This window comes from Ictidomys tridecemlineatus, chromosome 11 (assembly GCF_052094955.1).
Source record: "Ictidomys tridecemlineatus isolate mIctTri1 chromosome 11, mIctTri1.hap1, whole genome shotgun sequence".
In the NCBI taxonomy this organism is placed as follows: domain Eukaryota; kingdom Metazoa; phylum Chordata; class Mammalia; order Rodentia; family Sciuridae; genus Ictidomys; species Ictidomys tridecemlineatus.
Window position 1 is genome coordinate 40,490,361 of NC_135487.1, and position 223,753 is coordinate 40,714,113.

At 40.1% G+C, this 223,753-nt stretch overlaps 6 protein-coding genes and 1 non-coding gene across 29 annotated transcripts; 2 read left to right on the top strand and 5 right to left on the bottom strand.

The window, feature by feature from the left end:
* Nucleotides 1-265: 265 nt before the first annotated feature.
* Ndc1 (NDC1 transmembrane nucleoporin) lies at nucleotides 266-51,141 on the bottom strand. 4 transcript variants are annotated; one of them, XM_078026297.1, is made up of 18 exons: nucleotides 50,592-51,141; nucleotides 49,001-49,121; nucleotides 47,168-47,269; nucleotides 44,306-44,480; nucleotides 42,003-42,141; nucleotides 38,219-38,327; nucleotides 36,037-36,088; nucleotides 32,897-33,032; nucleotides 31,808-31,900; nucleotides 29,763-29,844; nucleotides 27,217-27,372; nucleotides 23,917-24,162; nucleotides 23,697-23,821; nucleotides 21,325-21,375; nucleotides 19,078-19,141; nucleotides 17,524-17,624; nucleotides 6,498-6,658; nucleotides 266-2,534 (listed from the first exon to the last, which is right to left on the bottom strand). In XM_078026297.1, the coding sequence occupies exons 1-18, from the start codon at nucleotides 50,955-50,957 to the stop codon at nucleotides 2,471-2,473; spliced, it is 2,343 nt and encodes a 780-aa protein (XP_077882423.1). In that variant the 5' UTR covers nucleotides 50,958-51,141; the 3' UTR covers nucleotides 266-2,470. The 4 variants fall into 4 exon arrangements, with proteins under 4 accessions (XP_077882423.1, XP_077882425.1, XP_040144635.2 ...); XM_078026299.1 differs by lacking the exon at nucleotides 50,592-51,141 and adding an exon at nucleotides 50,004-50,495; XM_078026298.1 differs by lacking the exon at nucleotides 266-2,534 and adding an exon at nucleotides 3,284-3,737.
* Nucleotides 51,142-51,274: 133 nt separating this feature from the next.
* Yipf1 (Yip1 domain family member 1) lies at nucleotides 51,275-91,616 on the bottom strand. Of its 4 annotated transcripts, XM_013358976.4 has the most exons (11): nucleotides 91,303-91,590; nucleotides 90,993-91,061; nucleotides 90,563-90,642; nucleotides 86,501-86,664; nucleotides 83,401-83,481; nucleotides 83,069-83,156; nucleotides 75,126-75,242; nucleotides 71,442-71,608; nucleotides 70,898-71,080; nucleotides 66,343-66,440; nucleotides 57,572-58,204 (listed from the first exon to the last, which is right to left on the bottom strand). In XM_013358976.4, exons 3-10 carry the CDS (start codon nucleotides 90,591-90,593, stop codon nucleotides 66,351-66,353), a joined length of 921 nt encoding a protein of 306 aa, XP_013214430.1. In that variant the 5' UTR covers nucleotides 90,594-90,642; nucleotides 90,993-91,061; nucleotides 91,303-91,590; the 3' UTR covers nucleotides 57,572-58,204; nucleotides 66,343-66,350. The 4 variants fall into 4 exon arrangements, with proteins under 4 accessions (XP_021582507.1, XP_013214430.1, XP_013214431.1 ...); XM_021726832.3 differs by lacking the exon at nucleotides 57,572-58,204 and adding an exon at nucleotides 51,275-51,396 and having other exon boundaries at nucleotides 90,993-91,603; XM_013358977.4 differs by lacking the exon at nucleotides 90,993-91,061 and having other exon boundaries at nucleotides 91,303-91,588.
* Nucleotides 91,617-103,766: 12,150 nt separating this feature from the next.
* Nucleotides 103,767-120,903, top strand: Dio1 (iodothyronine deiodinase 1). 2 transcript variants are annotated; one of them, XM_013358922.4, is made up of 5 exons: nucleotides 103,768-104,159; nucleotides 111,106-111,249; nucleotides 116,265-116,464; nucleotides 119,254-119,350; nucleotides 119,873-120,903. In XM_013358922.4, exons 1-4 carry the CDS (start codon nucleotides 103,823-103,825, stop codon nucleotides 119,320-119,322), a joined length of 750 nt encoding a protein of 249 aa, XP_013214376.1. In that variant the 5' UTR covers nucleotides 103,768-103,822; the 3' UTR covers nucleotides 119,323-119,350; nucleotides 119,873-120,903. The 2 variants fall into 2 exon arrangements, with proteins under 2 accessions (XP_040144637.2, XP_013214376.1); XM_040288703.2 differs by lacking the exon at nucleotides 119,254-119,350 and having other exon boundaries at nucleotides 103,767-104,159.
* Nucleotides 120,904-136,728: 15,825 nt separating this feature from the next.
* On the bottom strand, nucleotides 136,729-164,920 carry Ift25 (intraflagellar transport 25). 13 transcript variants are annotated; one of them, XM_040288707.2, is made up of 8 exons: nucleotides 164,762-164,920; nucleotides 163,050-163,118; nucleotides 155,160-155,272; nucleotides 145,814-145,920; nucleotides 144,947-145,000; nucleotides 143,993-144,061; nucleotides 140,532-140,575; nucleotides 138,787-138,929 (listed from the first exon to the last, which is right to left on the bottom strand). In XM_040288707.2, exons 3-8 carry the CDS (start codon nucleotides 155,255-155,257, stop codon nucleotides 138,816-138,818), a joined length of 486 nt encoding a protein of 161 aa, XP_040144641.1. In that variant the 5' UTR covers nucleotides 155,258-155,272; nucleotides 163,050-163,118; nucleotides 164,762-164,920; the 3' UTR covers nucleotides 138,787-138,815. The 13 variants fall into 13 exon arrangements, with proteins under 13 accessions (XP_077882427.1, XP_077882428.1, XP_040144641.1 ...); XM_040288704.2 differs by lacking the exon at nucleotides 164,762-164,920 and adding an exon at nucleotides 164,443-164,603; XM_021726830.2 differs by lacking the exon at nucleotides 164,762-164,920 and adding an exon at nucleotides 164,280-164,436.
* Nucleotides 164,661-187,160, top strand: Lrrc42 (leucine rich repeat containing 42). 2 transcript variants are annotated; one of them, XM_013358961.4, is made up of 9 exons: nucleotides 164,734-164,873; nucleotides 166,093-166,125; nucleotides 170,286-170,772; nucleotides 177,021-177,152; nucleotides 179,594-179,712; nucleotides 181,001-181,089; nucleotides 181,416-181,529; nucleotides 185,184-185,268; nucleotides 186,660-187,160. In XM_013358961.4, the coding sequence occupies exons 3-9, from the start codon at nucleotides 170,300-170,302 to the stop codon at nucleotides 186,932-186,934; spliced, it is 1,287 nt and encodes a 428-aa protein (XP_013214415.1). In that variant the 5' UTR covers nucleotides 164,734-164,873; nucleotides 166,093-166,125; nucleotides 170,286-170,299; the 3' UTR covers nucleotides 186,935-187,160. The 2 variants fall into 2 exon arrangements, with proteins under 2 accessions (XP_013214416.2, XP_013214415.1); XM_013358962.4 differs by lacking the exon at nucleotides 166,093-166,125 and having other exon boundaries at nucleotides 164,661-164,873.
* On the bottom strand, nucleotides 180,408-180,483 carry Trnaa-agc (transfer RNA alanine (anticodon AGC)). Its single transcript has one exon. It is a non-coding gene; the product is annotated as a tRNA-Ala (tRNA).
* Nucleotides 187,161-204,657: 17,497 nt separating the features above from the next.
* Ldlrad1 (low density lipoprotein receptor class A domain containing 1) lies at nucleotides 204,658-213,279 on the bottom strand. Of its 3 annotated transcripts, XM_005326037.3 has the most exons (6): nucleotides 213,259-213,279; nucleotides 212,746-212,800; nucleotides 209,722-209,847; nucleotides 207,684-207,821; nucleotides 205,878-206,006; nucleotides 204,658-204,885 (listed from the first exon to the last, which is right to left on the bottom strand). In XM_005326037.3, the coding sequence occupies exons 1-6, from the start codon at nucleotides 213,277-213,279 to the stop codon at nucleotides 204,737-204,739; spliced, it is 618 nt and encodes a 205-aa protein (XP_005326094.2). In that variant the 3' UTR covers nucleotides 204,658-204,736. The 3 variants fall into 3 exon arrangements, with proteins under 3 accessions (XP_005326094.2, XP_077881040.1, XP_077881041.1); XM_078024914.1 differs by lacking the exon at nucleotides 209,722-209,847; XM_078024915.1 differs by lacking the exons at nucleotides 207,684-207,821; nucleotides 209,722-209,847.
* Nucleotides 213,280-223,753: the final 10,474 nt, after the last annotated feature.

Here is a 223,753-nt window from a genome sequence, read left to right on the forward strand (position 1 = left end):
AGAAGAAAGACAGCCAAGACAACAAGGAGAGACTGTTAGAATTTAGGCTCCTATGAGCTATCACTAAACACAGATCATTTTGAGCAATCTGTTTTTGCTCTTAACCAGAATTAGTCTGGTTAAGAGCAAAAACAGATTGCTCAAAAAATCAGGTTTTATAAGCAACAATTCTAAGATTAAATTGCATTGGTTAAGGAAACACACACACTTACAAGAAATTAAATAACTGACCTTGTAGACAAAAATATTTCAATTAATAGTCCCATTTAAAAAAAACGGTCAATTTATTTTTCTATCCAATTCAATATCAATGATATACAAAAGGATACAAACAGATTATCATAAATATTTATAGGAAGATATGCAAAACAATTACCAAGGAAAAAAAACCCCAGCAAAGTAAAAAATTTGTTGCTTATCCATGTCCACTCAACTGTATAAGGTTATTCCAGGACAGTTTCCCAGTTCTCTGGGAAAGAAGTTTTGTGGCTTTACACCTTCCATGAGGGTCAAGACATAAGAGCTGATACAACTGTGTTTTGTACTGACAGCCAGAGGAAGGCTGCCCCCCACCACCCCCTCATACTAGGGATGGAACCCAGGGCTCCGTGCATACTGGACAAGTTCTCTACTACTGAGCTAAATGTACAGCCTTTTTAAAATCTTTAATTTTTGAAACAGGGTCTGGCTAAATTGCCCAAGCTGACCTCAAACTTATATTCCCCCTGCCTCAACCTCCAAAGTAGCTGGATTACAGTCAGGCGCCACAATTCTTCTTCAATGGAAGCAGAAGAGGCTTTGTCGCCCAAAATGCTTCAGTCAGAGGCAGTCAGGGAATATAAAAAGCTTATGGCTTTGATACATGGAAGACAACAGTTCTCAGTTAATCTAGCCACAATTTTCTGGTCATGTATAAGAAACTATCACATTTGAAATTTAACTTTCACATTCAAAAAAAGAGGTCAACTCAACCTCAGACACAAAGAGAGAAAAGAAAAAAAGAAGAACAAAACCTAACATTAGTCTATACCCAAACACTGACAATTGGGGAACTGTCTCATAAAGACACTTTGGAGGCCAGCAGGATTCATTTATAATTTGGCATGTGTTTGTTAAAGGGGGCCATAGGGCCTGGAGCTAAAATAGTCTATTGTAAAGATATAATACATCATTGAAGCAAACAAATGGTAGACATATATACACCACATTAAAGATTCATATACAATTCTGTGCTGACTCTAAAGGAAAAAATTGAGGAGAAATTAGAGGGGAAAAGATAATAGAAAAAGAATCACAAAGGAGCATTTTAGTCCGAAGCTAGTCCAGTGAGTTACTAGGACTTCTAATCTTTCATCTCCAAAGAAGTTGATCTAATAAATTATAAAATTACCTCACTCACACTTGGGACATACTACATATTCCCAAGTACAGTAATCTTGCTCTCATTTTGGTTTCACTTGCTATTTGATGACTAAGTTGTTTCTCACTTTAAAGACTTTCCTATTATATTTTAATTAGCCAATTAACACAGCAGAAGCTACTCCCTCCGTGAGGCCAGACAAGCTTTACAAAATAATTTGATCTAATGAAGATGAATGATGGGGAAGAAAGGGAAAGCTTCTTGGTTTTTCTTGCAAAACCTTTTCTCTCACTTGAAAAACTCTGCAATCACTTAATGTTCTGTTCCAGATAAAGAAAAGCAAAACTAGTTGGGAAAATACCCACACACTTATTGTTTACTAGCATAATACAAAATAAATTCATACATGTTGGTCAATTGTTTTTCAAACTCCAAATGTGAATGTTTAATCTTGTAACTTAAGAACTGAATTTTTCCACATTCTTTTATATAGAGTTAGCATCTGTAAATTGAGACTTTTTTTAGACAATCATGCAAATTTAATTTGTCCCTGGAAACAAAAACACAACCTAACAGATTAACAAAATATGTCCTTTAGACAATATTTTTTTTCTGTGAACTTTTCTCCACTGTTACCATTTTTATCCTTCAGTAAACAGAAACTACACTAAAAAGTTCCTGTATTTTGAATTTACAGAGAGCTAGACTCTTCAGAATAATTACAAAGACTATATCAAGGCAACTTATTTTAATTTCTGGACTGGCTCCATTCTTTTCAAAAGTAAATTCTAAAAAAATTTTTGAGTTATTATTATTAAGTAATATGAGCTAGAGTCATTTCTACTGCCATCGATGCTCCTATAAAATTGAATAAAGATTTTATTATACCACACACACAAAAAGCAATCGGTACAGAAGAGGCAGTTTTCGTTTTTCTGTTGAGAATTTCTTTCCATGATTTCTCCCATTAAAGTATAGTTTTCAAAGCAACCACCACGACAAAGGAAGCATCTAATTAGTCCATTTTCTTCTGATCCAAGAATGCTGAACATTTACTGTCCCATCTGTAGTTGTATCAGCAGTGTAATGAACACAGTTTATATTACTTAACTATTCTTTGAACTCCAAGAACTGTTGAAGTCTTTTCTGATGTTCTGCAGATGCTTGCACAGCACTAAATGAAACATAAATTCAAAGCATAAGCTTTATTTTACATTAAGCATATTAAGTGAACCACAGAGCACAGAGTCAATATTTTTCAAAACAATTAAAAATGAATAGAAATCTTCACTTATTTAGTACTTCTGAAAAAGTTGCATGGAAACCTTTTTTAATCTAATGAAGAAGACTTACATTCAGTAATGGTATGCTTCTACCTTCTAAGAGACCAGAGCAAATCAAAACTGACAAGTGAAGGCATCGATTTGAACCTGCTCTGCTGTGGAACCTGCTGTGCAGAGTTCCAGGCCTTGCAGTAGATTTTCTGGATTTTATTATTTTATTTAAACCAGATTCCAACATTATCTTTGAGTTGTAGAGTATTTGAATTGCCTTTAATATAAAATCCTTTAAACTAAAATGTTTGGTTAAAACACAATAGACTCCATTAATTGCTTTCAAAGGTAATGGCTTGGTGGTTTAGATTTACTTTTCTCTTTGAACATAAGTTATGTTTGGATGGGGACGCTGGGTTCTCGCTGTACCCTCACCACCACAAAAATACATTACCTTGACAAAACTAGGGCAAATACACACTGAAACTCATATAAAACTTCCTTTTAAACTTTTGGAGAAAAACTGAATACAACAGAAAAGATTCTGGTTTTCCAGTTCTTGAATAGTAATATAACATTGCTGAAGATAAAATTTCAGATAACTATAAGGTCACCACTTTTTAAAATACTTAAAGTCTTATTTTAATAATTTTGCTACAAACCATCCTAAAATGCCCTTTTCACATCTGTTTTCTTAAACCAATATATTCACCTCTGATGAAACCATTTCAAGTACCTCACTGTGCAAAGATGCATGCCCTCTAGGTATATGCTAATGAAGCTGTCATCTCTAACTGAATGGCTCTGCAGGCAACACCAAGTCTGTGGCTTTTCCTATCACTCTTCTCTCAGCTAGAAGGTAGTGAACTCTCCTTTATGAACTGTCAGTAGTCTTAACTCCATCAGCAATTCTACCCCTCAAGTAAATTTTGATACATTACAGGCTGGAAGTAAATAAAATTTGCCTAAAGCGAGGGTAAATGGGGCCGGGCGTGGTGTCATCACACACCTGAAATCCCAGGGAGGGTGAAGCAGGAGGATCTTGAATTCAAAGCCAGCCTCAGCAACAGCGAGGCACTAAGCAACTCAGTGACACCTTGTCTCTAAATAAAATACAAAATAGGGCTGGGGGTGTGGCTCAGTGGTTGAGTGCCCCGGGTTCAATCTCCAATACCCACCCCCCCACCCCCGCCAAAAAAAAAAAAAGTAAATGGCGGGTAGGGTAGGTCAAAGGATACAAAGTAATAGATATGTAGAATAAACAAGTCTACTGATGAAATGTACAACATAAGGATTATAGTTAATAAAAAACTATCAGGAATTTTTGTTAAATTAGATTTTAGCTTCTCTCATCAAGCATACAAAAAAAACTATATGAGATAATAACTATATTAATTTGCTTCACTGTAGGAATCATTTTACTCTTTATGCATATCCATAACATCATGTTATAAACCTCAAATATACCCAATAAAATTTAGTGAAAACAAAATAAAAAATGGGCAAACTGGTGCTGAATGAATGGTCTCCAATGAGTAACTGGTCTAGGATAATTCCAGGGCTCAAGAGCTTATTTACACCTGGTTCTCAGAGGGGGAGCTTTAGGTTGTGAATAATTAGCTATTACACTAATAGTTGTTGTCACAATATATAATGTACAGTGGACTTCTGTCTAGCACCTATGATCTTATTTTATCTGTGTCAACACCAATTGAAGTAAAGTGAGAGATTAGGTAGTATAAGAAAGGTTCAGAGCTTAGGAGAGAAAACACAGCCTAGGAGCACAGACACTGTAGACAGAACTCAAGGATTAGCAAGATTATGGTCTAAATTCTGGTTTTGCAACCTACTATCTGTATATCTTGGGCAAATCATTTTACCTCATTAGGTAACCTGCCCACAATCACAGGATAGTCAATGATGCAGCAGATACAAATCTAGATGTTTTAACTCCAGATATAATATTCCTTCCTCCAGACAATTCTGTCCTATATTTGTAAAAACTAAACTCTACTCATCAGTTTTAGTGCATATTTAAAATATGGCTCATTTCTAAGAAACCAAGATAGAATTTCATTCTCATAATTTTTTTTATCAGTTATCTACCCCTCTTTCTTATCTAAGAAATCCCCTTTTCTCCCTGATTTTGCACTATCATTATTATACATCATATCTATTTCCTTCTCTGAATTCAATGTTGAGTAGATTCTGATTGTATACCTATGTGCTAGTTTATACCATGGAGGTAAACCAGTGTTTATAGATAGAGAAAGGCAGATTTTTAAAAGTAAAAGATCTGATTTCAGGGGGCTGGGGTTGTGGCTCAGCGGCAGAGTACTGGCCTAGCACATTCGAGGCCCTGGGTTTGCTCCTCAGCACCACATACAAACAAATAAAATAAAGGTATTGTGTCCAACTACAATTAAAAAATAAATATTAAAAAAAGATCTGATTTCAGATTCATGTTCAAACATGCATAGACTGTGCTATCAGAGAAATTTTAATTTCTCTTTGCCTCAGTTTCCACATCTGTACAACTAGAATAATTTCTGTGCCTCACAACATCTTTAAGAAGATATACATGGCACAGGTGTAGAAGCTGCTCAATAGATTATTGTTTGTTTCTAAATAAGTTAGTAAATGTCTTAATGACAGAGAATGATCCACAGCTCTTTTATATTCCCATTCAGAAGCAAAGTGTCCCATAAATACCTGCCACTACTTCTGCCTAGTATTAAGAAAGTAAAAGGGAATGTACTCCTTGTTTCTAAACACAGGCAGTATGAGGAAGTCCTAAACTTTGTATTGATTGCATACAGAAAAAACAGAGCAATCTCTTATGCCCTCTACAATTTAATCATGATATAGTTGATAAACTATATCATGCCTAGCTAGATTGTTTCATGAGAGCAACACAGTAAACATCAATGAAACTAAATATAAACAGGTCTGACATGCGGTTCTCGTTTCTGAAGGTGTTGTGATCTGTAGGTGTTTTACCAGCGTGACTCACAAAGCACCACAGACACATTTATGGAATATTCTGCTTGGCCCAGGTCTTAACTTCCTGGACAAAATGTAGAATTATTTTTAATATGCTTTTCTGGAAAGGTCCTCAGTTTGTTGTCTTATTTCTCCCTTAAGGATCTTTTGGCAAATATATGTATTTTATATATATTATACACACACACACACACACACACACACAAACACATATATTTTTATATACACATATTTTTGTTTTTAGTTGTTCATGAATCTTTTATTTATATGTGGTGCTGAAGTTTGAACTCAGGGCCTCACATATACCAGGCAAGACTCTACCACTAAGCCACTTCTCCAGCCCTATATATTATAGTTGTTTACATTTATTTATATATAAATATATATATTTACATACAATATATATATACTTAAAGTTACTATTTTTATAACTTTCTGTCTTCTCTTTTGTCATTTGAAAAAAATCCCCAAAGCTATGATAGGCCAAATTCTTTTCTAGGAGGGGACTGAACCTAAGGGTGCTTACCCACTGAACTACATCCCCAACCTTATTTTTTTTTAAGTTTGAAACAGGGTTTTGCTAAGTTGCTTAGGGCCTCACTAAATTGCTGAGGCTGGTTTTGAACTTGCAATCCTCCTGCCTCAGCCTTCCAAACAACTGGAATTACAAGTATGTGCCACCATGCCCAGCAACAGGTCAAATTTTTTAAGTCTAACTCCAAGCTATTAATTCACAGTGAGAACCATTAAGGCACCAAAAGAATACTTCAAATATGTGAGTATTTGTAATTCTCATACCTATTCCTCAGAGGAACTCCTAAAAGCAAACTGTTTCCATGGGTCAAAACAGATAAACTTACTTCAGATGTTCACCAAATGTAGTAGTTATTCGATAGATGGCAGTTTTCAGTGATGCTCTGAATGCAAATCTTAATGTTTTATAAGAAGTGTCCACAAGGCTTCCTGAAATCCGGGGTGGTTTACTGGAAGCATGAGGAAGCTTGAAGTACTTGTCAACTGCCTAGACGAAAAAAGAAAGAAAACACATTAGTTGAGCTTATCTAGAAAGTCAATCTAGCCCAACAAAAATGAGATTTTATTTTAGATATATACTCAGATCCACAGACATGTGTTTTTAGTGTGAAACAGTAACAACAGCTTAAAAAGCAATGCAGTGAAGAGAAGACTCAGCAACTCTAGCAGTTACCAGGCCCAGCAGAAGTCCAGATCTGCCCTATCAAGGGGAGCTGGAATTCAAGAGACTTAAAACTGCGAAGCTGGGAAATGAAAATCTGATATTCTATTCTGTTAATGGTGGATGACAGGCAAGAGTACCTTTACTATGGGTCTTAGGGAAAAATAATTTTAAAAACCCTAAACTTTAAATTTTACATAAAGTTATTTGCTAAACTGCTCTATCTCCATTTTTAATTCTAGATAAGGCATCCATGAGTAAAAACAGATGGGATAAGAGTGACAAGTCATAAGTGAAACTGATTTTACTTACAGTTTTAGAGTAAGAAATAATTAAAAATATCTTTTAAACGCCAAAGGAAAATGATGTAATTTTTTAATGATATAGCTACATTAAGAGAAGGGAAAAGATGAAATATAAATGTGTTAATCTATTATTACAAGATAATGTTTAAAATGACAAGAGGTAACAGTATGAGCATATTATTTACAGTTATAGAGCAACTGCCAAAACAACGGAAAACAAAAATTATTAATATTACTTCTGCCTTAAAGTATCCTGTCTAGAAGGCCTGGCCCACAGTGTTCAGGGAGAATTCAACTCTGTTTCTAAATCCCGAAGCTGTCAGGATTCTCTTAGTCCACAGACCTGGTATTCTGCTCTCTAGAGGATAAACCACAGCCTGGAGAGGAGAAGGAGCAAACAGCAGCAGAGGATGATCTAATGGTTTTCAACCCTTTCACCCAAACTTCCTCATGTTGGTCCTGACCTTCCACCCTTGGTTCCAGAGGCACCCCGAAGTTTTCCCACTGCCAACTTGGGATTTGCCTCTGGAATCTGCTGGTGAGCCTTCTCAGCCACCTGCTTTCCAGCCTCACAGACTGTTGCTTGTTGCTTCCTCTCCTGTTTATGGATTTTTATTTTTTATTTATTTTTTTAGTTATCAGTGGATGTTTATTTTATTTATCTATATGCGGTGCTGAGAATTGAACCCAGTGCCTCACACATGCAAGAGACAAGCACTCAGATGGGCTTGTGTGGTTCAGTGGTAGAACACTAGCCTACCATGTGCAAGGTCCTAGGTTCTATCCTCAGCACCACATAAAAATAAATAAATAAAATAAAGGTATTGTGTCCATCTACAACTATTAAGAAAAAAAAAAAGAGACAAGCACTCTACCACTGAGCCGTAACCCCAGCCCCATGGATTTGTATATTTTAATATCATTTACCATAGTTTGGTAAAATTTTGGGGAAGAAGCAAACTTCTTTCACAATAAGAGCATTTCCAAGATTGGGACATACTTGAGATAATTTTAGGTAGTATAAGAAGTGATATTCAGAGAGATACTTAAGCAGTTTAAATAACACAATAACACTGAATCATAATGGAAAACTTTTCTTTTCAACTTTCTTTTACACATTTTTTTTTTGCAGTGCCAGGGATGGAACCCAGGGCCTCCCACATGCTAGGTAAGAGTTTTACCACCTAGCTATACCAGAGCCTACTATACACCTTTCTCAGCATACCAGGAAAAATAGTGATCATCATTTCCCACCTGGGTCCAATAGACCCTTTTGAATTTTTACAGTCTAAAAAGTTATTTAGTCTTGGGTTTGATTCCTAGCACCACAAGGTTTTGTTTTGTTTTGTTTTTTAATTTTAAAAAGTTTTCAGAAGTAAAAACGACAGGATAATGTAAGATAACTTTATAGAAATACATTTAATAATAATAATATTAATAATAATAATAAGCATAGCAAACACAAATTTTTATTCCATATTTTTCAGGTTTTGAAGATATACACAGCTGAAAAGGCAATGCCCATCAGCTGTCATACATAAGCTCAACCACATCCATTTTATAAATATTGATTTCAAACTGAAGATACATTTCTAACAGGTTTTAGTTCATCAAACTTCTATTTCTTTTTCTTGCATTTGCATCTTCAAAATGCAGTATTTTTTAAAATTTTTGACAGCTCAGAAATTTTTTTAAGAGAGCATAGCCATTTTCTTTGTGCTACAACTGCAAAACATTTTCATTCTTAAGTTTATAAATACAAATTCAAATGATGGCTCCAGTGACTTTTTTTACTTCAACTCTCTTTTCTTCTTATTTTGATATACACATACTTTCCTCCATTTATTCCTCATCAACTGTAAATTTTGGTGCACAAGCATCACAAAAGATGAATACTATCATGTGTCTCAGCAGAATGATTCAAGTTATTATCACAAAATATTGTAGAATAAAATTCTTCCTCTTGAATGACTTAGTACATGAGAATACCACATATATTTCCCCTTTCTCCTTAGAAATATTTCTGCCATCACTTCTTCAGTTTGAAAAAAAAATAAATCTAGAATATCATCATCTGAAGGTCTCATAGAGTGAAAATTTTATATGATCAATTTCTCTACCATCATTAAAGTCTAGAGATGTACTGTCCAATTCAATAACTATTAGCTACTTGTAGCTATTAAGCACTTGAAATAGGAGAGGTCTGAACAGACATGACATAAAGTAAAAAATAAACAACAGATTTCCAAGATTTAGTGTGAAAAAGAATATATAATATCACATTAATTTTATATTGCTTATACGATAAAATTACATTTTAGATCTACTGGGTTAAATAAAATGCTACCAAAATGAATTCCACCTGTACTTTTTAATGTAACTATTAGAAGATATAAATTTATCCAATTGGCTACATTATATTACTTTAGAAGAGAGCTGGTCTACAGTAGTCTCTTTGTACTTGTCTTCTGATTTGTCTAATTATTTTAATGTATTGGCAATTTTCTTTCCTTTACCATTGCAGGCAAAAAATTAAAAAATAAAAATCTGAATTATCAACTATATTCAACAAAAGCTTCAAAAGTGTTGGTTATGGAACCCAGAGCCTTGTGCATTCTAGAGAGAGCTATATTCCCAGGCCCTCAGATTTCTTTCTTTCTTTTTTTTAAATTTATTTTTTACTTATAGGTGGACACAATATCTTTATTTTTATTTTTATGTGGTGCTGAGGATTGAACCCAGTGCCCCACATATGGTAGGCGAGCACTCTACCAGTGAGCCACAACCCCAGCACCCCCTAGATTTCTTATATAGCTTTTCTTTTAAAAACCCATTTGGGGGTTGGGGATTTAGCTCAGTGGCAGGGCACTTGCCTAGCACATGAAAGGCCCTGGGTTCCATCCTCAGCCCTGGGGGAGGGGGGAGCTAAAAACTCATGTAATACTACATGATTTCATCATTTTTGTTTTATTAATCCTTCACCACTATTAAGAATAACTGATAAATAATAATAAAATAATTCCTAGGACAATTAAATAGCAAATTGTTTCAAGATATGAAAAATGTAAAATTACTGATCTCATAATACATCTATCTTAGATTTAATAAGGGCCCAATGGACCTCCCCCTATGAGTAAACGTGAGAGAATTTTTTTTTGGGGGGGGGTACTGGGGATTGAACTCAAGGGCACTTGACCACCGAGCCACATCCCCAACCCTATTTTGTATTTTATTTAGTGCCTCACTTTTGCTGAGGCTTGCTTTGAACTCCCAATCCTCCTGTCTCCGCCTCCCAAGCTGCTGGGATTATAGGCATGAACCACCATGCCCAGTGAGAGAATTCATTTGACTGAAATTTTTATAAGTAATTTTTCTTTTTTGTTTGAAAGACCTTTAGTAAAGAATAAACTCAAAATAAAAATCAATCTTTACAAAACTGCTCAAAACTGCACAAAATAAATTAGGTCCAACAGACTCTAATGGTAGAAAAGTTAAATGGAGGAGGCAAGATAACTATCAGTTTGGTGCTAACTATCCTTAACACTTCTCTGATTCTCACTAATCTCCTTCAGCAAAAAACGTAGACATTTAGAATTTAGAATTATTGACCTTTCTTACTTTAGCTGCTCTACCTTTAATTCTGAAATCCAAAAAGACCTGAAAACAAACAAATGTTTGTTACTCCTTTGGTCATAGAAATTAGCCTGACCTGAACTCATCTGGCAGTAAAACCTGACCTGAGTTGACCCAGACTATTTAGTCTTTATCCCCCTCAATATTTTCAGCTATTCCTATGATTAAGGGAATTTTACCTTAGATTAATATACTATGTTACATTTTCTAAATTAAAAAAAGTCTTAATGTTAAAATATATGATAGGGTTTTTAAAAAAGGGACTTTGGACCTGTGTTCTATCTATAGCAAAGCAAACTGTTTTCCTTTTACAATAGTGATAAGTTAATTTATGTTAAAAATGAATTATTTACTTTAATTTTGGTATTAGGGATTAACCCCAAGAGTGCTTTACCACTGAGCTACATCTCTAATTCATTCTATTTTTTTTTAATTTTGAGAAAGGGTGGCTAAGTTGCTCAGGTTGGCCTTGAACTTACCATCCTCATGTCTCAGCATCCAGAGTCATGGGATTACAGGCATGCAAACCATGCCCAGCAAAAATGAATGATTAAAAACATTAAGTAAACAAAAGGCCAAGAAAATAAAACATGATTAACATTATGACAAGGTATGTGGTAAGAAATAGTTAAGGCCAAATTTATGAAGACAATATATGAATATCTCAAATGTAGGAAGCAATGGCTTATAATATTCAATTTAAAATTCCAAAACCTTATACTTTGGCTCTTCTAAAGCCTAAAGAGGGGCTGCTATTACAAAAACTGGCACGTTTTTGCCCACTTATATCTACATGCAGTAGAACATGAACAAAAGCCAAAATAAAAAGAAAACTCTGCTCTCCTCTGAATATTCATCTATTACTGTCATTAACAAGCTCCCCCTGTGCAAAGCTGTGAGATTCCCTGGTCTCAAAGATCCTATTTATAATGTAGTTAAAATAAAAATAAAGTCTTACCCCCAACAAAAAGAGAAAAATTTAAAATTAAAATAAAAATAAAAAAGGCTTACCTCCAATAAAGCCAGAATCCCAAGGAGAAATATGGATAAGAGCTAGGCTTTGTTACTGAAAATGATGGCTACAGAGAAGTTCCTCACCCTCAGCACTACTGACATCTTGGACTGAGTGACTCTTGTTGTGGGGCTGCCCTATGCACTACAGGGTGTTCAGCAGCATCCCCAGCCTCTACACAGCAGATGGCAGATCTCCTAGCTGTGCAAATCAGAAGTCTTTTCAGACATTGCCAAACATCTCCTGACAAGATAAAATGGCTCCTGGCTGAGAATTAAATTCTTACAGAGAATAATAATAGAAATAGTGATGATGATGATGATGACAGCTAAATTTATTGACTGCAATTATTGTCTATCAGCAACTGAGTTAACTGCTTTATATGCATAGTCTCATTTAAATAATTTGCTATTTTCATTGTATACCTAACATCTGCAAGACAGCATTCTAGACCCTTTATATTATTGCTAATCCTCACAATAACTGCAAGTTACTAAAGGTTGAGTATCCTTAATCCAAAAATCAGAAATCCAAAACATTCTAAAATCTGAAATGTTCCAAAATCCAAATTTTATACTCAAAATCTGAAAAACTCAAAAATATGAAACACTTTTAGTCCTAAGTATTCCAAAAGGGATACTTGACCTGTATTTCCATTTTACAGATGAAGAAACTGATCTCAGAAAGTTAAATAAATCACTCTACTTGGTCATTCAGAAAGTAGTGAAGCTCTCCTGAAGGTGAACTTGGCATCTGTCTATCACTGTCTCTTAGACTGCTTGTTTCCTGTGTTAACAGCAACACTTAAAAACAAAAACAAAAAACACAACAAAACTTTCTTTTAACCTGAGAGCTCTTTTCTTCTATATGAGAATTCTGTCATACAACATACCAATAACAACAAAGTAATAAAAGCTCACATTTACTGAACATTTAGTATGGATCAAGCACCCCATGTGCTTTACAGAGATGATCTCATTCATTATTCACAACCCCATAAATTCCATCAACCCTATTTTCCAGATAGAGAAACTGATGTTATTAATTCAATAATGTACTTCTTTTCTCTTACATTTTATAATTTCTGAAATGGAAGCATATCTTTCAATTAATAGCAACTTATATCCAAACAAATGTGGTAAATTTCTTTTCCAAGACTTCACAAGGAAGTAGTAGGAGTTGGAATTCAGATATGTCTGGCCAGACCTCACACTTTGGCACTTTTGCCACACTGCCATTCCATCTTAAGGAAGGAGGCTAAGGAGCTAAAGATCTAACTCAGTGGTAGAGCCCTTGCCTAGCATACAGAGGGTACTGGGTTCATTTCCCAGCACTACAGAGAGAGAGAGAGAGAGAGAGAGAGAGAGAGAGAGAGAGAGAGAGAGAGAGAGAGAGACAGAGAGAGAGACAGACACAGTGAGAGAGAGAGAGAAGAAAGGAGGTTAAAAAATGCATACCCTGTCAGTCCCTCAAGAGGCAAGCTAATTTGGTAGACTGCTAAGATTTAAGGTTAAAAAAATCTGGTTTCTAATTCTGACTCAATCATTTACTAGATATAATCTTGAATAAATCATACCAATAAGTCTAGTCAGTTTCTGAGACTATATCACACATAATATACCTTGTTATAAACCCATAGGGTTGTTACAAAAATCTTTGTAAAGCATTTCTTTTAAAATACTACACAAATGTAGGCCAAGCAGCATTAAATTCTAGGGGAACAAAGAATAGACTCTGGGGCTGGGGATGTGGCTCAAGAGGTAGCGCGCTCTCCTGGCATGCCTGCAGCCCGGGTTCGATCCTCAGCACCACAAACAAACAAAGATGTTGTGTCCGCCGAAAACTAAAGAATGAATATTAAAAATTCTCTCTCCTTCTGTCTTTCAAAAAAAAAAAAAAAACAGACTCTGATCTGTAGAATATTGGTCAAGAGTCTATGGTCCTTCAAACTTAAAGCTCTGACCCTCAAAAATAACCCCCTCCCTTTCTTCCTTCTAACCCCTACACCCTCAAGAAACCCATTAATGACCTCAAAAGCCTCCTTCTATCCCCTACTTGAAAGACTATCTTAGATTCACCTGTTATGTTCTCTGATCATTCTGCATTTCTATACACTGTGGCCTTATTACAATTGTAGTTGGTTCTTGGTATGACTCTGTTTTACAATCTGCAAGCTCCTAAAGGGCATAAACCAGTTCTTTTTCCGTTCTGTACTTAGCGTATGCTAACAGCTTAATAATTAAATATTTACTGGATGAAAGAATCTGTGAATGGCATACTCCAAGCAGATCAAAATTTGACCTTCAAATGATGAGGCAAAAAATATACATAACAAGGGCCAGGGGCGGTGACGCACCCCTGTAATCCCAGCATCTTGGGAGACTGGGGCAGGAGGATCCTGAGTTCAAAGCCAGTCTGAGTAACTTACCAAGGCCCTAAGCAACTCAGCAAGACCCTGTCTCTAAATAAAATATTTTTTAAAAGCAGGATGGCTGGGAATGTAACTAAGTGGTTAAGCACCCCTGGGTTCAATCCCTAGTACCAAAAAAAAAAAAAAAAAATATATATATATATATATATATATATACACACACATATATAATATAAATAACAGGGCTGATCTACGTCAACATGATACTGACCTTTCAAAGAAAACAAGGCTTTCTAAAATATTTAAACATATTCTGAAAATAAAAAAAGTACTGAAAATAAACAATGGTGAATATACATAATGCCACAGAACTATCCACTGAAAAACTAGAGAAAATGGTATATTTTATGTTAAGGATATTCTATCACAATTTAAAATTTTTAATTAAAAAATATCATTTTGATCCCCTTTTTATTCATAAAGACCCTTTATAAGGATGATAAAAAAAATATTGTGAACTTCCACAGGATATTAGCTGTTCTCTATCACTGTTGGAGGAAATAACAATCATGAATTCAGTAATGCTTTCAAATAAATTTGCATTTTAACTAATCAAAACAGCACATAGAAACCTCTGAAAAATAGGTGCAGATGTGTCAGGACACACATTAATTATTCAGATGACAGTAACCTGTGTGTGGACTCAAGAGCCCCTAATAATAATTGTGATCTCCCAGGTGGCCAGGCCACTGGCAGGAATGAGTGCTTGAGATATCCATCACTTCTTTCCTGGCCCACTGAATAGTTTGAAGAGTGAAAGGCTCCCCTTTCCTTTCACAGTTTGCCTTTGATGATTCACAGTGAAATGGCTGATGTTATTGATACTGAGAAGTAAAACAAAAGAACAGAACAGTCCAATACAATTGTTCGTTCGTAGCACCCAGGAGCTGGTATTGCACAACTTAAATTACAGAGATACTCAGAATTACTTTCTTCACCAAGAGCAAGTATCCCTTTAGATCAAAGAACATAAAACCAAAAACATATAACATCACAACCCTGCCCTCAAATAACAGGGCCATCGGGATCATTATAATCAACACATTACATCAGAATTGACACTCAATTCAGGACCCAGAACAAAGGTTTTTGCTCACTTAACCTGAAATGAAGCAATCCAGCAGTCACCCAACAAGCATTTAATAAGAACCTGTCACCAGGTACCAAATCAGACGCTGGGAATACAGAAATGAGACGAGGTCTCTGCCTCTGCTCCAGTAACACAGGAGACAGCAGAAACAAAGACAATAAAGTACTGAGACAGGAGTTAGAAAGCTAAGTCAAGCTGATGGAGAAAAATATGTTCTCCGGAAAGAAGGAAAGAAAAGGCACTATGCACTGAGTTAAGAGTTAGGCTAAGAAAATACAATATACTTTTGGGGAAACTGAACTGTCCATGGTGTAAGCGCAGGGCTAATGGGAAGAATGGCAGAGTGGCTGGAATCAGAACATGAAGGATATCAGTTAAAGGTTAGTAGAGACAAAAGGCCACAGTAATAACTCAGGACAGAAATGCCAAGAGCCTAAAGTAAAGCTGAGACAGGAGGCAAGGGCAAAACAACAGAGCAGTGATGGGTACAGGTGGAGTTTTACCAGATAGCGAGCTGAAAAACCTGAGGTCAAGGAAGTTGAAGGAATTGACACGGAGACCCAAAAACAGAGGGGTAAAAGTCTGAGAATAAGGGATAAAAGTTACATATTTATCTTTATTAAGCTCTAAATTAAAACGCACCACTTGTCTTAATTACAAATGCAATTAAATTTAATTACTGTACCATTAACATTTCTATGACTTAGACCAATAGAAATCACCATATCTTCCTATTATATTACTATTCTACAATGACCTTGAAATACCATTCATTTTATTACTACTTTTTAGTTTTATTACTACTTCAAAATGGTATTATTAGATCACTGACAGATTTGCTATTTAATGCAATTTACAAGCACATATTACTATATCACAACCTTAAGACCTTGATAATTACATTTCAATACAAATGGATTTCCTTTCTAATCCTAAGTACTTTATGTATAAGAACATTATTCTGAGAGTTCATGGGCTTCACTAGACATCCAAAGACACAAAAATATTTAAAGACTTTGGCTTAGAGGGTAGAATCCTGGAGTCCCAGGCTCTGGAAATGCAACATTCAGGAGATAATGAGGTCATGTGATAGTTGTGGGTTGAGAGAGCATACAAATGATTAGTGAAGAGAAGGAAATCAAAGGCCAGTGCAGCCAAGATACAGATGATTATCCAGCACTGAATTGCTCATTACAATCAATCAGAATGGAGGACAGGTGAGCTAGTGTGCAAAACCTGCTGACTAAAGAGTACGACAAATGTGGTGCAGGAGAAAACAGACTCCAAAAAGTTTCAGGGGTAGAACTGTTCTCTCTCAAGAAAGAATCCTTTGGGGAATAGGAGTCAGGGGTCGGATAATTCAAGATGGTAAGTTCAGGAAGAATAAAGGGATGTGGATCTACAGCTTTTTCCGGCTCTATTACACGGCTAACACCCTGCAATCAGACCAGGTTTGCACCCCAGATCTTTCATCAATGAGACCTGTATGTGAGATAAAGGTAAGTCACTGCACTTCTGAGTCTCCCTCATTTGTAAAAGAGCTCAATTACCTCCATTTTGCTTACTTTGCAAGACATTAATGAGGATGACTCTGAGAACTAACAGACAACATGCTCAAGTCAAGGTTGCCCTACTGTATGGTTAGACAAGCCAAGTATTCGAAGGAAAATTCTGAAAACAACCATGTGGACATACGCATCTCAAATAATATATCTGAGAAAGTGGGTACAAATAATACTTAAAAATAAAATCACTATTTTTGAAGAGTAAGACCTTCTAAGAGGTAAAATAGCTGTTACAATTATACTGATGTGGCTTCGTCATTAAAGTATGCTGATTTTTAGTCCTTAGGGTATAAACTGAAGAGTGGGATAACTGGGTCAAATGGTGGTTCTCTTCCAAATTTCCTGAGGAATCTCTTTACTGCTTTCCAGAGTGGTTGCACCAATTTGCAGTCCCACGAGCAAAGTATGAGTGTACATACATGCTCATCAACACTTACGGTATACTTTTTTTCCTATAAAATTTATACAATTAAAAGTCTTCTCTTCCTGCTGTATTTTAGACTGTAATTTTCTAAGGGTGAAAACAATATCATTATCTTAATTTCCAACATGTTTGGTTACTCAATAAATAAATATGATATATAAGAAATAAATAGAAAAGCTGGGGAGGTGAGCAGAATAACCTCTCCCCACACCCAACATACAGACTGCTTACCTCCTGCAGTGTTAACAAAGTATTAAGGATAGCTGGTAACGTTGTCTGAACAACTCCAAATCTATCTTCTGTAAATGATGCTGCTACCAAGTGTGATAGACCTCAAAGGAAAAAGAGAAAAAGTTAATTGTGCATCAAAATTAGGCCAATCTATCTGCAATACATTTATCTGAAATAAGATTAATATTCTGAATATAAAAAGAACTATAAAGAGGGGGCAATTCAATAACAAATAGGCAAAAGATGGGAATCAACACTAAAAAAAAAAAAGCATTCAACTTCCTTAGTCATGAATAAGTGGTCAAAGTTTCTGATTTAATTCTATCAGGGAATTTTTTTTTTTTTTTAAATAAATGGAGTTATAGCTGGGCTTGGTAGTGCATGCCTATAATCCCAGCTACTTGGGAAATTAAAGGAAGGAGGATCACAACTTCAAGGTCTGCCTGGGAAACAGCAAGACACTATACCAAAATAAAAAATAAAAAGGTCTGGAGATGTAGCTGAGAAATAGAACACTCCTAGCTGGGTGAGGTGCTGTATATCACAGCAGCTCAGGAGGCTGAGGCAGGATGACGACAAGTTCAAAGCCAGTCTCAGTAACTTAGTGAGGCTGAGCAGTTTACCAAGACCTTGTCTCAAAATAAAATATAAAAAGGGCTGGGGATATGAATCAGTGGTTAAGCATCCCTGGGTTTAATCTACAGTATTAAAATTAAAACAAAATATATCGAGATGTGATAAATGCTTGGAAGAACAAAGGATTAGTGACAACTGTTTGAATACTTTTCACAGAATGGTCAGAAAGTCCGCTCTCAGAGTCACTTAAACATTGGGAAGGTAGTAAGGTAGTGTCTACAAGATGAAAAAAAAAAAAAAAGACCTTTAGAGATGTGGGATACTGGGAATTGGTCCAGGGCTTCATGTATGCTAATCAAGCTCTCTACCACTGGGCTACATTCCTACTTGTAATCTTCCTGCCTCAGCATCCCAAATAGCTGGGATCACAGGTGTGCATGCTGGTACTTGACAAGAAACAATTCTTTAACAATTAAGTTTTCGTATTTAACATAAGTTAAAAATAATCTGAGGCTGGGTAGAGCACTTGTCTCGCACATGGGAGACCCTGGGTTCGATCCTCAGCACCACCTAAAAATAAATAAATAAAATAAAGGTATAAAAAAGAATTAAAAAATAGTAATCTGTTGATTGAATATTTTGAGGTACAGAAAGATATGAATGAATCCCAGACTCAATTTCTCTGCTTATTTATGATAAAAAAATTTTTTGTCCAAATCAAAATACACCTAGGACTAGGCTGTATAACTCAGTGGCAGAGCTTGCCCATCATGCGGATGGCCTTGGGTTCAATCCTCACCAGTACAAACAAAACAAAACAACTTAAATATCTAAGAAAAGTGATCTATATAAAACAAAGATATAAAAATGCGCCTGAAAAATATGAAGATTGAGATCAAAGTCCAGAAATGACTTTTCATGGATTATACTTCATTATTTGACAGATAATTAAAATCACAGTTCACAGAGATTGCTTACCTTCTAATGCCCAAATATGCATTTGGGCATCTGAAAACACAGCCTGAATTGAGGCCTCTGGATGCTACCAATAAATAAATAAATAAATAAAATAAGTTCCTATGGGCAAAAACTGTGTATCATTTTACCAACAGTACAAACTATTAAGAATTAAAATCTGAAATAAATTCTTATATAGTATAATTTAACTACCAAAAAAAAAAAGCATCCTACCCCAACTTCTTGTGTGACCCTTCCCAAGTCTCTACATGTCTATGTGCCTCAGTTTCTCATTTAAAATGTCATGTGTGTTGAACCCACCTCAGAGGATAAGGACAGAGATCACTTAAGAGCCAGTTACAAAAGCTCTTTTTAAACCATAAGATTTTTTAAATACATATTATCTCTCTGAAATTGTCTACCTTCAACTCCACTCCAAAGAAAAATCACCCCATCTTCTGTAATGTATCAGGGTAAGATACTGTGGCCCAACAATTGCCTCAAATAAACAAATCCTGGCTTTACTTACTGCCCAATGAAGACTATAAAGTACAACATAACAAACTATTAAGTTACATTTCTCAATATCAAACAACAGTATCTATAACTCTCTACCATATAACAAATCCACTTGCAAAATTAAAATCAAAGCAGGCATTCACTCCCAAGAGAAAAGGACGTTTTGGCTAGGGTCAACACTCACTATGTACCTCAGATTTCCTTGAGGACAGAAAGACCTATCTCACAGAAAAGCTATTATAATTCAAAAGAAGGGATTTAAGTGAAAGAGCACAACATACATGAAAGACATTTAAGGGGAGTTTTCTGACCCTCCTTCTGAAACCAAGCACTGAAGTAAAACATCAGACCCCCCTCATCTTCTTGGTGAAAGATATCTTTTTCTAATGGACAGCCCAAGGAAGATACTGTTTTGGCAGAGGTAATCATTAGTTGAGTGGATCTTCCCTTTCACCAACTGAAAAGGCAGTTTGGGGAACTTGTGCCAGGCACAGTGGCACACACCTATAACCCCAGTGTCTCAGGAGGCTAAGGCAGAAGGATCACAAGTTTGAGGCCAGCCTCAGCAATTTAAGGAGACTGTCTCAAAATTTTAAATTTTAAAAAATAGCTAGAGATATAGCTCAGTTGTAGAATACCCCTGGGTTTAATCTCCAGATACGCAACACAAACATACATACACAAATTGAAATTATTCTTATGTGTGTCTATATTCAATCAAGGTTGTTCTCATCTCTTTCCAAAGAAATCAGAGGTTGACTCCAAAGAATAAAAATAAATAATAGATGCCAAATGCAAACTTTCATTTGAATGTATTAACTGAATGTGCAACATTAGCCCATTTGATAATATAGCAATGTATTTGATAATACAGAAAGTCAAAAGTTAGATTTAAAAAACTAAAACCAAAATTTTTTCTAACATATGGGCAAAGGTTTTGTCATCAAAAGATTGATTAAGGGGCTGGGGATGTGGCTCAAGCGGTAGCACGCTCGTCTGGCATGCGTGCAGCCCGGGTTCGATCCTCAGCACCACATACAAACAAAGATGTTGTGTCCACCGAAAACTAAAAAAAAAAAAAAAAAATATATATATATATATATATATATATATATATATATAAAATTCTTTCTCTCTCTAAAAAAAAAAAAAGGTACTTGTGCTTAAAAAAAAAAAAAAAAAAAAAAGATTAACACTCAACAGCTACAGTCACGCGAACAGAAGTGAGTCTTCAGCTTCTATGACTGAGATTGACTTTCCAGGCAGTTGTGATAGCATGTTGGCAAGTCAGAAAGTCCTTTTGTTTGTAGCCTGAAATACAACTTTTTATCCATCACAGATTTAACATTGGTCATCTAACTCAGTCATCTCTCCTTTAAACACCAAGTTGGTCACAAAGACACTGACAGAAAAATGAAGCCATGAAGCATCAGGAAGCCATGGGTTGCTCACTTTGTGAAGATGCAAATAGCAGGAAGGGGTCGATATTATATACCAGCACAAAGCTGCCCGCAGCCAAGAGTCTCAGGAGGCCAACTATAGTAAGTCCAGCCCCAGGAAGGAACTGAGGTGAGATGTGTATGTAGGGTGACTATTATTCAAATGGAGGCTCAATGAAGTGCTAGGCAAAGCTGCATGGCTTGCCAGAATTAAGTTATAAGATATTTACAGTCAGATCCTATCTGCTACTTCACTTCCTATTTCATTTCCTCTCCCCACATTCTTAAGGCTATAATTTCATATTCTTACCTTACTGAAAAAATACATTATCAACACCCGTCTTGACAAGAAATTCTTAATCTGAGATGGAAAAAAGGAAAAAATAACACATTTACATTTTTAATTCTACTCATATATACTACACATTTCCAAGTTCCTCCTGACATTAACTTAAGTGAAAATATGAAAACATCATCTCACAACTTGCAGAGATAGAATAAGAAAATTTACAATGTAAGTCAATGTACAATTTACAATTAAGTAAATACCTTTGTACCATAAACCGGAGAGCCAAGCTTAGCAACCTAACCTAAATTGCACTGTGTTCCCATATACATACATTTAACACCCAATTACAGCCTGATCATAATAGAATTCTCGATTATTCTAGTGATGTTTTCTAATACTGTATTCTTTCTTAATTCTCTGAAACTGTCCTGCCATTTAACCTCTTATACCATAAAAGAGCATGTGTACCCTACAGAAAAGACACAAAGTAGTTTTCTACTAGGTGACATTTACAGGAAGCAAAATTTTCTTTGTTATCAGGTTAAAAACTAACCTGACTTAAAAATGAGATGGTTAAAAAAAAAAAAATGACATGGTAGTACTTACAGCAGATAGACCCACATGGGATACTGAGGTTTACAAAATGCTTTTAATTACCCTCTACTAGCCAATCATTCCTTTATAAACATGTTATAATTTCTCCTATCTTATAAACAAAAACCTACTATTGCCCCATTTCTCTGCTAAATTTACAGTAAAACACCTTGACAGGTGTGGCTTTTCTGGCAGTCTCCAATTCCTCTCCCAATCCCTCCTGAACCCATGCATCTGATGTTCCCTCCTTCTCAAAACACTCCTTCTCCAGTTCTCTGTTTACCTCAACATCCTCTGCTATTCTCCCTCATCTCTAGAATATCAGTCAGGGGAGGACCCAGCTCTTGGATCTCTTTTCTTCTATATTTATATTTAAGAGTCTGCACTGAGTCTTTTGGCTTTAAATACTGTCTATATTCTGATGACTTCCAAATCTTAATAAATAAATCTTAATTAAGATCTTAATTTTAATATTTTCATTTGGTTGTCAAACAGGTATCTCAAGGTTGTCATGTCCAAAATCAAACTCCTCATTTCCTCTACTCACCTCTATCAAATCTCCTCCTCCAGAATAATCAAATAATTGCCTCAATATATTCCAACTATATTATTTCAGCTCCTCAGGCCAGAAACCTTAGTCAACACTGACTCGTTCTCTTATATTTGCAAATTATAAGCAAATACTTTAACAGCTACCCGAAAATACATACCCAAACCCTGATCACTTCTTACAGTCCCCACCAGAACCTCTCTGGTCACAGACACCACCCATCCCCCACTAAACTATGCAGCAGCTTTAACATGGTCTCTCTGCTTCCACTCCTTTGTAGGTTGGCAAGTCTAGACTCCAGGAGTCTAGTTTCAACCCAACCACTAGAGTAGCACTTTCAACATGTTAAGTTATATCATATAATTCTTGTGGGAGAAAACTATACAATGGCTTTCCATCTCACTTAGAGAAAAGGCCAGTCGTTATAACTGCTAATGGCACAACAAGCTCTGGTACCTACTACCCACCCCTCTGACCTCATCACCCACCTACTCTTTACCTCACTTAGGGTACTTCAGTCACACCCGTGTCCACACTGTTCCTCACACAAGACAAGTACACTTCCCGCTCAGGGTCTTTGCATTTTGTTGTCCCCTGCCCTCCTTCCCTTAAGGCCTCTGATCAAGTGTCACCTTTCCAATGAGACTTCCCTGGTCATTCCACATAAAATGATACTTCCTCTCTTAGGTATTCTATTTCCTTTACCAAGACTTTTTTCTATGTAAGACTTAAGATATATCAAATTTCATTCCCTTTAACTGTATTTTTCATATCCTGAACATGGTATCAGGATACATCTTATGTTAATAGCATGTCACAGTTTAAGGCTACTTTAAAATTTAATAGTAACTAAAGTATGTCTTACATTAATTCAATTAATGGCAAAAAAATATAACACGTGTGCTTGCTCTTCTATTTCCCCTCACTAGGATTAAACAAGAACTCTTTTCCCCAGCGCCTAAGACAGCATCCTACATTTATAAAGAACTCAAATATTTTTTAAGTGAAAGAATTCACACATGAAAGGCATTGTATTAGATCAAGTCTTATGAAATTGCAATTTGTCTAATTCAAACCAGTTAAATACTGGCAATTTCTTATGGGCCAACCTGATACACAAAGCATCAAAAGCAAAACAAAAAAAAAACCACAAAACAAAACATACTTATTCCTGATAGCATGCTATGTGAGATTCTGAATGCTCTCAACGTTATATATAAATATAAATCCTGTACCCATATCATATTACCTGTTCACGTTTATTCTGAATCCATGAATAAATCACATTGGGTTGTCTCACAGTCTTACCCTCAGCACTCATGGAAGTGCCCATGTTCTCCATAGAAGGATTAGAAAATTCTGACATTTGCTGATCTACATTAAAAAAAAAAAAAAATTAGTAAGAACTTAGGCTGTTTGATCCTCTGCAACTATGAGACTTCCAATTTTAGAAAACAAATAGTCCTTACCAGAAGCAGAAGTCCATAATCTTGGCCCCCTTCTTATTAACTGAGTACTTTGCGGTGACCCATAGCAGGTGTTTACATCAAAAATTCCAGCCATTCGATTCATCATACTAGAGCCAAACGGGGACCCAAAAGGACTTGAAACATCAGGTGTAGATAATTTTGAAGAAAACAATGATGTTTTAACTAAGGGTGGCACTGAAGATCGAGGCATCTGACTAGATTTTGGTGTTTGAAAAGTAGTTTCTTCTGTAAAAGAACAGACCCAAAACTCAAGAGTCAACTTGATCCAAATAGGCTACCATGGAGGTCTCCAAATTTTATGCATCTCAATTTTCTGTTTAACACATTTACCCAAGGCTCAGTACATTGTTTCCTTTAAGGTTTATAATCCAAGATTCAGGTTTTACTTCTGCAGTTCAATGACCACTCAATAAGCTGTCTGTATCTTTTTTTCCTGTCAGATTGGTGTAGCTTCTTTTGTTTTATTCACCTCCATAAATGTTTATCTTCAAGGTCAATTTCAATTTCTCTAACTCTAAGCTATTTGGAATGAATTCATCAATTCACTTTTTATTTTTTTATTATTTTTTTTAAATATTTATTTTTTAGGTGTAGATGGACACAACACAATGCCTTTTATTTTTATGTGGTGCTAAGGATCGAACCTGGGCCCCGCCCATGCTAGGCGAGTGCTCTACTGCTGAGCCACAATCCCAGCCCCAACACATTTTATTTTTAAATGACAACTTTAATTACTGCATTAGAAGTTGTCCACTTCTACTGCATGTTCCTACTATTAACTGTTATTTGGCTAAACATACTGAATCTACACTGTGAAAATGTACAGGAAAAAAGAGTTAACTTTTTCCCCAAAGTTCTTTCAAATTAACAAAAGCCATTCCAAAGACTAATTTGCCCAAGATATCTATTAATCTGACCCTATAAATCTCACCTATAAACATCTTCTTTTAAAATCATCTTATAGCTCTACCAATTTATGGTAGTTATGAAGTTATGAATTTTCCTGACACTCTAGCACCAAACACAAAGACAAACTGCACTAGGATTCTATCTTCTTAGTTAAAATTTGTTAATAAGAAATTAAACAAAGTACCAAATTTTCATTACATGACTTTTTAAGGGTTAGTGAAAATTAAAAATCTTTGAATAATCATTCTACATTAAGACTGAGGTTTTTGGGCTGGGGATGTGGCTCAAGCGGTAGCGCGCTCGCCTGGCATGCGTGCGGCCCGGGTTCGATCCTCAGCACCACATACAAAGATGTTGTGTCCGCCAAGAACTAAAAAATAAATATTAAAAAAAAATTCTCTCTCTCTCTCCCCCCCCACTCTCTTTAAAAAAAAATAAGACTGCAATTATTTTAAAAGTCTTGCAATTATTCTTCGAAATTAGAGGCCAATTTTGGCTGAGTAATATAATACAACAATTTAAAATAATGAATGTCCAACTGTTTGGTTAGACCCATGATATACCCAACCCAGGATTTCTAACACACTCATTTGATAGAATATGCCTATTCAAGATTCTCTAGTAGTGCCATATCCCAAAAGAATCAAATCTGAAATCCTTTGTTAAAAAAAAATTTTGGTAGCATAAAAGTCCTCCTTTCATTATCAAATATCATTTTACCCACTCGGACTTTTTTGACACATTTCCTTTTAACAGTTAAACTGTCTTGTCATTGTTTTCATTCTCCCCCCCCCCCCAAAAAAAAACAGTTCCAAGACGATTTTTTCATCTGTAACTCTCTGGCTTCTAAAACAGTTTATTATATAGAAAACATTCAGTGTTAGTTGAATAAATAAAACAAATACATATTTGTTGACTGTGTGAAAGGTGGTAACATCTGAAACACTCTAGAATCTTTTAAAATCTTACATTAATGATCTCATTTAAATTATTTTTCATGTATAATCTATTTGTTTTTAAGCCAGGATCCCTCTAATAACTTCAAAAACAGTTGAGTTTGTTTTGCTTCATACAATGATGTATACATTTATACATATCATAGCTGCCAATGTTTAAAAAGTGAAAATTTTCAATTTTTTTTTTTTTTTTTTATATTTCAGATGTTTCTTTAAAATATCAGACTACAGCACCTCAGGGGACTGAGGCACAAAGATTACCAGTTCAAGGCAAACCTTGGCAACTTGATGAGATTCTATTTCAAAAATAAATAGGGCTGGGGATATAGCTCAGTGGGAGAAAAGACTAAAAAGTTCAGATACTGTATCTAAATCCCAACATGGGAACAAGGCAGTTGACCCCCAGCCTCCCCTTGAGATGAAATGAAGCCTGTGCTATAAAGTTTACTACTATCCTCACCCAGACAGGTTCACCTGCTTTCATTAAGTGCCTAGCTGCAAACATTAATTCCTTTTATCAGTCTTACATTTTTGGTCATTTTCTACTTAAAGTATTTGGTGAAATAGCATAGTTTCCCCCACCTGTATTATTACTTCTCAGTTTTTATCTTTGAAATGGAAGGGTCACTTACATCACATTAAGTCATCTCAAAACAATAAGTGTGGAGCTGGGATGTGGCTCAAGCGGTACTGCACTCGCCTGGCATGCGTGGGGCACTGGGTTTGATCCTCAACACCACATAAAAATAAAATAAAGATATTGTGTCCTTCTAAAACTAAAAAGTAAATATTAAAAAAAAAAAAAAGTGTGATGCTTCTCTCCAAATCAATCATTTCAGTTGCTCTTCTCTAGACCAGCAACTTATTATCTCTGGGACAGTGCAACCAAAACAGCATTCAGTATTATCTATAGATTTGCCTAGCTTTCTACTGAAGTCTTATATTTAATGACCATCATTTCATCAGTCGTTTAAAGATCACTGCCACATTCAATTTAACTTTAAAAATCCTGAGATGGTGTCGTGGTTCAGTGGTAGAGCACTTGCCTAGCACGTGTAAGGCACTGCGTTCGATACTCAGTACCACATATAAATAAATGAATAAAATAAATGTCCATTAGCAACTAATTTAAAAATTAAAAAAAAACTTTTAAAAATTTTATTAATAAGCAAATGAAAAATTTATATATTTTTGGTGTGCAATGACTTGATGTTTTGGACTTAAATGTTTTTCAGTCTACAATGATACTCAAGTCTCTTTCTTGGTTTAATACAATATCCCAAATGTTAGATCAATTTTCCCTAAAAATAAACATCTCACACTCATTTAAGTATCCTCAGACTAACTACTGTTATCTTTCTTAGAAAATAAAATGTAAATGCTTTTCCCCGCTCTTAGGGGTACTCAAAATTACCTGGAGAATTCAATTTCTTAGGTTCCAATGGATATGATGAGGACACTCTCCCATTTGTAGCAGCAGCTTCTTGGTAGAGAACCAATTTCTGAGTCATATCATTTAAAAGATTCAAACACTCTCTTGAAATGGCTGCCCAGTTGTGGGGGTGTCCACCTAGGAGGCCAAACAACAGCTCTTAAGATAAAATCTAATACTTTCCTCTCCAAGTCAGGGGTGGGAGAATCAATAAGAAATATTGTATCAATGTTACACCTTGGCCCACTTTTCTTAGTTAAGCTACTATGTATCTTCAAGCCATTTAATATGTAGCTATTCCACAAGTCTTTGGATGAATCAGTTTTCCCAAAATCTTGCTATTTTACCTTTGAAAAGCTCTCAAACTGGCTGCTAAAATACAGCCAAACTTTAGATCATGGTTTGATTGAGAAAAACCAGGGTTACTTCACTAGCAATATTGAACACACTGCTAAGACTGTGAACAATGAACTAAGACAATAAAGGCCAGTCCAATGAAATAAACCCAGAGACCTGTATATATGGTCCATTTCCTTTTACAGTAGTACCTCCTAACGCTCAGTTTTATTTCCTGTATAGTTTTAGTTACCCATAGTCCAAAAATATCAAGTGGAAATTTCAGAAATAATCCAAAAGTTTTACACTGTGCATAAGAAGCTGTCTCAGTTATCAGATTAACTGACATGATATTAATGTACTAATATCTGACTATCCCTATTTTACATAATAATGGCCACATGGCACAAGGGTAGTGTACTGGTGATTTTGTTACTGTATATTGTTATAACTGTTCTATTTTCCTTCTTCTTAATGTTAATGTTACTGTGCCTAATTTATAAACTCTATCATGGGTATGCATGTATCAGAAAAAACAAAGCACATATAGGGTTTGGTACTATCCAGTTTCTGGAATCCACTGGGGGTCTTGGAACATATGCTACAAACAAGGGGAAGACTTGTGTATAACAGCAATATTAGTTATAACATCCCTAGGAATGACTCATTATTCGATAATGATTAAACTTTAAATGTGAAGAGTTCACATATCTGCTGTCTTATTATTTTACTTAAACCAGTAAACCCCACTCCTTCAAAAATTCCCTTATTCTTCCTTATCTTCATTTTCTAAGACCTTTGTCTCCTAGAGTTATGTAAAAATCAAGTATGTTTTGTTACGTTGAGAACAGGAGAGTCTCTGAATACTGTTTTGCCCATCTTGTGTACCAATCATTCCCTCCTTAAACATCTTCCCCTTTTACACAACTCAAGAGGAATCCCACTTAACCTGCAAATAAATACACAAAAAAGTAGTCCATCAATAGGGCCTTAGGATGCTATGTACTGCTATAACTCAGGATCACTAGGAACTGGGTAATATTCTAGTTAAATTTTAATAATATGCCCTACAGTGCAAGTTCTCTGGCAGAACACATGCTACCCTGTTAGAGTTTACTTGAATCTCTGGAAAATAATATTCAAAGAATTCCTAAACTAACCTAGGTCTGATAGAAAAGTGTTTTTACAGTTAATTTTCCACAGTATAAGCTCTGGATTTCTTACAACTAAAAGAATGGCTCCAGTCAATTAAACTGTTATAGATTTCATTTCTATATCACATTTAACTGTAGTAGGTCTTTTACAATCTGGGAATTGGCTCAGTTTGGCAAAATAACGATGAACTAATTAGAAAGAAGATGAAAAGCTACCCGTCTCTGTTCCCCACTGGAGGCGGGGGCGGGACAGTTTCCTCTAGGAACATGGCAGAGACCTGGCAAAGTTACAGTGTCAAACAGCTTGGCAAGTTCACAGTGGACAAGTACAGCAAGGATGCCAAGAGCATCCTTGGGCCATCAATTCTAGTTCCTCCTACTCCCCCCCCCCCCCCACTCCTGAGGACTGAACCCATGGCCTTGCACTTGATAAATACTGAATTACATCCACACCCTTTTTTAAACTTTCCTTTGAGACAGATCTTGCTACGTTGCTCGAGTTGGCCACAAACTTGGGATCCTCCTGCCTCGGTTTTTAAGTCAGGATGACATATCTATTTCTTGTTTTTGTTTTCTTTTAGAGGGAGGCAGAGGAGCATAGCAGGAGAAAACTATACTTGGAATCAAATAATAGAATTTTTATTCCAATTTAAGCCCCTTACTCTAATTAGATCTCCCACATAGGGATTAGACCACCTGATTTATAAGACTCCTTGCAGCCTAAAAACTTTATTCTTAAGTTGTACTTTTCTGCTCTAAAACTGTCAACTCACTGCATAATTTCTTGTGGAACTAAAATTATGAGTATTAAGGGAGCTGAAGGATTTAAAAGTTTGAAAATAAATACTCTTACAAGTGACATAAATTCTACCCACAGCAATACAAACACTTACGCTGTATAAGATTCAAGTCAACACTTAATTTAAGGGACTCACTGATGTGTGATATTTTATTACATACACCTCTCTCACCCAAAACTTTTAGTAGAGTACTTTCTGCACACACACACCTAATGAGTTCTATTACTTTTAGCAATACCTGGTTGGCTAAGGCTAAAAACTTCTTGTCTTCGAGAAGGAGAATACTGAGAAAGTAACATCAGGTCCTGCAAGGCTAAATACTAAAAGGAAAAAAAATACACATTATTTAATTTCTTAACCTCTACATTAAATCTTATTTATGAAGTGGGCTCTTCATATATCCAAGGGGAAATCAAATGGACATTTTCATGAAAGAAATATTTCAGAACCATAATCTTCCTTTCTAGACTTCCAGAACTTTCCGGCTTCTATCCTCACAACCCACTGTAGGCTCCAAGTATATAAAAGAACTACATGTTGTGTCCATCTACACCTAAAAAAATAAATATTAAAAAAAAAAAGAAAGAAAAAAAAAGAGAACTACAGAACTCAGATCAGTTCTACCTCTGAAGTGGGAAACGTAAACATCATTTCCTTCTGAAACTTTCCCTGGCCTCCTTCACATAAACACATTCATAGAGCTCTTAATTATGGCACTTAACATAATGTATTTTAAATGCCTGTTTACTTCTTCTGCCCACCAAACTCTGAGGCCCATAAGAAGAAGAATGTCTTTAATGCCACCACATCCAAAGGCAGTGCCTAACACACAGTAGACACATATCTGTTACTTTTTTACTGGAATTTTTCATTTATTTTTTCCTCCTCTGGCAGGCTTCTTCATTCATCCTTCAAAATACCACACTTTCTGTGAAGTTTTCTTGCTTGGTTCCAAGCAATGTAAGTGGTCCCACTGCACTTGCCACAGTAGACGTTAATGTGCGTCTGCCTTTTCCACTAAGCTGTGCTATATCTTATTCATCATTCTATCTCTAGCAACTGCAGCGACTATAACACCTGCCCACTAAATGAAGATTAGATAAGCAATCAGATGAATAACTGATGTTTTTAAGTTCATCTAACAAATTAGTCATAATTGATATTTAAAGGCAAGTAGAGTCCCAATAGTTCATTTTCTTTTTGTTTATAACTTCTCTAGAGTGTGATCAAAATTCTGAGTTCTAACTATTTTATATTTTTTTTTGTTTTGTTTTTGCAGTACTAGGGATAGAACCCAGGATCTAGCCCGTGCTAGGGAAGTGTTCTACTACTAAGCTACATCCTCAGCTACATCCTTTGTTTAATTTAGTTATTTTTAAAATACTGTGATCTTTTAAGAGAATAGCACATATTGTAGATCTATTTTAAAATTTCAAATTATAGTTTAAATCAAAACAATTTATGTTTACTTAGGTTTATTTGTAAACTTATTCCAACTTCTTTTAAACTTTTTTGATTATAATTTGTTTTACAAGCTGGGCAAGGTTGCACATGCCTGTCTGTAATCCCAGTGACTCAGGACCCTGAGGCAGGAGGATCAGAAGTTCAAGGCCGGCCTCAGCAATACAGTGAAACCCTTAGCAACTTAGCAAGACCCTATCTCAAAATAAAAATAAAAAAGAACTGGGGATGTAGTTCAGTGGTAAATCATCCCTGGGTTCAATTCCCAGCACCAAAAAAAAATAAAAAATAAAAAAATAAAATTCTTTCTTTTTTTGTTTTTATAATCATTATCAGTAATTCATATTTAAAGAGAGTTCATAAATGTCTATATTCTACCAAACACTATCTTTGATCATAAAAGCCAACAAATACTACATGAGTTAAAAAAAAAAAAAAAAGTCTCGATCTAACAATTTAAAAAACACTTTGCTACCAAAAACAATCTGTGAAAAACTGAGGCATATAGTTGGATACCATTGAATTTTACAGTTGGAAAATCTTTTTATCTTATCTGAATACAGAATTAGTTAGCTTAAATGGCACATGCACCTATAGTCGAAGTTACTTGGGAGGCTGAGGCAGAAGGATCAATTGAACCCAGGAGTTGCCAGCCTAGGCAACACAATGAGACCTTGTCTTAAAAATAAAAGTACTAAAATATTCTAGGCCCTAAAAATACACACACACACACAAATACTTAAATATGCTAAATATTAGTCTGGCTCTACAAGGTAAGTTAGAGATAACTGTGTAAAGATACAAAAAGCATAGTCCAGGTACCTTTATGATGAGTGGGGGATTGCTGTTTAAAACTTTTGGGAGGCATTCATCTGACTCCTCTGCAAATGGTAGCTGAACGGGGAACACATGAGCCTATCAAATACAGTCAAATATAAAGAATACAAAAGTGATTACTTTCATGACCTTGTTACATTCAGTTAGTAAGCAGTAACTGAAATGATAAAAGGAACAATACAACCAAATCAACATCTCTTCACAAAAACAGGTTACATTAAAGTTATATAAACCCTAACACACTATTAGAAAATGTTACTGTCCCAGTGTTATTAGACTCTGACTTCTAATAATTGAAACAAATTTTAGAAACAAAGATTCTCTCAAATGTCATTGAAACCTACAAAGATGGTAAAATGAAATAGAAACATTCATTTTCTAAGACAAAAACTTGGAAGAGTCCATGCAAGGTGTTGTGTGCCTATAATCCCTGTGACTCGGGAAACAGGACGATTCAAAGTCTAAAGCCAGTCTCAGCAACTTAGTGAGACCCTATCTCAAAAAAACAGAAAATGACTGGGGAAGTAGCTCAGAGGTTAAGCTCTGATGGGATCAGTCCCCAGTACCAAAACAAACAAATAAACAAAACCCTTGAATGTTAAAAACAATGTAATTCTCAACCTAAAAAATTTTTTGTGGAAATTATACAGATCACTTCAATTTTCAAAATCATCTCTTAAATGCTTTCTTTCAAGAAAACCAAATATTTTAATAGTACCCACATCAACAATCTATAAAATTAATTTAAAAGTCAGGCCCCTTTAATATGCACTTAATACTAAAATGGAAGCCTGCAGAAGAGAGCAAGACTATAAATAAAGTACACTAAGTACCATTCAGTTTAATTTCTAAAAGTTAAGTGAATATCAATACTAATTCCTCAGGAATAAAAAATTCAAAATAAATGATGGTTATAAACAATTTGCCCCTAATAAAGTTTTAAAACCAAATGAATAAAGTTTCAAAACTGAAATTGCTTTGGGCATACATGCTGATCATTGATCTACTAAAAATCCACTTGCATTTTCAAAATTTTGTTAATACATTAGTATTAACAAAAAACTCAATACTAACCTCTGTAGCATAGATTTTGAATAGTATCCATGAGATGTACCAAGTCGTCAGGAGGAAGACACCGCACAGCCAGATATGATAGAGTAACGGGACGCTCAAGAGGCCACTTATGGTGTCAAGAGGCCTATGAAACTGCCTAGGAAAAGCAAACGTACCATTTAATCTCATGGGAAGATACAATCTAAACATTTAACAGATTTGGGACTCCATAATGAAAAACAAACCTATTTCTAAATAAGAATGCTAAGAGTCCTCTACCCTTTTACCCCTCAAGAGGTCTTTCCCTAATACCTTCTTTAGGACACACATAAGGGAACCTTGGGGGAAGTGTAGGCCTAAACTGGCTCTATGGTTCCTTATGTTCCAAATCTTCACTATCATTTACTGTAGAGGAGAAAACAAGACAAGCCTGTAAGCTTAATTACCCAGTCTGGGTCAAAGTTTGTTATTGTTATTTTGTAGTTTAATATTTAAAAACTATTAAGCATGACTAGGATGTCTCCTCGACTAGATTTCAGCTTGATCTGTATACCCTATAAACAGTTCCTCAGAAGTTAAAACACATGCATGCTCCTGGGAGCTGGGGTTGTGGCTCAGTGGTAGAGCACTTACCTAGCATAAGTAAGGCACTGGGTTTGATCGTCAGCACCACATAAAAATAAAATAAAGGTACTATGTCCACCTACAACTAAAAAAAAATTTAAAAAGAAAAAAAGAAAGAAAAGTACATGCTACTAAAACTTGTTCTTTGTTTTTTAAACAATTTAAGAAAATTTGTTAGAATGTTAAATAGCCAGGTGAAGTGGTGCACAACTGTAATCCCAGTGGCTCCCGAGGCTGAGGCAGGAGGATTGCTAGTTAAGTCAGCCTCAGCAAAAGTGAGGCCCCAGGCAACTCAGTGAGACCCTGTCTCTAAATAAAATACAAAATAGGGCTGGGGATGTGGCTTGGTGAATGAGTGCCCCTTATTTCAATCCCTGGTACCCCAAAACAAACAAACAAACAAACAAACAAAATGCTAAATAAAACTAAAAGTTGACATCTTATCAAAACCTTGAATCAATCAATTAGCAAATCATAATCCTTTAACCACACAAGTGTCAATTATGAAAACCAGGATTTGAATCTCTTTCTGCAATTTATAATGTTGTGACTAGGCAAATCACCCACCTATCATACTCATTTCCCTCGTCCATGTCACAGCATAGCCTCTTCATTTTACCTCCTAGGACTAGTACAAGATTGAAAACAGTTTACATGAGGAGTGCCCAACACAGCACTTGACATGTACTGGGGCCAACAATAAATGATGGAGGTTTAACTTCTAAGTAAGCATTTACCAAGAGTCTGACATACATGAAGGACAGATATAAGGCCAGGCACTAGGCCATACAAATAAAACATTTTTTGAGTGAAAGGACAAAAGGTATTATTATTTATAAATAATAAAATATTATTTTTATCTTTCATTTGACCCAGTTTTAAAATTTAGGTTATTCAGGCATGATGGCACATGTCTGTAACTCTAGCTATTCAAGAGGCTGTGGCAGAAAGATTGCAGGTTCAAGGACAGCCATGACAATTTAGTGAAACCCTGTCTCAAAATAAAAAATAAAAAGGACTAGGGATGGGGCTGGGGTTGTGGCTCAGTGGTAGAGCACTTGTCTAGCACATGCAAGGCACTGGGTTCTATCCTCAGCATGAAAATAAATAAATAAATGTCTAACTATAACTAAGGAAAATATATTTTTAAAAATTTTGTTTAAAAAAAAAAAAGGGCTGGGGATGTATCTCCATGGTAGAGCACCCCTGGGTTCAACCCCAGCACCGGGGGTAGTATGTCAACTAATATTTCTTAAAAATCCATGTCAATATACCCAACTCCCTAAAACTGACATTAGCTTATCCCATATATGACATAAAAAACTCTCCCAGGGAAATAAACAATAACTGAAAGATCAAACTCTTAGGGAAGCACATTTATCAGCAAATATAGTTTAAACCTTTATCTAGATGCAAAACATCTGGGAATAAGTGAAACAATACACCCCAATGCTGCCAGCTGATTATCACCTTGCTCAATTTTGATTGCCTCACAGGTGACATAAGTGTGAGACCACAGCACTGGTATGTACAAAATACCATAGAATAATGACTGTTGAAGAGAAAAATCAGAGAGGGAATGGTCCATGCAACTCAAAAATTTATTTAGTATAAGTTACCTGCCAAAAAAAAGAAAATAGATTCCCACTGCTTGCTTCTGGGAAGAGGAATTGGGTGACTGGAAACAGGAGCAGAAGGAGTCTTTTTCACTGTTAACTCTTTTATAGATCTTCTAGATATTTTTTTTTCCTTTCTTGGTACTCGGGGTTGAACCCAGGGGCACTTTACAACTGAGCTACCTCCCAAGCCCCTTTTTTATTTTGAGACAGGGTTGCTTAGGGCCTCACTTAATTGCTGAGACTGGCTTCAAACTTGTGATCCTCCTGTCTTAGCCTCTCAAGTCTCTGGGATTACAGATGTGCACCACCATGCCTGACTTATTTACCTTCTGAAATTTTAAGCTATGGAAATATTGTGTATTTATATATATACAATGGTTTACATATGGTTTATATATAATATGTATACATATACATATTATATATACATATGTATATGTATACACACACACACACACACACACACACACACACACACAATGGTTTTTCCTCTCAGAAAAACTTTTAATGATTTAAATTTTCAAATAAATTTTGAAAGTACCACCTTCTAGAACTACTAGAAAGACATAGTTAAAGCAGATGAACCCAACTGTATTCAGCATTCAATATTCAGGTGTTAAATATGATAGAGGAAGTACATCACAGAGTGGGTTGAACGATAGTTTAGAATAAGCTCAGCTTCAGCTAGATCCCACAAACAGTTGAGGAGGAGTAGCTACCACACAGGTTTCCCAGTCCACAGACAGGACAGGGGAAGGATAGGCACCCTCTTATAACACTGATTCCCTCCATCTCTAGTTTTGTTTTTTATTTCAATTCTTAAAAAAAAAAAAAAAAAAAAAAAAAGATTTATAGGCTTAATCTAAACAAAGCATCTGGAAAGTAAAGTTAAGATTAGACTTTTTAAGTATCACTTACTCATCTATGAGAAGGTCCATAGCAGTGCTAATCCAAGCTTTGGGAATATGACCTGAGGAGAGAAAATACCAAGCTATGAACATAAAAAGTTAATAAAATAAATCTTAATCATGCTTTAGACTATGAGGTCAAAGACAGCAAGACCTCAATCAAAATGCTAAATTATTTGATTAGGAATGGATAGGAAAACAAAAAAATTTCTAGATACAGACAGTCCTTGCTTTGTATATTCTGACATACATACATATTTTAGTTCCCATGGTTTCACTAAGAAACACCAGGTTTTTTTGTTTTGGGAGGGTTTTGTTTTTTTTGTTTTGTACTAGGGATTAAACCCAGGGGCCCTTAACCACTGAGTCACATCTCAAATCTTATTTATATTTTATTTTTGAGACAGAATCTCACAAAGTTACTTAGGGCCTTGCTGAATTGCTGAAGCTGGCTTTTAACTCACAATCCTCCTGCCTCAGACTCCGGAGCTTCTGGGATTATAGGCGTACACCACTGCACCCAGCAAAAACACCAATTTTTATACTCTTGCTTAACACCAAACAACCATTCAAATTTCAGTTACTGTGGTATATTAATTATGGGTGATTATGTACAGCACTTCTAGCTTTTCAGTATATGAATCAATATGTAGATAACAGATGTACACCATGATCTGTGACCATTCCTGTCACATTTCTCAAAGTCTATTGGTGACTGGCCACTTGCATCTTTTTAGACAAAAACAACAAAGCATGCAGTTGTACTGTCTCCTTGTCTCCTATGACAACATTAAAAAACAAGTAAATGAAGCCTGTAAGGCCAGCAACTCAGGAAGCGAGGCAGAAAAATCATAAGTTGGAGGCCAGAAATCTAGCAAAACCTTATCTCAAAATAAGAACTAAAAAGGACTGGGAATGTAGCTCAGTGGTAGGGTACCCCTGAGTTGAACAACCAGTACCACAAAATAAATAAATAAAATAACAAATGAAAGAGGATGCTGGACAAAAAAGATCAAAGAGCAGCAAAAAGAAGTGACAATGCTAAAATGAAATGTAAAATGAATGCAAAAGAGTTACAGGAGAAAGAGCTGACCATGGGGATACTGATGCAACTGCTGTATCAGCTCAAATGTACGTACAGCTCTCGGGCAAGAGCCAAGCCAATCACAGTAGGTTAAGAAATTTCAATACAGTGTTAACATCAGAATGACAAATTTAAAAGCTACATGGAAAAAGGATTATATAAACTACAAGTGGTGAATAATGAGTGAAAACAATTTTATAAAGTTATATTTACAGAAAAAAATCAGAAAAAGATCTGAAAAGAGTAGATTTGAATACTAGATATTGTTTATATTATTGTGTTACTGATGAGATTAATGTTTTGAACTTGTACTATTCACTATGCTAAATATTGAGTTGTAATTTCTGTACCGAAAATTCATGTTAATAAATTCTACAAGGTTTCCTTACCAACAGAATATTTCTATTATATTATTATCAAGTTACAAACTTATAAAAAGAAGTATGTTACTTCTAGAAAATGACCAAATGACAATGTTCTTTTTAAAAAAAAAAAAAAATTATTTTTCAATTGTAGTTGGACACAATACCTTTGTTTTTATTTATTTATTTTTACATGGTGCTAAGGATCGAACCCAGGACCTCACATGTGCTAGGCAAGCACTCTACCGCTCAGCCACAACCCCAGCCCCCACACAATGTTCTTTTTTGTGCAGCAGACCTCCAGAACTTTCCCACTAAGCATAACTGGGACTCTCTGCACGATGAACAACTCCTCCCCATCTTCCTGCTCTCAGTTCCTGGCATTCTACTCTGGGTTTTTAAAAGCATAACTACTTTAGATACCTCATATAAATAAAATCATGCAATATTTTGTCTTTTTGTAACTGGGTCACTTCGGTTAACATTATGACCTTAAGGTTTATCTACAGGATAAGTTTCTTCTTTAAAGCTGAATAATATTTCATTATATGTATATATCACATTTTCTTTAACAATATTTTCCCTTAACTAAATAAATACTCTAACAATATAAACTACAAATCAGGTGGGGCTAATCACATATCCATAACTAGGAAACATAGAAACACAATAAAGAATGACTTTCTAATTGACATTTTCTGAGCTTTGAGTTAATAATACCCTGCATTAAAAAATAGAATTCTTACCAAGAAAATAATACACAATGCAGAAATTTCTAACCAGGAACAGTGATTCCACACAACTATGCTTAATGAGTAAGAGTAGAGATCTCCTAAACCGCAAGAATTTGTATTGCTGTGGAAAAAAGAAAAGAATCAACAATACATTCCACCTCATTCTACAGCAAGTTCTTAACTATAGCCTCAATACATAAACCATAACCACTGTAAAAAAAAGTCAAAGATTATCCCAGAGGCAAAACTGAATTACTTCTGATGCTAAAATATTTAATATTTTTACATTATACAACCATCTCACTAATAGGGAGATCAGAAATAAGAAAATTAACAATATCAATCCATACTTGTTAGTAAGGCCTATAGAGATGGAGAAAGTATAAAAAAATACAGCTCCACCATAGCTCTGGGGGATACATTTCAAGACCACTAGTGAATGCAAAAAGTACCCTATACATACTGTTTATTTCTATGCATACATACCTAAGATTAGTAATATGATAAATCAGACAAAGCAAGTGATTAAAAATAATAACCAATGACAAATAGAACAATTATAATAATATATTGTAATAATTTAAGTTATAAATTGCTTATTCCTAGAATTTTCCACTTAATATTTTCAGATTGTAGTTGATTGCTAGTAAGCAAACTTGACGAAAACCAAACTGTGGATAAGGGGGCCTATAGTAACAATAGCAACCGGCATTCTTTGCATGTTACCATGTCAGGAACTGGTACAAATTACATGGATTAATCTGTTTAAACTTCCCCACAGCCCAATGAGGCTCTATTATTATTGTCATCTTACAGATAAAGAAACCAAGGCAGAGAGAGGTTAGATGACTTAACCAACATTACCAGTTAGCAAAAGGAAAATCCAAGATATGAATCCGGGCAAGCTGGTTTCAGAGCCCACAATCTTAAAGACAATGCACACTGCCTTTACACTAAGTGGCGGAAAAGTAGAGGCAGCGAAGACAACACCACCTACCTCAGGAGATGAAAGTACTAGAAAAAGAAAACATTTTTTTTCCTGAAATAACAATTCTGAAAATAATGATGTTGACAATGGTTGTTGACAACAATGATTATTATTAATCATAGAAGAAAAAATTCTAAGGGTCAAATGTTTTCTGGTTAGCTTGGCTGTTCAAATAAAAGTACATGGTTTGGGCTAGGGATATGGCTCAAGCGATAGCGCACTTGCCTGGCATGCGCGGGGAACTGGGTTCAATCCTCAGCACCACATAAAAATATAATAAAGATATTGTGTCCACCGAAAACTAAAAAATAAATACTAGGGCTGGGGAATGTGGCTCAAGCGGTAGCGCGCTCGCCTGGCATGCGTGCGGCCTGGGTTTGATCCTCAGCACCACATACAAACAAAGATGTTGTGTCCGCCAAGAAGGAAAAAATAAATAAATAAGTAAATAAATAAATACTATAAAATTCTCTCTTTCTCTTTTAAAGAAAGTACATGGTTACAAACTGATTGGCTAAAAAAAAAAAAAAAAGTACATGGTTATATCACATTGTTCCCTGGAAGCCTCCAAGGGGAATGGGCCTGACTCCTCATATCTAGCTTGGAATTTCCTAACAATCCATCCTGCTTCCCTCAGCAACTTAAATGCACAGGGAAGGTCTCATGCAGGCACAATGTTCCTACAATGAAAGAAAGCTAAGCTATGGTGTCCTCCCTCCCCCTTTCTTTTAGGGAGGCAAACCTTCCCTGCTACGCAAAGACACAAACCTGACTGATGAGAAACAAAGGTCCTGTGCATCCTTTCAACTATCGTCAAACCCTCCTTCCCTTATTCCACATCTTTTCAATGAAGGGCCCTAAAAAACCCCCACTCCAAACATCCTCGGGCTGGAGAATGGCAACCAGCTGGGCAGACCAATACCATTGCACATTCATGTCTCTAAGAGATGCCCCAAATACATATTTGGCCAACTGTTAAAAATCAATTTCTGGCCAAAGCTGAACGTTGCCATCATGGAATAAACTTCTGAGATACAATACAAAATTTTACCCAAACCAATTACCAAAAAAAGTTAAATTTTATGAACTTGACATGGTAGAAACATAATTCAGCAATTTGTAAGCATTATCAACTACTGGACAACTCCTATGTTCACTCTATTGCCCATCTGTGATGTTAAATAGGTGGGCAATTTCAACTGAGGTCCATGGAAATCCAGAAAGGTATTCTGTGGCATCTTATTTTCTCTTAAGACTTTGTTTTCCTTGTTCACTATTCTTTGTTTATTGGTACCTAGGATTGAACCCAGAAGCACTCAACCACTGAGCTACATCCCCAGCCCTTTTTATTTTTTATTCAGAGACAGGGTCTCACTAAATTGCTTAGGGCCTCACTAAGTTGCTGAGGCCAACTTTGAGTTTGTGATCCTCCTGCCTCAGCTTTCTGGCTGCTGGGATTATAAGTGTGTGCTACCAATCCAGCTATTATTATTATTCTTTATTATATTTGGATCTAAGTTGATTTACATGAATATTTCTGCACAGTATTTTGAAAATTTTTTGTTGTGAAATTTTGAGGTAGCAAAGCTTATGTCCTACTTTCAATTCTTCTTCACAAGATGTGAAGAATTTCTAAACAGGAATTATTTTTTCAAACACTCAGACTGCAGCAGGTAAGAGCCAAATTTTTTTTCAGAGAGTACTCTCTCCTTGCAGTATATATTCTCAAAGATGCAACAGGCATGTGACAACTTTAGTTAACCTAGGAGAATCCTAATGCATCATTTTTATAGATCACATTTATTATTATGCATCATTTGTTTACACATCCCTTTATTCCCACCAGATTAGGTTCTAGTGGGAAGGACTTAGGGTTCTAACATTTTTCTTTCAGTGCCCAGGCTTCAGTGTAGAAATGAAATGAACAGCTAATCAGGAATAGCAGAAACAGGACAGGGAGAGACCTGATGTAACAGTGCGACACTTCAACCAATCTTTCTCTCTCCTGCCAGAGGAAGTGGTTCTAAATTCCAGGATGACACCTACCAGATTAGGTTTTTAAAAACCTAACTAAAGCTGGGCACGGTGATGCACACCAGTGATCCCAGGAACTCAAGATGCTGAAGCAGGAGGACTGCAAGTCTTTAAGGCCAGCTTCAGCAACTTAAGACACTCTCAAAAAAAAAAAAAAAAAAAAAGGCAGGGTGTGTGTGCTAGGATATATCTCAGTTGTAGAGCCCCTGGGTTCAATCCCTAGTATTGACACCAAAAATACTATACCACTCAAATCAAACCAGGTCAAACTATTTTATTTATTTGTATATATCTTGCCTTTTTATGAAAAGGACATAAGACAGTAACTGACATATTCTAAAAATTACTTGCACACTCCGACCTTCATAAGATCTTAAGTTCGAAAAGAAGCTGGCAGCTGCACAGAGGTACTTTGCATGAATGTCAACATCATCCTCCCCACCCCCACCCCCAGTCCTGCTAAGGTCACAGCAAGTGTCACTACCAAGCAGGCAGGGAAAGAGAAGAGCAGAGCAGCAGCAGTCTGAGAGTGACAGCAAGGAAGGGTAAAATATAGCTGGATCTACATTCTACACACAATACAGCTCTCAAAAACACACTGAAGTCACTTAAAGACAAAACTCTTCTCTCTAAAAGGCATTTGAGGATTTCAGTTCTCTGTTGCATAGAACAAATCTTGAATTAATCAAATAAGCCCTGTTACATACATATACACCAAAGCAGTTTTAATGCTGCCACATTCTAGCATAAGATAATGCTCAGATGATGTCTTACCTGTATGATGGGAAATGGGAGATAGTTCATGTTGTTAACAAAATACAGAAGGCTATAGCTATAGCCCATGAATGCTCCAGCCAGTAGGAAAAAAAGGTGATATTCATTTAAACAGTTTCGTGCCGCAGAGCTATCTAAACTAGAAGGGAAAAATTAAGTTGTTAATACAATAGTTAGGGATACATTTCACTGTTTTAGTCTTAATACTTACTGAAGGCAAAATTCTGAGTTAATCACTTAAAAAATGTTCCAAATTCTAACAAAATGGTTCATTTTAAATAAGTGTGAGCAAAAGATTAACAAAACCCTTTTCCCTGAAGCCTGAGAACCTGACTCTAGCTCTATTCCCCTAGAAATCTGACACGGGTAAGAACGTCTACATGGGTACTAAGTAACATTGCTTACAAACTGGTAAATTAATCTTCACTAAAAGGAACCAAATCAACTATAAATCAACTGCCTGAAAGAGATGCCAAAACTTTGGTCTTCTGTGTTGTCTCTGAGTAAACATCCACCTCCAGGGATTCTGGATGCTACATCTATAAAATTGCTACAAGAGATACCAGAGCCCATTGGGCACAAGGCTTTTAAAACAGGGAGTCCCCAATACCTGTCTGATATGGTCTCCACTCTCGAGTTGTACCACAGGCAAGGCAACAGCTCCTGAATGGCTGTGGGACCCGTCGCCTGTTTGAAATGCATCCAGTACTCCTGCTAAAGAGGAGGTCCCAATGCTTCCCAGCTAATAACCTAGAGTTGTTAAGTTCTGAAAATTTAGTTAAATTCAAGAGGATTCCCTAGTAAGAACTTCCATTAGCCACACCCTATCAACCTATCATCTTTATCTCATATCTTTTAATTTTAAGGATAAGATCTTATTATTTGGTGAACATTAAGCTCTTAAACTTCTTTGGAAGTTATCTGAGCATCTCTATAATCTGGCAAATATCTGAGGGTGTATAGAGTCAGCAGGAATACCAATTAGGGGCCTGCTCCACCACCTATCTCCATGAGGGTTGAGATTCCAGGCTGATTGTTTTCTGGGTCCTGAATTATAAGATGATAAAAGAGATTCATTTTGCTCAAGACTCTGACTGTGAAATTATCAGTAAATGTATTTATAATGGGCACTAATCTCTCTAACAACTTGTAGCTCATTGTAGCTTTCTGCTCCCTGGAACCTTACTGCCCCCTCCACTAAAAAGAGATGTGCAAAAAAGACTCATTTAAAATGAGCCATGGGGATTTCCTTAGTCACAATAGTACTGTATTCATAGATGTCCTTTATCATTCAATGTTTATCAACAGTATAGCTTTCACTACAGAAAGCCTCATGGAGGGGAAAAAAAGCAACTCTGCCTCATAAGCAGTAGCCGAGGAAATTAAGTATTAGGCAGAACTCATTATTAACATTGTTTTAAAGTCAGTGGAAAATAGGGAACTTAAGATTACTCTAATAATCTTTCTTTATTTATACTTTTTAATGTGTGTGTATGGTGTTGGGGATCGAACTCATGGTCTTGGTCTGCTAAGCATATGCTCTAGAACTGAGCTACACCCACAGACCTTTTTTAATTCTGAAAGTCAGAGCATCAACTTACAATTTCTATGAATCCCATATTTCAAGACTGTGTAAGTTTTAAAATCATAAAAGCACTCTATAGAAGGTAGTTATTATTTTAAAATTCTCTCTTCAAATTCATTCTTTCCAAACTACCCTTCCTTCAAACACCAAACACCTTCTCCAAGAACACATGTAGATCCTACCAGCTTCCTGAACTCTCACAGATTTTATGTGCACAACTTATGTCCTTCTTCCTATTACATTCATGTTTCCATGTCTTCAATTTCCTACTGTTCTCGATCCTCAGGGAGCTTATTGTCTGTTTGAATTATTCTCACAAATCTAATAGCACACAGTATAGCACCTTCTACAACTGTTTTTCAAATTTTGTTGAATTCAAAGTCAAACATCAAAAACAACTGATGTATGTAAATAAGCACTTTCTGTGGGGCTGGGGATGTGGCTCAAGCGGTAGTGCGCTCGCCTGGCATGCGTGTGGCCCAGGTTCGATCCTCAGCACCACATACAAACAAAGATGTTGTGTCCGCCGAAAACTAACTAAGTAACTAAATAAATATTAAAAATCTCTCTCTCTCTCTCTCTCTTTAAAAAAAAAAAAAAGCACTTTCTGTAGAAATTGGGAAAGCAAAGAATGTCCATAAACTATTAACATACCTAGGCCATCTTTGGCTTAGTAACTAAACAAGGATCCCTAGAAAGAAAAAGTATTTAACATTACCTCTCAGTATCAGAGCAGGGAACCACAAGAAAACTGTATCGGCCCTTAGTTATCATTGCTGCACACCAAGCCATCACCATTCCCAAGGCAGCATGAACAAAAGAGTGCATGAGTTGCTGGGGATGAAAGATCTTCCCTATCAGGGCCAGTCTGGAACACGGAATGGAAGGCACAACTGCAAATAAAACATGGATATAGCCTTATAACTACAGCATATGAAGTTAGAGGATCTAAACTATGCCCTCTCATGCTTGCATGAAGATGCCAAAGGGCAGAAAGTAACATACAGACAATAAAATATAGAACAGAAAAACTTGAGTTAAAAAAATTTTTAAGAATGAAAAAGAAGAGATGAACACACAAAAGAGAAAAACATAAGAATTTAGGTTTTTATTACCATGCTATTAGGGTTAGGATAATAATAATTTTCTTTCTTTTAAATTAAAATTTCCTAATAGCTGAAATAACACCAACTCTATAACTCTCCAGGGCCATAAAAGAATGTGTAACGATTTAAAGATAGATCCTGCCCTCTAGCAAAATCTTTATTTCAATATTTGAAACTGTCAGTATATAATCCATCTGAGAAAAATAAAACGTAGTTAGGTAAATATTGACAATACGAAATACTAACATAAAAGTTTATATGGAACTTTCTTTTTTGGGGGTGTTTGGATTGTTATTTGGGGATTGAACCCAGCACTGAGCTTTATTCCCAGCCCCCCCCCCTTTTTAAAGTTTGAAATAAGGTCTCCCTAAGTTGCTTAGGGCTTCTCTAAGTTGCTGAGGCTGGTCTCAAACTTATCATTCCTCATGCCTGCCTCCCAAGTTGCTGGAATTACAGGCATGAACCACACACCCAGTTGTATGAGAATTTTTAATACCTCTCTGACAACCCAATAAAGTTGTCTGGAAGTGACCTAGGGAGGCTACTATGGTTAGTTACTAAGGTATATTTGCCTTTAAAAACAGCTAGCCTAAGATTCCCTGGTCTTTAATATATTTGAAGAGATGGGGGCTGGGGTTTTGGCTCAGTGGTAGAGTGCTTGCCTAGCACTGTCCGAGATAGGTTCGATCCTCAGCACCACATAAAAATAAATGAATAAAATAAAGGTATTGTGTCCAACTACAACTAAAAACATAAATATTTTAAAAAAGAGAGAAGAGATGGATGAGAGGCAGAAAACTATGAAAAGAGTGGGCTTAGGTACTCTGCACTTTTGGGGAAGAGGCTGCCATCACTCCTCCTACCAACATAAACACCCAGAGGGCAACTATGACTAACTTTTTACACTCTAAATGTGCCAAACCCTCTCATGTCACTCAACCCTACTTGCCTTATGTTTTCTCCAGAACATCACTGTCCTCCTTTATCTATTTAATGTAGCTCCTCATCCAAGGCATGGTGTAAATATCATCTTCTTCGGGAAGCTTCCATGCTAAGTAAGTGGTGCTCCTCTGAATTCCCTCACTATCCAATGTATAGTAGGCAAAGACAAGTAATGTTTACTGCTTGTCTGCCTAACTGTGATTTTTTGGAGAAAGCTGGGACCATACAATGCATGGCACATAGTAATGGCATAAGGAGTGCTCATGCAAGGAATGAACCAAAGTGACTAGTCAGGCTTTTAGAATGAGTAGGCTAAAGAGCCCTCATCGGGCACACCTACCTACAGAAGACGGCCCAGGCACAAGGGAGAGTGTGAAAGAACACTGCTATAAGCCGAGGTGTTCTGAATAGGGCCTGAGTGGAGGAGAGACCCACCAGCCAGGAGTGAGGGTTAGAAAAGCAAGGAAAAAGGTATGCATTGCAACATCCAGAGTTAGGATTCAAGCTTTTACAGGATCTCTGGTGTCAGTCCTTCCTGACCCCTCCCACTTTATCTCCAACATGGCAACCACTGTTCTTCATTTCTAAAAGATTTCTATTTCAAAATGCTATATAAGTGACATCATGCAATAAATAGCCTTTTAGGTTTTGCTTTCTTCATTCAGTACAATTCCAATAAAAGTTGTCCAACTTGTTGCACATATTTAAAAAAAAAAATTCAGGCTTTTATACCCTATTTTACAAAGAAGTACTGATGAGCTTTTAAAAAATGGCAGAAAAAGCTTCTAATTGTGACAAACTTAGAAATCCGAACAAGGCAGGAGGAGTAGAAGAGAAACTGAGAAAAATAATAAGCTCTGGAATTTAGCAGGTATCTCCCAAGGCAAAAACCTAATATTTTAAAGGTTTAGGTTTGTATGAAAATATTAGCATTATAGACTTCTATATTTGAAAAAAATTTCACCTGGTCTTGATCTGCTACCCAATAAGGAATTATTTTTACAATATGTTTGCTAAATCACAGCTCTAACACCAGCTGTGAACAAGTAAAAGGTCTAAATTTATTTATTTATTTTACTATGGCAAAATACACATCAATAAAATTTACCATTTGAACCATTTTGAAGCATACAGTTTTGTGGCCTAAATATGTTCACACTGTTGTGCAACCAACTCACCACCTACTTCCCAAACTTTGGCATCTTCCCCAACTCAAACTCTACCCATTCAGTAATCCCCATTCTCTAGAAAACACCACTCTATTTTCTGTCTCTGTAAATTTGACTATTCCTGGTACCTCATATAAGTGGAATCATACAACAATTGTCCTAAAAGGTCTAGGTATATTTTAAAAATAGAAATTAGCACCAACATTAATTGTAATATATATTCAAAGCATATGATTTTGTATATATTCTTAAAAACGTCACACAAAATTCAGCTTGTTATACATATTCACATATAAAATGCACTTAGTCTGCCTTAGTAAAATAAATTCAGACTTTTAAAAACATTAACATTTGAAAACTCACCTGCATAGAACTCCACATTGAAAATACTTATTATTATTATTACCACTGACAGCAGCAGGAGGTAAAAGATTACATAGGAGCTATATAGATCATTGAAAGAATCTAAAACATAAGAGATAAATTGGTTAAGTTTATTCAGTCTTGTAGACATGCTGAGCACATGGCAATATAGCAAAGGTTTGAACCTCAACTGTAATTTTAACTTTAGAAGTTATCTTTCCTTCAAGAATTTAATTGCACACTGCTGACAGGTCCAGTGGGACATCAACTCAAGAACTTCAGTGTGAGTTATTCCAATTTGGCTCTGGGTGCTTTAAAATTACATTTAAATTTCTTTTAAATCGCCCAGATGTTAACATCAGATCAAATACTGCCATATGCAAACATTTCATCATGTGAAAGAGAAGTACCATAGTTAGTAATACACCAACAAAGTTGCTTTTTAAAGTGTAAAAATATTTTTCAGATCTCATCTTAATAAATGCATTTTAACTAAAGTCAAAGTAACATCTTTAGAAATAGCATAACCCATAAATCATCTAAAAGAGCTAAACTAAGAAAAACAATTGTGATGTTCTGTGAAACACTAAGAAGTCACCCTTTCAGGGTAGTGTGACAATTAATATTCCAATTCAAAGTTTAATGAAACCAATTATCTTTAAAAATACAACTCAGTACTCGAAATAATGAAACTACTTACTAAGCCTTCACAATTAAATTCCTGCTATCTCTGCACTGGCATATGGCTTAATTTTATCTGACCTGTGCAACCTGTCCAAGAAATGACTGACACAGATTAACAGAAGACTTACATGATTTTAATTCTTTAGCAGCAATATCTCCAAAGGTCACAAGGTAAAGATTCTAACTCCCTAAAAATTGGCACTTTCTTATGTAACTTAAAATACACAAAAACAAAAATAAATATACCATTGTTGTTATGTTGTTATGACCAGACATTCAGGAGTATTTTTGTTTCTTAGCCTTAGGCAAGACTTTAAAGATTTCAAAACCTATTCTGTCAACATTTATCTAAAAAAAAAGAGATAATTCTAGTGCAGCATCATGGAAAAACATCAACTTTGATGCCACAAACTAATACCCAAATCCTAGATTAGTCACTCACTAGCTGAGTATCTCTGCACAGATTTACTCATTTATAAAGTAGGAATAATACCTCTTTATTAAAAGGGTCATAGGAAAGAGATAATGTATGTAAGGTGCTTAGCATAGTGCCCAGCATGCTAAAAAATGAGAAATAACTGGTAGCCATTATTAATGGACATAAAACAAGTTATATTTTAGTGCACTTAGTAATTTTGTCTCCAAAGATTCAGAGAAACATTTTAGCCTACCTCAATCTTTTCTCCTATCAATTTTTGCATTTAACTGTATCTTCCCTAGCCAAAAGTTCATCCTTTCCTTATCTTTTTTTATTAGCTACAATATAAAAATGAAGGATTATTAATTTAGACATATTTTTAAAAGAATATGTCATATTTTCTACCCACAATTTAAACAGATGATAGTAACAGTTCTTTTTTTAAAAAGACAGACAGGATCAATAAAGGTGTCAAAAAGAAAGACAAGGAAAAATTAAGCTTTTATTTACATGTTCTTCAAAAGATTTCTTTGTTCCTGTCATCATACATAGTTTCTTGGTAAGTTTACTAATCTCATTATATAATAAAAAGGTGTTTTATGTTATACAGGCAATGCCTTAAACTTATTTTAAAGTCAGTGTTTGGTGTGTTAATACAGGCAGTAATCAGAAAAAAATTATTTGAAACATACTGCAATTTTTATGTTTTCTCTAAATTGAATATCACTTACCTGACAGCCACTGTATGGGATGAAATAAATCAATACTGCTGAAGACTATAAATACCGTAGCACAGATGGGTAGAAGCAACACTGACCAAACAACACTTGCAACTATCCTCCAGCCCAAAACCTAAAATTAAATAATCAAAACTCCCTCAATCATGAAGTCAGTTAAATCATTTCAGTTATGCAAATCCTATCTCTTCATACAGGCCATTAGTCACTAATATATATATATTAGTGACTAATGGCCTGTATATAATAATATATACATATATACCCAGATTATAGACCATGCAGTTATATACAAACCCAAATGATTACTATTATAATAATATCACATACCACTAAAGAACTTTGTAAAAATTAGTGAACTGATACTTGCATTAGGTCCAGAGTCAGGTGTTATATTAAATATCACACTTTGGGGTAGAGATTACGACCGTCTTATTTAGTTTTATAATCACATTTACCACTTATCTCTCCAGATTCTAGATAATTATAGGAATATCCAAAGGCTGTATACTTGAGAACCACAAACATGCATTTCTTACCGGGCAACTAACACATTGTAACACTGTACTCTTTTCTAAATCTCAGTGCCTAACATAAGGAAGAACAAGACTTACTGTCAATTAATAGGAGATACTGAGAAGTTTTAAGCATGACAGTGACAACTGGAACTATGTCCTGTAAAGTAAAACATCTTTGTGTTCACCATAAGGTGGCTGAAAAAAAGATATCCTGGAGGAGACCAACCCAGACAGGAGGCACAATGGTTAGGGACAGCCGACCACAACAGACCAAATCAGAGATTACAGTCAATGTCTGCACAAAGGCAATAGCCATGGGAAAGGAAAGAGGAACAAAATGCAGCCACATTTCCAAGGTAAACACTATAGGAATATATAACATAGGTGATAAAGAGTAGAAACACCTGAAAGTGTTTAACTGAGGATAGAGGAGATGACAGTACACGATGGTAGAGGTCCTACCCCAAAAGTAAACTTACTTCCATCTCTCTTTGCTCTCCACAGAAGACATGAAGGAGGAAGCATGTCCTCAGCTCCCACGGTGGATATTTACCTCTACCAAGAATATGTGCCCTGCTTACCTGGTCTCCAACCCCAGGAAGTGCCAAGGCCACACTACATTCTTCCCAATTCTGGACATTCTTCCCAACTTTTCCCCACTTCCGTTCTGGGGATGGAACCCAGGGGCTTATGCATGATAGGCATGCACTCTTCCATTGAGCTATATCCCCAGCTCTTCCTTTCTCACTTCTTATCCCAAGGAATCAAGTTACTTATTTTGCACCTACGGGATACACTTGCATAAAATCCCTCCCCATTCTCTGCCCCAACTTCCAGTCAAATCATCCACGCCAGGCAGGCCAGCTTTCACTTCTGACTCCTCTCCCATCCTGTACCCAGCATCCCCTCAAGGACGTCGCCACAGCCCCCCGTAATCAGTCCCCCGGGCGGTCCCCTCCCCACGCTGCCCTCCGACAGGCACCCTACCCGTCCAGAGCGCACGCGCGGTCGGAGCCCGCCCTCCCAGCCCATGCCCAGCGGCGAGCGCCCCAGTGAGCTGCACTCACGCGCCACAGGATGTCCCGCGACCCGCCGGCGCAGGGTCCACTCGTAGCCGTGGCCATGGAGATGGCGGGCCCGACTCTAAGCAGTGGGGGAGACCGTGTGCCCGCCCGCCACAGCAGTTCAAAGACACCAAGGCCCCGGGAAGACCCCGTTGGGGCTGCCTGAAACACTGCCTGAGTAAAGCCTGAACCAAGCCGCAACCCATTCCTTAGATGCTTGTCCGGGGTAGGCTCCACGGGCCAGAACTGCCCGACATTCGCGTCCCCCAAAGGGGGCTGTGACTCCAGGAACCGTTCTCTGGGATCCAAAAATTCCCTCCGAAGCAGGGGCCAGCGGGGCTTCAGAAACAAGGGGCGGCAGCGCTGCATGCTGGGAACTGTAGTCTCGACGACCTTCTGGGACCGTGGAGGAACGTTGCATTCTGGGACTCGGAGTTCCAAAGTACAGCATGCCGGGAGTCGAAGTCTTCCCGGCGGTGACTTGAAGCATGCTGGGAATCGTAGTCTTTTACAAAGCCTCGGGATTGATTTTTATAATATCCACGGTATTGATGGATTGAATTCTGCAGTTATACGGGTGTAACAAAATTATTTGTCCTCGTTTCTCTCCATTACTTTATCAACCTCCTAAAGTGAAATCAAAGGATGCTGTGGCCCCTCCACAAATAGATACTCAGTGACCTAACTGAAAGCTTTAAAAATTGGGGGACTTATTAAGAGGGATGCATTTGGTTTCATAAAATCTGGTTTCTAATTCCAGTTCTGCACATGCTGATATCTTGGCCATCTCGGAACCTCCATTTCTTATCTGAAAAATAAGGATAAAAATAAAACAAGTATACTGTGATGCTGTGAGGATATAAATAATGTGCTCTACAGATTATCATTGATTTCCTATTAGTAAGGAAGAAAGCTTTTCACCAACTCAAGTTTCCTTAATGAAGTCTTCTCTGATTGCTTGCAGCCTCAGTGAGATCTTTGGGTGAATACTGCCAATACTTCTGTATAGTCGATTACATTTCATAGTCTATTCAATACTCCAGGAAGATAGAGGGATAGACTCAGTCATTTACTGACTCTGAAGAAACTCATAGGCTAGTGAGTGAAATTGAGATCACACATAATTCTCTGTTATGTTTGCTGAGTTGGTTTCTCTGTAATGTTTCCTGAGTTGCTTTAAGATTATATCATATGTACTTCCCATAACCACATAATATGTCATTTCTGAATCATTATGGGACAAACTTGGATTACATTGCTAGATCAAGTCTCTGCCACCAAGAAACCTTCTATCTTGTGGTGGAAAAAATTATAAAGAATCAATCTATATGAATGTCCATAAACACCAGGTTATTTGAAATCACAAGAACTTATTTAGTTTCTATGGTAAAGACTACCAATTCTCTACTTCAGTGTCTATTCTCCCTTATTTTTAATAGTAGAACTCTCAGCTTTTATATAGGCTGATGGATAAACCCTATCCCCTTCCTCTTGTGTAGTGAGGTATGGCCGGTAACTGAGTTCAGGCCAATATCATAAAGTAGTACATGGTAACTTCCTAGATACATCCTTTAAAAAAAGTTAGTGCGTGATCATTACATCTTAATCCCTTTCACCATTCAGGTGCCTGCAATTTGGATGTGCTGGTTTGAGTGCCAGCACCATATGGACCACAGCAAGAGAGCCACACTACAGAAAAATGAAGTACTGCCTTTAAGGGAGACTTGATTATTTGGAGCAACCATACCAGTCCTGGGCTGTCTTTGCCTCCTGATAATATTTACACAAGACAGATGATTATTTTTTATTTAAGCCATCTTTATCTTCATAGCACTTCTTATATTCTTAATCATCTTTTATAATTTTCTGTTTACTTACTGTCTAACTTCTTATTGATAAGCAAGCTTCACAAAGGCAGGAATGTTGTCTTATACTGTTTCCAAAGGAGCTATCACATTAGTAAGTAGTCCATGAATGTTTAAAAAATGAATGGATGGACAAAATTAACTGTATCAGACAATGTCTATTCAGGACAACAATATTTTATTATCCCAATCGAAGAAAGATTTAATGCAATGAACTGATAAAAGTGTTGGAAGGGCTAAGAAAGCACAGGGGAGAAAGAACAGGGCTGTGGTAGCAAATGGGAGAAAGGAGTTATTACCCAAATATCAGGAGGCTACTACTTCCTCTGCACTAAAGCCCATGAGATCATATTCAATGCTGAGCTACTGAGAGAGATGCCCCTACTTGTGTGAGAACTAAACCATTGTTGTCAAGCAGGAACTGAGGAGTCAGTGCCCTGTAAATGTTGTAATGACCACAGGTAGTGCCCGCTACTATCTGCAGTTGCTGTAGCAGTTGCTTTTTTTTTTTCTTTTTTTTTTTTTTTTTAATATACTAAGGGTTGCACTCAGGGATGCTTTACCATTGAGCTACATGCCCAGCCCTTTTTTATATTTTATTTAGAGACAGGGTCTCACTGAGTTGCTTAGCACCTCACCGTTGCTGAGGCTGGCTTTGAATTTGAGATCCTCCTACCTTAGCCTCCCAAGTTGCTGGGACTGCAGGCGTGTGCCACTGTACCTGGCTGCGGTTGCTTTCTGAGCCTTAGTTTCCTCATCAATAATGAAACCATCTTGTAAGATGTTATATTAAATGAGCTTTTGTTTATAAGTTTCCTGGCACACTGTGGAAAGATACAAGCTTTGAGGTCAGATAAACATAGGTATGAACAACTCCTCTGCCACTCTTTAGCTGTAAGGTCTTGGAAAGTCACTTTACACATTTGTAAAAGAAAGGTTTGAAAGCATCCCTATAGACAAGCAGCACTTCAGAAAGACATGCACTAAATGGATGAAAATTGTAACCTAATCCTTCAAATGGAATAAAACAAATTAAATTGACATAAGACATGATAACAATACCAATTGGTATTAGAAAAACTTGGAAATTATGTGTCAGAACTCAGGAAAGAAATAAATATAAAAGAAAAAATCAGCAATAATTCCATAACAAAGGGTGGGCACATTTTAATCAAAAAAGAATAAATAAATAAAAATAATTTTTTAGTTTTTTTTATTTTTTAGTTATAGGTAGACACAATTCTTTATTATTTTTTTTATATGGTGCTAAGGATCAAACCCAGTGCCTCGGGCACAGTAGGCAAGTACTCTACCAATTTTAGGGCTACAACCCAGCCCTAAAAATGATTTTTTTAAAGTGACAAATAGAAAAAATAGGCAAAGAAGATCTAACCTATGAATAATGGGAGTTCCTGGAAAAACCTGGACTCTCGTCTTAAGCCACCACTCTCTTCCCCAACATCATTCAGGGATGCCCATGGGAATTACATTTTGCTTTCAAATTACTCTAATATTTTTAAATAAGCCATAATTCCCCTAAAGTTTTATTTCAATAAGTGTTTATATACTTATTATATAGTCTTATATCTTTTAATATCTTTATTTTTATGTGGTGCTGAGGATCAAACGCAGGGCCTCACATGGGTGAAGCAAGTGCTCTGCCACTGAGCTATAACCCCAGCCCATAGTCTTATATTTTATAGTCTTAAAAAATATAAGGGGTGGTGGTGATAAATAACACTTCTTTCTCCCCATGTGGTAAGTTTCAAATTCAATCCTTCCAAGCAAAAAGGCTGCAAACTCTTGATTTAAATGTGATTAGCTATTACAAAGGCGAAATAAAGAAATTTATTTTGAAAGACAGTTCCTTGGACATCCATTGTCTCCTATGCAACAAGAAAGTAAATTCAAGACCTATGGATGATATTTCCCTGTGGGGCATGGAGGACACAAGAACACGTATATCTGGTACATTGGGTGGTGGTGGGGGGGGGACTCCAAGCCTTAGGGAAGAATTTGAAAGGTTCAGCAAATTGATAGGAAAGCTCAGGCTCCTCCTTTCTGGAGCCAGGTTGTACTTCTTGTTGGCTGCTTGGTGGGTTGGCTGCTGTCTGCTTCATGGGGGTCAGACCTCAGGGAGAAGATCAATGAAGAGAGGGAGATTCATAAGGAAAACCCATATAGTATAAGCAGAGGGTATAAGCCAGGCTTCAATCATACATAGTTTTTCTCCCTTTTAAATCTAGGTTGTTTACAAAGGAGACTGTTACCTACGAACAGACAGTAAAATAAATCTGTGGATGACACAGTATCTTTATTTATTTTTATGTGGTGCTGAGGATTGAACCCAGTGCCTCATACATGCCAGGAAAGCACTCTACTACTGAGCTACAGTCCCTGCTTTACAACTTTGATTTTCTTTCATGTACTATACCATCTTCTATTTTCTCGTAGCTCATTTTGAAACACTAAGTTATAGCTGACCTGGTTTTGTGGGCAAGCCTGTATGGAATGTGTCCATCCCCATCAGGGATGTTATTCTGCTCCTTGTTCTCATTTTTCTTAAAATAACTTCATTATGATGTTGGACTGCAGTCCTTTGTTGCTTTTTTTTTTTTTTTTTTTTTACATGGAACTAATTTTCCTGCACAATTAGGAGGGAGAGGTGAGTCAGAGTAGCTTTTCTAAACTCTAGGCTCTACAGCTTCCTTTTCTATTTTCACAAAGTGCTTCAAGCTCTCAGGGATCCCTTGGCTCTGTTCCCCTCCCCCACAAGTATCTGGACTTCTCTTTCTTCTGTCCCAAATATCCTCCTCCAGCCTATTTGTGTTTTGTTCCCTGCAGTATTTTCTCTGTGTTCTGGGAAGCACCTTTGGTCAGTTTGGAGAGCTCCCAGGACCTGGGCTACAAAATGAGTTATACAAAACCCCAGTTTCTGCATCCCTTCTCCTAGTGCTCCACTGTACTTTCCAGGGGGCACCTGTTGGCTATTTTGGGGTTCCCTTATTCTTAAATTTCTCAGACACCTTGTTGTTTCCATCTGCTTCTTTCCTCAGAATTGCTGATATCACATAAGTCTTAGAGCTGCTAGTCATTCCATCTACTTGAATTTGGGGATTTGTGGGGATATCTTATCACCCATATTTGTTGTAGATTCCACTGCTATCCTGGTTGCTCTGTTTTCATGAGAAAATTCATGGAGTTACAAAAACTACATTTGTGCCATAGATTCTTGTTTTCATAGATTTTTTTTTTCCCTCTCAATTCTCACCCTGCCCTGGCTGCCCCCAGTGATCGGGTCCAAATCCACGGCCTCATGAATGCTAGGCAAGCACTTTACCACTGACATACATCCCCAGCCCTTTTTTAAATTTTAATTTGAAATGGTCTCACCAAGTTGCCCAGGCTGGCCTTGAACTTGTGATCCTCCTGCTTCAGCCTCCCAGTAGCTGGGATTACAGGCATGCTCTCTCAGTTCTTTATACAATGCCAACCAACAATTGCAAACTGACAATGAACAAACCACCATCCATTAGCTTTTCTAAAAGTAGGATATCCAAGCTGACGTCTTTACCTATCTAAAACCCATCTTCTTTCCTTCCTAACACTTCATGCAGGGTGGCAGTGTTCCCAGCCAAAAAGCATTTTGCCAGCCTCCCTCTCAGCTAGGGGAAACCATGTGACACACAGCTACCAATAAGATACAAGCAGAGGACACTGGGTGGGGTTTGGCAGAAGCTCATTAAAAGGCAGGCCAACTCAACTAGCTGGCTCCTTTTGTCGTTTCCCTTCTTGCTGCCTGTCAAGAGCTGAGCTGAGCAGGAGAGAGCTGACCTGTTAGGTGTTATATGAGAACAGTTGATTAAGAACGACAAATGAAAATAACATTTAGGACTCCAACGCTTTACCACAATGGTATAGGCAAGAAACTCAAGTGGAGAAAGCACTAGCCTCCCTAATCATCCACTTTTCCCATGGAACAATGTCAGGCAAGGGTCAAGTGGATTCATGCAGACGTGGGAATTGTCTCACTGCCAAGGGATTCCTAAATAAAAGGCCTCTGCCACTTTATAGACCCAGGAGCCAGAGAGAGGGAAGGGCTAGGGTCAGAAAAGTACTGAATATTGAAAGTGAAGAAAAGTATCTTCAGCTATCTCCCCCACCCACCCTTAATAAGTTAGTCTCAGCAGCGGCACCTGAGAGAGGCCATAGCTAGGGCTCTTCTCCTTCACTGTTTTTTTTGGGGGGAGTGGTGCTGGGATTGAACCCAGGGGTGCTTTACCACTGAGTCATATCCCCAGCCTTTATATATTTTAGTTAGAGGCTGGGTCTTGCAGAGTTGCTTAGGGCATTGCTCATTTGCTGAGGCTGGCTTTGAACTCACGATCCTCCTGCCTCAGCCTCCTGAGCAGCTGAGTTTTCTCCTTTACTTTTATAAAGAGGCCTTCAAATGGAGAAGCCTGAACTAGAAATGCAGATACACATAAGAGCATGAACTAAGTAAAGCACTGGATTTACACCTAATCTGAGAGGACTGCTTTCCCCTCAAGGCCTGTCAGGTAAAGCCTTTGCTGAGCCTGAAAGATCACACACACAATTTCGGCGAGAGCCAGGATATGCACTACCTACACTTGCTGGATTATAGTTATCTTGGGATCAGATGATGACAGTCATGGTCAAGACTGCTGAACACAAGAAAAACAAAAAGTTAGAAGTAACTGGAACATCTGATGACATCATGGAGCAGCCATAGTAACCTCAGACTCTCTCTAAACTTCTATTTATGTGAGGAAAATAAAACTACTAATGAGGTTAAGCCATGGCTTGCTCACTGGTTTCTCCCTTTAATACACTCTAGTCAGGAAGTCTTGCCACCTTGAAGCACTCAAAGAACCCTAAGAAAAATTTCTAAAATTCATATGTCAAAATGGGTTGCAAATAAATATGTTCTTTAGATCTAATGTTATATACTTATAGGAGGAAAAATTCAGCTCTCCATTTTAACCCATACATCATTACAACTAGTACATTAAATCAGATTCCCAGCAGCCTCCAACATGCTAAAGATAAAACCTCAAAGAAAAACTTGAGGTCAAAGCCATGAAATGCAGACACAGACAGTGTGTGAGGTATTTATTTTGCAACCATTAGGTTCAGTTGCCCAATATCAAGTTAACAAGACAATTTTCCAAGTTCCCAATTAATCCCAACCCAAAATCATACTGTCCAGCTAATTAAGCGCAGCAAGCATTTGGAGCAAGTAGGATCACCCAGGTAATTGTACATAACTCAGAGAAAGTACTGTAGAAGTTAGGAAAGATGTATCTCAGGTGTTAGGGGTGGCCTCCAGTGAAGCACATCATCTGACTGGGAGGCGAACAGGAAGGCATCTGAGCATGCCTAACCTATCCCCTCCCATTTCATTGCCAATCAGCACACAGTCACAGCAGTGATTGATGGGTGGAAAAGAAGGGCTTAAAGACACATCTGCTCAACAACATTTAATTTTTGTGGGTTTTTTTTTTTTAACGGTGCTGGAGATCAAACCCAGAGCCTCACACATGCCAGGCAAGCTTTCTGGCACTGAGCTACACCCTCAGAGTAATATTTTAATTTTTGTTTATTAAACAGGTGATGAGGTTTCATCCAGTATGGCACCATCTATCAGTCTCCTGCCAGCCTTGGCCATTCTGCATTCCTGCCACGGAGGCCATGTCCAGAAGAACCATGCTCCCCAAAACATAAAGAGAACTGAAAAACAAAAAAGTGACTTTCAAGATAAAGCTTCTCCCTCACAGACAGGTAAATTTTAGAAAAGGGTTCTTAATGTTTAAAGGTATAACTTCAACACCAGAAACTATCTGCTGTCACCAGCTCTCAAAATCTTGAGCCCTGAGTCCTGATTTTTGTGCTCGAAGTTGAGCTCACATTGGAGAGGAGATCACATTTTTTAAAAAGTTTTCCTGTATTTGGAAATCCAGTGACTGTTTACTACCCAGATCCTCAAACTACCTTCACTTGCCTTCTTTCTCTCCTCTGTGGCAGCACTGTGTTAGGAACTAGAAAAGAGCTGGTAAAATGGGTGTGAAAGGACTTGGGTGGTGGAAAGCTGTTTGTGATAGTTGAAACCCAGGGTTAAATACAAGGGTATGAGGCAGGATATACCTTAAGGGCAGATCATGGCAATTCAAGGAGTTTGGGCTTTCTTATTTAGATAATACAATGCATAAAAGAAGTTTTTAAGTAGGTGAGTGATACAAAGACATGGTCAGGTTTATTGTTATTATTATTTGGTATGAGGGTGTAACGCAGGGGTGCTTAACCACTGAGCAACATTCCTAGTCCTTTTTATATTTTGAGAGAGGGTCTTGCTAAGTTGCTTAGGTCTTTGCCACTATGGCATGAGCATTCTCTGCTCCTTTTCTTGCCCCAGCCCTGTATCCAAACCTGGCCAGTGTCATCACTGCTTGATCTGGGGTATTCCAATCAGAAGTTTCCATAATCATATCTCTTTAATTTAGAGGGGCCTTCTAGTCTGTGCAATGCATGAGATATACAATTGGGATGTAGAGGATCCAACTCTACATCATCCCAGTAGCCTTGGTACCTAGCACAGATCAGACCCAGTGAATAAACAAATAAGAATTTCCCTAGTAACTTGGCCAGGGAAATTTTGGGCCAATTTCACATTATATGCATACTAATTAGCATCTGTTCAAGGTCAAGCTTGCTGTAAGTACTTGCTGGGTGCAGGGCCACATTGGTAAATAAAGCTCTGCCCTCGGGAAGTTACAGTAAATAAGAAAATTACTTATTACAGAAAAATTACAGAAAAACATACTAAGAGCTGAAAAAGACTATCGAGCCAACACAGTTGCACATACCTATATTCCCAGCAACTCAGGAGGCTGAGGCAGGAAGATCAAAGCCAGCCTCAGCAACTTAGCAAAGCCCTAAGCAACTCAACGAGACCCTATCTCTAAAATAAAATGTGAAAAAGGGCTGGGGATGTGACTTAGTGGCTAAGCAGCCCTAGTGGGTTCAATCCCTAGTACCCCCCCCCAAAAAAAAAAAAAAAGCAGGGAAGGAATTAAGTAATATTACCTGGAGAAATAAAATACACAAACACACACATACACACACACACACACACACACACACACACACACACACACACCCTTGAGGAGAGGGTATCTGAAGTGGATCCTTCTGAAATTGACAAGTACATAAGGCAAGGAAGGGCATTCCAGAACTTAAAAAGAAAATTCTTAAAAGATTTTAAAGTAATATTTCCAATAATTAGTGGTAGTGTTTATACTATTATTAGATTGTTGCGAGCATATGGTAGATAAAACAAGTAAATACTCATGTGATATTCCAATTCTATCATTAGTGGCATCATTGAGAAGTGAGATCTTAGGAAGAAAGGAGATAAAAATATAAAAGAATTCGGTAAAAACTTTGTAATATTAAATAGAAATCGGAAGCATCAACATGAACTCACAGCGTATCTGTTTTTAAAGGAAATATCAAACAGGCAGACAAATATTATTTCCTGGTTTTGAACACTAAATAGGCCTGACAACAATGCCAAGCCACTGCAATGAGCACCACAAGCTTCAGACTATGATCCTGAAATATTTATTCCCCACTGAAAGAAAAGGCTTGATCTAGAACAAGCCTTATTCAAAATAAGCCAGGGACATTTGTCATAACTGATAGCAATATAGTTATCAGTGACCCCCAGGCCATGTCAAGACAACCCAGAAGCCAATCTGTAGAGGCTCCCAATAGCCAAAAAGGGAAAATTTTGAGCATCAATAAAGATAACACTTGCAGTAGGCTAGAGCTAATGGGTCACTGCTGAAGAGTACTTGCAAACCAACTATTTTGAAAGGAGGTAAACTAAAAAAGAATAATCATTTATCTTGCCTTTCTTATACAAACTATACTGCTGTATCACCAAACAGTAGATGAAGGGAGACCTTTTTTTTTCCTAATTAATAAAGAAGGAAGCTGGGGTTGTGGCTCAGCAGTACAGTGCGTGGTTAGCATGTGTGAGACCCTGGGTTTGATTCTCAGCACCACATAAAAATAAAGGTACAACAACAACTAATAAAATATTCTTAAAAAATGAAGATAGGAATAATGGAATAACAGATCTAGGCATTGCTTGTTAATGGCCACTAAAATGAAAGAGAGATAATTTGACATTGAGTTTGGGGATTGAAGTATACAGCAGCAAATATCAAGTAGAAAAATCCCCATGAATCTCATCAATCCTTTAGAACCAACTACTAATTCAAAGAACAGAACAACTTCTTAAATGAATCATGGAAATACGATCAGCAAAACCCATACAGAGAGAAACAACAGTATAAACATTCTTCAACAAATAAATGGAAAAAATTAACAGGGAAATGGAGTAGGAATCTGTAATTTAGATACATCAAAAAGTTGCAATGAATGGACCTTATTTGGATCTGAATTAAACAAGCTGAAAAAAAGTTATGGTAGTTATAATTTGAAATTCAAACATTGAAGCATACTTGATATTAAAGTTATTTTTTAGATGTCATTATGTTATTTTGGTTGTTACCTTCCCTTCTCTCCCACTGTACTGACATTGAACCAGTGTGCTCTACCACTGAGCTATGTCCCCAGCACACCCCTCTTTTTTTTTCCCAAACAGTCTCCCTAAGTTGCTGAAGCTTGCGATCCTTCTGTCTCAGCCTCCAAATCTCTAAAGTGGCTGGGATTACAGGTGTGTGCTGTCATCCTGGGTGATTATGTTTTTAAGAGAGTCTCTGTTTTATAGATATTGAATTTAAATATGTATGGATGAAATAATAGGATAACTTAGATTTGCTTCAAAACAAGACAGAAGAAAAAGATGGGGAGTAGGTAAATGGCCATAAATTGGCAATTGTTGAAACAATTAGCACAAAATGAATGGTAAATTTGTATTTACTATTCATTCTACTTTTGCCTATGTTCAAATTTTCTACCAAGTTAAAAAAAGTACAAGGTTATTGTGCTGTATTTGCCACTCCAGGATCCCCCAAAGAGAACTAAGAAGAAAATTAAGAAAGAAATATCCCAGAGACCAAAAACAGATTCTTTGCACAGGGATATTTTAGAACCAGTTGATTTGCAAAGCATAGATAATAGTGTCAGCAATGGTATGAAATCATGCAGTTTGGATATGGGGCTAAAGGGGATTACAACATTGAGTTAAAGCTGATTTCAGAATTTAAAAACTGATATGCATAAACCAATAAGATGGTTTATACCTTATAAAATAAACTCTCAACATGAGTGAGTGAAAGGATAATTGCATACAAATCCTGTGTATCAAATCAGGAGGGTTTTAATTACAAAGAACTCTCCAGAAGCCTTTTGTTCATCTATTATTAAATCCCTTATCACACTGCAGTACAATTATCTGCTGGCTGCTCTCCTCTGGACAGACACACTGGTCACCGCCCATGGGAAGGCAGCCCACTCTGGATGCAGTCCTTCATGAACACTATCCCTCAAGCCAAAGCAGAGCTTCCCAGGTAGTTTCCAGGATTTTTACCTGGGTCTTGGCTCAGAGAAGAAATGGCAGTGGCCCTTGGGTTATAAGTTAATGAAAAAGAAAGGACTGACACCAGACATTCTTTATACTATCTCAGTGATTTATGTAGGGAAGCTTCCCTGCTTACAAGTAATTAGAGGCTCCCCTAGAATCCTCAGGTTACAGGGTGAGGAGGGGTTAATGCTCTCCCAGGAACTCGTTCCAGGCTAAGCCTTCCAGTGCACAGATTTACGTGGGGAAGGTTATCGTTGAGATTAGAAGCCATTCTTTTTCAGTGAAAGCTAGGAGTCCAGAGATTACAGTAGAAGGCACAGCCAGCTCATAAATCTGCAGCGCCCAGGGCTCTGGACAGTTCCTCTTATTGGCAAAGCAATTGATGCTTCTGCCAGGGAGGCTGCAAAGAAGCTGTTCATCACTATCTCATTTGGAGACTTGACACCCAAATGGAGGTGCTGATACCCAAGTTTACAGATCTGAGCAAAGCCCAGAGGTGTCAAATCGGTGTAAACCAGGGTGTGAAATCTCCAAGGGCCCAAAGGCCAGGCTCTTCTCAGACACTGCTCTGACTCTCTGAAGGGTTACAGCACTGAGATTCTTGGTCTGAAGTCTTTACAACAAACTACAAAGAAGGAACTGAAGCCTCAGCTCAGGACCAGGTCAAGAAAGCCATTAATGGGGCTGATGGTGGATATTCTGGGCCAAGGGAAAGGCCCAGGCAAGTGCTGCCACCATGTTCTCATCTCTGTCCCTATCTAGCTGGGCTCAAATTTTCTTATTCTTAGAGATGTGGGCTCTCATGGTGTCATCAGATCTCACTGATCAACCTATATCTTCACCTTCCCAAAAGCCATGGGAAGCTGACTACTATTTTTAGAACAACAGGATACTAATTGCTTCTACCTAATCTTCAGGACCTAGTTCAAATTAGAGCCTCTTGGGAAGCTGTCTGAGTCACTGTGTCTCCCACCATTCTCAGTTGACAACCTGCCTAAGGCACATTCCACACAACATGACATTACCTGTTAGACTATTCTCCCTATCAGACTGAGGCTCCTTGAGGCAGACACTGTTTCTGACTTTCAAAGTCTCCAAGGCATGGCTCACAGGGGCCACTAACTTTGTGAGTGAGGGAGTAAATGGTCCTCAGGTAAAGGACTCAGCCTGACTTGTGTTTTCATCTTACAAAGGCTCATCCACCCTCCCCACAAGAGTCCAGCCCCTGCACCATAAGTGCCAGCTGGGCATGAGTCCAGGCACCACAGAGACCAAGTCAAATACATATGAATCCATTTTTTTCTGCCATGGACTCCAGTCTAAGGAAGGGACCCAGCATGCCCTAGGCCTTCTCTGCCAACAGTCAATGGAGGCCATCTGTAGGATGAGCTAAATTAGTGTATAGACAAGAAACTCTAATGCAAATAAGCTGTCATCTGCTCATCCTAAGGTAGCAGGCTCCACAACCAATCCACTGAGGTAGTGAAAGGAAAATAGAACTTCTACTTACAGTTCATGTATTTTAAATAGGATTAAACTTTAATAGGGGTTGGGGTTGTGGCTCAGTGGTAGAGCACTTGCCTGGCATATGTGAGGCACTGAATTCAATTCTCAGCACCACATATAAATAAATAAAACAAAGGTCCATTGATAACTAAAAAATATATATTTAAAATAGTATATAGACTGGTGAAAGTATGTGCAAATAATTCAAATATACACATATCACTGGTGAGTGCTTGTGGCAGACTAAAAAATGGCCTCAATGATCCCTGTCTCCAAGTATTTGTACCCTTGTGTAACCTCCTCCTCTTGAATGTAGGCAAGACCTGTGATTTGCTTCTAGTCAATAGAATACAACAAAGTGACAACTGTCACTTCCACATTTACATTTTGTAAGACTACTTCTTTCTTGCTTTATGACTTTGATGAAGTAGCCATCAAAGAGAACCACATGGTAAGGAACAAAGGATGGCTTCCAGAAGACTGTCAGTCAGCAAGGTGGCACTCATCCTAACAAGCTACAAGGAAATGAATCCTGACAACATTATGTGAGATGGGAAGATATTTCCCCGGTCTAGCTTTCAGATGAGACCCTAATCCTGGATCATGGTTGACTGCAGCCTTGCAAGAGAACCTGAAGGAGAGAAGCAAGCTAAGCTATGCCCAGATTCTGTGAAAAGGTGAATTTGAGTTGATATTGTTAGTTAGCAACAGATAAGTAGTATAGGACTCAAACTCAGTGAGAGGACATAAAGTCAAAGATATATGGGGACCTCTGAACTATAGCCATCTCTAGATCATCAAAGGAGGGCTCCAAAAAAGGCCAAATGCCAGCAGTGTAGCCTGTGAATTTTGGTGGTAAAAAGAACACCAATCAAAAACAAGAGCAGAACTCAAAATGGGCTTCTAAGACCTAGGTTCAAGTCCTAGTTCTGCCTCTAAGCAGCAGGTGATCTTAGTAATCAAATTCCAGCCCTGCCACTTCATCTATACTATGGGTGAACAGGACTGGTAAGAAAACCACTGAGAAAGTGATCTGGAAATCTTCTATATAATGAAATACAATATATGCATGTTAGCTTGTCACCAAACTCAGTGGTTTGGGGCAAGGTACTGTGCTTTCTTGCCCAAGCCTCCTTATTGTAAAATGATTATGGAAGCCCATATTCTCTCTCAGGGCTCTGACCATTTTTTATTCTAACATTTACCCATGAGAAGATGGGAAGATGATGACCTGTGACATTTTACAATAGTTCCCATATCATTCCATCAGCCATGGAGACTGTCTCAGCAATGAGGTCACTAGAGGCAACTTTGACCAGCCACATCTTGTCAGACTACAGGGCCTGTAACATGAAGTCTTGTTTTCCTAACATGTTTTCCAAAAAGCAAATTAAGGATCAAGAGAAAGTTAGGTGGATCCACCAAATTTCAGTACAAATTGTTGGCCTGCTTTCAGCAGGGAGGTAGCATTGATTTTATTATTGAGTACCTTAACTATGTGCCAGAAGCTTTTATAATTAACACTTCTAGTTTCTCATCTTTACTACCACCTTATAACATAGGTCATATCATCCATGTTTTATAGATAAGTTAGCTAAGGATCAAAGAGAGTAAACCCCTTTCCCAAGGCACACTGCAAGTACACGGGTGGAAACAGGATTTAATTTAATTATATTTGACAGTAAAGTCCCTGATCTCTGTATATACCCCACTGCTATAAGAGTGAGAACAGCTTGGGCAAAAAGGTCAGCAAGTGATTTCAAAACAGTACAGATTCTGGGCCCACAGTGAGATCCTGTGCAGAGTATTGCTTCATTCATTCATCCCACAAATGCCACTGAGCACCCACTGTACACCAGAAAGAAACCTATCCCTTGCTCTCATGGACACTAATACACAGAAGACAAATGAAAGACTAAATGACCAAATTAATGGATAGACAGACACACAATTAGTATGTCAAGCACCATAAGAGAGTGATGTGTGCAAAGTGTAATGAGATCACCAAGGTGAGTGATAGCTACTGGAAGGGAATAAACATTTTAGACAACTGGAACTCCAAGCACAAAGACATGATATGTTCCAGCAATGGCAAAAGTTGAAGCTGGGGAAGTGGCTCAGTGGTGGAGTGCTGGTCTAGAGTGAACAAAGCCTGGGCTTGGGCCCTAGCAACATGCGTGCGTGCGTGTACACACACACACACACACACACACACACACACACACACACACACAAATTCAGCATGAGCACAGCTCTGGACGCTGAGGAAGTAATAGAGGGAGGCGAGGAACAAACCCTGAAGTCTCTTCCCTATACTCTGACTCACTCAGCTAGCCATTGACAATGGAATCACCTCAGAGGCCCTGGTATTAAATGAGACATAACAATTTAGAAGCCTTTGGAGGACTCCAAGATTAATTCAAGAGGCATCAACTCAGGGTCTGAAGCCAGCCTGAGAAGTCACAGAAATGCTAGAAAAACCTAGGTCTATTAGGAAATAGAAGAAACCCATCCTAACTTTAGCAAGGGTACAAGGAGTAGGGGAGGAGGAATCCCAGGGCAAAGGAGGGGCTTCTCTTACTGCAGAATCTAAGAGCTCATGTTCCCCAATTCTATGAGACCAAATTGATACCAATATCAGAACTGAAGCTTTCAACAAGAGGGACGTATACACAGACATACCACATGAAACAGTGTGCAAAGACAAAAGGGTCTGGCCCTCTCTCTTCTTGACTCCAACAGTAGGAGAATTGATGATGCTACCCACTTTTTACTACACCACACACAAGATGAAAATACAATCTCTTACTTTCCTTGCTAGCTGGACTTGGCTGCTGCGACTGTTTGGTTTGGAGTAGCTGTAGCTGGTGGAAGATGGTCCATCTCTGGTGCATCAAAAAAGTATGCCTGAAAGAAGAGAGGCATGAAGAGAAAGTTAAGACACCATGGTCCTCAGTCCCCACAATCCCCCTGCCATATTTATGACCACACTGACCTGCAACTATCTGTTTATGTCTGTCTCAATTACTCATCTGCTGCTACCATTTATTGTTCACTAAATCCTTCTTACAACCCTGTGACGTCATTACAATTTTCTTTATTTGACGGGTGAAGAAACTTGGGTTCAGAGACACTGTTGTTTAATCAAGTACACATAGTACATGGGTGATGGAGCCAGGACTCAAAGGTAGGTCCCTCTGACTCCAAAGCACACATCCTAATTCTAGTCTCTCCTTCAGTGCAAAGATGATCTGTCTTTGCATCTGTGTCACTACCACTCCACAGAGCTTGGCACACTATGTAAACAATTAGTACCTAATGAACTGAACTATGACAGATTGTTGCTAAACCATTAGTTGGCTTTCTGAAAAGACCTTGCAAAGAAAATGCTAGGCATGCTTCCCCTCCTAATTCTTCAGCTAGGAAATGAAAGGTTAGATAAGTGCTTCCACTCACCACCTGTAATTTAACTGTCAAAAATCAGGAGGTAGAGGAGGGAAGACATCAAGGAGGATCCTCCCTGCTGTCTCAAGGTCTGAGAATCCTAACTTTAGCCCAGGAAAATACCAGTGTTACTAGCTTTGAACACTGGTTGTTCAAAGGAAAGGTGTATCAAGAACCACTGAGCCAGGTGCAGTGGCACAAACCTGTAATCCCAGAGACTCAGGAGGCTGAGACAGGACTATCTCAAGTTAAAGTTGGGCAACTTAGTAAGACCCTGTCTCAAAAACTAAAAAGGGCCTGGGATACAGCTCAGGGGTAAAGCGCTTCTGGATTCAATCTCTATGTGCCCTTCCCCACACAAAAAAAGAACCAAAAGTGTTCATGGCTCCCCCTTGGTTCAGTGCCTTAGGAAGGTGAGAAGTTAAAAAGCCACCAACTCAAGAACAATTTTTCAGCAGCTGTGCTCTCTATCAGCCAGAAGAGGGCACCAACACCACATGCTGACGCTTCCTCAGCACAATCCTATTTCTCCTTAACTCTTTAACAGACCTTTTCAGTTTTCCACTGACACCTTTTTCAGCAGACTTCACGTAGTTTGTCACATTCTGAGGGCAATTCCACTACTTTTAAAAGCCTTCCTCCCAGGGCCCCTTCCTGCAGCTGTTTTCTGGGGTACAGAAAAACAGTCCCAAATTTGAGGACAGAGGCCATACTGCCCATACCATTCAGGGCTCCTCCAGTCCTCTTGCAGGAGCACAAAGGCCCAGGGTGCAGGTGCAGGTGGGTGGTGCTCTTCCAGGCTATGGGAGGAATCCGTCTTCAGATGGAAGAGCCAAGAGGCCCTGGTTCTACAGCCTGCTGTGCCGCTAACTTGCACTATACTCTGGACAAGCCCCTCCACCCTATGGGCCTGTTTTCTTTCTTCCTTTTGTTCTTTTTTAATAATAAGTTCCTTAAGTTTTTTAGTTGTTGATAGACCTTTATTTTATTTATTTATACATGGTGCTGAGAATTGAACCCAGTGCCTCACACACGTCAGGCAAGTGCGCTACCACTCAGCCCCAGCCCCAACCCATGGGCCTGTTTTCTTATCTGTAAAACTGAATGATTAAAACAAATAAACAAACAAACAAAAAAAGATCTCTAAACACCATTTCTTGCACATAATCATTAATCAGCTCAGAAACCTGTTAGTAGGAAAATCCATCCCCATTTTAAAGATGAGAAAGCTGAGACTCAGAGATCCTCCCAGGGCTATACAACTGTGTGTCTGAGCTGGGATTCTAATCCAGTTCTGTCCACCTCCATGGTTCAGGCTCTTCTATCTTCCCACATGGCTACAATTTGGCACCAGGTCTAGGCTGGACTCAGATCTGTACTGCAGAGGCCTCAGGGAAGGCACACAGTAGAGATAGAACTCAGGTCCATCTATGAGCCGTAACCACACAAACAGAGGCTTAATACTGCTCTAAACATCCCAGCCAAAGATGTATCCTCCGGGTGCTTTCTTAGCCATCCTGCCAGGTGTGTTCCAGTAAAAACTTAAGAGATCATTTGCATGTACAATCACCAAGAGGCCCTCAGCAGATGTGGGACTGTTACATGCTTCACTGCAATAAGGCAAAAACACCAATCCATGTTTCCCAGGAGAGTCTGAGGAAGCCAGTCTGTCTGGTTTAGCTGGTGCCCCTCAGCTTAAATGACTCCCCTGCCAATTCCTCTCTCTGCCCTTCTGATAATAATAATAATGTCTCCCATTTGTACAACGTCATATTTTTTGTGGTACAAATATCACTTGATCCTTATAACAGTAATGATGTTACTATGGTGTGCGTGATCAGCTCCTTTTTCTAAGTAAGGAAGCAGGAGTGCAGAGTGGGAAATAAACAAAGCAGGGGGTGGTGGAACTGGGACTGGAACTGAGTCTCCTCACTTCCAAGCTAGTCCTCATCCAAAAGAAAAAGGAGGAGGCCATCTCCAGTGCAGAAAACAAAACCTAGGCCTTAGAATGGGTGGGGAGTCGGGGGCAGCAAAACAACTGACCACAGGGTGGTTCCCTTTCTCCACAAGGAGAAAACTGGACCTTGTCCTTCAAGAGGACGTCCTGCTCCCAATGTGCCTTCCTACCCCACAATCCAATCTGCCCTGCTCTGGAGACCCCAGGGAGCTAAACAGATGCTCTTTCTCCTACCTCCTATCCACTCACCAATTTCTCAACCAGGTTCATAATGGGTAAAAAGTTCAGGAGAAAGATGGGAAGTTGGTGAGCAGCACCAATGAAAGGGCACCATGAAGAGAATGGGAGGCTTAAGCTTTAGTTTATGTGTGAGTTGTGTGGCCTTGGACCACTTCTGCTGGGGCACCATGGAGTAATATGCAGCAGACAGGCCCCATCAACTTCTGATGACATGGGGTCTCTTTTCCTAACATCTTTCCTTCTGAAGAACACTTTATAATATATGAAGGGCTTCTGCAGCCATCTCACTGAATCTCACAGAAGCCTAGGAAGATATGAATCTCTTTGACAGAAGAGGAAACCAAGGTTCTAAGTGTTAAGTTGCCTTGGTTCACAATGCTATGCACCTCCCAGTCCAGGGTTTTTGTTTTGGTACCAGGGATTGAACCCAGGGGTTCTCAGGGGTGCTTTCCCACTGAGCCACATCCCCACCCCTTTTTTATATTTTATCTAGAGACAGAGTCTCACTAAGTTTCTTAGGGCTTCGCTAAGTTGCTGAGGTTGGCTTTGAACTTCCAATCCTCCTGTCTCAGCCTCCCAAACTACTGGGATTACAGGCATGTACCACTGCACCTGGACTTTGTACTTCTTAGTAATGCCCTCTTCTAGAAAATTCTTAAGCAGCAAGATGGGCAGCTTCAATGCCATTTATCCCAGAAGGAATTAGAGGTACAGGAGTTAAAGACCTTGCCATAGGTACCACATGAAATAGGTTCTTATTAATAAAGAAAATAATAATACTTCCCTACTCCAGTGTTCAATTCTCCCTGCTCCTTGCTAGTTCTTATAGTGCTTTAAAAGACAATTCTTTTTCTTCTGCCTCCTCCTCTTCACCAACTTCTCAGGAAAGTATACAATGGGGAAAAATTCAGGAGAGACATGGAAAGATGCTGGTGTAAGGTATTACAGTGAGTGAGTAAGTTATGACAGAAAGGACATTATTCCTCAACAGACAGAAGGATCCAGAAGGGGCACTGCAGCATTTTAAGGGATCAGCCATGTCTCCATAGGATGAAAGGAAAGGGATTTAATTTATGGACATTTATAAGACAAGTTCTATGTTAAATGCTTTCTATGTATTATTTTGTTTCATCCTCAGAAACACACTACAAGCAGGAATTATTATCATACAACAGAGGAAGAAATTAAGATTCAGAGAAATATAGAACTATATACAAGTTCACATAGCCAAAAGTGAAAGCTGCCTGAATCAAAAGCAAAGGCTCTTCCTAAAAAGACATCTAGGCACATGAACTCAAAACCTGCTCTAAATGTGGTCCACTTTAAAAACAACTCCACTGTCCTGTATTTGACTTCATTCTTTCTACTCATGAAACTTCAAATGTCATAAGTCTTCCTAGATACACGCTGGAAACCACCAAGGCACCCAAAAGCAGAGTCCCCCCAATCCTGCTCCCCAACTCGATACAGAGGCACATGTCCACCCACACTTCCTGTGGCAAGACACTAAACCTTAACCAGATTACAGAAACTAGGTAAAGGCAGAGATTACAATCAAATTCTTTTAACTTAGACCACTTCCCTCTAAAGAGGGAAGAGGAGAGTCTAAAACAGTGTTGACTTCATAGAGGCTATTTTAAAAGAACTGCTGCATCTAACAATTTGAGGTCATTGAGCATTTGCATATAATACACACTAAAAGAATACAGGAATGAGACCATACCAAGCAGCCCACAGAAAGAAGCATATGAAGCAACACAATCGTCACAATTGTGGCCAATGCAATGCGCCGGTTATCCTCACGAACAGCTGGCCAAAACGTCATTGCCAAGACAGATCCTGAGATGGCCAGGGCAATCATGACTAGAATCCAACGAACAGCTTTCTGAGGGATAATCCACAGTATCTGAAAGAAAAGAAAAGGGAGGTGAGGAGAGGCTTCTTGGAGGATTTCAGAGAGGTATTTGTTCATTCCAGGCACATATGTTTATATACCCCCAGCCAATCAGCAGCTGGGCCCCCGTTGCCAGTCTGGTTTTCAGTACAAGCTGGAGAAACGCCACCAGCATGCAGACTGAGGTGGACCCATTCATAACCAAGGGCTCATGATCTGGCACTCACCCCCAAACCCTGTTCATGCTGAACTTTAAATTCAAAGGGGAATGTCAGGAGCACATGAGTGTTAGGCTGGAAATAACAATGCCTGGTGGAACTTTCAACCAAGAACAGAGCATCACCCAGAGTCTGTTCCACAATGCGATACTTACTGCTGTGGGAATATAAATGAAGAGCGAATAGCCATAGACACACACAATCTCCAGAAATGAATAGGAAACGATGTTCATAACTTTGCTGTTTCTCCACACAAGGAAACCCCAGAGGGCGAGAGGAACCAGCCACGCATAGGCATAGATGATGGTAGCTGCTATGGACACTGCGGATGACAGGACACAGTTTTCATCCCCAATAGAGCTTTAACATACTATCAGAGCACTTCTGATACCTAACTGTCCTGATTTTCTAAACATGCCAATTTACATCAATGTACTGGGGGATCATATCTTGCTAGTCTTCATTTCCTGGGCATGGGACCTGACTCATAACAGGCACTTGATAAATGTTTGTGAACTACTGAATCTTCTGTGTCTACCTTTGTGGTGATGACTAGTATTCTCTTATATAGTTTTTACAGTTCATTTGATAACTAACAACTTATATTATTAAACAACTGAGATACTTCAGAGGGACATAATGGTAAGTACACTGAGCATTTCAATCAAATAAAAGCCAACTATCCCCTTGGAAGAACACATCCTCCTCCTTAGCGAAACAAGAGCTGACACTGATTTCTTTAGGAAATTTATTAAAATGCCCTGGGTACAGATTAACTTGTTCTGCATGCTATTTAGAGATCCTTCTGTTCCTGAAATACAGAGTTCCAAATCACTGATAAATTGTTGAACTATTCTCTAGTTTCACTTTCTTCCTTACATAAAAAACTGCCTTGATGGTGGAAGTGCTAGTTGGCAGCTCCTTGGAACAGGAGCATTCAATATATCACTATACTACTCTCCTCTTCCTCTAGGAGCAGCATGCCCTAGAGGACTTGCCTTCCACTTTCAGAGTAGAGGGTCATAAAACATGGGTAAGCCATGGCATCAGCCTTTCCTACATGAAACTCAGTAGGTAATTCATTTAACACATTCTGGCAAGAACAAAGGCCCCCAAAGCAATTACATCCAGGCTGGTTAAGATGTAGCTCAGTGATAAGAGCACTTGCCTAGCATGTGTGAGGCCCTGGGCTCAATCCCTAACACGAGAAAAGAAAAAGAAAAAGAAGAGACATGTGATTACCCAAAATGCTTTGAGCCTCCCCAGAGCATTTTTTAACTCTCTCTCTCACACACACACACACACACACACAAATTAGCTTTTCGGTCAGGCACAGTGGCACACACCTGTAATCCTGGTAGTTCAGGAGTCTGAGGCAAGAGGATTGTAAGGTCAAAGCCAGCCTCAGCAATTTAGTTAAGCCCTAAGCAACTTAGTGAGACCTTGTCTCCAAATAATAAATATAAAGGGCTGGGGATGTGCTCTTTTACTCTTACAATAGCCCCTAGGTTCAATCACCAGTACCAAAAAAAAAAAAAAAATTAGCTTTTTGTGTTATTAACTAGTATGTAGACATATTACTTCATATAATCTATACTTTCATTTTTGAGAAGAAACAGGTTCAGAGAAGCTATGGGGTTGGTCAAGATCACATGATTTTCTTTTTTGTTTTTTTGGTACCGGGGATTGAACTCAGGGGCACTCAACCAGTGAGCCATATTCCCAACCCTATTTTGTATCTTATTTAGAGACAGGATCTCACTGAGTTGTTCAGCGCCTCACCGTTGCTTTGAACTTGGGATTCTCCTGTCTCAGCCTCCCAAGCCACTGGGATTATAGGCGTGTGCCACACGGCAAGGTCACATGATTAACAAGTTGGTAGAAGAAGCTGGATCTAACCCCACATGTGATTCATATTGTTTATATAAAATGGGAAAATGTTTATTAATAGGGCCTCTATCTTATTAATACTTACATCACATCCCTGAAATTGGGATACCCAGCCAAAGAGGCTAAGAAGAAATGAAGACTCCCACCATGCTTCCAGATCCCCAGGAAGGGTGAGTTACTCTTCTGTCAAAATACCTCCAATAAAGAGATTAACATAAACTACTTACAGCAATATTCACTCACCTATCTTGCTTTATTTAACCACTGAACCACTTGAAGGCAGGATCTGAATCTCATAGATATCATTTATTGAGTTAAATTCAAACCAAAGATATTTGATAAACAGAGTGAGAACTGAACCCATTATGGAGAAGGAAGGTTACGGGTTTACACACTTTCTCTTGTGCACATGCATGCACAAACACACACACAGAATAAAGGGGAGGAAAAGAAGGAAGGACATATAGATTCTCTCTCACACGTCTCTACATACATACATATGGATATCTATTTAGCAATAGTATTTACTGAATTCATTTTGTACAAATCACTATTCTAATCTATTGACATATATCAGCTCTTTACTCTTATAATAGCCCTGTAATGTAAGTATTATCATTTCCATTTTACCAATAAATCTGAGGCCAAGAGAGATAGTTAACTTGTCCCAAGAGGCAGAAGCTAGCCAGTGGCAGAGCTAGAAGCTGCAGTGGTCTAATGGGAGTTCTTCTCTATCTACCCTAGCAGAAGAGCGGACAGGGAGGCCAGGACTTGAGAAGGAAGTACAGGTCAATCTCCTATAAAGCCAATCTTCCTCAATTTGGCATCACCTGCAAGTGTCTGAAAGCTGTTTTCTTTTCTCTTAACTGCCCAATACTGATTCAAGAAAGTAAGTTTTAAAACAAAAATGTCATTTACAAGCCCATCCCTCGGTCACATTCACTTCTGCATTTTCCCTTCCAGGCCTTGACCATTTGCACACTCCTCAATAACAAATCTGCTATCAGAAGGTCCCAGTTTGGCATAAGAGATCAGCTTCCCCTGTTGCTCTGGGTGCTTCATCATTTGTGGCCACAGCCAATCTCAGCCAGCTGAGCCATCAACCTAAATAACAATAGGTTATCCCAGTCCTCCAATGATACAAATCATGCTAGGATACAGACCTTCAAGCACACTGCCTTACAGTTCTTTTGTACATTGTTTTTAGAATAAATTCCAATTGCAATACAGCTTTCCTAAAAATTATGTGCATTTATAATACTGTGAATGTACTTATACACAGAATTATATATCTTAAAATGTTAAAGTTTTGATATATTAAGTTAAATATATGCTTAAAATGGTAAGTTTTATGTTATATGTAATATAACATGCACAGATACAAAAGCACACAATATATAAAGGAGACAAAAAGAAGGAAGGACATACGGATACTCTCTCACACATGTCTCTCTCTCTCTATATATATATATAGGAACATCTATTTAGCAATAGTATTTATTGAACTCATTTTGTACAAATCACTATTCTAACCTATTTAAAATGTATCAACTCTTTAAATAGCCCTGTAATATATTATCATTTCCATTTTACCAATGAATATGAGGTCAAGAGAAATGATTAACTTGCTCCAAGAAGTTAAGTGATTAACTTCTGCCACAAGAGGCAGAAGCTAGTTACATATAACATAAAATTTACCATTTTATGTATGTTTCATATATGTATATATAAAATTTTATATACACATATAAATAGTATAATTTACCATATTTAAAAAAAAAAGAGAGAGAGAATGTCGATTTATATAGATGGGTGGTAAACCCTGAGACAATAGGAATGTTTAACCCCTAAAACAGAGAATGCAGAGATGGGGCCCACACACTCAGTGGGTAAAAGGATTCACAGTTAGAAACTGACGGTATTCTAAATGAGTCAAGCTATTCACCAACCTTTTCGGAATTCGGGCACATAATGGTATGTCTTCTCTCCCAGATGGATTAAGAAGTTGGAAAGATTCCCACTAATTGCTATGGCAAAGACCAATGTGGCACATATCCAAAAGGGGCCTGCAAAAGCAACCAGAAAATTCAGAAACAGGAAAATAAGCACTGGCCTTTAGATTCTTACAGAATAATTTCTTATCTTCCTCTCACTCTCTTCACAAGCAAGGGAAAATGAATTTTAGATGTAATCAACACTTAATGGGAATTTTTTTTCTAAAAAAAGGTCAAAACATTAACTCAGTAATTAGCTACCTTAAAGACTAGAAGGATTATATCTAAAGGCCAAAACACCTTCCACAATTAGGTAAATAAAGACATTGATTTGTGTATAGTTTCTTTTATTGGAGGATCATCAAAAAAATTCATAGACATTTTGTTAAGCCTTCCATCAGAATACAAGAAGCAATGATTACTTCTCTCTTCTACATGTCAGATGCAATGCCAGAGAGAAAGAAGCTGAATCAGACAGGTCCTTCCATAGCATAAATGAAGAGCCAGAGAAACAGAACACTTTAGACAAACGCTGATCTAATCTATCACATCACTCTGGTCGTGTCAAAGAGGAAGTGTGTGTGCACATGTTTTAATGAAAAAGTACCATATTAACAGTTCCATATTGAAGAGATACAAAATGGAATATAGAGAAAAGCACATTTCCCTCCCTCTCGGCTCTCTAACTCTGCATTTTTAGAGCTCATCACTGTAACTAGTTTCTGGTCAATCCTGCCAGAAATATTCTACACATATATGCAAATGTAGTGTATGCGTACGTATGTGGTTTTATATAGATGACATACATATATATCCTGCTGTGCAATTTTCCATTTTTACCTTAAAATAGCCTAGAAATTCTACCAAAGCAAGTCATATAAATTGGCTTATCCTTTTTAATGGTTAGAAAACATTCCCCTGAGTGGATGAGGGTGCCGTGCTCTGCACACCCCTTTAACCATTTGCTTGATTTTATGAACACCATCTTTGTCTCTCCCTACCTAGAATACATACTACGTAGAACAGATGTAATTTTTAAATTGAGATTAATACATTTTATGAATTTCATTTTTCAATTTCACTAATATTTTGTTACACTTTTTGGGATAATTTCAGGCACCTTGACAAAATTAAGAAAATTGTTGCAGTGGTGAGCAGTGGCACATGCCTACAATCCCAATGGCTCAGGAGGCTGAGGTAGAAGGTACGCAAGTTCAAGGCTACCCTCATCAACATGGGACTTAAGTAACTTAAGAAGAACTTGTCTTAAAATAAAAAGGGCTAGATATGTGACTCAGTGGTTAAGCGCCCTTGAATTCACTCCCTGGTACCAAGAAAAGAAAATACTGTATTGGGGGAGCTAGTGAGCAGAAATCTATAAGTATTTTTCAGAGCCAAGCACTGGCACCCGAGGTTGGGAAAGGGAACACAGGCAGTGGGAGACTCCAAGAGTCACCAGCATTAGCTTTCCTTCCACAAATCTGTTCTAGTCAAAGACTAAATCTCACTGCTATTCTGTCGGCCTACCACCTAAGAAGAAAAAATAAAACAAAACCCACAAAAAGCTTCATTGAATTGACAAAACTATCCGTGTATTGTAGGCAGGCAGAGACCATCCAAGCATAAGAACTCACCTGGCCAAAATATTAATTTATAGTACCATATAACTAGAAAGCAAAGAACTTCAGATCTAAACAGCCATTATTTATTAAGTACCCAGTATCCTCTAGGTCCTGGGGTAGGTGCTAGGGACACAGTAATGCAACAGAGACAGAGTCACTGTCTCAAACACACTCAGGCACCCTAGGCAGACAATAAAATATCTAACCCAAGAATTTGAGGTGAGTGAAGTCCAGGCTGCCCCTCAGGCACCTAAGGAGGGCAATAAACCTAGAGAAAGTGTTGTCTAACCCGGGATGAAAAAACAGTAGAAGTTTTCAAGTGAATAAGGAAAAGAATAATCCAGGAAGAGGGAACAGCAAGAACAGAGCAAACAGTTCAAGGCCAAGGAAGTTTGAGGTCAGGTGTAGCCAAAGATTAAAGATGGACAGGCCAGAGGATCTTAGAAGCCCTATTAGTGACTTCAGAATTTAGCTTGAGGGATGTTATGATTTAGACATGAGGTGTCCCCAAACCCTCAGGTATGAGACAATGCAAGAATGTTCAGAGGTGAATGGATTAGATCGTAAGAATTATAACCTAATCCTCTACTGATACAGGTTAACTGGTTGGTAACTAGGCAGGTGGGATGTGGTAGGAGGAAGTAGATCTCTGGGAGTGTACCTTTGAGGTTTATATTTTGTCCCTGGTGAGCAGAGCTTGTTTCCTCTGCTTCCTGGTTGCCATGTCCTGAACTGCCTCACTTTAGGCCCAGAGCTATGAAGTTGACCAAAGTGCACTGAACCTCTGAAACCGTGAGTCAAAATAACTTTTCTTCCTCAAAGTTGTTCTTGTCAGGTCTTTTTGGTCACAGAGTTATAAAGGAGACTAAAACAAGAGCAAAAGGACGCCTGGTACAGAAAGATATTTATATAGCGCCTCTCAATATCTGTGATGGACTACTTCTTGGACACCTAAGATACCAAAATCCAAAGATGCTCAAGTACTTTATACAATATGACAAAGTGTTTGCATATAATCTATGTACAACCTCCCATATTCTTTAAATCATCTCTAGGTTATTTATAATACTTAATACAATGTAAATGATATATAAATAGTTGTTATCTGTACTGTTATCTGTACATGAAAAAAGTCTACACATATTTAATACAGATGAAACATTTTTCAAATGTTTTTGATCCAAGGTTGACTGAATCTATAGATGTGAGACTTGTGGATATGTAAGGCCACCTGTACTGATTTAAAGACTTGTCCAGCATTCTCTGGAATGTGGCCCTAAGCTGTCCAGTACCATGGCACAGCAGCAGTTGGAGGGAAGGTGTTTTCAAGTGCTCTGGAAGGTAATCAACATTTTCTCACCCACTCTACCTGTCTGGTTAAAGCTCAATAATTCATCCTTCGGGAGGGATGATGAGCAAGAAAACAGTCTTAGACCTTAGTATTCTTGTCCCCTTAGCTATTAACATTTCTCTTGCCTGTTTGTAATCCTTCAATTAACCCTTTCTGCTTAAGGATAAAACCCAAATTCCTCAGACCTCTATAGAAGGGCCAGGATGATTGGTTCAGTAACCTTCCCAGCCACCACTATAGGAAGCCAAGAACCAAACAGTATATCAAGCTCAGGTGGTAGAGTGCTTGTCTCACATGCATAAGGCCCTGGTTTCAATCCCCAGCACCACAAAAAAAAAAAAAAAAAAAAAAATCAAACCACACCCACCCACCCACAGCCTGCCCACTGCTTCACTGCTTCATTTGCCTTTCCCCTTCTCTTTTCCCTTCCCCTTCCCTACTCTATGGGTAGGGGTGGAAGGGAGCCTTAATTTACATTGTATTTACAATTAAATTTTCATTCTATACATTTTTATGTTATGAAATATTTCTAACATAGACAAAACCATAAAGAATAATAAAGCAAATGCCAGAGTATCTATTGTGTCACCTTTAAAAGTCCTTTAAATGGTGTCGTACCATTCATATTCTTCTACAACATGCTTTCTTTTCATTTACCATTGTTCTCAGATTTATCCATTCCAATGCTTATAGGTCTCATTCTAAAAACTACAGAATTCCCTACATGAATATACCACAATCCAGTCTCTTGCTGATAAAATATCTAAATTGTTTTAAAATACTTGCTCTTACAAACCACACTGTTGTAGTGACTGATATTCTTCTATAAGGTGTCATATAGGTTTCTCTAAAAAGAAATACCTTTGAGAACTGCTGAGTTGTAGAGTCTGAGCACCTTTAAATTGCTCTAATTTATGTACCAGTGAGACACCCACAGCCTTATTCAAAAGTTCCCGTGGCTCCACCTCCTCGACAACACAGTGTCAATGTTTATGAAAACTGACTTGGAGTATGTCACTGCTCTGCTCAAATCCTCCAGCAGCTTCTCACTCAAATAAAAGCTAAAGTTCTCACTGTAACTTATGAGACCTCTACATTGCCTCTCTGACTTCATCTCTTCCTAGGCCCTTGTCCACTCTGGTCCAATTACTCTAGTTTCTTTGCAATTCTTGGAACATACTAGGCAGCATCCTGCCTCAGGGTCTCTGCACTGACTGATCCTATTGCCTCAAATATTCTTCCCTTAGGTATCTATATAAATCATTCCTGGTTCCTTTAGGTCTTTACTCAAAAGTCACCTTTTAAAATTTTCTAGTCCACCCATCTACATACACATTTCATGTCCTGTCCCTCTACCTTTAAGTTTTTACCTTCTTATTTGTAACTAACAAATCATATATATTTAAAATATGTAGTATTTTTTACTTATTTTGTTTATTGTTAAACTCAATAAATTATAAACTGCTTAAGGCATGGGGGTTTTAGTTTTAGTCATGCTATATCTTCAGTACCTAACATAAAACATCCTCTGTGTTTGTTGAATTAAATGAATGGCTGAAGACAAGCCAACCTATATATGTTTGCTAAAATGATTGGCATAAATGTTTTAGTTACTATTTTGCTAATAAAGGTGGGGCTGTGTTAGCTTCTCATTACTGACAAATACCTGGGGAAAACAACTTAAAGGAAGAAAAATTTATGTGGGCTCATGGTTGTAAAGGTTTCAGTGCACGGTCAGCTGGCTCCCAGGCATAAACACCTTGGAGGAAGGACCTGACAGAGGAAAGATGCTCAGTCATAGCAGCCAGAAAGCAGAGAGAGAAAGAGGCCAGGGACAAAACACAGTCCCCAAGAGCATGCCCCCCAGCGACCTACTTCCTCCATGTTCCACTTGCCTGCTATTCCCACCACCTACCAGTTGCCCACTGATGAGATTAGCACCCTCGCCATCCAATCACTTCCCAGAAGCCCACCTCTGAACATTGCTACATGGAGAACTAAGCCTTCAACACATGAGCTCTTGGTGGACATTCCAGATCCAAACGACACCAGGAACTAGGCATCTTTATATGTTTTTATTGACCATTTGGGTTTCCTCTTCTATGAATTGCCCATTTTCCCCCAGTTGCTTGTTTGATTCTTTTTTTTTTTTTAATATTTATTATTTAGTAATCGGCGGGTACAGCATCTTTGTTTGTATGTGGTGCTGAGGATCGAACCCGGGCTGCACGCATGCCAGGCGAGCGTGCCACCGCTTGAGCCACATCCCCAGCCTCTGCTTGTTTGATTCTTAAAATTTGTGGGAGTTCCACATACAGTCTTGTTTCTCATCTTTTGTTCATTTGTATATTGCAAATATTTCTCCTGGTTTGTGGTTTAATTTTTTTACAAGTTTTCTCATGACTTATTTTGTTGTATAGAGATGTTCACTTTAAGTTGAAATGTAGATTAATATATCAGTTTTTGTGGGGGCCACCCCTGAGCCATTACAGCATCTTTACTTAGCCTTCAGCCAAGAAGGTTTTAATCTGGCATTGCACTGTGGCTCCTACCACTCTGCGTGTTGCATGTGATCACTGCCTTCCCCCTGCTAGGAAGTCTGTTTTCCCATAGCTCCAGACTCGGGAGTAATCCATTGGGCTTGGACAGTCCACTTTCTTATTTGGTGAGGAATGTTCTATGGAAAAGCCTTTGCGCCCCATATAAAAATAAACCAAACGTGGGCTCACCCTGTCCCTCTGGAAGCTCACGATAAGGTCAAAGAGCCGTCCTGCCCACTCCCCCCTTTATAAAAAATAAATTTCCATGTCATTTGATCTTTTCAGGGGACAGCCTACTCCACGCAGAAGAACCTCGTTTCCACCACCACCTCTAACCCCTGCCCGGGAGACGGGCGGGAAGTTTTTTCCTTGGACTGCACACTGGCACATCTTCTGTCATGGTTTTCCTGATCACCTTCCCCCAACCCATTCCCCAGAGGCCAGTCCTCTCTGCTATAAATACTTAACCTTCACTGATATTTAATCATGTCTTTAAACTCATAAGGCCATTAGCCTTTGGAAAGAAGCAAACTTTAGGTCCAAATCTTGGCTCTGTCACAAAAAGCAGCATAGCACATTTTTTTTCAATTGATGAAAAATATGAATTATGAGCTATGGTACTGATTTGAAAACTGAGTTCAACCACTTACTAGCCATATGATTTTAGGCAAGTTGATGAGTCTCTGTGTGACTAAATGTCCTTATCTAAAAATATTACCTTCCCTAAGCCTCAATTTTCTCTTTTATAAGATAAGGCTACCTTGGAGCATGAAAAATAAAATAGTGCAAAATGGTACAACAGTGCTTATCTCCATGCCTGGCGTTGTAAGGTGTTCATTTCCTCCTTGAGGCTGGGTTAGGGTTAGGGTTAGGGTTAGGGTTAGGGTTAGGGTTAGGGTTAGGCTTTGCTTTTAAATCCTCAGGCACTAGTATGGGGCCTAACACAAAATATGGGGCTCATATGGAGCTTCTCTATGCCAAGCTGTCTGTCCAGCACTAGAGACCTGGCTTCCTCAGGCATTGAGCCTGCTCCTCCAAAGCTCTCTAGTTAGAAGTGAGAATGAGCAAGATAGCTAGAGACAAGACCCTTGAATGAAAGGCACAGACCAGTACAACAATGGTTTTCACACAGGGCTCCCTGGGGCTTTAGAAATCCCAAGGAGGAACTTCTAGAAATTTCTGGAAATGTCATAGGGAGCACAGGCTGAGAGAAGAGAGCCTTCCAACCTCCACAAGAGCAGTTTTTGGTTTTAGATACTGGATATTCCCACAACTTGATGAAAAGAATCTAGAATGTAAGATCACCAGTTTACTACAATACGGGTTTTATGTAATAAACTTGGTTCCAGTTCTACTTCATTAGATCGACAACTCCTAGCTGTAGTTTCTTCAAGTTACATAGAGATAATAGCACTTAATGTACAATCTTTTAAGAATTAGAGTGTGTGCAATGCTTGTCACACGGTAGATTCCCATGAATTCCTTTGCCTATTATAATGAACATACATAATTACTTTACTGTTTCTTGTTTAGGACTTGAGCATATATATTAATAAACTTCTTTGAACACCAGCTTCGTCATTGAAAAAGTGGGGATACTATACAAGATGTGATTGCAAGATTGAAATACGACCAAGCACACAAGGTCTCTGGTCTAGCCCCTACCACACAAATCGATAAGAGCTGTTGGCTTCCTTCATCCCTCAAACACAGAAGTCCACTATGCTTGAACCCTCTCCTCAGGTTGTGTGGCCCTCAGAGTTTTTCTCAGACAGCAAGGGGGTCAGGGATGACAGCTGTTCCCTGACTCATGCCTGTTTCTCACTTTCCGTGCTGGTGACCAAATCCCAAAGGAAGCCAGCTCATCTGAAAGCAGAGCTAGAACTCAGCACATTAATGAAAAGTATGAGAATACCTTCTCCACACTCTCCCCATGTCACCAAATACAAAGAGTAGAATCAACAGTCTCCTCTTAGACAAAGTGACTTCATTTGTCTCAGGACTATAATGTCATTTGAAGAGCATAGTTCTGAAAGGACATAATCCTGGCATTAATATGACACATAATTGCATTTCTCCCTAAATTCTTTGCGGGGGTTATTACTGAATCTCAGAAGAATCAAACAAAACATTGTACACCCCAAAACAGTGCAAGTCTCCATCTTTCTAGATGACCCATACCTTTGCCCAGTTTAACTGGAATGTGGTAAAGAATCAAAATAGCACTACAGGGCTGTGGTTGTGGCTCAGTGGTAGAGCGCTTGCCTAGCATGTGTGAAGCACTGGGTTCAACTCTTAGTGCCACACAAAAATAAGTAAATAAATAAAAGTATTGGATCCATCTACAACCAAAAAAAAATTTTTTTTAAATGGCACTACACATACCATAGAGATCTGGATTGCTGCGGATATATAACCTCACGAAGTTTTTTCCAGGTATTGGCAAAAGAGACCCTTTTATTCTGTCAAAGACCTAGAAAACAACACAGCAGTAATTCTACTTAAGATTTTTTTTTGTTAGAATTTTAATAAATTCAACAACTACAAAGCTAAAACTCAGTTATTTGGATTTTTATGATAGTATTTTCACATGCTAGTAACACTTTATTTTTCTAAGACCACTTCCAGTACAGAAAGGCTTTTGCTTGATTTGACTGTTTAATCACAAAAGAAACAAATCTCCATTACATAAAAATAAGGGTAAACTGTTTACAAACCTGGTAAGTGTCCACATCAAAGAATGTTTGATAGTATTCAAATGTCCAGAAGGGAGAGCTTTTCTTCTGTCCAGCAAGTAGCTGTCAGAGGTAAAGTGAAACGCAATGAAGACAGAAGCAATTCCCTAGTTGCAGCTGTGCAGAGGGAGAGGGCCCTGGACCCAGTAAGAAACCAAAATGCAGGAAAACACCAGGCTCTTCAGCAGTCAGTGAATGAGGCCCACAACAGCCAATGCCCCACTCCGCGCCCCACAGAGAAACAAGCATCAATTTTGAAATCTCGCCTAAAGTTCTCAAATCTGGCCCCTCCACTGGGGGAACTTTGGTGAAGCACTAGACCCCTCTCCAGCTTGCTTCCCTTGTATAAAAAGTATAGCTAATAATGGGCTGGGGCTGGGGCTCAGTGGAAGAGCATTTGCCTCAAGAGGCACTGGGTTCAACTCTCAATTCGCATATAAATATGAATAAAATAAAAGTCCATCAACAACTAAAAAAGTATATTTAAAAAAAAAAGGTACAGCTAATAAGATCTATCTTGTAGATGTTTTATATACAATAACACACACACACACACACACACACACACACACACACACAGAGCAGTCAGTATAAATGTCTTCTCCACCACCCATCTTTCAAGATCCTTACTACTGCCAGGCACAGTGGCACATGCCTATAATCCTACTGACTCAGAAAACTGAGGCAGGAGGTTCACGAGTTCGAGGCCAGCCTTGGCAAACCAGTAAGGTCCTAAGCAACATAGTGCTTGTATTAAAATAGAAAAATAATAAGGGCTGGGATGTAGCTCAATGGTAAAATGCCCCAGGTTCAATCCCTAGGACTGAGGAAGAAAAAAAAAAGGTTCTTACTACTATTACCACCTGATTTCTCAAAAATCTGTCACACTGATTCACTCTGAAGTACTAAACATATTAATGCTTTGACAAAAACAAAAATTCCAGTTTAGAGGAGGCCCATAAGGAGGGCCACACCTGTCCCCCAGCACTGTTCTCCAGGGGCAGATGGAGTCACAAGACTAGGAATCATGACTGGTATCCTCTGGTATCTACAGAGGACTCACATGGCAGAAGTGTAGGTGGACCAGGGAGAACCATTTTTCATAAGCTAGGCAAGGAATCCACCACTATCACAAAAATATTGGTAAACTCCTCTCAATTCACAGACAAAATTAGTATAATGGGTAAATTTTTTTCTAATTTTAAGACTTTTTTTTTTTACCCCAACCACATTTCTTCCTAATTGTTGATGCCTGCTGTTACTCAATGTGATCTTAATTTTATGTGTCAATTTGTCTATGCCTTGATACCCCAATATTGGTTAAACATTCTTCTGGATGTTTCTGTGAGGGTATTTTTGAATGAAATTTACATTTAAATTGATTTGACATCAGAAGGCCTGACTAGAACAAAAGGCTAACCCAACTCTACCACCCATCCCAGCCCTGCCCCAGCAAAAGGGAATTCCCCTGCGGCTGGCCTCTGAACTGCAACTCCTTCCCACAACTATAGCCTCCTTAGATTTGGACTCACCAGGCCTCCACAATCACATAAGCCAATTCCTTAAAATAATCTCTCTACATACACATCCTATTGGTCTCTTTCTCTAGGGAATCCTAACAACTCAGCTATACTCGTAGCCACTCCTTGTGTGAGGGAGCCGACCACTTTAAGCCCTAACACACTCTGCCTCTGGTACAGTCTAGCAACTAGACACCATCTCTGACTTAGACTGCCTTAGTTTAAGGATCCAAGTATTCCCTACTAGTTGTGTGTCTGTGCAAGTTACTTAAACTTTGTTTCAAGTTTCTCATTTGTAAAATGAAGATAAAGATAGCCCTTGGTTAACAGGTCATTAGGAAGACTAAATGAGATATGCAAACTTTAAACGGAGGCTGGCATCCACTAAACCCTAAAAAAATATTAGGTATTGTGATGATATGATGACAAGGCCCAACAATATATGAGATTATTTTCTCATATTCCAGATGAGGAAATCCAGGCTTAAGGAAGTTACAGTACCCTTCCTAAGACCATATAACTATTGGTAGGATCTGAACTCAGGCTCTTAAGTTTTCATTACTATATTTGGTATATATTAGCATTCAATTTAGCATAAAATTCAGTACTTATTTTGATACTTCATGGGGTTCCAGAAAGAGCATCTGGTACCCACAAGCCACACAATCTTAATAAGAACCCTATGAGCACATTGCTACAAGTACACCTCTGAAGCAGTCCAATCATGATTCAGTTTATAACATACTGAAATAAATACTACTTGCCTGAAACATGCCAACTACATGCATGGAAATATATCTTTGTGATTAAAAACAGCCACTAGGTTGATTTACCTCCAATTAGATGGAGATCTCGAGGTCTCCCTTCACCTCAACTCCCTCACCAAACCTTCCCAGCATGCCCTACTAAGCCCAACCTTTACAGAGCTATGTCCAACTCTAGTTCAGAAGTCACCACTTCTAGTTTAGACCACTTTAACTGTCTCCTACCTGGTCTTCTGGCTTCTAGTCCGACTTTCTCCAATTCATTCCCCATATGGCCACCATATCTTACATATCTTTAAACACATCTAGTCATATTGCTTACAATCGTTTGGTAGCTCCCAGCTGTTTTCAGAATACACTTTGTTCTGGCTGTGTGGAGTCCTGGCCTATCTATGTAGCCTCATCTCCTGCCTTGATCTCTGTGTTGCTCCTGATGCAGTGAAAATAGGACATTCCCATCTGCACTATGTTCACATCTCTGTGATGTCACTTTACCTACCTCCTTCCCCTGGCCACCTCCTCTTCCTTCATCTGATGGTGCAAGAGCCATTGCCTCTAAGAATTCTTCCCTAATCCACTCTCTTTGCTTTTGAGGCCCAGGTTCCCGCTACCAGTGCTTCCCATGGATGGTAATGGTCTACTTACCTGTCTGTTTCCCCCACCAGGGCAGAGGCTACCTGTCATTTACCTTTGCATCGCCAGTACCTAGCACAGTACATGGCACACAGTAGATGAGACTAAATAGAAGAACAAGCTTTAAAAACATTAAAAGGAAAAAAATTCAAAGGAAGTTCAAACCTCAGTTTTGTCAGAGTCATCATTTCCCAGTAATTCATCATCCTCTTCTCTCCCTGAGCCTCTTGGAGGGCCTGGTTGATGCTTCGGGGTTTCATCGGGATCCTCAATGCTTATCGTGGTAGCATCTGTGTTTGCTACTAGAGCAGTGGCTGCATCACCAAATTCTGAAATCAAGCAGAGCAGAAAGGCCTCTGAGAACTTACCCACACTAGGAATGCTATGCTTTTCATTCAAAGACAAGTAGTTACAATTCAGCTTTGCTACAGACCCTGTCTGAGAAAACAGCAACAAACTTTGAAGAAAGTCTCACCTAGAAATCAATCAAACATGGAAAAATGATGATGAGGAGAATTCAGAGTCTGGCTTGGAGTTTAGTCCTGGCTCAGATGCTGACTAACTATATGAGCCTAAGTAAAACAACCTCTAAAACCCTCAGTGTGGGCTGGGGATGTGGCTCAAGCGGTAGCGCGCTCGCCTAGCATGTGTGCGGCCCAGGTTCGATCCTCAGCACCACATACAAAGATGTTGTGTCCGTCGAGAACTAAAAAATAATAAATAAAATTCTCTCTCTCTCTCCCTCTCTCTCTTTAAAAAATAAATAAATAAAAAATAAAATAAAACCCTTAGTGTTCAGTAAAGCAAATAACATTTATTCTAAATAACAATTATTCTAGAGAATTTGGAGAGAATTAGGAATATTACCCAAGCAAAGTCCTTAGCAAGGTGCTTAGCCCACTCTAACCTTTCTTCTTTGATTCAAGTTCAAAAATTTTTAGCAAGTATTTTCCCCAATAAGTCCTATGAAATCACTACAGAAAATATGAGGACAAAAAAGAAAGTAGAAATAATAGAATAAAAATGATTCAGACCCATCATCACATAAAAGCAAACACTGTTAACACTCTCGTACAGTTCTTCTTCTTTACCTAGCAAGATTCCTGCTTCATTCCCAACATTCACCTCATGCAGGAAGTACACCGAATCCTGATTAAGATGGGTTCAGGCCATGATAAACTACTCTGCATCTGCTTTGTCTATTGATTATATACATTTATTTCACTATAAAAATCTTTGAAATACAGAAGGAATGTCTATGTAGAGAAAACCTTTGGGGTGATAGCCTGAGGATAACTACCTACCAGTACAATAACTAGGCCCCCATTTTTAAATCTCCTGAGCCATATTGCTAACTACTTTCCAAAAGAACCTTACCCATTTATGATCATCAATAGTAATTGAGCATCCTAACATACTTCTTTCTTTTTTCTTTCTTTCTTTTTTTTTTTTTTTTTTTTGTGTGTGTGTGTGTGTGTGTTTGGTACTGGGGATGGAACCCAGGGCCTTGCACACAGTAGGCAAGTGCTCTACCACTGAGCTGTATATCCAGCCCCTAACATACTTTATTTCATTGTGCTTAAATAAAATTCAGAGCAGCTCTGAACTTTGAAGGCCTAAGAAAGATACCAGGAAGGCACCATCTTGACACCAAGGGCACGGCACAGCTCCTAGCATTAGGACAGGGCTCTTGGATACTGAATTCTCATTGCCCCTGAGTATATGAATAGTTTCATGCAAAAAACCAAAGGGAGCTAGCATGTAACAATCACTTCAGCTTCGGCTGCCAACATCTGGATTATTGAAAGAACATGAGGCTCTGGAATGATGGCCTATTGTTTCAGTTAAGACTCTAACACTCCATGGACTCAATAACTCGGAATCTGTTTCCTCACCTATAAAATATAAACAATATCTACTTCACAGAGAGGCTGTGAGGATGACAGGAGGTTATAGCTACCAATCATTGCTGGACAGGGCACCAACATTTAAAAAGATGGTCACAATTGTCAGAGGATCAGCCTAAGGAAGATAGACTTAAGTCACGTATTAGGAAAGCAGCAGTTTACCAGAGGGAAGGGCATGCCAGAAAAAGGAAGCGAGTGCTGCTGTAGAAGCACAGAGGCCAAAGAGGCTCCGTGGAAGATAAGAACTCATCTAGCTGATGGGCTCCAAAGGCCTGCTGGAGGCAGCTCTCGTGCAAAGGGAAGGGGATGAGCAAGACCCAAGGACAGACAGAAAGCGTGTGCCATGTTAGAGGGACAGGAGATGACAGTTTGATTGCAGCATACATAGGGTGTGTGTACCTCTAACATAACTTTTCCCACATTCTGCTCTGTGATACCTGCTCCTGTGCACCTTAGCTCTTGAGGGCAAGATGGGTGGGTCTGACTTCTGCCATCGGTGTTTTCGGCTCCTAGGTCTGGCATATCCTAAGCCGTATCTTGCTTCTGTTCCTTTCCTAGCACAATGTCTTCTACCTGAAGACTCCTAATCTCCACTTTGTTCTCTAACACTACCATTCATCCTCAGGGATGTCATCCTTCTATGACTCCCATGACACCCTGTGTTCTTTTCTGAAGATCAAAGACCTTAACAATAAAACTCTGAGTGGTCTCCTGCTTCTTCTCAAGCTTCACCTTACGCCACCCTCTCCCCCACACCTGCTACCCTATCTGTGATCTGGAACACAGACCTTCTTCCAATTCTGTGGGAAAACGTTAAACACGCTTCCTCCCTCCTCGGGAACTTTGTACATACTGTTCTCCACCATGATCCTTCTTACACTGTATTTCTAGATAGTGTCGCCGCGGGAGGCCTCTCTAATGAAGCAAGATCTGAACAGAGCAAGGGAGCAAGCCAGGTGGCTATCTGAAAGAATGTTTCAAACAGAAAGATGGCACAAAAGCCCTAAGCAGTGACTGTTCTAAGTGTGTAAGAGGAACAATGACAAGGTTCATCTGGCAGAGTAAGAAAAGACAAGAGCAGCAGGAGACAAAATCAGAGGCTGGATCATGGGGGGTCTCCCAAGTCACAGAACAGGCTGTGTATCTCACTCCTAGAGAATTGGGAGTTACTGGAAGGTTCTGAAAGGATGACATGATCAGACTCAGTTTTGAAAGGACTACTAAGGTTATGGTTCACTGGCAGAGTGCTCACCTAGCATGAGCAAGGCCCTGGGTTTGACCACTAGCACTGCAGGGAGAGGAAAAAAGGACTATTCTGGCTGCAAAAAATAGACCATAGAGGGGAAACCAGGAGGTAGGTAAGGGCTCTAATTCAGACAAAAGGTAATGGTGACCTTGAATGGTGGGAGTAGTGGTGGAGGTGGCAAGAAGTGGTCAGACGCTAGATGTATTATAGAGATGACAGTATTTGCCAAAGAAATGGATTTTTTTCCAAATTTTTATTGGTTCATTATAATTGTACACAATGGTGAGATTTGGGGGTGCATATGTATATTCATGTATATAATACAACAATATAATGTGGCCACTATCATTCCCTAATATTTCCCCTTTCCCTTCCTTTCTCCCATGCCCTGGTTCCTTTACTGATCTCCCTTGGATTTTCAAGAGACCTCCAAACCCTGCTTTCTTTTACTTTTTTTCTCGCTATCTTCCTCATATGAGAGAAAACATATGAAACCTGACTTTCTGAGTTTGGCTTATTTTGCTTTATGGCTGAATAAAACTTCATACCACAAAGAAATGTATTTCTCTTTTAAACACCCTATTTCTTCCTCAGATAGTAGAGTCTGTGGTGCCAGACTGCCTGGGTTCAAATCCTGGCTTTCTAGTTTACTTTGAGAACTTCAGATAAATTACTTGATTTTTCTGTGCCTCAGTTTCCCCACTGGAAAAATAGGAAGAATAATATAACTATTTTATAGTTGCAAAATTAAATTTAATGTAGGGGATTAAGCAAGTCAGTATTTTAAGGCATTTAGAACAGTATCTGGCATCCAAGTGCTATATAAGTGTTTATAAAACACTAAGCAACCACTATACCAAATTTACAATACCTGTTGCCAATCCAAAGGGTCATTTGGAAAAAAAGGAACACCTAGTGTGGTCAAACAGGAAAAACTTGGGTGTGGAAAAGTCTCCTACCAAGATGTTTGAAATAATACTTTTTAATGTACAACCCAGTATAGCAATGAAAATTCATAGCTGTGAGTACAGAAATAGTGATCATAAAGATAAAGCAGGTCACCAACAGCTGTACCTTCAAACTGCAAGTCATCCACAGCTGCCATTCAGCCCGTGGGTCTTCTCCCAACTATGTGGAAGAAAATTTACAGGGGTCTAAAAGGAAAAAAAAAAAAAAGTACACTTAATAGAATAACAAAACATCTAAACAAAACACAGTTCAGCATTAGAAACAGTATTGCTTTTCCTTGCCTCCTTTTTCAATGGGGTTGAATGGGTTTATATAGACACTAAGTATAGGTATTATTAAAACTTATTGAAACTAATGCTGGGGGTCCAAAAATTCCATCCAATCTCAGTCACTGTGTGAATGTTTCGGGGACTAGGTGCAGCCTGGAGATGAAAGGATGAGGAAGGGGAGGCTGAGATTTCAGAGGGGTGATGGGGAACAAGGGCAGTTCAGCCTAGCCAGTGGTTAAGGGCACAGGCTCTGGGGTCAGACAGACCTGGGTTTGATTTCCGATTCTGTTGCTGCTCTGCTGTGTGTACACTCTTCTGGGCCTCAGCTTCCTCATCTGTAAAATGGGTTCATAATGATGCCCACGCACACAGTGTGGGGGCCATTAGGTGAGTCAGTGCGTATAAGGCGCTTAGCGCAGAACCTGCAATTAGTAGGCGCTGGAGTGTTGGCGACCCTGCAGCCAGGGACAAGGCGAAGCAGAGGCAGGTTTGGGGAGAGAGCGGCGCGGCCGCGGCAGGCAGGAGATGCCGGGACCCCTCAGCCCCGAACTGGCCTCGCAGACAGGGCCGCCTCACCTCGCGGGTCTCGGCGTCCAGCCGGTCCCGAGAAGGATCGGGCCTGAGACGCTCCGCGCGGGTTTCGGTCCAGCTGAGTTGCCGGAAGCCGGAGATCCGGAGGGAGGGACTTCTTCGCCTCCTCCGGGCAGAGCCCCGCCCTCTTAAAGAGGCAGCAGCACCCGGAAGATACTCCCAAGACCTCAGCCGGCTCGTGCGCAGAGTCGAGTCTCTCTCCAGTCCCTCCGGAGGGTGAACCTTAAAGAGACAGGAGCAACCGGGGCGAGGCGGAGGGGTGATTGAATGGGTCCACCTGCGCTCAGCTCGCTGCTGGGGGAGGGAGAATTCTCAAGAGTTCGGAGTTTTCCTACAGTTCCTTTATACCTCTTTCCTTATGTCAATACAAAATGGGGCAATAAAAGATGATTGCGAAAAGAAAAAATAGGTCACCCACGTCACCATTCCCTGGTTTCTGTCTCCATAAAAATTTAACCAGTGAGGGAGTGATGAGTCAAGTACATTCCAAGTTCCTGAATGAGTGATCGAGGGTAGGATGACCTGTTCGGGTGAACACACTCAGAAAGTGGGGGTTTGTGCCTTCTCTCGCGCCTAAGTCCCTTAGGGGACAAGATTCTCAGAGAGGACAGGTAGGGATGGGCCTCACTGACCTGTGTACCTCCAGGCACACGAGGCCACCTCGAATAAGGCAGGGCCAGCAGACGACGAAGGGGTTGCACTGAGTAATCCTAATGAGAAACGTTTTGCCCTGTCTCCTGCCTCTGTCTGGTTACCACCTACACAGCCCTCAGACTTGGAGGACCACTTCCTTCTCCTAGGGGAGGCCGCCTTCGCCTCCCTGGACTTCATTTGCTCTTTTGCTTCCGTAATGACCTGGGTTTACCTCTACCACAGCAATGTTCACCCGGATCGTTACTGTTTGCCAATCTTTGTAAGCGTGTGAGCACTTTGAGGACAAGGACCAGAGCCCAGGGCCGCAGGCAAACAATATTAGTCACTGAGGATTAATACAGGGTGAACAAGTTCTCACTGTCTGGGGTAGTGTAAACAGCACAAGCTCAATCCATAGCTCACACAAAGAGACCTCGCCACACTGGTCCTTTTGGCCAATGGCCACCGGTTCCAGTGTCCACACTCTGCTTCCAAATTCCCATGAGACTTCCACAGTGGCAGAAGTAGTCCCATCCCCCTGTCAAAGGAAAAGGCAAGCTCCTCTTGCTTAGCAACCTGGTAATGATTACATACACAGAATTGCTTCAGACCAAGGGAACGATTTAATTATGAAGAAAATGCAGCAAGGACACATGACCATGGAAGACACTGGAACCAGTCATCCAGGAGTAGCTGCCTAATACAATGGTGGAATAGCTTGTTAAAGGCACAGCTAAGGCTCGGGCTTGGGCAAAACACCCAAAGGGATGGGGGCACTGTCCTCCGCATGAGATAAATGCACTAAACTAATGGCTTATCAATGATTTCTAACAGAGCTCTGTTCTAAATACCTAGCATACGTGGATCTGCAAACCAAGGGGAAGCACTTCTTACTGTCACTTCCAGTGAAGCCCACTCATGGAATGTGTACTTCCCACCCCACTTCCCTACCTCCCCACCCAACTTTAAGTTCTGCTTTCTGAAAGATCCAGGTTCTCTGGGAGGGGCAGGGAAGGAAGAGGCACCATTTTGCTCCACTAAGAGTGCCATTGAATTGGAACCAGGCATTGCTGGCTCCTCTTGCCAGTGCACTAGCAGGTAGAGAAACGGGTATTTTTGGTATAGATAATCAACCATGACTGCTTTATGAAGCTAGGGAGCACTATATCTGGAATTTAGGAGGTTGGCTAGGCTTCTCTTGAAACTTCCGCACCCACAGATAATGGGAAATGGCAGCAACTATGGCATGACAAGGTCAGCTAAGGGGTCCTATCATTCAGGGATAAAACTTTAGGTCAATCTGAAGGACTGGCAGAGGGTGAGGGAAATTTAGGAGAGGTGGGGGAGGAAGGGAATGATGAATACTAATTTTAATCTTAGCACTCTGGCAACATCAGAGAAAACTGTTTTAGTAACCCTCTCACACCAATTCTTTGCAAATAGAGACTGGCCTCTGCCATGAAAGGGGCTCTGAGGAAATAGGCTTGTTCCTCCCCAGTCTTAGAAAGCAAGAGAATATCCTATATCACAAATGTGAAGGCCCCTCTTTTAGAGAGGGAGCTGATACCATGACATACACTTCTGTTTAGATTGCAGACAACTCTCAAGAACCACTTAAGATCTTTCTGGCTCCCAGCTTGTCTGCTAGTCACCTCTGTCATGACCAATTCTGTGTGGGCTCCAACTGGCTCCTTATAGATACTGTGTGAAAGCACCTCATCCTGGGCTTCTCCACTGGAACCTCTGATGCCCACACATGTAACCCTGGAAATGTGGGGGAATTAACATCTTATGGGGTGAACTTTTGTCTGAAGGAGAATGAAAGCCAATGGATACATGGTTCTCACCATTCCCCCAGACAAATGGTTCTGACAGTCATTCACCACAACTTCTCAGATGTCTGCAGAGGTAGCATCCTGATACTATCTTTGTCTTAGCTCTCCCTCCTGCCCTGCTTCATCCCCCTGATCCTAACTCCTGCACCATCTATAAGTCAATTTGTATGTCTAGCCCTTGTTATGCTTATTTGACAGAAAATATCAGATATCTCAGGGTCTTCCCCTTTCCTTGGTATATGTCTTAATTTCCTAGGAACCTAGATGGCCAAAGCTTTAGGTGAGGCCCATTGTGTCCTTGGTGTCATCTCTCCCACAGACATCCCTCCGTTATCCATGGTCCCCTCATCTGGAGGGCAATTGAGAACATCTCCTTGTTCCCAGGAGAAGCACAATCTCCTCAGTCCCAGGAGTACTCTATACCATGTCCAGGTCCCTCCTTGACTTGAGGACTCAGACTCTGCTTTTAGTCAGTCTTGCCAAACTGAAATCTCTGGTAAAATCTCTGCTATGCTAATACCCATGTACCTAGATAAAAAACATGTCTATTTTCTTTCTTCAGGGTCTTTCTACCTTGAGGTGAAATTCCTGAGACTCTTGAGAGGTTTTGAGATACAGAAGCTTCATTAGTTTTTCTAACTAATGAAGCTTCCTCTTACTCCTAGTTTTCTTGAAGATTTTCTTTTTAAAATACAAATAGATGTTAAACTCTATCAAAGGCATTTTCTAGGTTTAATGTTCTCCTTCTGCTTTAGTCCATGAAAATGATGTGCGATAAAAAAAACTACATCAGCAGATCTGAATTGTCCAAAGAAAGTTTCAACCCTTTCCTGCCTCCTGGGAAATAATTTCTGAGCCCTTAGAATATCCTACCTATTAAGAACATCCTTGTTGCAGGGTATGGTGGCACACCTGTAAACCCAGTAGCTTGGGAGCCTGAGATAGGAGGATTGCAAACTCAAAGCCATCCTCAGCAAAAGTGAGGCTAAGTAACTCAGTGAAACCCTGTCTCTAAATAAAAATACAAAATAGGGCTGGGGATGTGGCTCATGGTTGAGTGCCCCTAGTTCAATCCCCACTACCAAAAAAAAAAATTCACTTTAAACCTCAATGGTCTAAATACACCAATTAAAATAGAGAGATTGTCAATGAATCAGAAAATAACATGCAACTATCTGCTACCTATAAGAAAGTCACTTGAAATATAAAAATACACATGGTTTAAAACTAAAGGGATAGAGAAAGATTTACCATACTAACATAAATCAAAAGAAAATAGGAGTAGTTCTCTTTATTTTAAATGGAGCAAACTTCAAAACAAACAAAAATCAGGGATAAAGAAAGACATTATATAATGATAAAGAGGTCAACTTTTCAAGAAGACAGAACAATCCTTAATGTGTATATGCTTAACAACAGGGCATCAAAATATGAGGCAAAAACTTATAAAACTGAAAAGAGAAACCCATAAATCCACAATTACAGTTGTACACTTTAATATGATTCTGTCAGAAACAGACAGATCCAGCAGTCAGAAAAATAAGTAAGGACATAGTAGAACTCGAAAACATCATCAACCAACTGGAGAGAACAGATATCTGTAGAGTTCTTCATCCAACAGCAGCAGACACACATTCTTCTCAAGATCATGTGGAACATTCATCAAGTTATCCTGGTGACATATTCTGGGTCAAAACTCCCTTTCTTATCTTATGGCCACATTCTGGGCCATAAAATACATATTAACAAATTAAAAAGAATAGTTGTGCTCTCTGATCACAGTGAAAACAAGCTAAGAACCACTTATAGAAAGATAGTTGGAGAAACCCCAGATAATGAGAGATTAAACAAAACATTCCTTAATAATAACTCATGAGTCAAAGAAGAAATATCAAGAGAAATTTAAAAGTATTTTGAACTAATGAAAATGAAAATAATTTATCAAGATTTCTGGGATGCCGTGAAAGCAGCACTTACAGGGAAATTTGTATCATGGAATTAACGTATTAGAAAATTGGTAATGTAAGCTTACACTTTAGAAAACTAGAAAAACAAGAGCAAATTAAATCCAACATAAGCAGAAAGAAAAAATTATTTAAAAATCAGGGGCCAGGGCTATAGCTCAGCGGCAGATCACTTGCCTAGGATGCGTGAGGCACTGGGTTCAATCCTCAACACCATATAAAAATAAACAAATAAAATAAAGGCATTCTGTCCATCTATGACTACAAAAAAAATTTAAAATAAATAAGGTAAATAAATAAATAAAAATCAGGCTGGGACTATGACTTAGTGATAGAATGCTTGCCTGGAATACATGAGTTCTGGGTTGGATTATTAACACCACAAAAAATTTTAAACCAAATAACAACAACAATAATAATGAAATTAGAAATGAAATTGAAAACAAAAAAATCAATACAGAAAATCAGCTAACCCTGATTTATCTGAAAAGATAAATAAAAATTGATAAACTTTTAGTCAAGCTAACTGAGAAAAAAGTGATAAAACATAAATTAGTACTATAACAAATTTTTATTTTAGAAATTTTATGCTAAAATTAAATTTCTTAATTTTATTTAAAAAATGAAAGAGGGAATATCACTATAGATACCATGAACATTAAAAGTATAATAAATAAATATTATGAACAATTATATGCCCACACATATGAAATGGACTAATTCCTTTAAAAACACAATCTACCAAGCCTGTAATCTCAGTAACTTGGGAGGCTGAGGTAGGAGGAACACAAGCTCAAAGCCAGCCTCAGCAACTTCGCAAGGCACTTAGCAAGCTCTCAGTGAGGCCACATCTCTAAATAAAATATAAAAATGGACTGGGGATGTGGCTCAGCGGTTAAGCACCCCTGGGTTGATTCCCCAGTACAAAAAAAAAAAAAAGGAAAATACACAATTTACCAAAATTTACACAAAAAGAAATAGTCTGAATAGGTCTATAAATTTTTTTTAAAATTGAATCAATAGGGGCTGGGGTTGTGGCTCAGTCGGTAGAGTGTTTGCCTTGCATGTGTAAGGCACTGGGTTCAATCCTCAGCATCACAAAAAAACAAATAAATAAAATAAAGGTATTATGTCTGTCTACAACTAAAAAAATAAAAAGTTTTTTTAAAAAAGAAATTGAATCAATAATTAACAGTCTTCTAAAATGGAAAGTACCGGGGCTGGGGATGTGGCTCAAGTGGTAGCGCGCTCGCCTGGCATGTGTGCGGCCTGGGTTCGATCCTCAGCACCACATACAAACAAAAAATGTTGTGTCTTCGGATAACTAAAAAATAAACATTAAAGAAAGAAAGAAGAAACATTTTAAATAAATAAATAAATAAATAAAAATAAAATGGAAAGTACCAGATCCAAATAAGTATACTGGAAACTTCTACAAAGCATTTAAGGAAGAAATTATATCAATTCTCTCTCTGCAGGCTCTGAAAATAGAGAAGGAAAGGGAATACTTCGGAACTCATTCTATGAAGGCAGCATGACTCTAATACTAAAACCAAACAAAAACATTACAAGAAAATAAAACTAAAGACCAATGTCTTTCACGAGTATAGATGCAAAAATCCTCAAGAAAATAGTAGCAAATTAAAAAATGTATAAAAAGAATTATGCACCATGACTAAGTGGGACTTATTCCAGGTATATGAAACTAGATCTTCATTCAAAAATCAATCAATGTAACATACCGCATCAATGGGTTAAAGGAGAAATGTCACATGATCATATCAATAGATGCAGAAAAAGCATCTGACTAAATTCCAACATTCATTCATGATAAAAAATTTCAGCAGGGGGCTGGGGCTGTAGCTCAGAGGTAGAGCACTTGCCTAGCATGTGTGAGGCACTGGGTTCAATCCTCAGCACCACATAAAAAATAAACAAATATAATAAAGGCATTCTGTCCATCTACAACTACAAAAAAATTTATAAAAAAAAGTTTCAGCAAACTGAAAATAGAGGGAATTTCTTCAACTTGATAAAGCACAGCTATAAAAGTCCTATGATTGGCATTATACTTGGTAGTGAAAAACTAGAAGTTTTCCTACTAAGATCAGGAATAAGGAGAGAATGTCCTCACTCATCACTCCTTTCAACATTGTACTGAAGTCCAAGCTAGTAAAATAAGACAAGAAATGGAAATAAAAAGTCACACACACTGGAAAGGAAGAAATATTTTTGCTAATGACTTGAAACTCTATGAAGAAAATCTGAGTGAATTAGAAAAAAAAACTCTTGAAACTAAAGCAATGGTAGCAACATTGCAGGATACAGGATCAATACACAAAAGTCAATGGCTTTCCTATATACAATCAACGAACAAGTGGATTTTGAATTCAAAAGCATAATACCATTGAATTAGCATCTCAAAAAAATAGAATACTTAAGTGTAAATCTCACAAAATATGAACAAGATCTATGTAAGGAAAACTAGAAAACTAGTTTTTGATGAAAAAAAATCAAATAACTAAATAAATTAAGGTATGTTCCATGTTCATGGATAATGGGACATAATATTTTCATGATGTCAGTTCTTCCCAAATTGATCCATAATCAACACAATTCCAGCCAAATCCTAGAAAGTTACTTTGTTGATAGAATATCCACAACTGATTCTGAAGTTTATAGTGAAGCTAGGCACAGTGGTGCATGACTGCAACCTCAGAGGATTCAGGTGATTCAAGTGGGAGGATCACAAATTCAAGGTCAGCCTCAACAACTTATTGACGCCCTGTCTCAAAATACAAAATAAAAAGGGTTGGGGATGTAGCTCAGTGGTTAAGTGCCCCTGTCAAGTGCCCCTGGCCTCAATCCCTGATACCAAAAAGAAAAGGAAAAAAAAATACTTTATAGGGAGAAGCAAAAAAAAATTCCAGGACAGCCAACATAATAATTAAGATGAACAAAATCAGGGGACTAACATTATTCAACTTTAAAAATTATTATAAAGCAACAATAATCAAGAGAGTGTGGTATTGGTGAAAGAATAGACAAATATAACAATGGGGCTGAATAGAGTGATCAGAAGTAGGCCCACTTAAAAATAGTCAACAAATATTTGACAAAGGAGTATAGGTGATACATCAGAGAAAAAGTAGTCCCTTCAATAAATTGTGCTGGAACAGTTGGACATTCATATGCAAAAAAAAAAAAGAAAGAAAAAAGAAAGAAAGAAAAGAAAAAGAAAAAAGAAAAGAAAAAGAAAAAAGAAAAGAAAGAAAAAGAAAAGAAATGAATCTAGACACAAAGCTCACACTTCACAAAAATTAACTCAAAATGAAGCACAGACTAAATGTAGAACATAAAACTCCAAGAGAATAATCACATAGGAGAAAATCTAGGTTATCTTGGTTTTTTTGTGATGGCTTTTTATATTCAACACCAGAGGAATAATTCATGAAAAAAAGTTTCATAAGCTGAACTGAACTACATTAAGATTAAAAAAAAAAACGGGGGGGGGGGTGTGCTGGGGTGGTGGCTCAGTGGGAGAGCACTTGCCTAGCACATGTGAGGCTTTGGATTCAATTCTCAGCACCAAATTTAAATAAATAAAATAAAGGTCCATTGACAACTAAAAAATATCTAAAAAAAAAAAAAAAGATTAAAAAAACTTCTCTATGAAAGAAACTGTGAAAAAAGTGAGAAGACAAACCACAGACTGGGAGAAAATATTCACAAAAGGCATATCTGAAAAGGACTGTTATCCAAAAGAATTCTTAAAACTCAACAGTAAAGACTGGGGATTCAGCTCAGTTGGTAGAGTGCTTACCTTGCACACAGAAGGCCCTAGGTTCAATCCCCAGCTCCACAAGACAAAACAAAAACCTTAACAATAAGAAAACAGCTTGATTTTAAAATAGGCAAAAGAGACTGGGCGTGGTGGTGCATACCTATAATCCCAGCAACTCAAGAGGCTGAGGCAGAAGAATCACAAATTGAGGCCAGTCTCAGCACTAAGCAAGCCCTAAGCAATTTAGCAAGACCTTGTTTCTAGATAAAATATATTTTATAAAGGGTCTGGGAATGTGGCTCAGTGTTTAAACTCTCCTACGTGATTCAATCCCTTGTACCAAATTAAAAATAAATAGGCAAAAGGCATGCAGATGGTAAACATGGACAGATAATCCTGGACTTACAATGGTTCCACTTGTGGTTTTCACTTTTTTACTTTTACTTTTCTTTTAAATGCATTTTTAACTTAATGATATTTTCAGCTTACACTAGGTTTATCAGGATATAACCCCATTATAAGTCAAGAAGTATCTAGATATAAAAAGATGCTTACCCAGGCATGGTGTGCATACCTGTAATTTCAGCTACTTGGAAGCCTGAGGCAGGAGGATTGCATGTTTGAGACCAGGTTGAGCAACTTAATGAGACCCTGTCTCAAAATAGAAATTGAAAAAGGGATGTAGATGTAGCTCAGTGATGGAGAACTTGCCTAACATCCAGGAGGCCCTGGATTTGATCCTCAGCAAAACACACACACACACACACACACACACACGCATACGATACTCAATGTCATCGATGAATTACAGGTTAAAATTAATTATAAATATCGGCAAAGCTGTGCAACTATAGAAACTCTTAATTCAGGGGCTGGGGTTGTGGCTCAGTGGTAGAGCACTTGCCTCCCACGTGTGAGGCACTGGGTTTGATCCTCAGCACCACATAAAAATAAATAAATAAGATAAAGATACTGTGTCCATCTATAACTAAATATATATATATATATATATATATATATATATATATATATATATATTTTAAAAACTCTAATTCATTGTTTTTTTTTTAAGAGAGAGAGAGAATTTTAATATTTATTTTTTTAGTTTTCGGCAGACACAACATCTTTTGTTTGTATGTAGTGCTGAGGACTGAACCCGGCTGCACGCATGCTAGGCGAGCACGCTACCAATTGAGCCACATCCCCAGCCCCTCTAATTCATTGTTGGAGGAATACATAAGAATCCAGCCACTCTAGCCAGGTGTTGTGGCACATGCCTGTAATCCCAGCAGTGCAGGAAGCTGAGGCAGGAGGATTGCAAGTTCAAAGCCAGCCTCAGCAATTTATCAAGGCCCCAGACAACTCAGTGAGACCCTGTCTCTAAATAAAATATTAAAAAGTGGCTCAGTGGTAAAGCACCCCTGGATTCAAGTCCTGGTATCAAAAGAAAAAAAAAAAAAAAAGAATCCAACCACTCTGGAAAATAGCAAGGCAGTTACTTATAACAATAAACATACTCTTACCATATAATTCATACTCCTTGGTGTTTCTGAATAAGTTGAAAACTTATATCCACCCCCAAATCTGCACATGATTTTTATAAGAAGCTTTATTCATAATTGATAAATATTAGGAGCAACCAAGACACCGTCTTCAATAGAACAGATGAACAGATAAACTGTAGTACATCCAGACAATGGATTATTATTCAGAATTAAAAAGAAATGAGGGGGGCTGGGGATATAGCTCAGTTGGTAGAGTGCCTGCCTTTCATGTATAAGGCCCTGGGTTCAATCCCCAGTACCCAAAAAACAAAAAGAAAGAAAGAAAAAGAAAAAGAAAGAAATGGGGGCTGGGATTGTGGCTCAGTGGTAGAATGCTTGCCTAACACGTATGAGGCCCTGTATTCGATCCTCAGCACCACATAAAAATAAATAAATACAATAAAAAAGCATTGTGTGTCCATGTGTGGACTAAACTAAACTAAAAAAAAAACAGTGAGCCATCAAGCCATAAAAGGATATGGAGAAAACTCAAAAGCAAATTACTAAGTAAAAGAAGCCATTCTGAAAAGGCTTTATACTATATTATTCTCACTACATAACACCCTAGAAAGAGAAGAACTAAGGAAGCAGTAAAAAAATTAGTGATTGGCGGGCTGGGGTTGAGGCTTAGTGGTGGAGCGCTTGCCTAGCATGTGTAACACACTGGGTTCAAATCTCAGCATAGCATATAAACAGGTAAATAAAAAATAAGGGTTCATCAACAACTAAAAAAAAATAGTGATTGCTAGGGCACTGGGGTTTACTGGAAGAATAGATGAAGAACAAGTGAATTTTTGGACAGTGAAATTATTCTGCACAATACTATAATTATGGGTACATGTTATTATACATTTGTCCAGATATATAGACTATACACCACCAAGAGTGAACTCTAACTTTACCTGTGGACTTCAGATGATTATGATGTGACAATGGAGGCTCATCAATTGTGACAAAAGTACCACTCTGGCACGGGATACTGCTAAGGGCAGGGTTGGTTGTGCACGTGTGAGAACTCCTTATATTTTCTGTTCATTTTTGCTGTGAATATAAGAACGCAGTACAAAAATAAAAATCCCATTATAAAACCAAAACCTTAGCAATCTCAGGGATGCAGTGGTTCTTGGTACGTGGTGAATCTCTGCACGTGGGAGGGACTGTCTTTGCTTGAAGAGATAGGAACTGTACTCTTCAATACTGGGCACCATATGTGGTATTTGCTGTGAACAGCTCTAAAATGAAACTTATTTTGAAGGGTCTTTTTATCCCCCACTTCCTAAATAAAGTTAATTAATAAAATTAATACCTACTGGACCCTAGAGCCAAGGCTGACACTTTTTGGTGCTAGCTTTCCTGTCATCCTTCAGTTGGTAGAGTGCCTGCCTCTCATGCATAAGGCCCTGGGTTCAATCCCCAGCACCACTCTTACTAACAGAGAGTATTTAGGTATATAAATGCCAGAGACGAATAGCTAAAGCTTTGTGAATGAATACCGTAGGGATTATGTAATATTGGAACAGGCTTAGTCAGACTACTTTTTCTTTCTTGATGTGAATTTGATGGGGGGTGGGGAGACCAGGGATTGAACTCAGAGGCACTGGACCACTGAGCCACATCCCCAACCGTGTTTTGTATTTTATTTAGAGACAAGGTCTCACTGAGTAGCTTAGTATCTCTCTTTTGCTGAGGCTGGCTTTGAACTCTCGATCCTCCTGCCTCAGCCTCCCAGGCTGCTTGGATTACAGATGTGCACCACCATGCCTGGCCCTCTAGATGTGTTTTTAAACACTCTCCAACTCGTAGCCTCTCTGAGTCATGCTTGCTCTGGCTGTGAGGCCTTGACCATGCAGTTCCCTCCACTTTGCCTGGCTGACAGCTCACTGTCTTTCTGATTGCAGCATAGACATCAGTTCCTCATGGAAGCCTCGTGACCTCTCTATACAGAATAAGCTGCCACTTCTCCATACCCCTATGTCCCTACGCATCCTGTCTCTCTACTTAATATACTAAATGGCAATTTTCTGTTTACTTGTCTTTCCTGCGCTAGACTATGACTTCCCTGAGAGCAGAGAGTTTTACCTGACTCTCTTCTCCCAGTGCTAAGAGGAGTTGCAGGCCCTTAACTGCTGATGGCCCCAGAGATGTCACTGCCTGGGAGGTCCAGATCCAAAACCTCTGGGAAGGGACTTTGCCTCTGCAAAGAGTGGGAAACCACCTTTCACTAGTAAAAGAACTATTTATATTGTTAAAAGAATAATTAACATTAGAAGTTATTCATTTGCAATAGATCTTTTAGTGGGGAAGGTTTAAGTGTGGATCTTTTTAAGGATTTGTTTTAAAAAATTAATCAAAGGAAGGGGCTGCAAGTGTAGCTCAACACTAGACCGCTTGTGAGGCACTGGGTTCAATCCTCAGCACCACATAAAAATAAAGTAAAGGCATTGTCTCCATCTATAAAAAATATATATATTTAAAAAATTAATCAAAGGGAGAATTTAAAATCCACGAATCTCTCAAAAACTAAGGCAAAGAATCTGAAACAATAAGAATGAGAACAGACCTTTGTATACCTGGCTGGGAATTTTCCACTTTATTGACGGGAAAGCAAATACCTTCTGCCACGGCACCTTCCTCTTGCCTGGAGTTGGCTGCTCTGACTCTGTACCTTTGTCCAGCTCCGCCCAGTGTCATCTGGCTGCAGCCTCTGGGTCCATCAGCCTCAGAGCCAATTCTGGCTGTGCCGAGATGGGGCTGCTCCGGCCAGGCCTATGGCTAAAGAAATTATGGATTCTCTTATTGGTGATTGTAGAGGTGGCCATGGGCAAAGTGTTAATGACACTGTTTCCAGAAAGAGCCACGCAGAATATCTTGGCCATGGGCCAGAAGACTGGTATGACCAGAAACCCCCAATTTTCCCCTGACAACTGGGTCCCGACCTTCTTCAGCATCCAGTATTTCTGGTTCGTCTTGAAGGTCCGTTGGCAGCGACTGGAGGACAAGGCTGAGCTGGGGGGTCTAGCCCCAAACTGCCCTGTGATCCGCCTCTCGGGAGAGAAGTGCAATATTTGGGACTTCATACAAGGTCAGGAGGCTGCTGTGTGCTAGGGCGCTTGAAAGTCTGGCGGGCGGGGACAGAGAGAGGTTGAAAGGTGCTGAACTCTCCCACTCCAGCTGCTCCTTCTGGGGCTTCTTGTCTTCATCCCGCTCAGGAAGTGAGGGACTCCCTTGAGTTCTGTTGCTCTGAGTGGCATCACAACCTTCCCTGGCACCCCAGTCACAAGCCAGGCCTTCTGTCCCACTCTGGCCTCTCAGTCCTTGAATGCTCTTCTTACCGTGTCGTCGGTTCTGCCTGGGTTGCCCTCTGTCCACCTCTACCTGGTGAAATCCTCTTCATCCTTCACACTTCCACTCAATGGCACTTCCTGCAAGCAGCCAACTCCCACTTTCCCAAAACAGATTACCCGCTCCCTGAGGCTCTGAAGGTATGACCTTGGCCTGCAGGACTGAGGTGGCTTCCTAGAGGAGGTGGCTTTGGAACTTGGCCTTGAAGAATGAGGAAGATTTTTGTAGCTTGAGAAGGGAAGACTGTTTTAAGAGAGGGAAGGGCAATAATTTCTTTCTTTCTTTTGTTTGTTCATGATTTTAAACCAGAGTGCACAAATGACCTTGATTTATTTGAAAACATTTATCAAACTACCATTGATTACAAGAGCAGTGTAACAACTAATTTTATTGTGTGTCTACTATGTCCCAGACACTATGCAAGAATAGGCCAATCTTCTGAATGCCAATTATCCAAAGATCAGTTTCAAAGATCAGTTTCCTGAAAACCAGATTGCCTCAGGGCCAATTCATAGAATTGAGTTCCATGATTTTTTTTAAAAATATATATATTTTTAGTTATCAATAGACCTTTATTTTACTTATTTATTTATATGCACTGCTGAGGATTGAACCCAGTGCCTCACCTGTGCTAGGCAAGTGCTCCACCACTGAGCCACAACACCAGTCCAAGCTGCATCATTTAAACGTATACTTTCAGTTAGAAAGTATTCAACTTTGTCGGCTAGGCACGGTGGTGCATGCCTGTAATCCCAGGGGCTTGGGAAGCTAAGACAGGAGAATTGTGAGTTCAGAGCCAGCTTCAGCAAAAGCAAGGTGCTAAGCAACTCAGTGAGACCCTGTCTCTAAATAAAATACAAAATAGGGCTGGGGATGTGGCTCAGTGGTCGAGTGCCCCTGAATTCAATCCCCAGTACCAAAAAACAAACAAAACAAAAAAAAAAAAAAGGAAAAAAGAAAGTATTTTAACTTTGTCACTGGTCCCTGCTGCTGCAGCTGAGACTGAAAAATAAGGAGACTGAGAGGCACAAAAACAAAAATAAAAACCCTTTATTTATAAAATAGAGTTGACCTTCAGCACAATGATCCAGAGTCCCCTGAAATAATATGTTCTAGCCATATAGAAATAAACACTGCTAGCTTCTATCCTAGAAAAACCTCATAATCCAGACCAATGAGAAAGGGAAGCAGAGATTCTGGGGAAGGGGCCCTCTCGTGGATGGGGGGTAAGGAGATGGTCAAGGGAAGGCTGTCTGGAAAAAAAATGGTGAGCATTATCATCTCGGGATGTAAAGTCTTGGTGCAGTTGAGGAAAAGGGGCTTGGGGAGCAGGGCAGGACAGATGGGAGGAACAGAAGAGGTCCGAGAGGTAGAGGAGCACCTTTCAGTTTGGCAGAAATGGGGTGCAAGAAGCAGGAAGCGGCTGGGTATGTTGGTGCACCCCTGTAACCCCAGCTACTCAGGAGGCTGAGACAGGAGGATTATAAATTCAAGACCAGACTGGGCCAATTAGTGAAAACCTGTCTCAAAATGAAATAAAAACTAAAAAATGCTCAGTGGTAGAGCAGCCCTGGGTTTAATCCCCAGTAATACAAAGAAGAAGAAGAAGAAGAAGAAGAAGGAGGAGGAGGAGGAGGAGGAGGAGGAGGAGGAGGAGGAGGGATGAAAAATTAAACAGAAACCATCATTAGGGGCCAGAGCTTGGAGGGCCTCATGTGTCTTATCTTCAGATAGATGTTATCCTGAGGGTGTTGGTGAGTTCTGAGAGTAAACATGATCAGTTCTGCTTATTAGAAAGACATCCTGTAACTTCTTTAGACTACTACCAGGCCATTAAAATGCTCTGTTGTATGCTTTAGGTATAAACTCTGAACTCATTTTAGAGCCACAGATTTGGGAGAACTGGAAGATTCTTTATAATTCACCTAAAGCAACTCCTTCATTTTTTCAGACGCAAAGGGCCAGAGAGGTAAATGACTTGTTTAGAGTCACACGGCAAGTTCTTGGCAGAGCTAGAACTAGCTGGTATATTTTCTGTTGATGAATAAGACAAAAGGGCATCAGAGAAATTCTCAGCCATCTCCCATCCTCTGCACATCCATGAACAAGCACACATATACACAATTCACACACACACACCAGAGAGAGAGAGAGAGAGAGAGAGAGAGAAACCTCAAATAACTGACATGTTGTGGTAGAAGGCAAGTAATGGATGATTTGTTTTCTGGGCATCTGAGAGTTTAGATGAAACTGGCTTTATTTCATCTCCTGTTTAAAATTCTCCAAAATATACAAATGTACTTGAAGAGTCTCCTAGTAAGGACAAATGGGATTTCTCTGCCGAGAGAGCCTGATGTGGGGGCTAATTTACTGGCCCAGCAATCATGAGAGTGGGCCCAAGTCCAGTTCTACTATGGAGCAGTTTTCCCAGTTGAACTTGACCATCCTTCCCTGATATTCTTAAAATGGCATTCTCAGTACTGGGGCCTGCGGTCATGGGCAGAGGCCCAGCCCTAAACACAGCCACGCTCTGATACCCATCCTTCCTTTCTTGGCTATCAGGAAAGCAGGGAACTAAGTTTAAACTTTGCCCTCAATACTGGTCACTGTACTCAACCACTATAAATAATTAAACAAATGGCTCTGTTCCTTCCAGGGTCCTGATGAGCGGGTGTTGAATATTTTGCCAATTAAAAAAAAAATCCAGACAGCTAATATTTAGAGCCAGCCCTGACCCTAAGTCACTTTTCTTATCTGAAGAGTGACTCCCTGGGATCATTGGAGTCCAATGACCGCTCAGAGCGTCCCTGCTAATGCCTGGGCCTCCCTGTCATGTGGGTGAGGAGTCACCATGCAATCAACCAGGAGGACTGAGGCCCACTTCATGCCTCCTGGGACCTCCTATGAAGAAATCCTGTGAGTCAAAGACAAGGAAAACTTTGTATCTTTAGAGAAACTGACCTACCTTCTCCTCATACTGTAGACTGAAAAATTAGAAATAAAAAACTAATTGGGGGCTGGAGTTGTAGCTCAGTGGTAGAGCACTTCCTAGCATGTGAGAGGCACTGGGTTCTATTCTCAGCACCCCATATAAAGAAATAAATAAAGTTAAACTGATTGGGTTTCTCCTTTTACTTGGCTACCAAGAGATTCAGAGTCATTTATATAGCTCAGTCACAGTAAATGCACAGGACCTTTGAGCCTGCTAATTTGTCCATTTTTCCCTCCTGTTCTATGCCTTCCAGAAAACCATTTTTTTTCCTTTAGTTTCTACTTAATATTTTATTATATATGCAAAATGCTTCAAATCCTTTGCAGAACAAGGGGGGTGTATAACTGACCAAATAAAACCAAGCAGGTTAAGATGCCCTCTGTCTCCATCCATCAGCAAGCCAGGTCAATTCCACTTTCCCCCCTTCACCTTGGCCTACACACCAGCCCTGGTTCCTACTGTCTCTCAAGTGGACTTCCACAAGGTCCCCTAACTGCTTCTTCCCCACTTCCATTGTCACTCTCAGTCCTTTCTCCACAGAGTAGCCAGTGATATTCAAGTGTGAATCTGATCACTACACAGATCTACTGAAGCGGTCAGGACTCTGGCTTGCAAGCAACAGAAACTCACTCTGGTTTTACTGGTCACATCCACATCCACCCATCAAGGAACCTATTGGAAAGATGTTGGGGTCTCCCCGGAATCAATAACAGCTGGAGCCCTGAGTATAGGCTGCTTTCAGCATCAACGGTCACACCAGGATCCAGCTGTCACTATGGTTGCTGGGCAAACCCATCACTATCCCTGACAGAAGCATCACCATTGGGCTATGAATGAATTCTGCCATCTCAAGACTCTAACATCAATGATCTATGTGAGAGGATCTAATCCACTCACTGGGGGTTGGGAGGGTCACTGCCTGCACCCTGGCTGCTGGGGGCAGAGAGTAGAACTGTCCTCTCTGTCTTCCACAGAGCAAGGCTTGGCACAGCCGCCCATCAATAGTACACAAAATAGAGAATTTCAAGTAGAAAGGGAGTTTGGGGCTGGACAGCCAAAGCTGCAATAATATCCACAACATGTGCAAAATATCTCCTATTGTCTTCCTATTGTACCCAGAGTAAAATTCAGATTTTGCACCAAGGCCCCTAAGACTCTCCTGCTCTAGCCCACACCAAACTCCCCAATCACCTCCTCTTATTGCTCCCTGCCTGGTACCAGCCAGTGATCTTGTGGATCTTGAACAAACTAAGCCCTCTCTCCCTCCAGGGGAGCTTTGCACATTGAGTAGCTGAGCCTGGAATGCTCTTCTCTTTTACCCATGGTTGTTTTTCTTTTGTCCTTTACTTCTCAGGTTCAATGGCAGCTCCTCAGAGGCCTTTCCTCACCCAACTGATTCTGTTAAGTCTCATTCATAACACTGAGCACAATTTGAAATGACTTCATTTCTGTATTGAACTTGTCTTTTGGCCTGTCTTCCCATTCAATAAAACTCAAACTGTAGACGACAGAGACCTACTAGTCTCACTCTCTCTATCTTTTTTTTTTTTTTAAGAATGATTTTTTTTTAAGTTGTTGATGGGTCTTTATTTTATTTATTTATATGTGGTGCTGAAATTCGAACCCAGGGCCTTGCGCATGCCAGGCAAGCACTTTACTGCTGAGCCACAACCCAGCCCTGCTAATCTCACTCTCCACTGAACCAACAGTTGGCAGCAGGGCTTAAATAGTATAAATTCTGAATAAATGCTTGTAGATAGGATGTGAGTGTGCTGGAGATTGGGATACAAGTTTGAATGAGGCCCTGCTCTAAGGAGTAACCCATAGCCTGGGGGAAGAGAACACTTAAATAGGTTATGTCATAGTGCAGGATAGCACTTAGTCCAAGAAATGTCTGACGAGGCCTTAACAATGTTTCAGCTCCAACCATAACGATCCTCGGGCTTCTCCCCAAAGCTGCCCCAACTCTAGGCTGGGGGAACTCCAGAAGGCCCCCACCCAGAACTAACTTCGTGGGCATGGGACCAGTGAATCACACACGGTCTCACACTCAGAGGCCTCATCCTTGAGATTAACACTCTGTAGTAGCTGTCTTGAAATTCTTAACAAGTTTATCTTGGAACTTGCATTTTGTAAGTGAATCCCAATGGGACAATGGAGGCTGCCCCGAGGACACACTGCCTTGCTCTTCAGACCTTGCAGCTCAGCTGGGGACATGCTCTCCAGGGCCCACTCTTCCACCCCCACATGTCCCTTCTTCCTGTTCCCAGCCAGTGACTGTTTTACCTTCTAGCCCCAGAGAGAACCACCTGGACACAGCAGGGGAAAGGTCAGGGTCAGGTGTTGGCATCCCCCAGTGTCTTTGGGCAGAGCATGTGAAGGGCTGTTCCCATCCTGGCTAGCAGCACCATGTGCAATTTGGCAAGTGATTGGGGTGATTTGGAGGGAGAAACCTCTTATCCCCCTTTCCCCTATGAAAGTGCCTAGCATTCTCCTGACAGGGTGAAATATATTTCGGGTCCGGGTGGTAGGCAGGTAAGAAAGGTCTGACTTGCCTTCCGTGCTCCTGGCCAGGGCACAGTGCCTTGTTCTGGTGTCTGAGGGGAGAGGGCAGCCAGGATGCCACAGCACACATGCACACTGCGTTGCAGGCAGCTGGGTGACTTGAGAGCCTGCACTCACCCTATGAATGTCCCTGTTTCTTGCCAGGGAGTGTGATATTAAATAGCAACTAAAAAGCAGCATGCTAGGTCAAGATAGAGATTTTAGAAGAAAAGAAAAATCTTTATTTTAATAAATGTGATAGCACTTTCCTGTACTTTTTAAACAAGAGTCCCTGCATTTTCATTTTGTAGCAGGTTCTACTCTCACCTCTTCTAGGCCTCCCCATTTTAGAACTCAGGGAGGAGATAAGAGCAGAGAGCATTATTGAGCACCTACTATGGACCAGCCACCGTTTTAAGCCCTTATCAGTATTTATTTATTTTTCATAACAATCCTATAAAATATGTATGTATTATAATTATGTCTACTTATGGATGAGGAAACCGAGGCACTTTGATTGGAAAGGGCACTATCTTCAAAGTCCAGAAGCCAAAGTGTTCATTGTAACTTCACCACTGACCTGCTGTGTGTTGGTCCTAGAGGTCTATAAACCTCAGATTCTTTTTAAAAGGGGAAATTCTACCTACTTTGCAGTATTATTAATCCCATCACCTGAGAGAATGGAGGCCTGTTTGCCTCATAAACTGCATAAAAGAGACTCCCCTATAATTATTTTAAGCACCATCATCTGCAGGTGGACCACTGAGATCACCTAACGTAAACCTCTCATTTTAGAAAGGCGGAAACCAGCTCCATCCCCTGCTAAGTCACACTCTCTAGGGTTAGGCTCCTGCCTGTGCCCAGGGCTCATTCTGGAGAGACAATAAAAGTAACAGAATTAAAGGCAGGAGTGAAGATGATGCTTGCCAAAAATAAATCAATAAATTGTGCAGGGCTGGGGATGTGGCTCAAGCGGTAGCTGCTTGCCTGGCATGCGTGTGGCCCGGGTTCGATCCTCAGCACCACATACAAACAAAGATGTTGAGTCCGCCGAAAACTAATAAATAAATATTAAAAAAAACTCCCTCTCTTTCTAAAAAAAATAAATTGTGCAGATTTTTGGCTTATAATGGTTGTTTTTCCATTTTAGGCAACAGACCACTGGTGCTGAATTTTGGAAGTTGCACCTGACCTTCATTTCTTTTCAAATTTGACCAATTCAAGAGACTTATTGAAGACTTTAGTCCCATAGCAGATTTTCTCATCATCTACATTGAAGAAGCACATGCATCAGGTACAGAAAGATGTTTTTGCCTCTTCCTATTCACACCCTCTCTTTTCCCTCTCCCCATACAAAGTTGGAAGTGGGCTGGAGGAAAAGAACTGCTATTCATCAAGCACCCGCCACCTCCCTATCGCCGCCCTGGATTTACCCACCACTCACTTCATGGTTTGCTTTCAACCAGGACACACACACACACACACAAAAAAAAAAAAAAAAAACAGAAAACCTGGAGAGATGGGGTTTGGCAAGAGAGCATTCTAACCTTTTAAGATAAATAGGGAAATCAAGGGAGAGCAATTGACTTGAGCACATTTATAAGGAATTTGGACCTGAAATTGGTGAAATGACTGCTATCCAGTTATTTGTAAGTATAATTATTTGTACAGTCATTAGTAATGACTGCTATACATCCTAAGACAGTTGGACACAATGGCACATGTCTGTAATCCCAGTGACTTGGGAGGCTGAGATAGAAGTATCATAAGTTTAAGACCAACCTCAGCAGTTTAACAAGACTCCCCCACCCCGTCTCAAAATGAAAAAAATTAAAGTGCTGGGGATGTAGCTCAGTGGCACAGTGCCCTTGGGTTCCATCCCAGCACTAAAAAGAAAAAGATATATCCTGAGACTCAAGGAGATAAGATTCATGTGAGTCAGTAGTTCTCATGCTGTGGTAAGTATCAGAAGCACCTGGAGGGCTGGTTTAAAGCAGACTGCCTTAGACAGGCCTGAGAATGTGTATTTCTTATGAGTGATGCTGATACTGCTGATCTGGGGATCCAAAGTGAGAGAACCACTGACATAGGCCAACTCTTTCCTGGGTAAGAATCCTTTCTATAGTCCCTACCTGCCCGTCACCCATCATCATCATTTCATGGGAAATCATCCTTTGTTAGGAAAGTCGAAGATAGTCAGAGATAATTCTTCCTTACAAGAGGCATACATGTCCCTCCAGGAAACATGTATATCGTGGTCTAAACCCCTTACTTTACAAAATGGTCAGACACATCTCTTCTCTGATTTTCATGGGGACTGAACTCATGAATTTGGCCCAAGTCTCAAATCCAAAGATTGGGGAAGGCAGGAAGGCTTGTGTGGCAGAATGGAACAGGTGCCATTTCTTCATCCATCTCCCCACAGAACAGGAGAGATGCTGTCTGATACATTGCTGTCACCCAGAACTCAGTATAGCCCACGTCACAGTCAGAGCTCTGTAAAAACAGGATGGATAATGTATAGGCCAGTTAGCCTTGCTGGCTTGTCCATGTCTTGTAAGCACAGAGATTATTCTGATTAATCTTCAGCCAAGGTGACCCAGTAGTACTTTCTCCCAATGTGGTCCCCAGATCTTTAGTGACAGAACCACTTGCTTACTGAAAATGTATATTCTAGGGCCCTACCTGAAGCCTACTACATAGTGACATAAATGTACACAAAAGCTTAAAAGCTGCTTTCAACTTATATTGTGCTCTTTTAACTGGCAGCATCTGCCCTAACCTGGTGATTTTGAAGCAATTTAAAATATTATAATAAGATAATGTTATGATAGGTTCATTATACTGTTCTTTCTTACATACATTTAAAATTTTCCATAATAAAATTTGTTTTAAATCAGCCCAGGGGACAGGAGAGCAAAAATGAGAACAAAGTATCTCTTTGTGAGATATCCCTTTGTGAGAACAGCAGGCATCAGTTAAAGAAAGAGACCTATGGCAGAGAAACTGGCATCTGTGGTCTCCCAAGCTGAGAAGAGACAATGCCTCCGCGTCACACAGCTGGAGCTCAGCCAAGCCTAGTTTGATTTAGCCTTCCTGGGGAGGCACTTCTCAAACTTTACTGTGTGCTCAGATCACTTAGGCGTCTTATTGAAATGCAGATTCTGGCTCCAGAGGGTTGGCATGGGGCCAGGTAAGGGCAAAGCTGCTGGTCCAGGGACCATACTTTTGAGTCACAAGGTCCTAGAGGATCCAGTTTTAATCTCCAAAATAGTAAATTGCAAATTGTAACAAGAGGGTTTGGAATATCACTGACATTGTTTCCTGGTCCTGATACCTGTCCCTGACTCATTTTTCCCAGAATCAGACCAGGTAGGTTTAAACCTTTCTGGAAACTAGAGCTATCTACCTCAGCCACCAAGGAAAGGCTTCCTGCCCTGTCCTGACACAGTTTTTCCTCTTCCCCATCTCCTTCTTCCGGGTCCTTGTTTCTATCAACCAGACAGAACTGGGCATAACCTATACCTCAGAAATAAAGCGTACAGAGCTAGTATCCATCAGACCCAGGAGGTCTGGGCCAGTCTTTAGGGCCCAAATTAGTTGACTTGACTTTCTCTACACACCCCGTTTGTCCAAGTAAAATACAGGGAGGCACAAGGTATAGTGGGAAGGTCCAGACATTGGAGTTTCAGACCTGGGTGTGAGTCCAGCTCCATTATGTGCTGCTCATGGGATTTTGGTCAACTTCCCTTTTGAGTCTGCTTCTCTACCATAAAAATGGGATGACATCATCTGCCTCACGGAATCATTCATTCAACTTTTCTTACTGAGCACTTACAATGTGCCCAAGCCTGCTGGGGCTAGGGAAATAGAGAGAAAAGATGTATATGCGGTTCCTACCTGTAAGGAAGTTACATTTATATTTGGGGAGGAAAGTCGCTGTTCCTCTCATGTTCTCAGCTGTACCATGGGGCTGAGAATCCCTGCTTGGCCTCCCATGGGAGGCAGCTGGGAAGCTCCAAGAGCCCACGGTGGACATGGCTGCCTAAACATGGTATAAATAGAAATTGGTGTTATTATCATCAAGAAATTTGATGACGAGTAATAATATCTTTTATAATGAGTAATAATATCTCAGGCCAGACATTTGTATCTTGAGGTGAATCTGAAGGGCTGGTTTAACTTGGGAGAAAGATACTGAGTAAGGAGACTTGGGAGCACTAAGGAGGTGATGTAGACCCTGTGGATAGACTTAAGCAACTTATCTCACCTGCAGGGCAACTATTATTGTAAACATGGGCCCGTGGCTTCCAAAGGAACCTATGACTACATTACCTGGATTCCAGGTTCCCCAGAAATGGGGCAAATGGAAGGGCAAGGCTATGAGCAGTCTCTAAAGGACAGGGAGAATAATGGGTTGGAAGGCAGTGTGATTAGGAGGCAGGAAAACTGCATAGAAGGGGATGAGAACAAGGGTCACTGCCAGGCTGGCAGCTATATGAGGCTTTGAGCTCACCCTGAGCAGCTTATCTTAGGTTGTCAATAGAGCTAAAGCAACATCCGCTGCAGTAGCAGAAGTCACAGTGCCTAATCCAAGAAAGAGAAGGCTCCACTCTGCTCACACTGAGGTGGAGTTAGCTACTGTAACAAAAAGAGAGCAAAGGTCAGAGACAGCCTGGGGGTGGGGGTGGAGGAATCCAAGTACCTCCTCCATTTACCTGGAGCCAAGAGCTGGAGGAAGACTAGAGGGATAGGCAGAGGCTGGGTCACTGAAGGCCTCATGGACCATACTGAAGAGGCTGGGATCTATCTGAATGGTGTTAGGAAGGCACCAAAAGATTTGAGGAGGAGAGTGACATGGTCAGATTTGCATTTTGGAAAGAACATTTTGATTATGAATAATCAGGAGAGGAAAGTTTTCTAAACTCTAGTGTAATAGTTTTTTTGTTTTGTTTTTATTTTATTTGTTCTTTTTAGTTATACATGACAGTAGAGTGTATTTCGACTGGAACATACATGGAGTATCACTTCCCATCCTTGTGGTTGTACAAGATGTGGAGTTAAAAGGGTCATGTATTCACATATGAACATAGGAAAACTATGTCTGCTTCATTCTACTGTCTTTCCCATTCCCATCCCCCCTCCCCACCCTTCATTTCCTTTTGTCTAATCTAATGAACTTTTATTCTCCCCCCTCCACCTCCTTATTGTGTGTCAGTCTTTACATATCAGAGAGAACATTTGGCCTTTGGTTTTTGGGATTAGCTTATTTCACTTAGCATGATAGTCTTCAGTTCCATCCATTTACCAGCAAATGCCATCATTTCATTCTTCTTTATGGCAAAGTAATATTCCATTGTGTATATATATCACATTTTCTTTATCCATTCATCTGTTGAAGGGCACCTAGGTTGGTTCCATAGTTTAGCTATTGTGAATTGCACTGCTATAAAAATGGATGTGGCTGCATCTCTATAGTATGTGGATTTTAAGTCCTTTGGGCATAACCCGAGAAATGGGTTAACTGGGTCAAATGGTGGTTCCAGTCCAGGTTTTCTGAGGAATCTTCATACTGCTTTCAGAGTGGTTGCACCAATTTGCAGTCCCACCAGCAATGTGTGAATGTACCTTTTCCCCCACATCCTTGCCAACATTGTTATTTGTATTCTTGATGATTGCTATTCTGACTAGAGTGAGATGAAATATCAGCATAGTTTTAATTTAGAGCAGTAGTTTTTAAAACTAGTTATAATGCCCTAGTGCATTCAAATCATCTGAAAGTCTGTTAAAACCCAGATGGCTGGGTCCCACCACTCGTTGGTCTAGGGTGGGGCCTGAGAATCTGCATTACTAACAGGCTCTCAGGTGCTGCTGCTGTAGCTGGTCTAGAGCCCACACACTTAGATAACCACAGTTCTAGACCACTGCCTCTCAAAGTGTGGTCCAGGCACCTTGCATTCTGGGAGCAGGTTAGACTCTCAGTCATACCCTAGAAAGGATGAATCAGAATTTCCCTGTAACAAAGCCTCTGAGTGACATATATGCTTACTAAAGATCAAGAAGCCGCTCTCTATTGATTGGACTATCTACATTGAAGAGATGAGGCCTGGAAGCCAGGAGTCCGGGGCTTCAGTTTTGAGTTAATCAGTAACTGTCTATATAACCTGGCAGATAGACCTATAAGAGGAAACTGGACCAAATCATGGCCAAGGGCTCCTCTACCTGGGACCTTCTGTTAAAAGTGGTATTTAGCCTGAGGAATTGGGTGCCCTGTTTGTACAGCTTGAGTGCCTAATCTTTCTTTTCCAGATGGCTGGGCTTTTAAGAATAATGTGGACATCAAGATTCATCAGAACCTCCAGGACCGCCTGTGGGCAGCCCACATGCTGCTGGCCAAGAGTCCCCAGTGCCCTGTGGTGGTGGATACCATGCAGAACCAGAGCAGCCAGCTCTACGCAGCCCTGCCCGAGAGGCTCTATGTACTCCAGGAGGGCAGGATCCTCTACAAGGTGGTGACCCAGGGGCAGGAGGCCCAGGGAGGGCCAAGAAGGTCCAGGAAAGACAAAGGCAAAAAGAGGGCTTTGTATCAGGGAGACTCTAGATTCAAATCACTGCTAGTCATGTGACCATGGGCAAATTCTTTCACTTTTTGGAGCTTCAGTTCCCTCTTCTGCAAAATGAACAGACTGGTCCCCACCTCATCAGGGAGGAAATGATGCCCATGAAAGCCCTGGATTTTATTTATTTATTTATTTATTGGCACCAGAAATTGAACTTAGGGAGCACTTAACCCCTGAGCCACATCCCCAGCCCTTTTCTTGTATTTTGTTTAGAGACAGGGTCTCACTGAATTGCTTAGGGCCTCGCTAAATTGCTGAGGCTGGCCTTGCAATCCTCCTGCTTCAGCCTCCTAAACTGCTGGGATTAAAAGTATGCAACACTACACTGGGCAAGCCCTGGCATTTGGACCATAACTGCATCTACTAGCTGCCTTCTGAACCCAGACGACTGGCCCAACCCTGATTTTCAACTGGGAGATAAATAGAAGATGTTTCCGTTTTATTTTGATGCTCAGAGAGGGGAACTGACTTGCCCAAGGTTACTAGGCAAGGCTTTGATTTCAATTGCCCCCATGAGAGGCAGCAGGATAGGGAGGGCTGAAGCTGCTCATCACTGAGGCAGGCCTGGCTCTGGAGGGGATGTAGGAACCTAAAGAGAGCCGACTCTGTGGGTAGGAGCTGGAAATGTTGAAGCAGGGATGCAACCAGAGAACTGAGTCCAGGCTTCCTGGTGATGGTTTTCCCCTCATGGTCTCCAGCCTTACTAGGGAACAGGAGCTAACACAGAGGCACAGCCTCTGGCTCCTTGGACAGTGTTGGTCTCTGAGAGGAGGAAATAAGTTTAGAGCTGCTGAAAGGATTTGCAGCCTTGGATAACTGATGATATCCAACTACTTGGATGCCATTCTGCTCATGGCCCTCCTTATACAGGTGAAATAAGCAACATCTTGTACATGGAACCCCAAGGTTCTAAGGGTCACAATACAAGGATGCAGGTCCCTCTTCCTTGCCCCTTCCCTGAGACATGGTTCTAAGATCCTGGGCACAAAGTCCCTACCCTGGATTAGGCCCTGTGCAAATCCTGGAAACACAAAAATGAATTGAATGATCCCTGCCTTACTTCAAGGTGCCCACAGTCTGGGAAGACCCAAATAAGAGTAGTAATACAGGGGCTGAGGCTGTGGCTCAGTGGTAGAGGGCTTGCCTAGCATATGTGAGGCACTGGGTTCAATTCTCCGCACCACATATAAATAAATGAATAAAATAAAGGTCCATACATCTAAAAAATATTCAAAAAAAAAAAAAGAGTAGTAATACAATGTCCTGAATGCTGAGATTCCACAGCAGAGACCAGCAACCTTTTCTGTAAAGGCCTTGATGGTCAATATTTTTTACTTTGTTAACCCTGAATCCCCAGCAATCCAGTTTTGCAGTTATAGCAAAGAAGCAGCTACAGACCATCTGTAAGTGAAGAATGTGTGTTATTAGAAATGACTTGGCTCTCAAACTGCAGGTTTTCCAACCCTGAGGAAGGGTGGATATTTCAGAGGATGTGGCAAGTATGGGCCTTAAAGCATAAGCAGTCTGTTGGATAAGGTGAGGCATGACTGTAATCCCAGTGACTAGGGAGGCTGAGGCAGGAGAATCGTGAGTTCAAAGCCAGCCTCAGCAACTTAGCAAGCACCTGTCTCAAAATTAAAAATAAATAAAATAAGAGGGCTGAAATGTGGCTCAGTGGTTAAGTACTGTGGGTTTAATTCCCAGTAGCCAAAAAAAAAAAATGCATAAGCAGTCAGTCAAGTAAGCACAGGGAGTGAAGGTCATTGCAAATATAGGAACAGGTGGCAAAGGCCCTGAGGTATATAGGGTAGGTGTGAATAGGGAATTGGAGGCACTTGGGTTACAGGGTCTGATCCTGGATCAAGGAGTTCAGCTTTCATCTTAGGGCAAAGAAGAGCCATATGAAGATTTTGAGTAGGAGACAGGCATGATCAGATCGGTTCTTTAGAAAGATCATTGGCTGTTGGATGCAGTGGCACATGCCTATAACCCCAATGACTCAGGAGGCTGAGACAGGAGATTGCAAGTTCAAGGCCAGCCTCAGCAACTTAATAAGGCCCTAAACAATTAGTAAGAGACCCTGTCTCAAAATAAAAAATAAAAAGGGCTGGGGATATGACTCAGTGGCAAAGCACCCCTGGTTTCATTCAATCTCCAGTACCAACAAAGGAAGGGAGACCATTGACTACTGGGTGAAGAATGGACTGGAGGGAGCAGGATAGTGGGAGGTATGGTGGCTGCCAGGACTAGGGAGTGCAGAGGGCATCTCTAGGGCAGGGGGACTGGAGGAGCAGAGGTGTTTTTGATGCCGAATGAGTGGAGCTTCTGTGGGGACTGAAGAGGAAAGGAAGGTCTAACGGTCTGAAGGTCTAATGAGGGAAGAAAAGTTTATTTAAAACTAAAAAAAAAAAAAAAAAATCCTTTTCTCCTCCTAAAACTCGGTAACTTTGCCTCTAGTGTTCTTCTATCTCAATCCAGTCTTCTCATTAAATGTTGGTGCCACGCCACCCACTTTCCCTGGATGATCTGATCCACCTCATTGTTGCGCAAATCTGCCATTGGCCACACTGTACTGATAACACCACCATAGATCTTAGTCCAGATCTACAACCAAGCTCCAGACTACATATTCCTTGCAGATTGGAAATCTGGGAATGCCTGATTCATTTCTCTTGCAGGGTAAACCTGGCCCTTGGAACTACCATCCAGAGGAAGTTCGTGCTGTTCTGGAAAAGCTCCTCAGTTAACGTGGACAGATTCTCCAGCTCTGTCCAGGTGATCCACAGAAGGACTCCTCAGGCTTGGCTCTCTCAGCCCAGCTGACTTTCACCTTTGACCTGTGTTCCCAGCTGAACTACTAGCTCAAAATTAATTTTTCAAATTTAAGCAAACAACTACTACTAGAGAGGGCAGGTCACAGCACCCAATCAGGTCAAATTGTTTCCTTTTTTTTTTTTTTTTTCCAGTACTAGGAATTGAACCCAGGGTTGCTCTACCACTGAGCCACATCCCAAGCCCTTTTTGTTTTTTATTTTATTTCTCACTATATTGCCTAGGCTGGCTTCTACCTTTTGAGCTTCCTGCCTCAGCCTCCCAAGTCTCTGAGGTTATAGGCGTGTGCCATTGTGCCCAGCACAAATTTTTATAAACTGAAGTAACACCTGAGCTGTTCAGGCAAGTAAATCCATGCAACTCCACCCTGCTCCCTTAGTGGCAACCATATTCTTCGCACAATGTCTTCTTTTTTTTTTTTTTAAAGAGAGAGTGAGAGAATTTTTAATATTTATTTTTTTTTAGTTCTCGGCGGACACAACATCTTTGTTGGTATGTGGTGGTGAGGATCGAACCCGGGCCGAACGCATGCCAGGCGAGCGCACTACCACTTGAGCCACATCCCCAGCCCTTCGCACAATGTCTTCTAGTGAAATGGCAGTCGCCCTCCACTGGCTTACTCCTGAAGTGTGGCGTTTCCCTTGCTGCTCTAATACCAAGTGTTCAATATGGCACCCCTTCTGTGAGGCAAGTCCATTTGCCCAAACCTGCCATTCATAGGACTGATCATTTAAGACACCAAATTGGCTTTTGGAACAAAGCACAGGAAGAATTCCACTTGTTAGGGACAGATGAGGAATTGGAAGGGGAGGGCATGGGAAGAGAAGAAATGATAACCCGGATAACTTGTTCCTTGACAAAAGATTTAAATCAGTCAGTGGTGGTGCTGAGTGAGTTTCCATGGTAACCATCTGCAATTCTGCCAGGAAAAGGAGAGTTTTCACTTTACCATCTTTGAATATATTTCACAGAAATCTGGCTCTCTGTTCTCTGGTATATTCCACGATTTTCACTTATCAAGGAGTGATAAGGAGGATTTTTGGCTTCCCAAAAGCATTATGATCATGACCAAAGCGGACAATAAGCACTAGCAAAAGCTATCATTCAGCTACATAGAAGCTCATAATTGAAATTGTTTCCCCAAGATCTTCACTAGTCTCTAAATGGTCATTTGTGTTAGATCACATCAGACTAATGGATAACCTTTAGAATTCATCTGTTTTTTAAAAATATTTTTTAGTTGTCAGTGGACCATTATTTTATTTATTCATTTATACATGGTGCCGAGAATTGAACCAAGTGCCTCACACCTGCTAAGCAAGTACTCTACCACTGAGCCACAACCCAGCCCTAGAATTCATCTGTTTTAACTCTGCTTCTTTTCATATTTGTTTATGATGGCCACAGCCTAAAGTACCCACAGCTGTGACTTGATTTTAAAAAAATGTTCTAAGATGCAGCAAGCTAATACAGAACAATTAAAACATATCAAGCTATTTTGGATGGCTTCAGTGTGATCTTTACATTTTCTTTTCCAATTTCGGTCAGCCTGAACTATCTTTTATTATAACTCAATGTAATCTGATCAGCAAAAATATCATTTGCTGGAGGGGCCCCATTTGGTGGGAAGAATACTCAGTCTTTATGTGTTACATGTCAAATGCATTACTCTTATGAATCCTGCTGGAGGGAAATAATTTTTCACATTGGAATCAAACTTTGGTCACAACATGACAAAAGGATGGACTTGGGGGTACATTTTGCAAGCATGAGAACACGTTCTCTGTGGCTCTGCCTTAGTTGCTACCATGTTAATTTTTTAAAAATGTTCTTTAAAAAAAATTTTTAGTTGTCAATGGACCTTTATTTATTTATTTTTTAAAATGTGGTGCTGAGAATTGAACCCAGTGCCTTGTACATGCTAGGCAAGCACTTTACCACTGAACCACAAATCCAATCCCATGATAATTTTTTTTTAAGTGGGGGGTAGATACTGGGGATTGAACTCAGGGGTATTCGACCACTGAGCCACATCTCCAGCTCTATTTTTTGTTTTATTTAGAGACAGGGTCTCACTGAGTTGTTTAGCACCTCACTTTTTGCTGAGGCTGGCTTTGAATTTGCAATCCTCCTGTCTCAGCCTCCCAAGCCACTGGGATTATAGGCATGAACCACCCCCCACCCTGCCATGTTAATATTTAAAATTTTTTTTTTAGTTGTAAATGGACACAACATCTTTATTTTTTTATTTTTTTAAGTGTGGTGCTAAGGATAAAACCCAGTGTCTCACATGTACAAGGCAAGTACTTTACTGCTGAGCCACAATTCTAGCCCCTCATATTAATATTTTTTAATCTAGCTATTTCACTTTTGTTTTTCATAGATAGGGTCTGGTTATTATGTTCAGGTTGGCCTCTACTTGGGCTCACACCTCAGTCTCCGGAGTAGCTGGGACTAAAGGCGTGTGTCACTATGCTCACACATTTTATTCCACTAAAAAAGAGTTGTTATTAATCATCTACCAAGCACAGACATTTTAAAATGTGTTCTCATTTAATTTCTCCTATCCTAAAGAGATTATTATCCCCATTTTATAGATGAGGAAATCAAGACTCAGAGAGTTGAGTAACTTGTGAGTTCTCAGAAGTAGTAAATAATCAAGTGGGATCCAACTCCACTTCTGATGTCAAAGCCAGAGTCTTAGCTCTATTTCTGCTAGCTCTCTACTTTGGTTAGGCTGCCTTGGTATCCTGAAGTATAAAATGGACATCAGTAGTGCCTGCCAGAGAGGACTCATGAGTAAAACACTGTGCCTGGTTTGGAGCAAACGCCACGGGAGTGTTGGGTATTAAGAGAATAGTTGTCATTCTGCAACTGCCTTCTTGGGCTGCCTTTTTGGGGGTTGTGGATTGAAAGGAAAGAAGAGACACTGAATAAAAATTCTCCATCCTATCCAGATAACCAGCCAACACAGGCATGAGTTTGTGAAATTATACTGAGAACAAGTAGCTGTGACATCAATGGGACTGAAGCAGAACTGAGCACTGTCCTTGATAAGTGCTAAGTTCCACAGAAGAATCTGGCATAGGAGACAACAGTCTTCTGAACCACTTCTCAGATGGTCCTCCATGGCATGTCTATAAATGCATCAGAACCTCCTGGTTTTCAACAAATGATAGGAGCTGGAACTGAAGAGTTTTTAGAATGACAAAATACCCCAGGCTTTCCAGTTCAATTATTTTCAATTTAATGCATCAGACATGAATTGAGCACTAATTCAGTGTGTGGAGTAATGCAAAGACAGAGAAGGCACAGCTATTGTCCTCTAGCAGCTTAATCTCCTGGGGGGGGGCACACACAGACACCACAGTAACCATTCAAGATGCAATATGATATGTTAGCCTGAGATAAAGGTAAATGTTCAGAGGTCAGAGAGGGGAGAGCAATCCCTCTGAGCTGCGTGAATTCAAGCAAGGCTTTGTGGAGCTAGCAACACTTGCACTGGGTTTATAAGGATGCCTAGTACTTCCATATTTGGGAAAAGCCTGGAAAACACAGGCAGGGAGAAGAATTTCAAATGGAGACAATGACATGGACAAAGGTTGATAAAGAATATTTGCAAAGGCCTGCTTGAGGTTTAGGTTCAATTCTAATTGATGACAGAGAAGAGGATTCTTCTTTAGAGGGGACCTCTTTGAGTCTGGATCACAAAAATAAACCCATTCTGCTTATTAGTATTATAAAGCACTGGTATGCAAACAAGCTTGTTAATATGTCCTGTCCAGATAGGAGTGTAGTCAACACAACACTATCTGCCTTTTTTTTTTTTCCCTTTCTTTTTTGCAGTACCAGGGATAGAACTCAAGGCCCTGTCGTAGTTGGACAGGATACCTTTATTTTATTTATTTATTTTTATGTGGTGCTGAGGATTGAACCCAGGGCCTCACATATGCTAGGCAAGTGCTCTACCGCTAAGCCACAACCCCAGCCCCAGTCTGTCTGCTTTTGAAGGGAAGATTTCCTTCTACTTTGCTCTTTCTCTGAGGGTGATACCTTTTGTGGTACTTGCCTTAACATGGGGACTCGCAGCCTATGCTCCATTCGGACACCAAGATATTGCCTCCTACGCCTGGCAGGAGGCCTAGGAAATGAAAGCTCTGACTACCAGAAATTGGCAGCCTCACCCAGAATGGCCGATAACTTTAGCACTTGTCCACCTCCCTGGAGCTTGGCTCACAGTACATTCCTGGCCACAGAATATTTTCTTTTATTTATGGTAAACTCAGCCATCAATTCTAAAAGATTGATTATGATATTTTCTCCAGCATTTCTAGATTTGTATTGAGGGATCCAGAGTACCTAATCTGCCCAACACCTTAACTCAGTGGAGTTACCAGCAGTTTCCTTGAGAAGCACATGTGGGTCCCCCATTCCCTGAGACTTTGCATGCTGATGAACACCAGTCTGTCATTTTGAAGTCAGAAGGATATGTGGGTAGGTTTCAGATTCTTGGGTTTCAGTTCTCTGCCTCAGATTTAAGAACATTGCTAGACTATTTTTTTGGCAGGAGATGCCTGAGGTCGGCCTAATTTACTTCTCCTGGCACTTGTATCACTTTTATTCTGCCAGGAAACCTGACAGATTCTTTCTTTTTACTTGACGTTCAGTAACTCCACCAAGAGAGATTGCAGTGTTGACTTTCCAGGAACAAATATCCTCTTTTAAGCTGGGTGTGGTGTTGTGTACCTAGAGTCCCAGTTACTTAGGAGGCAAAAGATCGCTTGAGTGTAGAAGTTTAAGGCCCACCTGGAAGACAGCGAGACCCTGTCTCAAAACCAAACAGAAACAAAACAACAAAATCCTCTCTGGAGCTCAAGATTTATTGTTATATATATTTTTAACTTCAGGGATGTCTTCTTCTGCTGCCTTGAATCTTTCCTGTTGCATTTGTCCTATTCTCTTAGCACCTATAATCATAGATATGTTGCATTTCCCTCTCTCATAAATATCATCTCTCTATGGCCATTTTTTTTCTATCTTTGTTATTTTCTATTTCATGTTGTGATTTTTTTTTTTTTGCCAGCTGTTCCCTCTAATCCTGATTTTTTTTTAATTTGGATTTGATTGTGCCAGATGGTGTTGGGTCTCATCCATTCCTACACTTCCATTCTCTTTTCTGTACTCCAGGAAGCAGGAAGTCTGAAAACTGCATTTCCGGGCTCCCCTGGTGGCTACTTTCTGGTTAAATTCTGCCATTGGGGAGCAATGATGAGATATTAGGAGGTGGCTTGTTGGGTGAAGCCATCATCCCACTTCTGGCTGTGAGGACAGGTGACTATGCACTGTAGGTAGTAGCTTTGGTTTCACCAGCATGGTGGCAGGTGACTTCTATTCAGAAGCAGCAAGGTGCCTCCGCGGGCCCACAGTACACATGGTTCCTGGGCTTCAGCTCTGGGTCACATGCAGTCTGTTTTTCCAGCCTCTTCAATATTTGGTCACCAAGTCCCTTTATGTGTCACTGTCTGCTTAAAACATCTGGACAGAGTTCAGTCTTTCTAATTGAACTCGGAGGGTCACAAATGCCATTGTCGTCATCATGCCTTCATTGCTTTTATGACTTTCACCTCTGAAAAAGTTTTTTTCTCTTTTATTTCCTTTCTTAACTCTGCAGGCTCATGTTTCACTTTCTGTGTCATCATTTTTTTTTTCTTTAAATCCTTATATCTCTTCTTGAGCTCTTTTTGAGATTACCATGTATAATTTCTTTTACAACACGTTTTGTATCTTATTTTCCTGGGGCTTCCCCCCACCCCTCATTCTTTGTTTTACAGTTTCTAACCATAGGCTCTCATGGATATAGTGGTTCTCAAACTTTGGCTACATCAAAATCACCTGGAGGGCTGATGAAACACAGAGTCTTGGGTCACACCCCCCAGAGTTTATGATTCAATAGAGCTGGGGGTGGACTGGGAAATCTGCATTTCTGACAAGCTCTCAGAATATAGGCGGCTGCTGCTGTTCCAGGAACCACCCTTTAAGAAACAAGGCTGCAGTGGATGGTGCTGGTACTCTGCCCAGATGCTCTTTACGATGCCAGTGTACTCATCTGCCAACTGCTGTGAGCTCTGGCTGCTAATGGCTCACAGATGTTCCTGAGAAGTGTCCTCCAACGACAGGAGCTAGTTTACCCAGAAATACCTGAGAGATTACATCTTTCACCTGAGCACGATTCACAGCCAGTGACTGATTGACAGGGACATACAAATGCCCGGACCCTTGCCTCAAGGTGCAGTAGTATGTGCATGTGGCTCTGTGCCATTCCCACTTCAGAGTGCCCTGGGGGATCAGGCTTTGGCTGAAGCCATATCTTGGGTTACCTTTCTCCTTCGCTCTCTCCTGCTTCCCACACATCCCCAGAGGTTTCTCCAGACAGCATCCCCAACAAATCTGACTCAAACTCTGTTTCTAGAACACGTGACGTAAAGCAGTTAACTTCTGAGTCTTTTCTGATTATTAGTTTTCTTTAATGGAGTTTGTTATTTGCTAAACCACAGTGTGGGTAGGATAGGGAGTCAGTAGGGCAATCTGCAACTTTAGTTATCCTGAATACCCTCCTAGTAAGTTCCTTTGCAATGCGGCTCACCGAGATCCCTTTCAGTGACATCCTCTCTGCTTTGGCTGCCATCTCACCTTCTGAGATGAGCTGAGTTGTGCCCTTACACTTCTCAAATTCATATGCTGAAGCCCTAACTTACTCTGATAGGACTGTATTTGGAGATGATGCCTATAGAGAGGAAATTAAAAGTAAATAGGTCATAGAGGAGGGGCCCTTATATGATAGAAATAGTATCCTTAAAAAAAGGTGCAATGGGGGCTGAGGATGTGGCTCAAGAGGTAGCGCGCTTGCCTGGCATGCGTGCGGCCCGGGTTCGATCCTCAGCACCACATACAAACAAAGATGTTGTGTCTGCCGAGAACTAAAAAATAAATATTAAAAAAAAAAATTAAAAAAAAAAAAAGGTGCAATGGCGCACACCTGTAATCCCAGCACCTCGGGAGCCTGAGGCAGGAGGATTGTGAGTTCAAAGCCAATTTCAGCAACTAAGGGAGATTCTGTCTCAAAATGAAACATAAAAAGGCTCAGTGGTTAACTACCCCAGGGATCAATCACTGGTACAAAAAAAAGGAGGAGACAATGAAGAGTTCACTCTGTCGCTGCACACACCTGAGAAAGAGGTCATGTGAGCACACAGTGAGATGGTGGCCACCTACAAGGCAGGAAAGGAGGTCAAAAAGTGACCATGCTAGCACCCTGACCTCAGACTTCCAGACTCCAGAACTGTGTTCCCATCAGAATTTGTTGTTTAAGCCACCAGGGCATGGTACTTGGTAATGGCAGTCGAAGCTGTGCTCTACTTCCAGAAATCTCTTTACTGTGTCTTGCCTGGATTCTTCTTTGTCTCCATCTTCCCTCCCATTCTGTGTTATTAATGTAGGCCTCCACAGGGACATTCTCCATCCTCTTGAAGCCACCTGTAGCCCTCTTCAATCTAATCAAGGGATTGCTGGGTAAGCCTTTAATAACTGTGACATGTTTAGTTAAGTCTCGAGCTTTGGAAGAGCATATGTCAGTTCTTAATTCCTCCACTAAAATCTTGATTTCATAGTACTTAAAAAGTACAGGCATGTGTCCTAGTTGAAAGGGGATCCCTTTATTGCACTATCTTTAGCCAGAAATATACATTCTATATTTATATATGACTAATATCTCATAAAGTATGAGATACTTTCTAACATATAGATACATAGTAGTTTCTAGTTTCCTTTTTTGAGGGGATACCAGGGATTAAACTCAGGGGTACTTGACCACTGAGCCACATCCCTAGCCCTATTTTTTTGTATTTTATTTAGAGACAAGGTCTCAATGAGTTGCTTAGCATCTCGCTTTTTGCTGAGGCTGGATTTGAACTGGCGATCCTCAGGAGCTGCTGGGATTACAGGTGTGTGCCAAAGTACTCGACTTAGTTTTCTTATCTGATAAACAGGACTGCTATAAATTTTTGTCCATTCATTTCCTGTCTGATTATTTCATTAGAATGTATTTTTAGAAGTGGAATGTGTGTCAAAGTGTGTGTGTGTGTGTGTGTGTGTGTGTGTGTGTGTGTATATATATATATATATATATATATATATATAAAAGCTTGCTATCAGGGTCAAGTTACCAAGGAACATCACCTGGAAGGAGAAGCCTATGAAGGATGTCTCCCAGAGAAGGGAATTCATGAGATAGGACCTGTGTTTTAGTCAGCTTTTGAATCACTGTAACCAAAATACCTGACGAGAACAACTTAGAGAAGGCAAAGGTCACTTGGGGCTCACCTTAAGTTTCAGAAGTCTCAGTCCATAGACAGCTGACTCCATTGCTCTGGGCCTGAGGTGAGGCAGCACATTGTAGTAGAAGGGCCAGTGGAGGAAAGATGCTCAGCTCAGGATGGGCTCAGGAAGAAGAGGCCACAGAAAAGATGTCCTTTTCTACAGCACACTTACAGTGACCCACCTCCACCTGCCTACAGTTACTTCCAAGTCAGTCCACGCAAATGAGAACACACTGATTAGGTTACAGCTCTCACAACCAAATCATTTTACCTCTGAATATTAATGTGTTAACAGGAGCTTTGAGGGGGAGACCTCATATTCAAACTATTACACTCTACCTCTGGCACTCAAATGCTCATAAAACTTAACAGTTCAGCATTGTCCGTAAGTCCAAGTCTAAGACAAACTCTAGGCTGTTTGTCTCTTTAAAGATAAAAAGCAAGTTACATATATCCAATATAAAATGGCACAGGGCAAATACTCCCATTCCAAAAGGGAGAAAGGAGCACAGAAAGAAGGGATGGGCCAAAGCATGACTTAAACCCAGCCAAGCAAACAGGTCTGGTAACTCCGCATACAGCATCTAGGACACTTGGCTGTAAGATATTATTTCCAAAGGGCTTGAGCAGCTCTGCCTCTTTGGCCTTGCTGGTCTCAATGCAACTGCCCCTCTTTTAGCCTGGCTCTCTCTGCAGTCAGCAGTTCTTCTCAGCAGACAGTCTGTGTGACTGGCATCTCCTTTCCAGCTTCAGCTTCACCTTTGCAGCTTCAGTCATCACCTTCTCATGGACAGCCCACAGGGATACTGACCCTGCTACACTTTGCCTGGCCTCCCAGGCCTTCCTTTGAAATCTCAGTGGAAGCCTCCATGACCCCTTAACCCAAACATCCTGCATTCCTCCAGAACCAGCATCACATGGATGAGAACAAGATCTGCTGCCATCTGGCGCAATACTTGGGCCCTAGAGAATCATGGTGGCAGTGACCTTTGAGTGCCTGCAGGGCTTAGCATGGTGAAACAACTTCCTAGGCCCCCCAGAGTGAGCAGGATGCCCCATACTCTCTTTTCAAAGAAAATTTCTTTTATACTCCCCGCCCCCAGCCTGCAGTGAGTGTGGTCTTGCAAGTTTGTGAGATACCCTCAAGGCATCTTTCCTATTGTCTCTGTGCAAAGTACTGTTTCTTGGGGGCTATCATTTCTTCATTTCTTCAACAAGCACAGCTTCCATGACCCCAGTTTTATGTGCACTTTTTTGGCCAAATTGCAAGTTTTAAAAATTCTATAGCTCTCTTTTCTGTTACCAATTCTAATTTCAACCTGGCTCAAAGCTGCCAGCAATATCTATGCCACTGAATGAGTGCTGCGCTGCCTTGAAAGTTTCTCTGCCAGATTAATATCGTCCATCATTTTAAAATTCAGCCTCACACAAAGTCTCAGGATATGGGAAAAATGTAGACTTTTTTTTTTTTTTTTTGCCAGCATATAACACAAATGGCCTCTAGTCCAATTTGCGATAGAGTCCTCAATTCTCTCTGAAACATCATGGACACAGTTCACATTCCTATCCGCATTCTGGTCTTCTGAGCTCCCACCAGAGTTGCCCATTAAGCTCTGCTTACAACATTTTAAAGCTTTTCTGGGTTTCATTTCCAAACTTTTCTAAATTCCTCCTGCAGATCATTTCCAAAGATTAACCACATGGTCAGGTTAGTCATAGGAATGACCCTACTCCTGGTACCAATTTCTGTTTTAGTGAGCTTTTATATCACTGTGACCAAAATACCTGACAAGAACAACTAAGAGGAAGGAAAGTTTATTTGGGGCTCATAGTTTTGGAGGTCTCAGTCCACAGCGGCTGACTCCCCTGCTCTGAGCCCAAAGTAAGGAAACACATCATGAGGAAAGGGCCCAGTGAAGAAAAGCACCCCAGCCCTGCAAAGTCAGGCATCAGAAAGAGGGAAAGAAGGAGGGAGGATGGGACCTCAGGGAAAATGCACCCTTTCAGGGCACACACTCAATGATCCACTTCCCCAACTGTACCTCACATACCTACAGTAACCACACAATCAATCCACGTAAACTAGAATGGACTGATTAGGTATAGTTTTCACAATCAAATCTTCTTTTTATTGCTAAATATTTGTGTATTAACAAGAGGTTTTGGGGCATTCCTCAAATTTAAACCAGAACAACTCACAACTGCATTGCTGTGCGTGCGTGCGTGCGTGCGTGTGTGTGTTATTGTGGATTGAACCTAGGGTCTTGTACATGTTGCTGCTTTTAAAAGTTTGCATAAGCCCATCGTGGTGGCATACATGTGTAATTCCAATGGCACAGGAGGCTGAGGCAGGAGGATCGAGAGTTCAAAGCCAGCCTCAACAAAAGCGAGGCACTCAGCAACTCAGTGAGACCCTGTCTCTAAATAAAATACAAAATAGGGCTGGGGATGTAGCTCAGCGGTCAAGTGCCCCTGAGTTCAGTCCCTGGTACCCCCACAAAAAAAGTCTATATAAAGAGGCAAAAGCCATAGTGCTTTTCATTCTATAATATTTCTTTGCCTTGATTGGGTTCATGACTAAAAGGGCATTAGAGTTTTACTTTTCTATCCATCCTTTTAAGTAAATATTTAACTTTATGCAAGGCATTATGACAGGCACTGGCCCAAAGTAAGTGATCTGAAAATGTACATATTGTTAGCATTATATTAAAAACCTCCTCAAAGGTTTCACAGAATAAAGAGATATAGACATACAAATCAATGAACAGAATTCATTCATTCAGTCAACAAATATTTACTAAAAAAATCTGTGTACCAGACACTACTGTAAGTCTTAAGGATAGTCATGAGCAAAACAAACAAAACTCCCTGCCCTGTTACATTCTAAGCTCTCAAGAGAGACAACAAACAAGATATCTGTGAGTGATAAACAAGACAGTGATAAGCAGGCTGTGGGTATGGGAGCCTAGGGCAATTCAACCAGTTAAATCCCCTATCCAAGATGCTCACATTGGAAAGAGGCCACACACTGCCTTGCTCTTTCTTCTTCTTTCATAGAAGAATGATATCATGGGATATCATTAAGGGAAGAAAATTTAGTTGAATTGTAATAATACTTAGAAGAGATAAATACAGAACTCAGGTTAGCTATCTCAGATCCCTAATCCAAGAAAAGGAGAAAATAAAACAGAAGAAAGATTGAATGTGTTTCTGTTGCAGGGATGTGCTGTGGTGTAGTGAGGGGACCAGGGTAGGGAGGTCAGGGAAGACCTTACAAGAGATTTTGGGTAAAAATCTGAAGTAAATGAGAAAGCTCACTGTGCAGACACCTGAGCAAAGAACACACACCAGGCAGCAGGAACAGTAAGCACAAAGACCTAAACTGCATAGTATGCATAGCACAAGGACAGGCAAGAGTGCACAGGCAGACAAGAGTCCACGCACAGGTGAACAGGTGAGATGGGGAAAGAGGATGCACAATGGAGGACAAATGAAACTTTAAAGAGACACTGGGGTCCAGCAGTGGAAAACAAAACAAAGCAAAAAGTGCCCCTGAGTTCAGTCCCTGGTACCCCCACAAAAAAGTCTATATAAAGAGGCAATAGACATAGTGATTTTCATTCTATAATATTTCTGTGTCCTTAAATCTATTGTCTGAAACTTGGAATGGTTTAATAAGGAGAATGTAGGGGTTTTTTTTGGTGGGAATGTAAATGGCTTAACTGCTATGGAAATAAGGATGGAGGTTCACCAGAAAATTAAATTATGACCTAATAGTCTCACTGCTGCTACATATGCAAACAATGTAAAGTCGGGGAGTAGAGGAATTCTCGCTCATGTATGTTGTAGCATCATTTACAATTGCAAGATAAGGAAACAACTTAAATGTCCAGATGGATGAGTTTTAAAAACATGGCATATACATACATTGGAATCTTATTCAACTTCAGATAGAAGGAAGTTCTGCCATATACAACATCATAAATGGACATTATGCTAAGTGGAATCAGTCTCTCAGAGAAGATTAAAGACTTCAGTATATTTCATATATTGAGGATATGAAACAGTCAATTCATAGAAACAAAATAAGAGTATTTCCTAGAGATTGGAAAAAGGCAGAAATGGAAAGTTCCTGTTCAATGGGTACAATGGTTCAATTATACTAGATGAATAAATTCTGGAGATCTGTTGTATAACACTGTGCCTATAGTTAACAGCAAAGTAGTATGCATGTTTAAAAAAATCTCTTATTTATTTACTTACTTTTTTGATATTGGTTTGATTGAACTCAGGTATGCTTTGCCACTGAACCACATTCCCAGCTCTTTTTAGTTCTCATTTTGAGACAGGGTCTCCCTAAGTTGCTTAGAGCTTCATTAAGTTGCTGAGACTGGCTTTAAACTTGGGATCTTTCTGCTTCAGCCTCCTGAGTCTCTGGATTACAGGTGTGAGCCACCACACCTCTGGAGAAAACAAGGTCCAGGAAAATTAAGGTTAAAGCATGCTGTTTTCCTACCAATATAAAGTGGAATTACAAGTACTATACAACATAGATCACTTGTTGTCTGAATCCATAGAAGATAGAGAAAAATGCTTTAAAGAGAATGTACAAGGCCTGGGCCAAAGAGATCTATCAGATAACCCCTGGAGATCCCTTCCAGCAATCTATAGGTCTCAACACAGTGCTTCTCACACAAAGAATTATTGACATTTCAGTTTAGGAACTTAGCAAAAAGAAAATCCTCAGCATTTCATGTTATTGAATGTGAACACAATTGTTCTAAGTTACATTCTCAAAAACCTTAATGGCTCGGGGGTGGGGGGTGGGGGGTGGGCTGGGGTTGTGGCTCAGTGGTAGAGCGCTTGCCTTGCCCATGTGAAGTCCTGGGTTCAATCCTCAGCACCACATAAAAATAAATAAGATATTCTACCACTAAAAAATAAAATAAAAAAAACACTTAATGGCCCTAGTGTTATAGGAAAACTCTCAAAAGCACAATGTTCAGATTTTAGTCAAATTCTCTGTTTTAGTCACACTTTTCTATTTGTTATTCTTCAAATGTGCTTTATGAATTAGTACTCACCTTTACATCTTTGATTACACAAAGGCCACTCCTGAGATGCCTTTCCTGCTCTCCTCCACTTATCTAAAACCTTCTATTCCAAGAGTAAATCCTTATAAAAACTTCTGGCAAACAATTTACCAGAAAGTCCCAGGAATTTAAAAACTGTTCCTGGGTGGGGGATGTGGCTAGGTGGTACAATACTTTCTTAGCATGCAAGAGACTTCGGGTTTGATTCCCCAGCATCTCAAAAACAAACAAACAAACAACAAAAAAAAAACCTTGTTCCTAACTTTGATAACTCCCTTCTGAGAATCTCATCCAAGAAAGTCAGCACAGGGACTGTGGTTATAGCTTAGTGGTTAAGTGCTTACCTAGCACATGTGAGGTGCTGGGTTGGCTCCTCAGCACCACATAAAAAAATAAATAAATAAAATGAAGGTATTTTGTCCATCTACAACTAAAAATAAATAAGTTTACAATTGTTTAAGAAACAAAGCCAGCACAAGGATGTACTCTGTGGTATTATTTTTATTTTTCTATTTTTAAGAATTGTAAGCATACATAAAAATAGAAAGATTAGTATAATGAACCTCATAAAACCATTACACAGAATCAATAATTTATTGTACATTTGTCTCAACTAAAAACCCCAAAAAACTTTACTAAAAAATCTCTCCTTTGGGCTGGGGATGTGGCTCAAGTGGTAGCGCGCTCGCCTGGCATGCGTGCGGCCCGGGTTCGATCCTCAGCACCACATACCAACAAAGATGTTGTGTCCGCCGAGAACTAAAAAATAAATATTTAAAAATTCTCTCTCTCTCTCTCTCCCCTCTCTCACTCTCTCTTTAAAAAAAAAAAAATCTCTCCTTGGGGCTGGAGTTATGGCTGAGCGGTAGAGCGCTTGCTTAGCACAGGTAAGGCCTTGGGTTCAACCAGCCCCACATAAATAAATAAATAAATAAAGGTATTGTGTCCAACTACAATTGAAAAGTAAATATTAAAAAAAAAACCTCTCCTTAAGTATATCAAATGCCAGATATGCCATTTCATCCTATATAGTTCCATGTGTACCTCTGAAAAAAACATGGACATTGTCTTACATAAACTTACGACCAGTATCACATCTAGGAAAATGAAAGTACACCCAGTCAACAAGCAAATTTCCCTAACTGCTTTTCAGTACTGGGGATCAAACCCAGGGCTACACAAGCATTCTACCACTAAGCTCAATTATCCTTAAAATGTCTTTTCTCAGTTGGTTTGTTCAAATCATCATTCAAAAGATCCACGTATGGGGTCGGGGTTGTGGCTCAGTAGTAGAGCGCTCACCTGATATGTGTGAGGCACTGGATTTGACCCTCAAAACCACATAAAAATAAATAGATAAAATAAAGGTATTGTGTCCATCTATAACTAAAAAAAAAAAAAAAAAAAAAAAAGAAAGAAAAAGAAAAAGAAAAAAAAAGACCCATGTCTAACATGTGGTTACAGGGAGCTCTTAGGTCTTAGGAAGCCAGAGTGGAGCCCCTTCCTCAATGAACATTTTTCATGCCAGCAACTTGTTGGAAGAAACCAGATGGACTGTCCTGTAGGATAAGCTAGTGTATAGATTAGCTTGTATATCATAGGATAAGCTAGGTTACACTGTGGGACCCAGAAACTCCAGCATCTCATTGGCTTAAAACAATGAAACTATTTCTCACTCCTATATATCCATCTGAGATTGAGGGGGAGTTCTGCTAGCATTTAATCATCAGTCTCACACCCAGAACCAGACTAATGAAGTAATTACAGTGCAAAACATTGCTGGTTATCTTAGTAGCAGAAGAAAAGAGCTCTAAAGAGTCTCATTTAGGCAATTAAATGCTCAGACTGGTAGTCAATTATTCTTTATCTCATTGGCCAGAACTGATCATAAAAAGAAATCCAGGAAGTATATCTTAACCATGTGCATGGAAATTACAGATATGAACATTTCAGTGAGCTGCACTAACATCTACTAGTCTATTTGCTCCCTTGTGGTGTCATTTTCCTTGATTTGACAAGAGAACATCATAGGTTGGTCTGTGTGCTTCACACAGCATCACAGCAGAAGACACTGCAGTGTTGAAACAGATTGCAGCAGTAACAGGCCCTTTCTCCACAGCCCCTCCTTGAATTCATGCCCTTAGGTAGATCTCTCACTTTGACACTGGCTTTGATCATGTGACATGATTTGGAAATCAGAACAAGAGTAAATCTGATGCAGTCAGAGATTCAAAAAGTATGTGTACTGCCAAGCATGGTGGTGCATGCTTGGAGGTTGAGGCAGGAGGATCCTGAGTTCAAAGCCGACCTCAGCAAAAAGCAAGGTGCTAAGCAACTTGCAACTCAGTGAGACCCTATCTCTAAATAAAACACAAAATAGGGCTGGGGATATGGCTCAGTGATTAAGTGCCCCTGAGTTCAATCCCTGGTACCAAAATAAAGTATGTGTACCTTGGGACCTTCCCCTCTTGCTACTTCTTAGAATACTGAGACATCATCTGAAGAGACCTGGGCTAGATTACTGGAAGGTGAGAAACTACTTAGAGCAAGAAATGAACAGTCACAGATAAGTCCACCTAGACCAACCAACCTACATTATCTAGACTTCCTGAGTTGCCAGCTGACCACACAGATCAGTCAAGCAGCACAAACAAGAAAATCTGCCAGTAGATCCACAGAACTGTGAACAAATGAAATTGTTCCTTTTAAGTCAAAAAAATTGAGGGTGGTTGATAACAGAACACAAGCTAACTAATATACTAGTTAATTCATTTTTAGTAGATTATTAGATCCAACCTGATCCCTGCATTGTAAAGTTCTCCATAAACTTTTCAAATAAGGTTTCATCTACTGATTATTATTGCCTATATCAACAATTAATGGCACCCAAGTTAATGATTTTCTAATTCTATTATACCATCCACACTAATTAGCAGGATTTCTTCTGCAAATAACTTTCTCTTATCTACTAGTGATAATTAATAACCCTTAAATATAGTTTGTACAAGATAAATTTCTAATTCTTTCTTTTGAATTTTAAGTTTCAAAGGAAAAATTTGTGCCCTAGTTACTGCTCATGGAGCTCAATGAGGGTTTAGTTTTGTTCATTTATTTATTTTTTGTTCTCATATCAATATGAATTGATTTTTTAAAAATATTAGATATGGTTTCAATAAACTGCAGATGCTCTTTTTTTTCTATCCAAACCACTCCAGTTTGGGCTCACATGTTGGCTTCTGTATCTTTTTTCTTTTTATTTTTTTGGGGGAGGCAGTATTGGGAATAGAACCCAGGGGCATTCTACCAATGAGCTACATCCCTCTTGTTTAGTTTTTGAGACAAGGTCTCAAAATAAAGTTGCAAAGGCTGACCTTGAACTTGCAATCCTCCTGCTTTGGCCTTCTAAGTAACTGAGATTACAGGCATGCACTACCGTGTCCACTTGGTTCCTGTAGCCTTTTGACATGATCCATTAGTTGTTACTTTAAGGCATAATGAAATTTCCCAAGCTCATTTTGTGTATTTCTCCACAAGCTAGCCATTCCTCCAAAGAGCCTTGGATCTAATTAATGGGAAAGGTATTTTGAGATCACAATCTGGGTAGTTGGTGTGATCAATGCCATTTGAATGCCACTGCCTCTAGACAATAACAGATTTTAGTAGACAGACTTAAGAAATATGTATTCTTAGCAGGGCACAGTGGTGCACTCCTATAATCCCAACTACTTAAGAGGCTAAGACAAGAGGATTCCAAGAGCAAGGCCAGCCTGGGAAATGTAGCTTGACTGGCATAGGTGAGGCTCTGGGTTCAATCCCTAGTACCTCCCTCTCCCACACACACACAAACAAAAAGGAAGGAATAAAAGAAATATGTATTCTTGGGCTGGGGATGTGGCTCAATCGGTAGCGTGCTCGCCTGGCATGCGTGCGGCCGGGGTTCGATCCTCAGTACCACATATAAACAAAGACGTTGTTTCCGCCGAAAACTAAAAAAAATAAATAAATATTAAAATTCTCTCTCTCTCTCTCTTTAAAAAAAAAAGAAATATGTATTTTTTAAAAAAGGTGGGGGGAGTTTATGATGCTATTTCAATTAAAATTAAACCATAGAGGAATTTACTCAATTTATTTGATTTTATACTTGTATTTCTTTACTTAAAAAATATAATTTTGATTCTTAACCACATTAATATAATAACTAATTTGCACTATCCTATAACTTACAGAATATTAAAATAGTTTCAAAGTATAATATTATTACCAATAATGAAATGAAATCTAAGATCTTTTTGTAGTTGTATTTGTTTTTATCAAAAAATGCCTGAAAGGGCAGCAGAATAGAATTGACAATATGAGTGATGTATGTACATTCCATGTAGGTATTATATGTCAAAATTCATTCTGTTGTCACGTATGAAAAAAAGAATTTTTAAAAAATGCCTGAAAGGACTGGGATTATAGCTCAGGCCTGCCTTGCACATGTGAGGTACTGTGTTTCATTCTCAGCACCACAAAAAATAAAAAATAAAATATTGTGTCCATCTACAACTAAAATTAAAAATAAAAAATTAATGCCCATAGTCTCAGCTTTTAGGAATATCACCTGAGCCAGCCTAGATGCGTATATATAGAGAGAATTTTAAGGCTTTGGCTCTTGGAAGCCAGCAAATCCAAAATCTGCAGGGGAGAATTACCATCTGGAGATCCAGGGAAGAACCAATGCTGCATGCAGTTCAGTTCTGAAGGTCATATCTGGAAGAATTCCTTCTTAGCCAGGGGAAGTCAGTCTTTATTCTGTTAAGGCTTTTAAATGATTTGACAAGGCTGCCACATTATGGAGAAAAGTGATCTGCTTTATTCAAAGTCCACCAAATTAAATGTTTATCTTATATAAAAAACACCTTCACAACAATGTCCAGAATAATGTTGGACAAATATCTGGTCAGTATAGCCCAACCAGTTTGATCAGTAAAATTAAGCATTAACAAATGCACTGCTTTGTGAGTTGAACTGTGTCCCCCAAAAACATATTTGAAGTTTTAATACCTGGAACCTGTGAACATGATCTTACTTGAAAATGAGGTCACTATAGATGTAGACAATAAAGCTGAGGTACATTCCTGTTTGCCTTTATTTTGAAACTGCTTTTAAATTTAATTTTTGGCTATATAAGTTATTTATGTTTCAAGTCAAAACTATTGATATATTCATGGGGCTGAGGGTGTAACCCAGTGATAGAGCTTTTGCCTGCCATGCATGAGGCCCTGAGTTTGATCCCCAGCAACACACACACACACACACACACACACACACACACACACACAAAGATATACTCAGAGAAGTCTTTTACCAGTGTGTCCTTCTTTCTTCCTTGTTTCCTCAAAATATCAAAAAACATTAAATAATGTGAATAATCGGGAAATATGGTTATGCTTCCTAACTCTTCTGTAAGGTTTTCAAATCAGAACAAAATTTCAAAAACTGAAAACCAAAATTACAACTCATTTTACAGGGTCTAGTTCAGGTCCCATGGCCTCAATCAAACTTTCCCATAAATACTTTTTTTCTTTAAACTCTTATATTGTTTACTATCTATATTGCTCAGCTCTTTGCATCAATCAATAAATTAAAAAATTAATGCATTGAGATCTGATAGGTATTATATTAGATGCTGTGGGGACATATTGTATTATCAGTTAAATTTTCACGTATAGTCATTTCCTTGATTAAGCTATATATTGAAACCAAGGCTCCCTCATATCCTCCATGGCGGTCAGCACTGCTGATTAACGAAACCAGAATGTCTTTGCCCAAAATATTGAAAAAATATAAAAACTTAAGCAGACTGATACACATCTTTTAATAAAGTCTACTAATGACAATTTCATGTTTAAATAAATACACTGTTAAAAATCATGCAAGAGTATTTTATTATAATTACTAAGAATGATTTGAGACTACTAGTCCCTCTGCAGAAACACAATGCACAGATATAAAATGATCAAAGGCTTTTGTAATTATGAATCTCAAGTAAGTACAGTAGCCATCATGAACCTGTAGAGGAAAAATCAATATGGATACTTTTAGTAATTGTTAACAAACAGTAGAAGAAAGGGTATGATGCAAGAGTGATATTCTAAATACATAACAATATGCAAGATATAATATTCAGAAGGTAAACCCAGCCACATATAACGGTTGTTCTGGGTTGTAGCAGTTTTGAAAGTAGTCTTCATGAAAAGAGATTTCCCTTGGTTAATGATGCCTCAGAATATACTACCTTATAGCATAACTATACTTTTATATTTGAATAGATTTTCTGGAAAGCACTTTGGCAAATATGTAAAAAGCTATAAAAATGTTTGTACCCTTATACCTAGTAATTCCATTCCATGAAATTTAATCTTAGAAAATAATCAAAAAGGTAAAGGTCATGGTAGCAAGAACATGTATAAAACGTCTCCTGTATATTACTTGTAATGACAGCAGGAGAAAAAAGAAAATTAGTTTAAATGAATGGAAGTAGCAAATGTTATCTTAAAATTGAAATTATGAAGCTTGTGAAATAACATTAAGTTAAAAAGGTAAAACAAAATTGTACAATATTATTATAACTATGTGATGCATATGGTCAACAACTAGAAGAAAATAAGTGTAGTAAATCTCTTGTGACAGAGTAATAAAATTAAGGGTAATTTCCAGCCTCTAATCCCCCCTTACTACTTTCTATAATCCTGCCCTAATCTACAATGAATCCAGAAACAAACTACCAAAACAGCAAGGGCTCACTAATCTTAACCCACTAGGTAAAGAAGGAGAACAGGAAGGTAAAATTCAGCAAAAATAATCATTTTTGTCGTCCTCTCCTCCACCTTCCTAATTATCAGGCCAATTTTGGTGGGAGAAAGAGACTAATGTATTCAAAAACTTCCCACAGAATCTTAATTTCATAGCAGCTCCTAGCAAGATATGAAGACATAACCTTAATGGATAAGGTACCTTTAGAGAAACCTTATTTAAAGAAACCTTAGTTAAACAAATACTACCACCTAAAAAAATACACATTCGGTTGTTTTACTTTTGTATTTGTCTAAACCAAGGCCTGAAAACCTAGCAGGAACACAGGAACTCCTGACGAGGCAGCAGTTCCCTCATCAAAGGGCATTCATTCCACTTGACAAGCAAAGCCCAGTGGAATGTTGTTGAAAAATACTGGTTCTCTTTCCACTTCATCTCTCTTTGGCTTATTTGTTGCTGATCCTATGCTCCAGTTCCTTTTATCTGAATCTCTCTTGTCCTTTCATGCTTAAATTAACATCCAGTTTTGACATCTCAACCTTTTTTTGATTCCTGTTCTAAATGGCCTACAGAATCACATGAAAGAAAGCCAAGTAGAACTATCAAATACTTCCAAATAAAGAAATGAGCAGAATAAAACAAAAAAAAATTCTGCTTTATCCTTGCTTTCACCCTTCCTTATAATATATTTAGCTTATAATACTGTTGAGAATAACCTCTCTATTGGTTGATGAGGTACAGAACCTATAATACCATAAGGATATTTATTAATTCTAGGACTAGGGAGATAGATTTAAAAATTAAAAACATTGTGCTTACTAAAGATGATATTTATCTAAACAAAGTATATTCACTTACCAAAATTTCTTCATTTTGAAGCTGACCCTCTGTGTGTACAAAATCTAAAAAATAAATTTAACAGAAATGAGTTAAGGTTCAAAATATATAAGGATAACTCCTGAAATTTATGTTCAACAAAATATGATTATCTTGGGCTGGGGTTGTGGTTCAGTGGTAGAGCGTTTGCCTAGCATGTGTGAGGCACTGGGTTTGTTTCTCAGCATCACACAAAATGAATAAAATAAAGGTTCATCAACATCTAAAAAATATATTAAAAATATGATCATCCTGTAAACCATAAGTTAAAATTGAATTTAAAGGAATTGTCTGTGCTTGGGTGTTGAAATCTGATATAAAAATAGAGACGTTTGATATAAAAGTTTAAAAAACTATTTGATCTATAAAATATCTCTAGGGAGTATAAGCAAAAGATAATACAAATGTAAATTTATTATAAAGGAATGTAAAGCAAGGACCAGATAAAATGTGAAAATGTCTCCTGACAAGAATTATTTCATTACACTCAGGGATAACAACTAGAGCTTCGTTGCTCAGAGTAAATTCTCACTATGATGTAGAATTATGAGGCTGGTGAAGTGATCTTTTCTGGTATTCAAGTATAAAAAAACCTTTACTTGTATAATAGGATAGATTATTTATTTGGTCATGAGTTAATCACATCAAACTTTTTTTTTGAAACATTGACAACTTAATTGACATAGTAATATTTACTGGCATTAATTTTAGTTCTATCAAAAAATTAATATATGTAATTTTAAGACACACAGTATAAGGGCAGTCTCTAGGAAGAAAAATTATGTGTGACTTCTGCTTCTTGATGAAAAACTATAAATCACCCCCCTCCATTTGCCCTCATTCTCTTCCAATCATACTCCCTAGCAGTAATGTTTTCAACTCTTTAGGCTTGTTCTTCCTGGATTATGATTATATTCCCTTTTTTTTTATCAATTTTTTTAATTGACTTTACATTATAGTCAGTGAAAATTTAGGTTTCTTAAACCAAGAATCCTTTCTTCTTCCTGCTGCAACTTCTACCTCCTCCCATCCCCTCAGTTTTGAAATCAATATTTGATAGTTATATTAGTATATCCATATAAATGTTACTGAGTACTGAGATAATACATTATGATCACATTTTCTTTCTTATACATCTCCATTAAAAATTAATGACAACCCCTTCTTTTTTAAAAAATATTTATTTTTTAGTTGAGTTGGACACAGTATCATTGTTTTATTTATTTATTTTTATGTGGTGCTGAAGATTGAACCCAGGGTCTCACACATGCTAGGCAAGTGCTCTACCGATGAGCTGCAACCCCAGCCCCTGATAACCCCTTCTTTATTTGCTTAGCTTTTTTTTCAGTTATGAAAAACTGGAAAATCTCAAAACGAAATGAAGAGAGAAAATAATATTTGCCATATATACCCACTATCTAGATTTTATAATTACTAACATTTCAGCATTATTGACTTAATTTAAAAAAAATTTTTTAGTTGTAGATGAACATAATAATTTTTTTTTAATTTTAATTTTTTAGTTTTAAATGGACCTTTTATTGTTTATGTATTTATATGCGGTGCTGAGGATAGAACCCAGGGTCTCACACGTCAGGCAAGTACTCTACCACTGAGCCAAAACTCCAGCCCCCCCCCCCCCCGCAATATCTTTATTTATTTATTTTTATGTGGTGCCGGGGATCAAATCCAGTGCCTCACACATGTGAGGTAAGCACTGTACCACTGAGCCACAGTCCCAACCCTAAATTATTTTTGTTATATTATTTTAAAGTTAGCCTAAGATATCATGACATTCCACCTCTAAATACGTGATTATCCATCTCTCTCTCCCTCTTTTTTTTTAGTACTAGAGATTGAATCCAGGTGTGCTTTACCACTTTTTTTTATATTTGAGACAATACTGGCTACTAATCTTTGACTGTCTTTTGTTACATTTGACTGAATCATTTGAAAACTGTGTGCATTTTCTGACTGGTACACTTCAAAAAGAACAACAGGGGGGCTGGGGATGTGGCTCAAGGGGTAGCACGCTCGCCTGGCATGCGTGCAGCCCGGGTTCGATCCTCAGCACCACATACAAACAAAGAGGTTGTGTTCGCCGAAAACTAAAAAAATAAATATTAAAATTCAAAAAAAAAAAAAAAGAACAACAGGGACAAGCTAACCTTTGTCAGTATCCACAGCCCTTTTTTGGGGGGCCCCTCAGTTTCTCCAAAGACTGATCCTTCAATCTCTAAGTTGGGGGCACATTCTTGGTGGCTATTATTAATAGCAAAGCACAGGGAGAAGACTGGAGTCCCACACTGTCAATATGCAGGCTTCCACCAATGGTGTGTTCAACCCTGTGTCACACTCTATTACACCTGCTTGCCTGAGTCCTGAACCTCAACATTCAATGCTCCTAGTCATCCCTTGAGGGTGGCAACTAATCAGTCTTGTTTTCTGGCCCATATCTCATTCATACTATTGCCTTCAAGTTCTAGACCTTCTGGGCATTTATGTTGCTGCTTCTTTTTTTTTTTTTTTGATAGTGGGGATTGAACTCGGGGACATTCAACCACTGAGCCACATCCCCAGCCCTATTTTGTATTTTATTTAGAGTCAGTACTTCACTATTGCTGAGGCTGGCATTGAAGGTAATTCTCCTGTCTCCTGATCTATGTTGCTTCTTGTTACTTTCCTTGGCAGACACTAAGGCTACGACTTCATCTGTTTAGCTAAAGAAGTTACTTGCTTGTTGGGCTGGGGATGTGGCTCAAGCGGTAGCGCGATCGCCTGGCATATATGCGGCCCAGGTTCGATCCTCAGCACCACATGCAGAAACAAAGATGTTGTGTCCGCCAAAAAACTAAAAAATTCTCTCTCTCTTAAAAAAAAAAAAAAAAAAAAAGGTTACTTGCTTTCTCCTCTATTAAAATATACATCTTACATTTGCTTTAGTTTCCTGAGTTTTGTTTAATTTTTTTTGTTGTTGTTCTTGTAAAGTTGCTTCATTTTATTCCTTTATTATTATTCTCATGGTATTTGGGAAAGGAAAAGAGATAGCACATGAAGGCAATGTTTTTGTTTAATTGAAGACTACCAATTTTATTGATGATATTTATTGTTCAACTTTAATATACCAACCACTAGTTCACAAAAGCCTTTAAATGATTGATATCATCTCTCCTTTTTCTGATAAGGATTCTGAAATTCAGAAAAATTTATTATTATATAACAAGCCAGGTTTTTCAGTCTTAATTGTGTACAAGAATCAACAAAGTCATATGGAAAAAAATAAAAATAAAATAGAAATGACCCATAATCCCATAAAAGATAAATAAAACAATCATTATGGTCACCTATTATTCACCAAAATGCAGCTGGAGTGGAAAAGTAGAATCAGAGGACAATTATCTACTCTCTTGTATTCAGAACAATGCTGGTAAACAAGCACATACCCCTTTCAATCCATCGCTCAAAATCGACAGGCTCTTTAGATTTGGTCTTTTCAATCTTCAAGGTCCGCACTAACATTGTAAGTAAACAAAATGTTAATTACCTTTCTGACTCTATGTTGTTTTCTCTGTATTTCTTTTTCCCTCTGCCAGAGACTGACATGCATTGGTAGAACTAGAGTATTGGGATCAGAAATACCATGTTCTGGAAGTTATCCATTCTGTTTTTCTATATATCCCCATGGTAAAATGTGGTCTTTCCTTTTTTTTTTTTAAATAGTACTGGGGATTGAACCCAAGGCTACTCTACTACTGAGCCATATCTCTAACCATTTTTCTTTCTTTTTTTTTTTTATCTTGAAACCATTTCTGAGGCTGTCCTTGAACTTTGCTACTCCTGCTTCAGTCCCCTGCCTTCCCTGAGTCTCTGGCATATAGGCATGCACCTCAGTGCCACAGAACTGGGCTGTGTAATGGTGATCTTATAATGTTTATAACTGTAAAACATAAAGCTAGTGGAGCTGTTTTGAATTTGATCATCATCAACAATTTTTCTATATATTGATGAAAACATTGGTGGTCTTGGTCATAAACATTTATGAAGAACCTATTATGAGTACAGGCATTTTTTTATTGTCTTGTCACTACAGTCTTAAGAGAAAAGTATTACTAATCTATTCTACTGATGAGGATGTAAGCTTAGGGAAGCAAGGTAAGGTGTTTAATGAGAAAGAACAAGTAAGGAGCAGAAGTGAAATTCAACCTCAAGGACTGTCTGACTCCAAAGCCTATGCAATGAATGGCAGAGGAGAGACTGAGCCATGCATCTTCCTTTTGCACTGTGTTCCCTTCCCTGTCTTCACCTAGTCTCTGCCACTCTAGATCCATTCCTCCTCTTCTCTGTCTTGTCCTGTGCCTTAAATGGCTGACCCCTGTGGACTAGTCTCCTGGACTTACCCATTGGCTTCTGAGTGGAGTTGACCAGTGGAGGCACCAGGAGTGGACAGAGGGCTGTAAGAAGTAAGATTCTTATTCTCTCTCCACTTCCTCTCTGCTTTGGTATCAGGTGTTGGACAACAGTCAAGTCCCTTCATGATCATAGCTCCTGCTGGGCAGGATCTGGCTCTCACTGGGGTGAGATAACATTATCTCTTTGCCTTGTCCCAGGGAAATAATGGCCTCCTGCTGTAGCTAGTTTCTGAGGGCCTCATCATCCCTTGTTTATTCCCTTAGCCCAAGACATACTTTCATAAGTGGACCCATCAATAAAACCTCTTCATTTGAAACATCTGGGATGTGTTTTGTTTCCTACCATGATTTTGTCTGATATACTCTATCCCTAAATAAACACACAGGATTAGAAGAATGTTTCAATGGGAGATTCTGTTCCTAAATTCCCAGAAAATATCAGTATTAATAGAAGAATCAACACCATTCAATGTGAAAAATCAGGGTTATTGAATTTTCAGCAAGAATTTGATAGAGAACTCCAGGATGAATGAATCTAGGGAAAAAAGATGTCATGGAAACTAGCATTCTGGCAAGTCAGCTTCTTATGTTCATAATAGGGTCTTTTGCCAAAGACTTTCGTGTCGTAAATTGCATGGAAATTATTATGTGCTTTGGAAGGGTTTCAAATTTGCAGTTTAAAGAGGTTAGTTGTGCTGAAGGCAGTTAACCCAGAATCCCTACCCTCCCATTCCAGCAATAAAACCGGATTCCATGCTGTGAAGAAAAACTAGGGTTTTGCCAAAAGTTTACATATATGTCCTCTGCTTATAGAAAAATTAAAGGATGGTGAAAATTAATGTATGATTTGCTTACCTAAGTAACTTTGGATTATAAGTTTTTCAACCTTTACATGTTTGTGAAAACATATAATGAACTCCTGGGGAAACATTCCTGTGGTGGTCCAAAATGTTTCTGGATTCCTGTCGTTAATTTGAAAGAAAAAGAAAAATAGCTAAATATAAAAGTTAAATCATAAAGTTCTCATGATAAGTATTATAAAAATGACTATGGGATTATGACAATCCATTTCTGTTAATTCTGCCTCTAATCTCTCCCCAAGTTTAATAATTCTTTGCTACCACCAGATATTCTCTTCTAAAACACAGGAATAGAACTGATGTCACTCCTGTCTAAAAAGCCTTCAGTGGTCCCTTGCTGCCTATAAATTTAAACTCCTTAGTGTGACATTTAAGACTGTACAGTCTGGTTTCATAATTAAAGGACATTATCCTCCATCACTACATCACCATCAATCACTGTAGTCACACTGGGCCACTTAAAATTCTGCAAACACATCATGCAGGCTCTTGCTTCCACATAGCAGTTCCTGAGATTCTCTTTACCCAAAAAGTCTTTCTTCCCTTGCAAAAGTTTATTCACTTTTGGGCCCAATCTCTCTAACTCCAACAAACTGGAATCACTTCCTCCTTTCTTTGTACTTCCCTGACACTCAGCAACCCATTTCTGCACTGACACTTATCTCTTATGTTTTTATGGCTCCTGCAAGATGATAAGCTCTTTGAACCCAAACACTTCCCACTACTCATCTTCATATCCCTAGCAACTGTTAAATAGTTAAACCACAGTATGTGTTTGCTGAAAAAAAAATTAAATATGCAGTTTTAAGTTGTACAGATGTGTGTTTGAAATAGTATATGTGGTACTGACGACAGAAGTAATAATTTCAACAATGTAAGCCTTTTTCTTTTATGGAGGCAAAATTTATATACAATGAAATTTACCTTACAACTTCATAAGTTTTTGTTTTTTGCTTTTTATGATGCTGGAGTTCAAACCCAGGGCCTTGCATATGCCAGGCAAGTACTCTACATGAATTACATCCCCAGGCCATTTAATGAGTTTTGATAAATGTATATGCTTATGTAACTGATCCCAGGATAACCAATATCCCCATCAAGATATAGAACATTCTCATGACTCCAGAAATTTTCCTTCCAGACAATCCCTCAATTATTACTTTGACTTTTATCACCATGACCTATGCTGCAATGTATGTATGTGTATACACATATGTATATATACATACACACATATAAACACATACATATGTGTGTATATATACATATATATTCATATATATATGTATGTGCATTTTTTTTTAACTACTGGGGATTGAATCTAGGGATACTCTATCACTGAGCTACATACAGTCCTATTTTATTATTTGCTTACTACTTATTTTGCATTACTGGCAACTGAACCCAGGAGTTTTACACTGAGTTACATCTCTAGTCCTTTATCTATCTATCTATCTATCTATCTATTTATTTATTTATAAGCCAGGTCTCACTAAGTTGCCACAGCTGAGTTACATCTCTAGACCTTTATTTATTTATAAGCCAGGTTTCACTAAGTTGCCAAGACTGATTTTTTTTCTTTTCTTTTTTTAAAAATTTTTATTTTTTATTAGTTGCTCGAGACAATACAATGATCTTGACATATCATACATTTGATTCAAATGGGGTATGAATTCTTATGCCAAGGCTGATCTTGAACTTATGATCCTCCTGTCTCAGCCACCCAAGTCACTGTGATGACAAAAAATTGAGACAGGATCACACTAAATTGCTCAGGCTAGCCTGAACTTGCAATCCTCCTTACTCAGTTACCTAATAGCTGGGATTACAGGCATGTACTACCACACTTGACTTGTTCATTCTTTTGTTTGATATTTGGATTGCTTCCAGTTTTATAATGTTATAATAAATAAAGCTACTATAAACATTCTTACACAAGTGTCTTTGTAGACAAAGTCATTACTAAGAGTGGCTTTATAGGATGATAAGGTAGAGTTATATTTAACTTTATAAAAACTTACAAATTTCCAAAGTGGTTGCACTATTATATACTCTTACCAGCAATGTTAAGAGAGTTCTACTTGCTCCACACCCTTTGTCAACATTTGCTGTTATCAGTCTTTTTAATTTAACCATTCTATACAACAGTCACTAGTATGGCAATATGTAAAAACGTGGATGTGTAACCGATGTGATTCTGCAATCTGTATACGGGGTAAAAATGGGAGTTCATAACCCACTTGAATCAAATGTATGAAATATGATATGTCAAGAGCTTTGTAATGTTTTGAACAACCAATAAAAAAAGAAAAAAAAATAATAATTTAACCATTCTAGTAAATGTGAAATGGTCTCCTATTGTTTTAATTTGCATTTTCCTGATAACTATAATGCTAAGCACTTTTTTCATGCATGTTAGTTGCTCATCTATTTTCTTTTGTTAAGTGTCTCTTAAATTATTTTGTCATATTTTTATGAAGTTGTTTGTATTTTTATTATATACCTGTAGCAGTCCTTTGGTATGTATGTGTGTGTGTGTGTGTATATATATATAAATTTTTTTTTCCAAATGAATATTTTCTCCCAGTCCATGATTTGCCTTGTTGTTTTTTTTCTTTTTGGTACCAAGGGTTTGATTCCAGGGGTACTAAATCATTGAGCCACATCCCTAGCCCTTTTTATTTTTTATTTTGAGACAGGGTCTTGCTAAGTAGCTTAGGACCTTGTTGAGTTGCAGAGACTGGCTTTGAACTTGTGATCCTCCTTCCTCAGCCTGCCGAGTTGCTGGAATCACAGGCATGCAATGGCTTGCCTTTTCATCTTCTTAATCATGGCTTTCAATAAGCAGAAATTTCATTACTGACAAAGTCCAGTTTTGTTATTTTTTTTCTTTCTTTCCTTCTTTATCTTTAAAAAAATTTTTTTTCTTTTGTATTTACATGTGGTGCTAGGGAACGAACCCTGTTTCTCATGCATGCTGAGCAAGCTCTCTACCACTGAGTTACATGACCAGCCCCATTTTTTTATTTTATGCTTAGTAATTTTTGTGTCATCCCCTTCCCAAAAGAAATATTTGTCTACTGCAATGTCGCAAAGTTCTTTCTTATGAGGTCCATGATCCATCCTGAATTAATTTTTGTGCTCAGTATAGGATAAGGGTCACAGTTTATTTTTATCTATGTTTACTCTGTTGCTCCAGTACCATTTGTTAAAAAGGCTTTCTTTTTCTTATTGGAACTTATAGTGTCTTTCTCCAAAATAAAATATATTTTGTCAAAAATATAACCTAATATAACCTGATGCTGTGGGTCTGTTTTGGGCTCTCTATTCTATTTCACTGGTCTAATATTATAAATACATTACACTGCTTTGATTATTGTGAATTGGTTATTCTATGTCCTGAAATCAGATAAAGTAAGTAAGTGCTTTAACTTTCTTCTTTTTCAAGATGATTTTGACTAGTCCAGGTCTTTGTATTTCCAGATATGTTTCAAAAAAAATTTGTTAGTGTCTATGTAAAAATATACCGAGATTTTTAATTTGGATTGTACAGACTTTACATTAATTTAGAAAAAAGCTGGCATTTTAACAATATTAAGTTTTCTAATTATGCACATAGTATATATTTTAATTTATTTAGCTCTTTATTATATTAAAAGTTTTGTCAACAATATCTTATAAACTTCATTGTGAAGGTCTTGTGTGTCTTATTAAATTTATTCTAAATTATTTTATGTTTTAAATGCTATTTTAAGTAGATTTTTTTGAGAGGAGAGACGGGTACCAGGGATTGAACCAAGATTTATAAAATGATGTTTTAAAATAAAATTTAGGTAAATTCAATGCAAAATTAGAACTAATCCAGGGGCTGGGGATGTGTCTCAAGCAGTAGCGCGCTCGCCTGGCATGCGTGCGGCCCGGGTTCGATCCTCAGCACCACATACAATCAATGATGTTGTGTCTGCCGAAAACTAAAAAATAAATATTAAAAAAATTTAAAAAAAAATTAGAACTAATCCAGATATCTATCACTGACAAATGGATAAATAAAATCTGCTTTATCCATGCAATTGAATATTATTTGACAATAAAAAGAAATTGTTCTGAGATATGCTACCACATGGATGAAGCCTGAAAACATGAAAAGTGAAAGAAGCTAGTCAAAAGGCCATATATGTATGATTCCATTTACATGAAAAGTCTGAATCAGTAACATCTACAGAAATAAGGTATATTAATAATGGTTACCGAGGGCTGGTGGGGATGGATAAATACAGGGTAACTGCTAATGAATGCAAGGTTTCTTCTGGGGGTGATAAAATGTTCTAACATGGATCGTGGAAATGGTTGCATAACTCTGATTATGTGGGAAATACTAAATTGTAGACTCTAAAAGGGTGAATTATATAGCATATGAATATATAAATAAAGGGTATTTTTTTGAGGGGATACCAGGGATTGAACCCAGGGGTGCTTAACCACTGAGCCTCATCCCCAGCCCTTTTTTATATTTTATTTAGAGGCAGGATCTCATTAAGTTATTTAGGGTTTTGCTAAGTGGCTGAGGCTGGCTTTGAACTTGTGATCCTCCTGCCTCAGGCTCCCAGGGATTACAGACGTGCGCCACAATGCCTGGTATATGTCAATAAAGTTGTTACAAAAAAAGGGTTAGGTCTCCTATCTAATAATTCTGATTTTTAAATTCTATATTTAATAATTTATAATTTCCTTTTTACTTATAACTATATGGTTTAAAATTTTATCAATATAAATAATTTAGTGAATTTAATTGTCCTAGCTTTTCCTTCAGTGCTTTCAATAAACATGACCAATATAATAATTCTACATATTACTATATAGATGCACTTGGACTTTAAAATGACATAATTGCATCCTCATAATTAGGTATAAGGAAATTGTCAAAATAGTAGTTTTCTTTTTCTCTTTCTTTTCCCAGCACCATGTACTGAACCCAGGGGCATTCAACCACTGAGCCACATCTCCAGCCCCTGCTCCACACACGCCCCACCCTGCTTTTTAAAAAAAAAAAAAAAAAAAAAAAATTTAGTTGTAGATGAACAAATAACTTTGTTTATTTATTTTTATGTGTGCCTCACTCATGTGAGGCAAGCACTCAACTACTGAGCCACAACCTCATCCCCCTTTTTTTGGTATTTTATTTAGAGACAGGGTTTCACTGAGTTGCCAAGCACCTCACTTTTGCCAAGGCTGGCTTTGAACTCGCGATCCTCCCTCCTCAGCCTCCTGAGCCACTGAGATTACAGGCACGCGTGGGCCACTGCCTGGCAATAGTTTTCTGTTGAATAAGGATTGACTGCTAACAACTGTTTCACATCTATTATCTCATTTGATTTTTTTTTTTGTTGTTGTTGTTTTAATAACTCTGAGGAAGGCAGAAAAGGTGGTGTTATCTCTATTTTTTAGACTAGAAATGGAGGCCCAAAGGATGAAATATATGTCATCCTTAAAAAAAAAAGAGGGAGAGTAAAACACCAGATCTCTGAATGCCCTTTTCTTTTCCCAAGAACTTAGCCAAGTTAAGGGAACAATGACAGCAATCTGGGCTGGAATGTCCAGATAAATATTATCATGAAGGACACTGGCTATCTCTGTTATATGCTTGGAATTAGGGCAAGTTAGTATTATGTATGGAAAGTTGCTTTCTTGCACACATGTCAGGATACCTACTCCTTGGGATGATGAGCATACAAGGAACAAACTAAACAATTTAATGATTGTCAATGTTTCTATAGCTTAATTTATAAAATTCTTCTCCCTACAGTAACTGGTATGGATCAGAGCACTGTCTAAAGGGAAGTGCTCATTTGCCACCTCCTGACAAAATATCATGACAGATGGAGGCACTGTTCTCAGGCAAGGCACCAGAGGTACCGAGTGAAGCAGAGGTGTACCTGTCCAGCCTGTCACCTCTGGATTCTCAGGCAAAGTTATCTGTCAATCATTGCTACTGGACCTTCCCTGTAAGCATTTTTCAATGAACTTTATATCTCATGTCCCACCTCCAGGTATATTCCTTGGTCTCTCTGATCTTATCTTACTGACCTAGCACAACTGGGCTTAAAACATTACATATAACCTTTGTCTAAGGTAAAACATGCAGTTCAATTCAACAAGAATTTTAATTCTAAATCTAGTATATTCCAACACTATGTAAAGTGAATCAGTTCTCCTAATTTTTTTCTTTTTTCTAGGGTAGAATTTTTTCTACTTTTTCACTGACATTTTAAATATAAAGGACAAACGTAGGGTCAATGGGAAATAGAAACATAATCATTTTCTTTAACTCTTATTTTTAAAGAAACTGAAAGTTTGGAGCAGGGCCATAAACATTCTTCACTGTTGAGTAGGGGTAAATTTATAGTATGTTTTCCCTAAATAATTCTATGATTACTTGCATTTAGGTATACCAATTTGTGAACAGAAATTTTTTTAACATCTAATATATAAAGTCTAATTATATGTGCTAGAATTATAGTCAATGACGTACTCCGTTCAGTCTGCAGGACAGTAACTACCTATATTCCATGTTTTTCTGTACTAACAGTTTTTGTCTAATCTAAAAAATATTAGGTCCTTAGTCATTCCTTAATATAAACTTGACAGATCCTAAAATATTATCTGCTACATAATATAGCTAACCCTAATAATCTTTTTTTCTTTTGGTACCGGGCATTAAATTTGGGGTGGGCACTCAACCACTGAGCCACATCATCCCCAACCCTATTCTGTATTTTATTTAGAGATGGGGTATCACTGAGTTGCTCGGCATCTAGCTATTGTGGAGGCTAGCTTTAGACTCTTGATCCTCCTGTCTCAGTCTCCCGAGCTGCTGGGATTACAAGCGTGAGCCATCACGTCCAGCTGACCCTAATAATCCATAAACATATTACCTTGAGAGAAAATTCATCAAAAGGGTAGAAGGTAAATTGATCTTGCCTTAGAAAAATGATCTCTCTCCAATCAGAGATAAGGAATGTTTCTGGAAAGATCTATTCCTAGCAAACAACATTAAGGCAAATCTCTACAGTTCTGTGTATTCTTTTTTTGGAGGGAGGGATTGGGGATTGAACTCAGAGGCCCTCAGCCACTGACCCACATCCCAACCCTATTGTGTATTTTATTTAGAGACTGGGTCTTACTGAGTTGCTTAGCACCTCACTTTTGCTGAAGCTGGCTTTGAACTTGCAATCCTCCTGCCTCAACCTACGGAGCTGCTGGGATTACAGGCATGTGCCACCATGCCTGTCTCAGTTCTATGAATTCTTATAACAGTTCCCATGCTAATTTTTCTACTCCAAGTTAAGAGTGAGATAAGAAATATTACTTCATTTCAGAAAGTAAAAAACTGACATGAACTAAGAGACACAGGCAAAGGCAGATTTTAACTTTTTGATTCAATGTTGATTTGATTTGTTATAGTATAGGACAAAGAGCCCTTAACTAGCAGTTAGAAAATATGAGTGTTAGTTGATTTTGTCAGCTGTTTCTCTGTATGATTTTAAGCAAGTCATTTTACCTGTGATCATTTGTTTTCTCATCTTTACAGTAGGGTTGAAAATACTTCTTTGGATTTCTTATTTCCCAATTGAATAACATAGTATATGAAATTATAAAGTCTTATACAAACATATAACATATGCATATACATGAATGTAGGTTTATGTATATGTGTGTATAAATATACACTCCAATACTTTTCAATATTAGCCAAGCTGAGAGCAGTGGTTCACGCCTGTAACTTCAGGTACTAGAGAGGCTAAGACAGGAGGATCACAAGTTCAAGGCCAGCCTCAGCAAATTAGTGAGGCCCTGTCTCAAAAAATAAAAAGGATTGGTGATGTAACACAGTTGAAAGCCCCTTGGGTTCAATTCCTAGTATTAAAAAAAAAAAATTAGCCAAGTTTAACTAATATTTGATGTTCTAACTCTGTTAAACTTTTTTTTTTAATATTTATTTTTTAGTTCTCAGCGGACACAACATCTTTATTTTATTTATATGTGATGCTGAGGACCAAACCCAGTGACCTGCGCATGCCAGGCGAGTGTGCTACCGCTTGAGCAACATCCCCAGCCCCTCTGTTAAACTTTTAAGGCTCTATGGAATAAAAGATGAACAAGACATAGATTTTGATTCCTAGGAATTTACAGTTGAGAGAGGAGAAAAACATTAAAAATAAACAATTACACAAAAAGGAATAAGAAAGATACTAGAAGTATACACCAAATGCTATTAGAGTCCACAAAGAGATAAAGTTATCCTACCTGAGGGGAAAGGAGCAGAAAGGAGATGGCAACTAAAGTTGAAAGAAGAGGTCAATTTGCTAGCAGTTTGTCTAGACATGTAGTCTTCATAATAGAACACAAAGAATCCAACATCTCTATCTTACGACCAGCTCTGCCTCCAATAATTAAAGCTGGTATTTAACATATTTACACCTCTCTTACCACAAGTTTAAATGAAGGGCTTAGACAAGATGAACTCATAAGTTCTTCCAGCTCTAAAATTACATGATTCTGTGAGTTAAACTCTGGTGATTATACACAAACCAAGGAATACAACTCAAGACAGTAAAGAAATAAGTAGAACTCCTTAAAAAAGGAGTTCTCCCATTTTAGTTCTTGGAATTAAGACTCTGAGAATAGTATTTATCTCTACCGAGAATGATTTTAGACCTGTTAAAGAGTGGAAACTGGAATGATATCAAGAAGCTGAGAAACAAACAATGCAGGAGCAATAAATAGCATGAAGGGAAACATTCATTTCAGCAAAGATGTCACTTGGGCCAGTAAGGAAATAGGGAGCAGATAGGAAGCTATGTTTACATTTATATTTCCAAGAAAAATTTGGAATAAAAACAAACAAAACTAGACATAAAAATTTACACATTCATAAAATGAAGTTGTTGTTTGCCTTGGTAAACAAAATTATAAAAAAGTCCTATTGTTGGGGGTGTAGCTCAGTAGCAGAGCATTTGCCTACCATGCACAATGCCCTGGGTTCCATCCCTGGCACTAGAAAAATAATGATAAATAATAATAGTAATAATAAATTTAAACACCTCTTTGTATAAAGAGGTCCATTTAGGAATTATAAAAGAAAAGGATCAAAAACTTAAATATCTACATATGAATTAGTTGCAGGAATGATGACAAAGGTGGATACTACCAGGAAATCTGGTTTATCAAACACTTATTAAACTATATTTAACAACACTAATTGTACACACATAGTCCCAGTACCACAGGGGTTCACTAGCCCAATAGAAAGACTTCAAGTGAGACAGTATAGTAACTCTTACCCATCAATGATATTTTCAGGTGGGTGTTTTTCATCACTTGATGTAGCTAAAACCACTTCAGACCCTTCAGAGCTCAAACAAAGATCAAATTGTCTCATCTTCAAGTGTTAAACCTGCAAATAATAAAATAAAAAATAAAAAAGCAACTCCTTGATTCTCTTAGCTTCGTCTAAAAAAGGAAAGAGAAGGAAAGCCTGTTGCGTAGCATACTGTTTAACCATCAAGCAATTCAACAAGTGGGAGGGACTCCAGTGTTTGTTTATATAAGTAAACTTCTGACCTCAACTCTGTTCTACAAAATGTCTTTTGACTCCTAAACTGACATCATTTCTCTGCTCCAATAATTACATGGAAACTGTTAACAAGTCAGGGAGACATAAATTAGTGGAAGTTGTTGATAGTTATACTTCTGAAATTAAAAAAAAAAAAAACCTGGAAGATAAAAACAGATTTTATAACTGTTTATCCATATATGTTTTTCTTTTTTTGGGGGGTGGAGTACCAGGGATTGAACTCAAGCACTCGACCACTGAGCCACATTTTGTATTTTTATTTAGAGACAGGGTCTCACTGAGTTATTTAGTGCCTCGCTTTTTGCTGAGGCTGTCTTTGAACTCACGATCCTCCTGCCTCAGCCTCCTGAGCCGCTGATTACAGGCATTCGCCACTGCGCCTGGCCATGTATTGTTTTTTGTTGGTTGGTTTGATTGGCTTGGTTTTGGTACAAGAGTTTACTATCCTGCTTAATTTTTTGTCATTGGACTATACCATAATACAGAAAAGTGCACACATCATAAACATATAGCTCAATAAAATTTCATGAATAAACGCAACTAGATAAAGAAATAGAACACTCGAGAAGCCTTTCTCACCCCCACCCCTTAAGAATTACCAACCCTCTTGCCTTCCCATAAGTAACCAATACTAAAGATTAACTTTGCCCAAAATATATGTACATGAAATCACAGTTAATACTGGCTTTCCCTGCTTCCCTCATTATTGTTTGTGAGATGTATCAATGTCCTATATAACAGAGACTAGCTACAGAGGCAACTCAGCCCTTACTCAGTACAACTCTGTATGAGATCAAAGAAACTAGCCCTTGTGAAGCTTCACAGGAAACTGAGTATGAGCTGAAAAGCAAAGACAGGTTTCTTTGGTCTCAGGTACTTAGACACCAAAGCCCTCAAGAAGGAGGGAATTAATCTCATTCTCAGTTATTATGAAATCAGAGTCAACTAAAACTATTTAAATCTGCAACTTGATCTACACCCAAAATAATTTATAGCTAGACTGAATTGGTTTACCCCTCATCCTCACTACTAGATTAAAGAAAGATTGGGTTTTCTCTCTAGGGAAGAAAAGGAGTGGGGGAAACCAATCCCCAAACATTATCTGTTTCAGTCTCTACTATTATTTAAAATGCAATATTAAACAAAGCCATTAGAAGCAAATCTATAGGTAACTAAGTGCTGGAATGACCCAGGTGCTAATTTTCATTAGCAAACATAAAATATTATATATCTGTTAGAGAGAAGATAGACCAATGAGTGAACAGAAGCAGCACCTTAGCAGGAAATGGAGACTCAAAAATGGAAAACCTAGAGCTTAAAATACAGCATCTTGGGCTGGGGATGTGGCTCAAGCGGTAGCGCGATTGCCTGGCATGCGCACGGCAATAAAGATGTTGTGTCTGCGGAAAACTAAAAAAAAAAAAAAAATATTAAAAAAATTCTCTCTCTCTCTCAAAAAAATGAAATAAAATACAGCATCTAAAATATTCATTAGTTAGGTGAAATAGTTGATAGGATCTAGCCTAAGAATGGGATTGGTGAACCTAAAGATGGATTCAGGGGCTGTAGGCCTTGCTCACTAATAGAGCACTTGCCTAGTATCCTGTTGAGACTCTCTTACGACCAGCTCTGCCTCCAATAATTAAAGCTGGTATTTAACATATTTACATATTACACATATTAACATATATACACCTCTCTTACCACTCCTCTGCACAACCAAAAAAAAAAAAAAAGTCAATAGAAATTATCCAAAATAAAACAAAAAAAAATTTAAAAATTAAGATAACAGAATAGAATATTAGATATCCTTTAAATAGTATTAAACTATTAAAGATACTGTTTGGCCCTTTACAGATGCAGACTGAAATATATGTAATTGAATTCCCAAGAGAAGAGAAAGTGAATGGTGTAGAAGAATATGATGAAGAGAGATGGTTCAAAATTTCTCCAAATCTATAAAAGACATAAATCCACAAATCTAAAACTCAGGAACCCACGCTATATAAATACAAAGATTCCACCTAGGCAAAACATAGTTAATTGCTGAAAATTAAAGAGAAGAAATTAAAAGCAGTCAGATTTGGGGCTGGGCTTATAGCTCAGTGGCAGAGCACTTGCCTCATCCATTTGAGGCACTGGGTTTGATCCTCAGCACCACATAAAAATAAACAAAATAAAATAAAGATATTATGTCCGTCTTTAAAAAAAAAAAAAAAACGCAGTCAGATTTTGTAGAACAGTTAAGAATTAAAATTAGGGGTTGAGGCAGTAGCTCAGTGGCAGAGCACTTGCCTGGCCTGTGAGCGGCACTGGTTAGATCCTCAGCATTACATAAAAAAAAATATATATATATATACATATATATATATAAATAAGCAAAGATATTGTGTGTCCATCTACAACTAAAACAATATTTAAAAAAAAAAAGAATTAAAATTAAAGGGCTGGGGTTGTAGCTCAGTTGTAGAGCACTTGCCTAGCATGTGTGAGGCCCTGGGTTCAATCCTCAAAGGGGAATTTTTTTTTTCAATTTTCATCAGAAATAATGCAGACCAAAAGAAAATGGAATGGCATTTTTGAAGTCCTGAAAAAACCCTACAGAATTCCATATCTAGCAAAAAATGTTCTAAAGGCAAATTAAAGGTATTTTTAGATAAAAACTGAGTATATATCAGTAGACCTATACTATTGGAAAAATTAAAGAAGTTCATTAGGCTAAAGGTAAATGATTCCATAGTTACATTCTGGGTCCAAGGGAAGGAATAAAGAGCATTATAAATGGAAAAAATATCGTTAATATAAGTGTATATTCTTAAAATAAATTTATAATGTACTGGGGCTGGCAGTATAGCTCAGTGGTAGGGTGCTTGCCTAGCATATGCAAGGCCCTGGGTTTAATGATATCCAGTACCAGAAAAAAGAACTGGACTACTGTCTGGGTCTAAAGAAGAAAAATTAAAAATATTATCAATGAATGGTGGGGATTTAACAGATGCAGAAGTAAAGGCAAGGGGGAAGGTAAGTGAAAGTACTTATAAGAGTATTTTAGTAAAGTTCTTACACTGAACATGATGTCATAGAATATTAACTCAAAGTAGACTAGATGTTAAAGATGCATGTTATAATCCTGGAATTAGAATAAAGTAACTGCTAAAAAAAAAAAAAAAGCAATATAAGAGAACCATTATGGTTTGGATATGGTTTCTCCCTCAAAGATTCATGTGCTGGAAGCTTGGTCCTTAACAACATAACAACACAACTCTGAAAGGGGCAGAGGTTGGGGGTGCGGGTGGGGTCCAAATGTCGTGGCACATGCCTAAAATTTTACCCAGCAACTCAGAAGGTTAAGACAGAAGGATTACAAATTCATGGCCAACCTGAGAAACTTAAGTGAAACCCTGTCTCAAAATTTTAAAAAGGACTAGAGATGTAATTCAGTGGTAGAGCATCCCTGGGTCTGATGCTAGTGTTAAAAAAATAAAAATTAAAAAGTGGGACCTTTAAGAGGTGGAACCTATTGGGAGGTGATTAGGTCATAGCTGCCTTTGTAAAGGAATTAATGCTGGTATTGTAATAGAGTGGGTTAGGTCTCATAGGAGTCAATTAGTTTTCTGGGAACTCAAGTTATTATAAAAGAATAGTCATGTTCTCCATCCTTGCTTCCTTTCTTGCCATGTGACCTCTCTTTCTCCCATATGCTATCCTCAAGGATGCCATCACCAGAGCCTGGCAGATGCCAGTGCATGCTCTTGGTCCTCCAGAACTGTGAACTAAATAAAATTTTTCTTTACAAATTACTCAGCTTCATGTATTTTGTTACAGAAACACAAAATGGACTAAGATAAATGTCAACAGAAGAGAAAGTCTGGAATACCATAAAAATAATTAATCTGGAAAAAAGTAAAAAGGAACATAAGAATAAGAACAAATAGGACAGGAAAAAAAATATCAAGAACACAGAACTTAATTAAGTACAAATATATGTTTTCCTGCTAAATATTAATAAACTAAGCATTAGATTATTTTACTGAATTAAAAAAAAAAACACAACCAATTGTTTTTGAGCACAGGAGCACCCTACCACTAATATACATCCCCAGTCCCTTTTATTTTGAGATATGGTCTCATTAAGTTGCCTAGGCTGGCTTCTAGGCAACTTGTGGTCCTCTGCCTCAGCCTTCTGAGTCACTGGGACTATAGGCATGTACCACCATGTCCGGCTTAAGATACATATTATTAATATAAAGATGCAGACTGAGGGCCGGGTTGTGGCTCAGTGTAGAACACTTGCCTAGCATGTGCGAGGCCCTGAGTTCAATCCTCAGTACCACATAAAAATAAATAAATAAAATAAAAGTATTGTGTCCAACTACAACTAAAAAATAAATATTAAAAAAAAGATGCAGACTGAAAGCAAAAATGATCAAGTTTAATATTTGACATGGTAAATTCCTCTACTTAATTATCAACATCGGTTTGGTCCTATACTTTGTACCTAGCTTATTAGAAACAATTTTCTTAAACTACATGAAAATTTTGAGATTAGATAGCAATTCAATTAAATTATAGATTAATTTGGGGAGAAGAGACATGTTAATGATAATCAGTGCCCTGAATCTAGCATATCTCTTCATTTATTAAAAAATTTTTAAAAAATAATTCTCCAAATATATGTCTCTTTTGTTAGATATACTCTTAGACACCTTATAGTTTTTCCTTCTATTGAAGTGGGATTTTTTTTTTCTTTTTTGGTATCGGGGATTGAACTCAGGGGAACATAACTATTGAGTCACATCCCAGCTTTTTTGTATTTTCATTTTGAGACAGGGTCTCACTGAATTGCTTAGTACCTCGCTAAGTTGCTGAGATTGGCTCACGATCCTCCTGCCTCAGCCACCCGAGCCATTGAGATTATAGGCATGTACCACTGTGCCCAGCTACATAAGTGGGATCTTTTTAAAAATAACATTTATTCTTGACTATACAATGGGTATTTCTTTCTTTCTTTCTTTCTTTTTTTTTTTTTTTGCAGTGTTATGGATGGAACCCAGGCCTTATACATGGTAGATAACACTTTCCCACTGAGCTATGTCCTCAGCTCTTTTTTTTTTTTTTTAGAGAGTGAGAGAGAGGAGAGAGACAGAGAGAGAGAGAGAGAGAGAGAGAGAGAGAGAGAGAGAATTTTTAATATTTATTTTTTAGTTCTCGGCGGACACAACATCTTTGTTGGTATGTGGTGCTGAGGATCGAACCCGGGCCGCACGCATGCCAGGCGAGCGCGCTACCGCTTGAGCCACATCCCCAGCCCTGTCCTCAGCTCTATAAGAAATATTTCTTAACATTTCATCATGAAATGTGTGTCATGTACACTGTGGTTTTTGTTAGATATTATTAAGTAAACAGAAATTTCCTTCTCCTTGTTTGTTGTTGTTTTTTTTTTCTATTAAATATGAGTAAGAATTGAGCTTTACCAAATACTCCTCTATATCTACGAAAATAATCATAATAGATTTTTCTACAGATCATTAATGTGATCAATTAAGAAAATTTCTATCGTTATAGCATCCCCAGTTCCTGGCACAAATTCTATCTACATGTCTATGGTGCATTATTATTTTTACAGTTAAATTCAGTTTCCTAGTATTATATTTCAAATTTTTGCAAATATATTGTTAAGATTATATTGGCCTATAATTTTTCCTTTAGTTCATATGTCTTTGGAATGAAGATTGAATTCCAAAGAAATCAGAGAGCTTTGCTTTCTTTTTCTAATTGTTGGAACAATTTATATAAGTCTGATCTTGTATACCTGGTGAAGTGTTCATAGCATAATTTTTGACAATTCAAATTTAATAGATCTCTTCAGGTTTTCTATACCCTGAGTCAATTTTAGTCAGTTGTATTAATTATTGATAATTTGTATTTCATAAGAGATCTAGTTCTTCTTAGTTTTTATTTTATTATAATAGAAAGTAAAGCCCACTTTCTATCTTAGTTTTAAAATCTAGTAGTAATAGTAATAAAAGCTGGGTCACACTGGTCAAGAAAAAAAGAGATTCTAAGCCAGGTGCAGTGGCACATGGCTGTAATCCCAGTGACTCAGGAGACTGAGGCAGGAGGATCTCCAGTTCAAAACCAGACTCAGCAATTTAGCAAGGCCCTAAGCAACTTAGTGAGACCCTGATTCTAAATAAAAAATAAAAATGGATGGGGATGTGACTCAGTGGTTGAGTGCCCCTGGGTCGAATCTCTTATACAAAAAAAAAAATACACATATATGTATATATAGATATGAATATATGTATACACATACACAGACACACACAGACCAGACTGGGGTGGGAAATATGGATTATAGGACAGGCTGCACTTTAGGTAAGTTTCTTATAACTTTTTGAGTGGCTGTACTCAAAATAATAATGACTATTAGAACAAAATAAACTTGTGGAAGACTTTTATCCTTTTAAGAATTTTAACTAAGGGTACAAAAATATGCTTATCAATTCTACAGACAATAACAAAGATGGGGTATCAGCTAATATAGCAGATGATGCAACTGACCCTCAAAGAGAAGTGATCAGGATTTGGGGGGTGTATCTCAGTAGTAGAGCATATGTAAGTAATGTGTGAGTCCCTGGGTTAAATCCCTAGAGCACGTCTGTGCATGCATACACATACATTCACACACACACACACACACACACCCCACACACACACACAGAGAATAGACACAAGAGCAAGCTAGAAAGATGTGTGGCAATGAATTATAAGTTAAAGGTAATCATAAAGGCTTATACTTAAGTCTTAAAAAATTAGTCCTACAAGATCAGGGGTTAGCAAACTACTGCTTTTAAGTCAAATCTAGCTTGCCACCTATTTTTTTTTTTTATGATCATGAATAGTTTTATTAGAACATGGCTGTTCTCATTCTTTTACATATTGTCTATGATTACTTTTGTGCTATAGTACAGCTGAATACCTGTGACAGACTATAAGACCAATAAAGACTAAAATAATGTTTGGCCCTTTAAAAAAAGTTTGCTGATCCTTGATTAAGATGTATAAAACTTATTGGCTTCATTGATCATAAAGCCAATGACAATAACAGTGTACTATATCTATCTCCAAAGGTAAAGAAATGCTATCTTCAATTATTGAATAGGGCTTGAGGATGCAGCTCAGTGGCAGAGCCTTTGCCTAGCACATGAGCCCTTGGTTTGATCCTCAGCATTGTCAAAAAAAAAAAAAAAAAAAAGGTAAGGAAATACTATATTCGGTCAAAATTTCTGAATACAAGCTAAGGCCCTTTTAAACCAAGGGCCAGGCACCATGCTAGTAATGAAAAGATGCATACAACCTAAGTTACCGAGACTTGTCTGTCTTCAAGCTGAGTCAAGGAAGATGGACAAATATGCAATTAATAATACAATGCCATGTTCTAATATAGTGTGACCCACACAGAATAGTTATTCTATATGTGAGAAGAGTTTGGGTTTTTTTTTTTGGTACTGGAGACTAAACACAGGACATTTTACCACTGAGTTCCTCAGCCCTTTCTTTTTTGAGATAGTCATGCTAAATCGTGGAAGCTGACCTTGATCCCGTCATCCTCCTGCCTCAGCCTCCTGACTCTCTGGGATTACCCTTGTGATGGACTTGTTTCCTTAAAAAAAAAAAACTTAATTCAACTTTTACTATCTGAATTCATTTGAATGTGTTCAAACAAGTGAACATAGTAAAGCGTGTATTCTTCATTTCTTATGTAGACCAAAATGTACAAGGAATTATATTTATGAATTAGAAAAGAGTTACATTTTAGGAAAATGCATCTGGAATTCACATGTATATTAAGTAGATAAATGGGATAGGGTGTATTCTTCAAATGTTCAGTTCTTTGCTTACTCCACATTCTTAATTATCTAAGTTGTCTGAAGGAAGCAAACAATATCCTTTGATTCCCTGTTTTGGAAAAATTGCTTAAATAACAAGAAAGAAAGGGAGGGGGCTGAGTTCCCTTTAAGTTTCTTTTGTTACAATTCAGGAGAAAGACAAACCAATTCCAAAAAACCCTCAAGGAACAACAGTATGTTGTTCTCCCAATTCCACGGTGCAGGTTTAAGATCTCCATACTGAGATGCCTTGCTCTAAATAAACACGTATTTCTTCAGGGCCTCAGTTCACCGAATGTGGGAGGTGCACTCCAGGATGCCATCCTTCTCATTTTTATAATCGCTAACTTTGGACTTCCCTGCTTTACCCTAAACCTTGGCAACTGGTTTCACCTGGAGTTTCACATGCCCTTTCCGTGCATCCAGTCTCCCGGAGGCCAGGACCTGTTGCTAGAAAGGCAGGAATCAGCCCTGGACACAAAGCTCACATCCATCCCAAGCCTCTGACTCAGTCCCTTCCCAGGTGACATAAAATACATTAATTGAGCCCGCCTTGATAGTAAATACAATTTATAACTACATGGGTTATGTTGCAGCTACATTTTAAGTTTAGGCAGATTCATTAACTTCGATTTGCAATCAGTTTTCCCTTTGGGAGCCAAAGCACTACTTCAAACCTCAAAAAGGTCCGCCCCGGGCCAAGCGGGGAGCACAGGCCGGCGTCAGACGCCTTCAGGAGGCTACCCCTCAGCGCCGCCCGCCACACTCCCGCACCTTCCACGCCGCGACTCCGCACCAACCCCCCCCGAGCTCGCTCCCTTCGCGCCAGCATCCCTTCCGTCCGCCTAGCCCGCCAGACTCCCACCTCCCCCGGTGCCGGCCTACTCCACCCCGCTGACTCGCTCGCCTGGGCCTCAAGGTAGCTCCGGGCGTACCGATGGTCCCGCTTGGGATTTCCCCCGCGCCCTGCTCGGGGCGCCCCGGCGGAGTCCCGGCCACGCGCTCAGCACTACTCAAAGCGCCCCACCCGTCAGCTTCCCTGCAAACTCGCCGGCCCAGCTGCGTAATCCCGCCCGAGCGCCTTTCCCCAGGCCTAACCTCCCCTAGCTCAGCTCGGCTCAGCCCAGCTGGCCCGCAGGACCGCAGGACCCAGGAGACCGGCCCTCACGCGGGCACGCACGCGCAGTGCCCAGCCCTGCCGGCTCCCAGCCCCAAGCCCTCAGGTCGCTAGCCCGGCTTCCAGGCCCAGCCCCGCCTCCAGGCCGGCCCCGCCCTAGGCCCGGCCCCGCCCCTTATGCCGGCCCCGCGCACGCGCGCCTCCATGGCCCAGCCCTCCCCCCGCCCCGCCGGTCCCGCGGTCCCACGGCGCCAGGTCGCCCCCAGCCCCCTCCCTCCTGCCACCCTCTCTGTTTCCCACCCTCGTCAGCGTTGTGCCCAGTGTGTCGAGCCGCCTTCCTCGTCAGCCGCGCCACGGAAGGAAGGAGCCGCCGCCGAGGTGCTGCCGCTCGCTGCCCCAGGCAGGGGCACAGGTAGGTGGCGGCCGCGGGCTTGGCCGCTGGCCGAACCCCGGGCTGCGTGTGGGGGCGGGGGCAGGGTGTGAGGGAGGGGCGGGTGGGGGAGGGGAGGGCGAGGGAGGGTGGGAGGATGAGGATGTAGGGGTGTGGGAGGTGGGTTTGAGGGTGGGGGCAGGGAGCCGAGGAGAGCTGTGGGGGCGTGTGAGACTCCGGGTCGGGGTGCGAGGGGAAGCAGCATTGGCTTGGGAGGAGTAGGAGAGAGCCATGCGTGGGAATTAAGGGGGGGGGCGAAGGACTGCGGTACCAGGCGAGGCGAAGGGGAAGGTGGTTTGGGGGGGTGCACGGAAGAAGGGAGCTAGGAGTGGAATGGGGGAAGGGGTGGGGTCTTGGAAGCTGGGAAGAAAGAAGTTGGGGCTGCGGATTGTGAAGTTGGGGATGGTGAAGCGTGAAGGAATGGGATTTTGAGGGTTGAGGACACAAGACTGGAGAGGAATGGAGAAGTTGGGGTCCGAGGAGAGGAAAGCCCGAGGGAGAGGAAGGGAAGGATGGATGCTGAAAGACCCAAGGGATGTGGGTGGGATGGCGTAGAGACAGGAAGGGAAGCAGGTGGAGGTGGGATTGGGTTTTGGGACTAGGAGCCACGTTTTTGGAAGGGGTGCGGAAGGATTGAAAGGGTGTGAGCTCTGAAGAGGGGCCAGATGAGCTGTGAGTGTGTGAAGGGGAAGGTTTAGGATTTGGGGTGAGAAGCTGTAGAGTTGGTAAGATTATCAAGATGTGGAAGAGATTAGTTTGCCCTTGAGGGAAAGTAGAGAGCTGGGTACGTTGTGAGCCTCCAGAGTTTGTGGGAGGAAGGGGTATGGGTGAGAAGGCAGGTAGGGAAGTGCAAGCTACAGGAAAAAAGAAGTAGTGGGGAGAACTGAAAATTGAATAATGGCGGTGACACAGAACAATGACAGGGGGATTGTTTGTTGGTTATAGGTAGTTTAGAACTGCTTTCTTTTCGAGTTTTTAATGTTAGAAACTTTCTTAAAAATTCTAATAAGCCAAATGTGTCTGCAGTCTTGAAATGAAGGTCATGGGTTGACAGATGTTTTCCTGGTGTGGGATGTGGCTAATTTCTACCCTGGCAGAAAGAAGGGAGGCCTCATTGTAACTCTATTCTGGCTCTGTTCCCACCAATTCTCTCCTCAGAAGTCCCCTGTTTTTAATCTCCTCTCTTTTCCCTACCACTCAGCCTGAGCCAGTGAGTACCAGAGGGATCAAACAGGTGGGTGAGATTAATTTTTAACGTTTTTTTAATCCTTAAGATTGAGGTCACGTTTTTATTCTTGAGAGAGAGCATCATGCAATGGAAAGAGCTTGAACTTTGGAGTAGTACAGCCTTGACATTGAATTTGGGCTCTGCCAATTACTAGCTCTGTTCCTTGAATAAGTTACCACCACTTAGGATAAGTAATTACATGAGGTCATTTTATTTAGTACTTATTATAGTGCTTGACAACTGGTAAGCACTTAATAAATGGTAGCCTTTGCATCCAGTATTGACTAATATCAGTCATTATTATAACCTGTTATTCTTTTTTTTTTTTTTTTTTTTTGTACCAGGGATTGAAGCCAGGGGCACTTAACCACTGAGCCACATTCCCACCCCTTTTATTTTTTGAGACAGGGTCTCACTAAGTTCTGAGGGCTTCACTAAGTTGCTGAGTCTGACCTTGAACTTGAGATCCTCCCGTCTCAGCCTCCTGAGTTGCTGGGATTTTAGGTATACACCAGCACACCCAGTTTAACATGTTATTCTTAAGGGGTTGTTAATTATTTTGCCTACTAAAGTTAGGTGCTTTCTTACTTTTCTTCTTCAAATTAGATAACCACAGGCTCATCTCGAAATTTTAACCCTATTATCCTCTTCATCTTCCTCCCTCAGTTCACCCGACTGGGATAATTTTGCTTTTTGCTTGGTAAACTGGTTTCAGGGTCTGAAAAACTGTCATGTTTATTTATTTATTTATTTATTTTTTCCTATTCAAAGAAGCTACAGAGCTGAATTTTATGTACTAAGGTCATATTTCATTTATTGGAAGAAATGATACGGCAACTTTGGCTCACTTTTGATGACCAGACCCTAGATTATGCACTACTGTATTGTTTTGTAAGATATTGTGTGTGACAAAGTTGCTTCTCTGGAGAGGACTGGGAGACCTATTAGAATGCCTGTCACTCTGGCCAGACATGGTGGTATAAGCTAAGGTAGGAAGATCACAAGTCAAGTTCAAGGGCAGCCTCAGCAACTTGGGAGAACCTGTCTCAAAATAAAAAGGGCTAGAGATATAGCTTAGTGGTAAAGCACCCCTGGGTTCAATCCCTAGTCCCCCCCCTCCAAAAAAAAACAAGTACACCTGTCACTCTGTTGACCTAATATAGCTGCAACTGATCTACATTGGACATTGTTATTCTTGCAGATATCCACTATCTTAATTTTCCAGTTTCAGAGTTTTGCCATCCTATAGAATAGGCCCTGTCTCCTGAGAGGTCAGTTTGTAATAGATCACCATGTACAATAGCCAGGGTCAAGCAAAGTTGAATACTGGAGCTTTGTGTAGAATCATCTTGCTTTTGTTGTTCTTAACCTCAGAAGATTCAAACATAATTTAATTCTTAGATCATTTTATAGTACAATACAAACTCCAAGGAAGCACCTTATTGGGAGGATACAGGATATACAAATTTTAGTAGAAGAAATCAAAGGTCACTAGAATTTCCTGAACCAACTTCAGTTCCTCATATATCAGTTGAAGAAAGAAAGGCTTTGAACAATTGGACAAATGATATGGTTCTACTCTTCAAGAAATACTGAATTTTTTCATTATTTAGAAAGAGAAATAGCATTTGATGAGTAATTTAAAGATAAAATATAGTTATAACTGTGCCTTTATGCAAAATGATCCCTGGAAGCTCAAGCTGACAGGATTTGGAGCAAGGGTTAGCAGCATTCTTACTGTGGTCCCAAGCTGTTTGTGCCCTCTGCTGGATGAAGTCATACTTTTCTAGTTTTCATCAGAAATTGTCATCCATACAATTATTCTTGAATTTGTTTATTTTACTCCAAAGTTTGTGGAAGGTTACTATTGGGACTGAGGATTATGCGCAGTGAATATGGACAGACCCTATTTCGTTGCTCAGGGCTCATGATGTGCTGATTTATTCTAATGTTATCTTCCATAGAATTTGCCTTTCTACCATTAAAATTAAGTAATTTCTTTTTAGGGCCCTTGGTAGACACTACTTCCTGATTGGCAGGTAGAGTAGGCTGTAAATACCATATGAATAAAGACTGAAGGAGATCTGCCTTTTCTCCTCATTAGGATTAATGTCTGTGAGGTTGAAGGGGCCAGATATTAACCTCTGCTGGATGAAGAGTTTAGAATAAGTGAGGCATCTCCTTAGCAGCAGACATTGAGTGCTGGCAAGAGAAGAGTGGGTTATGAGAGCTGGCACTATGACAGAATTTTCCCCTAGTTTTTAGTTAAGTTCTTTCTTTCTTTGTTTTTTCCTCCTGGTAGTACCAGTAGCAATATACTCCCTTCATCTGGTCTGCTTCAGCCACCTGCAGAAGGGTCTGGCAAGTGGGGGAGGAGCATGCAGCTGTTACTTGGAGGAGGAGCTGGCTCCTAGCAACAGTATCAGCAGGCCCTGTAACTCAGAGCACTAAATCTGTCCCTTTGGGGTCTCTCCCTTCCTCCTGTTTAGTTCAGCAAATATCTTTTGAGGGCTTACTCAGTACTAGGCAGTTTGTTTGTCTTAGGAAAGAGAGATGAATCAAATTTTAAGTCCCTTGCCTTTAAATTGCTCTCAGCTCTTGGTACAGTAACAAGTAAACAGACTTAGACGTAGTACATAGTACTAACTGCTAATGTAGAAGGAGACACTGGGTGCTCTGGGAAAACCAGACAGACATGTCCTGGTGCAGGGGTTGGCACAGGATTCCCAGGAGGGGGATGATGTTGGAGCTCGGTGTTAATGAAAAGTAGGAATTAACTAGCTCAGGGAGGCAGAGAAGGATGCTCCAGCTGAAGGGAGTAGAATAGTTCAAGACCAGTGGAACAGAAGAGCACGACCAATTTACCAAGTAGTATAGCATGGCCATGGAGCAAGGGATAAGGGGATGAGCAGGAGAGGGTGAGGCTCTAAGGCTAGACTGGGTCCTCTTTTCTGATGTGCTACATACACATAATTATCCTTGGGAGAATCATGTATAGTACTGATTTTCACAAACAGGATCATTGTTTGATCTCCAGAGACTCAGCATTTTTTATCACTGACTTAATTGTTTGCTGACACTTGTAAGTGGCTTCAGGGCTGCTTGTGTCCCTGTGTTAATGCAAAAGCTGAATTGTTCACTCAAAGGTCAGTCAATCTTAGGGATAATATCAGGCCTATTTATATTAAATTTTACCTCTTTTCTCTTTGAATTGTAGAAATGATTATCAAACACTTTCATTTTATTTCAGATAACAATTTTTCATGTGTATAGAAATCTCAGTTACTCAAGAAAACAAGTATTTATTCCAGTTAGTTGTTGGGCATATAATGTCACCCACATGATTGCAGAAAAACCCAACTGTGTTTTTATTTTTTTACTTACTTCAAAAGTGCCCTAACAAAACCTTAATATTCATGATGCTTTCAAGAGATTTTATTTAGATCTGGTGGTGAAGGCCTTTTTATAGATCCAGAAAATTTTGTTGCTTGTGGTTTATGTAAGGTTTAACAAGTAAGAATGCTTTAATTCCACAACTGTTTGCCGAAGGACTGTAACATGCCAAAGTGCTGGTTAGGGAGCTTGGTTGAATTAAACATGGTTCCTCCTCTCAAGGGGCCCAAAGCAGTAGGGGGCAGACCCAGAAATAAATCAGGAGGAGCCAAGTGCAATAGTGTGTGCAGGATGCAAGACTAGCAAGGGAGTTATTTATTTACAGTCTTTTTTTGTGCCCCCCCCCAATATATTTTTTTAAACTCTATAATTTTAATGACTTCATAACATGTCATGGTGTGGAATGGATAGTTTACTTAATAAAAACCCCAATTATTAGACATTTATGTTGTTTCCAATTGTTTTTCCAATATAAACTACTACCATGAATTTACTTGTAAAAGAATCGTTGCTGACATCTGGAAGAACTTTCATAAAATGGGCTCTAAAAGATACGTTACCCCAGGAAAAGGGTAGAAAAGGGTCTTCCAGGAAGAGACAGTAGTTGCACCTCAGGTGCCAGAGTTCCCAAGCAGCTGGTGAACTTCGCTTTCTTCACACCAGCCACAGGGCCTGCTGGGTAGGCTTATAAAGCTCTGGGCACAGCTAGATGAAGTTACATGTTACAGATGGCATTTTAATTGGATTTGTTTCCTTGTGTCTCACTTTTACAGTTGTAACCAAGGCAATGTCTTACTACCTCAACTCAGAAAATCATCTGGACCCAGGACCCATCTACGTACGAGAAAATGGGCAACTGCACATGGTGAATCTGGCTCTGGATGGTGTCAGGAGTGGTTTGCAAAAGCCAAGGCCATTCAGACTGTTTCCCAAAGGCTTTTCTGTGGAGCTTTGCATGAACAGGGAAGATGATACTGCACAGAAAGAGAAGACTGATCATTTCATCTTCACATATACCCGAGAGGGGAATCTTCGGTATTCCGCCAAATCCCTTTTCAGCCTCGTCCTGGGCTTCATCTCTGACAATGTTGATCACATTGATTCCCTTATTGGCTTTCCTGAGCAGATTGCTGAAAAGCTGTTCTCTGCTGCTGAAGCCAGGCAGAAATTCACAGAGCCAGGTGCAGGGCTCAGGGCTTTACAGAAATTCACTGAGGCCTATGGAAGTCTGGTGCTGTGCTCCCTGTGCTTGCGAAACAGGTGAGTGTTCTCATTAGGATGTTGAGTATTTTACTGGATGTGTTCATTCTGTCAAGCCCAGGGGCTTAGTGGAGGACTCAGGAACTTCCAACATCTGTAGTACTTCAGTTTAAAACTTCCAAATATTGGGGCTGGGATTGTGGCTCAATGGAAGAGCGCTCGTCTAGCATGTGCAAGGCCCTGGGTTTGATCTTCAGCACCACATAAAAATAAATAAAATAAAGGTATTATGTCCAACTACTTCTATAAAAATAAATGTTTTTTTTTTTAAAAAAACCTTCCAAATATAAACTGACAGAGCATTTTGAGGAAAATAAAATACTCTTTCCCATTTCATCTCCCAGATGACATATAACTTTATTTTGAAAATATTTTACAAGGATTGTTCAGTTCCTCTATTAGGTAGAAAATACTTTGCAGCCAACTTTTCTCATAAAATAGAGAAGATAAGGTATGATCTGCCAAATATCTCTTAGTATGTTCTTGGAGGTGTGAAGATTACTACCCAGAATTCTTGGCCCTGTTTCAGTTTGAAGACCATTAAATATTGATTGTTAGATGAAAAAACAACCTTAAAAGAATGAGTGATTTAAATTTTAAATATTCTAAAGTTGGGAAATTGTCCAATAAGGTCCCAATGCCAAGGCATGTCTTCTGACAAAGCAGATATTTCCTCTTGTGACTTCCTCTTCTGCTCATACTTTTATGTATTTATTCAAAAGTTTTATTCTACCATTAAATAAAAACACTTTCAGAAAATCTAATTTAAAACTCTTACAAAAGAAAATAAAAACGGGGCTAGGGGTGTGCCTCAGTGGTAGAATGCTCACCTTGTATGTGCGAGACCTTGGATTCCATCCTCAGCACTGCCTAAAAATAAATAAGTGAAATAAAGGTATTAAAAAAAAAGAAAAGAAAAATGATCAAACAATTCAGGAACATAGAAAAGTATGAAGTGAAAACATGTCTTCCCTTCTGTCTCATCTGTTTCCTCTCACCAGAGACCAACTAATATTATCCATGTCTTTTATGTCATTCTGGAGAGATTCTGTACATTCACATGCTTGTATAGCTCTCTGTGTTATAACACAAATAATTACATACTGCACACAGAGCCTTGCACCTGGCTGTGTGAATTTCTGCCTGGCTTCAGCAGCAGAGAACAGCTTTTCAGCAATCTGCTCAAAATCTTGCTGTTTTTTTTTTGCATGGGTATGTGGGATTGAATTTACGGGCTTGACCACTCAGCCATGTCACCAGCCCTATTTTGTGATTTATTTAGAGACCAGGTCTCACTGAGTTGCTTAGCGCCTCACGTTTTTGGAGGCTGGCTTTGAATTCACAATCCTTCTGCCTCAGCCTCCTGAGCTGCTGGGATTACAGGTGTGCGCCATCGTGCCTGGTCTTGCTGTTTGGTTTGTTTGTTTGTTTGTTTGTTTTTTTAAGAGAGAGAGAGAGAGAGAATTTTAATATTTTTTTAGTTTTCGGTGAACACAACATCTTTCTTTGTATGTGGTGCTGAGGATCGAACCCGGGCCGCACGCATGCCAGGCGAGCGCGCTACTGCTTGAGCCACATCCCCAGCCCCTGGCCTTGCTGTTTTTGAAAATCATTGTTATTAATACTTGTAGACTTTTAAAATAACTTCATAATTCACTACTGTCTGAACTTTCTCTCTCTCTTTTTTTTTTTTTTTTTTTTTTTTGCGTCATACTTAGGGTTATGCACCCAGGACCTTGCACATGCTAGGCAAGTCATTTATCACTAAGTTGTATCTCCAGCTCATGATTAGAAACCCTGAGGGGCTGCTTATCATTAAGATACACAATCACTGAATGGTAAAATGAGGCTCAACAAAAGGTGTACAGAAGAGAAAAACATACCAGAAAATGGAAGAAAAACTCATGTACCTTAAAAATAAAAAAGAAATTATTTAACTGGCTCAGAATTACTGGTTTTACCCCAGGCTGAATATTGTACTTTAAAAAAAAAAGGCATATATACGTACGGAAAAGAATGGAATCTTGGACTCAAACTGAGCAAGCGCCTTTGAAACCTCTGCCTATGTGCCATGGTCTCAGTCTTGGCAGGACTTAGGGCTGCTGCCAGTGGGAAGGAGAAAAATTGCCTTGCCTAACCTAAGTGAAAAAGTCAAGCCATATTTCGTTGTAGCTTATATATTTAATATTCATTTTACTCCTTCATTTTTTTTTAATTCCAAGTTATTTGTATTCATTGTAGAAAAATAAGATGTGGAAAATTGAATTATGTATATCTTGTTTTATATTATCTTATAAAAACTACATATTATTTGGGAGTTATTACATAGTATAAAACTGTAATTAATATTAAGAAAATTTGTGCCAGGCACAGTGGAGAATGCCTTTAATCCCAGCAGCTCAGGAGGCTGAGGCAGGTGGATCACCCAGTTCAAAGCCAGCCTCAGCAACAGTGAGACACCAAGCAACTCAGTGAGACCCTGTCTCTAAATAAAATATAAAGTAGGGCTGGAGATGTGGCTCAGTGGTTGAGTGCCCCCGAGTTCAATCCTCGGTACCCAAAAAAAAGAGAGAAAAGAAAATGTATAATCTCACCACAGTAATCATTTTTATGCATTTGGGAATGTATACTCTACAATTTCCTCTTCTACCCTTACAGCTGAAGTACTTTCCATGCTTTTGAAAGTGCTGCTTATTCATTTGTTTATATGGTCAGATTGGTGAGTCTGTGATGAGAAATGCACTTTCATTCACATTTGATGAGCATGTAAATTAGTGTATCATTTCTGGAAAGCAGTTTGGCAGTTTGTGTCAAGAGATTGAAAAGCATCCATACCATTTGTTAACCCATAATTTCACTTATCAAGAGTCTGTTCTAGTTTCTGATGTAATAATCAGAGGCAGGAACAAATATTTTTATATAATGGTGTTGCTTTTAATAATATTTGTACTAGTGAGAATCAAAACTAAATATTCAACAATAGGCAATTTGTTAAGCAAAAATAAGTCATATGGTGAAGTATTATATAACTACTTAAGAGAATAATCGAGGATCATTTTATGATATAATAAAATATTCATAGTGATGAGTGATCAGAAGAATAGGCATATACTGAAGAATCCTTTTTTTTTTTTGGTGGTGTTGGGAATCAACCCCAGGGCAGTTGGGGTGATTTAATGGTTTTTTACTCCGCAGGGGTTTTTTTGTTTTTTTTTTTTTATATTTGTAGCCAGGAATGATGGCACCTGCCTGTAATTCCAGCTACTTGGGAGACTGAGACAGAAGGATCCCAAGTTGGGAGGCCAGGCGAGCACTTGCTCAGTACATGGAAGTGTGTGAGGCCCTGAATCCCCAGAACAACCAAAATAGATAGATAGATAGATTGCACATTTAGAAAGACGAGAAAATCCCACCAAAATATAGTCTAGACGGTGGGATTGCAGTTTTTTTTTTTAATTTTCTCTATACTTTTCCATATTAATTTTTTCTCTCTCATGAGCATGTATTACATTTATAAAAGAAAATGTAGGAAATGTCTTTAAGGTAATATTTGGGATGTTATTTTGACACAATAATTTTAAACTTTACTATCATTCAGATCTGAGTAAAACTTTTCAAATAAGAGTTAAGAAAAAAAAAAAAACCCAAAATTCTCTTCTTTTGCCTCTTCAAAGGAAAATAGAGGGTAGAAAGTTTGTGGTTGTGTTTGCAATCCAGGGCTGAAGTTACAGCTGCAGAGGTTTTACCAGCACAAAAGAGGTCAGGTCAAAGGGAATGAGCTTGAGAAAATAAGGTAAAAGGGTAGGTGCAGGCAGTTCTGTCTTGGGTGAGATCACAAAGCTGCCTGTCAGAAGGAGAGGCCAGTGTCTTTGCAACTGGGTTCCAACTCTACAGAAATTTTCTCTTTCCACTTTTGTTGAAACTTTAGTGATTTTAATTCCACTGGTGGCCACAGGGATACAAGTATGTTTTTCTTAAAATAGATCCCTGTGTTACTGAAGTAATAATAATAGCTACCTTTTAATGAGGGGCCTATAAGATGTCATATACTTTTAAAATACTGTTTCTGATTTTCTTAGTTCTGAAAAGAAAATTAAAAGCCCCATTCTGTAGTTGGAGAAGCTGATACTCAGAAAGCTAAAGTAACTTTCTCAAAATTGCAGAAGTAATTAAGGTTCTAGAATCCATACTCAGGTCTTCTGGCATTGAATATGTTTGTGTTTTTTTCTGTTGCTTCTCCACTATACTGTTCTGACCCTTTAAAGGTCAAATTGGAAGACTAGTTGCAAACAAGAACTGGGAGCTTTGAGTATGTACTAGATAAGCATCTGGTATTTTCTATGGTCTAGCATATAGTTTCCTCAGCCTTGATTTTGTAATGTTTTTAATCACGTTGCACAGTGTTATATCCTTCACAAATAACCCTTGTTTTAGAATTACTGAAAATCTTTTGGTTAATTGATCAAAGGATGTGTGTTTTCCTCTCTCTGATTGCGAGTAATCCCCTAAATCCCCATTAATATACTTTAACTCTATGATTGGAAGGTGAAAAACAGCAGCTTTATTTACAGTGTAATTAAAACACATCTGAGTAAATAAGGCTCATTTGTGTACCCAGCTGAACTCAAGTCTTCATGCAGCTTAGGTTCCACAGTTTAAAGAGGTATCAGTGCCTCGAGTCATCTGTACCTAGCAGTCAGGCCATTGATTGGTTCCAGTACATCTGATTTTGGTTGGATGTAGAAAGAAAAGTGATCCAACTAGCCTCTTGCATTCTGATTATTCCATTCTGGTTTTGGCAGTTATACTGCCGATGGAAGAAAGATGTGAACTCTTAGGTATAACCCCACTGATCCTGGCACACCATCCTGCTGGGGAAATTTAGAGATCTCCAGGAAGAAAGTAGATGAGAATGGAGTGTTCTTGCCACCAGTCAGTTTCCCTGGTCCCTTAGGATCCTTTCCTCTCTGGTTCCTGTCACACCTAATCCCTTTCATTTTTTCTCACTGACCTCATCTGAAATAGACGAACAACTGGAAGGTGGGGTGAGGCCCAGCCTGGGCTGTGGAATGTCGTTTTGATCTCCTTTTCCTCTTCAGAGGCCTCCCTGATGCTTCCTGATAACTTTGGCAAGGTGCTCCAAATTGTAATTAAGTTGCTTGTGCTTATGATTTGTCTTAATAAGCATCTAGTGGAGTGGTTAGTAGGGTGACAGAGTTACAGTAGAATGGATAGGTGCTCCGGCTTAGGTGTGAGGAGGAAAGATAAAATGTGATCTGCCAAATATCTCATGGAATATTCTTTTTTTTTTTGAGAATATTTTTTAATATTTTTCAGTTTTTGGTGGACACAACACCTTTATTTTATTTTATGTGGTGCTGAGGATCGAACCCAGCGCCTCGCATATGCCAGGCGAGCATGTTACCGCTTGAGCCACATCTCCAGCCCGCTTGGGATATTCTTTAGGGATGTGCAGATTACAACTCAAGAGTTCCTGGCTTTTTTGAAATCACTGGATTTTGAAGATCAGATTTAAAAAAAAAAAAACAACAACAACTTTGAAAGAGTGAATACTTAAAACTTTGAATATCCTAAAGTTTGTAAGCTTTTAGAGAAGGTCCTAACACTAATGCCAAGGTTTATCTTGTCTAATAAAACAGATGTTTCTTCTTGTGACTGGCCTTTGCTCATATACCTTTTTTTTAGGGAGGCACCGGGGGTTGAATTCAGGGGCACTTGACAGCCATAAACCCAGCCCTATATTGTGTTTTATTTAGAGATAGGGTCTCTAAAATAAGCCTAGTGCCTTGCTGTTGCTGAGGCTGGCTTTCACAACTTGTGATCCTCTTGCCTTGGCCTCCCAAGTTGCTGGGATTATAGGCATGTACCACCGTGCCCAGCTCATATACTTGTATTTTCTTGAAATGTTTATTCCACTACTGTATACAAAACCTTTTGAGGCATTTACTAATTTAAAAATTCAAACTGTGGGCTGGGGTTGTGGCTCAGCAGTAGAGTGCTGGCCTAGCCTATAGGAGGCGTTGGATTTGATCCTCAGCACCACATAAAAATAAATAAAATAAAGGTATTGTGTCCAACTACAACAATAAATAAATAAATAATTCAAACTATGCCCAGTGTCATCAGTGAAAAAGAGATGATGGGATGTTGACTAGCACAAAGCCACAAACTTCAATGTTCTAAAGGAAGGAAAAGAAAAGGTGTTGATTGCTCTCCACACTCCACAGGTATCTGGTGATTTCAGAAAAACTTGAAGAGATTAAGTCTTTCCGGGAGCTGACTCGCCTGGACCTTTCCTGTTGTAAGCTTGGAGATGAGCATGAACTTCTAGAACATCTCACTAACGAGGCCCTGTCCAGGTACAGACCTGCCACCGCTTGTGGAAGAAATGTTTTACATTTTTAACGATGTCCATTGCTGTAGTTATTTGCTAGTTGTTGTTTTGGTTTTGATTTTTTTTTTTTCCCCTAAAACAAATCAAAACCTCCATTTGCTTGGTACAAGCAGTATCATTTGGGCAATCCTTAGGAAAGTCAATCAGTTGGTTCTTTTTTCTAAATAACCTTTATTTCAACATGTACTTGAAGCTACCTGGGTTATAAATTTTTGCCTTTTGTTAGCTTATTCTAACGAGAGATGAGAAGTTACACCATTTCTCATAAACATTATTATCTGCTGTTTTTTAAGTGTTACTGAGCTGTAAACTATAAAGAAAATCAGCTTTTTAAAAATTTTTATTTATTTTAATTAGGTATATATGACAGAATGCATTTTGATTGATTGTACACAGTTACAACACAACCCTACGTTTCTGTGGTTGTACACAATGCAGTGTCACACCATATGTGCAGTCATATATGTACCTAGGGTAATGATGTCCATCTCATTCCACCATCTTTCTTTCCCCTGTGAACCTTCCCTTCTCTCCCTCCCCTTTATACAAAGTTCCTCCATTTTTCCCATGCCTCCCCCCCTCCCCATTATAGATCAGCATCCACTTATCGGCTTACTTCACTTAACATGATATTCTCCAACTCCATCCATTTACCTGCAAATGCCATAATTTTACTTTCTTTTAATGCTGCGTAATATTCCATTGTGTGTATATATACCACAGTTTCTTTATCCAATCATCTATTGAAGAACATTTAGGTTGCTTCCACAGTTATTGTGAATTGAGCTGCTGTGATGTGGCTGAATCACTATAGTATGCTGATTTTAAGTCCTTTGGGTATAGACCAAGGAGTGGGATAGCTGGGTCAAATGGTGGTTCCATTCCAGGTTTTCTAAGGAATCTCCATACTGCTTTCCATATTGGAAGCACCAATTTGCAGTCCCACCAGCAATGTATGAGTCTGCCTTTTCCCCCACATCCTCACCGACGTTTATTATTGTCTGTATTCTTGATAACTGCCATTCTGGCTGGTGTGAGATGAAATCTTAGAGTAGTGGTTTTTTTTGGTTTTGTTTTGTTTTAATTTTCAATTGTAGTTGGACACAATACCTTTATTTTATTTATTTATTTATTTATTTATTTTTATGTGGTGCTGAGGATCAAACCCAGGGCCTCGCACCTACTAGGTGAGCACTCTACCGCTGAGCCACAACCTCAGCCCTAAAATCTTAGTTTTGATTTACATTTCTCTAATTACTAGATATATTAAAAATTTTTTCATATATTTGCTGACCATTTGTATTTCTTCTTCTGAGAAGTGCCTGTCAGCTCCTTAGCCCATTTATTGATTGGGTTGTTTGGTTTTTTATTTTTTTTGGTGTTAAGTTTTTTGAGTTCTTCATATATCCTGGAGAATAGTGCTTTATCTGATGTGGGGGGGCGGCAAAAATTTGCTCCCAAAATGCAAGCTCTCTGTTCACCTCATTAAATTGTTTCTTTTGCTGAGAAGCAGCTTTTTAATTTGAGTCCTCCCATTTATTAATTCTTGATTTTATTTCTTGTGCTTTAGGAGTCTTGTTAAGGAAGTCAGGGCCTAATCCAACATGATGAAGACATGGGCCTACTTTTTCCTCTTTTAGGCTCAGGATCTCTGGACTAATTCCTAGGTCCTAAATCAACTTTTAAAGACAACCTTTTCAAGAACCATAATTTAAAGAAATAGCTCAGTTCATACCATTCACAGGTAACCTAGCTGATCTCAGATAACTCAGTTTGGCCAGAGGAGTGGAGGCCAGATAGGTTCCTGTATGGTTTCTTCATAGCTTTTTACATCTGCTATGTGGGGCTACCTTCTGATAGTGATACCTACATAGTGCCCTGTACAGAGGTCATTTTGTATGAGGCAGCTAGCACCAAGGCTCATATATCTTAATGAAGGACAGTGTAGCATGTTACTACATCAGTTTCATGTTAACTAGTTGGATTAGATTATGGCTATAGCCTAATAAACCCAATCTGAAAATCTGGATGCATAAAGCATAGAATTCTTACAGGAATTCTTTTGCAGGCTTTCTTTACCTGTTGAGAATGTTTTTGGTTTTTCACACAGTTGGTCCAAAAATGCAGTTTTTTATGTTAAAGGTATATTTGTCCCCTTAATGGAAGTCCTTTTTTACCTAATACCTGTATTCCTTTGGTGCCCTCTGCCATCTGAGAGTAGTACTACATGACACTTTGACCCTTGAGTTCCTCACTTGATAACTGCAGTAGCACCAAAAGAGCCTTAACTCTGTTCAGTGCATTGGATGTGACACAGCAGAGGGTAAGGTGGTTTTATATTTTTAAATGAAATGTTTGAAAGCATGTTCTCAAACTTTAAATTATTTATGGGCTTTGTTTTCCCAGTGTAACTCAGCTCCACCTGAAGGATAATTGTTTATCTGATGCTGGGGTGCGGAAAATGACAGCACCAGTTCGAGTGATGAAAAGAGGCCTTGAGAACCTAACACTGCTAGACTTATCTTGTAAGTTTTACTGGCAATTGTAGGTTATTAATGTTGGAAGAATGTCTTTAGATATTATCTAGTTCTCTTTGTTTTAGAAGTACTCTTCCTAGGTGCCGTAACAAGTTAGTGGCAGAATAAGACTAAAGCCAGAGGCCCTGATTCTGGGCCCAATGCCTTTTCCAGCATAGTGCCCCTTCTCAAGAGGGCAGGAAAAGCCCTTTCAGATTATCCATGCCACTTTGTGGATGGAAGGCACCAGGCAGCCTTCCATCACATTCATAGCGTGCATAAAGGACATTTGGCACTACTTTTTTTGAGTCTCTTTATCTTGATAAAAAGTTAGGTCTTTTTTGTCTTATAAGTCTACCTGATGAAAAGCTGCAAGACGCCACACTTGTGGTAGGTAACATACTCATGATTATCTGGATATTGATTCCAATGATAAGAAATCATCAGGTCATTTACAGTTTAACTGAGTATCCACTGAATTTATAACAGGCTGGTGTGGTGCCAGAAGAGTAGGAGCCTGGGGTGTGAGGTCAGAGGACTGGTCTTGCTCTGCTACTTTTACTAGCCACTTACATACCCTTGGGTATATTGTCTTAGCATTGGTTTGAACCTATGTAAAATGAGAATAATAAGTGATCTACCCTATCTTCCAGAGAAGTATATTCATTCAACAGGTGTTTTGTTTTTTTTTTTGTTTTTTTTTTTTGTGGTGCTGGTGATCGAACCCAGGACCTCGAGCATGCTAGGCAAGTGCTCTACCACTGAGCTACACCCCCAACAAGTATTTTTTGAGCATCTACGGTGTGCCAGGCACTGTGCTTGTGTCCGAGAGGACAATACTAAATGCAGTACTCTCTGATGTGATAAGGTAATAAGATTCTGGAAAAAAATACAATTTAGTAAGAGTAGTGATAATTTCTGTGTTTAAAATACCCTTGTAGATCTTTTTAAGATAAATAAGTGCTTTTACTTTTGAGGTGAAATGGCCATGAATGATGAACCATTTTAACACATGTTTATTTGTGCTGTTTTCATATGGTTCCTAATTAAACCCTTTGGGATAACTACTTGGTTCATTTATTTTTCTGTTTCTCCCCAATTCCTAGGAGCCACCTAGTGTGGCTATTTCGTGTTACAAATAGAAAAGATAAGATCATTATGTTTAACTTACTCTGAAGAGTTTGCTCACTCAATATTTTATATTTTATTATTGCCTGGACATTTTTTCTGAGGTTATAGTTTGCATTTTAGCAGCAGTTATATTATAACTGATGGTCACCTTGTTTTTGATATCTAGGTAACCCTGACATCACAGATGCAGGAATTGGATACCTCCTTTCTTTTAAAAAATTAAACTGCTTAGATATTTCTGGGACAGGGCTCAAGGTAAGTAAGACTTTCAGTTGCTTCTCTTATTTTTCCCAAGTCTTGATTAATATTTTGTTCCTGCTAATTGGTGTTTAGAAAAGGCTGGTATTTATGATGATCTTCATTTGCTACTTAAAACAAGTAAGAATTAACCAAATGTATATCCTTCTAGAGATAGTCTATGTAATCAGGTCACTGCTGGCTACAGTCGATAGCATACATATCAGCATGATCCAGCACTTTGCTCTTGTCACTCAGCAGCTCTCTTGGAGGTGTATTTACACAACTTTGTATAAAGCTCCTTAGTAACAGCTTATATTTCTGGTTGGTCTCTCTTTCTCTAGGACATCAATGCTGTCAAACAGAAGCTCCAGACCCACATAGGCCTTATTCACTCCAAAGTGCCTTTGAAGGAATTTGATCATAGTAACTGCAAGACAGAGGGCTGGGCTGATCAGGTACTCCACATTTTTCTCCCCTACAATTAATACAGCTATTCATTTTAATACCACGTCTTATACAACAACACATTGAACAAACATTAATGCTTTTGATATTTCTTGGCTGAATTGTCAACCTCATGTCAAATTGGAAACAGTAGTGGGGTAACTGACCCATCTACTTAAGGAGTTAGTGTTGGATGCCAGACCTTCTATCTCAATACTCTGGTCATTAGATTGTGCCAAATCTTTACTGAATATAGGAAAAAATGCCACTTTACAAATGACTGAAAACAAATTCAAAAGTGAATTTTGGCTCGCTGTGCAAAAAAGCAGTCTGACATAACTTCAGGAAAGATTCACTTAGCAGTATGTTTATGTTGGAAAGAGAATAAACTCTGGTGTCACCTGGTATGGATTTAAATCCAATCTTCCCTTTTCTTTGGGCACATTTCTTACCTCCCAGAGCCTTAATGAAGAAATGTCTTGGTCTTTCTTTCACTGAATCTTGCCAGTAAGAGAACTTAACTTTGATTTTTGTCTTTCCGATAGGTTTTCTCAACTTGGCAAAGTAGAGACTTAAGTAGGAAGTCAAATAATGAAGTAGGGCAGCATGAGCAAAATACCAGCTTGCCTATGGCTGGTGCCTTTTGTCTTCAAATGTTTTTGACAAATGTTTCCTGACAGAGGCTTAGAGGACCTATCAAACTCTTTTGTCCTGGTTTTCTCCTTAACTCCAAGACCTACTGCATGATGATGAATCTATCCAGTGGCCTTATGGTAGCATCACCTCCCTGTAGGTAGATAAGAAAGGAGACCAGTGAGTCAGCCTTTCAGAAACAAAGACTGAGTTTAATCTAAAACATGCATAATAAAATAATTGCCAGTTTAAAACTGGTTGAGTTCTGGATGCATCCAATGAATTTGGAGTGGGTGTGGGATGGTCACATAAAGGCTTGATGAAGTTTCTTAGCAGGTGGTTTGGTGGAGTCAGAGAGCCCTGGGTTTGGGATCTTGGCTCAACAACCCTAGAGCTATATGACCTAGGACAATTTTGAGTCTTTTTTTCTCTATCCGTAAAATGTAAAAACCAAACTTTTCTTACAAAGAGGGCTTGTAAGGATCAAGTAAAATACCTATCAGTCTGTCCTGAAAGTAAGTTCTTGGGGCAGGTGCAGCTTCCTGCCATCCAGCCTCAGTGAGGCCCTGGGGCTTGGTAGCAGTGCTTTTCCTTTTCTCTGTTCCCTTACAGAAAGCACTTGAGCTTGACCCTGTTCTCCTCCTACTGTCATTCTTAGCAAGTGCTAAAGAATGAGGCCATGTAACAGAAGTCTACTTTTTTCCTATCTCTGTCTCAAATTTTCTCCATTTCTTCAGTCATATTCTACTTCCCTCCTGTCTGAGGGAACCAGGCACACTACTTTATTTCAGTGTCAAGCCCTTTATTTCTTCATTTTTTTTTTTTTTTTAGTCTATACCTGAAGGTCTCCAGTTTCCTCTGTGATATTTACTAATCATTATTTCCTCCTACTTTTCTGCCACCACATAGTCACTGTCACTCTTTGGTAGTTTGTTCCTTTTTTTGACATGTTCCCCATCTCCTCCCTGCCCCACCCCCACCCCCACATGCAACTTTTTTCCTCTGTCCAGTAATAGGGATTCAACCCAGGGGTGCTCTACAGCCAAGCTGCATCCCCAGCCCTTTTTATTTTTATATAGGTTCTTGCTAAATTGCCTTTACTTTGAACTTGCAATCCTTCTGCCACAGCCTCCTGAGTTTTAGGGATTACAGGTGTGTGCCACTGTGCCTGGCTTCCCCAGCTTTCATTGCTTCCTGTTGAAACTGAGGATCAAACCCAGGGTCTCACACTTGCCAGGTGAGCACTCTATCACTGAGCCACAACCCCAGCCCTGTTTCTTGTTCTTATTCCTCTTTCCTGTTCACTGCCAGCTCAGTTCCTAACCCCATGCAATCAGTTCTGGCTTCCATTGAGTGTAGCAGATGACCTCCTTCTTCACCTTCCCTGACTTTTCTGCAGCGCGTGATGTAAACATGGATGCCTTAAGGTTTTTCTCTCTTGGGTAATTCCTCCTTTCTCTCTCTTACGTCTTTACTCATTCCCACAGTGATCTTATCTTTTACTCAGGATCGTAACTATCCCTATGAGAATGACTCTACCATCTCAGACACGAGGCCCATTCCCAAATGCTTTCCATAAGTCTCTCCCTGGCACTTCAAATTAGTCTTACCTAGAACAAAATCATTTTCTTCTCCTCTCTCCCCAGTTAGCTCTTCGTATTGACAGTTTTGTTAGTGAAAGGAAAATTTTCCTATTTCCCACTAAATCAGCAGGTTCAGTTAGTCCATTGTAGCCTTCAATCTGTTCCCATTTTCTTTCTTTTTTGTGGGGGGAGGCGGGGGGTACTAGGGGATATTCAACCACTGAGCCACATCCCCAGTCCTATTTTGTATTTTTTTTAGAGACAGGGTCTCACTGAGTTTCTTAGCACCTTGCTTTTGCTGAGGCTGGCTTTGGAACTCGTGATCCTCCTACCTCAGCCTCCCGAGCCACTGGGATTACAGGTATGCACTACTGCACCCGCCTGTTCCCATTTTTCTATAGCCAGAAAAAATATAGGAGGGTCCGCAGTGAGTATTTATGAAATACTTTCTTTTATAGGACATTGTGCTAAACTCTGTGTGTTATTAATCCTTGTAACAGCTCTATAGAATATATACAATTATTAATCCCAATTAGAAATTGGGACTCAGAAATTAAATGCTTTGTAATTCCAGCATCTCAGGAAGCTGAGGCAGGATGATCGCGAGTTCAAAGCCAGCCTCAGCAACTTAGCAAGGCCCTAAGCAATTTAGCAAGACCCTGTCTCTAAATAAAATATAATGAAGGGGCTGGGGATGTTGTTCAGTGGTTAAGCACCCCTGGGCTTAATCCGTGGTACCAAAAATTAAAAAAAAAAAAAAAAGGAGGAAATGAAATCTCTTGCCAAGGCTTCTCTGGCTAGAAAGTGGTGTGAGTAACTCTAGAACCATTCTTAAACTCTGTTGTACTGTTTTTGTATTGTGAAAATGTTATTCTTTATGATCATTTGATTGCATGCCATAATGAGAACTATTAAATGCAAAGTTTTTGTTATTTTCCGTGTATTGAAATTATCATTTACTTTTCTTTCATTTATTTGTATATAATTTATATTCATTCAAATTGCTTTAAGAATTTATAGTAGCTTATAGTAAAAAAAATTGTAACAGCAAAAAAAAAAAAGGAAACTGTAGGAATATGGAAACATAAGAGGAGGTACATTTTAAGGCATGGGGGGTCTAGAAGTGTACGAAAAGTATTATGACTAAGGTTTTATATTTTAGTATTTAAGGATGTGCAGTTTATTTCTAGCTTGGACTAAGAATGGAAATAGTCAGATTTATAGACTTGCCTGACTCCTACAAATATATATATATTTTTTCAACATGTATTCTCATTCAACTTACATGAGAACAGAATATCTGGTTCTTATTCTTATTGTGAATCATCTGAAATAAAATTTTTTACATGGGGTTTGTGTTGATGGAAAAGAAACAAATGGATTGGGAAGCATTTGAGATTAAAACCTTGAGATTTTGTTTGGATTTAAATTTTTCCAAAAACCTTTTAGATTGTTCTGCAGTGGGAACGTGTGACGGTGGAGGCCAAGAAACCCAGAAAAGTCCCCGAACCTCAAGAGGCAACTCAGTACTTTTGTGAGAAATTCCCTTTTTTTTTTTATTTTTTAATTTTTGCCCTTTGGATTTTGTACCTTTCAAATCATCAGCCTGTCCTCACAGTGGGAAAATTAATAAATAGTATTGGCTTATTTACTGTCATCAAGATTTGTATTCCATCATCATAACTTGCAGTGTAAATTCATACTTAAGTTTTGAATGCCAGCACTCACCAGCAAGATAGTTTTTTAGAATTATTTATTTATATCGTGTTTCAAAGAATATTTGTGATGACACAAAAACAAATTAAACAGGAATTAAGTATAGCCAAAAGGTGAAAGAGGGGCTGGGGATGTAGCTCATTGGCAGAGCACTCACCTAGCATGTGTGAGGAGTCCCCTGGATTTGATCTCAGCATCACTGGAAAAATAAAAAAAGGTCTTGGGTGAGGGAAGAGTAGGGAGTGACTATTTAATAGTTACAGGGTAAGTTTCAGTTTTCAAAACAAAGAGTTCTGGAGATAGCAGTGATTGCATGTTGTGAATGTGCTTAATACCACAGAATTCATACTTTATTTTTTTTTTTTTTTTTTTTTTTTTTTTTTTTTTTTTTTTTAAAGAGAGAGTGAGAGAGAGGGACAGAGAGAGAGAGAGAGAATTTTAACATTTATTTATTTTTTCTTAGTTCTCGGCGGACACAACATCTTTGTTGGTATATGGTGCTGCTGAGGATCGAACCCGGGCCGCACGCATGCTAGGCGAGCGCGCTACCGCTTGAGCCACCTCCCCAGCCCCAGAATTCATACTTTAAAAATGATTAAAATGGTTAATTTTATGTGTATTTTTACCACAATTTTAAAGGAGAAATTAGATGATGAAATCAAAGTGAAGAAAACATAGGTATCAGACTTCGAATCCAGACACATTAAGAAAATATGAAGTAATATTTACTGTTGGCTGGAGTTGTGCCACAGATTTGGCTTTTCAGATGCAGAGTCAAGACCAGATTTTGAATAACAATTGTTAGTTTTTGAGCTTTTAATGTGTGATAAGTCCAGATTTTAAGTAGTTGTTACTACTTATAATTTTTGAGCTTTTAGTGTGTGCCAGGCATTCTGCTAAGCACTTTATCTACATTATTTCATTTTTCTTTATATCACCCTATGAAATAGGTTTTATATTCCTAGAAGGGAGAGAAAACTGAATCTTAGCCAACTTACTTGCTCAAACTCATTTATCCAGTCTGAGTCCATGTCTTCAACCTGTGCTGGACATACCACTGTTACTTCACAGGCACTCAACAAGATGTAGTTAACCAGACCTCTCCCTATTTGGGCCTTTGTCATTTCCCTGGGGTCATTTCTGGATTCAAGCAGTACTTAGCATTCCAGCTTAGTAGATTCATTACTCTGCCCTTTGTCACTCTTATAGATCGGAAGCGGGCTCTGATGGAAGCCTCAAGGAAGTGTCCCCTGGCAGACTCCCACATGAACTCTTCTGGAAAACTCCAGTTCTATAAAGAGAAAGCCCCAGACTGCCATGGGCCATTGTTAAAACGTGAAGCCACAGAGAGCCAAGAGTCAAAGAAGAGCAAGAAGAGAGCTTTTGAGGAGTCAGAGAAGGAACAGAGTAATTCTTCACAGTCTTCAAAGCAAAAATATGTATGTCTTGCTGTGGAAGACTGGGACTTATTAAATTCCTACTGACTGGCAGATACAAGTTGACCTTGTCCTCTCAGCTCTAATGGATGAGGAAAGGAGACTGATGATGACTTACTTTTTGTTTGAATTTACCTACGGCATTAGCGTAGCAAGCAGATATTTCTACTTTTGTGGTGGGGGAGGGGAATGCTATGGAAGTATGTAATAATTTCTAATGTATATTTTCAATACATAGTAATTTTTTCAAATAAACCGTTTTGCTGTCCTTAAATTCTGCTTGTGAATGATGGACTGGAGCCACAGGAAATCACACTGGATAGAAGAGCTAACAAGGCTGCTTATCCTGGTTTGTTACTCCTACAATTGGCTCGGCTAATAGGCTACATATGTGAATGTAGCTATCAATTATTGAATGTCTCCTCTGTGTCATGTCCTGTCCTTGACACCAACCATGGAGGATAGGTACTAGCCCCAATTAGAGTTAAAAAAAAAAATCAGCTTCAAGTTAAATGACTTGTTTAAGTTCACCGAGTTTATAAGTGACAGAATTTATACTCCTTTCTAGCCAACTCCAAAGCCCATTCTGTTACATTGCCTTAAATGTAACCATTTATTAGAATCCCATCCATTAAGTATGTTAAGTAAACCACCAGGAATCTTTACACTTGATCTCAAGCAAATAACTGAGTCCAGTTTCTTGCCTAAGAGGCAGAGGCTTCTTTTTTCCTTGAGACAAACTTTTGGAAAGGGATGGATAATAAATACTTTAGACTGTATAAGCCATAAAATTCCAATTGTAACTACTTAGCTCTGCACAAAACCAGTCATATACAATAAATAAATGAATGGAGGTGTATTCCAATAACATTTTATGTACAAAAACAGGTGACTGACTAGAGTTGGCCTGTGGGCCATAGTTTGCTTACCTCTGCCTTAGACCCATGTTTCTCAACCTTTTTGTATATGCAAATCACCTGGGGTTTTTGTTCAAATGCAAATTCAATAGGACTTAAGATTCAGTTTCTAACAAGTGTCCAGGTAGTACCAGTTTGCTTGTGGACTGAACTGAGTAGCAAGGCTCTAGACCTCACTGTCCCAATTTGGTATTCCCTAGCTGCGTTGAGTATTGGCTGTCAGATGTCAGAGACTTAGTTAATACCTGAAAGTATGAATTACATCTTCAAGTACTGATAATGTTTTAATTATAAATACTTGCACCCATTTTTACTTTTCTAATGTGACTACACAGGACTTGCATTTTATTTTGTTGTGTTTTTGTGTATGTGGTGCTGGGGGTTGAACCCATGGCCTGCTGCATGCAAGGCAAACACTCTACCAACTGAGCTATATCCCGAGCCCTAGACCATCTATCTTTAAAAAGCAAGCTTACAGCAGACTACAAGAAATTAAAAGGAAGGGAGAAAATGCCTCAAGAACTGGAGTATATTGGCTTGATATTTGGAATGCTCTGAAGGTCAATCTAGGATCAGATATGTGCTTTATTTGCTATCCCAAGCTATTCAAGGTTCTATCTTTGTAAAGGTAGCCTGTTGTCTAGGGTCATATCAGAAACTCTGATTTTTGAAATTTATGAAAACATGCAAATGTGGTGCAGGTTTTTCATTTATTTGAAAACTATTGGGGCTGGGAATTTACCTCAGTGATAGAGTGTACAAGGCCAAGGCCCCAGATTCAATCCCAAAACCACACACAAAAAAATAATCTATTGAAAGTATAACAGACCAGGTTTTAAGGATTCAACTCATAACAAGTATTTGCCTTTGAGGAGATTACAAGTCCTTCAAAGGAAATGAACAAGGGGGAAGGTACATTGAGGGATAATAATGAAAATAATTGGGCTGGGGATGTGGCTCAAGTGGTAGCGTACTTTCCTGGCATGCGTGCGGCCCAGGTTCGATCCTCAGCACCACATACAAAAACAAAAGATGTTATGTCCGCCAAGAACTGGAAAATAAATATTAAAAAATTCTCACTCTCTCTCTTTAAAAAAAAAAAAGAATGAAAAGAATTCATTTAGATTTTTAATCAATTTAGAAGGTTACAGAAGAATTACATCTGGGAGAAGAGAGCCTCAGGGAAGGAAAGAAGTGTAGAAGCAAGATGGAAAATGCTTAGCACATTGAAGGGACAGGGGAAAGGAAAAGAGGGCTAGGGCCTTCCCACTCTTAAGAACAGGTGAAAGAGGAGTAGATGTTGAGGCTGGAGATAAAACCAGAAAAGGGCTCAATATAAGGCTAGAAATGAAAATATTTCAACAACAACAAAAAATGAATCGTGGGCTGGGGTTATGTTTCAGGGGTGGAGCACTTGCCTCGAATGTGTGAGGAACTGGGTTCCATCTTTAGCACCATATAAAAATAAATAAAGGTATCCTGTCCACCTATAAGTGAAAAAAAATATTTTTAAAAAAGTGAATTGTGTTGACCAGTCAAGTCAGATGAAAACAGAATTAGCTTTGTCAATGTGGAGTCAAACCTATGGCCTTGACTGGGTTCAGGGTAAAGGTGAATATTAAAGGCCTGATTGGAATAGGTTAGAGAAATGCAAGATGAGAAATTGAAAATACAGGAAATTTTCAAGAAATTATATAAAGGAGTATAAATTTCAAATTCAGTGATAACTGGGGTCTTGGGGTTAAAAGTTTTCTTTCATAACTTCTATTCAAACATTCAAAAGTAGAATAAAACAAACCTCCATGTACATTGTACCCAACATGGAAAACTAAATAATGGCTCCCCAGAGATGTCCACGTTCATAATCCCCAGCACCTGTGAATTTGTTACACGGGAACAGTGATTATTATGATTAAGGAATTTGCAAAGGAGACTTTTTTTTCAGGGCCTGGATTGAATCCAGGGCTAGGCAAGTGCTCTGTCACTGAGTTATATCCCCAGCCCTGAAGGAGATTATCCTGGATTGTCCCCATGGGCTCTACGTAATCACTAGGATCCTTACAAAAGAGAAGCAGCGCAGGATTACACCCCTGTAATCCCAGTTGCTCAGGAGGCTGAGCAGGAGGATCGAAAGTTCAAAGCCAGCCTCAGCAACTTAGCAAATCCCTATCTCAAAATATAAAAAGGGCTGGAGATGTGGCTTAGTGGATAAGCACCCCTGGGTTTAATCCCTATTACCAATAACAGAAAATTTTAAAAAAGAGGCAGGAGGGCCCAAGTCATAGCAGGAGACGTGATGATGGAAGCAAGAGGTTGGAGCGACACAATGAAGAGGTCAAGAACCAGATCAAATAGTGTCCTCTAGATCCTGAAAAGGGCAGGGAGTGACTGCTACCCTGCCGTCTCTGGACACAGGAAAATGCAAGGGACTAGGAAAGCCTCCGAAAGTGGAAGGATTGAGTGCTCAGCTTCCCCAGTCACTGGCAGTTTGGAGAATTTGGCTTCTTCACAAGTCTTGCAGAGGTGACTTGCAGACTTTTTTCTCATCTTGGAATTCTCCCCACTGTCCTTTTCATTGTGAAATTGGCCATACACTTCCGGAGGGTTATAAGTAAACAAAGGTGACACCAAGTGAAAATAAATAGGACACCTCACCAGGAGGCCTTGCACCCTAGCTTGTAACGTGGGTCCAGGAGGAGCATGAAGCCCAAGCTTTGAAACAGATCTGTAGGAGAACTTGAGGGCAGGAACGCTGTCTCATTTTCTGAGCCTAAGTGGGCCCACAATAGTTCCCAATAATTTACCACATAAGTGAAAAGATATCTGTATTAGTCAGGGTTCTCCAGAGAAACAGAACCACAATGTGTCTCTCTGTGTGCATATCTATATGGCAACTTTCAGAGCTGTGTGACTCCCCGCGAGCAAAGAGCAAGGGCCTCAACTTTTCCAGCCTTTAATATTCATCTTTTACTGCCTTTACTTTTTGAACATTGTAGTAAACCCTAAGTTGATAGTTTTTCATAATACATGAGGTGTGTACTCCTGACCATACCTGTGCTCTCTTGATCATAGAAGAGAAACTACATTCAGGAATTCCTGGGTTGGCCTTACCTGGCTCATTTGGACATCCTATTGTTGTGGTCTGAGTTTCCATAGTAGAGGCCCACTCTACTCCTTCCTCTGCTTCCTGCTCCTGGAGACTTCTGCCCTGTATCAACTCTCAAAGACAGTTCTTCAAGCCCAGAAAGATCATCTCTAGATTGGGAATCAGGGAAACCAGGCTCTAGCCCATTTCTGCCACTTCTTGAAAAATCTCTTTCTTTGTCAACTGTATAAAGAAGACAGTAACACATTTGCTTGATAGAATTGTAGGAATTAAATGACATTAGTGAAAGTGCTTTAAACTATAAAGTCTAGCCGGGCATGGTGGCACACACCTATAATCCCAGCTAGTCTGGAGGCAGGAAGACCATAAACTTGAGGCCAGCCTCAGCAACTGAGAGAGATTCTAATAAATAAATAATAAATTAAAAATAAGGGATGTAGCTCAGTGGCAGAGCACTTGCCTAGTATGCACAAAGCCCTCAGTTCAGTTGTTAGTACCAGAAAAAAAAAATCTGTAAATTCCAATCCAGACATTATCCAATTAGAACATTATCATAGCTCTTTGTTTTACAGATGGGGAGGCTGAGATTCAGAGAGGAACATATTCATTTTGATAGTTAATCTTGCGTGACAAATTGGCTATGATAAGGTGCCCAGCTATCTGGTCTGAGGCCAGTCTAGATGTTGCTGTGAAAGTATTTTTATTTTTGTGGTGATCAGGGTGAAATGCAGGGCCTCACATATATTAACAGGCATTCTGCCACTGAGCTATATCCCCAGCCCTGTGAAGGTATTTTCTATATGAGTTTACCTTTTAAATCAGTAGACTTTGAGTAAAGTAGATTGTCTTTCAAAATGTATGTACCTTCAGAGAAAAAGACCAAGATCACCCAAAGAAGAACGAATTCTGCCTCTAGACCACCTTTGAATTCAAGACTGTACCATTGCCATCAACTCTTGCTGGAATTTCTATCAAGTTAGCCTGCCCTTCAGATTTCAGACTTACCAGCCCCGACATTTGCATAGGTCAATTCCTTATATAAATCATCGATTACAAATATAGATATGCACACACAGAGAGACACATTGTGGTTCTGTTTCTCTGGAGAACCCTGACTAATACAGATATATTTTCACGTACGTGGTAAATTATTGGGAACTATTGTGGGCCCACTTAGGCTCAGAAAATGAGACAGCGTTCTTGCCCTCAAGTAGGGAACAGGCAAGTGACTTCCCGTGTACAGCTTAGTGTGACCAGTGCTGTGAATCAAGTTTGCTTTAGGACACAGCAGAATGTTCAAATGAATAACCAAGAACTGGAAGTTAGGAAGTGTTTCCTAAAAGATGTGTGAGTGAGTTTGAAGGATGAATATGAGGTAGCAATCACAGAAGAGAGGGGCTAGGCCTTCCAGGCTCTGTGGGGTATGGAAAAGAGTGGCAGCGTTTCCACATGAGACTCTCAGGAGTTCCTGGTGGCTGGGGCCAGTGGGTGTTGGGGAGAGTTAAGTATTGAAGCTGGAATAAACAGCAGGGACCACTTTTAGGGAAGGCCTTTATCCTGAAAATCATAGGGAGTCATGCAAGGAATTCAAGCAGGGGACAGATATCTGTGTTTCAGAAAGGTATCTTTGAAGATGACTTGGAGGGAAAGGCTCCTGAAGAGCCAGGTAGGGTGTGAGGAAAGCAGAAGGATAAGAAGAGGTGACAGAGGTGAGATGTAATCATTTACTGAACACATATTTGTGGAGCACCAGTTACCATTCAGTCACTCTGCTCAGTGATGGAGAGCCATAATAAACACTGCTGCTAGTGAGCTTAGTGGTGGAACTGAATGGATCTGGTATTCCCTATCAATTTATTAGTCCCTTGGGCCTGGGAGAGAGATTGGAAAGAAGCCAAGAGTGAGAATAAAATCAGGCAGGGAGGGGCTGGAGTTGTACCTCAGTGGTAAAGAGCTTGCCTAGCGGGGGTGAGGCACTGTGTTTGATCCTTAGCACTGCATAAATAAATAAATGTTAGATTCTTAAAAAAAAAATCAGGCAGGAGAAACACTTTGGGTTAAGAACCTGGAGTCATAGGCAAAATGTGGTGGGTTGAGTTGTGAGCTCTCCTACCCCCAAATTCTGTGGAGAGGATCCACGGTCATTATCACATTCTCAAAGGGAAGAAAAGAACTCCTTCAAAATTAGAAATCATCAAGATAGAATGGGAGAGGAGTTGGCTAAGGATGGAGTGCTAGGGAAGGGCAACGTTTAAAGGAAAGCAGAGGAAGAGAGAACTGAGAAGAAATGGCTAAAGAAAGAGAAAACCAGGACAGTGCAGAATTATGGAAACCCAGAGGGGAGTGTTCCAAGATGGCAGGGAGCACTCTGGCTCTACCTCCTGGGCAGAGAGAGCAACGAAGATAGACATAGGCAATTAGGCTTGAAGTTGAGAAGGTAGCCATAGAAGAACCTGTTAGAGAAGGAGGCGGTTTTAATATCAGAAAGATTGCAACATGGCACATGCTTACATGCTTCAAGGAACAAGTCCCTAGAAGGAGAACATTCACTGGCCAACAGGCTGCACCAGTTCTTGTCCTTCAGGGCAGCAGTGACCATGCTGGCTTTCATGGAGCAAGACGAAGCCAAGTAACAGGTGAATGAAGGAGGCCCTGTATAGCTCTGCATGTCTAGTTCAGGACTAAAACTTTTGGTCGGAATAGAAAAAGACAAAGACTTCAGGGCTGTGCAGCTTGAAAGGCCTCAGAGGAAAAGGACTGCTGCTTTCAGAGAAAGGCCTTTCCTGGGGCAGAGGGACCTGATGTGTTTTCTGGATCCAGGACTAATTAATGAAAGACCAAGTAGATACAGTTGCAGAAGAAATTTCTAAAATAAAGGAAATGAGCAGGAGTGGCAAGTTTCTTGTGGGTGGCTGTTTGTCAGGGTTTGTACATAGTCAATACCAACGCTTAGATGGGGTTGGATTTGGTGAACTTAAGGTCCCCTCCTGGCTTGAGAATCTCTAACCCATACCCCATCTCAAAGGGTTTTGTGAAATGATCAAAAAGACTATTTTACTTGGTTTTATCCCATGCCACATAGTGCTCATGAAGTTAGACATAGAAAGAAATATTGTAGCTTACCAAAACAACACATTTAGTAAGTACTGTAGCTTTTTTTTTTTTTTTTTTTTGGTATGGGTTTGAAACCCAGGGGCCCTTTACTACTGAACCACATCCCTAACCTTTTTCAATTTTTTTTTTTTTTATTTTGAGACAGGGTCTCACTAAATTGCTGAGGCTGATTTCAAACTTGGAATCCTCTTTCCTCAGCCTCCCAAGTTGCTGTAATTATAGGCATATGCCATTGCATCTTATTATTTGTATTCTTGATGTCTGCCATTCTAATTAGAGTAAGATGAAGTCTCTATGTAGTTTTGATTTGCATTTCCCTAATTGTTAAAGATGGTGAACATTTTTTCTCATGCATTTGCTGGCAATTTGTATTTCTTTTGAGAAGTATCTGGTTCATTTGTTCATTTATTGATTGAGTTATTGGTTTTTTGAGTTCTTTAAATATTCTGGATATTAGTCCTCTGTCAGAGAGTAGTTAGTGAAGATTTTCTCCCATTCTGTAAGTTCTATCTTCATGTTCTCATTTATTTTGCTGTGCAGAAGCTTCTTACTTTGGTGCTATTGTGCTTATTAATTCTATTATTATTTCTTGACCTTTAGGAGTCCTGCTGAGGAAGTGGTGATCTGTGCTTATTTACTGGAATCCTGACTCTACATTTTCTTCTAGCAGTTGCAAAGTTTCTGGTTCAATTCCTAGATCTTTGATCCTTTCTGTGTTGACTTTGTGAAAGGTGAGAGATAGAGATCTAATTTCATTTTTCTACATATGAATATCCAGTTTTTCCAGCACAATTTGTTAAAAAAAAAGTCTCCTTTTCTCCAACATGTTTTTGGTGTCTTTGTCACATATCAGATGATTGTAGATGTGTGTGTTTGTCTGCGTCTTCTATTCTGCACCATAGGTCTATGTGTCTGTTTTCATGCTAGTCCCATGCTGTTTTTGCTACTATACCTCTATAGTATAATTTGAAGTCAGGTATTGTGATGCCTTTAGCATTGCTTTTTTGGTATAGAATGGCTTTGGATATTCTGGGTCTTTTATTCCTTGAAATTAATTTTTGAACAGTTTTTTTTCTGGTTTTGGAAAGAATGTGTGGTATTTTGATGGAGATTGCATTGAATCTGTATATTGCTTTTGAGAGTATTGCCATTTTAACAATATTAATTCTGCCTATCCATGAACATGGGAAGTCTTTCCACCTTCTGAGGTCTTCTTCAATTTCTTTATTCAGGATTCTATAATCTTGATTGTAAAAGTCTTTCACCTCCTTGATTAGATTTATTTCTAGGTATTTTATTTCTAAAAGACTATTGTGAATGGAATTGCTTTCCTGATTTCTTCTTCAGCAAATTCATTATTACTGTATAGGAAAGTATTGATTTTTGTATGTTGATTTTGTATCCTGCCCACCAAATAAAATTTTATTTTATTTTATTTTTTTAAGAGTGAGTGAGAGAGAGGAGAGAGAGGGAGAGAGATAATTTTAATGTTTATTTTTTAGTATTTGGCGGACACAACATCTTTGTATGTGGTGCTGAGGATCGAACTCGGGCTGCACGCATGCCAGGCGAGCGCATTACCGCTTGAGCCACACCCCCAGCCCAAAATTTTAAAGTAAAGCCTTAAAGTATCAAACTGTTACAAGAAAATTAACTGTAGTCCCAGAATGAAGCTTCATAATATTTATTAGAGGGCTAGGGATGTGGCTCAAGCGGTAATGTGCTCGCCTGTCATGTGTGGGGGAACTGGGTTCAATCTTCTGCACCACATAAAAATAAAATAAAGACGTTGTGTCCACCAAAAACTGAAAAATAAATATTAAAAAATTATCTCTCTCTTTAAAAAATAATATTTATTAGAAATAAAAATATCCATGTCAAGATCATTGTACTGTCATATGTAACTAATTAAAACAAATTTTAAAAATGGAAAAAAACTGGGCTGGGGATGTGGCTCAAGCGGTAGCGTGCTCGCCTGGCATGCGTGCGGCCCGGGTTCCATCCTCAGCACCACATACAAACAAAGATATTGTGTCCGCGGAAAACTAAAAAATAAATATTAAAAAAAAATTCTCTCTCTCTCTCTCTCTCTCTCTCTCTCTCTCTCTCTCTCTCTCCTCTCTCACTCTCTCTTAAAAAAAATAAGGCCAGCTTTTATTTAAAAAAAAATGGAAAAAAACTATCATATATAATAACATTGTTTAAAAAAAGAAATAAATAAAAATATCCAGCACCAGACATTAAAATTCACATCTGGAGTCCAATAAAAAATATTTGATATAATCTAGAAATAAACTCTCAATTTATGATCAATTGAATTTTACAAAGGTGCCAATACAATTTAATGGGAAAAAAATAGTATTTTCAGCAAATGGTACTGGACACACATAAATGAATAAAATTAGATCCTTTTCTCATACCACATGCAAATTTTAACTCAAAGTGATCATTCACTTAAATGTAAGAATTCAAACTACAAAACTCTTAGAAGAAAATAGGCAGAAATCTTCATGATCTTGAGTTAAAATTTTCTTAGGTATGACACCAAAAGCATGACTGACCAAAAATTAATAATTAATTAAAATTTACCTAAACTAAAATCTTTTATTTATGCCTCAATGGATAGCATCAATAAAATAAAAGGCAACCCACAGAATGAGAGAAAATATTGCAAATCATATCTGATAAGGGTCTAATACCCATAGTACATGAAGAATTCCTACAACTCAACAAAACAAATACCTAAAAAAAAAAATAGGCAAAGTATTTCAGTAGACATTTCTCCAAACAAGATAAATGACCAATAAACATGTTAAATGATGTCTAACATCACTAGCCATCAGTAAAATGCAAATCAAAACCACAGTGAAATATTACTTTCTACCCACAAGGAAGGCTACAATCTAAGTGACAGATAATAGCAAGTGTTGGTGAAGATTTAAAAAGCTGGAACCTTCAGACACTATTGGTTGGGATATTAAAAAAAATACCATTACTCAGGAAAATAGTCTGGTATTTCCTCAGAAGGCTAAACATAGTTACTATATGACATAGCAATTCTGCTCCTTGGGAAATTAAAATGTATATCCAAAACAAAAATGTACACCCAAATGTTGTTATAAACATTTGGTTATATTCATAACATCCCCATGGTAAAAATTACCCAAATGTCCATCAATGAACTAATAAACAAAATGTGGTATGGTGTAATATTATCCAGCAATGAAAAAGAATGAAGGATTGATATAAGCTACAGCAAGGATAAACCTTGAAAATATTATGTAAGTAAAAGAAGCCAGTCACAAACAAACATAAATTATATCCTTCCATTTATATTAAATATCCAGAATATGTAATTGTTATGGTCTCCAAAAACTCATGTATGAGATAATACAAGAATGTTCAGAGGTAAATGATTAGATTAAGAGGTGTAACCTAATCAGTGGTTTAATTCACAGACATGGATTAACTGAGTGGTAACTGTAGGAATATAGGGTGTGGTTGGAGGAGATAGGTCAATAGTGGAATGCCTTTGGGGTTTATATTTTGTCTCTGGTGAATGATGCTCTCTTTTCTTTCTGATTGCCATGTCTTAAGCTGCTTTTTATCCTCCACATCCTTCTGCCATGATGTTCTGCCTCATCTTGGGCTCAGAGTGATGGAGTCAGCCATCTATGGCCATCTATGAAGCTCTGAAACCATGATCTCCAAAATAAACTTTTCTTTTTCTAAGTTCTTATTGAGTCTTTTGGTCTTAGTGATTAAAAAGCTGATTAAAACAGAAATTGGTAAAAAGACTAGGGTCGTTGCTGTTACTAATATAACCATATGGTTCAGAAGTCTTTGGAGCTGGTTTGTGGGGGAGGAATTTTTAAAAGTTTAGAGATACAAGCCAGAAAAGCTTTAGAACTTTGGAAGGGAAGCTAATGGGGGAGTTGGTGGTAGCTCAGGAGATTAAAATGCCAAATGGACTATGGACAGTAAAGACTGGGCTCATGGGATTTCAGGGGGGAAGGAGGACTCTGTTGGATATTGGACTAGAGGCCATTCATGTTATGTTCTGGAAAAAAAAAAAAGTCATCTACATTTTGCCCATGTCCTGAGATTTTCTGTGAGAATGAATTAAAGGTGATGGACTTCTTAATCTTGTGAAAGAATTTCTATGCAGCCCAGAATTCAGGTGGTGGCATGGATAATATTGCTGGTAGCTTTTAGTCAAATTTACTGTGATAATCAGCAGAAAGCAGAGGAGAAAGATTTGAAAAACTTTAAATTTGGCCAGAAAAGTAAGAGTAAAACTGAGGTTGAGAAAGTTGTGGTTGTTAAAGACATTACAGCCACTAACAGGATGCTAAATATTAAGAGACAAGAGGAAAGATGATTTGAGGGCACCTCAGGAATTGGCAAGACCACACCCATTTCAGGCTCAAGGGTGTAAAGGTAAAAATTCCTGCTGGGCAAAGTGGCAAATGCCTGTAATCCCAGCTGCTGGGGAGGCTGAGACAGGAGATTCACAAGTTCAAAACAAGCCACATCAATGGCGAGGTGCTAAGCAACTCAGTGAGACCCTGTTTCTAAATAAAATACAAAATAGGGCTGGGGATGTAGCTCAGTGGCTGAGTGCCCTTCAGTTCAGCCCCCATTAAGCCTCCAAAAAAATTCCTTTGAGAAGAGACCAGTGGAGCACTCTGCACAGCAGGCTTAGGAAGGTGTTTCACTAAGGGAAGCAACCCAGGCATTCAGAGGCTGCTGCAGCCATGATCCAAGAGTCTTGGCTACTGCTCAAGATGGTGGCAAAACTTTCAGTCAACTGCATGATGCTGGGTCCACAGGAATGCAGAATGCTAGAGTTAGGGGGTCATGGAGGCTTCCACTGAGATTTCAAAGGAAGACCTGGAGGCCAAGCAGAGTGCATGAGGGTCAGAGACCCAATAGGCTGCCCCTGAGAAGGTAATCATGAAAATTTGGGAAGAAGATGAAGCTTCAGTGGAGACCCCTGAGATTAAAGGTGCCAGTAATGCAGGATGTCTATTCGGGAAAGCTGCAGAAATCAAGCAAAAACAAATCAAGAGTCCAGGGCTGGAGATGTGGCTCAATAGTAGAGTGCTTGCCTATCATGTGGTCCTGGGTTTGATCCCCAGCACCACAAAAATATAAACCAAGAGGCCATGGGGGGCTACATCCAGCAAGGTCATAGGAATAGAACTACATAAGGCCTTTGGAGAGAACATCAGGATATTGTGTGCCCCAGATGCTGGATATGGTGCTACAAGACTTATTACCCTAGCTAGATTTTGGTCTTGCTTTGGTCCCACCCCTTCTTTTTATGCCCCTATTTCTCCCTTGTGGAATGGAAATATTTACTATGTGCCTTTATATATTGGATACCTGTGTCTTGCTTTGGGTCTTTATAGGAGCTCACGCTGAGAGTTTGTGTTGAGTCTTAGAGGAGACTTTGGACTTGAACTTTTGGACAATATTTGAACTAAGGGGACTCTTGGAAATGGTCTAAATGTATTTTGCATTGTGAGATGGACATGAGCTTCTGGGGACCAGGGGTTGAATGTTATGGTTTAGATATCAGGTATCCCCCAAAAGCTCATACATAACATCATGCAAGAATTTTCAGAGTTGAAATGACTGGGTAATAAAAGCCTTAACCTAATCAGTACATAACTAATCAGCATAACCCCATCAATATGGATTACTGGATGGTAACTATATGTAGGTAGGGTGTGGCTAGAGGAAGTATGACACTGGGCCTAAGGGCTTTATATTTTGTCCCTGGTGAGTGGAGCTCTCTCTGCTTCCTGATTTCCATGTCCTGAGCCGCTCTCCTCCTCTGCAGCTTTCCACCATGATGTTCTACCTCACCTTGGGACCAGAGCATGATTTGAGACCTCTAACATTAAAATTATGAGTGACCAATAAACTTTTCCTCTTCTACACTGTGTTTTTTTTTTTTTTTAGAGAGAGAGAGAGAGAGAGAAAGAGAATTTTAATATTTATTTTTTAGTTTTCGGTGGACACAACATCTTTGTTTGTATGTGGTGCTGAAGATCGAACCCAAGGCCGCACGCATGTCAGGCCAGCGCGTTACCACTTGAGCCACATCCCCAGCCCAACACTGTTCTTATCAAGTCTTTTGGTCACAGTGGAAAAAAAAACCTGACTAATACAGTAATTCTATAGAAACAAAGTAATTGCCTAGGAATGGGTAGTTGGGGAATGACTGCTAATAGTTACAAGGGTTTCTATTTGGTGTGATGAAAATGTTTTAAAAGTGAATATGATGATGGCTGCACAACTCTGAATATACTAAAAAACATTGAATAGTACATTTTAAATGAATGACTTGTATGGTATGTAAATTATAACACAATAAAGCTGTTGTATTAAAATAAAACTACTAGGCATTAAAAGAAGCAAGAAAGTATACCTCACAATGAGGAGAAAACTCAGTTTATCTGAATCAACTCAAAACTGATACAGATATTAGAATTGGCAGAGAGAGAGAGAGAGAGAGAGAGAGAGAGAGAGAGAGAGAGGGAGAGAGATATTAATAGCTATAATTGTGCTCCATGTGTTGAAGAGTTAAGTAGAGACATGGAGAATATCAAGGTCCCAAATCAAACTCCAGAGTGAAAAATGCACCAATGGAATTAATGGCAGATTAAATATTAAAGAAGAAAGATTTGTGAATTTGAAGACAGAGCAATAGAAACTATCCAAAATAAAATGCTGAGAGGAAAAACAACTTTTTAAATATTTATTTTTTAGTTGTAGTTGAACACAATACCTTTTATTTTATTTATTTATTTTTATGTGGTGCTGAGGATCAAACCCAGGGCCTCGCATGTGCTAAGCGAGCGCTCTACCACTGAGCCACAATCCCAGCCCAGGAAAAACAATTCGTAAGACCATGAGCAGAATATTAGTGAACTGTGGGACATATACTGATCAGTATGAATGTAATTAGAGATTAGGAGGAGAGGAGAAGAAGAGGGACAGAGAAAATACTTAAAGACATAATGGTCAAAATTTTTGTAGATTGGACCAAGAAGCCCATACCAAGACACACATCATAATATAATTGTTCAAAAGCAATGATAAAGAAAATCAGAAAAGTAATCAGAGAAAAAAGACATCCTAGCATATCCACACTGTATATACTACCCTCCTGTTAGAAATTAATAGCCCTTGACTATTGAGACATTGCAGTGCTTGTATTAAAGTAACCCTTAGTTTGCTTAATAATGCCCAAAAGCACAAGAGAACTGTTGCTGGCAATTTTATTACAGTATATTGCTGTATTACAGTATATCGCTATTTTATTAGTAGTTACGTCATTAATCTCCTATCATGCCCAATTTATAAATCAAACTTTTCTATGTATGTATAGAAAACAACATAATATACGTAGTTATGATGCTATTTGCCCATCCTCTAGGAGTTTTGGAGTACATCCCCACAGATAAACATGGACTATTGTGTGAATACATGTGTGTGTGTGCCTTTTTAGGACTCAGCAAAATTGCTTCTACCTGGTCTGGAGTTGTGGGTGGCCCTCAAAATCCCCAGCAATAGCCACTAAGCAGTGCAGCTTTGGGTTGGTGTTCTCTTTTTCAAAAGCCTGGCTGGTGGGGCTGGGGCTGGGGCTGTGGTTCAGAGGTAGAGCGCTCACCTAGCATGCAAGAGGCACTGGGTGCAATCCTCAGCACCACATAAAAATAAAATGGGGATATTGTATCACCTATAACTAAAAAAAAAAAAAAAAAAGTCTGGCTGGCCTCTGAGGTCCGTGCTAGCTCCAACGTCTGTGGCTCTGTGCGCCTAAGGATGAAAGGAGAGCCCGGGGCAAACAGTGACAGCAGACAGTTAAACCAGACCAGATTTCCAATCCAAACCCTGGGGCCAAGCCTGAGCCACTTTAAATTCCATTAATCTATCCCTGAGTGTTTGCACAGCAAAGAACCTGTTGTACTTAAAGTCCTGATCTTGTTGCTGGGACCAGGGAGGATGAGAGAGGACAAATATTGACTCGGGCTGCTGGGTTCTTGCTCCAGCCTGCTCTGCCTCCTTAGGCTGGGGAGGGCCTGCCAGGCTGCCCTGCGTTGCTGTCTCTGGGGGCCTGCATAAGCAGCGCTGTTGGGAGATTGCTATGGCACCTGCTCCTTTCTGAAAGGAAAAACCAATAAACAGAGGAATAAACACAGGTTCTGCCAACATCAGCCACTTCCTGTTTACAGGCTGTGGCTCCCTGGCTCCCCATTCCTGGCTGGGAAGACCAGGCTGTCTTAGAGTGAGACATCAGGAGGGCTGTGATGGGCTGAGAATTGGGGCCTGTTTAAGTTTAGCTCCTGGCTCTATCCTGAAGGCTATGTGATGGTAAGCAAGCAGCTTCATCTCTCTGTGCCTCTGGAAGGGTGTGAGTAATAAACCAGGTTCTTGAGAATTGGAGGAAATGATATTCCAGAGACAAGGCTTGCAGCAGTGCCAAGCCTGGACTAAGTGCTCACTAAACACTGCAGCTAATACTCCCCAGAGCCTCCAGCACGGCTCTTGGCAACCCTTCTTCTGTTTCCTGATGGCATTCGTATTCTGGATCTCACTTTGCCCTCTTGGCGGGGCTGTGAGCTAACCTGGTGCTCAGTCATCCTTCCTGAGCCTTGGTTGCAGCCACTTCACCCCCTCAGACAAGGTTCCTCTCTGCAGCTTGTGCAGTCTGGGCACAGGGAACACTTTATGCTCCTTTAGTTACTGGTGCCCTCCCTGCGCCTGGCTGCCTGTCCCTGCCCAGCCCCTACTCCTGTCCCAAATCCATCTGTCCTCCATTTCCTGCTTTCCTCCTGGCTCAGTCCTCTTCGAGGTCAAGGCCCTGCTCAGCCATCCCCTCTGAGCAACTGGAACCAGCTCCTGAGACAGGGGACCCCTCTGAGCAAGCTTTCCCAGCCCTCCAGAGACAGCACAGAATACTGAGCTGTCACGGCATGCGCCTAGGTTTCGGAGTCCATGCATCTGTTCTGGTCCCCACCAGAAACATGCCCTTCAACAAGCCGCCTGTCTCTACCAGTGAGAGGTCTTAAGTGCTCTAAAAGCAGTTCCGTTTCCCTGCTTCACACCCCCCACCATGACACCTCACTGGCCTTGGGATGAAGTGTGACATGCTGTGCCTACCATGCTCGGTCCCTGCTCCCCTCTCCAGCTGTCTCCTCTGCCACCCTATGCTTTGGCCACTGGCTGGGTGGACATTCCCTGGCTGAGCTGTACCCTGTCACATCTCAGTTCGCATGGACCAACTCAGGAATGTCCTTTTCCTCTACTCCACCCTCTGAAAAGCCTCCCGGCCCCCTAAGGCCAGTTAGATGCCTGAGACCCTTCACAGCCCCTGCTTGGGCTGCAGTTGGAAAGAAACCCAGCCAATGGTGCCAGAGCAGAAGGCTGACTGTCCCGCTGGCAGGACCCCAGAGGTCCCCTGTCCCAGGAACTGACTCCAGTTGCTCAGAGTCAGGGATGTGATTGTCCTGGCTCCTACAGGTCCTTCTTTGGGGCCCAGAATTTCCTGCTATCCCACCCATCCCTCTAGGGATGGTGAGGTGTGATCTCTGTAAGATTCCACATTCCTCCTGTGCTGGGACCCAGTTCTCTTCTTGGGGGGACCAGCACTCTGTTCCTGGTTTGCCCAGAGAAAGCAGAGACTGATGCATGAACAAACACATGAATGAAAGAGGGGACGAGTGACCCGGGGCTCACCAGCCTCTTCAATGCTCGTTTTCAGTTCAAAACTTACGCAAGACTGCTATCTAAAACCAATTTCATTAATTCCAATGGGGACACACCTGTCTCCTTTAACAGGAACCCTCCCCTTGAGCAGATTCCATGACTCTCTTTCAGAATAAGTGTGGGACCATTTCTGCCCCTCAAGCTACCTCTTACAATACCCCACAGAGACTGCCCCTGCCAAGGTAGGACCATATTGGTAGCGTTTAGAAAGGTCTTGAGGTTGAGGGCGCATGGAACCTGTCTGGGTACGTGGAACAGTTTCAACCTTGACTTTGCTATAAGATCCTGGGCAAGCCATTTCCTGCTCTGGTCCTCAGTTTCCTCATTTGTCTAATGGAGACATCTATCCCTACCTGCCTGGGTGCTGTGAAACTGGAAAAGTATGCAGAGAAATGGCTCAGTCCAGCTCTGGGACCAAAATAGAGCCCTTTCCTCAAGAGCCCAGGGCTGCTCAGCTAGCTAAAGTGGCCTCCAAACCCAGCACCATCTGCCTTAGATACCAAATAGGCAGGGAGTGGCATATACTTTACTTATGTACCCCCCTTGGGGGCTAAACTCCTAGCTTGACACTTAAGTCTCAAACATTTCTTCTAAAGAGGACAAGATTGGGATCAGCAAGCCTGGCATGGAGCAGAGGACCACATTTCCTCCGAGTTGTCTCAGAGACAGGCCTAAAACCATAGGGGCAGATTCTCCTTGTCTTTGTTAGAAACTGACAACGTGATAGTGAGCTCCCTGTCACTGGAGGCATTCAAGCAGTGGCTGAGCAACTGGAAAAGTGAAGAGGCAATTCCTATTGAGATACAGTGTGTAGATCCTGCTAGATGATTTTGAAGGCTCCTCTTGCCTTTTGGTCCAGGACTTGACGTTCTTGTGAAGAGTTACCAGTGCCATTCCAACCAGCCTCTCCCGCTGGCCTGGAAGGCCCTCTCAGGGTCTGGGACAGGAGTACTCATCGGACCAGTCAGAGCAGTGCTGCACGTGGTCCTGGCAGAGAGTCCTTGGGATACAGCTGCAGTATTTGAAGAAAGTTGGAGAGCAGCGCCACCACCCAGCGTCACAGGGTGGGCATGCAGTCACTGAGGGGATAAAAGCAGGTAGAAGAACCACTGCGGTGTCCTGGAACACTCCAGGCCCCAGGGCACTCCCTAGCTCTGAAACCTGCCATAGCCTCACCCCATCTGACATGGGCTGACTGTGTTCTTGGTTTTCTTGCAGTGGAGAGAATTGAGACTCCACTACTCAGTGTTTCCTCCCTCACCCTTCTGCATCAACTCAAGGTTGTTATTAAGGAAGACAGTAGTGCTCAAATATGAATGGCTGCTGATTCCCCCTCCCTATCACCTGCTCTACCTCCCAGCCTTACCCTAACTCCAGCTATTCCAACCCCTGAAGGTTCCCCAATGATGCCTCACAGACTTCTCTCCCTTGCCCTGTACCCTGTACCCTGTATCCTGGACTTCATGTCAGCCCCCGCCTGTTGAAACCCTGTCTATTCCCCCCGCCCCTCAGTATTGGCAATAAACCCAGGGCCTTGGGCATGCTAGACAAGTGCTCTGCCTCTGAGCTACATTTCCAGTCCCTTTTATTTTATTTTGAGACAGAGTCTCACTAAGTTGCCCAGGCTGGCCTCAAACTTGTGATCCTCCTGCCTCAGCCTCCAGAGTAGCTGGGATTACAGGCATGCACTACCATGCCCCGCTGTTGAAACCCTGGAACGTCACCTCTCCTGAGAAGCCTCCCTTGCCTCCTTCAGGGCCCAGCATTTCCTTTTGTCGTCAGCATGATGTGAGTCCTGGGGGCATCCTTATCTGACCCCTGACTGTCCCCCACTGGAATCTTGTACCAGGCCCAGGCCTGAGCATGTTTGTTGATTGAACACCGGGGAAGGGATTTAAAGGAGCAAGTCTGTGAGCACCCCACCTTGAGGCATTCAAGCAGGAGTAGAAAGCTTCTTCCCGGGATGCAGGGAAGGCAGGTAGAGTGGAACCTCACAGATTCCCTGGTCAACCTCTGCCCTCTGGCCACGGCCTGGCCACCTGCCCCGGTCCCTCCTGTGCCAGTCCCCTACCTGGGCTCAGTTCGTCTGAGCAGTCCCCGCAGTTGTTGATCCCATCACACTTTTGGTCTGAGTAGATCCAGGAGGCCAGGTCTCCACAGCGGGCCACAAGGAAGCTGGGGAGGTTCTGGGGCACATCTCCTGCAGAGGGACAGAGGAAGCAGGAAGAAGTTCACACCCAGCCATAGCTACCTCGGGGCCATCTGGAGGTGGATCATCCTGACCATCCTGGCAGTTTTCAAACTCCAGGTCACTTCCTGCTCGTCCCAGGAAGGGCACGGGTCTCGGGGGAGAGGAGGTCAAGTCCACGGAGAGGAGTACTTTTTTGCCTGTGCCTCCAGCAAGAGGCCCAGAGGGCTGCCTCGCCCTTCCTCACCCCCTGCCCAGCTCCCCACCACACCGTGACTTGCGCTCTTTCTCCTTCCAGAAGAGTCTCCTTGACACCAATTTGAAATCATTCTGCCTTCAAGTCCAGGTTCAATCTCCTTCACCTCCAGGAAGCCTCCTCCAACTGGAACGTCACAGGTGCGATTCTTGCACTTGGGTCTCAGAACTAAGCAGGTGTGGCTTACACGCCTCATGAGAGGGACCCAGAACACCTTTCTCAAAAGCGGGCTCTGTGTTAGGCGGCCGTGTGACAGGAAAACCCAAAGTTCACACAAACTGAGGCCACATCCATACTGGAAGGGAAAGATCCAGACTGGGGAAGAGACAAGTCTTTGTTCCTGGGACTGGCCCGATGCAGGCAGAAGTGTGATGGATGTTTCTGGGGCCTGAGCAGGGAGAGGGACATGGGCATTTGGTTTGTGTACACTAGTAGAATGGGAGGGATTAGGAACTGGGTCCCCTGGAGGGTGACTGTGGGAGTTCAGGGTGTGACCTAAAGAAGGGGGCCAGAGAGGAACCCCCAAGTCCATGCAGAACCACCATCACAGGAGAAAGATTGAAAGGTAGTCTCTTGGGGCAGGGGTTGAGGAGAGTGCCGGGCTGGATCCAGTCTGGGGAAGCACTGGAAACAGCAGTACTTGCAGGACAAGGCCTGCCTTTCCTTGGGAAGAGCATCCAAAGCTGGGGGCGGCAGCCCCAGGTGGCAAGTTCCTCATCCCAGGAATATGCAAGCAGAGGCTGGTTGGGGCTTCCCACAGAGGGGATGGATAGGAGCTGGGGCGCCGACTAGAGACTCTTCAAGGTCTAGGTGCCAGGCACTGTCCCTGCCTGCTCGGCTCCACTCTCCACCTCATCAGGCTCTCTCCCCACTGGGGCTTCAGGTACTGATTCTCCCCCCCCCCCCCCCCCCCCCCGCTTCTCCTTTCTCCTGAGATCTGTCAGGCCTCTGGGGTGTGGACCCAGGTCTTCCCATCCATTCATCTACTGGTTCATTTAGTATCATTCCAGGTACCCATCTGTGCCAGAGGGCCCCAAGCTTAAGCAGAACAGAACTGCCCCAGGAGAACTGAGTCCGATGAGGCTGCAGAGATGACACCAGTGTGCCTAGGGCTGGGTCACAGGGAGGCACGGCAGTTGTAGGACCCTCAACCTAGTGCAGGAATCAGGGGAGGCTTCCTGGAGGCTACTTCACCCTTGAATTCTTTCTTGAAGGACAAATACAGCTCCTCTGGGAGTGGAGGTGCACAGTGAAGGCATGTACGCGTGTATACCTGAATGAGGCGGGGTGGGGACAGGGGTTTCCGGCCAGAGGCGGCCTGGGGCCTGACTTGCTCAGAGATGGTCAGGCCTCAGTGGAGCTGCAGGGAGAGATGAGGTGGGGGCCACCTTGGGAGGGCTGATCTGGGCAGGGCATGACCGAGGGGCACTCACGGCACAAGCTCTCATCCTCGTCATCACCGTGGGGACAGGTGCGAAGGCCATCACACACCTGGCTGGCGGAGATGCAGCTCCTCAGGTCCCCACACAAGAAGCCTGTCCTGTTAGTCAGCGTCACACAGGCCTGGGCCCCTGCGTGGGCAGGGGGAGGCCCCAGAGAGTCAGGGTGGTGCTCACAAGGGCAGCACTTGGGCGGGCACTGAGCCCCACCCAAGCTCCACCCTGAGAGGCTGGGGCAGTGCACCGGCCCTGGACTCAATGGTGGGGATGGGTTTAAGTCCCATTGTGGCCTCCTGTCAGCCACATAACCTTGAGCAGATGACCTGACCTCTCGACCCAGGGAGGGCTTCCCAGAGGACAGCTAAGTCTGGCACAATGAGACCCAAAGCCCATCCCCATGGGACTGTTGTGGGTGCAGTAAACGCTTCTCTGTGGACACACCTAGAGCATAGAAGGCACACAATCAGCCTTGGTCCCGGCTCTTACTGAGACTTATCTGCACTCTCCCAGGAGGTTCTGGGGACAGTGCTCCACTCAGGAAACCCCTTCCAGGGGGATCTCCTGGTAGCAGTTAGCTTGTCAGAAGCAATGTATTTGGGCTATCTCGGGAACTGTGGGTCATGATCCCTCTCATCTGGGTTCAGCTTCATGATCCACAGAACACTTTCTCAACTTCATCTCATTGTTCCCCAAGCATCCCTGAAATGTCATTGTCACCCCCCTCAGAGAGAAGAGACACCCACATATTCACCCCTAGGGCTGCTCCTAAGACTTAGGAAAGAAACCGGCAGATGAGATGGGCAGTCCCCTGGCCCCAGACTGTGCACCTGTATGTGTGTGCTCACTGGGGATGGCAGCAGGCTTGTGTGCATGTGTGTGTGTGTGTGTGTGTGCGCATGTGTGAACCACATCTCAGCTCCTGGCACTCTCAGTTAGTGTGAGAAGGCCAGCGCTCAGGGACACCAGGCTGTCACAGACACACACACAGACACCCATACTGACACATGCATACTCACACAGACATCTGCACCTACGTGCACAGTCCCACGCAGACACAGACAACAGGCCCACACGCGGACACGCCCACGCTGACACACATACCCATGCATACAGGTGCATGCAAACACACTGGCACACATGTGCACACAGGCATGGGACTGCGACTCCTTGCATATTCCCAGCTCTGCTCAGTCCCCTGTTCCTGCACAGGAATGCAGAGAACTGTGAATTTCACTCTCCCCTCTTCTTGTCCCCTTATACCCACCCTGCCTGGCGGCAGAGCCATTTCTTGGAAAGGCAGGTCTGACACCCTCCCTGGCTCAGGCCCCCTTCCCACGGGCCCCATCCAGTGTGCCACTTTTCCTGTCCTCTGGTCGCCTGGCAGGTCCTCCTCTTCATCCTTCCTCCCACCCCAGGGACCCGCACAAGCTGTTCCCTGTGCCTCGGGTCGGGTGCTTTTCCTGACATACTCTCCACTAACCAATCTCCATTTTCCCTTCTCACTTCGGTTCCCTTTCCCTTCCTCAAGGTACCCACCCTGACTCCCAGATTAGGCCAGAATCCCTGGTCCAGACTCCCCACCCCCCACTAACCGGGCCCTGGTGCACCCACTGGACCAGTGCCCACACTGCTCTCCAAACAGCCCCACGAAGGCCAGGACTGTGTTGGGTTGCTCTTCATGGAGGCTGGCTGCAGAGATGTGTGGGACATGTCCCTGTCCTCTATGGTGGAGACAGACACACAGATGGACAGTGCCACCCAGGGTGACCAGGATAGGGGAAGAGAAGTGCGGAGGCTGTGGGGGTTGAGATGAGGCACCTAACCCAGCCTCAGAGTCAGGGAAGGCTTCCAGGAGGAGGGACATCAGAGCTGGGTCTTCTTAACAACTCATAGATGTGCAAACCAAGGCTCAGAGACATGTGTACAGTGTGTTTGCGTTTGCCTCCTAAGGAATTATGCAAAAAGCACTTGCAGAAGCCAGGAAGGGCTGGGCTCCCCGTACCCTGCAGCAGGTCTGACCCCTCATGACCACCTGATGTGCGTGAAGGGAGTCCAACAATGGTGACCAGGGTGATGAGGGCCGCGAGCATTGCCATCAGGAACAGCAGGAAGGCGGAGAGGCAGGCCCCACGTCGGGAGCAGCAGGGGCCGCAGGTTGCTGTGAAGGTTGGGACACATGTTGATGCTGCAGCCAGTGGCTAGCACTGGGCCCAGGGGTCCCCTGCACTGCTCTGGCCCCAGCAAGCACCCCCTCAGAGAAGACCACGGCAGGAGAACTTTCCAGAAAGAGGGCTCCTGTGTCCTCCAAGGGGCTCTGGCTTCTCCCTGCCAACCCTTTGTCACCAAGTGCTACCCGGTTGGCCTCTGCTCCAGACCTCATCCTCCACAGTCCTCACCCGCCTATGCTCCAGGCGGCCTCCTCAGGATGCAGAAATGGAAAACTGTGCATTCAGTCCCTACTGTGGGGCGGAAGTGACATCAAGCCCTTCACAATCATTATTTCTATTTTTCAAAACCACCCTTTATTTATTTTTTTGGTACCAGGGATTGAACTCAGGGGCGCTTAACCACTGAGCTATACCAGCCCTTTTTTAATTTTGAGACAGGGTCTCACTAAGTTGCTGAGGCTGACCTTGAACTTATGATCCTCCTGCCTCAGCCTCCCAAGTTGCTGGGATTACAGGTGTGCACCACCGAGCCCAGACGACCAGAGGAAGAAACTAAAGTTCAGAGAAGCAAAGGCCCAGGTCACCCTATGAAAAGTTAGGAGTCCACACTGTCAAATGCCACAACTGGTATCCTTTCCAGGATTTTAGTTGATTGTCCATTCTGAAGCCTTTCAGTACACTGGAGTCCTAGCTCCACCTCTTCCTAGGTGAGTAACATTAAGTCACTTAATTTTTCTGTGCCTCAGTATCCTCATATGGTAAATGGGGACCATTGTATGGGTCAGTTTGATGCATTAGTGTACCAGGACAGCATTTGCACATAGTAAGTGCTAGGTGTGAGCTATTCTTAGTGTTTATTGAGCATCTATCTTGTGTATAGCAGTGATAGGAGACATCTCTGAGCTCCTAGGACTACACTTTGCTTCTTTATCCTCTCTTGCTGGCAAAATAATAAAAGAAATCCTAATTGAGGACCTTCTGGGTATCTTGCTCTGAAGAGGACACAAAGGTAACTGTGGCTCTGATTTTATTCCCCAAAATCTTATGGTTGCATTAGAAGGTGAAGCATGGACACGAGAATGAGTGTGGGCTGCTGTCAGGTCCAGGTCACAGATACCTCCAAAAAAAAAAAAGGGGGGGGGCGGGCAGGAGCAGGTTGATTCATTTCTGTGACCAGCTCTGAGGCAGGCACACAGTAGGTGCTTTGTGAATACTTTGGGAATACACTCACCCAGAGGTCCAGGGGAAGGCTATTTGGGTGAGTTTGGGTCATTTCCACTCAATCCACTCACTTGTCCCGAGCCACCTGCCAGTTAGAAGTGGACCTGGGTGGTGTCAGGTGTAAAGGGTGCTAAGAAAGTGTGGGTCAGGTGCTGAGCTACACCAAGTAGCTCCATGCAACTTCAGAAGCATGGGCGCTACCCTTGCAGGGGAGGCCAGGGAGGCCTAAAGAGGGTGCTCCAGGAGAGGCTGTGGAAGCTGGTGGATGGCCTGCAGGACAGGATGTGGGCGTGCCTTGTGCTGGGAGAGGTGACAAAAGCAGGTTGACAGGAGGCTCAGGGTAAATTTAAAGCCAATAATCCCTGCAGCCCTGGCAGGTAAACAGGGCAGGTAACCCGGGAGACAGTGCAAAGCCGGGCAAGGGGAGGTGTCCTGCTCAGCCAAGCAGTCACTTCTCAAATATTTGTGCAAGGTGAGGTCCCCGGGGGAAAGGAGAGGGGGGACTCAGTGCTGAACCTGCTGAACTGAAGCTCACGCCCAGGAGAAGATGACATATTGCAAAGCCCCAAAAGTTTTATGTGTCATTGCCTCCCTGGACAGATGGAGGAAAGGAAGCTGTTGTTTCCACAGTCACGCCCACTGTGAGCTAGGACTTGGAACCAGAAACATCAGTGCAGAACAGCAAAGGCCCTGGGCCGGGCACGGTGGAGAGTGCCTGTGATCTCAGGGGAGGCTGAGGCAGGAGGATTGCAAGTTCAAAGCCAGTCTCAGCAGTTTAGAGAGACCTTAACAACTTAGTGAGATCCTGTATCAAAATAAAATATAAAAAAGGCTGGGGATATGGCTCAGTAGTTAAGCACCTCTAAGTTCAGTCCCTAGTAACAAAAAAAAAAAAAAAAAAAAAAAAAGGCACTGGGCTTTGCAACAAGAGGGACCTTGGTTAGAATTTCAACCCTGTCTCTCCCACCTTCCAGCTGGGTGACGGTGACCTGGTTACCCAAATCTCCTAGCCTCAGCTATCTCATCTGTTATTGCTCTTAGCAACACCCCGCCCCAAAACAGCTATTCTGAGTATTGAAAGAGATGGTGCAGAGCCAGACACATAGTAGGGTGGATTCTTTATAGCTGTGGCTGCCATCTGCCTCTCTGGGTCTGTTTTGTCATAGAGTAAACGTGGATCAAGACAGGGTACATGGAAGACAATAAATACATGCTCTAACTTCCCTTTGCTTCATAAAGGCAAAGAGAATAGCCCTGGTTGCACAGTGAGTCAGTGGCACATGATAGGTGCTAAATAATTGTGTGATCCTGGGGTGCTTGATCCCTTAGAGGTACAGAGAGTTGCCCACGTCACTCACCGAGTCAGGGATTTGACTCTGGGCTCCTTTCTCAACATACATGGGGGCATTGTAAGCAGCGCAGTGCCTGTGAGGGACACAGCACACAGTAGGTACTCCATAAATGCTTGTGCATGGAGATAATGAACAGTCCTATTAAGTAACTGACTGTCGGCATGACTGGCCAGGAAGCTGGGAACAGATGCCATCAACATGGGGGGCAGAAGGACAGTGGAGGCCTTGGACCCTCTTTGTGCCTTTGTAGCCAGTTGCTGGGCTCCAAGGCATCCCCACCCGTGGGAGGAGGCCCACAAGCCTCAGGTCCTTTACCTTCCCCTCCAGGGCGGGCTTTGGTTCCAGCAGCAGCATTGTGGGTGACATCCCCCTGCCCAAAAGAACAGAGCCTTAGGAGAGGCGGTGCCCAGCCTCAGGGCGTCTTCAGAATGGGTGGCTGAGAGCCCTAGATAAGACTCCTGGTCCCACAGCTATAACTGCGAGTGCCCCACACTCTTGCTGCTGCCTCCCTTCCACACCCTGGTGGGGTGGAATCCCTTTTCCTCTGTGGTCCACTTGGCAAACACTCATCCTGCAACTTGCTCTGGCCACTCCTCCCTGGGGCCCCGATCGCTTCCCGTCTCTGTGCACCTGGCTCCCGGCTCCCGCTCAGCACTGGCCACTTGAACTCTGGCTGGTTCACCTGCTGGGACCCCTGCTATGTGGTAGGGTGGGCTCTGACTCACCTTGGTGGCCCAGCAGGGTGTCAAAGGACCCACCTTTCCTCTCCACTCCTAGGAGCAAGGTTTGCCATCCCTAGGGCAGAAGCCAGCTCAGGGCAGCTCTTACCTGGGGGAAGATCTTATTCATGCCTCCAGCACCCAGACTTCAGGAACTGAGGCAGAGAGCAAAGAACTCAACAGGTACCCTATCTTGTCACCAGGGGCTACCTGGAGGAGGGACAGCTGGAGGCCGCACCCTCTTCTGTGGGTGGTCCCCTCCCAGCTGCCTCCCCGGCAGAGGACTGGGCAGGGAGGCAACGCTCAGTCTGACAGCAGCACTGTAGGTGAGATCCTCACTCCCACTGCACAGATGAGGAGCCCGACGTTCAGAGAGGGAGAAACCACCCTTGGGCTCCAGGTCACATAGTGGGTGAAGGGGTGAGATTTAAACTCTGTAAACTTTTTAGCGTGTGCTTTTTCCTCCACATCAAAGGTGAGACTGCAGCATCTCAAGCACCGGCTGCACCGGGGTGCCGGGTACAGGCAGAAATATCCAGAGTTACATTCCAGGGCTAGAAAGCAGGGGTCATTTTCTCATGGATGTTCTCCTGTTCAATTAAGTAGGAAATATCAGCTGAAAAAAAATATGCATTTGCCACTAAAGTTACAAAGCAAATATAGTTTTGGATTATTGTCTTTTAAAACATGGCACTGTGTGTTTTTAGTTTTCCTGAGATGGCATCCGAGGTGGGGGAAGTCAGGGAGCTCCTTCCACACTCCAGCGTGGTACGGTTTCCCCAGCAACCTACTCCACTGCTCAGGACACAGGGGCTCTAGAAGTTTGTGGGACTGGTCTAAGGACCAGCACTAAGAGAAAAGAGGTGTCACATTCTGAAATAAGTCCGGGGGTTTCAGGCAGGGTCCCCCTGCGCACACTGTGTCTGGTGCCCCTGAGTTTTCTAACCTGTGATCATTGGGAAATAGAATCCCTGGGGGTGGAGTGGGATGCGCAGACTGGGGACAGCCCCCAAGAGGCAACAAATGACACTGGGAAGGAGTAAATCCTAGGCCTGGAGAATGGGGTTCTCATTAGGGCCCTGTCTCTGTCTCTGGCTTGGGAAAACCACTCTTTCCCTTCCATAAAATAAAGGGATAGACTGGAGGAAGGGGTGTTTGAGTTTAGGATTCCCCAGAATCAGACCCCAAGACAAGAACCAAGGGAAATGGATATAAATGGGAATGAGCCCAAGAAACGTGGGCTGGGAAGTGAGGGGAAGGGGACAGGGACAAAGGGCTTCACCAAGGGCTCGTGGGCCAGCCAGTTCCCACTGTGCTAGTGGAACGGGCCCTTCTGGGGCATCCAGGAACCCTGGTGGAGAAGACACCCCCGTGAGGTACCCGACCGGAGGCTGAGGGCATTGCAGCTTTAGTCCCCATCCCTGCTGGCCATCGATTGACAGTGGCTGGTGGCTGTTCATTCCTGGCCCACTGGCCTGAAGTAAGCAAAGAAAGGTCAGGGCTGGCAGCTGCAAGCCCACTGATGTGCCCTGAAGCAGAAGGGGTGAAGGCAATGGGCTCATGTCATTGACTGGTACAAGCTATGTGTAGCTTGGGTTCAGCAGGATTCTGAGGGCAGCTTGGTGATTGATTAGTGATGTCTGCCATGGGTGTGAGAGTGGAGCATGGCATCATCCGGGATGATAGGTCATGCCCTCCTTTTTTGACTTCTTTGATTTTATAGCCTCTGGCCTTTTTTTTTTTTTTTTTTAATTCTTTAGTGTTCCTTTAGAAGAAGACTCTTCAGGCATGGGAAATGTCCCTTTGTTTGGGTTTCTGCTACAGTCCAGGTGGAGCCACCTCTGACTGTGCTCAGGCTGTCATCAAGAACCATGAGGGAAGGGCAGCAGGGACCTGGCAAGATGGAGGAGAGGCCCTGTACCTCCATCCCTGAACTTCTTAATGTCACAGCCCCTGCGATCAACAACCCTGACCCTTCAGGGGAGGGGAAGAATGGAAGGGTGGTAGCTATTATTTATTGAGCAGCTACTAAGCTCTAGGCACTACATCATCCACATTACACACATCCTCACTTGACCCTCACAATAACTTTATGAGATAGGTAACATTACTCATTTGATTGATGAGGCAACGGGTTCAGAGAGGTTAACTAACTTGCCCCAGGCCACACCGTGCATAAATGCCAGAGCTGAGATTTGATCCCAGTCTAGCTTTGACAGCAAGCCTGTGGACTTGCAGAGCTGTTTACATCCCCACTGTTGTGCATGAGAGTTTCTTTTTCATTCCTCACATTTTTTGTTGGTATATTATAGCTGAGTATAATGATGGGATTCGTTGTTACACATGTGCACATGCACACAATATAATGATATAATTCCTCCCTCCCTCCCCTCCTCTCACCTCCTGGTCCCTTTCCTCTACTGACCTCCCTTTGATTTTCATGAGATTCCCCTCCTCCCCACCTTCCCCCCCCTTTTTCCTCTCTAGCTTCTGTATATGAGAGAAAAAATACAACTCTTGACCACCTGAGTTTGCAATGATATAATTTCTTTTTTCTTTATGGCTGACTAAAACTCCATTGTGTATATACACCATATTTTCTTCATCCATTCATCCATTGATGGACACCTAGGCTGGTTCCATAGTTGGGCTATAAACATGGGCATGTGTGTATCACTATCATATGATGGCTTTAATTCTTCAGGATAAAGACCAAGGAGTGGGACAGCTGGGTCATATGGTGGTTCCATGCCTAGCATTTTGAGGAAACTCCATGCTGATTTCCATAGGAGTTTTATTAATTTACAATCCCACCAACAGTGTAAAATTGTTCCTTTTTCTCCAGATCTTTTATTATTATTTGTAATTTCTTTTTGTGGGGTTGAGGGTACCGGGGATTGAACTCAGGGGCACTCGACCACCGAGCCACATCCTCAGGTCTATTTTGTATTTTATTTAGAGACAGAATCTCACTGAGTTGCTTAGGGCCTCGCTAAGTTGCTGAGGCTAGCTTTGAACTCATGATCCTCCTGTCTCTCCCTCCTAAACTGCTGGGATTACAGATGTGCACTACCTGTTATTTGTGTTCTTGATGACTGCCATTCTGACTGTTGTGAGATGAAACCTCAGTGTAGCTTTGATTTGCATTTCCCTAATTGTTGATGATGAACATTTTTCATGTATTTGTTGGCCATTTGTATGTCTTCTTTTGAGAAGTGTCTGTTTAGTTCATCTGTCCACTTAGTAACTGGGTTATATGGTTCTTTTCGGTGTTAAGTTTTTGGAGTTCTTTGTATAGTCTAGATATTAATCATGTCAGAAGAGAAGCTAGCACACATTTCCTCCCATTCTGTAAGATCCCTCTTCAAATTTCAAATTGTTTCCTTTGCTATGCAGAAGCTTTTTAATATGATGCCATCCCATTTATTAACTCATTTATTAACCCATTTATTATTGGCATTAGTTCCTGAGCTTCAGGGGTCCTGATGAGAAGGTCATTGCCTGTGCCCACATGCTGGCCTGCTGGCCCTACATTTTCTCCCAGGATTCTGTCCACCACCAACCTGCTGACCCTTAGGGCTGTCAGACTTTTGACTCCCGCCAGCCTGGGGGCTGTGAAACCATCAGCAGTTGGCGGGTGTCAGGGTCTGCAGTCCTCTTCCCACCCAGGCTTGCTCTCAGATGTCTCATTTCGGAGCAGGAAAAATGACCAGTGTGGGGTGGCGGGGACAGTTCTAGCAGCAACTTAAGAAAGAGGAAGAAGCTGGAAAGAATGGACACAGGTCCTCAGGTCCCCTCGAAGCATCTGACCTCTGTTGGCAGAGCAAAAGGAAACTGGGATTCAGGGAGTGCCATGGCCTCATATTACAGCAGTGGGAATTCAGGAGGGGTGAGGACTTGCCCCAGGCCACACAGCACTCAGTTTCCTGACCTGCCCGTGCTCCAGCTCTGCAGCAGGTGGCCACAGGACCTTCCCAAGGGCCTTGACTTCTTCCTCACCTGTGCAAAGCCCCCGGCTGCCAGCCCTGACTGCCCCAGCAATTGTACCTCAAGGGCACCAGCCAGATGCTGGGTCCAAGTGGTCCCCTTGTCCCCTACTCCCTGCTCTCTTTCTGGGCAGTGAAACACTCAGGGGCTTTCATTGCAGTTGTTGGGATGGTTCTCTTGCAGAGAAGGGAGAGCGTGGGCTACATTGTACAATGCCCCCTCCTCCCTGCTGGGCGTTAGCTGGGGCTCCGGGGCCAGAACTGAGAGAACATCTAGCAAGAGCACAAGCTTTGGAGATGATAGTCCAAATGGACCCACCTCGAGCAGTGTGATCTAGCTTCAGCTTTTCCGGCACGTTCCATGACTAAAACACTCAAAGTCACTCCAGGTGAACTGGGCTGCACGAAATAATCACACAGAGACAGAGAAATACCTTTTTCTTTGGGTCCTGTGACTGCTTCTCTGACCTTAGGGGTCCGTGGAAAGAGAGAGAGAGAGAGAGAGAGAGAGAGAGAGAGAGAGAGAGAGAGAGAGAGAGAGAGAGAGGGAGGGAGGGAGGGGAGAGAGAGAGAGAGAGAGAGAGAGAGAGAGAGAGCACATGCTGAACCCCTTTTATTTGGGAGAAGCCATTCAAATGAGGCAAGGGGTCAGGTTTCAGGGGGTTGAGTCTAGCTTCCTGACGCCTGTTGTCAGCAGGTTGACTGACATCTAAGGCCACGCCCATCTCATGAGCTGTGTGGGGATCAGGGCAGAGCAAGCAAAAAGACCAAAGCGAGGCCCGTCCAAACAGAGGGGCAACGGCGGTCCAGTCCACTTTGTGTGCTCAGTGCTCATAGTTCACACACACACACCCTGTGGCTGGCTCGCCACATCTCCACATTCCCATCGCTCAAGGCTAAGGGGCGCCTGGTTCCTATGTGACAGCTCCCGACACTTTCTCATCTTCTCTAAACTTCTTTTTTACTTGTCCCTCAAGCAACGTGGCACCCCAACAGGTAGATCTCTCTTTCCTCCCTTCCCGACCCAATACCACACCAAGCTCCCTCTCTTCATTTGCTCCAGTACCTCTCCACCTTCTCTCCAGTTTGGCCTCACAAAAGAGGTTTCACAAACAAGAAAAATATACAAAAGTAGGAGAAGTCATGTAATAAATTGTGTCTACCACTGATTCAGTGCTCATTTCCATTTAGTCATTTTTGATTCAGGTTTTTTTTTTCTATCAGTATGGCAAAATTGAAAGCCTATTTTTTCCAATTGCATTCCTTCTCTCCCTCTCTGGACTGTTTCCTCAATATACTGTGGATGCTTTTACTCTGTGTGTTCATATGCATAAACTATATAGGACTGAACTTAAGGGAATTTTTTTCTCTTTTTTTTTGTACTGAGTTTTATTGTACCCAGGGGTGCAGCTTAACTAATACTCACATTTCCAGCCCTTTTTTTGTATTTTATTTAGAGACAGGGTCTCACTGAGTTGCTTCTGGCTTTGATAAATTGCTGACGCTGGCTTTGAACTCAGGATCCTCCTGCCTCAGCCTCCTGAGTCATCTGGGATTACAGGCATGTGTCGCTCTACCTGGCTTTTCCTTTCTTTCTTTTTAAAATATATTTTTTTTAGTTGTCAATGTACCTTTATTCTGTTTATTTATATGCAGAGCTGAGAATTGAACCCAGTGCCTCACACATGCTAGGCAAGTGCTCCACCAATGAGCTACAATCCCAGTCCCTTCCTTTTTTTTAATTCTTATTTTTTTTTTTTCAGCACTGGGGATGGAACCCAGAGTCTATCACTGAGCTATACTCCCAGTCCTGTGATACATTTTTAAAAAACTTACATAAATATCACTAGTGTACTTATCTTTCTTGCTCTTTATCCACACAATACATGCAGAATCACACTGTAGTGGAGGGCAGCTTCAACTTTCCCAGATATTGTCAAACTGTGAAATTGGCAGTGCCAATTTGCCCTCTATTAGTTGAGTGTTAGAGTTCCTGTCTCCCCAGGCTCATTAGCCCTTGCAAACATCAGACTTCCTGACACTTGCCACTCTGTTAGGTGTGAAATGGGATGTGGTTTAACCTTCACTTCTTTAACTATTCCTATGGCTGCCACCACTTGCTAACATTTATGAGTGCTTGCTGTGGCCACATGCTGTCCTGCATGCTTTCTGTATATATCACCATCCTAGGACCCAAGACTATCATTATCTCCATTTTACAAGTGAGGAAACTGAGGCTAAAAGAAATACAGTTCCTTGTCCAAGGTTCACAGCTGAAAAGTGTCAACGCCAGGATTCAGGACTGGCTGGCTGAAGAAACATACTCATCCCCACCTGCCACCTCACTGCTAGCAAGTGTGACCTGTGGAGCAGCAACATCCACAGCATCTGGATTCCAATTAGAGAGGCAGAATCTCTGGTCTCAAATTGGATCTCAAAACCAGAATCTGGATCTTACAAGATTCCCAGGAGATTCGAATGCATGATAAATTTGAAAAACCCCTCCCCGCCCATCCTGTGCTGCCAACCCCCTTACAAATACATCGGTCTTATGGATTTCCTCCCTGGCGAGTTGCTTTTTCTTATATGTCACCCTTTTTTTTTAAAAAAAAAGTGTATTTTTTTAGTTGTCAATCAATCTTTTAATTAATTAATTAATTAATTAATATGCCGTGCTGAGGATCCAACCCGGGGCCACACATATGCCAGGCAAACGCTCTACCACTGAGCTATATAGTCCCAGCCCCAATGTTGCCCATTTTTAAATGAATGTTTTCTTTTTATTCATTTATGGATTAACTTTATTTTGAGGGAGGACCACAGGTTTATTGGGGCTCCAACACACACACACACTCTCTGTATCAAAAGGACAATGGCCTGCATGTGTCACCTTGGACAGCTGGGCCCAGAGGCAGTGGAGTATACTCTCCTCCCTGGTGGCCCAGACCCAACTGGGTCCTTTCCTCCTGGCAGCTGAGGGAGGGGGCCGCTGGGGTGGGCTGCAGGCCTGGAATGGGGAACAGAGCAGATGAGTCCAGGAGGGACCGGGGCCACCAGGGGCTTGCCTGCCTCACCCCAGGAACTCTGAGGGAGAGCACCTTCACTGTGCCGATCTCAAGGAACAAGTCATCCATAACAGTAAGCCTAAGAGAAGCTGAACATGTGGCCCAGTTTACACACATTGTAGAGATATTCCTTTAAGACCTCCATGAAGTTGTGTTTGTGTCCAGATAGGCCAGGTAGTGGTTGTAAACAAGTGACCCAAACAGGGACAGACCTCAACCGATCGGCAAGCTTTCTTTCTTAAGCAGTGGCAGAATGGCACATTTTCAGGGAAGGAATATAGCAACTGGTCACAGGAGCGGGTCTATGTTTTATAGGTTTGAACGAAAGTCAATCATAGCAGAATGTTTAGTGTGACTTAATCATTAGAGACTTAGAGCGTGGGGGCTGGGCAGTCAGAAAACCAGTTGTGCAGGTTCAAAGCCTAAATCAGGAAACCAGGTTGCAAGAGTTCCAACCCCATTGTTACTGGGAGGAAAGTCCAGAGTCCAATGTTTGCCTTCTTTCTCCCTGGGGGTTGTTACTCTATATCCTTCATTGTCATCGGCACTCACACTTGATGCAGGAGTAGAGGCCAGTGTAGCATTGGTAGATGATGGTAAAGTCCCCTAACATGGCAACCCTGTCAGGACGTTAGTGGCCCCGTCCCTGAGGCAACTGGGCAGTTCTGGCTGTCCATGGATTTCTTTATGCTGGATGTGAATGATTTGTTATATAGGTTATAAATCCCAGTCTGTGACGTGTCACTTGCTTAGAGTGACTTTTACTGGCTCCCTCTACCTTTCTTTCTTGCCCAAACCAAGTAAAAGTCCCATCCCATGAAGCCTCCTTTGACCCTCCTTCCTCCTCCTGGTTTCACCTTCCTGTCTCTGCTGCAGGCTCTGGCTCCATCCTAGCCTGATTGCAGCCACTAGAAACCCCTGGACCCTGGGTGGGACAATCCCAGCTTGAGTTGGACCAATCTGGGAATTCATCCTGACTCTGCTGGGCTAATACCTACTTTGGGTGACAAGTCAAAGCCTCTCCAACTGGCAGTTCCCTCATCTGAAGAACATGGGTGAGGGTATTTCCAGAGCTGTGCGTAGGATGAAGAGCGTGCACCCTCTGAGGGTGGGAGGTTCTTTCTGGATGCCTGGGTTTGTTTCCAGTTACAGAGATGTTCTGGAGGGTTCGGAACTGCTTCTTAGCCCAGGGCCCAGGGCCCAGCACTGGACCAGGCTGAGTGGGCACCACAATCAGAGGCCCAATCCCTGCCTCAGCATCTGTCACTCCTGCCTCCCACCACCCTGGAGTCCTGGCTGAGACTGTTTCCTCAACCGTCAAATGGAGACATTAACTCCATCTTTTCCTAGAGAGATGGTATGAGAATCCTTTAAGTAGAGGGGTGAGACTACTGTGAAGGGCTTAGCTGCTATCAGTGGAGAATCAGCAAACCCCATTGTGAATTATCTAAGGCACTTTGGCAACATAGCATCATAATATTTTTTAATGCAGATGATCCAATAAAAATTGGATCATCTGCATTAAAAAATTGGATCATCTGCATTAAAAAATATTATGATGCTATGCATTTAAGTATCATGACATTTGCAGATTTGGAGCTCCAATAAAGACAGCATGATGGTACTCATCTTAAGCAGGTAACATTACCAAGAGATTTTGCTAGAACTTTTCATTTCCAATCAATTGCTGATTTCATTCCTTCAATTATTGCTATTCTAATTTTGCAAAACAACAACAACAAAAAAGTGGGCTGAGGCTGTAGCTCAGTGGTAGAGCGCTTGCCTCGCACACGTGAGGCCCTGGGTTCGATCCTCAGCCCCACATAAAAATAAATAAAAACAAAGATATTGTGTCCATCTACAACTAAAAATTAAAAACAACAACAAAAAACAAGGAAAAAAAGCACATAAGAATCAGGAAAAGGGGCTGGGGTTGTAGCTCAGCAGTAAATCACTCACCTAGCATGTGCAAGGCTTTGGGTTCGATCCTCAGTACCACAATAAAATAAATAAATTAAATAAAGGTATTGTGTTCAACCACACTTAAAAAATAAATATTAAAAAAAGAAGCAGGAAAATAGCCCAAATAATTTAGAACTTATCAAGCAAACAAAAATAAATGACTCTTACAATGACAAAATAAAATCAGACAACCTCTAAACCAGGGGTTCAGTGAGCTTTGTTGGGGGAAAAAAAACACCTTTATTTTCATCAACTTCTAGCTGAAGATAATATTTTTTTCAATTATGAAGGTAGGCAGCAATCCACAGCAGTATCAGTAGTACCTGTGACTTCATCAACAGAAATCATAGACAGCTAAATTATAGTCATTGCACATATTTAAAGTCACTTTAAAATTATGAAAATTTTAGAACTGCCCCTTATTTTTATTTTATATTAATAAAGAAATGCCTACACTACTCTATCAAAAACTTTTGAAAATATTTTAATAAAATTTGTTTCGTCTTAACGTACCTCTGCCCCAGACTCTAGAACAAGTAGTCAAGGAAAGAGATTAAAAAGGTAACTCAAGCTGATGATACTCAAGCATGACAACAGGACATGCTTAGCAACTGGACACCTGGAGGGCAGGGCTTAGTAGCATATTGAGTTCATAGAGGTTGGCTGGCAAACCTAGAATTAGAGAATGGTGGGACACTGACTAGTATTTTAGTTTAAAAATTTAGCCCAATAAGAAGCAGTCTGCTGAGAAGCAGGGCCCATAGAGCAAACTTCCCAATTTGCTTTGCAGCACTGACTGTGACCAAGACACAGAAAATAGGTTTAGGGTTACCATCCAAACTACAATGTGAGGGGAAAAGTAGCTTTATAGATAAGAACTTTAAAGTATTAGTTAAATAGCCAGTGCCGAGTTAAAACTCAGGAGGCTGAGGCAGGAGGATTGCAAATTCAAGGTCAGCCTCAGAAAATTAATGAGGCTCGAAGCAACTCAGTGAGACACTGTGTCAAACAACAAAAAGGGCTGAGGAGGCAGTAAAATAAATGATATTAAAATAAAGGCATTTAAAAAAAAAGGAGTACTATGGGACTAAAATATTGTTGATCTCCAGACTTGTCCCTTTGGTCTATCTTCCACAGTTTTTTTGTTTTTCTTTTTTTCAGTACTGGGGAATTTTTTTTTTAATATTTTTTAGTTGTAGTTGAACACAATATCTTTATTTTAATGTGGTGCTGAGTATCGAATCCAGAGCCTTGCACATGCTAGGTGAGTGCTCTACCGCTGAGCCACAACCCCAGCCCCAAGTACTGGGGAATTTTTACCACTGAGTCACTGAGCTATAACCCCAAACTTTTTTATTGTTTATTTTAAGACAGGGTTTCACTAAGTTGCCCAGGCTGGCCTTAAACTTAGGATTCTGCCTCGGCCTCCCAAATTGCTAGGATTATATGTGCGAGCTGCCATGCCCTATCTTCCACATTATTGTCCAAGTGAATTATTCTAAAATATTGTTACCCTCTTGTTTAATATACCAGAGATATGAAAAATTGTGCTCCATATGTGTGATAAGAATTGTAATGCATTCCGCTGTCA

Bases quoted from the DNA above. Each gene is read 5' to 3' on its own strand.
- Ndc1 (XM_078026297.1), bottom strand. From the start codon at position 50,957: ATGCAGCGCTGCCGCCCCTTGTTTCTGAAGCCCCGCTGGCCCCTGCTT. The intron at 31,901-32,896 runs GTTAGTATTGAG...TGTATTTGATAG, and splicing joins TCAAAATCTATGCTACAGAG to GCTCATGTGTTCCCCGTTCA. The intron at 23,822-23,916 runs GTAAGGACTATT...TTTTTAATGTAG, and splicing joins ATTATGGACTTCTGCTTCTG to ATCAGCAAATGTCAGAATTT.
- Yipf1 (XM_021726832.3), bottom strand. From the start codon at position 90,593: ATGGCAGCTGTGGATGACTTGCAGTTTGAAG. The intron at 86,665-90,562 runs GTACAGCTGTTG...GCTTGATTTCAG, and splicing joins GGATGACTTGCAGTTTGAAG to AATTTGGTGATGCAGCCACT. The intron at 71,609-75,125 runs GTTGGTGAATAG...TGTCATCCGCAG, and splicing joins TGTGCCCGAATTCCGAAAAG to TGTCCATAGCAGCTACCATC.
- Ift25 (XM_040288707.2), bottom strand. From the start codon at position 155,257: ATGAGACAATTTGATCTTTGTTTGAGCTCTGAAGGGTCTGAAGTGGTT. The intron at 145,921-155,159 runs GTAAGAGTTACT...AATTAACGACAG, and splicing joins CCTGAAAATATCATTGATGG to GAATCCAGAAACATTTTGGA. The intron at 140,576-143,992 runs GTATGTGCTTGT...TTTATTTTTTAG, and splicing joins TGAGCGATGGATTGAAAGGG to ATTTTGTACACACAGAGGGT.
- Lrrc42 (XM_013358962.4), top strand. From the start codon at position 164,666: ATGGCCCAGCCCTCCCCCCGCCCCGCCGGTCCCGCGGTCCCACGGCGC. The intron at 179,713-181,000 runs GTAAGTTTTACT...TTTGATATCTAG, and splicing joins AACACTGCTAGACTTATCTT to GTAACCCTGACATCACAGAT. The intron at 181,530-185,183 runs GTACTCCACATT...AAAACCTTTTAG, and splicing joins CAGAGGGCTGGGCTGATCAG to ATTGTTCTGCAGTGGGAACG.
- Ldlrad1 (XM_005326037.3), bottom strand. From the start codon at position 213,279: ATGAATAAGATCTTCCCCCAG. The intron at 206,007-207,683 runs GTGAGTGCCCCT...GTCCCTCTGCAG, and splicing joins CGAGGATGAGAGCTTGTGCC to GAGATGTGCCCCAGAACCTC. The intron at 204,886-205,877 runs GTAGGGGACTGG...TTATCCCCTCAG, and splicing joins CTCAGACGAACTGAGCCCAG to TGACTGCATGCCCACCCTGT.